Source organism: Schistocerca piceifrons, chromosome 4, assembly GCF_021461385.2.
Source record: "Schistocerca piceifrons isolate TAMUIC-IGC-003096 chromosome 4, iqSchPice1.1, whole genome shotgun sequence".
Classification (NCBI taxonomy): domain Eukaryota; kingdom Metazoa; phylum Arthropoda; class Insecta; order Orthoptera; family Acrididae; genus Schistocerca; species Schistocerca piceifrons.
In genome coordinates this window covers 568,555,969-568,803,526 of record NC_060141.1, presented here as the reverse complement: position 1 = coordinate 568,803,526, position 247,558 = coordinate 568,555,969, and the positions used below count along the sequence as shown (strand labels likewise).

Genomic DNA, 247,558 nt, shown 5'->3' with positions numbered 1-247,558 from the left:
AACTGGTACTAACCAGCCACACGAAGTCTTCCTGGAAATAAATTAATTTCTAGAATTTTACCGGCTCACCTACAATTATTGATATTTATGGCTCTTTTTATGAGAACAGCGGGATGTGTTTGCATTGTTCAACTGCATGCGTGAACTCTTAGCTTTTCGGTTGAGTTGTTTGGGGGGAAGAGACCAAACACTGAGGTCATCGGTCTCATTGGATTAGGGAAGGACGGGGAAGGAAGTCGGCCGTGCCCTTTCAAAGGAACCATCCCGGCATTTGCCTGAATCGATTTAGGAAAATCATGCAAAACCTGAATCAGGATGGCCGGACGTGGGATTGAACCGTCGTCTTCCCGAATACGAGTCCAGTGTGCTAGCCACTGCGCCACCTCGCTCGGTCTTAGCTTTTGCTTCTCGCACTTTTCATATTACAAATACAGTTACGAACAACTTAAATTGGAAGAGACACACAGAAAATGTTGTGGCGAAGGCTAACCAAAGACTGCGCTTTATTGGCAGGACGCTTGGAAAATGTAACAAATGGTTCAAATGGCTCTGAGCACTATGCGACTTAACTTCTGAGGTCATCAGTCGCCTAGAACTTACAACTAATTAAACCTAACTAACCTAAGGACATCACACACATCCATGCCCGAGGCAGGATTCGAACCTGCGACCGTAGGGTCGCTCGGTTCCAGACTGTAGCGTCTAGAACCGCACGGCCGAAAATGTAACAGATCTACTAAACGGACTGCCTACGCTTCCCCTGGTCGTTCTCTTTTAGAATACTACCAGATAGGACTGACGGAGTACATCGACAAAAGTTCACAGATGGGCAGCACGTTTTATTATCATGAAATAGGGGAGAGAGTGTCACAGAAATAATACAGGATTTGGGATTACATCATTAAAACAAAAGCGTTTCTCTTTATGGCAGAATCTTCTAATACAACTTCAATCATCAATATTCTCCTCCGAATGCGAAAGTATTTTGTTGATGCCGACCTACGTAGGGAGAAGCGATCATCATAGTAAAATAAGGGAAATCAGAGCTCGCACGGAAAGATATACGTGTTTGTTTTTTTCTCCGCACTGTACTAGACTGGAATAATAGAGAATTATTGTGAAGGTGGTTCGATGAACCTTCTGCCAGGCACTTAAATGTGATTTTCAGGGTATCCATGTAGTTGTAGTTGTAGTCAGTGTGTTTCTTTGCCAAATAATACACGCTAAGACAAAAAAAAAAGATGCACCATGAAGGAATTATCTGAATGGGACAGAAATCGGTTGATCTGATGTACATGTGCAGACAAACAAATTATTATAGTTTTAGAAAAACTGGATTATTTATTCAAGAAAAAGAGTGTCACAAACTGAGCAAGTCAATAGTGCGTTGGTCCACATCGGCCCTTATGCAAGCAGTTGTTCGGCTTGACATTCATTAACAGAATTGTTGGATGTTCTCCGGAGGGATGTCATGCGAAATTCTCTCCAACTGATGCCTTGGATCGTCAAAATCACGAGCTGGTTGGAGGGTCCTGCCCGTAATGTTCCAAACATTCTCAGTTGGGGAGACGTACAGCGGATTTGCTGGCCAAGGTATGGTTTGGCAGGTACCAAGACAAGCAGTAGAAACCCTTGTCGTGTGCTAGCGGACATTACCTTCCTGAAATGGAAGGCCAGGATGGCTTGCCACGAAGGGCAACAAAATGGGGCGTAGGATATCGGCGACGTGGCGCTGTGCTGTAAGGGTGCAGCCGATGACAACCAAAGGGGTCCCGCTATGAAATGAAATGGGAGGATCATCTTTTCTGGTTATCGGGACGTATGTTGGGTAAGAGTCAAGTTGGCATTCCACCGCTGTGTGGGGCGTCTCCAGACATGTCTTCACTGGTCATCGGGGTCCAGTTAAAAGTAGGACTCACCACTGACGACAATTCTGCTTCAGTCAATGAGATTCCAGGCCGAATGTGCTCGACAACACTGCAGACTGGATTGTTGGTGTACAGAGGTAGTCGGTGCAAGGAGCGCCGTGAGCTCGGGTCCCTTTCTATGCGCCACCTATTAATGATCCTTGCTATCACTGAAGCACCAGTTGCAGGTTGGATCGATGATAATGATGAATCCGGGACTGTGAGTGTATCTCTGACGATTGCTCTGTCTTCAGATTCTGTTCTGTCTCTTTAGGTCGACCGCTTCCTTCTTGCCTCTGTGTTCGGCCACTGTTCACGCATTCCTGCCAACATCGTCGAATAGCGGCATCACACCTTTTCGAATGCCGAGTCATTCGCCGATTACTCCAACCGGCTTCTTTGAGCCCAGCAACACGTCCTCTCTCAAATGCTGACATCTTGATATATTGTTCAGGCGCCTGTCTGCGAGGCATGGTTGTTGTCCATCTGAGCGCAAGGTATCAGATTCGCAAGGACTTTATACCCTGGTATCGACATGTCCTCTATTTACTATGCTTGCCAGCCGCGCGGTGATGTTGCGTTGCAATGTCAGATAATCATCCATAGGCTGCCAAAATTACAGTTTTGCATCTGCCGCCGATACCTTCATGAATATCAACCTGTAACCAATCTGCAAACCTCCTTCGTTTACGTCTTTTTTTTTTGTAGAGTGTATTTGCAAATGTTGTTAAATGAGAAATTTAATCTCTTTTTACTTCAATGAATTGTCCTTGAAGTTGAAATATCAGCAGGTGGCGTAGCACTGGTTATAAGTCTCATCTGTCAGTATTGAAAACAAAGAAAAGTAAGTAATGCGTTTCAGGAAATACTCATTCAAAAAAAATCGTTGTTACAGAGTCGCCCAGTTACACAGATGTTCGAGTCGTGGCACATAAATATTTGAAGGAAAACGTTTTCTATTTACTTCCACGCCCTGGAACAGAGCCGTTCTAACTTTTCAAAGTATAAAATACGTAAATAAAATTTGCAACTATAAATCAGCTCTCTTAAGCTACAGACTAAAAATTAAATCGCCTATAAAAAGTACTAAATAGATAATGGTTCAACAACAGCCAAATAATCGCAATAGGCAGTTTGATCAAATTTTAAGCAGGCAGATCTTAATAACGTCATTTTCTTTTTACTCGGAACATTTGTAAGTAGCCTGTTAGCCTGTTTGTGTATTGGTAACGCTATAGACAGTGTTAATATCGCTGTCAGCGCTCTGCGCCCAGGGCAAGAGATTCTGTGGTTGGACGGACTAGCAGTTAGCGAGTGGATAGGGAAGTGTATGGACAAGACGCTCATATTGAAGTCTCTGTGTTGGTAGGACATGCATTGTAAAGTGAGATGAAAAGATGTTTTTATAAGAAAATACGCAAGGAAATGTATGATGATGGATGTTTGGTTGATAATGTTTGGGCAGTGGAATTATTGACAACTGCACAATTTTTAGAACTGGATGTCAGATGAATAAGGTAAAATTTCCTAAATACATTGTTTGCTCTTCAATAAAATCTTTCTTTCGCTAACCATATGCCTCCTAATAGTTTGAGTCTGTAGTAGTAAGAATCTTTTTATTTAGCTGTCTGAAGTTGCTACTTGCTGTAATTGCTGTAGTTCGAGTCATGAAGATTTTCTGTGGGGTAAGTGACTTATGGAAAAGAGTGAGGTTTGCACTGTTGGGATTCGTGATTGAAATGAGTGTAGGCAATTAACAAGAGTTGGAGGAAGTTTCATATTGCTTTAATTTCTCTTTTTTTGGATTTGTGTTATTGTTAGGATTTCTTGCAATTCAGGGTCATTCTTTTGTGTTAATTATTGGAAGTTATGTTGCCAATTTATAGCAGTCAGATTGCGTTCGGCTTGTATATTGTGGGTAATAAATGAATAGTTTGAGTTGTCCTTGTCAGGGAAAATTCTGTATGTCAGTATTAAAAGAAAATTTAAGGAGGTTAGTTTCATATCTTACCAATAATGCTGCCCCATAGGGTCAACCTCAGCATTCTGCATCCGCAGACAGTTTTGCCATGTGTAGGTACGGAGCCAGTTTGCTACAGTCTCGAGTGCGATAGGTCGATTGTGATCATCTCTGGACATTATCGTGATCAAACAAGGGTTGCAGCGCCTGCCTAGATGTCGTGGCGATTACGTGTCGCCGGCGGCTAGGGTCTCTTTCTTGCGGTCTCGGCTGGCAGTCAGTCAAAGCCATAGTGACTTAAGACTGATATCCTGAGTGTCAGCGTGTGCTTACCAGTGGTGCAGTTAAATCGAATGTCTGCGAGTTGTGCGATGAAGTTTTTGATTTGAGTCCCCACAAGCCTGTCGAGACTGCTACATCCAGAGGCTAATCTGTTCTAATTAGACCCGCATATCCGGCAACATTTGATGATTTATGTGATACGACTGAGGTCTAGCGGAGCGAAGCAATTTTCGGTCAGTGCGGGCTGTACACGGCTGTGTGTGCAGCGATTTGACATCATTTACAGTCTGCAGCATGTTGGCCCTTTGTGATTAGGACAGTGCATTGGCGTATTAAGAGTATAACTAAAGGATTATTATTTGGGCGAACCGGATTCCACTAGATACAACTGTTTGAAGTTTTTAAATCATGATTTCTCGTGCAAGTGATTATAAGTGATTACAATTTTATGTAAACAGTGTACTACACAGTCACTAGCCTTTATACTATCTTTTGTGCTCCCTGCTGCGCTAATAAAAGAACAAAAGACTTATAAATTAGCTCTGTACGATAAGCTATGTGCATTAGCTGATGAGTTATAGTTTTACCAGCCTTAGTACAGATGCATTTTAAATTTCTGCTAGAGAACTAGAACAGGTCTAATACTTCAATGTTCTAAGCTATTTGTTTAAAGCCTTATGCCAGTCACGTCCTGATTACAGAAGATATATTAAATTGAAATCGCTTTTCTGCTTTGGTAATCACTCCGTTTTCAAGTGAGTCAGAATTACATTTGCTCCTTGTTCGTTTGCATTAATAAGTTGAACCTTTGACAATTACTATTTACAAAACACTCGTTCGACCTATACTTGAGTATTGCTCATCAGTGTGGCATCCGTACCAGGTCGGGTTGACAGAGGAGATAGAGAAGATCCAAAGAAGAGCGGCGCGTTTTGTCACAGGGTTATTTGGTAACCGTGATAGCGTTACAGAGATGTTTAACAAACTCAAGTGGCAGACTCTGCAAGAGAGGCGTTCTGCATCGCGGTGTAGCTTGCTGTCCAGGTTTCGAGAGGGTGCGTTTCTGGATGAGGTATTGAATATATTACTTCCCCCTACTTATACCTCCCGAGGAGGTTACGAATGTAAAATTAGAGAGGTTCGAGCGCGCACGGAGGCTTTCCGGCAGTCGTTCTTCCCGCGAACCATACGCGACTGGAACAGGAAACGGAGGTAATGACAGTGGCACGTAAAGTGCCCTCCACCACACACCGTTGGGTGGCTTGTGGAGTATAAATGTAGATTTAGATGTTTTACAGTGTAATCTTTTCTCTGTTCTATTTGTATTATCGAAATGTATTTAATCGTTTGAACAATTATGCCCATGAGCGGAAGTGAAGATTGAACAGGCTTCCGAACTGCTAATATGAAAGTCTTTCATAATGGTGCAAGAATTCATATTAACATCTATCCTGTTATGCTTATTGATTTCAAGTTTTCAAGACAGTTTGGTCGATTTGGTCCAACTTCTGTAAATCTTTAAAGTTTAACGATCTTTGCTATTACTTGTGAACTTTGCTAAATTAAAATTTGAAATAAAGTTTTGGGATTTTTTTTTACATTAAAATTTTCTATGACCTTATACCTTCCGCTCACCCAAATCACTAGAAATTTCAGGTATGAGCTATCATTGGATAATCTGTATGGCTGTGGCTATGGTAGACAAATGTCTACTGTGTTGTCACATGGAAAGCAGAACATAAGGAAGTTGGGTATATTGACAAATTACTGTGACGGTAGGATTCCGTGAAGCAGAACTAGAATAGATCTAAAATAACTCAAATGTTCTCTGTAGTGTTGGCAGAAGAGCCAACACCGTGTTACTAGAGGAGGCCGAAATGCACGAGTTTTAGCTCACGCAGGCTGGCGTGAGGAGGGAAGAACTATACTGACGTGAGGTCTGGAAAATGACAAGGAATTAGAATTCAGAAGCGGACGGAATTACTTTGACACTTAACTTTAATCCACTAATGATGAACGTCGCTCTTGACGGTACATGATTCACAATATTATCTGTTCAGAACACTTATAGTAACTGAATATGGCGCCTTGCTAGGTCGTAGCAAATGACGTAGCTGAAGGCTACGCTAAACTGTCGTCTCTGCAAATGAGAGCGTATGCAGACAGTGAACCGTCGCTAGCAAAGTCGGCTGTACAACTGGGCGAGTGCTAGGGAGTCTCTCTAGACTAGACCTGCCGTGTAGCAGCGCTCGGTCTGCAATCACTGATAGTGGCGACACGCGGGTCCGACGTATACTAACGGACCGCGGCCGATTTAATGGCTACCACCTAGCAAGTGTGGTGTCTGGCGGTGACACCACATTCTCCAAAGACCATTTCGCCGGAACTGAGGCTAGAGTCCTTCAGAAACACTTCAAGACGTGTCCAGCCTCTTGGCAAACGAGATCCATAGCGGCTGCAGACTGCCTCCCGCCCGTCTCTGCCTCAAGGCTACAGTGTCACTCTGAACGCCGACTTTTGCGCTGCAATATTCGCACAACCTGCGCATTGGATGGTGAGGTATCACTGTGGTCGTTGCCAACAGCCGAGTGACATGTTACGCAACGCGTAGTACACAGTTCATTGATTCTCTTTGTGTTTGGTTGGATCAAGTCAAACTACTGCGAGAGCAGAAGACACCAATAACCCGCAGAGGACGCCGCTGGAACGTCTGACCTCTAACATACATTCGGTGCGGAGATTTCCAAATTTCAGCCGCTGCTATAGCGTCGTGTGAGGACTTTAGTGCTCTGTGTGTGTTCCAACAGTATGGTTAAGAACCTTACCGCTGTCACCCGAGATCGAGGTGCAACGTTGCTGCATTATCACCTTTCTGTAGTGGTCGTGAGAACAGATGTCTCGACTAACGAACATGTAGGAGTGGCCAGTATGAGGTTGATCAACGCAGGTCGGAGCAGTCGGTCGTCTCACGCAGATCACGGGATAGCTGATATGGCACCGAACTTCAGGGTTCGACACACCCGATACGTACTACGTAGAGTCTGTCTGCAAACTGACGACAGAGCAGTCTGTTCCCCCGTCTCTCTAAACAGCCGAGAACTGGCCATAGCCCGAAATCGTAGGTGACTGGCTGATTAGTTGCGACGCTAGGATTCGAACGCGGATCTCTTTCGATTCGTGTATTCGCAGTGCTTTTCAGTGTTCGAATATTGTTTTCAAGGCTTGTGAAAACGACTGTAAAGCATCTGAGTTATTTTCGAAATTTTTATGCACGCTGCACTGTATGCTTTGCACTTGGGTGAGACAGCAGACTGTATAGATTCACGGCTGTGAGGGTAACTATGAGCCTTTATCTAAAGAGATACACAGTGACCCTCTTCCATTCTCTTAGTAACTTTAGGATTTTCAGTCAACTCTTAGCCATCAATTTCCTAAAGAAATACAATGAAATTTGTAAGTAGGCTGTTTAGGTTTTTATGTTGGTAACGACACGTAGTGCTCTGTATGAAAATCGCCGACTGTGCTGTGTGCAGTCTGTGGCTGGTCGGATTCATTGTTGGAATATTCGCTTGTGTAGTGTTGAGCACTTGGATGTGAACAGCGCGTAGCGTTGCGCAGTTGGAGGTGAGCCGCCAGCAGTGGTGGATGTGGAGAGAGAGATGCCAGAGTTTTGAGAAGTTATTATAAGCTCACGGTCTGGACGTGTGTCCACCAGAAAAAGGAAATTTGTAAGGCTGGATGTCATGAACTGATATATATACATGATGACTTTTGAACACTTTAAGGTAAATATATTGTTTGTTCTCTATCAAAATCTTTCATTTGCTAACTATGCCTATCAGTAGTTAGTGCCTTCAGTAGTTAGACTCTTTTATTTAGCTGGCAGTACTGTCGTTCGCTGTGTTGCAGTAGTTTGAGTAACGAAGATTTTTGGAGGTAAGTAATTAATGAAAGGTATACCGTATTGTTAGTCAGGGCCATTCTTTTGTAGGGATTATTGAAAGTCACATTGCGTTGCGCAAGAAATATTGTGTGTCAGTTTAGTGATGATCAGAATAAGTAAAGAGAAAACTGTCTGAGTACGTTGAGTTTTACTCAGCTGTCTCTGTATTAAATAACATAAGAGTTTTTCCAGCACTGTCATTCTTAATTTTTCAAAGGGGACGTTTCAAATTCTCTAAAACACTTGAAAAAATCGCTTTGGAGTTAACGGAATTTAAGAGCGCTTATTAAGTACAAAACATATCGCACATTTACCTGCAATTGCCGGTAGCTCAGCGTGTACTGTCATAATCTGATTTTTCCAGTCTTATTAGTGACAATTTTTTTTTACTTTTATTTGAATCCTATATTTATTATCAAATGGAAATGATAACAAATAAATACTGATCACAATTTTCTAATAAGAATAACATATTTTATATTTAATTACTGGTCGCATACAAAGAAATTAAAATTTTATACCGACTTGCGAAATGCCTCGTTGTTGAAACGAAAAAGATTATATATATCAATAACGCTCTTTAAACGCTAGAAATAAAAAAAATATTTTATGATCGTAATTGGACGGAATGAGGAAAGAAGAAATCAGTGGGAATTTGCAGTAAACAGAGGGGCTATAAAACACACTCAAAAAATGTATTTGCAGTTGACTAGCATGTGTTTCTGTAAACACTGTCTTGCGTTTTGAATCTCCTGTACACAAGAAGAAGTTATTAGATGACCCCTGTCGGGCTGCTTGTCACGATAATTTTTTGCTTCCTTACTTAACTCACAGTGACGCTCAACACTGCAGGCTACCGTTTTAGTTTGTTCCTACAAATATCATTCGCACCAAGTATTGCAACGTACTGATTTTTTTCAGGCAGTGCATTTCTTTAAAATTTAGTGCATACGAGTTTCAGGCAATATGGGGTTTGTATCTTCCAGTCTTTGATCCAGGAGACCAGGATTTGTTTCAGTTCCGGTATTGCAGCTCACTGTTAGCATGGATAAAGTTTTAGCATATTTTATTCGCGTTTTTAGTTGTTTGCTGTAGCACTGTTCATTGTAAAAATGCGTGCACTTGAAGATTTTTTGCTAACCAAATGGCTTTTGGAGTATTTTATAACATCATGCCGTGCCGTACCCGCAGATATTGAATCTAAACTATGACAGCATTTATCGTGGGGTAGAGACACGTTTCTTGTTATAATTGTTCTTTCGCTTCGTTAATGTAGAACAAATAAACGTTATGGGGTCTCAAAAGCGCTTGTTATTTGTACATGAAAGGCATTCAGCCTATTCCGCCTGCAAACGTATGCTGACCGTCAGAAATGGACGATTGCTTACGATTTCATCTTATCTGGCGTAAGTGTTTCACGAAGTTTTTGCCCTCTACATGGAAAACATATCTTACAATACGTAAACTGTAGTCTGTAGTCCTATTTCTCCAGTGATTTGTTTGGTGAACAGTCTTCGAAACAGAAATTTCCAATATTTTTACCATTCGCTGTATGAACTCAGTGTAGTGTAACGGGACAGTGATTTCATTAAATCCTGATGTCTCGTTACATGTAACAAACCTGAACTCAAAACCCACGTCAATGTAGAAGTTGCTGTAGCATAATGCCCCAATCCAAAAAAAGACATTTACGAGCAAAAAACATTCAATATATAGTTGTCACATGAACACAAATTCTGCAATACGTAGCAAGGGGCGTGAGTAGCCTTAGAAAGCCACTGTAAGTGTTCCACAAACATAATCTAGTCAGCAAAACTTAAGGATGAAGCTATGTTTCGAAAGATGTGTCCTTGTCAAGTACCCCAGCTGGATCATACTTGAATCAGACGTAGAAAAAAATGCTACTGTCCACTAACTGAAAGAAACACACAGTGAGACGAGCAGAAATGACATTTCTGATCAAAGACAATAAACATAGTGACGTCAAAGTGCTTCTCGGTTGGCCGTAAGGTTGAAAAAGAGTTCTTATGGTAAGGGGTTCCATTCCTCCATCAAAGCGGTTGACAACCGCCAGGTGGTCGTATGTGCATATGGACGCGCAGTCTGCAATACGTCTTCCCAACGCATTCCTCACTTGCTCGATAGGATTTCAGTCGGAAGAGAGTGGGTATCTTGGGGGGGGGGGGGGGGGAGTGGCGGAGGGGGCTGGGGGGCGGAGGGGAGGGGGTGCGGCCAGGCTATTCCATTCAGCGAATATTCTCTCGTTCGAAGAGTTTCTCCACTTTGCAGTTCGATGTGGGTGCGCTTTATCGTCCACAAAAATGAAATCATGACTGAAGGCACCCCTGAAAAGACGCGCAGAGGGAAGAAACACAGAGTCAGAATAACGTTGATCTGTGAGTATACCGTGCTGAAAGATTTGGAGGTTAGTGCGGCCATGCAACATTATACTTCTCCACACCCTAACAATTGGTCCATCAAAATGACCATGTTCGACAATGCCAGACTTACCCTCATATGGCGAGAGATGGGAACACGAAACGCACCCAGGAGTACTGTCGTGTTTGTGTCGTATCGTCATTTTGATGCTTCCCGTTCTGTAATGAAAAATAGATGCAGAAAACCACTAAAAAGCAGCGAGAAACAATTTGTGCTTAATGTCTTCGAGAAATTTTAAGAAAAGGACCGTCGTTGCCCGACAGAAATAAAAGATGACGGTTCCTGTTTTGAACTTCGTTCCGCGGATTCTGATACGAAAGTAGTTGAGAGCTTGCCAGACCAGTGAACGAGTTTTGCCGTCTATGGCTTCAGTATTTAATTGTACCATGAAAAGTCAGCTATACCTTTCTTACATTACACACAACTCATGCTGATGAAATATTCTATATTTGCAACAGGTTTCTCTGCTGTTCATTCTCGTTCGCCCTCTAGTAACTTTCGATTTCTGTTTAATCCCATATGAGGCCCATTACTCAAGTTGTGCCCTACGTTATTTCATAGTTGTTACAAACGGTACGAAGTGAAATAATATGATGTTTTACTACTTGGCCTGCTACTGAACATTTTTTAGAATTCCATATAAATAATATAAATGGGGAAAGCTTGTGTGTACGTACCTTACTTCTTCAGCCTGAAACGGCTGGATAGATTCGGAAGAAATTTGGAATGGAAATAGCTTATACCCTGAATTAAGACATAGGCTACTTTTAAAAGAGTGGAGTCAAGATATCTATTGATTTGAAGAATATAACGCGAAATGTGGAATGAATTTACTCTTAGAAAAAGGAATTTACTCTTTGACTTCTGGCAGCGTGGAGTGGCCGCTCGGTTAGAAGCGCCATGTCACGGATTGCGCGGCCCCTCCCGCCGGAGGTTCGAGTCCTCCCTCGGGAATCACTGTGTGTGTTGTTCTTAGAGTAAGTTAGTTTAACAGTAAGTAGTGTGTACGTCTAGGGACCGATCACCTCAACATTTTGGTCCCTTGGGAATTCACACACATTTGAGCATTTTTTATTCTTTGACTTTTGAACTGTATCGTATTTGTCAAAATATTTTTGTTGTTAAATATTTCCTACATAATACGATTAAACTTAATGAATACAATGCTTATATAAACCTCAAAGTGTTTATCCATACTTCCCATGCAAGCCCGTTACATTTTAGCAGCTGAGCGTCAGCCGTATCTTATAGCTTCAAAGACACTTGAAGACTGCCGGCCAGTGTGGCCGAGCGGTTCTAGGCGCTTCAGTCTGGAGCCGCGCGACCGCACCGGTCGCAGGTTCGAATCCTGCCTCGGGCATGGATGTGTGTGATGTCCTTAGGTTAGTTAGGTGTAAGTAGTTCTAAGTTCTAGGGGACTGATGACCTCAGATGTTAAGTCCCATCGTGCTCAGAGCCATTTGCACCATTTGAACTTGAAGACTCACAACGGCGATGTCATTTATGTGCTGTAAGACACAGGGATGTCGTACCTTTACATGTTGAACGTGGTAGGCCTTTAGTCAGGCTGGATCTGATTGTGAAATGCGAGCGTGTCCACTGGTAAGAGACATACACGTGAGGGCAGATGACGTTTCAAGTACAAACTTTGTCAAATTTGCGCTGCACCAAACCAGAAATTCCTTATTTTCTTTCTTCGTCGAGTTAGTATGTTTGTTCCTCCTTCACGCTGAAGCGGCTGGACGGATTTGGATGGACTTTGGAACAGAGATATCTTACACCCTGAATTAACACATAGGCTACCTTTTATTCCGAAAAGAGTCCCCGATTCCGTGGGATGGTTACGTGGCTACTGTTACAGTGGGATGGGTAACACGACTAACAAGTCATCCATGAAAGTTAACTTTCAAATCAGTGCTTTAAGTTTAACGTAGAGATTAGTTTTTAACTGTTTTGACAAATGAAATCAGTACGTATATAAAGCTAGGACAGTAGAAATACTCCTGTAGGATAGACACATCACTAAACACTCTAACGTATGCATAACAAAATATTTCGCGGCACATAGAACGTTTCCGAAGTGTATTAGATTGTGATATTATCGAGATTTGGATTTGAATGATTTATAATTTCTTTTTTCGATTTCGTTTGCTTCTAGAGACTCGATTGTTCTGAAGAATCAATATCGGAAGCTTGAAATGTGGAAGTTGAGTTGTGAGCGAAATGTATTCTGTCAGTTTCTCCCATTGTCTGAAACTCTGGTGTTTCTGTCCGATGCCGCGCGGTTCGCTGGACCGCAAGTGGCCCGTGCATCAATATCTCCAAGAGATAACTATTGTGGATCGTGAGTTTCAGCATAAATATGTCTTTATAGATAACTGTGTAACGTTGCGGGGCGCAGCTGATTACACATACAGGGAATTTGAAGTCACTCTGTTCAGTTGTTAACATGCGTTAATGCAACAACAAGCCTAATTCTCACCTGGCGTGGAGGGCGTTGATCTGTGCAACTATAGGTCACATGCACCAGCAAGGTAATGTGCTGGCTTCAACACACTCATGCTGCAATGATCATACGTACGCGACTGTACTCAACAGGGCGTGATTTACTACTCGACCACGATATTATTGCACTTGGCCAACCGAGCGAGGTAGCGCTGTGGTTGACACACTGGACACGCATTCGGGAGGACGACGGTGCAAATCCGCGTCCGGCCATTCTGGTTTAAAGGAAATTAGAATTAGATTAATACCTCCAGCTGCTGACGGGCGTTGATATATATATCAACGGGGGCAGGTGAATATGTGTGTCCCGACCGGGACTCGAATCCGGGATCTCCTGCTCACATGACAGACGCTCTATCCATCTGAGCCACCGAGGGCACAGATGATAGTGCGACTGCAGGGACTATCTCGTGCACGCCTCCCACGAGACGCACATTCTCACCTTGTATGTCCACACACTACATTCGTAGTGTCCCACCCCAACACACTCATTACTCGTGGAAGACATTCTTACCAAGTCACGTAAGAGTTCGGGGATATGTGTGCATCCGCACAGAAGGAGAAGGTCGTGGCCGGTGTTGCCAGAACTATATACTTCTATATATATGGTGTCTGTCCGAAAGAACAGACACTATATTCATATAAGTGCATCCTGGTTTAGGTCTTCCGTGATTTCCCTAGATGGATTCAGGAAAATGCTGGGATGGTTCCTTTGAAAGGACATGGCCGACTTTCCTCCCCATCGTTCCCTAATCCGAAGGAGCGGATGACCTCACTATTTGGTCTCCTCCCCCAAATCAAGCCACCAACCAAGCACTTGGCCGTTATCAGAAGCACGCTGTGAGATTTCAGTAACCAAGAACACACTGTACTGTCAATGCTTTCAGGTCAATTATGCATACGCTATCAACACCGATTAGACGCGGTCGCACGATGAGGTGACAGAAGCACACACACTCCCGGGTGCAGTAATATTGCGGCTGATTAATACAGGGTGCGTCAAAAAAATGTATACACACTTTGAAGCGTCATAGAAAATTTATTTCCCGTTCTACAATGTTAAATTTCTTAAAATGGAAAGCTTGAAGTCCAATTGCAAAAATAAATGTACTTTGCAAATGTGAATAATGTTCAAATTAGTGGCCTTCAGCATCAATACATTTCTGAGTACGAGTCACCACTGATTGCTTCCATCGTACCAAAGTGTCCAATGAGATTTCTGCGCACACTGTCTGAATCTCATTCCAAAGTGTGTCCAGGTTACATGGTTTACGTTTGTACACCTCATCTTTTACTGTGCCCCATAAGAAGAAATCCAGTGGCGTGAGGTCTGGAGAGCGTGCAGGAAACTCGATTGGTCCCCTGCGTCCTATCCACTGGCCTGGCACATTGTGATCCAGGTATGCTCGTACGTCCCTATGACAGTGCGGTGGGGCGCCATCTTGTTGGAAATGAAACTCATCATTACCGCATAATGCACGAATGGCAGGGAATATGGAGTCAGCAAGCATTGTTAGGTACGTTTCTCCAGTAACAGTACCTTCAAAGCGGAAAGGCCCAATGAGTCCCCTTGCAGACAAACCACACCACACATTTACACCAGGCAAATTCACAGCCTTTTCAACTGTAATGTGAGGATTATCTTCAGCCCAGTACACACAATTGTGCCTATTGACAGTTCCATTGAGTTTGAATTGGGCTTCATCCGACCAAATTATGCTACCCATAAATTCCAGTTCACGTCTCACCATCTCCTAAACCCATTCACAAAACTCTAACCTTCGATCTGGATCGTCGTCACTTAGCTATTGCACCAGCCTTGGAACGTACACACGAAACTTGCCTTTCTTCAGAATGCGTAGCACACTACTAGCACTTACATTACTCTCACGTGCCGCTTGCCTCGAAGATTTATGAGGCGAACGCTGAAACAGTTCCAAGACTGCAGTTGTGGAATGATCACTTGTAGCTGTACGAGACCGCCCTGATCGACCTTTATGGCCATAACACACTGTTCCATGAATTTCGAATTTGTGTCGCAGACGTGTAATTTTTAACCTTGAAGGTGGTTCTGTACCATACTCACTTCTCCACTGTCTTCGAACCGGAGCCACATTCTCAAACTTCCAGTACCACATAATTATCTGCTTACGCGCTTCAAAGCTCAAACGCACGTCCGCCATGTTGCAGTTGCTTCCTTGCCATTGCTGCCACCTGTTGAAGAAACATAACATTACTTTCTCACAGATATTTAACGTTGTAGAACGGGAAATAAATTGTTTATGACAGTTCAAAGTGTGTATACATTTTTTTGACGCACCCTGTATGTTTCGTGGAAGGCAGAATGCGATGAGGTAACAAGAAACGCTGCAGAATACATGGCGCATTGTTTACTACCGTGTCACACTTACGATGAACGGAGTATAATTCAAGATCCGATATGCGCCTCTGGCGCGCTGTTGCAGCAGAAAGCAGCGCCGGCGTTTACTGTACTGAGAACAGCTGTGACCGCTTCCGGTCACGACAAGGTCGGCAACTGCGAGGCCGCTGGCGTCATGCCGAGGAGAAAGAGAAAGCACGACACAAGGACGAGGCAGCGCCAACTGGTCACTGTAACATCCAATTTACTGCATCAGTGACGCCCATCTGGATCCGCTGTTTGCTAGTAAACTGCTCAAAAAACGTTTTGCTCCACCCTCGAGACTTACACTGTACGATCGAAAGTATCCGAACAACTATTAGTGGACATTAATATGGGGATGTGACGTCCCCTCTCCCCTTTTGTTGTCGCTGTTGATGTTGAGCCGTTGCTGCTACAGCTCGGTCGATAGCGAACTGCTGAGTTTAGCCGGCCGGTGTGGCCGCGCGGTTCTAGGCGCTTCAGTCTGGAACCGCGTGACCGCTACGGTAGCAGGTTCGAATCCTGCCTCGGGCATGGATGTTTGTGATGTCCTTAGGTTAGTTAAGTTCAAGTAGTTCTAAGTTCTAGGGGACTGATGACCACAGCAGTTAAGTCCCATAGTGGTCACAGCCATTTGAACCTTTTTTTTTTTTTTTGCTGATTTTAATTGTCTGTTATGGTTTTATGATGATTTGCTATGCCGGGTTAGTTAGTTATTGCAGTATTGAGTGAATCATTCATCACCGGCGTCGTTTCACACCGCTGAAGCGAGGAAAAATTCATTTGCGGTTCAGTATCAGTAGTTGTTACGTTGCAAGGCAGAATTGTTCACTACGGCACGACGCAAATCCAGAATTAATCTATAATGCTATCTTGATTTCGTGCGTCGTAATATTATTTCGGAAAAACACTCCTTTCAATGCTTAATGTTCATCAAGTCACTCTTTCAAATAAATGTTCACAGTTAATTAATTTTGATCATCAATTATCTCACAGTTCAATTAATGTGGAACTAACACGTGAGATTTTCATTACTGACGAACAATTTTTATTGTTCCTTCTTAGCAGTTAATTTATAATCATCACACCACACGCACACCGATGGATCAGATCAATTACGATTTTTTTCACTTCGGTGATATGACAATTACGACAACTTTTACAATGGGCGTATTTATATTATCTTTACGTGGTCGTATTAATGTTTCCTACTCAAGGCTAATCAGATATTGCGGTCTTCGATACTATGTCCATTCTTCTATGTAACTGTTCACTTTGATGAAGGTTGAGTCCAACAATAATATCTCCAATAATTAAAGTTCATTAACTCGTCGTACACTATCAGAATATCACTTCAGTTCAAATAACTAAGAACAAAGTCCGCGCCTCTCTATCACGCAATAGTACTTTTTTTGAATAGAAACCATCTCGTAGCGTTCCGTTTGTACCACTATAACAAACGGTGCTCTCTCACGACTTGATAGCAAGCAAGCTAGCAAGCGACTAACATTTCCATGAACGAGCATTATAGACGCATTGAATTTTCTTTTCGCCGCGTTTACAACTCTCTTTCGCAATAAATGTTATCTCTCACCGCTACGGTCGCAGATTCGAATCCTGCCTCGGATGTGTGTGATGTCCTTAGGTTAGATAGGTTTAAGTAGTTCTAAGTTCTAGGGGACTGGTGACCTCAGCAGTTAAGTCCCATAGTGCTCAGAACCGTTTGAACTATTTATCTCTCACCGACATATTACTTTCGACTTAACTTTCGTCGTACTGATTTGCAGTTATTACTGAGATGTTTGATAGCAAATTAAAAATAACCTTTCTTCCTTTCTACCTTTATATCATGACATACTCAGTAATTATTGAAATTGGTGTTCATCAAAACTTTAAGGTGTTATATTATTGTCAAAGTTGTCGTACCTATCAAGATAATACTGTTCGCTACTTTAAATTATCATGACATTCTTATTTGGGTTTTCGGGTTTCTTGGGGTGTTACCCACTGTACGACAGAAAGTACCGAAACAACTATTGTTGTTGTTGTGGTCTTCAGTCCTCAGACTGGTTTGATGCAGCTCTCCATGCTACTCTATCCTGTGCAAGCTTCTTCATCTCCCAGTACCTACTGCAACCTACATCCTTCTGAATCTGCTTAGTGTATTCATCTCTTGGTCTCCCTCTACGATTTTTACTCTCCACGCTGCCCTCCAATACTAAATTGGTGATCCCTTGATGCGTCAGAACATGTCCTACCAACCGATCCCTTCTTCTGGTCAAGTTGTGCCACAAACTTCTCTTCTCCCCAATCCTATTCAATACTTCCTCATTAGTTATGTGATCTACCCATCTAATCTTCAGCATTCTTCTGTAGCACCGCATTTCGAAAGCTTCTATTCTCTTCTTGTCCAAACTATTTATCGACCATGTTTCACTTCCATACATGGCTACACTCCATACAAATACTTTCAGAAATGACTTCCTGACACTTAAATCTATACTCGATGTTAACATATTTCTCTTCTTCAGAAACGCTTTCCTTGCCATTGCCAGTCTACATTTTATATCCTCTCTACTTCGACCATCATCAGTTATTTTGCTCCCCAAATAGCAAAACTCCTTTACTACTTTGTCTCATTTCCTAATCTAATTCCCTCAGCATCACCCGACTTAATTCGACTACATTCCATTATCCTCGTTTTGCTTTTCTTGATGTTCATCTTATATCCTCCTTTCAAGACGCTATCCATTCCGTTCAACTGCTCTTCCAAGTCCTTTGCTGTCTCTGACAGAATTACAATGTCATCGGCGAACCTCAAAGCTTTTATTTCTTCTCCATGGACTTTAATACCTACTCCGAATTTTTCTTTTGTTTCCTTTACTGCTTGCTCAATATACAGATTGAATAACATCGGGGAGAGGCTACAGCCCTGTCTTACTCCCTTCCCAACAACTGCTTCCCTTTCATGTCCCTCGACTCTTATAACTGCCATCTGGTTTCTGTACAAATTGTAAATAGCCTTTCGCTCCCTGTATTTTACCCCTGCCACCTTCAGAATTTGAAAGAGAGTATTCCAGTCAACAATGTCAAAAGCTTTCTCTAAGTCTACAAATGCTAGAAACGTAGGTTTGCCTTTCCTTAATCTTTCTTCTAAGATAAGTCGTAAGGTCAGTATTGCCTCACGTGTTCCAGTATTTCTACGGAATCCAAACTGATCTTCCCCGAGGTCGGCTTCTACTAGTTTTTCCATACATCTGTAAAGAATTCGTGTTAGTATTTTGCAGCTGTGACTTATTAAACTGATAGTTCGGTAATTTTCACTTCTGTCAACACCTGCTTTCTTTGGGATTGGAATTATTATATTCTTCTTGAAGTCTGAGGGTATTTCGCCTGTTTCATACATCTTGCTTACCAGATGGTAGAGTTTTGTCAGGACTGGCTCTCCCAAGGCCGTCAGTAGTTCCAATGGAATGTTGTCTACTCCGGGGGCCTTGTTTCGACTCAGGCCTTTCAGTGCTCTGTCAAACTCTTCACGCAGTATCGTATCTCCCATTTCATCTTCATCTACATCCTCTTCCATTTCTATAATATTGTCCTCAAGTACATCGCCCTTGTATAGACCCTCTACATACTCCTTCCACCTTTCTGCTTTCTCTTCTTTGCTTAGAACTGGGTTTCCATCTGAGCTCTTGATGTTCATACAAGTGGTTCTCTTATCTCCAAAGGTCTCTTTAATTTTCCTGAAGGCAGTATCTATCTTACCCCTTGTGAGATAAGCCTCTACATCCTTACATTTGTCCTCTAGCCATCCCTGCTTAGCCATTTTGCACTTCCTGTCGATCTCATTTTTGAGACGTTTGTATTCCTTTTTGCCTGCTTCATTTACTGCATTTTTATATTTTCTCCTTTCATCAATTAAATTCAATTTTTCTTCTGTTACCCAAGGATTTTTACTAGCCCTCGTCTTTTTACCTACTTGCGAACAACTATTAGTGGACATTAATACTGGGATGCCCATCCTTCATGAAGACTTGAACTTTCCTGGGGTAGTTTCTGTTGTGTCTAGGAAACCTGCACACTCGCTTCTCTAGACAACCAATCAAACAAGTCGTATTAATGAGTTTTATTACAATGAGCAAAGATACAATACTTAACTTTACCGACATACAAATAATCAATCCTCTTCAGCTTAAACAGTCTCAAGTCTGTGCTACGCAGAGAGTACAAAGGAATTAGTCTAGCGTTGCAGATGCTATCCAAACCACTAGGCTTTATGAAACGTCCCCTTAGAAAAATTTATGAATGACTGTGCTGATAAACCCCTTACGTTATTTGATTTTCAAACAGCTGAGAAAACTGAACGTACTCAGACATTTCTCTCTTTACTTATTCTGATCATCACTAAACTGACACACAATGTTTTTTGCGCAACGCAATCTGACTTTCAATAATCCCTACAAAAGAATGGCCCTGACTAACAGTAACCTATACCTTTCATGAATCACTTACCTCACAAAAATCTTCGTTACTCGAACTACTGCAATACAGCATGTGCCAATACTGCCAGCTGAATAAAAGATTCTAAGTACTGCAGGCACTAACTAATGATAGGCGTAGTTAGCAAATGAAAGATTTTGATAGAGAACAAACAATGTATTTACCTTAATAGTGTTCAAAAGTCATAGTATACATATCAGTTCATGACATCCACTCTTACAAATTTACTGTATCTGATGGACACCCATGAACCATAGACCTTGCCGTTGGTGGGGAGGCTTGAGTGCCTCAGTGATACAGATGGCTGTACCGTAGGTGCAACCACAGCGGAGGGGTATCTGTTGAGAGGCCAGACAAACGTGTGGTTCCTGAAGAGGGGCAGCAGCCTTTTCAGTAGTTGCAGGGGCAACAGTCTGGATGATTGACTGATCCGGCCTTGCAACACTAACCAAACGGCCTTGGAACTGTGAACGGCTGAAAGCAAGGGGAAACTAAAGCCGTAATTTTTCCCGAGGGCATGCAGCTTTGCTGTATGGTTAAATGATGATGGCGTCCTCTTGGGTAAAATATTCCGGAGGTGAAACAGTCCCCCATTAGGATCTCCGAGCAGGGATTACTCAGGAGGACGTCGTTATCAGGGGACAGAAAACTGGCGTTCTATGGATCGGAGTGTGGAATGTCCGATCCCTTAATCGGGCAGGTAGGTTAGAAAATTGAAAAAGGGAAATGGATAGGTTAAAGTTAGATATAGTGGGAATTAGTGAAGTTCGGTGGCAGGAGGAACAAGACTTTTGGTCAGGTGAATACAGGGTTACAAATACAAAATCAAATAGGGGTAATGCAGGAGTAGGTTTAATAATGAATAAAAAAATAGGAGTGCAGGGTAAGCTACCACAAACAGCATAATGAACGCATTATTGTGGCCAAGATAGACACGAAGCCCACACCTACTACAATAGTACAAGTTTATATGCCAACTAACTCTGCAGATGATGAAGTAGTTGATGAAATGTATGATGAGATAAAAGAAATTATTCAGGTAGTGAAGGGAGATGAAAATTTAATAGTCATCGGTGACTGGAATTCGACAGTAGGAAAAGGAAGAGAAGGAAACGTATTAGGTGAATATGGATTGGGGCTAAAAAATGAAAGAGGAAGCCGTCTGGTACAATTTTGCACAGAGCATAACTTAATCATAGCTAACACTTGGTTCAAGAATCATGAAAGAAGGTTGTATACATGGAAGAACCCTGGAGATACTAAAAGGTTTCAGATAGATTATATAATGGTAAGGCAGAGATTTAGGAACCAGGTTTTAAATTGTAAGACATTTCCAGGGGCAGATGTGGTCTCTGACCACAATCTATTTGCTATGAACTGTAGCTTAAAACTGAAGAAACTGCAAAAAGGTGGGAATTTAAGGTGATTGGACCTGGATTCACTGATTAAATCAGAGGTTGTGCAGAGTTTCAGGGAGAGCATAAGGGACAAATTGACAGGAATGGGGGAAAGAGATACAGTAGAAGAAGAATGGGTAGCTCTGAGGGATGAAGTAGTGAAGGCAGCAGAGGATCAAGTAGGTAAAAAGACGAGGGCTAGTAGAAATCCTTCGGTAACAGAAGAAATATTGAATTTAATTGATGAGAGGAGAAAATATAAAAACGCAATAAATAAAGCAGGCAAAAGGGAATACAAACGTCTCAAAAATGAGATCGACAGGAAGTGCAAAATGGCTAAGCACGGATGGCTAGAGGACAAATGTAAGGATGTAGAGGCTTATCTCACTAGGGGTAAGATAGATACTGCCTACAGGAAAATTAAAGAGACCTTTGGAGAAAAGAGAACCACTTGCATGAACATCAAGAGCTCAGATGGAAACCCAGTTCTAAGCAAAGAAGGGAAAGCAGAAAGGTGGAAGGAGTATGTAGAGGGTCTATACAAGGGCGATGTACTTGAGGACAATATTATGGAAATGGAAGAGGATGTAGATCAAGATGAAATGGGAGATAAGATACCGCGTGAAGAGTTTGACAGAGCACTGAAAGACCTGAGTCGAAACAAGGCCCCGGGGGTAGACAACATTCCATTAGAACTACTGACAGCCTTGGGAGATCCAGTCCTGACAAAACCCTACCATCTGGTGAGCAAGATGTATGAGACAGGCGAAATACCCTCAGACTTCAAGAAGAATGTAATAATTCCAATCCCAAAGAAAGCAGGTGTTGACAGATGTGAAAATTACCGAACTATCAGTTTAATAAGTCACAGCTGCAAAATATTAAGGCGAATTCTTTACAGATGAATGGAAAAACTGGTAGAAGCCGACCTCGGCGAAGATCAGTTTGGATTCCGCAGAAATGTTGGAACACGTGAGGCAATACTGACCCTACGACTTATCGTAGAAGCTAGATTGAGGAAAGGCAAACCTACATTTCTAGCGTTTGTGGACTTAGAGAAAGCTTTTGACAATGTTGACTGGAATACTCTCTTTCAAATTCTAAAGGTGGCAGGAGTAAAATACAGGGAGCAAAAGGCTGTTTACGATTGGTACAGAAACCAGATGGCAGTTATAAGAGTCGAGGGGCATGAAAGGGAAGCAGCGGTTGGGAAGGGAGTGAGACAGGGTTGTAGCCTATCCCCGATGTTATTCAATCTGTATGTTGAGCAAGCAGTAAAGGAAACAAAAGAAAAATTCGGAGTAGGTATTAAAGTTCATGGAGAAGAAATAAAAGCTTTGAGGTTCGCCGATGACATTGTAATTCTGTCAGAGACAGCAAAGGACTTGGAAGAGCAGTTGAACGGAATGGATAGCGTCTAGAAAGGAGGATATAAGATGAACATCAAGAAAAGCAAAACGAAGATAATGGAATGTAGTCGAATTAAGTCGGGTGATGCTGAGGGAATTAGATTAGGAAATGAGACACTTAAAGTAGTAAAAGAGTTTTGCTATTTGGGGAGCAAAATAACTGATGATGGTCGAAGTAGAGAGGATATAAAATGTAGACTGGCAATGGCAAGGAAACCGTTTCTGAAGAGTATAGATTTAAGTGTCAGGAAGTCGTTTCTGAAAGTATTTGTATGGAGTTTAGCCATGTATGGTTGGTTGGTTGGTTTCGGGGAAGGAGACCAGACAGCGAGGTCATCGGTCTCATCGGATTAGGGAAGGATGGGGAAGGAAGTCGGCCGTGCCCTTTCAGAGGAACCATCCCGGCATTTGCCTGGAGTGATTTAGGGAAATCACGGAAAACCTAAATCAGGATGGCCGGACGCGGGATTGAACCGTCGTCCTCCCGAATGCGAGTCCAGTGTCTAAACACTGCGCCACCTTAGCCATGTATGGAAGTGAAACAGGGACGATAAATAGTTTGGACAAGAAGAGAATAGAAGCTTTCGAAATGTGGTGCTACAGAAGAATGCTGAAGATTAGATAGGTAGATCACATAACTAATAAGGAGGTGTTGAATAGAATTGTGGAGAAGAGGAGTTTGTGGCACAACTTTACAAGAAGAAATGACCGGTTGGTAGGACATGTTCTGAGGCATCAAGGGATCACCAATTTAGCATTGGAGGGCAGCGTGGAGGGTAAAAATCGTAGAGGGAGACCAAGAGATGAATACACTAAGCAGATTCAGAAGGATGTAGGTTGCGGTAAGTACTGGGAGATGAAGAAGCTTGCGCAGAATATGGTAGCATGGAGAGCTGCATCAAACAAGTCTCAGGACTGAAGACAACAATAACAACAACAGATGAACAGACATCCAGATCATCCGCTCTCAAAACTCCGCCATCTCTCTCCCCACATCCACCACTGCTGGCGGCTCATCTCCAACTGCGCAACGCTACGCGCTGTTAACATCCAACTGCCCAACACTACAATAGCGACTATTTCAACAATGCCCACCAGCGACAGACTGCACACAGCACAGTCAGTGATTTTCATATAGAGCGCTACATGGCGTTACCAACTTAAAAACCTAAACAGCCTATTTACAGCTTGAAGCTGCTATTGAACTGGGCCGTCACCAGTCGGTCGCAGTGCGAATGTCCTCTTCACATAGGGGCCGCTGCTGTCAGTCTGTCGTCCTGGAGGGAGGTCCGGCCAGCCTTCTCTTCGTTGTCGTTCCCGGTGCTTGACTTTAAGCCACAATAGTTTCATTGCGGCGTGTGAATATCAGTGGAGGCGCGTTGGTCCTCAGTAACCGAAATCAGAGCAGGTAGTGATGTTGAACTCGAGGGTCTGGAGTGAAGTCGACTCATCCCAAACGCGTTCTATTGGACTGAGGTCGGTCCTCTGGGCAGGCCAGCCCATGTCAAGAATGTTATTGTCCACTAGCTGTAGCCTCATGGGTCCTGCTTTTATGACACGCTGCATTCTCAAACTGATACAAACATTGTCTCGGAACTATCTCTATGCTGTACGCAATACACAACGCTCTAAAAAGTGTTCATATGATCCCGCAATTAACATTTTCCTTAGCACAGTAAAGGGACCTCGCCTTAGCCACGAAAAACGCCCCCATACCATTACATCACCTACCCCATGCTTCGCTTTAATCACTACGGGTCGTAGCGAGTAACGTTCTGCAGGCATTCTCCAAACCCAAATCCTTCCGTCGTATTGACACAGGGTAGAGTTCATCAAATCACTCGCTTCCTGTCAGCCAAAGTCCAGTGCCGTAGCCCTCTACACCGCCTCAAGCTTCGCTTAGAATTAACTACAGAAATGAGTGGCTTATGAGGAGCTGCTCGACCATCGTACCTAATTGTTTTTAACTCACTTTGCCTAGGGATTGTGCTAGCTGGACGCTGGAAGCGATTTGGAACTCATGAGTGCTTCCTCTCGCTGATTTCACGCGATATGTTCCAATCACCCATTTAGTACATGAGGTCTGGCTGCTCTTGGTTTAACTGTGGTTCTCCTTCGCGTTTTCACTTCACAATCACATCTATAGCAGTCAATTTACCAGCTTGGAAACGGTGAAGTGTTCCTGATGGATTTGTTATTCTGGTAACATCCAATGACTAGTCCACATTCAAAGCCACCGAGCTACTCTGCCCGACCGAGTCTGCTGTTACTGCTTCTATACGGACAACACAACAATCCCCGCCTCCTTCTATACTAGCGGGCCCGCCTCTTGTGATATCTACGGGTCAGTTCTGCACTACATGAGGATGTCTCGATACTTTTGATCAGACAGTGTACATTTTTTGCACTCGTAAAACTCTCTCTCATTCCTACACTACTGGCCATTAAAATTGCTACACCAAGAAGAAATGCAGATCACAAACGAGTATTCGTTGCCCAATATATACTACAACTGACATGTGATTACATTTTCACGCAATTTGGATGCATAGATCCTGAGAAATCAGTACCCAGAACAACAACCTCTGGCCGTAATAACGGCCTTGATACGCCTGGGCATTGAGTCAAACAGAGCTTGTATGGCGTGTACACGTACAGCTGCCCATGCAGCTTCAACACGATACCACAGTTCTTCAAGAGTAGTGACTGACCTTCAACACAATGCCACAGTTCATCAAGAGTAGTGACTGGCGTATTGTGTCGAGCCAGTTGCTCGGCCACCATTGAGCAGACGTTTTCAATTGGTGAGAAATCTGGAGAATGTGCTGGCCAGGGCAGCAGTCGAACATTTTCTGTATCCAGAAAGGCCCATACAGGACCTGCAACATGCGGTCGTGCATTATCCCGCTGAAATGTTGGGTTTCGCAGGGATCGAATGAAGGGTAGAGCCACCGGTCGTAACACATCTGAAATGTAACGTCCACTGTTCTAAGTGCCGTCAATGCGAACAAGAGGTGACAGAGACGTGTAACCAATGGCACCCAGTACCATCACGCCGGGTGATACGCCAGTATGGCGATGACGAATACACTCTTCCAATGCGCGTTCACCACCATATCGCCAAACACGGATGCGACCATCATGATGCTGTAAACAGAGCCTGGATTCATCCAAAAGAATGACGTTTTGCGATTCGTGCACCTAGGTTCGTCGTTGAGTACACCATCGCAGGCGCTCCTGTCTATGATGCAGCGTCAAGGGTAACCGCAGCCAGGGTCTCCGAGCTGATAGTCCATGCTGCTGCAAACGTCGTCGAACTGTTCGTGCAGATGGTTGTTGTCTTGCGAACGTCCCCATCTGTTGACGCAGGGATTAAGACGTGGCTGCACGATCCGTTACAGCCTTGCGGATAAGATGCCTGTGATCTTGAGTGCTAGTTATACGAGGTCGTTGGGATCCAGCACAGAGTTTCGTATTACCCTCCTGAACCCACCGATTCCATACTCTGCTAACAGTCATTAGATTTCGACCAACGCGAGCAGTAATGTCACGATACGATAGACCGCAATCGCGAAAGGCTACAATCCGACCTTTATCAAAGTCGGAAACGTGATGGTACGCATTTCTCCTCCTTACACGAGGCATCACAACAACGTTTCACCAGGGAACACTTGTCAACTGCTGTTTGTGTATGAGAAATCGGTTGGAAACTTTGCTCATGTCAGTACATTCAAAGTGTTGCCACCGGCTGCAGCCTTGTGTGAATGCTCTGAAAAGCTAATCATTTGCATATCACAGCATCTTCTTCCCGTCGGTTCAATTTCGCATCTGTAGTACGTCATCTTCGTGGTGTAGCAATTTTAATGGCCAGTAGTGTATTCTGACCACAGGAAATCGCTACGTACAGCCACATATGCAAAGGAGGTAGCAGTAAACCTGCATTCTGAGTGGAGTCTAGGAGAGCGCTTTCATTTCCGCTCATGAACTGTTTCTCACCGCACGTGACGATCGCGACGTGTCTGACAGCCGAGATATTGTGCCCGTTTGACATCATGGACGGGCACAACACCTGTGGACTGTTCGATCAAGAAGCATGCCGGGAGAAACTGAGGATTCACAACTGGGCCTAAGTTGGATTTGTCAGCATACCCTGAAGGGACATTTCAATTTTAGACCATGCCTACTTACTAACTCTACGGCAAGAATTGTTGCCAGCAACAGAAGTTGTCTGCCGAGTTGGTGTACACCACAGCGAAGTTAATCGATGATTCGATCAGTATCGTCCGAGACAAACAAGATGAGATCTGCCCGGTAGTACTCGCCCACATTCAACATCACCACCTCACGGGCGCTGCTTAGAAATTGTGCCATATAGTTCTCGACGATAATTCAAGAGAAATGGTTCAATACCTTTCTTTTTTTTTTTTTTTTTTTTTTTTAAGCGGCCGGTAGGGATGTGTCAACCCAGCCACTACACAATCGTCTCCAGGCTATCAGTTATGCGTCAAAGCGATCATTACGAACAATAGTTACAACCCCCCCCCCCCCCCCCCCATTCTCCGACCCAACATCGAGGTCGCGAAAAATGACGTCGCGTTCTCTACACTGACAGGTAAAGGAATTGTTTGATGTCAAATTATCGTCGTAGAAGAGTATGAAAACGGCCAAGAGCCAACGCATTATTCAGGCGTACAATCCTACAGATTCAGCAAGGGGATGGGCCGATTATACACTCCTGGAAACTGAAATAAGAACACCGTGAATTCATTGTCCCAGGAAGGGGAAACTTTATTGACACATTCCTGGGGTCAGATACATCACATGATCACACTGACAGAACCACAGGCACATAGACACAGGCAACAGAGCATGGACAATGTCGGCACTAGTACAGTGTATATCCACCTTTCGCAGCAATGCAGGCTGCTATTCTCCCATGGAGACGATCGTAGAGATGCTGGATGTAGTCCTGTGGAACGGTTTGCCATGCCATTTCCACCTGGCGCCTCAGTTGGACCAGCGTTCGTGCTGGACGTGCAGACTGCGTGAGACGACGCTTCATCCAGTCCCAAACATGCTCAATGGGGGACAGATCTGGAGATCTTGCTGGCCAGGGTAGTTGACTTACACCTTCTAGAGCACGTTGGGTGGCACGGGATACATGCGGACGTGCATTGTCCTGTTGGAACAGCAAGTTCCCTTGCCGGTCTAGGAATGGGTTCGATGACGGTTTGGATGTACCGTGCACTATTCAGTGTCCCCTCGACGATCACCAGTGGTGTACGGCCAGTGTAGGAGATCGCTCCCCACACCATGATGCCGGGTGTTGGCCCTGTGTGCCTCGGTCGTATGCAGTCCTGATTGTGGCGCTCACCTGCACGGCGCCAAACACGCATACGACCATCATTGGCACCAAGGCAGAAGCGACTCTCATCGCTGAAGACGACACGTCTCCATTTGTCCCTCCATTCACGCCTGTCGCGACACCACTGGAGGCGGGCTGCACGATGTTGGGGCGTGAGCGGAAGACGGCCTAACGGTGTGCGGGACCGTAGCCCAGCTTCATGGAGACGGTTGCGAATGGTCCTCGCCGATACCCCAGGAGCAACAGTGTCCCTAATTTGCTGGGAAGTGGGGGTGCGGTCCCCTACGGCACTGCGTAGGATCCAACGGTCTTGGCGTGCATCCGTGTGTCGCTGCGGTCCGGTCCCAGGTCGACGGGCACGTGCACCTTCCGCTGACCACTGGCGACAACATCGATGTACTGTGGAGACCTCACGCCCCACGTGTTGAGCAATTCGGCGGTACGTCCACCCGGCCTCCCGCATGCCCACTATACGCCCTCGCTCAAAGTCCGTCAACTGCACATACGGTTCACGTCCACGCTGTCGCGGCATGCTACCAGTGTTAAAGACTGCGATGGAGCTCCGTATGCCACGGCAAACTGGCTGACACTGACGGCGGCGGTGCACAAATGCTGCGCAGCTAGCGCCATTCGACGGCCAACACCGCGGTTCCTGGTTTGTCCGCTGTGCCGTGCTTGTGATCATTGCTTGTACAGCCCTCTCGCAGTGTCCGGAGCAAGTATGGTGGGTCTGACACACCGGTGTCAATGTGTTCGTTTTTCCATTTCCAGGAGTGTATTTCGGGCCGATGTCATCTACGGGTGGGCAACGCCTCTCATCATCGCTGTGGAGGGTAATTAGAGCTCTGTGCAGTATCGGAACAGTATCTTCCGGCCTCATGTCCAGCTCTACAGTCAAAATACAGGATGCCCACGTAAAATCTCCCTGATTTCCAAATGCAAATAAAAAACTACGGGACATAGATATTAGCGGGTACATTTCAACAGATGATCCAATGCGCGGTCAGGTACGCAAAAACGAAGTCACCCATTCCTCTCCAGAATTCTGAAAGGATGCCACTGGAAATTAAGACGGTTAACGTATGGTATGACATCTTCCTAGCCACTGGGAGTATAAACAAACACTCAGGTTCTTGCAGGAAACGCGCATCTAACGAAATGGTGGAGCGGATTAGACCAGAGCCAATCAAAGTCATTTCGCCGAACATTGCGAGGGGAAAACATCGCTTGCTCAGTAGTTCACAAGGTGCTGCGTAAACGACTTCGTTTGCTGTCTTACGAAGTTCGAATTGTGCGAGCATTGAAGCAAGCAACTTGTAGCTTCGCCACGAATTTGCTACTGAGACTGAGAGATCGGGCAAAGCCACAAGTATCTAGAAAATGTCCTGACGAAACAACACGTGTAGGAAGGTTAACAGGCACATCATTCGTAGCGTCTGTGCTTCGGAAAACAGCCCCAGCTTACCTCAGTTTTCAGGAACATGTCGGAGATAGCGAAACGGTGACGTGTGGTGTACGTCGATAAAAGACAGAATACCTGGACCATTTTTCTTCTTCGAGCAAAAAGTAACAGCAGCCATTCACCTGGCCGTTTTTCAGCAATTTACTCTCGTTCAGCATTTTCCCTTTCAGCCAAATACGATATCTCAGCAGGTTGAGGCACCACCGCACTGGAGTTTATGTGTTCGTGATATCCTGGACAGAACATTCCCACAGCGATGAGAAGGTCGTGATGGACCAATGAAGTACCGTTTAGATTTCTTCCAATGGGATTATGTGTAATATATTGCTTACGCCTAGGCTGTAGGTGACCTTGGCGACTGTGCGGCTGGTCCCGGCGGAGGTTCGAGTCCTCCCTCGGGCAAGGGTGTGTGTGTGTTTGTCCTTAGGATAATTTAGGTTAAGTAGTGTGTAAGCTTAGGGAGTGATGACCTCAGCAGTTAAGTCCCATAAGATTTCACACACATTTGAACATTTTTTTGACCTTGGCGATCTCTGCAGAATAGTTGTGGATGCAATGGCTTCCACAACGCCGCACATGCTTGTGCGCATGTGGGTTGTGATACAATACCTTCTAGACATTTTAGGGTTGCGAAAGAAGCCCATGTAGGAGCATATTAATTTTCTTTTTGAGTTACTTTATATAAAGCCGCAAACCGCAAGTATGTTACACAGATTTTTAGCTGCATTTGGAATTCAGTGAAGTATTGGCCGTGTGTTCGGATATCAAGAATGTAAGACACGGACACATGTACCCACCCATCCTCTGAACGCCTCCCTGCTCGAGGTAGGAATCAACCAAATGCGATGCCCTGCGGTGCCTGCTGACATTAAACTGATTATGTACGTATGGGACGAGTTGAAACACACAGTGCGACGTCGTCGACACTGAGTAACATCAAGAACCCGGCAGTCGATGACTTGGACCGTCTTGACTAGTAACGTCTAGCGCACCTTGTAACCAGTGAGCCTAGGAGATACCAAATGAGTCGTAATTCATGGTGCTGGACAATACGTCACTGAAAGTTACCAAGCAGCGCGTTGTGATTTCACATAAGTCGAAAGACACGTACTTTCCAATATATTGCCTCTATTTTGGTTGTTCTATTTTCTTCTTATTTCGCTGTAAAGTTTTGCTATTATACTCAACTATTTGTTACCCTCGGCTGCACTCGCATAACAGTAGATTTGTTAAGAGTGATGGTAAGCAAGAAAGCTAGTAATTTATGAATATCTGTGTATGTAGTCGTACGTATGTGCGATGTATAAATGTAAGAGGAGTATTTTTTTAAACTAGTACCGATTTGAAATAAAAATTAAATAAGCAGACCTTCCTTAGTAATTTTATTTTTACATCACAGCCTGTACTTTAATCTACTATGCTTCATAATTCCCACCACTATGAAGCCAGTTTCGTATCGTACAAGCTGCTGTGAATACCATCTTCATAGAAATCTGCCGCCCGAGCAAAACTTTCGGTAATTTAAACGTTCTGTAACAACCGAATATGGCATACTTCCTGACACTTGAGGAACATAATTACATAACGTCGAAATCGTTAGACTCGTTCTCACTTTCTCATCAACTTTCTGCATCGTCATCATAAACATTCGTGCGGTTATCCTTAAAAGCTCGCACCCATTTCCGTACCATCCCATCGCACGTAATGGTCAAGAAGCGTGCTTTATGCGGTTGCTACAGAACGTTCAAATTATCGAAGGCTGTGTTCAGGTGGCGGACTTCTAAGATGATGGTATTCAAAGCTAGTTCTACAATACAATGGGTGCCTTGATATTGGTGGGAGTTATGTAGAAAAGTAGATTAAAGTACTGGCTTTCTCGTTAACACTAAATTGCCATAAAAAGTCTACTTGTTTTATTTCTATTTCAAAACGATACTTACTTCAAAAATATCCCTCGTGTGTAGTAGCAGTTCATACGTACACAGTGAAATGTGTGCCTGCTATTTTGCCATCTGTCTAACATTTGTTAAAAAAATATTAAAAACTAGAAGTTTTTCTTTATTAATCATTTATCGCACGATCCTAACTCGACACACTTCTATTAACAATGTTTTTGGCGTTGCATTCTTTTGCAAGGGAGTAAAGATTTTTTGGGATGGATAAACGTGATCACATCCACAGAGTTGTCGATGATACTACAGCGGTTTTTCTGAGTGCCCACTGACAACTTTAAAACAGTTTTTGTGGAAAAGGCGCGACGTCGCTCTCTCTGTCTTACAGCGTTTAAATGGGGCCTTCGTTGAGAGTCTTCAGGCGTTTCAGGAGCTATGAGTGCTTGTGACGCACAGGGCCTAAAAATGCGACGGGCTCGTGACTGCTCTCTTGTCTCTCTAGCTAACACGGTAGCTCGGGGTTCTGCTTCTAAGTTGCGGCGAAGCTGAGAGTGATCCGAAGATTTCTATTAATTTTCGCAGCTCGAGTTCTCCTACAATTACGTGCTGAATCAGACTTACGTTTGCGAGCCATGTCGTAAAATGAATAATATTAATAATATACGAGGGCGGTTCAGAAAGTAACCTCCGATTGGTCACAGTGCGGGTTGTGGGGGGAGTAGCGACGCCATCTGTGCGTTCACGCACTCAACAGGTCAGTCGGCATCAAGCCGTGGTCGAGTGAAAGTCGTACCTGTGCTAGTTTAGTTTTTGTGGCAGTTTGAAACGTGTGCTGCAATAGAAAACCCCGCCAAATGTGAAGTGCGTGCTGTTATAAGGTTTTTTACAGCCAAAGGATATTCTGCAGCAGCTATTCATCGTGAGCTTTGTGCCGTGTACGGACCAAGAGTTATGAATGAAGGAGTTGTCCGTGAATCGGTACGTTTATTTAAAAGTGGACGAGAAAACGTTCATGATGAAGAGAGGAGTGGTAGACCATCATTGGTGACTGACGAACTCGTTCAGACAGTTGATGCAAAAGTTCGTGAAAATCGACGTTTCTCAATGTCGGAGTTGTCTACTGGTTTTCCACAGATTTCTAAGACTCTCTTGTACGAAATAGTGACAGCAAGATTGGGTTACCGTAAGTTCTGTGCACGATGGGTGCCCAAAATTCTTACCGACCACCAGAAAACTCTAAGAATGGCCTCTGCATTAGACTTTCTGTCACGTTATGAGGACGAAGGAGAACCATTGTTAAACAGAATCGTGACCGGTGACGAAACCTGGATTAAGTACGTGAACCCTGAGACAAAAGAACAATCAAAGATGTGGGCACATTCAAATTCGCCTACCAAACCAAGAAAAGCCTCGCAAGATTTTTCTGCCAAAAAACTGATGGCAACGGTGTTTTGGGATGCCAAAGGGGTGTAGTTGGTTGAATTCATGGAACGTGGTACGACCATTAATCAAGACGTGTACTGTGAAACAATAAAAAAGTTACGACGGGCTATACAGAACAAACGCCGTGGTATGCTGACTTCCGGTATCGTTTTTTTGCACGATAACGCCCGTCCTCACTCTGCTCGCAGAACAACGGCCCTTCTTGAGTCCTTCAAGTGGGACGTTATCAACCATCCACCTTACAGCCCAGACCTGGCGCCAAGTGATTATCACCTCTTCATGCGTTTGAAGAAATGGCTCGGGTCACAGCGGTTTGATGACGACGAAGAGCTCAAAGATGCGGTCACAGGCTGGCTCCAGGCACAAGCGGGTGATTTTTATGCAGAAGGAATTTCAAAGCTTGTGAAGAGATACGATAAGTGCCTCAATCGCTATGGAGACTATGTAGAAAAATAGTGCAAAGATGTAGTTGTAAGATGTATATATTAAAATATTTTTATTTAACTTGGTGTATTTTTTTAAATCAACCAGAGGTTACTTTCTGAACGGCCCTCGTATCTTAAGGCCTTCCTGACGTAATAACTTTAAATACAGTTCTCGGGCTTACCATCAGATTTTAATATTGTATACCCACAATATATCGTCGTAGAAATTGTCCAGCTTCGCCAGGCGGTGTACCAGTTCTTTTTAAAATCCAGACACCGCGCGCACGAGTAAACATTGGACTGGAACTGTCACGGAATAATATATAAACACATCGAGTCGCCGATATTATGTAAAACCGTTGTTCCATTCCATACTCCATCCTCTGACTTTTCTTTTAGTAGTCTATGTTTTTCCTCGTGGTTCAAGCTATCTCCATGCCAAACTTTATCAAAATCGGTCCACCAGTTTAGCCGTGAAAATGTAAAGGGCAGAGCAGATTCGCATTTATAATATTAGTATGGTTAGAAACAAGCAAGAACAGCAATGAAATGCTGACTGAGGCTTTTGTAAGACAATACGTATCGCAGATTATTTTGCCATTTACACTAAAGAGCCAAAGAAACTGGTACACCTGCCTAATATCGTGTAGGGTCCCCGCGAGCATGGAGAAATGCCGCAACACGACATGGCATGGAATCGACTAATGTCTGAAGTAGTGCTGGAGGGAACTGACACCATGAATCCTCCAGGGCTGTCAGTAAATCCGTAAGATTGCAAGGGGTGGAGATCTCTTCCGAACAGCACTTTGCAAGGCATCCCAGATATGTTAAATAATGTTAATGTCTGGGTAGTCATATGGCCAGCGGATGTGTTTAAACTTAGAAATTGTTCCCGGAGCCAATCTGTAGCAATTCTGAAAGTGTTGAAACGTCCCCTTTTTAGAACAATTATACATGACTGTGCTTAAACTGACATACAACATTTTTTAGCGCAACGCAATCTGACTTTCAAAAATCCCTACAAAAGAATGGCCCTGACTAACATTAACCTATACGTTTCACAAATCACTTACCTCACAAAAATCTTGGTTACTCGAACTACTGCAATACAGCGAGCACCACTACTGCCAGCTAAATAAAAGATTCAAACTACGGAAGGCACTAACTACCGATAGGGATAGTTAGCAAATGAAAGATTTTAATAGAGAACAAACAATGCATTTACCTTAATAGTCATAATATATATATCAGTTCATAACAAATTACAAAACTCCGCCATCTCTCTCCCCACATCCACCACTGTTGGTGGCTCACCTCCAACTGCGCAACGCTACGCGCTGTTAACATCCAGCTGCCGCTGCCCAACACTACAATGGCAGACAACAATGCAAACTAGCCACAGACTGCACACAGCACAGCCAGTGATTTTCATACAGAGAGCGCTATGTGGCGGCGGCGTTACCAATATAAGAACCTAAACACCCTACTTACAGTGTGAGGTGTCGCATTGTCCTGCTGGAATTGCCCAAGTACATCGGAAAGCACAATGGACGTGAATGGATGCAGGTTATCAGGGTGCTTACGTACGTGTCACCTGTCAGAGTCGTATCTAGACGTATTAGGGGTCCCTATCACTCCAACTGCAAGTGCCCCACACCATTACAAAACCTCCACCAGCTTGAACAGTCGCCTGCTGACATGCAGGGTCCATTGATTCCTGAGGTTGTCTCCATACCCGTACACGTCCATCTGCTCGTTACAATTTGAAATGAGACTCATCCGGCCAGGCGACATATCACTAGTCATGAACAGTCCAATGTCGGTATTGACAGGCCCAGGCCAGTTTTGTCTTGTGCGTATCGATGATGTTCCGTTGAATGGTTCGCACGCTGACACTTTTTGATGGCCCAGCATTGAAATCCGCAGCAATTTGCGGAAGGGTTGCACTTCTGCCACATTGAACGATTATCTACAGTCGTCGTTGGTCCCGTTCTTGCAGGATCTTTTTCCGGCCGCAGCGATGTCGGAGATATGATGTTTTACCGGACTTCTGATATTCAACGTACACTCGTGAAATGATTGTACGGGAAAATCCTCAAAAATGGCTCTGAGCACTATGGGACTTAACTTCTGAGGTCATCAGTCCCCGGAAAATCCCCACTTCATCGCTGCCTCGGACATGCTGTGTCCCATCGCTCGTGCGTCGACCGTAACACCACGTTCAAACTCACATTTAGATCACCTACCATTGTAGCAGCATTAGCAGACCTAACAACGTCGTCAGTTACTTGTTGTCTTATATAGGCGTTACCGACGGTAGCGCTCTATTCTGCCTGTTCACATCTCTGTATTTGAATACGCATGCCTATACCAGTTTTTTTCTTTTTTAGGCGCTTCAGTGTATTTTAGAGAGATGAATATGAATTGACATTATGTCTAAATTAATCAATGGCCGTTTTAATTCTAATACTTCATGTTTCCGTGAAAGTTTACAGTAGAATGTCCATTTTGCAAGTGTGTCCTCTCGTTCTTTGCTATCCTGTGAAAGAAAAGCTGTTAACCTTTTGAAAAGACATCCCATGTACTGAAACTTCCTGACAGACTAAAGCTGTGTGCCGGGCCGAGACTCGAACTCGGGACCTTTACATTTCGCCGGCAAGTGCTCTACAAAGGGAGCTACCCAAGCACGACACATGCCCCGTCCTCACAGCTTTACTTCCGCTAGTACCTTGTCTCCTACCTTCCAAACTTTACTGAAACATGGTTCGCGGGAGAGCTTCTGTAAAGTTTGGAAGGTAGGAGACAAGGTACTAGCGGAAGTAAAGCTGTGAGGACGGGGCGTGAGTCGTGCTTGGGTAGGTCACTTGGGCCGGCACGGTAGCTCAGCGTGTTCGGTCAGAGAGCTGGTTGGCCTCTGTAATAAAAACACTGAGTGGAAGGATTAACAAACAAACTTTAATAGATGTCACATGACGTCCGCAACGACCAAACCCAACGATCAAAAAATAAATAAATAAATTTAGATGGTAGAGCATTTGCCCAAGAAAGGCAAAGGTCCCGAGTTCGAGTCTCGGGCCGGCACACAGTTTTAATCTGCCAGGAAGTTTCATATCAGCGCACACTCCGCTGCAGAGTGAAATTCTCATTCTGGGAACATCCCATGCGCTGTTTTTAACATCGCAGAAATTCCTGATAGTAACAAAGGTCGTATTTATCAATGTCGTCAATGAAACGTTTACTGTGTGCATTTCGCTTTTACTTTGCGGCAGATAACTGAACCCCGCTCGACGTCGTGTCCCCCCCCCCCCCCACCATCTCTCCGTAATTTCCGCACCACCGACTCGACTTGTGCCTGTCAACATTCGCTTATATGTTCCTCCACTTGTGTCAGCACTGTCAGCGCGTTCTCCTCCTCAATGTCAGTAAATTTGATGACGCTGACAGTATATAATCGTGACTTGTCATGAAGGCATTTTGAGCGATCACCACCCGTACTCGCAGTGCAGAGTAACAACAAACGCCAGTTTGGACTGGGTCGTTGCTGTGCCCGGTCACATGATCGATTTATTTCCTGCAACGCCGGGTATTCGGTTTGGTTGCCGGGGTAGGAGCGGTTTCTACGTAGGGCACCGTGTTCCGACTGTGCTTCGACTGTGCGCCTGCCGTGTCGCCTCACTTACATTCCCACGTAACATACTATGTGAAAGCTGTTCAGTCACCAATGGAGTAAATAGATGTGGATGTTGTTGTGGCTCTCGGGATTTATTTCGTTTTGTTGAGAAGAAAACAAGAGTAGTAAATAAAGAAGCATCTTTACTGCGTTCACCCTCTATTCAGAGCCAGAGAAGAATAGGGAGAATTCTACACGATACTTAACAGGCTCGTTGATGATCCTATAAAATTCGTAAAGTATTTTAGAATGAAGAATTTATTGAAGGCCCTCTACTTGAACTTCAGAGAAAAATCCCACGAAATGGAGAAAGTGTATTTCAGCTGAGGAAAGGCTGGCTATAGCACCAAGGTAAGAACGTCCAGTTGCACTTGCAATTAATTTTGTACATAATTATTATTTATTTACGCGTTTATCATTGATTGATCATTATTCTGTTCAATCTATTCATTGTTTTGTGGATACCTTGTTGTTATAGATTCTCAAGTTTCTATGAGCTTCTGTTATGGAACATCCTCTGCATCAGTTTATCGCATCATCATTTTCATCTGCAAGCTCATCTGGAAGCTTCTGTCGCCTGTTGAAATACCGGAGCCAACTGAGGCAGCCGCTGGACAGCTTTTACAAAATAAGTCAGTGCTGTTTTCAGATCGTTATCACGCTTCCAAGAGAAATCGAAAGCCCTTGGCTTCTGTATATCTGGACAGCATGCCTTAATGTTGTAGAATTTGCAGGTGAGGAAGTATTGCGATCCACCGAGGATGGACCTCCCTCAACCTCATATTCATTTATATCATCATTTAGGAAAGTTTGAAAGTTCATAAAATCTTACAGTTTTCAAGAAACGGAATTAAAAACTGATTTTCGTCTTCCAGCATCATTTTCTTCATCTTCTTTGCAGCCTGGTCAGATGTGGTTTTGCGTCGAGCAAGAACTGGAATAAAATACGGTCACAGAGTGCTCATTTGCTTCTGCATTCATCACCTATAAGTAAGCAAAATTGTAGCTGAATGTGAAAAATATCGTCACTGTTACTTTCAACAAGTACAACAGAAGGTTACACGAACAGGAAATCAAAAACTATAGTTACTGGATTTGTTAAGCTTCTCATCGACGTCCCTCCTTACATTGTCTTTGGCAAGAGTTCTGAACAAGTATTGGTTGGTTTAAAAGAAGGGGGGCGGGGGGGGGGGAGGAACCAGACTACGTGGTTATCGGTCCCTCGCTCCGAATAAAACAATGCCACAACGGTGAGAATAAAACAAAGGAGACTTACAACACAAAATGGAATGAAAGGAAAAACCACAACAACAATGGAAGGGCAACAAACACATAAATTGACAAAAGGGGATAAGAAAACAACAGAGACCCAAGAAACAGGGAGAAGAGATTAAAACAAGAAAGCAGATTACTACGGCTGGCTGACGATGAGAATAAAAAGGAGAAGCCAGTCACTCTGCAACACATTAAAACCTCCACCCTGAAAGCACTAGGGTGGAGGACACACAGGGACAAAGGTCATGTGCTAAAACTTAGATCAAACGATAAAACCCACCCTCACGAATATAACGTAAAACTAAATCAGCCGATGAGGCATTGTCACATAAAATTAGCGGCTAAGAGCCCGGTAACCTAAGATTTCGTCGCAGGACACTCAAAGTAGGACAGTGCACCAGAATACGGGCCACTGTCAACCGGGCGCCGCACCAACACTGAGGCGGGTCTTCACGGCGAATGAGGTAGCCGTAGATCGCCCAAGAATGGCCAATGTGGAGCCGGCAGAGAACCACAGAGTCCCTGTGAGAGGTCCGCATGGAGGACTGCCACACATTCGTAGTCTCCTTAATTGCATGCAGTTTGTTGTGCGTACTGAACTATGCCATTCCGTCTCCCAAAGCTGAAAAACCTGGCGGCGTAATAACGATCGCAGGTCAGTTACGGGGATGCCGGTCCCCAGAAGCGGTTTCCGTGTAGCCTGTTTCGAGAGCCTGTCGGCAAGTTCATTTCCTGGGATTCCGACGTGGCCTGGGCCCCACACAAACACTACAGAACGACAGGACCGTTCCAGGGCATAGATGGACTCCTGGATGGTCGCTACCAAAGGATGGCGAGGGTAGCACTGGTCGATAGCTTGTAGGGTACTCAAGGAGTCATTACACAAAAGAAATGACTGGCCAGGGCATGAACGGATGTACTGAAGTGCACGTGATATGGCCTCCAGCTCTGCAATGAATACACTGCAGCCATCGGGCAAGGAATGCTGTTCAATGTGGCCTCTGTGGACTTAGGCGAAGAGAGCATGGCCATCAGCCATCGAGCCGCCGGCGTAAACCACTTCAGAGCCCCGGAACACGTCAAGAATCGAGAGGAAGTGACAGCGGAGAGCCACGGGAGTAACTGTGTCCTTAGGGGCATGCGAAAGGTCCAGACGAATCTCCGGCCTGGGTGTACACCATGGAGGGGCATACGGATGCACCTGGTTGGGAGGTTCAGATAGAAGGGATCAGACGCGAACCGCAAACGTGAGCCCTGACCTGGGCTGCCAATGTAGGAGATGAGCCGCCGGGGGTGGGAAAAGGAGACGATAATTCGAACGCGCAGGAGAACTACGAACGTGTGCAACGTAACTGGCGAGCAGTTGCGCACGCCTAGCCTTCAATGGAGGGACTCCAGCCGCCATCAGGACGCTGGTCACCAGACTCATCCTAAAAGCACGTGTCGCTAGCCGAACGCCACAGTGGTGTACTGGGTCGAGTAAACGCATCGCTGAGAGCGCCGCCGAACCATAAACCAGGCTCCCATAATCAAGGCGGGACTGAACAAGGGTTCTGTAGAGCTGCAACAGCGTAGAGCGATCCGCACCCCAGTTGGTGTTGCTCAGACAGCGGAGGGCATTGACGTGCTGCCAGCCTCACGAAGGTGAGGAAGCCAAGTCAATCGGGCGTCGAAAACCAGTCCTAAGAATCGATGTGTCTCGACTACAGTGAGTGGATCGTCATTAAGGTAAAGTTTTGGTTCTGGATGAATGGTACGACGCCGACAGAAGTGCATAACACATGATTTTGTGGCTGAAAACTGGAACCCATGGGCTAGAGCCCATGACTGCGCCGTATGGATGGCTCCCTGTAGGCGCCGCTCAGCAACACCAGTAGTGGTGGAGCAGTGCGAAATGCAGAAGTCGTCTGCGTACAGAGAAGATGAGATGAACGGCCCTAGAGCTGATTCAAGACCATTAATGGCCACTAAAAGTAGATACACTCTATACAGAGCCCTGGGGGACTCCATTCTCCTGGATATGGGGGGGAACTATGGGAGGCACCAACTTGAACACGAAAGTATGGAGCGACAGGAAATTTTGGATAAAAATCAGGACCGAGCCCCTGAGACCCAACTCATGCAATGTGGCAAGGATTTGATGTTGCCAGGTCGTGTCGCAAGCTTCTCATAACTCAAAAAAGACGGCAACAAGATGTTGGCGTTGGAAAAGGCTGTTCGGATGGCAGAATCGAGGGACACAAGATTATCAGTGGTAGAGCGACCCTGACAGAAACCGCCCTGGCATGGAGCCAGTAGGCCACGTGACTCCAAGACCCAACCAACAGCCGACATACCATACGTTCTAGCAGCTTACAAAGAACGCTGGAGAGGCTGATGAGCAAGTATTACAAACTCCTCGTCCACGTTTGTGGAAAGCATACTGAGGCTAGTGTGACGTCAATCAGGACACGTGCGTTCGAGAGAGAACCGTAGCAGCCGCGGCAGAGCCGAACACTGAACGAGCACCAAGAGGCGAGGTACCTGCGTGTTGACGTAGTTTCCATTTGACGTACTGTGTTCCCACTGCGCACTTGTCATCTGTGTGGAATCGCTCTCCAGACAAATAGCCTACAACGTGACAGGCGCAAGGCATGGCCACAGCAGCGACACGGCAGGCTATGTGGAAGCGAGGTACTTGACGCCTGTGCAAAGTGAGTAGGACGAGTTCAGTCGCGATCCCGTGTTTCAGACATCGTCGGACCACAGTCGAAACGCAATCTGAAAGCTGTACCCTATGTGGAAGCCGGCCCTTATTCTTCGTTTGTGCTTCAAGCAACATATCTTCGCTGTGCGTAGCAGTCACCTTCACACACATAGCTCACCAAAGCTGTCAATATTATTTACACAAGTATAAGATTAGAGCAAATGTCTCAAAAATGAGATCGACAGGAAGTGCAAAATGGCTAAGCAGGGATGGCTAGAGGACAAATGTAAGGATGTAGAGGCTTACCTCACTAGGGGTAAGATAGATACTGCCTACAGGAAAATTAAAGAGACCTTTGGAGAAAAGAGAACCACTTGTATGACTATCAAGAGCTCAGATGGAAACCCAGTTCTAAGCAAAGAAGAGAAAGCAGAAAAGTGGAAGGAGTATATAGAGGGTCTATACAAGGGCGATGTGCTGGAGGACAATATTATGGAAATGGAAGAGGATGTAGGTGAAGATGAAATGGGAGATACGTTACTACGTGAAGAGTTTGACAGAGCACTGAAAGACCTGAGTCGAAACAAGGCCCCAGGAGTAGACAATATTCCATTAGAACAACTGGTAGCCTTGTGAGAGCCAGCCCTGAGAAAACTCTACCATTCGGTGAGCAAAATGTATGAGACAGGTGAAATACCCTCAGATTTCAAGAAGAATATAATAATTCCAATCCCAGAGAAAGCAGGTGTTGACAGATGTGAAAATTACCGAACTATCAGTTTAATAAGTCACAGCTGCAAAATACTAACGCGAATTCTTTACAGACGAATGGAAAACCTGGTTGAAGCCGAGCTCGGGGAAGATCAGCTTGGATTCCGTAGAAATGGAACACGTGAGGCAATACTGACCTTACGACTTATCTTAGAAGAAAGATTAAGGAAAGGCAAACCTACGTTTCTAGCATTTGTAGACTTACAGAAAGCTTTTGACAATGTTGACTGGAATACTCTCTTTCAAATTCTGAAGGTGGCAAGGGTAAAATACAGGAGGCGAAAGGCTATTTACAATTTGTACAGAAACCAGAGGGCAGTTATAAGAGTCGAGTCACATGAAAGGGAAGCAGTGGTTGGGAAGGGAGTGATACAGGGTTGTAGCCTCTCCCCGATGTTATTCAATCTGTATATTGAGCAAGAACAGTTGAACGGAATGGACAGTGTCTTGAAAGGAGGATATAAGATGAACATCAACAAAAGCAAAACGAGGATAATGGAATGTAGTCGAATTAAGTCGGGTGATGCTGAGGAAGTTAGATTAGGAAATGAGACACTTAAAGTAGTAAAGGAGTTTTGCTATTTGGGGAAGAAAATAACTGATGATGGTCGAAGTAGAGAGGATATAAAATGTAGACCGGCAATGGCAAGGAAAGTGTTTCTATAGAAGGGAAATTTGTTAACATCGAGTATAGATTTAAGTGTCAGGAAGTCGTTTCTGAAAGTATTTGTATGGAGTGTAGCAATGTATGGAAGTGAAACATGGACGATAAATAGTTTGGACAAGAAGAGAATAGAAGCTTTCGAAATGTGGTGCTACAGAAGAATGCTGAAGATTAGATGGGTAGATCACGTAACTAACAAGGAGGTATTGAATAGAATTGGGGAGAAGAGGAGTTTGTGGCACAACTTGACAAGAAGAATGGACCGGTTGGTAGGACATGTTCTGAGGCATCAAGGGATCACAAATTTAGCAGTGGAGGGTAAAAATCGTAGAGGAAGACCAAGAGATGAATACACTAAGCAGATTCAGAAGGATGTAGGTTGCAGTAAGTACTGGGAGATAAAGAAGCTTGCACAGGATAGTGTAGCATGGAGAGCTGCATCAAACCTGTCTCAGGACTGAAGACCACAACAACAACAACAAGATTAGAGCAAATAATAACAGCGAAATGCAACAAAGAGACAAGTTGTCATAGGTACCAGTATAGCCATCAAGTGCCTGGACTGAAGTCTTTCTATAAAAGATGTTGGGGATGTCACACAGCACACACATACTACTCTTTGTATGTGGGATGCCTGCCGGCCATTGCAGTATAATTACTCTGGCTCGGATGTGTGTGGCGTGTATGCTTGACGCAGGGCAGAGCGCTATGACGCACTTGGACCCGAAAGCGAGTTTTCCCTTCCCGGTCGCACCTCAGCTACAAAAGTTCACCGACAGGTTTCATGTACGTCTTTACCGAGGAAGTTGGGGAAGTACCCGGGCGAGGCGCTAGGCAGCTGACGTCAACAGCCACGTGACCGCTGATTGTCAGTGGCCCCTGCTGGTGATTCCCAGCAACTCTGTCATTTGGTGCTAACGCAAGTTACCCGTCCACACACGAGAAATGAAAGCGTTCTTAAACGAGGAGCTGGTCGAGTTCTGTGACGTCACAACGTGTAAATTCACGTTCCACGGCATTCTGAACCTTTAAAAACTAAATAAGACAAGTCAGATTTTTGCTTTGGTGAGATGACTGTGACCAATGAGGTGCAACAGCGCGTTCTGCGTCACGAGCAGAACTTTTGAGGCGCCATATTGGGTCACGTAGTTTCCAGATGAAGCCCGTATTTGGTGGGTTTCATATTATACTTACGACCTACGAATATATGCCGTTTAAAAGCACATTGAGGATCTCCCAAAAAAACGTCTTTTCTTATGTGATTTTTTAAAATGAAATGACGGAAAACGTCGTATTCAATTTAAAGAATTGTCCTATTTGGCAGTTTTCATATTATAACTTGCGCATTTTGAAAATATACCGCTTCAAGGCAACAGCTCGTTGAAGGTTTATCAAAAATGTTTCATTTTTAGTAAGATTTGTCATAATTAGATATCAGTTGATCACATATTGACAGTGTAAGCCTTCAAGATTTTGTAACATCAAAGGCACAGATAAATATGCACAGAAGTGAAGTGTGGCTGCAAACAAGCGCAACGTTATGACATCGAATGTAGTTGGTTCATGTCCTGTTGTCTCCAAGTCCACTTCTTCTGTTTTGTAATTTTGTGAACATGCCAGGGAACATAGACCAACATATTGCTAGATTTATTTCTAAGTAACTGCCTTATTCGGTCACAGTTCAGTATTTATTTATTGATTCATCCGAGCTACTTTCTAGATTGTGGAATGTATAATTCCCTAATAAATACTGCGTGATTGTGTGCATCCCATGTCTTTCAGTAGGAGATCTTGTACTTTATTGTTTAATGTCTTGGAACTGAAAATAAGCACTGCTCTAATAATAATATACACAGAGTTTTACTCAAAAGTGAGAATGTATGGTGTACAAAGTATCGGAAGTTGTCACACTGCAGTTATTACCGCCTTATTGAATACAGGCATGGAGGCGACGTAAATAAATTTAATAAATATCAAGCCAATTAGGTTAAATATATATGCTTTATCCGTATCCTTTACAGTTTTTATTGCATGAATGTTTGTTTTCTTTTGTTTCATGTCGAGATCAAGGGCTACATAATACATCGACAGTGAGTCGGCTCCGCTGTGGCCAGAGATGCTGTACTGTCCACTGCCACAACTGATGTGACGGGTAGAGATAGCGAGAAAAACCTGCCGGCGATTGTTTTGAAACTCTGGTTTTCAATTTTCATTGATCGGTGCTATTGTAATTAAAAGAAAAAGAAGATAACCAAACGTGTCTGCAGTGAATTCTAATGTTGTAAGAATCAGTCTGCAGTTGCATGCAAGTAAAGTCATATGTATTGTCTTACGTTAATACAAAGACGATAAAAGTGTTTTGAGTTGAAAGTTAATTTCACATCGTATTTATTTATGGTATGAAGAAGTCAATTTAGTTTCAGAAGAAGATTTTGTAACGGATCAATGCTGTGTATATATGTTCAAAAATGGTTCATATGGCAACGTCTGAGGTCATCAGTCCCCTAGAACTTAGAACTACTTAAACCTAACTAACCTAAGGACATCACACACATCCATGCCCGAGGCAGGATTCGAACCTGCGACCGTAGCGGTCGCGCGGTTCCAGACACAGCGCCTAGAACCGCTCGGCCACCCCGGCCGGCTGTATATATGCATTTCTATTTAAGCGGCAGAATAATTCTGAAATTTTTCAACTATGAGGGGCAGTCAAATGAAAACCGAACACCCACCACAACGGGACAATGGGACGACTCCATTCCAAATTACTCACCACATGCGATAAGACATCTGTCCCACTGGGAGACGAGCTGATCAATTGCTATTCGGTAGAACATGGTCAGCCGGTGACACATCCACAACCGCACCCACTTTTTCACCTCCTCGTCCAACTGAACCGACATCCACGCATGTCCTTCTTCAAGCTGTCAAAGATGCGAGAATCACATGTTGAAAGATCGAGACTGTACGGATGATGTTGCAGTGTTTCCCAACCAAACCGCTGAAGTGTAGCCTTTTTCCAATGGACAGTGTGGGGACGGGCGTTACCGTGCAACGGATGATTCCGTCAGACGGCAAAACCAATAGTGGAAACATTCCACATCTCGGCCACCAAAGAAATTCAAAGCAGTTCGCCCAAGTTCCGGTAAGGTCATTATACCTTGTTCTTCGACTGCAAGGGCCTTCTGCTCGTCGAGTTCCTCAAATCTGGAACCACAATCAAAGCTCGGTGCAATAAAACACTTTGCGGAAATTGCGATACACCATAAATTCTTAATGTCCAGGAATACAGTCGGGAAAAATCATCATGTTTCACGACAACACCAGCCCCCACATCGCTCATTGGCTATGCTTTAGCGGTTTTTTTTTCGGGAAACACCGCATCATCCTCCTTACAGCCCGGGTCTTTCTCCGTGTGTTTTTCACAACTTTGTCGACCTGAAGAAAGACGTGGGCGTACGTCGGTTCCAGTCGGAAGAGGAAGTGCGAGAGTGGGTGCGTTTCTGGGTCTGTCAGCGGCTGATCATGTTCTACGAAAAAGGAACTGATCATCTCGTCCACAAGTAGGACAAATGTCTTAACTCGTTTGGTGATTTCTTTTGAATGGTCCCGTCGTGGCGAATATTCGGTTTTAATTTGACTGCCCCCCAAAATTCGAGATCGATAATAGTCTGAAATAGCTGCATGTGGATACGAATTTCACTAATTTACAGCGACGTTGACTGATTACCGTGGAAATTGCAGTTTTCGATAGAACAATTGAATGATTTTTTTAACCAATCAAATCTCTTTCGGATACAAGGCTCTGCAGTCTATCAAAGAAATAATTCAGTGTTTCACTTCGACCGAGCACGTTAAACAGATTATCTAAGTGTCAACCCGCCTAAATTCACTTCTTCGGACCAGAAATGTAACACCACGCCTGGTGAGCGTACGTGGGACATCAGAAAGACTAAAAGAGATTGTAAACCCATTCAAGAGGGCTCTGAGCTCATTGGAAGCGAGTACGGAAGAATCTCCTGAACCTCCGACGACTTTGGAAAGATAGGAGAGCGAACTGAGCAGCATGCTGCTGTTCCCTGGACCAGACAGCTGATGACGTGTGTTGCTGACAATCACGACACAGGCGAGGACGAGACATCGCGACCTGGTGGCGGCAGCCGAGCGCATTTGCTGTCTGAGGGTGGAGATCTACACCACGTTCCAGCCAACAGTCTACAATTAATCTTTCCGATGAGTTCGACTCGTTTCGGCAGTGAAAGGGTTGTACAGTGTTGCGTAAAAGCTAAAAGGCGGAGTGTCGTGTGTGTTTTTTTAAGTTAAGCGCTAACACGCTGGGCTAACACTTGGACAGGGACCACCCAATCTGCCGAGCGCTGTTGGCAAGTAAGGTGCGCTCTGCCCTTGTGACGAAAACTGAGCTACTTGATTGAGAAGTAGCGGCTCCGATCTCGTAAACCGACATACGGCTGGGAGAGCGGTGTGCAGACCACATGCCCCTCCACATCCGCATCCAGTGACGCCTGTGTGCTGAGGATGATATGGCGGTCGGTCGGACCGTTGGTCCTTCTGGGGCCTGTTCGGACGGAGTCTAGTTTAGGTTTAGTCGTAAGTGTTTAGCAAGCTATTGTGGAAATTTTGTATCATAAAAAATCTAAACTACAATTATCTACCCACTTTGAGTAGAGATTTGATGAAGAGGACGCATCCTTCTGGGTCCTAAAAGCAATTCAAAAACAGACAATTCGAATTGACAGTTAAATAATCTAATCACACACGTTAATAGTCTAAGTACACAGGTTGAGAATGCTCGAAGAGGGAAGTCCCATCGACAGCGCAGACATCAGTGACGGAGCACAAGCTCGGCTTACGAAAAGATGGGGAAGGAAATCGGCCGCTCTCTTTTCAAAGCAAACACCCCTGCATTTGCCTGGAACGATTTAGGAAAAACCTAAATCTGAATGGCAAGAGGAGATTTTAATTGCCATTCTCCACAATAAGAGTCCACCTTCTCGGTTTGAGAATATAAAAATAGAATTGAATCAACAGGTAGATAATCTAAGTATTAAGGTTGCAAATGCGCATTCACAATTAGAAATGAGTATTTGTAAATCAAGGGAGGAAAAGGCTCAAATGAAGCAACGTATATAAACATTAAGCGAACGGATAAGGAATTTAAAAAAACAAAAAGATGAAATTGACGAAAAGCAACGTCAAGGCAACAAGAGAGATTATTAATCAAACTGATCTGGTTCGTAAAGAGTTTTTAGAGTTCATGAAGGAAGTATCGTCAGGCATCGGAGGGAGATCGGAAAAACAGATTACGTAATGTAGAGTGATATTTAATCTTGCTGAAGAGGGATGTAAAGAGTTAGAAAATTTAAAATCTGACATGTAAGAAAACTTAAATGCGTTAAGTGTCTTCAGCCCATTGTAAGGGTATTTAGATTGTGTGGAAGATCATGGAGTACCAAAATCCGCACTTAGGACACTTAGAAAGGGAAGAGGGCTGTTTGCAAGAGGTATGCAAGCAGTCTCTAAGTCTTCTACGCATAAGCGGTCACGTATTACGGACAGAAGTAGTGAAAATGAGCAAAGAGGGAATAAAACATTATTAGATTTTCCAGATAGTATAGTGTAACCTCTGGAACACAGAACGAATACATACAGTTCACGGTGTTTCCACGATACTAGTGAAAATAAAGCACATTCCCTGAGTTGAATGGTAAAAAGGGTAAACAATAGTCACACGGTACGTCATTTCCCAAGTTTCAAGGCAAAAGTGGAGCTACATCCGATTATAATTTTGATAATCTTTAAGGGAGTTGTACCTACTTCACGGGAAGACAGAAGGATGATCCAGTTTGTGATATGGCATTCAGAGGCTGAAGCCGCAGGATGAACTGTCCTTCACAAAATGGATTTCCAAAACTGGGCAGATTTCTCACAGTAATTTGAAGATAAACGCTGATCACAAGGCGAACAATAGAAGCTAACTGCAGAATTACAGCAAATCACTTCCCTTATACTAAACGGTGCAAAATATTTATGGTGGCGCTCGAATCGAAGAACTTAGTGGAATTCGCCTTATTGGGGTACTTAGTAGTAGAATGCCTGCGTATGTTAGAGAAAGAATGATTGGGAGAGAAAGGTCAAAGGCTATTGCTACACGTAGCTACCTAGGGCAATACCTTGAATAAACTTCGGAAAGATGACAGGTTTAGGAACAATAGAGAAGAATGTGGCAAAAAAAGTAGTTCAGAACACAGGAGGAAAACAATAATACTGGCCGTTACTGTCAGTTTAAAAGACAGCATCCTGAGACTCGGGTAAAAGGAGACATCAGGAACGGTTAGAAAATGCGGTAAGATACAGGGGAATCACATCGTAATAAGAAATCCACAATCCATAAGAGAAGTGTTTACTGAGACGTCAGGCAATCAATGGCGTCCCGAGAAAAGGGACAACCTCTGAAACAGAAAACTAAGAATAACGGTCAGCCTATAGATATAAATTTTATAGGATATTATAGTAGAAGGAGCTTACAGAAAAAATTGTTAACTAAAAACAATCAATTTAGAAATACCATCTCTAGGAAGCCCTTAATTAAAGGAATGGTTGATGACATGTGGGTGAACATTACTCTAGACTCAAGAAGTGATGATAGGAATTAAAATAACTCACTTTCATTAGGTATCAGTTGTCTTCACAGACACAAAGCTTTGTTAGCTTTTAATAACCTTTCTGTGAGCTTACAAAACGATGATAAAGACATGATTGTTTCGTTCATGTATTCAGAAGAAGGGGAACAGGTTACCCCATGTACACAAGGACAGGTAGCTGTTTCAGCGAATTTACTTTCGGAAACAGAAATTTGAGTTCACAGCAGTGACATAAACTATCCTGTCAATAATATCGAGCAAGATATAGAAAACAGGTGCAGTGAGAATAGTTGATTAAACAAGGAGTGAAGGATTGAATTAATTGTTGTTATAATTCAGCACTATTATCTCTGAAGGACCTGGAGTTCAAAATCAAGAACACAGAAGCTTTCTGTAAACATCCGTATGCTATATCATTACCGTTAAACGAAGTATTGTTGTTATAATTCAGTACTATTATCTCTGAAGGACCTGAAGTTCAAAATCAAGAACACTGAAGCTTTCTGTAAACATCCATATGCTATACCATTAGCGTTAAACGAAGTAGCTGCGAGAGAAATCACGAAGATGATACATCACGGGATTACTGAAAGATCACAAAGTACTCTTAATAATCCACTATTAGCTGTAAAGAAACCATGAGTGGGTGTACGTTTGGTCCTGGATGACAGGGCACAAAACCAAATAATCGAAATGGAGAGAGATCGGCCTGTTCCTGTGGAAAAAATTAACTTAACTGGATGGGGCAACAAATATTAGTAGTATGGACTTCACAGCCGGCTACTTGTAGGTTCCTTTGCATCCAGATTCCAGAAAGTATATGGTGCTCCTTTTTAAAGGAAGGTGCTAGTAATTCAACATGTTGGCTATTGGTTTAAATATTTGGTTTGCTGTTTTCTTTCGAGAATTAGACTTGGCTCTTGAGGAACAGCTATTACGGAAACAGGTTCTTTGTGTCGATGTTTTAATAATAAATCTGACCTGGAATGAGATATAGCGGTATTAAAGAAAGTTTATATGCAGATGAAAGAGAAGGGAATCACAATCGGAAGGCTGGAAGTGAAATTTCTAGGTCATATTGCAGATAGTAGAGGGGCTAAACCAAACACATCTAATGTAGAAGCAGTTTCCCAGTGTCTCAGTCTAAGGAAGAAGGAACAGAGTAATTTTTGGGAACAGTAGGAATTTTTAGGCTATTTTTACTGGGAACCAATTTGACCAATATTGTATGACTAGACTTACTGAGGAGAGCGGTATGCTGACTGCATGACCCTCCATATCCGAATCCAGTGACGCCTATCGGGTAAGGATGAAACAGAGGCCGGTCGGTACCGTTCGGTCTTCCGAAGCCTTTTTGGACGGGGTTTTGAGTTTGGAGTTTAGACTTACTCAAACAGAGATCAGTGCTGCACTGGCGGAAAGAAAACATTTTATTAGTATGAAGAGAGATTTAGTAAATGCACCAATCTTGTTCCATCCTAAGTAAGCGGTCATGATGGCAACAAACGCTTCAGATTATTTTCCAGGGGCAATTAAATAATGAGGAATGCTGACACCAGTCAGTTGCTTTCACTAGCCGTGTTCTAAACAAACATGAGAGGAACTATTACGTCACGGAAAAGGAATCCCTTGTCGTGGTATGCTGATTTCAAAGATTTTGCTTTCTGCGAACTGGAAGGAAAACAATAGTTTACATGGATCATCAAACATTATCTTTCCTGCATCATAGATTAATGTAATGTGTACCATGTCTTCGAGAGTTTGAATTTGATGCGCACTATGTACAATGTTTACAGAATTGTCTTTCTGATGCCTTCTGTAGGCTTCACATAGGCATACCAACAAGGTCTAGGAGCTGGATATCAGATCTACTTTTTAAATACTGCAGGTCATTGTCAGAGAGTTAGGCATCTTGCTGAAGCTATAAAATTTGAACAGATCAATGGTCCACTGTTAGCAAAAGTAATCAGACAGTAAGGGTAGGTAGAGAAATGAACATTCTATCACAATAATGGGTAATGTATAAAGATGGTCCTCGTTGGAAAATTTGCAATCTAGAAAGATCATGGAAAACTTGTACGCGTTACACAATAGTCCAAGGATTAGTTACACACGTACATACATAAATGCATATAGACATGAAGATCGTGGCCATTTTTGGATTAGAAAATGTATCTGACATGTAAGGAAATATTATTTCGCAAATGTGACAAAAATAGTACGGTAAATACTAAGTATCTATCAAATGTGTCAGTGAGTGAAGGATTTGAGCCCTCTTATTGGGTATAAACATTACATCATTATTCCAAGAACATTGTGCGATTTAATTGCAGTGGATTTTTTGGTGCACTTCCTCGCAGCCTAGGAGATGTTACTTATATGCTTGTTATTCTAGGATGCCATTCCAAACATGTGAAATTGTACACAAGAGGGCCACTGCATAGGAAGTAGTTCAGTGTGTAATCCGCGATTTCTTTCTTCATTGTCAAGTACCTAAAAGTTTGTTATCTGCTTATGGCAGTACACATTTAAGTAACCATTTTTAAGAGGTGTTAAGGTCTGCACATACTCAATACATACTCATATCCAAGTATCAGCCCCAGGGGAATCGTGCAGGATGTGAGGTGGAAGAATTAGGCTGTCTCTGTAAAACATATTGTTCCTCTAAACAATCTAAGTGGATCAGCTTAAAGCCTGAGTTCCAGAAGCTTTTGAATGTACTGCTTCAGCTGAATATGAAACTTGCTCCTCTAGAGATAGTAAGAGAGAAAAGGTAGTAGCTGAACCACTATTTTTATTAACAACCTCGCCATCTCGTGCAGGTGAACAATCATCATACAAATTGATCTAGTACACGATTCCTTGTTCAAAAATACCGAGCAGAGACATACCAGCACGCACAGAAACCAGTATTTCAGGTGGGAGATTTAGTAATGGATAACACACACCCCAAAATTCAAATTATAATAAAGAAGTAAAGAATTTCATCCATATGAGATTCTGTTACAAGTCAACGAGGTCCCACATCCTAAAGCATTACTGCTAAAGGAACAACTTTATATAGCACAGACCAAGTGCAACACTTTTTCAAAGCGAAGAAAAGTGACTAGTCAAACGTGATATTGGTCAGATTTTCTTCTTTTACTTTTGTAAGCCTTGTATTGACTAGTAGTCTAGCATTTTTTAAAACTTCTGACTAACACCGTCGTTGCTCACTACAACAATGCCATCGCATGCTCACGTAATATGTTGTAGGTCGGTAATGCATTTACAACGCGCAGAGATTGCTCAATTTTCATATGAAAAAAGTGATCACCTCTGTCGATCACTCTCAAGTTGTTGCAAGAATAGAAAAAAAAAACGCCTCGTCCAGATGAAGTCCCAATTTTAAAAAGAGTAATGTTGAGTACTTGCCTCTTATTTAGCTTGCAGTTATCGCGAATTTCTCATCCAGTGTGAAGCTCCAAGTGACAGGATAAACGAGTAGGGTAATGATTATATATATATATATATATATATATATATATATATATATATATATATATATATATATATATAATTTGCGTCGAGACTGTAGGATCACGCAAAGGATTTTGCCTCATTTGAGCGTTCTTTTTGATCTTCCACTATTCTCTCATTTTTTTCTCCATGGAGTCTCTTTCTATCTTCAGTCCACTTTGTCCCTGGTTTCTTTGGAACCTCATTCTCTGACCTCTCATTCCACTTTTGCATCTTGTCCTTGTATACTTTTCTGTCTTCAGTTTCTGTTGGATCGATTTTTTCTGCTTCTAGGTCCAGTCTGACTTGCGTGATCCATGGTATTGTTGATTTGACTCCTTGTATGTATGTTAGAATTCTCTTGGTGAGTCCTTTTGCTGATAGCCTGATGATGATGTGCTCATAGGACTTCAACCTTCTTTTTCTGACATCTGCTGCTGTGTTGGACATCTTCTCTGTAGTTTTCCTAGACTGTGATCTGTATCCCTCTTCTGTCAGCTTTGAGCCGAGAATTTTCCTCATGATTTCCTTTCTTCCTTCAGTATACTTTCCATGTCACTTTTCGTATGGAGTGTTAGCGTCTCACTTGCATACATTATTTCAGGCTTGATTACTGTGTTGTAGTGAATGGACATGCATTTTTATTGTATACGTGCTGTGTCTTCCCGAACGCTCTTTTCATTTTTTGTAATCGAGTCTTTTGTCCCCTCTTTTGTGGGTCAGTGGAATGAATAATTAATCTAATCTAATCTTTTCTCCTCCTGTAGGTTCCAGGATCTCATCTAGATACTTGAAGTGTACAACTCTGTTTATCTTGCCGTATTTTGTGTCTAATTTTGTTACGTTTAATTTTGAGCAGAAAAATTCAGACTTCTCGAAAGAGATTTGCAGCCCAACTTTTTCCGCGGTTCTTTTAGTACCGCTGTTTGTTTGGTTACTGTTGCTTCGTTGTATGATAATATGGCCGGGTCATCTGCGAAAGCTTGGTTTGATAATTCTGTTTTGTCCCGGCATGTTGTTTCCAGTGTCCTTGAGTTTTCAGTTCTTTTTCCCCATTCCCTCATTACTTTATCCAGTACTAGGTTGAATAATAGCGGGAATAATCCGTCATCTTGGCGCACTACAGTTTTGCTCATGAAGGGATCAGAGATTTCACCCATGAATTTAACTTTCAATGCTGTGTCAGCTAATGTCTGTCTGATTAATTGTAGTGTTTTTGGGTCAAGGCCCTGTTCTTCAAAGATGTTGAACAAGGATTGTCGGTCAGCAGAATCATACGCTTTCTTGAAGTCTATGAAGGTGCATATGTTTGGAGCTTTCCTGATGGCCTTGTATTTTAGAATTGTTTTCAGATTGAGGATTTGTTCTGTGTATGAACGACCAGGGCGAAAGCCTGCCCGGTATTCACCAATTTTGTGTTCTAACTGTTCTTGTGCTCTCTGGAGTAAGCATACTAAGAAAGTTTTGTAGGTGACTTGCAGCAGAAAGATTCCTCTGTAGTTGTTTACATTCGTCCAATCTCCTCTCGCGCGCAGGGAATGGATACGTGCACATTTCCAGTCGTCAGGAAGTTTTTCTGTTTGCCGGATGGTAGAGATTATTTTCGTAAACTCCTGTAGTGACTTTGGTCCAAGGTTCTTTAGTAGTTCTGTAATGATACTGTCTTCACCGGATCTCCTGCTGTTTTTTTTTAGATTAAGTATGTGTTTGCTGATCTCTTCACAGGTTGGTGGCAGCGATTCTGGTTGGGTGGAGGTAAGTTGTGTACAGGAAATCGTTTTACAGGTTTAGGGCAGTTAAGGAGATCGGAGAAATAAAGTGTCAGTTCTTGACAATTCTCTTGGTTAGTTAGTGCTAGTTTTCCATCTGGTTTCCTAAAACACAAATTTTGAGGTGTGTACCCGCAGATCTTTCTTGAGAAGGTCCTGTAGAATTCTGGTTGCGGAAGCTTACCTCTATAGCATCCAGTTGCTCCTTCATGTACTTTCGCTTCGTTTGCCTAATACGTTTTGCAACCTGTTTTCTTGACTCTTGGAAACAACATGGGCGTTCTGGGGATTTTTTACTATTTTAGTCCTGAAAAGCTTGTTTGCGTATTTCTAGTGCCTTTTTACACTCTGAGTTCCTCCAAGGGTGTTTAGTGTTCTTTTTCCGTGGTATTAGTTATTTTGCTTTTTGCATAATCTATCTACGAAATTCTTCCCATGTCTTTGGGAATCTTGGCCATCACTCTCTCTAGTGTTGCCCAGAATTTCTCTGTTGATGTGATATATATATATATATATATATATATATATATATATATATATATATAAAATAAGAATAAAAGAACAGATTCACAAAATTACAGATCAATATCCTTAACGTCAGTTTTCTGCAGAGCCTATATGCAAATTCTCAGTTCGAACATAATAAATTACACTGAGACAGTACAGCTTCTGTCCGCAAATAATGATGGACTTAGAAAACGTTGCTCACATGAAACTCAGCTTGCTCTCTTCTCTAGTGGACCATGAATGAAGGACAACAGGCAGATTCCATATTCCTAGGTTTCTGGAAAGCATTTGAAACAATGCTTCACTGCAGACTGTGAACGAAGATCCAACATATGAAACAAGTTTCCGGATATGTGAAAGGTTGGAAGGCTTCTTAAGTAATGTAATCCAATACATGTTCATTAGGAATAAGTGTATCGCCAGGAGTGCCTCAGGGAAGTGAGACAGGACGGCTCTTTTTCACTATATACATGAACGATCTGCCGTCTGGGTGAGCAGTAACCTGTGACGCTCTAGTGTATGGGTAACTGTCGTCATCATGTGACCGTAGGGGGATACCGGATAATCTGGGCAGAATTTCTGTTTGATGTGTTGGGCGGCAGTTTGCACTAAATATAGAAATGTGTGGGTTAATGCAGATGGGTAGAAAAAGCAACCCTATATTGTTCGAAAACAGTATTGGCTGTTTGCTGCTTTAAATGGCTGTGACGATTAACTGTCTAGGCATAATGTTACAAAGCAATATGAAATTGAATGGGCAAGTAATCTCACTAGTAAGGAAGGCAAATGGTCGATATCGTTGTTTTCGGATAATTCTGGGAAACTTTACCTCTCTCTAACGGAGACCACATACAGAGCACGTGTGCGATCCTTTCTTGAGTACTGCTCAAGTGTGTTGGATCCCCACCATATTGAAGAATGACACTGAAGCAGTTCAAAAGCGTTCTGCTAAATTTGTTACCAGTAGGTTCGATCAACACATGAGTATCATGGGAATGCTTTGTGAACTCATATGGGTATCCGTAGAGGAAACATGTTCGTTCGTGAAAAACTACTGAGAAAATTTAGAGAACCGGCACTGGATGCCGTCTGCAGAATGATGATACTGCCACCAACGCACATGTCAGCTATGAACTGCGAAAACAAGATAAGAGAAATTGGAGTTGATAATGAAGCATATAGTATTTTAATAAAAACTTATTATATTTTAAATTTTGACAATACTTGGTTGTAACAACCAAGTAACTACCTACTGTGTGAATGATGGATGTATGGAAAGCAGATGTAAGTCTTAAGTCTGTAAATGGTGGAAGTTTAATTTTAAATATTGTAGATAATCTTACTGTTCTTAACTGAGGATTACTGAAATGAATAATTTACTTTAATTTTTGACAATACTTGGTTGTAATAGCCAAGAAACTAGCAAATACCTGAATGATGGATTTAATGAATGCAGATGTAAGTATTAAACCTGTAAATATTAGAAGTTTAAATTTAATTCATGTACATAATTTTACTGTTTATTGACTAGGATCATTAAAATTAATGAAACTCAAGTTTTTCTAATTACATTTTTGTAATGTGTTTATCTAACATGTTCCACACCCAGGAGGATTCCCTCTTTTATGGGTCTATGGAATGAATAATTAATCTAATCTAATCTAATCTAAACTGGTAGTGGTGCAAAGTGTCCTTCACTGTGCACCGAAGGATGGCTTGTGGAGTTTGTATGTACATGTAGACATAGATGTTACAAATCATATTAAATGTTTTGCAGTTTTGTATATTTCTTCATCACATCTTATTTACATTTATGATATAAAATACAAATATTGCAGTTATTTTAAATAATTTTATATTTACCATCATTGTTGAGTATATATTATTTTGTAGTTTTATAAATAACAGTCATCTTTCACTTAATATTTGTACATAAAACTTGTGCAGCCGAAGAGCGAGCATGTGCATGTCAACACAAGTGACTGGCTGGCGCTGTCTGATGTTTGAATATGCATCTGTCAGGTCCCAGAACCATTTTCACACAGGCACTTAGTGCCCATCATCACCGCTAAAAAAAGTCACGCGTTTTGGATTATTCTCGTCTTGCAGCAGGCACAAATGCAAGAGAAATATAGCATCAGTTGTCTCTGTCAAACAAGTATGTTCAACACAGTTGAAAGGGAGAAAGAGTCACAAAAACTACTCAGTGTTACCAGATCAAAACACAACGTTTAACGAAGTCTACTGTCTGGACAAAAGTCTTCACATTCTGACCGACATGCACGTTTGTCTAGTAACGTGCTGCAACGAGCTAGTGTCGTGTTACCACGTCAGAGATGAAGGGCCGGGTGCTGCGGGTGCTGCGGCACAGCTGGAGGTTGCTTCTCGGTGGATTCTGGCGACTCGGTGGCGTCTCCCTCGAAGTGTCGCATGATCTCCAGGAAGGAGCGGCCCTTGGTCTCGGGCACGCAGAAGTAGGTGAAGACGAGGCCGGCGGCGGCGCACGCCGAGAAGGAGAAGAAGACGACGTGCATGCCCACCTGGTCGCTGACCACCTGGAAGAGCTTCGCCACGGCCGTCGAGCTCACGCTGAGCACCACCGTCACGATGGCGGTGGCCAGCCCCTTCACCTCCGAGGGGAACACCTCGCCCACCATCGCCCACGGCACCGGGCCCAGCCCCAGGATGTTGAACACCTGAAAAAAAGGCCCAGACACTCCTATAGGCGGCAGTCGTAATGGAAGCTGCACTGAGCGGCCTGAGCTACCCAAGGGTACTCCAATTTGGATATGTGTTCTCTATGCCGCCTAAATGTAGCCGCTAGATGTTATTGTTAGTTGCAAGTTTCATAATTCATCTGTACGATTCTTGTATCGAAATGACGTGGAACAAGTCAGTGTTAACATTAATGACAAAATTACACTACTGGCCATTAAAATTGCTACACCACGAAGATGACGCGCTACAGACGCGAAATTTAACCGACAGGAAGAAGATGCTGTCATATGCAAATGATTAGCTTTTCAGAGCATTCACGCAAAGTTGGTGCCGGTGGCGACACCTGCAACGTGCAGACACGAGGAAAGTTTCCAATCGATTTCTCATACACAAACAGCAGTTGACCGGCGTTGCCTGGTGAAACGTTGTTGTGATGCCTCGTGTAAGGAGGAGAAATGCGTACCATCACGTTTCCGACTTTGATAAAGGACGGATTGTAGCCTATCGCGATCGCGGTTTATCGTATCGGGACATTGCCGCTCGCGTTGGTCAAGATCCAATGACTGCTAGCAGAATATGGAATCGGTGGGTTCAGGAGGGTAATACGGAACGCCTGCTGGATCCCAACGGCCTCGTATCACTAGCAGTCGAGATGACAGGCATCTTATCCGCACGGCTGTAACGGAAAGTGCAGCCACGTCTCGATCACTGAGTCAACAAATTGGGACGTTTGCAAGGCAACAACCATCTGCACGAACAGTTCGACGACGTTTGCAGCAGCATGGACTATCAGCTCGGAGACCATGGCTGCGGTTACCCTTGACGCTGCATCACAGGCAGGAGCGCCTGCAATTGCGTACTCAACGACGAACCTGGTTGCACGAATGGCAATACGTCATTTTTTCGGATGAATCCAGGTTCTGTTTACAGCATCATGATGGTCGCATCCGTGTTTGGCGACATCGCGGTGAACGCACATTGGAAGAGTGTATTCGTCATCGCCATACTGGCGTATCACCCGGCGTGATGGTATGGGGTGCCATTGATTACACGTCTCTGTCACCTCTTCTTCGCATTGACGGCACTTTGAACAGTGGACGTTACATTTCAGATGTGTTACGACCCGTGGCTCTACCCTTCATTCGATCCATGCGAAACCCTACATTTCAGCAGGATAATGCACGACCGCATGTTGCAGGTCCTGTACGGGCCTTTCTGGATACAGAAAATGTTCGACTGCTGCCCTGGCCAGCACATTCTCCAGATCTCTCACCAATTGAAAACGTCTGGTCAATGGTGGCCGACAATTGGCTCGTCACAATACGCCAGTCACTACTCTTGATGAACTGTGGTATCGTGTTGAAGCTGCTTGGGCAGCTGTACCTGTACACGCCATCCAAGATCTGTTTGAGTCAATGCCCAGGCGTATCAAGGCCGTTTTTACGGCCAGAGGTGGTTGTTCTGGGTACTGATTTCTCAGGATCTATGCGCCCAAACTGCGTGAAAATGCAGTCACATGTCAGTCCTAGTATAATATATTTGTCCAATGAATACCCGTTTATCATCTGCATTTCTTCTTGGTGTAGCAATTTTAATGGCCAGTAGTGTATTATTGAGTCCTACTCATACAACTACACTTAACAATAATTTCTTTTTTACTGGCTACCGGCTTTTACGTTGGAATTCGTCAGTGGATTAAAAGAATTTGTCCAGGACAAGTAATTTTAAGTTATATTTAAAATTCCAAAAGAGAATTAATCAGAATGATGCAAAATTACTACAAAATTGCTGAGAAAACAAGATTACATGTTAACGTAGAAAAGACAGAATACCTGCCCATAAGTAAGAAAACTAGAAAAGATGCACTTCTGACCGTAGATGGATTCAGTTTCAAGACTGTTGACCACTTCAAGTACCTAGGAAGTCTTTTTAGTAAAAACAACAAAAGAGATATAGAAATAGATGCCCGTTTATCAACACCAAACAAGAGACTTTTTAGTTTCATCAGTCTGCTAAGAAAAACATCACCTAGCAGTAACTTCAAAATCCACTTATAGCAATCGACAATTATACGTATGTATGTGCATCTTTTCTGGTTTTCTTACTTATGGGCACGTATTCTGTCTTTTCTTCATTAACATGTAATCTTGTTTTCTTAGCAATTTTGTAGTAATTTTGCATCATTCTGATTAATTCTCTTTTGGAATTTTAAATATAACTTAAAATTACTTGTCCTGGACAAATTCTTCTAATCCACTGACGAATGTATGTATATTTCTGGGTTGGGTTGGGTTGTTTGGGGAAAGAGACCAGACAGCGAGGTCATCGGTCTCATCGGATTAGGGAAGGATGGGGAAGGAAGTCGGCCGTACCCTTTCAAAGGAACCATCCCGGCATTTACCTGGAGCGATTTAGGGAAATCACGGAAAACCTAAATCAGGATGACCGGACGCGGGATTGAACCGTCGTCCTCCCGAATGCGAGTCCAGTGTCTAACCACTGCGCCACCTCGCTCGGTTGACCATTATACCTGTGATGTTATATAGATGTGAAACATTAATATTTAGAAAGAAAGATGAAGAAAAACTGTTAATATTCGAAGGAAAAGTACCAAGGATAATTTTTGGACCAGTATACGACGAAAATAACATGGAATGGAGAATAAGAAGAAATGAAGAATTAAGAGAGCTGTACAAACACCGTAACATCGTCGAAGTGCTCAAGAGGAGAAAGTTAAATTGGGCAGGCCATATAGCAAGAATGACAGAGAATAGACTACCTGGAATGGCATTCAGCAGAACAATAGATGGAACCAGAGAAAGATGGAGACCCAGAATCAGATGGCGGGATAACATTCGCGAAGACACAGCTAACAACTAGGATGAACAGCAACAGCAACTGGACGAACAGCGCATTGGACAGGGAGAAGTGGAAGAGGCTCATAGAGCAGGCGTATGGTCGAAAGGCCCTTGCCACATGTAAAGTAAAGTAACCTGTCAGCTATTTTATGTTCTTAGGCAAATGGTCAAAAATTTTCGTTGCTGCTTGTTGAACTCCTTTCTGAGTCACTGTCAGCTTGTAATAGGTAATGAAGGTCATTTTTACCTATAGTGTTGTGGGCATAGGCATCTCTATTCTTCTCAAGTTGTAATGTATTATTTAGGGCGAATTTCACTAGCGAACATAGTATGTACTGTGACGGCTCAGTTAAGACGCCTAGCTCCATGGCGTTTGTGGGGAACACAACATATTATTCTTACTGCTCGCTTTTATGCAGTCAGTACTTTCTTTCTAAGTGATGAGTTACCCCAGAAAATTATTCCGTAAGACATTATTGAGTGTAAATATGAAAAATATGTCAGGTGGATGGTTTGTTTGTTTCCCAAATTAGTAATTCTACGAAGACCAAAAGTATCTGAACTTGATTGTTTGAAAAGCTCAGTAATATGCTTCTTCCAGTACAAGTTTTTATCAGCAAGTACAGCCAAAAATTTGGAGCATTATGCCGTATTTGCTGACTTCTGTTCAAGTGCTACATCAATTGTTAGTACGATTAAATTTGTTGTACAGAACTGAATATAGTTAGTGTGTGCGTCTGTGTTTTTTTCCAAAGTATTGAGAGGATCCATTTTCGGAGAACCATTTTATAATTCTCTCTAATCTGATTTATTAACAATAGAATCGTCTGCAAAAAGTACCAATTCTGTTTGTTGAATGTTAACTAGTAGGTCATTCAAATACATTATGAATAGAAGAGAACCCAAAATTGAACCCTGTGATTTTTCCCCACTCACTAAAATTTTCTACCCTTTCGACACGGAATTATTCAGCACAACCTTTCGCTCTCTGTTTGTTAAGTATGATTCAAACCAACTGTGCGTAAAGCCATCAGTTCCGTAAAACTCGAGTTTTTCTAATAGAGTAATATGATTTACAACCAAACGCCTTGAAAAGCTCACAAAAACATCAACTGGCGATATTTTATTATTTAAGGCTTGTACTATTTGATGATTGAATGTATAAGTAGCATTCTCAGTCGAGCAACGCTTCTGGGATCCGAACTGTGATATGCTAAGTAAATTGTTTCCGTTTAAGTGTGAGACTACTCTTCAGTACATAAATTTTTCGCATGTTTTGGAAAAAGATGTCAGTAAGGAAACTGGACGATATTTGTTTAAGTCTGTGTTGTCATCTTTCTTATGAAGAGGTTTAACAATTGCATATTTTAACATCTCTGGAAAAATTCGCTGTGTCAGTGATGCGTTGCATACACCACTAAGGACATTACTTATTAAGTTGCGACAACTCTTCAGAATTATGTTTGAAATTCCATCAACATCACATTGACCTTTTTTTTTTTTGTTTTTAATTTCAGTGGAGGATATTGGTCCTACTTCTAGTTTCTCAAAGCTTTATGGATTGACATTTTAAATACAGTTTCTTGCTTCTTCAACTAAACCATTTAATCCTATTTTTGTTGCTACACTTCGATGCTATATTCTGCGTCTGCTACACGCAGGTTATATTGAACGAAGCAGCACATTGCAAGTTAACTGACTTCAAACGTGTGATGGTAATCGGAGCAAGAAGCGTAGTTCATATGTAGGAGATTAACAAGAATTCAGGTTTCCGTCTGCAAACTGCAGACTTTTCTGGCTGCCATCCATTTCAAAGACAGAATTATTTAATTAATACAAAACTGAATCACAGATTCGAACTGTACTACAGATTACGAACCAAATGACCGAAGTCACGCTTTGATTGGATAGATAATCAATGAGCGGTAACATTTGATAGGCTAATTTCCCCCACAAAAGTAATTTTTCCCACTATTCCGATCCTACTGACGTGTTACCAAGGAAAATGGCCACAGGATGAGAAAGTTCGCATAATCTTTAGATTTCCGGAAATAAATTCAGTAAAATAGTCCAAAGTTGGCATGTTCGTTGAAAAGGAAGTCAATGGCTATTGCTTTCAAACCGGCTATGGGCCACGCTTCCGCACATGCAGACCCTTTTCCTGTGGGGGCGTTAGGCTGGTACCACCATAGAAAGACCAACTTAAAAGGGAGAGAGTTTCCCCCGCCACAGTACGTGAAACGCTGCTAGAGGGTCAATGCCGTCTCGTTGATCAAACTGGCTGCAAGGAATTATCGGGTGGTTATAATTAAAGTGCAGCTGCTCACAGAGGTCCATTGTGGGGCGTAATGATCGTGTCGCAGTGAAACTTCGTAGATATTCTAATGCGTTAATGCGGAACTGATTTACGCTGGAAAAAAAGAATTCCAATTTTGACCACCATCTGCAACTCTGGCGCTGTGAATGCAAGAGAAACGTGTGGAAATGTTTCCATATGTAATGGATTAGGAACGGGACGTAGGCAGAAAATATTTAACAAGTGAGAAAGGTATAATGCTGATTTTATTATTAACCGCCGCTTACATACTTTGTTCTGTATGAACACCGGAAACGTCGACGAGATGCTGCACCCGTAAAACGACGTGACCAAAAGATGTTCGCAGCAGTTCCGGTGGAATCTGAGCAACGTTTTCCTTTATACTGGCCTTCAGATCAGGTAGAGACGCAACGAGTCCCTGGTAAACGCGTTCTTTTAGATACCCCCAAGAGTCAAAATTCACATGGATCCAGATCAGGTGATGTAGCAGGCCACACGTCTGGAAAACCTCTGGAGGTGACATGTTTGCTGAAAGTTGCATTAAGCAGACCTTACAATGGGCGAGCGGCATGAGGCGTTGTTCCATCATGAATGAAAACAGAGGTTTCCACAAAGTCCAGAACAGGAATCACGGGCTGTACAAGGAGGTCTCGATTACGTGCAGACGTCATGGTGCACCTCAAAGGCCCTCTGGGTGTACCACATTCAAAGAAGAACGAACCAAGAATAAAGATGCTTGTAAATCCACACCACACGGTCACATACGGCGAGTGCGCAACACGAGGTTTAACAGTACCCCAAACTGACAGTTGTGTGTATTCACTGTACCCTTAGTGTAAAATGTGCCCCTTCACTCTATAGAATATGCCCTGGCCACATGTCATCAACTTCGATTCATGCCTGAAACCAGAGAGAAAACTCAGAATATTGCTGCGGATCATGTTTCAGTTGCTGCAGCTTCTGGATCTTGTGCTGGTACCAGTGTAAAATAGACTGCAAAACTGTTGACCATAGGGTGGAAAATTCTCGTTACACAGCATGAGCACTATAGCAGTACCCGGGGCACGTGCTGCGTGGTCAGTTACAGCAACAGCAACCTCGTCAGAGTCTTCCAACGGGACAGGTGCTGCACCAAGCTCTCTCATACTTCCGAACTTCATTGTCATCTTCTTTAAACCATTTAATGACGTTGGGCCTCTCTTCAGACCTTTCAGTTGGAGATACTCTCTCAATGCAGCGCTGTAATTCCTGCCATTCACATAAAACAGTTTCACTAACTGCGCACGTTCTCTCTTCTCAATAGCCTCATTGTTCATCCATGTTATGGACTGTCAAATGGTAGTGTGGATGTCAAGCCGTTATACAAACAGTGTACAGCGCCAGATTTTCATCTAATGAAAGAAGGAAGGAAGAGTGGATTTAACGTCTCGGCGATATCGAGGTCATTAGTGACGGAGCACAAGCTCGGATTGTGTCAAAAATGGGAAAGGAAATAGGCCATGCCTTTTCATAGGAACCATACCGGTATTTGCCTGGAGCGATTTAGGGAAATCACAGAAGACCTTAGACTGGATGGCCGGCGGGGGTTTGAACCGACATCCTCCCAAATGAGAGTCCAGTGTGCTAACCATTGCACCACCTAGCTTGATAGATTTGCATCTGCTGGCCACAACTGGAACTAATTTGTTTTGCAGCGTAAATCGGTTTCGCATTAACACAGCAGAATATCTGCCACGTTTCGCTGCCATACGATAATTACAGCCACACTTGACCTCCGCAAGTAACTGCACTTTGACTACCACCTCCCGCTACTTTTCACTGGATTAGTCATTTCGCATTGTCTCCACCGAGAAAATAAAACAGAGGGACTCACACTCCAAAAAATGGTTCAAATTGCTCTGAGCACTATGGAACTTAACACTGAGGTCATCAGTCCACTAGAACTTAGAACTACTTAAACCTAACTAACCTAAGGACATCACACACATCCATGCAGGATTCGAACCTGCGACCGTAGCGGTCGCGCGGTTCCAGACTGAAGCGCCTAGAACCGCTCGGCCACACCGGCCGGCGACTCACACTCCCAAACCCACTTACGAGCAGTATCTAATCGTGCCACCATCTTACTTGTAACGTGTACAGCAAACTCGCGATAGGAATCTGGTTGCACATTTAGAAGATGTGGACTATTTTGGCGATCGTTGTAACATCGTGGCTTGCGTCTGGTTCTGCAAGTTGACAACCACCAATTCACTCGTGCTTTTGTGGTAAGCAACGCTTTCAATGCGCTCACTCTCGCTTGTCATCTCTGCTTATCTCATGGTTCTCTTGTAACTGCTTGTTTATTACCCTTGCGGTTATTTCACTCTTTCGATACATCTAGTAATTTTCCGTAAGAGCTAGAACGAAGCCGTATTTCTATTTTCTAATGTATTTTATGTATTCTTTTCCCATGCATAGCTTTTTTGTACCAATGGTAGGCAAATTGTGGATTCACGGCTTTTCTCATATTGTGGAGGCTGCTTTACCATTTACCATGTGTTGCAGGTGAAATGCGGATTTTGAATTCAATTCTTCTGTAGCCCTTCCATCCGTCTCTAAGTAACTCTAACAAGCTACTAGGGAAACACCTGCTGTAGGCTCGCAATCACTGATGTTCAACAGTCAAGAACACCAGCAGTTTTTGCAGGTACGCCAAAATTTGTTTGTAAAATTCCAGGAGGGAGTCACATAACACAGTTTATGGCACGTTTGTGTCATCAATAGCTGCCAATTATCATATTTCCATTTTAATTAAACTTGTCCTATGTGATAATCGTACCCTGTCTTTTCATTTGTTAACCTGTTCACGAGTGGTGACGAAGCAATGCAATAAATTCCACTAGGGCTTCACAGGACTGGAATATATAACACCACACAGACAGGTTCATACAACAGCAGCTTCACGATTCCAACAGCGTCCAGGGACAGATCTTCAATATCGCAAAGAGAATGTTTCCACACGAGTACTGGGACACGTAGGACCACTACTAGTGTATGAAGAAGGGACGTCACTCCACATCCACAGAGCTATATGGGGCAGTCGACAGTGTAGTGTGAGAAATCACTGCCGACTTTAGTGTAGGGTGTCAGGAACTCATTTCTGCTAGGACGGTGTCGAGACAAGTGTACTGCTTAGGCTACAACAAGCGACGACCGACTTCTGTCACAGTGCCTTCCCGTTACTTTTTGATCACTCTGCGTATTTTCTGGGTGTGGATATGAGTATTAAAGTTGTATGTGAGATATGTTTGTTCCATATCAAAAACGAGAGTGTAATGGGGTCATACGTCATAACGTGTGTATTAGGCGCACTTGGTGGGCGTGTCTGGAGTTTCTAGTCACTCAAGCAGCAACCAGATGAGTGAGATCCAATGGGCAACAGCCACATAGAGGTAAATAGGTCTTATAGTTCAACCCTGGAAAAACACATCTAAATCCAATAATGCGAGTTGGTAACGACAAATCTGATGAGTGACCATGGATGAAGTGTTCCTTTTCTTAAAAAAAAAAAAAAAAAAAAAAAAAAAAAAAAAAAAAAAAAAAAAAAAATCCGTTCTTCTGCCTGGTTTGATGGTACCCGCCACGACTTCCTCTCCTCTGCCAACGTCTTCTCTCATAGCAGAGTAGCACTTACACATAACGACCTGAACTATTTGTTGGGCGTATCCAATCACTGTTTTCCGGTACAGTTTTTACCTCTACAGTTTCCTCTAGTACCACGAAATTTATTCCTTGAAGTCTAACACTTGTCCTGTCATCCCCTCCCTTCTTCTTGTCAGTGTTTTCCTGATATTCCTTTCCTTGTTAATTCTGCGGAACACCTTCTCATTTCGTAATCTGTTAGTCTACCTAACTATCAACTTACTTTTACAGAGCCACATCTCAGAAACTTTCAACCACTTCTTTCCCGGTTCCTTGGCGCAATAGCGTCAGAAATACGTGTTAAAGTGAAAGGGAACTTATATAATCAATTAAACTAGAGCTACACAACGTAGAAATACATCACTGTATAGCGAATTTGACGGTGAAATTGATGGCAATAAGAGCTCCTCAATACATCTCTTTCAAAGTTAGAACAGAAGAAAGATGAATAAATGTGGTAATTCTACGAAATGGCCATGAAAAAATTGCTACGGGATTTGACAACGTGTTGTTGGATACCGTATATCACGTACATGGTGACCTGGAAGTTAGTATTTGATAATGTACTAATACACAGAACAGTGTAGGTAGAGAGGAAAAACTTGACACTCATGCCTGAGGCATGGCGTTTTATCGAAACCAACAACGAGAGCAAAAATCAGCCAATATATGGCACTAGACAGCAACACGTCAGTGACACCGCATGAGAATCGTGTATGAAATGGCCTGTATTGAGAGAGGGAGACAGATACGCCAGCAATCGCATTAGAAAATTGTAGCGAAATGCAGGAAGATCTGCAGCGGATAGGCACTTGGTGCAGGGAGTGGCAACTGACCCTTAACATAGACAAATGTAATGTATTGCGAATACATAGAAAGAAGGATCCTTTATTGTATGATTATACGATAGCGGAACAAACACTGGTAGCAGTTACTTCTGTAAAATATCTGGGAGTATGCGTGCGGAACGATTTGAAGTGGAATGATCATATAAAATTAATTGTTGGTAAGGCGGGTACCAGGCTGAGATTCATTGGGAGAGTGCTTAGAAAATGTAGTCCATCAACAAAGGAGGTGGCTTACAAAACACTCGTTCGACCTATACTTGAGTATTGCTCATCAGTGTGGGATCCGTACCAGATCGGTCTGACGGAGGAGATAGAGAAGATCCAAAGAAGAGCGGCGCGTTTCGTCACAGGGTTATTTGGTAACCGTGATAGAGTTACGGAGATGTTTAATAAACTCAAGTGGCAGACTCTGCAAGACAGGCGCTCTGCATCGCGGTGTAGCTTGCTCGCCAGGTTTCGAGAGGGTGCGTTTCTGGATGAGGTATCGAATATATTGCTTCCCCCTACTTATACCTCCCGAGGAGATCACGAATGTAAAATTAGAGAGATTAGAGCGCGCACGGAGGCTTTCAGACAGTCGTTCTTCCCGCGAACCATACGCGACTGGAACAGGAAAGGGAGGTAATGACAGTGGCACGTAAAGTGCCCTCCGCCACACACCGTTGGGTGGCTTGCGGAGTATAAATGTAGATGTAGATGTAGAATGTTGGCTCAGTATAGAAGATCCGCAACTACAGCTTTACGACCCTATAGCCATAAGAATGGTATTCGAACAGGTAAACGTTCTGTGGCAATTTTCGCAGTGAAGGAAATGATCATGAACTTCGAAGCCACTGGTTGTTTAGACCAGGGGTTCTCAAACATTTCCTCTGACGGAACACTTTCAGATACTGGTTCTTTGATGGAACACCTTGTTTATTTTGAAGGTTAATCAGATTAACACAATTTTTAAAAATGGGAGAAATGTGTTTTGTTCAGTGATTACATCAATTTTAAGTCACAACTAGTAGCATAGAAATCATAACAAAATTTTTTAAAAATAAAAATTGTCGAAAAAGGCCATGATGTTAATGGGTTTTCGCGGGACACCAGTATTCCACGGAACACAGTTTGGGAAACCCTCATTTACATGACAGGCCCCGTAGTGGGCGACCAGACACAAGCGCTACTGCTGCTCGGACATTTCATGAAGAAAAGGAAACTTCAGCGGGGCTAACCTGCGCATGGTGAAGTCAGCGCTCATAAAGTCGCACATCGCACTTGCATTCCACGCAGTACAGTTTGGAGAGCGCTAAGGTGTAACCTCCACTGTTATCCGGACAAAATCCAATGTTAGCCGGCCGAAGTGGCCGTGCGGTTAAAGGCGCTGCAGTCTGGAACCGCAAGACCGCTACGGTCGCAGGTTCGAATCCTGCCTCGGGCATGCATGTTTGTGATGTCCTTAGGTTAGTTAGGTTTAACTAGTTCTAAGTTCTAGGGGACTAATGACCTCAGCAGTTGAGTCCCATAGTGCTCAGAGCCATTTGAACCATTTTTGAACCAAAATCCAATGTTATCATGAACTGTTAGGCACAGATTTTGTGACGCGAAGAGAATTTGCGCGTCGGCACTCCCAAAAAATGGGGAAAGATGATGATTGATTGTCTTAAGTGTTGTGGACCGACGAAGCCCATTTCACACTGCGAGGATCTGTCAACACCCCACAACTGCAGAATTTGGGCTATCGATAGTGCAAACCCCGCTATATGACAAGAAAGTCTCGGTGTGATGTGGATTTACCTCATCAATCGTGATCGAACCCTTTTTTTTAAAAAAAAAAAATGCGGGGTGGTGCTTTTCAGACGGTCAGCGTGACGGGTGCGAGGTACGCCTGTGTGTTACAGAATCGCATCATCTCTAGCCTGCTGGAAGGTACGACATTTATGCAGGACGGCGCTGCACCCCATACTGCTACACGTGTGGAAGATCTCTTGCGCACATCGTTTGGTGAGGGTCGCGTGCTGAGTCTCCACTTTTGTCACTCTTGGCCTCCCCGGTCCCCAGACATCAGTCAGTGTTTTATTATTGGTTGTGGGTTTACCTGACGTCACAAGTCTACCGTGATCGTCCGATCTCTGTAGGCCTGCTAAAAGACAACATCCGACGGCAATTTCTCGCCATGTCTATTGCTATACTGCACAGTGCTGTTCACAAGACTATCCCTCGACTACAGGTATTATCTATGCGTGACGGCCGAGATGCTGAGCATTTGTTATAAAGAACACTATCCTTACTAAAAATCAATTATTGCATTTTTATCATACGAAGCGCCTTCTGTTGGTCATTTTGTGCACCTTTTTTGTGATTTCAATAAAATCCCATTCAGTTCAAGCATGTGTGTCAATTTTTACGTCGCTACTTACATCGTTCCGTGAAGTATTGAATTGTCACAAGAACTTGTGGTAACCCTGTATTACAACGCTATGTGGCGATCTAGACCATACACACAGTCGTTTAGCCGGCAGGTGCATAAAACAGCAGTAGAATTAATGAATATCACATAATGATTTAACATACTAACACGTGCAACAGCATCCATTAGAATACTTCATATATAATAATTAACTTTTTTAAATCAGGAGTACAACTGACATAATACCAGGCAAACGGTATAATGTAGCGTACGCTTGCACACACACTGGCTGTATGAGAATGAAAACTGCTACGTAAATGATATTTTCATGCCACTAGATATAATAATTAGAAAGTATCTTTTATATCATTGAAATATGTTGCAAAGTGCGATTCATCGACTGAGCTATATCTCTATTTAGTCGAAGAAATCGGATATAAACCCAACCACAAAAAGCATAGAATGCCCTGTACTTAGAGATGCTGATGAACATTGTAACTCAAATAGGCTAACTATTATGCATTTTATTTTCAGGGGCTATGGCACGGAAAAATGGAATGAAGCTTAGTTGTTCAGTTCTACATTGGTGACAAGTTTATTGGTGCTTTTCAGACCTATTGAATACTTTCGTTTTCTCTTCTTGATTATAAATGTTACGTAGTTTTGACTCTTTCGCATTGTTTTTACAGTAAAGCCTCCAAGTATGCCTTAAACATGATCCGTTTAGGATGTTAGTAAAAGATGATATCATTTTCGCGTTACTTTGAATTTTCCCTTTAACGTCTTAGTGCCTGCGCGATCCTCCAGTGGCATTTGAAATTAAACTGCAGAAAACTAACGACATGGCGAGAAAAAGGAACAGTTACACAAGTAACAAGTAACAGCAACATATTTATTAGAATAGTAACGGGAAAGTGGCGTGGGGGAGAAAGAATACTGTTTCCTCCGCCACATACTTTACAGTAGATATTCTGATTTATATATAACAGAAAATGATAATTACTCTCTTGATGGAAGCAACTCAAATAATGTAGGAAGTGTATTAGACGCTTCCAACAACACGTTAACAAGACTAATGTTGCAGGGTGACGAAAATTTATTTTTCACAGGTAAGTACCAAAAAGGTCTAGTGACGGTTGTCATACTAGTAAATGTGTTCGGAAATACCGAGATACAGTGCAATAAAGAGTTGACATCGCAGGGTTATATTTACAGGTTCACCGGCCTTGTAACGACGAGATTTCACCGAACTAACAGGGTCTTGTTACTTTTCAACAAGTAAACCTTAAACATTAGTGTCTGTAAGCGGAGAGAGAAATTTTAAGAGGCGAATCAGGAATTTCAGTTTTACTTGGCCTATTGTCTTGCGCGTGGATCAGATGACTGAGAAATAGGCAACACATATTGCCAACGAAAGCTGTCGTGTCTCAGACGATAACCGATCTTAAACAATGCCTAACGTAATCGGGAAGCGTCAGCGAACATTTTGTCTGTACCAAATTTTGTTTCCCCTGACGTGTCATGTCACACCTCGGCGTTTGTCGCAAGGACTTTGTAGTACCATGTATTTATTATTGGTTGAATTGCTGATTCGTGCACGAGTCTTACATCTACTCCACGACTAATGTTGACGTTTAATGTTGTTGTTGTTGTTGTTGTTGTGGTCTTCAGTCCCAATACTGGTCTGATGTAGTTCTTCACTTTGTACTGTGCAAGCCTCTTCATCTCCGAATAACTACTGCAACCTTCATCCTTCTGAATCCTCTTACTGTATTCATCTCTTCGTCTCCCTCTATGACTTTTACTCCCCACATTTCCCTCCAGTACTAAGCTGATGGTCCATTGATGTCTCAGAACGTGTCCTATCAAACAGTACAACCGATACCTTCTTTCTTTTCTCCCAAGTTGTATTCAGTACCTCCTCGTTAGTTACGTGATCTACCCGTCTAATCTTCAGCATTTTCCTCTAGCACCACATTTCACTTCTATTCTTTTCTTGTCCAAACAGTTTATCGTCCATGTTTCACTTCCATACAGGGCTACATTCCATACAAATACTTTCAGAAAAAACTTCCTGACGCTTAAAATCTGTATTCGTTGTTAACAAATTTCTCTTCTTCAGAAACGTTTTTCTTGCCGTTGCCAGTCTACTTCGGTATCATCAGTTATTTAGCTGCCCATATAGAAAAACTCATCTACTACTTGTCCGCCACTGTAGTTGAGTGGACAGCGCGCCGGCCTGTCATGCCGGGGGACCCGGGTTCGATTCCCGTCTGTGTTCGGGATTTTCTCTGCTCAGGCACTGGGTTCTCGTGTCGTCTTCATCATCAACTCATCCTCATCGACGCGCAAGTCGCCGAAGTGGCGACACTTCAAAAGACTTGTACCAGGCGACTAGGTCTACCCACCGGGAGGCCATCGCCACATTTCATTCCATCTACTACTTTAAGTGTCTCATTTCCTAATCTAATTCTCTCAGCATTACCTAATTTAATTCGACTGAATTCGATTATCCTTGTTTTGCTTTTGGTGATGTTCATCTTATATTCTCCTTTCAAGACGCTGTCCATTCCGTTCAACAGCTCTTCCAAGTCCTTTGCTGTCTCTGACAGAACGAGATAATGTAGTCGGCAAATGCCAATGTTTTTATTTCTTTTCCCTGAACTTTAATTCCTACTCCGAATTTGTCTTTTGTTTCCTTTACTGGCCAACTGCCTTGACGCAGTGGTAACACCGATTTCCGTCAGATCACTGAAGTTAAGCGCTTTCGGGCCGGGCTAGCACTGGGATGGGTGACCATCCGATCTGCCGAGCGCTGTGCACTCAGCCCTTGTGAGGCAAACTGAGGAGCTACTTGATTTAGAAGTAGCGGCTCCGGTCTCGTAAACTGACATACGGCCGGGAGAGCGGTGTGCTGACCACATGCCCCTCCATTTCCGCATCCAGTGTGGGCTGAGGATGACACGGCGGCCGGTGGGTGCCTTTGGGTCTTCCAAGGCTGTTCGGACGGAGTTCCTTTGCTGCTTGCTCAATGTACAGGTTGAAAAACATCGAGGACAGGCTTCTCAACCACTGCTTCCCTTTGATGCCACTCGATTCTTACAACTCCCGACTGGTTTCTGTGCAAGTTGTAAATATTCTTTCGCTCCCTGTATTTTACCCTTGCTACCTTCATAATTTCAAATAGCGTGTTCCAGTGAACATTCTCAAAAGCTTTCTCCAGGTCTACAAATGCTATAAACATAGCTTTGCCTCTTCTTAACCCATCTTCTAAGATAAATCATAGAATCAGTACTGCCTCGGGTGTTCCTACATTTCTCCTGAATCCAGACTGATCTTCCCCGAGGTTGACTTCTACCAGTTCTTCCATTATTTTGAAACCATGACTAGTCCGCACAGGATACGGTGGCCGATGTGCAGTGATCAGCTTTCGCTGCGCGAGATGGCCGAGCGGTCCAAGGCGCCTTTCACGGTTCGCTCGGCTGCCACCGTAGGAGGTTCGAGTCCTCCCTCGGGCCATAGGTGTATGTGTTGTCTTTAGCATAAGTTAGTATAAGTTAGATTAAGTAGTATGTAAGACTAGGGACCCATGACCTCAGCAGTTTGGTCCCATAGGGCCTTACCGCAAATTTCAAATCAGTTTTCGTGCAAAGCGCTGGGAGAATTCATTCGTTTGTTCATTGCGGTAATATTCACACCTGTCAGCACCTGATTTCTATGGAACTGGAATTATTACATTCTTCTAGAAGCCTTAGGGTATTTCGCCTGCCTCCTGCATCTTGTACACACATGGAAGAGTTATGTCATTGCTGGCTCACCCAAGGCTATCAGTAGTTCTGACGGAATATCGTCTATTCCCGGGGCCTTTTTCAACTTAGATCTTTCAGAGCCTTATCAAATTTTTCTCGCAGGATTACATTTCCCCTTTCATCTTCATCCACGTTCACTTCCCTTTCTTTGATATTGCGTTCAAGTTCATCCCCCTTGTATAGACCCTCAATAAACTCCTTCTACCTTTCAGCTTTTCCTTCTTTGCTTAGGACTGGTTTACCATCTGAGCTCTTGATATTTATTCAGCTACTTCTCTTTTCTCCAAAGGCCTCTTTCATTTTCCTGTAGGCGGAATTTATCTTTCCCCTAGTAAAACAGCTTCTAAAACCTTACATTTGCCCGCTAGCCGTTCCTGCTTAACAATTTTGCACTTCTTGTCAATCTCAATTTCTAGACGTATGTATTACCTTTCGCCTGCTTCATTTGCTGTTTTTTTTTCATATTTCCGCCCTTCACCAATTAAATTCAATATATCCCATGTCACCCAAGGATTTCTGCTAGGTTTTGTCTTTCTACCTATTTGATCCTCAGCTGCCTTCACTAATTCATCTCTCAAACCTACCCACTCGTCTTTCACTGTATTCGTTTCACCTGGTCTACTCAATGGTTCCCTAAAGCTGTCTACGAAACTCTCAACAGTCTCTGGTTGTTTCAACTTATCTAGATCCCAGTTTCTTAATTTCATACCTTTTGACAATTTCTTTACTTTTAATCTACAGTTCATAACAAATAAATTGTAGTCAGAGTCCAAATATGCCCCTGAAAATGTCCTGGAATCTCAAATCTGCTTCCTAAATCTGTCTTACCATTTTAAAATCAGTTTTAAACCTTTCAGTGTCTCCCGACCAACAGCAAGGTCCATAGTTTATGGGGAAGGGGAGGGAGGGAAATGTTTACAAGGTAATTCCTAAGTCATCTTCTAAATCATCGCTACATATTCATCATGTACCATAGATCCCCAATTTTGGGAATGTAACTCTCTATTAAAGCTTTTTTGTACTAGAAAAAATCTTGTTGCGTCGCATATTACTGAAGCCCTGTGCTGTTGCGAGAAAGGGATTATACCGATAGGAATTGTCCTCGCAAGCCAACGGGATTAAGCCAAAGGTCGGGCGTGGAATGGGTCTGTTTCATTAAAGTGAATATTACAAATAATGTGAAGAATAAAATTAAATATAAAAAATTTAAACACACAGTCGATCATCATCCTTTTATAGGACGCTACAATATGCCGTGAGTAAAATACTCTGCCAGTTGTACAAATAAACTTTGGTATTAGCTGCTAGCAATGAATGTAATCCTTAACAGCACACCCGTTCACAGGTAAATGGTAGACGGAATATTCCAGATTCTTCGTAGAGTGGTGATTCCTAAACGTTTCGCGCAACAAAGGAAGATTATCTTTCTTTTGGTAGCTATTTCTGTGGACCACTGTTTACTCACCGAGAACCGAATACAGTGGAGATTTATAGTCCCATGTACAACTTGGTGGAGAGGTTGGTGATAAATAAGGATTGACTTGACAAGACTATGTCTCCACAAAGTTGTCGGGTGTTGCAGTACAAAGAGAATCTAGAAGCATTACGGTACTCGTGGAATCCACCCTCAATAACAGCCGAACTAGCATGGAAGCAGACCCGAAAACGGAATTACGATTTATGTAGTAAATCGTAGAGGACTTACAGAAGCGAACGAATGGACCTGTGAAGGTTCGAGTCTTGAGACGTCTTCTTGCTGTAAGAGGACGACATTTTGTGTATATAATTCTCATCCCTAAAAGCAGAGCGGCTGTTCGACTTATGGCCATTTCAGAGAGAGCGAACTGATAGTGGGGCAGAGGGAGTCCAAATTGGGAACATTTTGGGAGTCGATTTGCAGACCGGCATTTACCTTACAACCGAGGGAAATCTCCTAAAAACCTCGATCAGAATTTGATGATGAGAACAATTTTCACTTTAGTTTTGGGAAAATATGTAGCAGAGAAATATATGAGAGCCAGGTGTATGTGTACACACATTTGAGTACGTTTATGTAAAGGCGAGGACTTCCTCAGCATGTGCTCTGTACTTTTGTCTCTGCCAATCGCAGCTGAAGAAACCCGTGCCCGTGACGCCTGCAGTACGATACTCTTCCCAGTTACGTAAAGAAGGCAAGGCTAAAGGAATTGCGAGAAGGTTGAGACGCAGTTTCACAGACGATTATCCTCATCGCTGTTGATGTATGGGACGTTAATAGGCCTGTGCTGTGGGTCACATCTTCGGAGGAAGATCAGGGTGGAGAGGATGTAGTGGACTGACACATGTGTTACGTTGTGTCTGATTCAGGTAAGTATTCCGTGATATAACCTCACCGAGAAGAATATTAGTCACACCTTGAAAAAAGTGCAAAGGTCGCTTTTGGAGCGCTGTAAATCAGGCAGTCATGCAACCGTCCAGCGCTGACGTAACTAACGGCAGTGACGTGGTATGTATGTGCTAGTGGGTTGTATGGATACACCGCAGTAAGATGGTTCCGTGTGGAGAAATGACAGAAAGGACCTATTGTATTTGGATCTGCTTATGACGACACCTCGAATGATGGTGCCCGGTTTGTTGGCGTATCCACACAGATTGTGCAATATGCTCAACAGGGAACAGTATATCACTTGCGACTATGCAACATGAGTTACGAAGAATGTTCGTAAAATTAACCTAATGACAGGGACCGGATACGAATGACACACCAAGACAATAAAAATCAGTTTCAAAGCCGACAGATATTGCAACTGTCTCTCTATCTCAACCTGATTCTTAGCGAACATCATGAACGGAACAGCATATAACAGAAATTTCGCAAAAGGTCATTTCTCAAAGTGGCACTGAGAGCTACACGGCTTGACTGGGCCAAACGAATACAGGAGAGAAGCTGAATGGGGCTGTGTAATGTGGTCCGATGGGCCGCGACTTTGCCACTTTGCAAATGATGCGACACCTCAAGTGCGCCGACGGCCCGATCAGGGAGTTAGCTTGCAGCGTGTGTAGGGTCCAGTTCAGGCTGTAGGTGGTTCGATGTTGTTATGGGAGACTGTTTTTCGTACCATTACTTGAGCTTACTCCTTCAGGTTACATGAAACAAGATGTTTATTTCAACATTGTCAGTGTATTGGTATGTCCTTTCCTCTATGCCTTCATGATGAATACGCAGTGGACGCTCTCGTTTTCCAGGTTGACAACAGCCGTGTTGACATCTGTATGCATAGGATCCTTGTCCAAGGAACACTCGGACGTCATATGACACATCGACTATCTTGGTCCTAATCCTGTAGATAATGTCTTATTTGGAACAGGGGCGCGGGCCGCTGTGGTCGAGCGGTTCTAGGCGCTTCAGTCTGGAACCCTGCTGCTGCTACGGTCGAGGTTCGAATCCTGCCTCGGGCATGGATGTGTGTGATGTCCTTAGGTTAGTTCGGTTTAAGTAGTTCTAAGTCTAGGGGACTGATGACCTCAGCTGTTAAATCCCAAAGTGGTTAAAGCCATTTGAACCATTCTGGAACATGGAGTGAAACTTAGCAATCAACATTCCCGCAGTTTGATAGCTGTACGGGGATGCAATCGACGGCGAGCTGGTTCAGGTGGATATGACATAACTGGGGTAATTTGTGGACTCTTCAACGCCGAACTGATTCCGTTATAGAGGTTAAAGGTGGTGGCGCGATATTATCGGGACGTCTCCTCAGGGTGGCTAATTTTTTCCCAGTGTGCTTGCAACTCATTATACTGAAACTTTCTTGTCACAATATCAGCTTTCAAAGCTCTCCTTTCTTCTGCATATTTTGAATCGCAAGCATATTGCGAAGATGTTCCGTAACAAGTATCGGTTAGTGAATGTATCAGAGTCTTTGACTAGTTTAATAAAGCACATTTACAAACTGGCACTTTGCCAATTAAATGAGAGAGCTAGTAGTAAGCCAGTGCGTGTTACGCAGGCGTCTATATGAGTCCCGCTTGAATGACACAAGGCATTCTATTCTGATCCTTTCTGCGTTTCTGGGTGGTCTTCCGTGAGCGGCCCTGGCTGTTGCGTCCACGTTTCCACTATGGACGACTGATGTAGTAGCTCTCTTTGAAGTTTGTGTCTGATGGTCATTCTTGTGCAACGAGCTACAAAAGTTTAGTAAGATTGCAGCTACCAATCTGGTAGCTTGGTGCAAATTTTGCTTGCAGCTTTTCATGTCTTAAATGTGCCAACGGAGAAATAACACATCCAACCGATTTAATTGTTTAATACATTGCCTTCTCGGAATGTAACTTAATGGCTTTTAAATTTTCATTCTGATGAAGACATCTTTAGAGGTGGAGAAACCTAGGTCAGTGTATTAAACAATTATTTGCTACCGGCTGGCTGAATTATTTCTTTGTTTTATATACGGTTGCTGAAAGAATGCCATGTTCAAAATGGTCTTTAATGCGTGTTTACTTGTGTTCAAACTCAACGCTCGTTGTTCAGTGAGATAGTCGGCTCTCGATGCACGTGGTACAGGAACGGTTTTTCATTAATCCATCCGGATCAGTGCTAGACATAGCGTGATGCTGCAGTGTGATGGCTGCGTTGACTCAGGGTTTAACAAGGGGTAAAGTGCTTGTAGTCGGCCAACCGCTTTTCCCCTTTTCTCTCTAACATGCCGTCCCCAGTGCGGGACCATAGAGTGGGGCCTCCCATAATCCACTGAGGTCGATGGTCACTCTGAGAAACGTAATTACACTCCTGGAAATGGAAAAAAGAACACATTGACACCGGTGTGTCAGACCCACCATACTTGCTCCAGACACTGCGAGAGGGCTGTACAAGCAATGATCACACGCACGGCACAGCGGACACACCAGGAAACGCGGTGTTGGCCGTCGAATGGCGCTAGCTGCGCAGCATTTGTGCACCGCCGCCGTCAGTGTCAGCCAGTTTGCCGTGGCATACGGAGCTCCATCGCAGTCTTTAACACTGGTAGCATGCCGCGACAGCGTGGACGTGAACCGTATGTGCAGTTGACGGACTTTGAGCGAGGGCGTATAGTGGGCATGCGGGAGGCCGGGTGGACGTACCGCCGAATTGCTCAACACGTGGGGCGTGAGGTCTCCACAGTACATCGATGTTGTCGCCAGTGGTCGGCGGAAGGTGCACGTGCCCGTCGACCTGGGACCGGACCGCAGCGACGCACGGATGCACGCCAAGACCGTAGGATCCTACGCAGTGCCGCAGGGGACCGCACCGCCACTTCCCAGCAAATTAGGGACACTGTTTCTCCTGGGGTATCGGCGAGGACCATTCGCAACCGTCTCCATGAAGCTGGGCTACGGTCCCGCACACCGTTAGGCCGTCTTCCGCTCACGCCCCAACATCGTGCAGCCCGCCTCCAGTGGTGTCGCGACAGGCGTGAATGGAGGGATGAATGGAGACGTGTCGTCTTCAGCGATGAGAGTCGCTTCTGCCTTGGTGCCAATGATGGTCGTATGCGTGTTTGGCGCCGTGCAGGTGAGCGCCACAATCAGGACTGCATACGACCGAGGCACACAGATCCAACACCCGGCATCATGGTGTGGGGAGCGATCTCCTACACTGGCCGTACACCACTGGTGATCGTCGAGGGGACACTGAATAGTGCACGGTACATCCAAACCGTCATCGAACCCATCGTTCTACCATTCCTAGACCGGCAAGGGAACTTGCTGTTCCAACAGGACAATACACGTCCGCTCCGCATGTATCCCGTGCCACCCAACGTGCTCTAGAAGGTGTAAGTCAACTACCCTGGCCAGCAAGATCTCCGGATCTGTCCCCCATTGAGCATGTTTGGGACTGGATGAAGCGTCGTCTCACGCGGTCTGCACGTCCAGCACGAACGCTGGTCCAACTGAGGCGCCAGGTGGAAATGGCATGGCAAGCCGTTCCACAGGACTACATCCAGGATCTCTACGATCGTCTCCATGGGAGAATAGCAGCCTGCATTGCTGCGAAAGGTGGATATACACTGTACTAGTGCCGACATTGTGCATGCTCTGTTGCCTGTGTCTATGTGCCTGTGGTTCTGTCAGTGTGATCATGTGATGTATCTGACCCCAGGAATGTGTCAATAAAGTTTCCCCTTCCTGGGACAATGAATTCACGGTGTTCTTATTTCAATTTCCAGGAGTGTATTTTGGCCTGGCTTTTCGCAGCGCTGAATTTCAGGCACCACTTAGTGGCCCAGGCACCTAGGACGTCGCATGCTGTCTGCAGGCGACGACGTAAGAACTCAGCTTTTAGGCAACGAGCGTAGAGTGCGGCATCATCCATATAAAGTGCTAATGACATTCTCTTCGCCTTTGGATCGTCTGAGGTATGAGGGTATGCAGTAGGGGCCAAGGACAGAGCCCTGCCACACTACCGATAGTGTAGGCTTTGCTGTCGATACAGTGTCTCCGGCTTGGACATTGAATGTGCGATTATGCAGGTAAGCGATGCGACTGACGTGCGGCGTCGGTACCGCCAATACAAAAAATTTGTAGAGAAGTTCCTCGTGTCACACAAAGATCTTGGAGCTGTCCAGAAGTACTGTCCCTGAGTATTCCCGACGCTCCAAGGCTCCCTTCGCGTCCTCCACAAGACGCAGAAGTTGTTCTTGAGTACTGTTACCACGCAGAAAATCGAACTGTGCAAGTGGTATTAACTTCTGGCTATTAACGTGCACTATAAGCCTTTGATCATATAGATGCTCAAAGACTTTTGAAATGGCGTCGTTAAGACTTACAGGTCGATAGTTTTGCAGGGCTCTTGCATATTTTCCATGTTTAGGAATGGCAACTACTTCCGCGCATTTTTCCACGCAGAGGGGTAGTTGCCAGTCCTTAAGATATGACCGAGTTGTTGGGTCGGAGGGCATCAAGTGGCTTAAGCATAGCGTACGCCACCTGTCACAGCCTCCAGCCTTCCTAATGTTTCGATAACGAAGCTGGATTTCCACTTCCTTCTCAGTAATAGCGTCTATGGCATCACCTGCGGTCTCGTTCATAAGAAATACAGGTAATCTTTGCCGCACAATACGAGTGTGCTGCTGGTCAATTACGTCCTCCATTAGCTTGACGTTGCCTGCAAATGCGTCAGCCAAGACACTGGTCTATGCAGGTTCACAGGCAGTTTCTCTGCTGACTTGCAGGGGAAAAATGTGTTACCCTTTACTTAGAAATTGTTTTGTGCCACATTAGGCGGTGACATCGTCACTAGTAAGGTATAAGGTTATCAGACGGACCCCCAAGCATTCTTGTTTCACATGTTTCATCTCCAAGATATATCATATACACATTCTGTGAACCAGATGATGAAAGTTGTGATGTAACAGGCGAGTTGCGGCGCCCTGGAAATATTCTAAGTTCAGAGTTGGCGGCCACCGCTCGGGCCGAGCTCGTTAGCATCCGCGTGGTGCCTCACAACGGCTGGAGCACGTGGTCCATCGAGCACGTGGCTGGGAATTCCTAGGTGACGCTGTGCGCTCGGAGGGCTAAAGATGGCGGACTTTGTGAAACCATTAAGGTTAGAAATTAATAGTAGCCAGATGAATCATGATACCTCAAAAAGAAACATGTACATTACTATAATTTGCACGACGATTCTGATGGTGTAATCAGATTTTCAATATCTTTATTAGTTTAAAGTTTAGTATCCGACGGTAAATTATACAAGTGACACCCAGCAACGAATTTCCAAAATCTAAACGCTTCATCCGATTTCGTCGATAGACGTGTCTTTAGAAAGCTATCAGTGTAAACCTAAATTGGTATAAATAACAGGCACGTAACTTCAATAATACATGAGTAAAAGTGGCCGATTACTATCGATCGCGTCGAGCTATAAGTACTCCACAGTTACACGAAAAAACGGTAGCAGCATGCTTATAAATATATTTATTCATCTATGTCTTTCTTTATATCCGATATATACTATTCATGAAGAAATTGGTTAAATATTTACTGTGTATTAGAGAGCACAGAGACATTAGGCTACTGGCCTACCTTTTGTTCTATTCCTTTGATATACGTTTATTTAATTTGTTTATGTATCTAATAATGTGTGTTAGAGCGTGTTTATGGTCCAGCTGTAGGAATATTTATTTACTTTCAAGTTATTTAAATGTAAATCCAGTATTTGGTATGTGTTTCAACATGTTTGTGAGTGCACGTTGGCTTGGAGACATGGAGGGAGCGCTCTAGCCAATCACAGCGCTCGTTACTAAGAGAGACGTATAGAGGTTGGGAAGGAGCATCGTTTCCGGAGAATGCGGCGCGAGAGACGGCACAGGACACGGAGGGTGCTGGACGTCAAGGCTCGACGTACGGTTCCAGTAAAGACTTGGAGTGGAGCAGTTTGCGCGTGATTGCAAGAGATAGAAACATTTCGTAGTGACGACTTGTGTACTTGTGAGATTTCTGTGGCTTCTGCAGTGAATACATAGTAAGCGTTTGGAAGTGAATATCTCACGACCTATGTTGTTGTTAATAACTAATTACGTGAAGTAGGAATCTATTGTTTCCCTGTTATTCAACTTATATTTTATTTAATTGCTGAACCATCGACACCAATAAGTGTTTTGCAGAAATATAGCGCATTCTCAAAAGTACTTCTACTATCGTACTCATCATTTAAAGTCGTTAAGATAGCACCTGCAGATTTTATTTAATTGCAATCTTTCATTTATAAACGTCTATGTTAAGTTCAAAATTCTCAATTAGGAACCTTCGACCATTCGATTCATGTGTGTGTTCTTATCGTATGCAGTAGACTCAGCAGTATTTGGCTTGTAATGCGGCAACTACGTATCCCAGCCACTAGAGAATATTTCAACTCTGGTCTGAGGGTACGTACTTGAGGGCCATCACACCATCATTCACTTCATTTTTGTTATTTGAAAGCCCGCGAAGTGATATAAATAATTGATTATAAAATTCACTTAGATATTCATTTATGCTCACAATTCTTTCCGTCACGCAAAGTAAGCACTAACTAGTCTTGAATATGTTTTTAAAATGAAGTCAGATTGCGTTATAAATCACTTATTGGGTCGAAACTTCACGTAAATAATGTGACTTATCCTGGGCGTTCTTCTGAGGACACACTAGCATGTACCTGTAACAGTACACAAAAAGAGTAGTTGGCTTATAATAAAGGTTAAACATATAATATAAAATGTAATAACTTGAGACGCATTTGAGAGATTTATTGGCGGTTTGCTTCTACAAGTATGGTAAACCAAAATGTTTTCTGTGTGTGCTTGCGGCAGTTGGTACCACATGCGCATGCACGTAACTGCTTTGTTCATGTAAATGTGCGTCAGTAGACATGTGGACTTCCTAGAAGAAGGTGTTCTGCGTGATTTCTCTAGCGGAACTTACGTCTGTTGCACTGGTATAACGTCGTTTTTGGTGTGGGTATGACTGCGACCAAATGACGATGTTCCCGCTTAATATAATAATCAAGAAATGGGACAAAAGACTACGGCAAACTGCAAGTTTGTTTCCACGCCGAGCTCGCAGTTCCAGAGGCTACTGTGGAATTAATCCTTCCAGCAGACCTCTCGTAAGTCTATCCGAAAATCAAGTAAGCAGTTACAGCTACCTTGTCCGACAGTACGCGACATCCATAAAACGTTGCACCCACGGGACGTGACGGAAGGCATTTGTGGAGACAGTTCTGGCAAAAATGGATGAAAATGAGGCAGTCCTCAATTTCGTCTGCTTCTCAGAAGATGCTACATTCCACACTTCCGGCACAGTAAACATGCATATGACGACCTGAACACCCCCACACAGTGGAGAGTGCGAAATGCTTCTCCGAAAGTGAATGCGTGTTGTGGAAGTTGAAGGATGGGGTTATAGGCCGATTGTCATTCGCAGAGCCTGCAGTTAATGCAACACGTACGTAGACATGCTGTACCACAAGTTCCTCGTGGTGTGATATTTGAACAAGACGACTTACTGTGCCATTCTGCAAACATTTTGAGGAGTTTCATGAACCATGAGTTCCCAGATCGCTGAACTGGGAGAGGTAGTCCATCGATTGCTTGGCCCTCTAGAGGCCCAGATATTAGGCCATTTGATTTTTTTCGGCGTGGGTTTACCAAGAATCAAGTGTACCAGATACCAGTTTGTGATCTACCAGATCTACACCATCGCATTTGTGCATCTATCGCAAATGTTACGCCTGCAACGTCGCAAAACACTTGGAGAGAAGTGGAATACATATTAGATGTTTGTCATGCCACTAATGGGGTGCATATCGAAGTGCGTTAGGTGTGTAGAAAAACATTTTGAGTTACCATACTTGTAGAAACACACTGTCAACATCTGAATTACGTCTCAAGTTATTACACTTTATATTATTATATGTTTAACCTGGACAACCTGTATTTATGATGTATATGAGCAGCCTTAAGCGATGAATGAAAATTTGCCCCAACGCCGGGTTTTGAACCTGGGTCTCGTGCTCACTAGGCAGATTCGCTAACCACTATGCCACCCGGGCACAGGGGCTTTGCACAACTGGTTGGACTTCCCTAGCACACCTTCCTCCCCAATAATTCAATTTTATCCCTGAGTCCACTTAGTATTCCCCCTAAACTTGAACAGCATTGCAGAAGCTTTCCATCTGTATTACAGTAGCACCTCAGCATCGAACAAAACTGGGGATTCTAAATGAAACCCAGGCATAGGTGCTTTAATCAGGTGAGACTATATGGATCTAGAGACCTTTTCAAGTCTCAAAAATCTATGATTTATATAGCAGACTGAAGCGATGAATGAAAATTTGTGCCGAGGTTGCGATTCGAACCTGTTTCTTCTGCTTACGAGGCAGATGCGCTAACCACTACACCACCCTGGTGGCACAGTGGCTTTGCACAACCGCATGAACTACTCTAGCGCACCTCCCTCCTAGAGGGCTGAGGCACGAATGGGAATGTCGATTGGGGAGAGAGGCATGCTAGTGTAGTCAGTGCAGTTATACATAGCCACTGTACCAGCATGGCGTAGTGGTCAGTGCATCTGCCTTGTGAGCAGGAGACCTGGGTTCGTATCTCCACCTTGGTACAAATTTTTATTCATTGCTTCAGTCTGCATATACAGGGTGGTCCATTGATCGTGACCGGGCCAAATATCTCACGAAATAAGGGTCAAACGAAAAAACTACAAAGAACGAAACTTGTCTAGTTTGTAGGGGGAAACCAGATGGCACTATGGTTGGCCCGCTAGATGGCACTGCCATTGGTCGAACGGATATCAACTGCATTTTTTAAAATAGGAACCCCCATTTTTATTACATATTCGTGTAGTACGTAAAGAAATATGAATGTTGAAGTTGAACCACTTTTTTCGCTTTGTGATAGATGGCGCTATAATAGTCACAAACATATGGCTCAGAATTTTAGACGAACAGCTGGTAACAGGTAGGTTTTTTAAATTTAAATACAAATTATTTCGTTTGTCCCAATGTGATACATGTAGGCCTACCTTTGTGAACTTATCATTTCCGAGAAAGCATCCTGTTAGTGCGTGATTACCTGTAAATGCCACATTAAAGCAATAAATGCTCAAAATGATGTCCGTCAACCTCAATGCACTTGGGAATGCGTGTAACGACATTCCTCTCAACAGCGAGTAGTTCGCCTTCCGTAACGTTCGCACATGCATTGACAACGCGCTGACGCATGTTGTCAGGCGTTGTCGATGGATCACGATGGCAAATATCCTTCAACTTTCCCCACAGAAAGAAATCCGGGGACGTCAGATCCGGTGAAGGTGCTTCGACGACCAATCCACCTGTCATGAAATGTGCTATTCAATACCGCTTCAGCCGCACGCGAGCTATGTGCCGGACATGCATCATGTTGCAAGTACATCGCCATTCTGTCATGCAGTGAAACATCTCGTACTAAGATCGGTAGAACATTACGTAGAAAATCAGCATACATTGCCCCATTTAGATTACCATTGATGAAATGGGGGCCAATTATCCTTCCTCCCATAATGCCGCACCATACATTAACCCGCCGAGGGCCGAGGTCACTGATGTACCACTTGTCGCAGACATCATGGATTTTCTGTTGCCCAATAGTGCATATTATGCCGGTTTACATTACCACTGTCGTTGAATGACGCTTCGTCGCTAAATAGAACGCGTGCAAAAAATCTGTCATCGTCCCGTAATTTCTCTTGTGCCCAGTGGCACAACTGTACACGACGCTCAAAGTCGTCGCCATGCAATTTCTGGTGCATAGAAATATGGTAAGGGTGCAATCGATGTTGATGTAGCATTCTCAACACCGACGTTGTTGAGATTCCCGATTTTCGCGCAATTTGTCTGCTACTGATGTGCGGATTAGCCGGGACAGCAGCTAAAACACCTACTTGGGCATCATCATTTGTTGCAGGTCATGGTTGACGTTTCACATGTGGCTGAACAGTTCCTGTTTCCTTAAATAACGTAACTATGCGGCGAACGGTGCGGATACTTGGATGATATCGTCCAGGATACCGAGCAGCATACATAGCACACGGCCGTTGGGCATTTTGATCACAATAGCCATACATCAACACGATATCGACTTTTTCCGCAATTGGTAAACGGTCCATTTTAACACGGGTAATGTATCACGAAGCAAATACCGTCGGCACTGGCGGAATGTTACGTGATACCAATTACTTACACGTTTGTGACAATTACAGCGCCATCTATCGCCAAACGAAAAAAGTGGTCCAACTAAAACATTCATATTTCTTTACGTACTACACGAATATGTAATAAAATTGGGGGTTCCTATTTTAAAAAAACGCAGTTGATATCGGTTTGGCCTATGGGAGGGCCATCTAGCGGGCCAACCATTGCGCCATGTGGCTTCCCCCTTCAAGTTAAACGAGTTTCGTTCTTTGTAGTTTTTTCGTTTGATGCTTACTTCGTGAGATATTTTGCCCGGTCACTATGAATGGACCATCCTGTATGTATGATAGATGTTTGAGAGTTAAAAAGGTCTGTGTAGGAGGAGGAGGAGATCAGTGATTTATGTCCTGTCTACAGCGAGGTCATTAGAGCAAATCTCGGATTAGGGAAGGGTGGAGAAAGGAAAGCGGCCGTGTTCTTTCTAAGGTCAATCCCGCGTCTGGCCATCCTGATTTAGGTTTTCTGTGATTTCCCTAAATCACTCCAGGCAAATGTCGGGAAGGTTCCTTTGAAAGGGCACGGCCGACTTCCTTCCCCTTCCTTGCCTAATCCAATGAGACCGATGACCTCGCTGTCTGGTCTCCTTCCCCAAGCAACCCCAACCAACTTTCTAAGTAACTATACCGGCATTCGCCTTAAGCGATTTAGGGAAATCACGGAAAACCTAATTCAGGATGGCTGGACATGGGTTTAAACCGTCGTCGTCCCTAAAGCGAGTCCAGTATGACAACCACTGAGCTACCCTGCTCGGTAAAAACAAAAAAGGGTCTCTAGAGACATACGGTCTCATTTGACCCAGTGTTACTTCCAAGAGTGGCCCGCGCTGTCAACATTAGAGTGGTATACTCACGAGGAAACCTAGGAAGGCGGTGAGTGGCAGCCACTGCACGTCGGACAGGTCCGCGCGCACCACGTCCTTGAGGTAGAAGAAGACGCCCTCGGCGGCGATGGTGAGGGCGCAGCCGGCGCAGGAGAGCAGTAGCAGCGGCCGGCGGCCCGCGCGGTCGGCGAGCAGCGCGGCCGCCACGCTGGTGGCCACCTGCACGGCCGCCACCACGATGGAGCACACGTCGGCGTCCAGCGCCGCGCCCGACCGCTGGAACACCTCCGTGGTGTAGCCCAGCAGCGTGGCCAGCCCCGTGCACACCTGCGCCAGCATCAGCCCCACGCACACCACCAGCGCGCGCCGGCTGCCGCGCCGCCGCACCAGCTGGCCCAGCAGCTGCAGCCACGACTGCCTGCAACCTGCCGCGCACATCGTCAACACGACAAGTTCATTTCACTGGCGTCTGCTTCGCCTACAGTCCAGCCAGCACCAATCCGCACAAGTGGTATATACAGGGTGAAAAGTATTACACCGACAAACTCTGGGAGGTTCTAGGGGACCTCAAAACAAATATTTTTCCCTAATGTCATTTTTTCCCATGAGGATTATTTAAACCGGTGGAGGCCGTATTACGCTCTTCAGCTGTTAGAGGCCGTATTACGGTCTTCAGTTGTTAGAGGGCGTATTACGCTCTTCAGTTGTAGGCAACTGCTGTCCAGTGTAGTAGTGCATTGTCTGTGTTTACTAATGGAACGATACACCTGGAGTAAATACACTAATATGGTTGGTGCGTACTACGTAGCGCACCACAACGGACGAGCTGCACAGCGGGTTTATCAACAACAATATCCTAATCGCCGTATCCCGCATCACAAGACCTTTGCTGCTGTCTACCAACGTCTGCGTGAGGCCGGGTCATTTAGCAGATTACCTGGACAGGGACGCCGTCGCACGGTAAGAACGCTGCAATTTGAGGAAGCTGTCTTGCAGCATGTGGAGCGGAATCCTTCAATCAGTACTCGTGCAATTGCACGTAACATGGGGACGAATCAGACGAATGTAAGAACAGTCCTTCGAGAGCAAATGTTACGTCCATTTCACTTACAGCGTGTCTACAACCTGGAACCAGCTGATTATCCACCCAGAGCACAGTTTTCGCAGTGGTACCTGGAACAGTGTGAAATGCATCCTACATTTCCATCCTCTGTGTTGTTTACCGATGAAGCAACGTTCGGGCGTTATGGAGTCTTCAACATCCACAATTCGCATGTTTGGAGTGACGATAACCACCATGCCACACTTACTAGCGCTCATCAAGTGCGGTTCTTCGTTTATGTGTGGGTCAGTGTTGTTGGGGACTGTTTAATTGGACCGTATCTGCTACCTAGGTCATTAAATGGGCAGGCACTATTACAGTTTTCTCGCCAGAGCATTGCCAGAATTACTGGAAGACGTCCCGCCCCCTTCAAGACAACGCATGTGGTTCCAACATGACGGGGCTGCTCGATCCCCATATATGCCCCCTCTGGACATTTTTGTGTGGAGAGAGATGCACAACCTTGTTTACGCAACTCCTGTTGCATCAGAAGAGGATCTGGTTGCCCGGATAGTAGCAGCAGCAGGAACAGTTCATGTTACTCCTGGGCTTTTTGCCCGTGTCAGACAGAACATGATCCGACGGTGTAACCTTTGTTTATGTGTCAATGGAGCCATTTTTGAAAATCTACTGTAATTGAAATTAGGTTGCGTTAATGTGTTGCCTCTTGGTCATAAAAAATGGAAAAGTGTTTGTTGGTTTAAGTAATTTGCCGCCACAGAAGTCTTCCTATACCGGTTTAAATACTCCTCATAGGAAAAAATTACATTAGGGAAAAATATTTGTTTTGATGTCCCCTATAACCTCTCCGAGTTTGTCGGTTTAAATACTTTTCACTCTATATAACAAATTTGAATAAGTCCATATAGCGAACATTGTAGATGAAAATCTCAACAAAAATTATTATTTTAGAGTAGCTGTACTTGGCCACACTTTGCTGTGGCTCTGTCAGCTTAAGTGGAAAAGAAAGAAAAGACGAAGTTCACGTTTCTAATATGTATGGGAATTCGGTATACATCCTAATCGTCGGCCGGAGTGGTCGTGCGGTTCTGGGCGCTACAGTCTGGAACCGAGCGACCGCTACGGTCGCAGGTTCGAATCCTGCCTCGGGCATGGATGTGTGTGATGCCCTTAGGTTAGTTAGGTTTAATTAGTTCTAAGTTCTAGGCGACTGATGACCTCAGCAGTTAAGTCGCATAGTGCTCAGAGCCATTTTACATCCTAATCTCTTTCTCTACCCTGTCTCTGTCTATCTCCCCCTCCTCTTTTCTTTGTCCATCTCCTCCTCTTTTTCCTTCCCTCTCTCCGTCGTCTCCTCCACCTCTCTCTGTCCATATTCTCTTCTCTCCCTTCTCTCTCCATCTCCTCCTACTCCATCCATCTCTCTCCTCTCTCAGTCCATCAACTTCTCCCCATTTTCTCTGTCGACCTTCTCCTCCCCCCCCCTCTCCATCTCCTCCTGGCCCATCTCTCTCTCTGTCCGTCTCCTCCTTCCCGTTTATCACGTCCATTTTCTCCCACCTCTTAGTCCATCTCCTCTTCCTCTCTCTCTGACATTGAACGTTGTTTGTTGTTATTAGAAATTCACATTCTGTAATAGTATTCTAATCATAATTAGCCATAAATACAACTTACCTCTTTGCTAACGTTTTACTAGTGTATATTTTATAATGCTTCCCTATTATCAAACTTATATAAATTTATGTATTACATATATTTAAAAAAGAAGGTAAATACAAACATGCGTTTATACCAGTGGAACGTTGCGTCAAGGTTTAAAAGCGATCAGTCAAGCACTTCCGGAAATTAACGATTTTGGACAAACCAACGTTTACATTTTTATAACATTTCCACTTATGTTACACATATATTACATATATACCAGCTGGTGTCCAATGGTTATACAAAAACACTTGCGTATTTGAATGCAACGTTGCGTCAAAATTTCGTAGAAATCCATCAATAACTTTCGGAACTTTGAGGTTTTGAGGAAACGAACGTCTACGGTTGTTCTTATATAGAAACTGTAAATATTCCAAAACGCAAATCTCTGAGATGTTTTTGACCCAATGGTTTGAAGTTTTGACACAACTTCGCATTGGAGTACGCATGTGTTTAAATACACCTGTTTAATACACGTAATATGTAATTTTTTATAAATGTAATAATACCGAAACGTTGCTACAAAAAATTCAAAAATTATATATATATATATATATATATATATATATATATATATACCTAAAACCACACCTCTATTAAAATGCAACGCTGTGTCAAAATTTCAAAGCAATCGGTCAAGAACTTTCTGCGATACACGATTTTGAACAAACAAACATTTACATTTCATTTATTCAGAACGTTACTAAGAGAAAAATATAATGAAGAGTACAAACACATTAACTTTTTTCTTAAAGGTGCGATGGTGTAAGTTACCTGCAACAATAGAGGTTTGAAACGCTGTTGCTGTATAGTGCTAGTACGTGAGGATTCCATGACCTGCAGCTTCTAGCTGATTGATGTCTGCTTTGTTCTGATCCCAAGGTATGCCTTCACCTCTGCGCTGTGTGAAACAACTAATTCAGTCGACACACTGCATACAGCAAGTGCAATAACATATGCAGGAAACAATGAAAACATCAAAGTCGCCACCGGGTTCCCAGCCCGGAATAAATAAAGCTAAACGAGGGTTATAATTGTCATGCCCCAACTACCACATATTACTGATTTGCTTTTACGGAACGTAGTGTACATATTATGCTGATTACTTGCACTAAAACAGCTATATCATGAATTGTTTCCGGCTAAGGAAAACCAAGGCCAATGGTATCTGAGACACACACGTATCTGTCATCCCATGATGGTCAATAGAGAAGTATTGTCCATCCACCACTCAAGAGTGTGCAGGACCAAGTGTTCTTCGAACGGTGTTGTCTCCACACTGATTCGCAAATCGAATGTTTATTTATTTATTTTATTTATTTAGGCATTCATTCACTTTCAAAGATTAAGCCCTTCTGGCCCCTTGTTATTGTAACTAGACATCGTTAGTGAATCAGCATTACAGTTCGTATGGTGCATGAGCAGTGTATAATGATAATTTGACATCTAGCAAATACGTCTGGCAGCGCTACACAAGGAATCAAATGTAGGGAAAAAGTTTACTGGTCAGTAGATGAGATTAAAGAAAGAAAACAGAAAGCAATGAGAAATGTATGGACAGTTTACAATGTGTCAGATATCGGTTTCCTGTTTGGCTGAAGGAAAACAACTGGTATGTGCCCACAGCGAAGCTACTCCAGTGATGACAAATATAGCTTCAGTCAGCTCTTGAATGCGGAAAGGTTTAGGATAAGATGCAGATCAAAGGGTATTTAGTTCCAGAGTCTTACAAATATCGTTGTATATTGCTAATGTACAGCATAAATTGTAATATTGGCTCAATAAAGATGTCTGGTTAGACGTAATAAAGGGCTAGAAACCCCTGAGTTTTCCAGGTGAAATAAATAAAGAAACAAACGTCTTGAATGCAGAATGGTTTTGTATAATAAGTAGGTTACAGTGTAATTTTGTCCACCGTCGTACGCCTGAAATGGAGAGGTTGATGGACAAAGAATTAGTGTACAGCCAAGGTACTGAAAGTACCCTGTCTGGTACTGCAGGATTGTAAAGATAAGTACCTTATATGTGAGGAGAGGTCTTGAAGACGTTAGTGAATAAGAAAAAGCCTGTGATAATCACACCTCCTGTCTGGCTACATCCAGCCTCGCCGAGCATACGAAAGACCGGCGTGATTAAACAATCGAATGCTACACATGCATCTTACGAAATCATTAACAGCTACGTCGAGAGTCGTGTGGAGTTTTCAGTATTTGTGCCGTGGTGAACAATATTGCAGTTGTAAAGATTTGGCAGGACTAAATACTGGACAAATTGGAGAGGGAACATTTTTCTAAATTTTTCGATTGCATGTAAGGTGGAGACAGATTTCCTCCATGCTGCACCAGTTTGCTCTTCCCAGTTTGCATGCTTATTCAAGATTACGCCGAGATCTTCAGCGTTTTATGACAGGGTATTTTGATGCCATGACGTATTGGGTAAACTGTTACTGGGTAAACTGTTTTACGAGAATTGCCGCTGATCAACTTTCGGTGAGATATGAAGATAACCTGTTGCTCTATGGGGTTTACTTTAAGATCCAGTTTCTTGACCATTGCAACCCTGAACAGTAGTCGTCGTCATTCATATCCAATACAACACGACCTGTGCACATGGGACTGACGCTTAGATACACCTGGAAGTCGTAAGCATGTAAGTGTCACAAGAGTGAAGCATGGAAGAAGTATCATTGGTCCAAAGGGTGAACACAGAGAGCACAATCTTTCGTGATGACTCGCCTATCGCACAGATGACGCCTTGATATCCGTTTCTGAGGTTACTGACGATGCACATTACTGAACTGTTTGAGAAATTAAGCGGTTTTATTTTCATAAGTAACACATCGAAATCGACAGTGTCAAAACACGTGGTGAAATCGGTCAGTGTTGGAATGGTTACGTCACATCTGTCCATAACGTGTAAATCAAGTATTTCGTTTTTGGTGTGGATACACCATCTGATTAAATGTATCCGGACACCCTTATGTAATGCAGAACTGAGCACTAGATATCAAGAGAGACTGACTGGCCAGTATTAAAACAGACAGGGAATATTCTGGTGTCGGAAATGGTCACTGTGGTATGGGTCTTCAGACTGACTGGCCAGTATTAAAACAGATAGGGAATATTCTGCTGTCGGAAGTGATCACAGTGGTATGGGATTTCAAACGTGGGCTAGTCATTGCATGTCAGCCATTTCGGCCAGTTCAGCCATTCTGTTTGAGACTGGTTTTTGGGTTAGCGCGTGGTCTCCTTGCTGCGCTTGAAAAAATGTTAAATGCGGAAGGATATGAATAGATTTAACAGTATCGTGTGCTGCGTATAGTAAAGGAACAGTTCGCAGATGATGACTGATTGTCTCAGCATGACAATGCACCCTGTCATAAAGCAACATCTGTGAGGCAATGGTGTGTGGACAACAACGTTCCTGAAGTGGACTGGTCTTCCCAGAGTCTCGACCTAGACCGCTATGGAATACACCTGGAATGAGTTAGAGCTTGGACTCTCTCTGACCCCAACTCCCAACATGACTATCTTCTTTGTTTCGACTCAAGAGGAAGAATGAGCCGCCATTCCTCCACAGACATTCAGACACCTCTCAAAGTGTCCCCAGCGGAGTTCAAGTCGCCCTAAACGCGAAGAGTGGACACACTCTGTGTTAACATTCGTTAACATTCACTAGTACGTGTCCAGATACTTTCGATTAGGTGTGTTCGAACATTATGAATTACCTCGAAGAAAACGGTCTATTGACACCCAGTCAACATGGGTTTAGAAAACATCATTCTTGTGAAACACAACTAGCTCTTTATTCACATGAAGTGTTGAGTGCTACTGACAAGGGATTTCATATCGATTCCGTAATTTCCGGAAGGCTTTTGACACTGTACGACACAAGCGGTTCGTAGCGAAATTGCGTGCTTATGGAATATCGTCTTAGTTATGTGACTGGATTTGTGATTTCCTTTCAGAGAGGTCACAGTTCGTAGTAACTGACGGAAAGTCATAGTGTAAAACAGAAGTGATTTCTGGCGTTCCCCATGGTAGTGTTACAAGCCCTTTGCTGTTCCTTATCTATATAAACGATTTTGGAGACAATCTGAGCAGCTGTCGTCGGTTGTTTGGAGATGACGCTGTCGTTTATCGACTAATAAAGTCATCAGAAAACCAAAGCGAACTGCAAAACGATTTAGAAAAGATATCTGAAAGGCGCGAAAAGTGGCAATTGACTGTAAATAACGAAAAGTGTGAGGTCATCCACATGAGTGCTAAAAGGAATACGTTAAACTTCGGTTACACGATAAATCAGTCTTTTTATGGCTGCCCGGGCCTGGCAACCATAATTTGGATATGGAGTAGGACGTGACCAGGTCGTGACTAAAATCTGGTGCAGGAAAACGATTAGCGACAAATAAGCGGCAGCTAGTATAAAACAGTTAATTAGCTTTGTTGACAGCGAAGAGTGTACCGTAGATACAGTTCCAATTAGTGTCCAAAGAATATTCCTGATTCGTGGCCTAAGTCGTTATACAATACTGATCACACAGCGAGCTAGCTAACCAGACAACGAACGACGGCACTGACGACTGCAGCGAGCTGTTGCAAGACTCCCTGACTGGGGGCCAGCGCTGCTGTTATATCGTGCAGCCAGAGGGCGCTGTAGGCCCCAGCTCAGCAATGGCGCGGCGTCTTCGGTCGGCGGCAACGCCATGCGCCGCCGCCGGTGGCGACGGGAAACCGTGGCAAGCGATGCGACGACGGCAGGGCGCGCGCGCTATTCGGTTGGGTCCACGGATACAACAAGTCTAATCTTAAAGCCGTAAATTCAACTAAATACCTAGGTATTACAATTACGAACAACTTAAATTGGAAGGAACACATGGAAAATGTTGTGGGGAAGGCTAACCAAAGATGCGTTTTATTGGCAGGACACTTAGAAAATGTAACAGACCTAGTAAGGAGACTGCCTACACTACGCTTGTCCGCCCTCTTTTAGACTGCTGCGCGGTGTGGGATCCTTACCAGATAGGACTGACGGAGTACATCGAAAAAGTTCAAAGAAAGGCGGTACGTTTTGTATTATCGCGAAATATGGGAGAGAGTGTCACGGAAATGATACAGGATTTGGGTTGGAAATCATTAAAAGAAAGGCGTTTTTCGTTGCGACGGAATCTTCTCACGAAATTCCAATCACCAACTTTCTGCTCCGAATGCGAAAATGTTTTGTTGACACCGACCTACATAGGAAGGAACGATCACCACGATAAAATAAGGGAAATCAGAGCTCACACGGAAAGATATAGTGAGCCGTGGCAGAAAATGCTGTTTTGAAGAGCGCGCCGCAGCGCGTAGTGTGAAGCACTCGCCCTCCGTTTCTGGCGGTGGCGCCGCTGTTGCAGTCGCAGCTTTGGTGTCTCCCTCTGGTGGGAAAGGGGAAAGGTAGCCTGTTCACGTGCATTTAAGGGGCGCTATGAGCTCGGCAGTTAAGCAGTCTGGGGTCAGTCGGTCAGTCTGGGTGAGTCTGGAGTCAGTCGGGGGTCTGTCTCTCGTCCGAATTTGTGGGGCAGTTAGTGTCTGTCTGTCGTCTGGAGTGCCAGTATGTCTGTCGTTCGAATGAACCTTTAAGGCCGTTTGGATCGATCGGTTGGTCGGTCGCGCACTGAGACACAAGATTACTTGTCCGTCTTGAGCGTCGGCGCATGTTAGGTCGCCACGTGAGTCCAGTGGGCCGCGCCGTATAAGCGAGGGGTCGCTTCGCGGTCGACACGAGAGCAACAGGGGTCAACCCACGACATCAGTCTGGCCGGTGCGAGCTGCGACGCCGTGGTGTAACTGGTTGTCCGAGCGCTTCTGGCCCCTTCAGTTACCATCTTGCGGGGAAGGGCTCGGTCCTTTCCTGGTGCAGGGATGTCGTTTTGCCAGTGGGTGTGTTTCCTCCGCATGGTTGGGTCGGAGCCAGTATTTTCGCCGTCGTGTGTCTGGAAGTGAGTGGGAGACGCACCAGCAGTGCAGTCGCGACGGAGCAGCAGTCGCGGACGGAGCAGCGGGCAGTCGGTCGGTTGGTGCGGCCAGGAAAAACGAGAGATCGGCGCGCCTTCCTGCGTCCGTTGATGCGGCTTGCAGCGGACGGTTCGTGAGAGCGATTTGGGGGTGCTGCGCCAGGTCTTCTCGAGAAATCGCAGTTTATTGGAAGTTAAGTGATTGGTGATATATTGTGTGATTTACTCTTGTTAAATTCAACTTGTTTTCTTGGTCAGTCTTTCGTCTCCAGCTTGCTCGTTTGTCTCTCGTCCGCATTTGTTAGGCAGTTAATGTCGGTCTGTCGTTCGGAGCTCCCTCTATCATGTTTGTCGGATTTCGTGTGTTAACGAATTTTTTGCTCGGAGTGTAACGGCCTAATTCCTGAAATATGTTTTGATCTTGCCTATCAACTTGAGAGGCGGTATCTGTGTACTGTAGAGCATCTTAATTGGTTTGGCCAACCTTGTAGAATTTTATATGAGATTGCTTTTATGGGCTTTTATTTAAACGATCATTTTAGTATATAAAGTTGCCACCCTTCCGCCGTAAGACTTTTCTTAGAAGTCAAAATTAAGTTGCACCTTCGGTGGCAAGCTAATCTTTTAATTTTAGTATTTGTACCATTTCCATTCCTCCTCCTACGGGGTGCATAGTTTGTGTGCTTGTGTGAACTGTTAAAACTTTTACTTTAAGGTAATCTGGTGTGTTGCAGATTTGCACCAGTGTAGTGTTTCAGGGGCTGTTGTGAGCGGTCCTGACTACGGCCGTGTCAAAAGGGAGCGGTAAGGTTCTCAGCACTCCAAAATTTGTTTCTTTCTGCCTCTGAATAAATTGTAACTTGATATTTAGAGGGTGCTTTCTGGTTACAATTTTAATTCTGTTTTTTTTTTAAAAAAAGCTTTTAGGAATAAAATTCCCATTTGTTAAAAGCAATTTGATTTTTATTTCATCAGTTACTCCCTGGCAACTACTTCCACGCTCACGTAGTGTGATTAAATGTGTTAATGTTCTTGATGAATAGCTAGTGAATAAAAAAAAAATTTAAGAATATTCTTTGAAAATAAATCCACGGTTCATATAGGTGTTCATTCTTTCCAGGCAATATAGGAGATTGGAATAATAGAGAATTGTGAAGGTGGTTCGATGAACCCTGTGCCAGGCAGTTGAATGCGATTTGCAGAGTATCCATGTAGATGTACCGGGTGATCTAAAAGTCAGTATAAATTTGAAAACTTAATAAACCACGGAATAATGTAGATAGAGCGGTAAAAATTGACACACATGCTTCGAATGACATGGGGTTTTATTAGAACAAAAAGAAAACCATATTGCTAGACGCTTGAAAGATCTCTTGAACGCGTCATTTGGTGATGATCGTGTGCTCAGCCGCCAGTTCCGTCATGCTTGGCCTCACAGGTCCCCAGACCTCAGTCCGTGCGACTATTGGCTTTGGGGTTACCTGAAGTCGCAAGTGTATCGTGATCGACCGACATATCTAGGGGTGCTGAAAGACAACATCCGACGCCAATGCCTCACCATAACTCCGGACATGCTTTACAGTGCTGTTCACAACATTATTCCTCGGCTACAGCTCTTGTTGAGGAATGATGGTGGACATATTGAGCATTTCCTGTAAAGAACATCATCTTTGCTCTGTCTTACTTTGTTATGCTAATTATTGCTATTCTGATCAGATGAAGCGCCATCTGTCGGACATTTTTTGAACGTTTGTATTTTTTTGGTTCTAATAAAACCCCATGTCATTCCAAGCAAGTGTGTCAATTTGTACCTCCCTATCTACATTATTCCGTGATTTATTCAGTTTTCAAATGTATACTGACTTTTTAATCACCCGGTAGATGTAGAATATTTTTAGACTTGAGTCTAAGTACAGTACTTTGTTCAGCTGCTGACCTTTTTGCTGCTCGACGCACTTGCGGACGACGGCGAGCTCCTGTGCGATGTCCTCCTCAGGAACGGAGCCTCGGAGTCGCCGCAGTACGCGCTCTGCCTCTTCGTCGCGGCCGCGCAGCGCGAAGAAGTAGGGCGACTCGGGCATCCAGACGAAGCAGGCGAGGAAGACGACGGGCACGGCGGCGCAGGCGATGGCCACCGCCTCGTAGGAGAGGTAGGGGCCCAGGCTGAAGGCCAGCAGCGAGCCCGCGCTCAGCATGAACTGGAAGAGCGTGCCCAGCGCGCCGCGCACGCGCGCCTCCGCCACCTCGCACACGTACATCGGGCCCACGCACATCACCGCGCCCACCCCCAGGCTAGCCACCAGCCGGGACGCGATCAGCATCGCTGCCGACTCGGCGAACAGCACCTGTCGGCCGACGAGGAAACTAATTTCTGCTAGAGTGTGTAATTGTACTTTAATTACGTAACCATTACGGCACCTCACCTCAGCCTCTCGATACCAGCAATATTCTACTATGTTTCTGTAAAATAGTTAACATATTTCTGTGACAACACTCAGATTCGATTTTATTAATGTAGAGGTACTTCGATACATCGATATGTATACAGGGTGTTACAAAAAGGTACGGCCAAACTTTCAGGAAACATTCCTCACACACAAAGAAAGAAAATATGTTATCTGAACATGTGTCCGTAAACGCTTACTTTCCATGTTAGAGCTCATTTTATTACTTCTCTTCAAATCACATTAATCATGGAATGGAAACACACAGCAACAGAACGTACCAGCGTGACTTCAAACACTTTGTTACAAAATGGCTCTCAGCACTATGGGATTTAACAGCTTTGGTCATCAGTCCCCACACTTTGTTACAAGAAATGTTAAAAAAAATGGTTCAAATGGCTCTGAGCACTATGCGACTTAACTTCTGAGGTCATCAGTCGCCTATAACTTAGAACTAATGAAACTTAACTAACCTAAGGACATCACACACATCCATCCCCGAGGCAGGATTCGAACCTGCGAACGTAGCGGTCGCTCGGCTCCAGACTGTAGCGCCCAGAACCGCACGGCCACTCCGGCCGGCGGAAATGTTCAAAATGTCCTCCGTTAGCGAGGATACATGCATCCAACCTCCGTCGCATGGAATCCCTGATGCGCTGATGCAGCCCTGGAGAATGGCGTATTGTATCACAGCCTTCCACAATACGAACACGAAGAGTCTCTACATTTGGTACCGGGGTTGCGTAGACAAGAGCTTTCAAATGCCCCCATAAATGAAAGCCAAGAGGGTTGAGGTCAGGAGAGCGTGGAGGCCACGGAATTGGTCCGCCTCTACCAATCCATCGGTCACCGAATCTGTTGTTGAGAAGCGTACGAGCACTTCAACTGAAATGTGCAGGAGCTCCATCGTGCATGAACCACATGTTGTGTCGTACTTGTAAAGGCACATGTTCTATCAGCACAGTTAGAGTATCCCGTATGAAATCGTGATAACGTGCTCCATTGAGCGTAGGTGGATGAACATGGGGCCCAATCAAGACATCACCAACAATGCCTGCCCAAACGTTCTAATAGTGTAGAGCGATGAGTCGGATGTCAACACAAGCACCGAAGTCAACATTAACTTCCTTCAATTGGGCCAACTGGCGGTGAATCGAGGAAGTACAGTACATACTGACGAAACTAAAATGAGCTCTAACATAGAAATTAAGCGTTTCCGGACACATGTCCACATAGCATCTTTTCTTTATTTGTGTGTGAGGAATGTTTCCTGAAAGTTCGGCCGTACCTTTTTGTAACACCCCGTATATTGCAATGATATTATTCTTATGTGTATTCTTTCTTTTGCCACTATGATCTGTGACGTACTTGTAACTCTGATTTTTGGGCGCGTATGCGGTTATTAGAGAGTCAAGCTTTGGTCGTCATGTTAAAGACACGCAAATTGTAGTCAGTTTATGAAGTGTGTACTTTAACAGTGAGGAAGATATTTTCAAGTATTTTTTTATATTGTGAAGTGATGTTTTGGAACGAGTTACGTGATATTGCAACAAAAGTAATAAAAAAGAAGTGTAAATTCGGAGTGCTGATTACTTTTTTACAACACCATTGTCCTAACTTGCAAAAGTTTAATCTTCAAGAATGGTTTATGAAACACATCTATAAAACTTTTGAATATCGCAGAATAACACCTAGGCCTCTTTGCATCCGAGCTTGGAATCATCACTACCTAGATTTTCGACGATTGAGTCATGAGTTCACAACGAGACCAGCGTGGGAAACACGAAAAGATGAGTGCCTAGTTTATCCATTATTTCAAGAAATGACTTTATTAACTGTGCTCTAATGACACCTGTCACATAATTTAACTTTGTTGTTGCCCGAAAATGCAATATTTAGCAGCGTGAGCAACACTACAATCACAGTTAATTTTTTACCTTTGTTGTGGTAGGGTTGTTAGAAGTGGCAGTCAGCGAATGGGATAACACTTTGCCCCTATTTCAAATTATGTTCTACACAGAATCCCCCAATGGATAGCGCAACTACCTAGTAAGCAACAGCCCGAGGTTCGAATCCCAGCACTTGTACAAATTTTAATTAATTGCTTCTGCCTATATCATAATCATGTTTACTGATTGTTTTTTAGGTTAAGCACATGTAAGGCTGAACTCAAACAGCGGATTGTACATGGTTATTAATACGAGGGTCACTCCAAAACAAATGCACACTATTTTTTTAAAAATACAGTTTTCAGTCTGCATGTGTGAAAGTTTTACAGTGAGTAGATACATCCTTCCCGCTTGTTTACAAGCTTAGTTCAACCTGTTCCCGTGAGTGGCGCCGTCACAGCATGTCTTCAAGATGGCTGCTACACTTGACGTTCGTCAGAAGCAACGTTCTGCCATAGAATTCCTGTGCTGTGAAAACGAGACAGTGGGAAACATCCACAAGAGGTTGAAAAAGGTGTATGGAGATGCTGCTTCCGATCGCAGTACAGTTAGTCGGTGGGCAAGCAGATTACGTGATGAAAGCGGGCACGGCAATATTGAAGATTGTCCTCGCAGCGGCAGGCCTCGTACTGCACACACTCCAGACAATGTGCAGAGAGTTAACGAATTGGTGACTGCTGACAGACGCATCACAGTCAACGAATTGTCACGCTACGTTGGGATAGGGGAGGGAAGTGTTTGCAGAATACTGAAAGTGTTGGCGTTAAAAAGGGTTTGTGCCAGGTGGGTTCCCGGGATGTTGAGAGTCGCTCACAAAGAAACAAGGAAAACGGTATGCAGCGAACTTTTGGAACAGTACGAAAATGGTGACGGTGAATTTCTTGGAAGAATTGTGACAGGTGATGAATCATGGCTCCATCATTTTTCACCAGAGACGAAGAGGCAATGAGGCAATCAGTCGAGCGGCATCATGCAAATTCAGCCAAGAAAAAAAAATTCAAAACCATACCTTCTGCTGGAAAAGTTATGGTTTTCGATTCCGAAGGACTCTTGCTTGTGGACATCATGACAAGTGGAACCACGATAACTTCTGATGCATATGTGACGACACTGAAGAAACTTCAAGCTCGACTGAGTCGTGTTCGACCACATCGGCAATAGCAGGATGTTTTGCTATTGCACGACAATGCACGGCCACATGTCAGTCAAAAAACCATGGAAGCGATGACAAAACTCGGATGGACAACACTGAAACACCCGCCTTACAGTCCTGACGTTGCTCCATGGGACTATCTGTGGTGTGCATACTGTAAGACCTTCGGTACACACACCATCAGATTATTTGACTTGTCACTCTAACGAAGTAGGCGAGTGTCAGCAATATGTCTCGTGGTCTTATCGTGGCGTGTTTATCTTCTGCCGTTAGGTCAGACGATAGAAATGCCACTTGCACGCTTAGAGTAGCAGATTGATGGTGACCAACTTTAAACAGAATATGATTAATTTTCACACACATTTATTAAAATAATAAAAACATAGAAATTACGTAACTTGATTCTGGATGCTGTTTACAATTGACAATCTGAAGTTCCTTTGGTCTTGGTATCTTAATCTTATTCTCACATATCTCTGATACTTGACAAAGTGTCTATACATTTATCTTCATGGCTATGTACAGAAATATGATAATCTTATTAGGCGCAGACTGAAATTTTCTATAGACTGTTACAGACTGATGCAGACAAATGCAGACTAATGCAGACTGACTAATCGGAGGTCTGTACACTCGTTATAATACCTCGCGCGTTCAGGTATCACTGCGCGAGTGTGATCCGCGAGGAGAAAAGGTTCTACGTTAGCAGCGATCTCGTTGGCTGCGTTACATATTAATACGCGGATCGGCGGAAGCAGAATTTGGTCCGTCTCTAAGACAGCGCCATCTCGTAGTGCGGAGATGGACGAGCGCTGCGCCTGCACTATTGTGCTTAGCGGGGCGCGCTCTAATGGGAAAGTTGTGTGCGCGCTGACTACGCGGAACTATGTACACAACACTATCATCTCTTTGGAAAACTGAAAGAGCCTCTTCGTGGAACAAGGTTTGAAGATGATGACTCCCTTGTACACGCTGCCAAACAGTGGCTCCAACAGGTTGGTCCAGAATTTTACCGTGCTGGTATAGAGGCGCTGGTTCCAAGATGGCGTAAGGCAGTTGAAAGGGATGGAAATTATGTGAAGAAATGAAAATATTGTTCCTAAAGGATGTATCTACACACTGTAAAACTTTCAAACATGTAGAATAAAAGATGGATTTAAAAAAAATTGTGTGCATTTCTTTTGGAGTAACCGTCATAAATGAATGAAAATACCCAAATAACCATTTCCAGTAGAAATAGGGAGCCAACTCTTATGGCAAAATGTCCGTCTAAACAAAACACCGAGTCCAGCTTTTCAGTTTTTTGGATTGGCAACATTGCATGAGTGAGATGATGGGCGCCTGGAAGTGTCCGTGACCTATGGGGCAGCGTTCCAACAACCTATCATTCTAGCCTCGAAGAAGTGTATGAGTATAGTGCTACACAATCCCAAAACCAGATGCGCTGTACACTGAACGAAGTAGTAAAGGATGAGGCGTCAGTACTGACCATGAGCCAGGAGGCAAAGACGGGCACAGCGGAGGCGACGAGCAGCGTCTTGCGGCCGACGACGTCGACGACGAAGGGCACGAGCAGGACGGGGAGCGGCATCACCATGCTGGTGGCGGAGACCACCCAGGAGGCCTCGTCCGCCGTCAACGGCAGGTGTGAGCCAGGCTCGCGCAGCCGCGGCAGCATCGGCGACGTCCAGCCGGCCAGCATGCCGCAAGACAGGTACGACAGCGTCGCTGCGGGGACAGGTGAAGATGCAGTGGTATACGTGTAGTCCGCCTGTACAACCCATCTCCCCTCTACGTAAACTGTTTTACAGCTAACTGCCATGCTATACCAGGATGCTAGACGGCTACTGCTCAGTACGGAGGCAGTCAACCATCTTCTACATCTACATATACGCTGACGTGACAAAAGTCATGAGACACCTCCTAACATCGTGTCGGACCTCCTTTTGCCCGGCATAGTGCAGCATATCAACGTGGCATGGATTTAAAGATTCGTTGGAAGTCCCCTGCAGAAACATCGAGCCATGCTGCCTCTACAGGGTGGTCAGAAAATGTGTGAAATGCTAGTAGCGATATTACAGGGCAAGTTGTACTGAGACATAAAAGTTAAGAAAGAAATTCGATACGTTGCGCCGCTTCCGAGTTACTTAGCATTGAAGTTAGCCAATCAGATCGTCGCGCGCGTAAATTCAAGTTTCAGCTAACGAGACAAAGCACTCGTTGGGCATAACCGCCCCTGGCAGGCCGCTTGAATGCGAGCGCGCGACGCCCCGATTAGCTAAATTCTATGCTAAAGAACTCGGAAACGGAGCAACGTATTGAATTTATTTCTTAATATATATGTCTCAGTACAACCTGCCCTGTAACATCCCTACAAGCATTTCACACATTTTCTGACCACCCTGTATAGCCGTCCATAATTGCGAATGTATTGCTGGTGCAGGATCCTGTGCACGATCTGACCTCTAGATTACGCCCCTTCAATATTTCGATGGGATTCGTGTCGGACGATGTGCGTGGCCAAATCATTCGTTTGAACTGTCCAGAATATTCTTAAAACAAATCGCAATTGTGACCTGGTGACAAGGCGCCTTGTCTCCCGTAAAAATTCCATCGTTGTTTGGGAACATGAAGCCCAAAAATGGGCCAAATGGCTCTGAGCATTACGGGACAACTTCTGAGGGCATCAGTCCCCTAGAACTTAGAACTACTTAAACATAACTAACTTAAGGACATCATACGCATCCATGCCCGAGGAAGGGTTCGAACCTGCGACCGCGGTTCCAAACTGTAGTATTAATATGGTCAGACGTAAAGTTTTATAAGCAAAGAAGGTGTTATAGGTGGCATGAATGTAGAATAAGCGTTTTTAATGTCATTTACTCTCTTTACTTTCGTCGGTTTTGTTGCTATCCAGCAGGAAGTTCTCAGTAGTTTTGATTCATTTTTCTATTTAAAATATTTAATTATCAGCGCCGACGTAATACTTTCGATAAACAATACTCCAGACTGAAGCGCCTAGAACCGCTCGGCCAACCCGGCCGGCAACATGAGGTCCATGAACGGCTGAAAATGGTCTCCAGGTAGCCGAATATTACTGTTTTAAGTCAATGATCGGTTCAGTTGGAGCAAAGGACCCAGTCGATTCGATGTAAAAGCAGCCCACACCGTTATGGAGCCACCAAGAGCTTGCACAATGACTTGTTGACAGCTTGGGTCCATGGCTTCGTGGGGTCTGCGCCACACTCCAACCCTACCATCAGCTCCTACCAACTGAAATCGGAACTCATCTGACCAGGCCACAGTTTTCCAGCCGTCAAGGGTCCAACAGATATGGTCACGAGCCCAGGAGAGGTGCTGCAGGCGATGTGCTGTAAACAAAGGCACCCCTGTCGGTCTCTGTTGCCACAGCCCATTAACGCCAAATTTCGCCGTACTGTCCTAATGGATATTTCTATCGTAACTCCAACATTGCCGCTGCTTTCGACCGTTAAGTGAAGTAAGTCGTCCATTACGTTGTCCGTGGTGAGATGTAGTGCCTGAAATGTGGCATTTCGGCACACTCTTGACACTGTGGATCTTGGAATACTGAATTTCCTAACTATTTCCGAAATGGAATGCCCCATGGGTATAGCTCCAACTACCATTCTGCATTTCAAGTCTGCTAATTCCCGTCATGGGTCCATAATCAAGTCGAAAACCTTTTCACAGGCATCACCTGAGTACAAATGACAGCTCCAGCAATTCACTATCCCTTTATGCCTTGTGTACGCGATACTATCGTCATGTGTATATGTGCATACCGCTATCCATCACCCCGGCGTAAACATCCCGTAGGCCACTGTACGGTGCACGGCGGGAAGTACATCTTACCACTACTATTCATTTCCATTCCTGTTTCATTTGGAAATGTAACAAGGCACAAGCGACTGTATGAACCCTAATTTCTCTTATCTTGCCTTTGTAACCCTTACGCGAAATGTTTGTTGAGGGCAGTAGAAACATTTTACAGTCATCTGCAAGTGTCGTTTCCCCAAATTTTCTCAATAGTGTTTGGCAAAAAAGACCGTTGTCTCCCCTCCGGCGATTCTCTTTTGAGTTCACGAAGTGTCTCCTCATTGACTGTGTTGATCGAACCCAGCAGTAACAAATCTAACAGCACGCCTGTGACGTACATCAGTGTCTTCGTCCAAATCGAACTGGTGGGGAACCTAAACAGTATAATAGTGTTCAGGAATGGATCACGCTAGTGTTCCATCCGCATCCTCCTTTATAAATGAACAACATTTTCCTAAAATTCTCGCAAGCACCCGAAGTCTAGCATTTGCCTTTCCTACTACCCTCCTTATGTGTTCATTCCACTTCATGCTGCTTTGCATCATTACGACTATCTACACTGACATGACTTTATCAATCAATACACCATCAATACTGTATTCTAACATTGCATGGTTGTTTTCCTGCTCATCTGCATTAACTTACATGTTTCTACATTTCCAGAAAAAAAAGAACTCAGGCACAGTACACTCGGAAAAAGGAATTCGGTAATGGCTCTGAGCACTATGGGACTTAACTTCTGAGGTCATCAGTCCCCTAGAACTTAGAACTACTTAAACCTAACTAACCTAAGCACATGCCCGAGAAAGGATTCGAACCTGCGACCGTAGCGATTTCCAGCAAGCTGTCAGCCATCATACCAACCAGAAAATCTGTAGAAGTCATCCTGTATCCTCCTTTACTCTCAGAATGGCGACAATTTCCCGTAAACAACAGTTCCACCAGCAAACAGTTGCAGATTGCTGCTCACCTTATCCATCAGATCTTTTGTGTATATACTGAATAAGAGCGATGCCAGAATTTTAATAATCACTACAAGTCTAGCAAAAAGAGGAGAGTGGATATTTGAAGCTCCTCATCTTCTACGTCCTACCTCCACAGCTGAGTTGTCAGCGCGGCAGAAAGTCTTGCGAAGAGTTGGGTTCGATTCCCGGCCAGGTTGGAATATTTTTCCGTTCGGGAACTGGGTGTAGAGTTGTCATCATCATTTCATCCTAATCGACACGAAAGTCACCGAAGTGACCTCAACTAAAAAGACCTGCACCAGGGGATCGGTTTACCCGACAGGAAGCTATAGCCACACACACGTTTTATTTTATCTGTATATCTACCTCTAATGCTGAAAGCCACTTTTTGTACCAGTGCCATTTTCCCACTTTCCTGTTATATCCGCGAATAGTGTGGGAGCCACTCTAGGTAGCCTCCATATCACCTCTTACTTTTTTTTCTCCTCGTGTTTATTTCGATAGATGTATGTGGGAGAAAGTAGTGTCTTGTCAGCCTCTTCCTTGAATATATCCTCCAGTAGATGTTAACAGTAAGCGTCTCTGCGAGGCACAACGTATCTCGTATAACGGCTGCCAGTGGAGGTTGCTCAGCGTCTACATAACCAAATCGCGAAGAAACGCATCGCTCTTCATTGGATCTTCTCTATTTCCTCTATTAAGCTTACCAGGCATGGGTGCCAGACTGAAAACCAATGCAGAAGAATCGATCGAACGTGAATTACAGTTCCTTACGATTCACCCAATTAATCTCAGCCTGGCCCCTATTTTACGTTCTATGCAGTCATTTCACTTCAGTCGCCTGTACGGTTATTTTACAGTTTGATTTATCCCCAATATGATAATCTGTCTCTTCTGCAATTTGTAAGCAGTACTTTACATTTATTTACGTGCATAGTTAACTGCGACTGCTCTGCAGGTCTTTCAAAAGCTTACTGCAATCTCCATGCATTAGACTCTTCTTTTCAGCAACTAGACTGAAGAGCCAAAGAAACTGGTACACCTGCGTAATGTCGTACAGGGTCTCCACGAGCACGCAGAAGTGCCCCAACATGAAGTGGCATGGACTCGACTAATGTCTGAAGTAGTGCTGGAGGAAATTCACATCACGTATCCTGCAGGATTGTCCACAAATCCTTAAGAGTACGAGGGGTTGGAGATCTCTTCTGAATAGGTCGTTGCAAGGCATCCGAGATATGTTCAATAATGTTCGCGTCTGGTGAGTCTGGTGGTCAGCGCAAGTGTTTAAACTCCAAAGAGTGTTCCTAGAGCCACTCTGTAACAATTCTGGATGTGTGGGGTGTCGCATTGTCCTGCTGGAATTGCCCAAGCCCGTCGGAATGCACAATGGAGATGAATGGATGCAGGTGATCAGACAGGATACTTACGTCGTATCTAGACGTATCAGGGGTCCCAACTCACTCCAACTGCACACGCCCCACGCCATATCAGAAACTCTACCAGCTTCAACAGTCCCCTCCTGACATGCAGGGTTCATGGATTCATGAGGTTATCTCCATACCCATACACGTCCATCTGCTCGATACAATCTGAAACGAGACTCGTCCGACCAGGCAACACGCTTCCAGTCCTCAACAGTCCAATGTCGGCGTTGACGGGACCAGATGAGGCGTAAAGCATTGTCTCCTGCAGTCATCGACGGTACACGAGTGGCCTTCGGCTCCGAAAGCCCATATCGATGATGTTTCGTTGAATGATTCACACGCTGACAGTTGTTGATGGCATAGCACTGAAATTTGCAGCAATTAGCGGAAAAGTTGCACTTCTGTCACGTTGAACGATTCTCTTCAGTCGTCGTTGGTCCCGTTCTTGCAGGATCTTTTTCCGGCCGCAACGACGTCGGAAATTTGATGTTTTACCGGATTCCTGATATTCACGGTATACTCGTGAAATGGTCGTAAGGGGAAAATCCCCACTTCATCACTACCTCGGTGATGATGTGTCCCATCGCTCGTGCGCCCGTCTATAACGCAATGTTCAAACTCACTTAAATCTTGATAACCTGCCATAGTAGAAGCAGTAGCCGATCTAACAACTGCACCAGTCACTTGGTATCTTATATAGGCGTATCCGACCGCAGCCCCGTATTCTACCTGCTTACATATCTGATAACACGTGCCTATACCAGTTTCCTTGGCGCTTCCGTGTACATCTACCGCGAACCGTCTCACGGAGCTTCTGACGTCATCCACTAGCTCATTTAAATATGTTACAAGCAGCAACGTAACCCACTCACATCAGGGACTTGCACGTTTTTCTTTTTTACGGAATGAATCAATGTTCGCGAATTAATAATGGTCAAGCTGTCAGTGACAGAAAACGCGTGTCAGTAGACAAACTGAAAACCATGATTTGACCGACTAAAACTTTACAGAAACACTAGCAAGATTTTAAGTTCGAGAAAGAATCTGCATTTAATGTTTCTCTGATATTACGCATACACAGCCCCGTATTTAGATAACGTTACGCCCATGGGCCCAATAACTTTATATATATATATATATATATATATATATATATATATATATATATATATATATATATATATATATATATATATATAGCATTTTATTAAAGACTGGTAAAGGCGGACCATTCTCGTCGTATCTAGAACTCAAAAGGAAGCTTTTGAGAAGGGCACATTGTGTTCCAAAAGAATCCTCTATGTCCCCTGAGTAAATATGCTTCAGCTGTTTTTCAGTATTATACATTTCATCAGAGTCCATTTCCATCAAACGGATTAAGAAAGAGAACTTTTCAGGAAACTCTTTGTAGACACCAAGACAATTTTGAGCTCTGCGGACAGCCTATTCAAAATAATTAAATAACTGGTCTTCAGTACGTCACCTTCAGATTTGCAAACCACTGTTTCATTTTCTGACCCAGAGTCATCAAAGAATTTCTTTCGTTTCTTCAAGCGTTTTTCTTGAGTTTCATTGACTCGCAGAAGATGTTGCATGGTCTCCAATTTTCTCTCTGTCAGCTTTTTGTACGCTTCAAAAGACTTAGTCATCTCATCAATGAAAGTCAGAAGTGAAGTATAAAGTTCCACTACTGCAGATATGTCGTCTTCTTCCGACTGTAGTGCTGTACTCACTGCACTGAAACGTTCCAGAATACTCCCCCGTATTGCAGCCAAAAATGCAATATTTTTAGAGTTAAGCTCTTTACAATATCCCTGTAGTTTCTGATTCAATAACAGTCTTTTCTGTGACAGTCTTCCCCATAATATTGATAATTTCTTCATAAGTGCTAAATGGTAAATATGAGGTGTTTCCTTTACCCTGTTTCCCATTTTTAGTTATATGAGTTGCTAAGAATCGATCAAATTCAGCTATCAGCTCTAAACACATTGCCATTCCTTAAGGAACCAAACTGTTCTTCATTTCCACGAAATGGCAGTCCCCTTGAGCAAAGTTTTTTCACTACAACCACTGCCTTCTCAAATACTTTCAGCTGTAGATAGTATTTCCCCTTTGTCTGAAACTTATGGCGATGTGCACTGGAATTTTCATGTTCAGTCACCCTTTGATTAGCGTGTTCCCAATTACTAAAGCCACTTGTAGCGTACTGGGATGAACCCCAAATAGTTTAAATGGTGCACAGTAAAGTGATCCCTGACTGGGTGAGTAAATCAAGTAATCGCGTTGCACAATGTCTCCATTCAACAATTTCCTTTCAAACAAATCCTTAAACATAAATCTTCGTTTATCAGAATATGCACGCTCTGACTTCACAGAATCACAGCTTCTATTCTGATTAAATCCGTATTGTACTACGTGATCTCGTGTTTTGTCACTGATTTCCCAAAAGAAAGGATCTTTATCAACAGTAAAATCTGATGAAACTTCCCCTTGCCCCAACTGGATTCTAACATTTTCATTACAAAGAAGAAAACTTCTCTTGTCGAATCGATTACATGTTGTTACCTCAACAACTCCATTATTTTATAGCATTCAGGAAAGTAATTTTCAGATGCTTACCAGTAAACGCTGCGATGTACTGCAGTGTTCCAGTGAAGGGCAGCCTCATCTTTCCTAAAAGGAAAAAAATAGTGTTACATTTTTTTCTCGGAATGAGAAGGAGTAATAACCTAAAAAACACCACGGTAGATCTGCTGCACGTCACGGGTAAAATGATGTGTGAATCTTGGATCCTTCCTGGTCATGCTGACAAAGTTTTACGAATTTATTTGTTAAAGTACAGACAGTGGAAATTAAAATGTCCTGTTGTGCCTCTCCTGCTCCGAGTCGGCCTTTTTGACATCCTACCCTCTTAAAGTCTTCCACTTGTCCTTTAGTCTCTTGCCTTTTTTTTTATTTTAACTTAGTTAGACCCATGCATTGGAATTCTCGTCTAGCCATTCCTGCTGTGCCATTTCGCACTTCCTGTGAGTTTCATTTTGTGGTGTCATCGAAAGAGGCCACTCGTACGCTTCCCGTCAAAAAGCCCGCCAGCTCGAACGTCAGAATCTGCTGACCCCGAGGGGTGGCGCCAGCGTTTCAGTACACGCAAACCAGACGCAGCACGTCCCCAGTCAGGGCAGATTACACAACACTAGCGCCCCCTCCGGCGCTGGCATAAAGGAGGTCGACGATAGCGCACGGGGCTGGTTCGTCAGCGCAGATCGTCGCCTCGTTTCGACAGCTCAGCTCCGCGGGAGAGCGGCTGTTAGGTGAGCGAGAACCACAGCAGCTAGAAAGTCAGTTTACAGTTGAGTTGACAAAAGACGTTATTCAGGGATTGGAAACACTTGTTACCTTCTGCATGACAGCTTATGAAAAGAAAAGTAAACGCGTTTGATTACTGCCTACTGAATCTTGTATTGTGCCCAGCTACCCACGTCTGTCTCCCGCTTCCTACATTTTTTAGACGTCTGTACTCGCTTTTGCCTGATTCATTTGCTTTATTACTCGTCAGAGTAGTCCGAGCGTCATTGACCCCATAACTTGCCTGGATGACGTTGCAGTAAGATTGACTGGACCCTAGGCGCGAGCACCAGTTCCTCGGCCGTCGTAAAGTCGTCTACGCAGTGGTAGCAGCAATAGGTTTATTTAGCAGAATTCACGCAGCATAAGACGTCATGTTGATGACGTGCGGTGCCTCCAGGCGGCAGAGCCCACCAGCGCAGCGGTGCGCTCGTGGAGCACGGACGTCAGAGGTCAGACTCGCTTGCGTCAGAGGCCTTGCGGCTTGAGCTGCATCAGACCGGCTCACCAGCAGCAAAGGCGAGGAAGCGACGAACGCCAACAGCCGGCAGCAGGAAATCAGGAACTAGGCGCCCCCAAGAGCGGACTGCGAACCGAGGACCCCTTGACGGAGTCCAGCAGTTGGCTGAGTTAGCCTGCAGCAGCGTCAAGGCGCCAGTTCAGGACCCGCCAGCATCAAGACTAGGGGCTGCCCATAGACCAGCGGCTAGATGTAGATGAGGCTAGGTGGCCGACAATGAGTTGGCGGCTGGCTTGGGCATTCTCTGTGCGGGCACCAGGCGACAACAGTTAAATGTGGCTGCGGCGTCAATTATTTATACTATCTCCACCAGGGGTTTCTATGAAAAGGCGCCGCTTTCTGTCATGTGCGGGCCCAGGCAGTCGGCTTCTCGAGGTAATCAAGCTATCCAATGTGCCAGGCTGGTGGCTTGCATCGCACTACTTCAGCCATACCATACTGTGGCCCTGTCTGCAGAATTTGGAGACAGCAGGCTGGCTCGTCTGGTTACAGGGTGCGAATGAAATGTGATGGTCCAACAGCTACGTTTTTATAATTTTCCTTTCGTCAATTACATTCAGTATCTCATGTGTTATCCAAGAGTTCGCAATGGGCTTTGTCTTTTTGCTTATTTGATCTTCTGTCTCCTTAACTATTTCATTTCCCAAGGCCGCCCATTCGTCTTCTGTTGTGTTCTTGCACCTTTTTCAATCAGTCGTTGTGTAATGTTCCCTTCTAGTCTCAACAACCTGTGGTTTTTTCAACTTGTCTAAGTCCCACGTTCTTAGGTTCATACACATCTACAGTTAAGTCGGTTTTAATCTGCAGTCGAAAGCCAATTAATTATAGTCAGATTTTACTCCTCCTTATTACTGTTTAAAATGTGGTTTCGAAATCTTTATCTTACCATTATACAGAGTGTAACGAGTACAAGCGCAAATATTTTTATTGTGGTACCTTAATATTTATACACGTCAGTGTGTTGGTTGTTTTTTCTCTGTGTTCCAGCAAGCACGTCACATCATTTACTACCTGATGTTTTCTGCATGATCGTAACTGCACCACTAAACAGACTATCCCTGTCAGTATAGACAAACCATTTTGGGTTCAGGAGTCCACGCTTCAACACTTGACATGTTGCACAGGGGAAAATAAGCATTAACGGCTTGCTCTTGCCACATGTACTCTTGAAGGTACTAGCCAAACTAAAAACATACGACTCACAATAGCTATAATCATTAGTGTGCAAATGACTTAAATACTGACGCAATGTTGTTCAGTACACCGTCATAGAAATATCGGCAATTATGCCCCTTACACCTTTTGTAATCAATGCGGAACCTTACAGTGTCTCCAGATCCCTTCTCTGGGTACAAACTGTGTTTGTGGTGATTAATTTACGCTGCGCGCAAAATTCTACCATCTGACATCCTGTTTTTCATTTCCATACGCTGCGTGCAGGATTCAACCAGCTGACTTCCTGTTTCATTTATTTCCCTTCCTCTACCTCCCTGTCCCCCAGTTCATTTTCTCGTACTATTTTTCCTTCTCTTACTTTTGCTATTACCGAATTCCAGTACCCCACCTGAATTAAATTTTCGTCTCCATTAACTATCTGAATAATTTTTTTATGTCAATATACATTCTTTCAGTCTCCTCATCTGCAGAACTATATGGCATATAAACTTGTAATGCTGATGTAGATGTTCGCTTTGCATGTAACTTTGTTATGATAACGTGTCACCATGCTGTTCATAGCAACTTACCGGCATTCCTATTTTCTTAATCACAATTAAGCCTACTCCTACCTGATTTAGTGTTTATAACTCTGTACTCACTTGACCAGAAGTCTTCTTCTCCTCATCGCGTTTCGCAGATTCCCACTTTATCGAACTTCAGCCTATCCATTTCCGCTTTTAAATCCTCTAATCTACCTAGACAATAAAATATGAAACATTCCAAGCACTCTGACCCATAAAATGCCGCTTTTGTATTTCCCTATCATGACATCTTCCTGAGTAGTTCCCGTCTGCAGATCCTAATTGGGGACCATTTTACCTCCAGAATATTTTACTTAAGACTATCCCATCCTTAAACCAAACACAGAGCTGCATACCCTCGGAAAAGGACTGTAGTTTCTCTTTGCTTTCAGCCGTTCGCAGTAGCAGCACAGCAACATCATGTTGGCTATGTTACAAGGCTGAATCATCCAGACTGTTGCCCAACAACTACTGAAAAAGCTACTGCTCCTCTTCAGGACCTACGGGTTAGTACGGCTTCTCCACAGATACTCAGGTAATTTTCCTTCGTTGGGAGATGGAACGGAGTACTCCCAGCCTCGTGATGCCAACTGAGGAGTTGCTTGACAGAGTAGTAGCGGCTCGAGGTCGAGAAAATAGACAACGGGAGAGCGGCGAGCTCACCACACACCCCTCCATACCACATCGAATGACGTCGTTGGAAGAGACTGACACAACGGGCGGTCGCTACCTGTGCTGCCACCAGAGCCGATGGACGGAATTTAGAGAGAGTACTACTTGTCTCAACCAGTATCGTTACTGAAAGGAATAAAAGTATAATGTATTCGTTTTCTATGAAAATCTATGTTTATAGCTTATCTTTGGTCTTAATACACACAAAATATTGGTCTAGTACTGAGAAAAAATTGTTATTACATTTCACAGTTTCGGCATGTATGTGAGCGTATGTATTTCAGAGACACATGAAAACGATATTCTGAGTAAAGTAATATCGCTCTGAAGCGAAAGGAATTTTTTTATTTATTTATTTATTTATTTATTTTTTTTTTTTTATGTTTCAGCGAAAGAGAACTATCTGTTAGGAATCTATACTTTCGCTCTCTGAATGATGGAAGTACTCTTCTTAGTAACAGTGTCTCGTCTAGCACGATCAAAGAAATTTTATAAGGTATAATCCATTCTAATGATAAACATTGCAGATAATGATGAAACCTGAGTTAACAAGATGACTCAGTATTATTTCCGCCTTTTTGTGGTGCTAATATTTGTTAGACCAAGTCACACTTAGATATAAATTAAGAGAGAAAATTAGGTCGATTTGACGGACATCGACATCACAACAAGCGTTGCAATTGTGGTTCACCTAGTTGCGCACACTAATAAAGATACAGTGGATTTCAAATATATTTTAGTGACTCTGTCATTCTTCCTGTGATCTGAAAAGAGAAAGAAAGCTTGGGCTGCAACATCCTGTCAACAGCGAGGCCATTGGTTCGAATAGGACAACTTTTTGCAATGAGCAGTAGTTCCATGTATTCATTTTTGTAATGCTGGTACAGGTTTGGTACTCCAGCTCACTATGGATTATATTATGTAGATGAGACATTTCGGGTGTCTGGTTGATTTGTAACTATCTGCTGTTATTTACTTATCTGTATGTCAGACATCGCTATTGGTTTGGATACTTTCGCAAGTGTCTGAAAAAAACAAAATATTCCACTTAAATAACGTAGAAAATGGGGAGGATTTTGCATCTATGTTATTTTCTGCAGATACTTCCTCACAGCTTTGCTTTAGCAAAGTCCTCGAAAGATCCTGAAATTTGTGGTCTGAAGCAGATTGTTTACAGGCCTGTAGATTGATGAATTTTTCAAAACTAGCTCTTATTATTTGGCAGCAATGGATAGAGAGTTCAAGATCTATTACAGGTATATCACAGTGTTTCCTACACGTATATGTGTAACCGCACGATTAATTTGCTGGTGGTGAAAGATCTGTTGGCCAACTATAACGTGTCAGAATATCTTAAGGATGTTTTGAGAGAGCTACCGATTTCGTCAATGACAGTAGCTGTTTTTTTTTTTTTTTTTTTTGTATGTGCTACTGGCACTTCCTTATTAGTACCTGATATTTCCAATTATACATTCATCATAAACCTAAATACTGTTATAAAAACTAAATTCCGCCCGAACCGGCCGTGAACGCCCAATGGTTACCGACCGGCCGCCGTGTCATCCTCAGCCCACAGGGGTCACTGGATGCGCATGTGGAGGGGCATATGGTCAGCACACCCCTCTCCCGACCGTATGTCAGTTTACGACACCGGAGCCGCTACTTCTCAATAAAGTAGCTTCTCAGTTTGCCTCACAAGGGCTGAGTGCACCCCGCTTTGCCAACAACGCTCGGCAGACCGAATGGTCACCCATGATTGGTTTTAAACTGCGGTCCTTTTCTGTAACATTCTACTTCCTGCGAGAAAGTCTTCCAATAACAGATTGCACTTTCACACCAGGATATACCACATACTAAATTTGTTTCTGTCTTCTTCTACAGGGTGTTACAAAAAGGTACGGCCAAACTTTCAGGAAACATTCCTCACACACAAATAAAGAAAAGATGGTATGTGGACATGTGTCCGGAAACGCTTAATTTCCATGTTAGAGCTCAATTTAGTTTCGTCAGTATGTACTGCACTTCCTTGATTCACCGCCACATGTGTGGGCTGACGAGAATCCGCACGCAATTGTACAATCACGCCATCAACACAGATTTTATGTGTACGTTTGGGCAGGCATTGATGGTGATGTCTTGATTGGGCTCCATGTTCTTCCACCTACGCTCAATGGAGCACGTTATCATGATTTCATACGGGATACTCTACCTGTGCCGCTAGAACATGTGCCTTTACAAGTACGACACAACATGTGGTTCATGCACGATGGAGCTCCTGCACATTTCAGTCGAAGTGTTCGTACGCAACAGATTCGGTGACCGATGGATTGGTAGAGACGGACCAATTCCATGGCCTCCACGCTCTCCTGACCTCAACCCTCTTTGACTTTCATTTATGGGGGCATTTGAAAGCTCTTGTCTACGCAACCCCGGTACCAAATGTAGAGACTCTTCGTGTTCGTATTGTGGACGGCTGTGATACAATACGCCATTCTCCAGAGCTGCACAGCGCATCAGGGATTCCATGCGACGGAGGCTGGATGCATGTATCCTCGCTAACGGAGGACATTTTGAACATTTCCTGTAACAAAGTGTTTGAAGTCACGCTGGTACGTTCTGTTGCTGTGTGTTTCCAGTCAATGATTACTGTGATTTGAAGAGAAGTAATAAAATGAGCTCTAACATGGAAAGTAAGCGTTTCCGGACACATGTCCACATAACATATTTTCTTTCTTTGTGTGAGAGGAATGTTTCCTGACAGTTTGGCCGTACCTTTTTGTAACACCCTGTATAGATTACTGAACTGCTTATTTACTGAAGTTCGACCAGCTGCAATTTTTGTTTTGTTCACTGCATGTTTTGGTGAAAGTCTGTTAGATCTGTTCATTGATTCAAACATGCATGTGAAATGAATAAAGGTAAGCATCAAAGGCGAGTCAAATAAGGTTCAAATGGCTCTAAACACTATGGGACTTATCTTCTGAGGTCATCAGTCCCCTAGAACTTAGAACTACGTAAACCTAACTAACCTAAGGACATCACACACATCCATGCCCGAGGCAGGATTCGAACCTGCGACCGTAGCGGTCGTGCGGTTTCAGACTGTAGCGCCTAGAACCGCTCGGCCACTCTGAGTCAAATAAGGCAATCGGATTCTTTTGTAGACAACCTTCCTCAGGAGCTGTAGAGGTAAAGCACTTCACTGGACATTATCGAGTTTTGTACAGTAATGAACACAAGCCATCACTGATGCTGCAGGCGACACCGCTGATCAGCGTAAGCTGCTACATGATTACTAACGCTGGACTCAGGTGCACAGCACAGAGGCAAACAGCGAATTAGCCACTTGGATGTAACTGTTTGCCTCAGCACGTTGTTTCTTATCGACTGTGACCACAGTGTGCGTCGCTCATGCCCGCATGCACCAATCGATTGGAATGTACGTAGTTTCGACACTCGACTCTCGTATAGTATGGTTGTGGGCGCCAGTTCACATCAACCTGCCAGGTATTAAAGTTTCATTTTGTTTCCTTAAATCACTTGAAGCAAATTTAAGAGTTTCTCAGAACTATACGTACTTGCCTGCAGTGAGTTATACGCGGCCCATACTTGTAAAAAAAAATACACACAGAACCCTATCAGTTTCACTGTCTTATATAACTTTAAGAGTGGTTCATTAATAAAGATGATAGGCACTGCAAGTTTGAGCTTTTCGGTCTCTAATGGCTGCTACCATCACAAACACGTTGTTGTTGCTGTGGTCTTCTTTCCTGAGACTGGTTTGATGCAGTTCTCCATGCTACTCTATCCTGTACAAGCTTCTTCATCTCCCAGTACTTATTGCAACCCATATCCTTCTGAATCTGCTTAGTGTATTCATCTCTTGGTCTCCCTCTACGATTTTTACCCTTCACGCTGCCCTCCAATGCTAAATTTGTGATCCCTTGATGCCTCAGAACATGTCCTATTAACCGGTCCCTTCTTTTTGTCAAGTTGTGCCACATACTCCTCATCTCCCTGATTCTATTCAATACTTCATCATTAGTTACGTGGTCTACCCATCTACTCTTCAGCATTCTTCTGTAGCACCACATTTCGAAAGCTTCTATTCTCTTCTTGTCCAAACTACACTCCTGGAAATTGAAATAAGAACACCGTGAATTCATTGGCCCAGGAAGGGGAAACTTTATTGACACATTCCTGGGGTCAGATACATCACATGATCACACTGACAGAACCACAGGCACATAGACACAGGCAACAGAGCATGCACAATGTCGGCACTAGTACAGTGTATATCCACCTTTCGCAGCAATGCAGGCTGCTATTCTCCCATGGAGACGAACGTAGAGATGCTGGATGTAGTCCTGTGGAACGGCTTGCCATGCCATTTCCACCTGGCGCCTAAGTTGGACCAGCGTTCGTGCTGGACGTGCAGACCGCGTGAGACGACGCTTCATCCAGTCCCAAACATGCTCAATGGGGGACAGATCCGGAGATCTTGCTGGCCAGGGTAGTTGACTTACACCTTCTAGAGCACGTTGGGTGGCACGGGATACATGCGGACGTGCATTGTCCTGTTGGAACAGCAAGTTCCCTTGCCGGTCTAGGAATGGTAGAACGATGGGTTCGATGACGGTTTGGATGTACCGTGCACTATTCAGTGTCCCCTCGACGATCACCAGTGGTGTACGGCCAGTGTAGGAGATCGCTCCCCACACCATGATGCCGGGTGTTGGCCCTGTGTGCCTCGGTCGTATGCAGTCCTGATTGTGGCGCTCACCTGCACGGCGCCAAACACGCATACGACCATCATTGGCACCAAGGCAGAAGCGACTCTCATCGCTGAAGACGACACGTCTCCATTCGTCCCTCCATTCACGCCTGTCGCGACACCACTGGAGGCGGGCTGCACGATGTTGGGGCGTGAGCGGAAGACGGCCTAACGGTGTGCGGGACCGTAGCCCAGCTTCATGGAGACGGTTGCGAATGGTCCTCGCCGATACCCCAGGAGCAACAGTGTCCCTAATTTGCTGGGAAGTGGCGGTGCGGTCCCCTACGGCACTGCGTAGGATCCTACGATCTTGGCGTGCATCCGTGCGTCGCTGCGGTCCGGTCCCAGGTCGACGGGCACGTGCACCTTCCGCCGACCACTGGCGACAACATCGATGTACTGTGGAGACCTCACGCCCCACGTGTTGAGCATTTCGGCGGTACGTCCACCCGGCCTCCCGCATGCCCACTATACGCCCTCGCTCAAAGTTCGTCAACTGCACATACGGTTCACGTCCACGCTGTAGCGGTATGCTACCAGTGTTAAAGACTGCGATGGAGCTCCGTATGCCACGGCAACCTGGCTGACACTGACGGCGGCGGTGCACAAATGCTGCGCAGCTAGCGCCATTCGACGGCCAACACCGCGGTTCCTGGTGTGTCCGCTGTGCCGTGCGTGTGATCATTGCTTGTACAGCCCTCTCGCAGTGTCCGGAGCAAGTATGGTGGGTCTGACACACCGGTGTCAATGTGTTCTTTTTTCCATTTCCAGGAGTGTATTTATCGTCCACGTTTCACATCCATACATGGCTACACTCCATACAAATACTTTCAGAAACGACTTCCTAACACTTAAATCAATACTCGATGTTAACAAATTTCTCTTCTTCAGAAACGCTTTCCTTGCCATTGCCAGTCTACATTTTATATCCTCTCTACTTCGACCATCATCAGTTATTTTGCTCCCCAAATAGCAAAACTCCTTTACTACTTTAAGTGCCTCATTTCCTAATCTAATTCCCTCAGCATCACCCGACTACATTCCATTATCCTTGTTTTGCTTTTGTTGATGTTCATCCTATACCCTCCTTTCACGACACTGTCCATTCCGTTCAATTGCTCTTCCAAGTCCTTTGCTGTCTCTCACAGAAGTACAATGTCATCGGCGAACCTCAAAGTTTTTATTTCTTCTCCATGGATTTTAATACCTACTCCGAACTTTTCTTTTGTTTCCTTCACTGCTTGCTCAATATACAGATTGAATAACGTCGGGGAGAGGCTACAACCCTGTCTCACTCCCTTCCCAACCACTGCTTCCCTTTCATGTCCATCGACTGTTACAACTACCATCTGGTTTCTGTACAAATTGTAAATAGCCTTTCGCTCCCTGTATTTTACCCCTGCCACCTTCAGAATTTGAAAGAGAGTATTCCAGTCAACATTGTCAAAAGCTTTCTCTAAGTCTACAAATGCTAGAAACGTAGGTTTGCCTTTCCTTAATCTTTCTTCTAAGATAAGTCGTAGGGTCAGTATTGCCTCACGTGTTCCAAATTTTCTATGGAGTCCAAACTGATCTTCCCCGAGGTCGGCTTCTACCAGTTTTTCCATTCGTCTGTAAAGAATTCGCGTTAGTATTCTGCAGCTGTGACTTATTAAACTGATATGGCTCTGAGCACTATGGGACTTAACATCTATGGTCATCAGTCCCCTAGAACTAAGAACTACTTAAACCTAACTAACCTAAGGACATCACACAACACCCAGCCATCACGAGGCAGAGAAAATCCCTGACCCCGCCGGCAATCGAACCCGGGAACCCGGGCGTGGGAAGCGAGAACGCTACCGCACGACCACGAGATGCGGGCATTAAACTGATAGTTCGGTAATTTTCACATCTGTCAACACCTGCTTTCTTTGGGATTGGAATTATTATATTCTTCTTGAAGTCCGAGGGAATTTCGCCTGTCTCATACATCTTGCTCACCAGACGGTAGAGTTTTGTCAGGACTGGCTCTCCCAAGGCTGTCAGTAGCTATAATGGAATGTTGTCTACTCCTGGGGCCTTGTTTCGACTTAGGTCTTTCAGTGCCCTGTCAAACTCTTCACGCAGTATCATACCTCCCATTTCATCTTCATCTTATACGCTCGAAAAACCTTTCGTACACTCTTATCTGAAGAACGTAATAAACAGGCAAGAACACTGGACACAATCACCAATCATAAGCCCTGCACGATACGTTGCGAAGGTGCTCAACCTATTGTAGCCAAGCAATTTTATAATCCAGAGTTTGCAGAAAGAAAACCTCTACCTGTAGTTCTCATCGAAGTGTTAATTTCGCATCCTCTTGGATATGACCGACGTTGACACGCTGCTCAGTGATTGCCTTGTAGCGAAAGCCGTTTCGCGCCACAAGGCAGTCTTTCTTCATCGTGACAGTCTTTATCTCCTTGCCCCGAAGAGTATGGTGTACCCTGATGGGCATGATCATTTGCGCAATCGCAAAGATTTTGTCGCTAGTATTTGCACTTCATCTGAACCCATTTTGTTAATCTGACACGTCTTTGCGCCACATTTTACAACTACGTAAAAGAGAAACTGCAGGCTGCTGCTCCTGGCCCAGTTTCTTCCAGTGCTATCGACACGTTACGGACAGCACTAGCACAGTAGAAAATTCATTTTGGCTGTGTGGGACTGTAATTCATGCAGATTACTGAAAATCAGGATAATTCGCGAAGTTAAAAAATAAGTGACGTTTATTAAATATTATAAAAACACACAATACATTTACTTTCAAGTAAATGCAAAAACTGTAAATTATATTCATTTATTGTGAGCTGATATTAGGGAAAACAACAGTCAACCAGTAAGTTTCTTTTGAGCCAGGCTCGTCTTACGTTTACGTGCAGCACGATCACGCAAGCGTTTCACAAGCCTTATTTCGGCCACAGTAGTTTCCATCCGACGTTTAAAATGAATAATTATTGTCTCGCCCACGTGCGCGTCAGTGACTTTAGGTTGAGCGCCAACTTCGTTAGCTCATCTATCATCACTACTGTCATTGCCTGCAGGGCAGCAAACGCCGCTAAATTTCTCTTCAGAAATCACACCGTCATACGCGTTGAAACTCACCAATGCTGGCCACCTTAGAGTCATTGCGTCACTTCCTACAGTGTATTCGCAGTTGTTTCTTTATTTTATTAACAATGAGAAGTAAAGTTTAGTAATTTTGCTCAAATCATCTATTAGATACACATTTTAGCTATTTCGCTTTGTGAAGTAACATGATATTTGTATATTGTAAATACTGTCGTTGTGAAGTTCTTCTTTTTTTGTGGTCCTGGAAGTTAAATTTCGCTAGAACTAGCTTAACTGAAATCCAAGTACTCCCGTTTTATCTAGAATGAGGAAGAGTGAAAATATATATTATGTGAATGCAAAATTAGTTTGTCTTGAAAGAGAGATTTGTCTACGGTGTGGAATCGTTTTCTTGTAGTAAAGCGTAGTCAACGCTGGAAAAGTACCTGATCGATTGAACTGTGGATCTATCAACGGCGCGGCACTCTATCAACCACTGCAATTGCATACATTGTCGGTAAGAGTTCTGTTACATTTCCTTTTTTTAACGTCCGCGTGGCTGAGCGCGAATTGTTGTACTAACGTTATTAGAGGCAAAAACCGCCTTCTCGTAATGTCATGAATACGTATGGCTGAACGTCTTCGCATTTTTGCAAACGGTCCAACGAATTCCGAGTGGTCGACATTGTCACCAGTTTTTTTTTATTAAGTGTGGAAACTGCGTCTGTGGAATCACAAATCACTGCCCATAGTGCATCGAACTTTTCATCTTGGAACACTGATACCTTCTTCTTCTCTGATGTGATCTTATCAGTAGCATCAAACGATGGCAATACTGTATTGTCCAAAGCTAATTTTTTAACTGGCATCATGTCAGCATCTGTGTATGACAGTTGACTGAATTTAAATTTAATGGTTGCCACAGCCGATTGTTGCTGCTGTGATTTCCGGGCCCTCCAATTTCGTACAATTTCTGTACAAAAAAATAACGATCCGCATGAGCGACGAACCTGGATTAATGCGGCCTGGATAAAGGAGGTTCCACTGCAGCACATCTTTTAGTGCGGTAGATGTAAATGTATGCCATTATTGTTTGGGATATCCCAATGAGTGGTTTCAGCCCTCTGTCAGAAAGTACGTTCTTTCGCCTTGCACACTGACCCCTTTCCTGGCGGATAGGTGAGAGCTGTTTCGTGTGCACTGAGGTGACAAAGGTCATGCGATACCTCCCCATACTGTGTCGGCCTGCCTTTCGCCCGGAGTATAGCAGCAACTCGACGTGACGTGGCCTCAACAAAGCCCCCTACAGAAATATTGAGCCATGCTATCTTTTGTCCACAACTGCGAAAGCGTTGCTGAGGCACAATTTATTGCACGAACTTAACTCTCGATTATGTCCCATAAATGTTCGATGGGATCCATGTCGGACGATCTGGTTGGTCAAATCATTAGCTCGAATAGTCCAGAACATTCTTCAAAGTAATCGTGAATAATTGTAGCCCCGTGACATAGGGCATCGTCATCCATAAAAATTCCATGGTTGCTTGGGAACATGAATGGCTGCAAATGGTCTCCAAGTAGCCCAACAATCGTTTCCAGTCAAGCATCGGTTCAATTGGACCAGAGTCCGCCACCGTAGCTGAGTGGACAGCGCGTCGGCTTGTCATACCGGGGGGCCCGGGTTCGATTCCCGGCTGGGTTGGAGATTTTCTCCGCTCAGGGACTGGGTGTTTGTGTCGTCTTCATCATCATTTCATTCTCATAAACGCACAAGTCGCCGGAGTGGCGTCACGTCCGAAAACTTGCACCAGGGGGCCAGGTCTACCCGCCGGGAGACCCTCGCCACGCGACGTTTCATTTCATTTGGACCAGAGGACCCAGTCCATTCCAAGTAAACACAGCGCACATCGTTGTGGACCCACTACCAGCTTGCACGGTGTCTTGTTGACGACCTGGGTCGATGGTTTATGGGGTCTGCGTCACACTCTAACTCTACCACCGACTCCTACTAACTGTAATTGGGACTCATTTGACCAGGCATCGGTTTTGCAGTCGTCTATGGTCCAACCGATAACGCTACGATCCCAGAAGCTGCAGGCAATGTCGTGCTTTTAGCACAGGCAATCGCGTCAGTCGTCTGCTGCCTTATCCGATAAACGCCAAATTTCGCCGCACTGTCCTAACGGATACGTTCGCGGTACGTCTCACATTATTTTCTGCAATTATTTCGCGCAATGCTGGTTGTCAGTTAGCCCTGACAACTCTACGTTAACTCCGTTTTCCACGGTCTTAAATTTAAGGCTATCGGCAACTACGTTGTCCATGGCGAGGGGTAACGCTTGAAATGTGGTATTTTCGGCGTACTCTTGACTCTGTGAATCTCGGAATACTGAATTCCGTAGCGATTTCCGAAATGGAATGTCCTGTGCGTCCAGCTCCAACTACCATTCCGCATTCAAAGTCTGTTCATTCTCGTCGTGCGGCCATAATGAGGTCGGAAGCCTTTTTACGTGAATCACCTGGTTACAAATGACAGCTCCGCCAATGCGCTGCCCTTTTATACCTTGTGTACGCGATACCACCGCCATCTGTATCTTCGCATATTGCTATCCCACAACTTTTGTCACCTCAAATGGTTCAATAGCTCTAAGCGCTATGGGACTTAACATCTGAGGTCATCAGTCCCCTAAACTTAGAAATACTTAAACCTACCTAACCTAAGGACATCACACACATCCATGCCCGAGGCACGATTCGAACCCGTGACCGTAGCAGTCGCGCGGTTCCGGACTGAAGCGCCTAGAACCGCTCGGCCACCGCGGCCGGCTGTCACCTCAGTGTATGCATTTGTAGAGTGTAGGTGAGCGTAATGGATCTGTTTGTATGATGTTTATGTTGTATGTGTATTTGTGGAATGCAGGTGAGTGTGGTGTGTAGTGTTCTGTTTGTATTGTAAGACGATGGTGATGAGAAGTGAGAGAGTGCAACCTGGTGCCGACGCATAGCCTAGTCTTCTCCAATGGCACCAAGGGGGTTGCCGAGCTTAACGCCTCTTTCCGACAGACGGATCACCATCAAAAGTGTCACATGCCTTCACTTCATGTCACACTGGAGAGGGGTTAGATATTTAGTCCAGGACGTACGCCACCACCGCTCTTCCCCTTGCCGACCAGATACTGACATGTGAAGATTTCATCCGCTACCAGGATTCGAAACGGCCTGCCTCCAAGTCGAGTGGCACCGCTAAGGCGTACGTTAAGCCGTTGGCACACGGACCGTGCATCCGAACGTTGAGCGTTGAGCGTGCCGAGTTTCTGACGTCACAGCGTGGAATAGCACTTTCGGGACTTTCCGAACGTCCAGAGCAATATCTACATGTCGGATATGATGAGCGTGCGTCTGAGCGTTGGCCAATGAGATGGAACAACGCCACCTACGTCACACGGAAGCCGTCTCCCTTCAGTACAGAGTTGTGAGGCGCCATATTGGAATTCATTTCAAGCCTATATGTATATATGTCGTTTCTGAGCACCAGCAAATTGAGAATCACTGGAAAACCCATTGTTAGTTGTGTGATTCGATCCAATAAATTAATGAGAAACATCATATTCGAAGCCAAAGAATTATTGTAACTTGCGTATTATGAGAGTAGGCTATTTGATGGCAGCGACGCACTGAAGATCCACCCAAAACGCACTGTTCTTGGTACAATTTGTTATAATTAAATTTCAATTAGTAACATAATTACCTACGATTAAAGTTTTCACCAAGGGCTAAGTAAATATGACACAGTTCAGAGGTACTGTTGGTTTAGCGTAGTGAGTAGCGTCTCTCTACAGTAATGGTTATTTGTTGGGGCAGTAGTTCACGTCGTAAGACTTCCAATTTTTTTCCCCTAACATTCGCGTTTTTATAAGGTTCTGATACTTTATTATTAGTTTAATATAAGTATATACTATAATATTTGATGTTATGTAAATATAAGTTTACCTTTTTTTCAGGGGTGACTTTGTCCGATTGGCTTAAACTACAGGACAGCTTGCGCTACCTGTATACAGATATTTTGCTCCTTTTACGCTTCGTAATTCACATGTTGCAAAGATTCTGCTACTGGGTAGGAACAGTGATCAAGTAAGACCGACCCTGGGGTTTTACTAAAATGTGGAAATGATGAAATAATGTTTATCTTATGCGGAGAAGTATTTCAAATTTGTACCGCACTGTTTGTAATGGAACTTTTATAAGCCTGTGTCCTTATTGATTGGACATGGTACTTTCCTTTTCGTGGACGATGGAGGAAATGTGCGTTTTAATAGAGCTAACGTGGGAATTTTACGCGCGCCCGTTGAGTAAACAGTGTGATTTACGAACTAGAAACATCCCTCAACGGTCGCTGGAGTGCGTTGCGATCGCGTATACAACGTTGGGGCCCACGTACCATATGCACAAGTCACATCGCTCCTGAGCGTTCAGCAGCACGTTAAACTTGGCACGCTCAACGTTAACGTTCGACAGCACGGTCCGAGTGCCGCCGGCTTTAGCGACCTCGACTACGGGTGCTGGCTCTAGTGTGGCGATGTGAAAGCAAGTGTAAACGGCGATCTCAAGTCAGGCGTTCCCCTGCAAAGCGCCGCTGGCAGAACTGTCTTGCCTGGCACAGCGCCACAACCGAGAGAGGCGATTCCGTTAACGCGGTAATAGCGCTGTGGGAAGCTGTTGGCAAGGCTGTGCGCTTCAGCGGCAATTCGCCTGCAAAGGTCTCGCGCCGTGTGCTCGCGCCTTGCGCAACGCTACGTATAAAGGCCCCCAGCGCGACCTTCAGCCGTTGCGCACCTGCCACCTGCTGCACGTGACAGCGTCCGCAGCTGAGCGGTCACGTGCCGCACCATCTCCACGCGGGTACATCCTCACATTTCCACTTCTTTACCGAGGCGGATTCTCGGCTAAGGAACTTTCTTATACGTAATTCCCGGCCACTCTACGTGTTTATCTCTCTGGTTTAGTCTAGCCTGGAGCAGAGGAACTAGCTTTTCCCTATTCCGCCTGAGTTGGATTGTTGTCTTAACCTATTAGACCGTTTTTCCCATGGCAGCAGGGGCTTTCCTGCACCTGTTGGGAAATATAATTATAAGAAGTCCTGGCGGGAAGCAGTATTTTCCAGTGGGTATACTACAAGCAGGAGTGAGATAAGAATGCAAATATTTGCAGTTTGCTTCTCTAGCTGATTGACTGAAAATCGTGGGTGTTTTAAAAACATTCAACAGCTGTTGGAAGCTCATTTGTTCGAAGTGTTCGCCGGCAGCCTGCAACGTTTATGCTGCGTTGTGAGTTATAATTTAATTTCAGTACAAAGTGAAAGCCGAGCGTTGAACAATGTTTTTCAACTTATTTATTTTTTCGGAAGTTTGATGCCTCCGGCGAGGTGCAAAGATACTGCTCTCACGTTCTCGTCTGCTAAAACAAGCTACAGTCTTTGGCTATCTAGTGAAGGTAATATACGAGGTGTGCTCAAAGAACAAAGCGAATAGTTTTATTTCAAAAATATTGGTCCGCTGCGAGTAGGACTCGAGCACTCAGGTTTCCGTACAAACTTAATGTTATATGTATAAGTATATGTTCACCCATCCCGGGAATCGAGAATCTCCACGATTAACAAGTCCCAGATTTTTTCATTCACTTGTGCTGTGAAATCTTGCTTCTTGTCGACTCCCACGATTTTAGGTCATCGGGAACCACCCTACAGGTGTTGATGAGTGAGCTTTCGAGTATCAAAATATGTGACATAAATAGCCGTATCTTTTGGCTGCATTAGCTTAGAAGCTTAAAATTTTGACACCTCAAATGGCCGTGGACCTTAATATGCCACATAAATTTGAACTTGATACCTAGACAGACTAACAACAAAGCGATCTCATAAGGGTTCGTTTTTACAGATTGAGGCACGAAACTCTAAAAAGTAATAAGCTTACATGGAATATGATTTAATCTCCCTGAAAGTACTGTCCCTGGCTAGCATCGCTCTTATCCCAACGTTGAATCCACGATTGGAAGCATTGCTGTAAGGCTTCTTTAGAAAGTGCCTTCAGCTGCTTTTGTCATTGCCAGGAGTGGTGTCAAAACGATTTCCTTTAAGCAAAGTTTTAATTTTCGGCAGGAGCCAGAGGTCGCATTGTGCTAAATCTGGTGAGTAAGGAGGATGTGGACGGACAGAAACAATTTTTCCGGCCAAAAACTCGCGAAACAAAAGCGAGGTATGGCGCGGCGAGTTGCTGTGGTGAAGAAGGAAGCCACTGGCTCATTTTTCTGATCTCTTTATTTCTACATGGTTTGCAAACGTTGTAGTACGCCCTTGTAAAATGAAGTGTTTACAGTCGTCTCCCCTACAACAGGCTTTGATCGCACTATGTCCTCGATATTGGCATTTTATTGCATCTTGAAACATAATGTTCAGAAGTTGTCCGAAATCCATGATGTGCGGCGGAGCCGGCCGGAGTGGCCGAGCGGTTCTAGGCGCTACAGTCTGGAGCCGCGCGACCGCTACGGTCGCAGGTTCGAATCCTGCCTCAGGCATGGATGTGTGTGATGTCCTTAGGTTAGTCAGGTTTAAGTAGTTCTAAGTTCTAGGGGACTGATGACCTCAGAAGTTAAGTCCCATAGTGCTCAGAGCCATTTGAACCATTTTGTGCGGCGGACATGGTAAACAAAACCTCATTCTGGCGTCTCTGGACGCTGACTGAGGAGTCAGAACAAACTCCAACATGACTCCGTCTGTCTCAACGGATCAGGCTATCGGAAAAAAATTCTTTCACCGTAGTTTTTGATCACACCTCACATCTATACACTTTACGTTGGAGGAATAGCTGACTGACCAATCAAGTGTCACCGCACAAGAGTTTGCAGGAAGCGTGCCCAAGTAGACTGTGAGACAAAGCATTCTGTAGTCGGCTTTCCGCTTCTGCGAGCTGTTTTTTGGCTGTCTTTTATTCCGGAGTCGCTGGGACTAAGAGCATCGCGAGGACAATGCCTGCACTCATACAGTGTTTGGTATGGTGTTTCTTTTCGATGGCCATTTCCATGCTGCAACATAGAGAACTTACGATGAGACCGGTGTTAACAGATGCAGCTTGATCTAATATGTCGTTACAGACTTTTCAGTTTCATAGATGTGCCTGCCTATGTATCCAAGATTAAGATCCGCTTTTCAAAGAGAGAAGTTTCTTCTGCGTTGAAGGATCAATATTAGTATTTCATTTATTCATCCGTGAATGTAGAGCATGGCATATTTTACCTTACTACGTGAATTTTAGATTCAATAGGTTTTCCTTTTGTTCTGATTTTTTTTGGGGGGATTTGTACCTCACGTGGTCCGTTGGAGGGCGAATATAATCGTCACATTGCAGTTTCTTACTGAATTATAGTGTAATGGCATCAAGTTAGTCTAAATTTCATTTGATTTATTTTCACTCCACAATAATTTATGAAATTTATAACGTATTATGGATTTTTCCCATGTGCTTTTCTATTCATACTTAAATTGGTAGTAGATGTGAGCACAAGCCATTAAATGCATTTTACCTTCAGCGGAATCATTATTCAAAAAATTTGCCTGCAGAATACAAATTTTCCAATTTTTTGCGTGCATTTAGGTAGTATAAGGTAAATTAGTGCTTCCATGTACCTCGAGACTTCATGCCTACTCTGAATATGTTTGGAATGATAACTGTGTAATGACTGCTGCCACACTGTAAGAAAGTCAATCAGTTTCCTACATTGCCACTCTGCGCGCAGTGATTGTGATCTTTGTCGCATACGACGAACAATCATGGAAAGTATAGCTGTGACCCTGTATTAACTTTTTGTCTAAAAAGTTTTTGATAGGCTCTCGGAAGACGTAACGTAATGATTTGTACGATAAAACACTTACTTACTATTGTTCCGATGCTCGTTATGAAAGGTGTGATGTAATCTGATCTCTGCAGTAAATGGAGTACTACGTAGTTCCTGCTTTCATCCGAGTAGACCGTCAGCCTTCCTTGGATCTGATGATTATAAATGAATTATTTATGGCAAACAGCAACTTTCATTACTGTATGTGTGAAAGGCTTAATTATCTCTCTGTGTGGAAGATACATATTGAAGTAAGCGCTGTTTACTATCTTCTCTGGTGTGAATTCCAATAATGAACTCTAGCGTTCGTAATAATTAGCGACATAGTTATAACCTGCACTTAGTTCTTCTAATTTTAGCCCAATAGCTTAATCGTAGTATTGTGGAACATGGAGATTCTCATTAATATTTTCTGCCATCTCCAGATGAGACAGGTCCGATATAGCACTTACACATTCCTCTCGTAAAGTAAACAGACACTTACTTTAACAGTATTGTAGTTTCTTTTGTGAATAGCCTCTAAGATCTACAAGGTGAGGGCTTAACATTCTCATAGCGTGTGTCCTTTCTATAAGGAAGGACACAAAGGCACTTTAAATATTGTGAAGAAATTACAAAGTTTTATTACAATGTTGCGTTCAGATAAATATAAGTTCAGGCTATCTACTTCTGAACATATCAATCCAGTCCAAGTCAGATAACTTTAATATTAGTTCTTTGATAAAAACTGTGTAAAAAGGGGAATATTTTCATAGCATTTTCCCCCCAGGTCGTATCAGTTACATACTCAATTTAGTTCAAAAAGTAGTAGGAGGCTCTCAAGAGTTACACTGACTGCTATATCAGTGTGCATCAACAGAGAAAGACAAGTTCCCACTCATCTATAACAGATACTCATGACTCTTGGACCTGGACTTTAGGAACGTTTCAGTTGCTATGAGGCGGTACCCCTGACCGATGGCAGGCTGTAGAACTCTTGTAAGAGCTGGAGGCAATACCTGTTACTTCAAGTGATGATAGCTAATATATAACTTTACTAAAACTCAAACTGACCATACTGGAATCGCTACTCATACTGACAATTCACATTTCTAACTCTGTTTACTAGAAAGTAACTTTCGGAAAGTAAGCAGATACGTCCTATTAACGTTAAGAAGGTCGGCTGAGATGTCCGATGTTTGCTGGAAACGTTTCCTGCTCGAGCAAGCGAGAAATTGTTCGGTGCGGTCATAAAACAGTCTAGGTCGGTGCTGGGTGATGTTAACACATAAGTTGTTACGGAACGAACAAGTTACCGTTTCTTAGTGTAGCGCCTCAGCAAGGTGCGCTGCTGTTGGGTTTGCTGATGTCAGATTCTGTTGTGTCACGAAGCCAAAGGATGTGGTGTAAACGGGACAGTGAAGTAAATGGCTCATCACACACACACACACACACACACACACACACACACACACACACACAGGACACATCTTAGTTGTCACAGAGTCCCCATTTTAACACGGCACTTTTACTTCGGCCAATTCCCACGCGAAGACGGTTAAGTGATCCTCATACCGGCCGAGACAGGCTGTTTCACGGGTGATCCAGTCACATTTATCTCTCTCCTTCCAGCGATGAAGGCTCTCTTCTGCCTTTGACTTCACCAGTCGAGCGTTTCTTGAGATAAAGCTTTTGCTGCTAAGAACACGTTGAGCAACAGGTTTGTGGTGTCACCTCCAGACACCACACTTGCTAGGTGGTAGCTTTAAATTGTCGGCATCTCAATCAGCTGCGCCTCTGTCGTCGCACGGGTTCCGCCGCTCCCCGTCTGCTTTCAGCGAGTGCTAGTAAGTCTCTCGAGACCTGACGTGTGGTGGCGCTCGGTCTGCGATCACTGACAGTGGCGACACGCGGGTCCGACATGTACTAATGGACCGCGGCCGATTTAAAGTTCCCACCTACCAAGTGTGGTGTCTGGCGGTGACACCACATTCCTCCCCCGCAAATCAGCGACGGTGCCGTCCGGTGTCAGCCCATCTACTGGCTCACCTCATCCCCAGGTGTTACCGACGCTGCCTTCCAATTTGCCCCATGGCGACGCGCCGCCGCCGCCTGTTCTCCCGCCGGCGCCGCCCGCAGTGGACGCGTCGCTGCATCCGCCTGGCGCCTCCCTGGGTCACGCGCCGCCGATCGCTTCCCGTGACCAGCAGTCCTCCGACATGGAACTCTTGCCCGCTCCGGACCAGATGTCGTCTTCGTCTGTCGGGTGCCCCGACGCAATGGAGGTCGACACTTCGGCCCCTCCTGTCTCTCTACGGGCGCATACACCGCATGTTGGCGTGCACCCTGGACTAGGTTTTCAGGCGTTTCCTAGCTCCCCTCGGACCGAATGGCCGGGTGCGGGTGGCATAGCCTCGCCTGTTGTTAGGCTCCCCACCTCATCGCATACGCCAACATGGGGTCCTCCCCACGGCAGGCGGAAGCCTTATAACACGACCGTTCGCCGATTTGCGGGGGAGGAATGTGGTGTCACCGCCAGACACCACTCTTGCTAGGTGGTAGCTTTAAATCGGTCGCGGTCCATTAGTACATGTCGGACCCGCGTGTCGCCACTGTCAGTGATCGCAGACCGAGCGCCACCACACGGCAGGTCTCGAGAGACTTACTAGCACTCGCTGAAAGCAGACGGGGAGCGGCAGAACCCGTGCGACGACAGAGGCGCAGCTGATTGAGATGCCGACAATTTAAAGCTACCACCTAGCAAGTGTGGTGTCTGGCGGTGACACCACAAGGTTCATGCTCATGAAGTGGGTATCCTATTGAGTTTGCTCATTTCGGATTTGTCTGTTACCGTTTGATGTCGGGCGGTGCTATTCCGGTCAGAACCTGCATTTTCTCGTTTGGAACTGGTATCAAACATCCTGTCACCTGACGTCATGTTTGGTGAAGAGCAGAGTCAACCTGCTTCGAGTGGCAAGTTTGGGAGAAAACCCAACGTTCGACACACATGTGGGCTTGCTCCGCAACTTGTGTCTTTAACTTTTTCTAGGAGATTTTTTTGTGCTGCGACCTTAATTCTGGCACTATCGCACAGCTCCTTGCATGTCAGACTCCTATCTAGAATAACTGCGAGGTACTGTGGGGCAGAGTTGTGACTGAGAGGAGTTCGTAGCCATGGGACTTTTAATTTGTATTTGGCATGTTCATTGTGGTGGTGTAAACCGCTGAGTATAATTTTGCTAGGATCTGGCTTCAGGCTGTTGGCTTCTTAATATTCGCCTACGTTGTAAAGCGCAAAGAAGTTATGTGGCTACTCTTTGGGGTACAAGTCAAATAATGTGGGAGCAACAACGCTTTCTTGAGGAAGACCATTTTTTTTTTGTTTTCCGCCACCAACTTTTGGTATTTCTGCAGAACGGTTCTGCAGTGATGTTCATAAAACCGAGTTGCAGACCTTTGAGAGATATTTCCTGATGTAATTGTGTCGTACGCCGCACACAGGTCGACAAAGGCAACACCAGTGATGAGATCTTTCTCATATGCTGGACAAGATCGAAAACCTGCCCTGCCCAAGTCGGAAGCCGACTTCCTGTCTAACCATCTTATTCAATACAACTGCCCACATTAATAATTTGGAACCCGATTTTGTTAATGAAAAGCTTGGAAGCGAGAAATGGCACTTTGTTTGGAATATTTGTCACCATGAGCGTCTTGGATGCCTGCAAAAAGGAGATTAGATTCTAACCTCCTTGGCCTGAACACATGAGTGACATGTATTCCTTAACAGTATCTACGTTTTGGTCCTAAATGGCTCTGAGCTCTATGGGACTTAACATCTGAGGTCATCAGTCCCCTAGACTTAGAACTACTTAAACCTAACTAACCTCAGGACATCACACACATCCATGCCCGAGGCAGGATTCGATCCTGCGACCGTAGCAGCAGCAAGGTTCCGGACTGAAGCGCCTAGGAACCGCTAGGCCACAGCGGCCGGCTCACTAGTAGGGTAGTAGTCTATTCTAGATCACAATACATGGATGTCTTCGTATTCAAATGTACGGTAGTATAGGCTATTCTGTGTCACAGTACATGGGCAACTCTGTAATCGGAACTTAAAGCACGTGTTTTCAGATTACTAGCGGGAGATTTTGTTACACATAGTTTCCAGATGTAAGCTTTGTATGACAGTAGTAGCGATCCTCAAGGCAATGTTGAAAATGGCCTTGTTAGAAGCTGCGATTGTGGTGAGAAATTCTAATGGGGACAATGAGACATTGATAGAATACATGAGGCAGGCAGACCTCTTCCAGTAACCGGAAAACCACCGAGAGCAGACTGTTAAAAGGAGTCGCTTGAGCGGGATGTTGCAGTTTCTGTCTTAAGTAAGGCTGATTTGAAAGTGTTGTATTAATAGTTATGACACGAAATATATTAGCTGCTACTGGCTCATCATGTGCATTAGGAGGGCGACAGAAAAAAAGTGTCCGAGAGGTGCAGGGATGAACATTCTATGAGATGCATGAATTACACTCCACAAAATGGACACCGTAGACAGTCAAGAAATGTACAAAACAAACCATTAACTTGCACCACGAAAACCGAATGAAAAATGGCGCGCAAGAATGATAACAAAATTTCTCACCATCAGGTCGAAGGCGAACTCCTTGGCAGTTGCAAACCGTGCAGGAAGCTCAGCTAGATATTGACTGCACATTGGTGTAACGGGGTGATAAGAACTGGTGGAACGCCAAGGCATGCAACAGAATGCGAAACAGTCTGTCGTACAGCTTATCGTGAAATTGGCCATCCACTAAGGCGTAGCCGCAGGTAGTGCAGTAATGTGTTTTATAGACACACAAACAAACAAAAATCCAGAGGCTGAATTTGCCCAGTTGTTCCAGACAGTGGCGGATACATATGGGGGGTGCGTGGGGCGCCCCCACCCCCATTGCGGGGCCGCCCGCATTGCCTCCTCTACTTTGAAGAAGAATCACTCTTTGTGATTGAAAAGAGACTAATGGCAGAGATTCTTCAATATAACCAACCCAACATAAACGCCCTTAATGATCGTGATCTGTTATGCAAGCGTTGTCTGCTTGTCCTAGATCTGACTAACCTACTTTGTACACGCTGTACAAAATATTTGCTTGTCTACTTGCATCTATTGCTACCGTAGAAAGAAGTTTTTCAACACTGCGGCGTACAAAGATGTGGCTGAGGTCCACTTAATGGTTTAGCTCTGTTGAACACTGACCCTGGCATTGATTGTCCTATAGACAATGTAATTAACCAATTTGCCGGAAGAATAGGCGCATAGAATTCATCATTTAAGGAAGAAAACCACAATTTAACTGTTTTATATGATAAGATGGCATTGTCTTTTATATGTGTATAATCAGTTTAAATAAAACTTTCTTAAACTTTGCATGTGATTTATTTTTTATTACGGTAAAAGTAAAGGTAGCTCAAGATATCTTTAGCACTCCTTCTTGAGGTTTTTCTGTATCCGCCACTGGCTCCAGGTGGTGTGAACTACAATGTCACACACTTTTGAGAAGGGATAGTTTGCTCTAAAGGAGTATAATTTTTGTACGCAGACCACGAATCAAGCAAAAACCAGTTATTTTGACCAACTATTGGTCAAAAGCAGTGGTACATCCAATTCCCAGGGTTCCTAGCGTATGCATTTCCTCTTCAAATCCAGATTGGTCGTAGCTGAAAACGAATTCTTTACTGAACTTACTGGACGATAGGATAAGTTTGTTTATCTCACCCACAAATTTTCGCAGGTTCGAATCCTGCCTCGGGCATGGATGTGTGTGATGTCCTTAGGTTAGTTAGGTTTAATTAGTTCTAAGTTCTAGGGGACTGAGGACCTAAGATGTTAAGTCCCATAGTGCTCAGAGCCATTTGAACCACAAATTTTCGGGCCGATTCCGTAGTTGCTATACAGTGTCAAGTTGACGCTTTGTTTGAAATTTTGTTATCATACGTCTTTCAATGCTATAGCACTGCTTGAAGTTATGCAGCCATCCACTGCTTCCCTTGAAATCACTGTAATCTGTGTCGCGCGCAATTTGATGTGCACAACGTTTTAGGTCACTATTATGCACATCCTGTAAATTGAATCGAGCGTTCTTGAAACGCACAAACACCAGTTTTTGTAACAAGTGCGCATTGTCCTCCCTTGAATACCTGTAGTTTTTCTTATGCACTACATAACCATATTGCTGCGGAGTTACCCGAAATATGTTCATACTTGTTTTTTTACTATGCTGTGGATGAGCTTCCTTGTGCGTAATGATATTTAGTACCCGCTCCTTGGACAACTGTTGTCCTTTACTACGTTTCACTGCAGACGGGATTCGTGAGTCTCTATCCGACAAGGATGTTAAACAACATGGCTCGATCCATGTTTCACTATCACATTCACTTGTTAAGCACGTATCGTCAACACTATACTTCTCACGTGCATTGTCTGGACAGTCGAGCGTAGACTCACACATTCCACCAACTCATCTTGCAGAAACGTTAATATTTCATCTGCCACTTCATGCTCACTCTGCGAAATCGCTTGGGTTTCTTCCTGACCAAGTGTCAACTGCGGCAATTGTTGTTGTAGATATAATGCAAAGTATGCTCTGCTTATCTTTGCAATTGCTCTGCTTTATATCAACACCATTAGCACTGTACCACTGTTGTGAGTTACTCGTCGACTAAGCAGTTCGACTACGCTTCGTAGCCTCATGCTGTGCTCACCATTGGATGCTTACAGCCCACTGTGTTGCACATATTGTGGTTGCATGGTAAACAATGTGTGGGGCGTCGAATGCCGTAAACGTCATGGTCTTTTGCGACCTTGCACTCGAGGGATCCCCTGTTAGGATTTATTCTCGCAACTTATCCGACGTACCCCTCCGTCTGCGATTTCACATAGGGACCAACTTGCGGAGTTCCGATGATGTGAAGTGTCGTGGTAGGAAGATTCCACTTCTTTTTACACGTGCAGTAGTTTGCCAGCACCGTCCCAGGTGTAGGAGGTAAGTCACGGGTCCTCTGGATGGATGCTGTCCTTAAAAGTGTTCAGCATCTCTGAACTCAGCAGTTACGATTCTAAATGATCAAGAAAATTATTCTTATACTGCGGAAAGAATTCGAGCTTGCATCACATGTATAGCCATGGTATTCCGCTAAGTCGTTTTCTGACTTTCTAGGCGAACATTGTGATTTAGTGAAAATAAACGTCTTGTGTGACAGCTAACTGTCCCTGTGTGACTGTAGACCTCGCGTCTTTGAGCTATTGCTCTGTTTTGTAGATATCGAGACTAACGGTGGATGTTACTAGGAGCTTAACCAGAGGCGCCGTATTGACTGATAGCGGTGTGCTCTTTCCCGTCCAGTGGTCAGATTGCAAAACATTTTTTAATTCTGTTAAACTGATGGTTTTGGAGCACTGACGGAATATGGCCCAGTCTCGCGGATCAAAACGCAGAAGGCGAAACTTACGACTACTTTGTAAGTGTAGCAGTGCAGAAAACTGGACCACTTCTGCCAATAAAGGCTTCCTCGTAAATCTTCGCAGCAATTCGTCTCTTGCCCCAGGAGCGCAACGATTCCGGCCGCAACTACGAATTGAACTTAGCGCGACCCCATGGCATCTCCGAGGACGAAGCGAAACAACGTTGCGACGGAGGTACATTTCACATGAGTTACTCGATCATATGTCGATGGGAATCAAGGAACGTGTCGTGCAAGTGAGAACACCGCACTGTAATTTCCCATACTGGAGGCTGCAGACGGTACGTAGTGTTGCAACACAGCACAAATGAATAATGATACACTCCTGGAAATTGAAATAAGAACACCGTGAATTCATTGTCCCAGGAAGGGAAAACTTTATTGACACATTCCTGGGGTCAGATACATCACATGATCACACTGACAGAACCACAGGCACATAGACACAGGTAACAGAGCATGCACAATGTCGGCACTAGTACAGTGTATATCCACCTTTCGCAGCAATGCAGGCTGCTATTCTCCCATGGAGACGATCGTAGAGATGCTGGATGTAGTCCTGTGGAACGGCTTGCCATGCCATTTCCACCTGGCGCCTCAGTTGGACCAGCGTTCGTGCTGGACGTGCAGACCGCGTGAGACGACGCTTCATCCAGTCCCAAACATGCTCAATGGGGGACAGATCCGGAGATCTTGCTGGCCAGGGTAGTTGACTTACACCTTCTAGAGCACGTTGGGTGGCACGGGATACATGCGGACGTGCATTGTCCTGTTGGAACAGCAAGTTCCCTTGCCGGTCTAGGAATGGTAGAACGATGGGTTCGATGACGGTTTGGATGTACCGTGCACTATTCAGTGTCCCCTCGACGATCACCAGTGGTGTACGGCCAGTGTAGGAGATCGCTCCCCACACCATGACGCCGGGTGTTGGCCCTGTGTGCCTCGGTCGTATGCAGTCCTGATTGTGGCGCTCACCTACACGGCGCCAAACACGCATACGACCATCATTGGCACCAAGGCAGAAGCGACTCTCATCGCTGAAGACGACACGTCTCCATTCGTCCCTCCATTCACGCCTGTCGCGACACCACTGGAGGCGGGCTGCACGATGTTGGGGCGTGAGCGGAAGACGGCCTAACGGTGTGCGGGACCGTAGCCCAGCTTCATGGAGACGGTTGCGAATGGTCCTCGCCGATACCCCAGGAGCAACAGTGTCCCTAATTTGCTGGGAAGTGGCGGTGCGGTCCCCTACGGCACTGCGTAGGATCCTACGGTCTTGGCGTGCATCCGTGCGTCGCTGCGGTCCGGTCCCAGGTCGACGGGCACGTGCACCTTCCGCCGACCACTGGCGACAACATCGATGTACTGTGGAGACCTCACGCCCCACGTGTTGAGCAATTCGGCGGTACGTCCACCCGGCCTCCCGCATGCCCACTATACGCCCTCGCTCAAAGTCCGTCAACTGCACATACGGTTCACGTCCACGCTGTCGCGGCATGCTACCAGCGTTAAAGACTGCGATGGAGCTCCGTATGCCACGGCAAACTGGCTGACACTGACGGCGGCGGTGCACAAATGCTGCGCAGCTAGCGCCATTCGACGGCCAACACCGCGGTTCCTGGTGTGTCCGCTGTGCCGTGCGTGTGATCATTGCTTGTACAGCTCTCTCGCAGTGTCCGGAGCAAGTATGGTGGGTCTGACACACCGGTGTCAATGTGTTCTTTTTTCCATTTCCAGGAGTGTATATGAACAGCATGTTGCGTTAGTCTAAACACCAGGAGCAGGCGCGACTCGTAGTTGAAGGCTCTAAGACGGAGCTAGTCCGGAAGATATGTTCAAATACAGGGTGTTTCAAATAAAGTATATGCCTCTGTAACTTACAAAATAATAGGTGAAAGAAATATTTATTGAGACAGATGAACATAAGAAATGTTGCACTTTCTGCAGAGTTATGAACATAATTTAATGATTTATTTTTCGGAGAGTTGCAGCAACGAGATACAATACTTTAAACAGAAAATTAGTTTTTTCTATTATATAGCTGATTTATTGAAACCGGCAGTGTACAAATAAGCTTAAATCAAATTCATATCACATTTAGTTTGGGAGCTACTAACTTTCCAAGTGTCAGTAGTGGATGCAGCTTGCTGTACGTAATACTGGGCTGTGTGCAGGTGGGTGTTCTGATGGCGGAATGTTGATGCAAGTGAGGTGTTCAAATGTGTGCCCATGTTTCTGAATGCATAACACAACATGCTTTCCAAACTACCTGCGGACAAGATTTAGAGTCGCCACTATCACAGAGTGACAAGCTTCCTCGATGGACCATTTTAAATCATCTGAAGCTTTGGGTTCAGTTACATTAACACGATCGTTCAGATACCCCCACAAAAATAAATCTGCTAGTGTTAAATCGGGCGACCACGCGGGCCGTTCCTGAGGACCACGGCGCCCCAACCATCTTCGAGACAATTTATTGCTCAGTTCTTCCGCAACTTCACGCACACAACGGCTGGGTGACCATTGCGCTGCATCCACATACAGCCTCTAACGTCTAGTCGGACATTTTCAAGGAGAGCACCTGAATTGTCAACGACAAAAGCTCGATACACCTCACCTGTCAGTGTACCAGCGAAGTGATGTGTACCGATGATTTCATGCACAAGGATTCCACAGCACACATTAAGGGACCACCTCCGTTGACATCAACAGGATCTACCTACTTAGGATTTCCTGTGGCCCAGTAATGGATGTTATGATCGTTCACTGCACCAAAATTTGAGAACGTGGATTCATTGGAGAACGTAACACTTAGTAAGGCGTCCAGACTGAAATTAACCTTGTCCCATTCACAAAAGTAACTCTCCGATTGAAATCATTCCCAAGCAGCTCCTGTGTCAGCGACAGCTAGTACGGGTGAAACCTGAGACCCTGTACTATACGCCACGCGGATGTAAGGCTGATACCAGTGACTGCAGCAACGTCTCGTAATCTGACATAAGAATCGTGGTGTATTGCAGCTAAAACAAACACCTCCATCTCTTAACTTCTTGCGGTCTTTTTCTGTTACAGCCACGGCTTCTCATACTACTTATTTACTTGAAGTCGTTGTTCAGCACGTAAGAACGTAATGGCCGCCAGAGCTCTTCGACCAGGATATCTCACGACATACACCTTAGCTGCTTCATTGGCATCGTATCAGCTTTCGCTAGGCATCAGCAACATGTAATTGTAATCGCTGATTCTGTATACCATGTTTATTTGATGTCAGTATTTGTTTGTGAGGTCCGACCTGCAGCGTATACGGTGTAAGTCTTATTGATGTTTTTAATAATATCAGGCATCTGATATATCGATATTTAATATAGCCATTACCGGCGCTCGATATATCGAAGAGAACAATCGATATACCTACGGAAATAGTACCGACTTACCGGCCTATAAGAATATCTGCTGCACATTGTAAATACACTGCCGGTTTTAGAGGTGTATATTTAAATACTGATTTATTTTTAGATGTTCTGTACATCACCAAGCAAGCAGCCCCCTTATCCCCCTTGGAGCAAGAATTGAAAGGAAAACGATGCAGCTTCACGTTTAGCGATAACTACTTCGCTAACAATGTTAACAGCATGTAAGTGGAAAAATGAAAGATGTCCGATGGGTATGTCGTTCGATTACGTCACATATAGCATTTGTCCAGAATACTTGATGTCGACTTCCCTGTTTTATCATTTCTGCCGACACCAGCTACCTAGCAGTTGTAATGTCCAAACTGCCTGGTGAAGTTAAAACGTTGCAGTTTCTATTAGTAGCGCCGATCGCCGGTTACGTCAGCATTTCCCCTCACATGTCTCCTCCCACCGCAAAGACCAAACTCGTAATTTAGATTTTTGTTCATCATTTTCAGCAACTGTTTCTGAAGAATGCCGATGTGAAGATATAGCACACTAGTTGCGTTAAAAAAAACGTAACTGGTGTGCTATTTCTTCACATCTGTAAACTTGTTATTCTGTAATTAGCCAGCCCCCTCCCCCCCCTCCAAACCTCCCGCAAGCCCCACCGCAGTGTAATCGGACTTCTTTGCGCCACCTATAATTGCTACACACAGTCAAAGAGAAAGACTGAACATGATGATACCTCAAAAAGTAGTAAGATTCCTTCACACAGTGAAGGTTAAATTACGTTCTACTACAATTTCAAAATCACAATTCCAAATATTTACCGGAAATTGCGGAAAAAATATAATACAAAATAAAAATATCGGGACTCGATATTGACATTTCGGTGTCGATATACCGGTGAAAGAAATGCCGCTGATATACGTCGATATTTTATGGAAAAATATCAATACATCGATATATTTTTAACAGCCCTAACACAGTCGGTAGTCTAACCGAACATGACTCTAATACCGCATCGAGGAAGCTTGTCGCTCTGTGGCACCGGCGATGTTATATCTCGCCACAGGTCGTTTAGAAGGCGCACTGCGTTGTGCATTCAGGAATATGTGCACACATTTTAACATCTCGCTTACGTCAATAATCTGCTACCAGAACATCCATCTGCACGCAGCCAAGCATTCTGTACAGCATATTGCATCCATCCCTAGAAATTTGAAGGTTTCTAGACCCCCAAACTAAATTTGATAGAAATGGGGTTGAAATTGATCTGTACACTACTGGTTTAAATACATCAACTATATGATAGAAGAAAACTAATGTTCTATTTAAAAAATTGCAAATCGTTGCTCTAACTCTCTGTCTCCCTTAAATATTCCTGCCACATATTATTCTGTAAGTTTCAGACGCATACACTCTACCTGTATATTTTTCAGTAATCGATTACAGAATTTGAATTATCAGGATGCGTTTAGAATATTTCCCACACAAATTTAAATATAGACATCAACGTTTTTGGAGCTGTTGGCACTGAGTGATGTTTATCGAATGGGTAGTAGTTAGACTTAAGGTTGCGCCTTGAAATGGCGATTAGCTCCATGTAGCCGAGGTCCGTGGGCGTGGCCGCTTCTGAGTACAGCTCTTATGAGCATCCTGAAGGCTTTATTCACTAGCCGAAGGATATTCTACCAACCTCTACATGACTTTCACGACCCACCGCTGCAGCGCAGCAAACTTCTGTTTTCCGGTCTTTTGACCTAGTCGCTCATAACACCTCTTAATTTTCCACCTCATTTTTATTTTCCTCTTCGAAACCTAACTCTGAATCACTATCATATTTGCTTCAATAATTCTGATCAAGACCTGAGTCATCGTTGAAGCTGAACTCACTCTCTACTTCACCAAGCATGGACTAAACACATTCATCGAGTTTAGGATCGGATACATCTATTTCATTACAAGAAGGTAACGCCATTCAGTTTAGGACGGAAGAAAATACTTCGTTAGAAAAGTCTCATACTCGGTATGGTAGGGTCAGTCTGGTCCCAACTGAAAGAAAAATTGGTGTACTATCAAAAACTTTACTACAGGAATTGTTATAAATATAATGTATGTGTAAGAAATATTTCATTTCCACAAATTAAAGACCTGACTGATGAAAGTCAACTGTAATATAACATCAAACACTACTTTCAATTTCCTCTGCTAGTCGCCTTTGTAAGAATTACATCTGCAACCGTGTAACTATAGATATGAACTGCCTGTTATCCAAAACATTAATGGTACTTGCCATTTTTGTAGGTTTAGGTGCTAAAAATTCGCATATGTTATCCTGGATATTTGCGCTACGAGATGCTACCCTCTCTTGTCACGGTCTACTCGCACGCTAGGCAGTAAAGTCTGTGTGTACTGCGTTTACAAGCTGTGAGGCAAAATGACTAACTTAAACAATTTTTAAAAAATACTTGTAGAGCAACTTAGCGGCTAAAATTTTTACTGTGCATTTCTTTCGTTGTATTCTTCCTCAATAAAATTTTCTTAGGATGGGTTTCGACATGTAGGATTGGGCAATTCCCTTATAAGACCTGCAGCGCTACAGTGTTACAAAATTCCAGTCCACATGACCCCATCATACCAGTTACGGGTCAATATAACAAACATCAGCTTAGGTTTCTATTTCTTCCACCCCACCGTTTACAAATATCTACGTCATTAGTCATCAGATGTAGAAATTCTGTGACGACGGCACAAGTCTCGTATTCCTTTTGGAACGTAAAAGTCCTTTTATCGCTCTAGTGCTCAGTTTGTTTCATACATTGATCTTCATTCTCTTTATCGTTGAAAATATTCTTTCCGCACTAGCTGACAAATGGGGTAAGCACAACAGCGAGATCATCATGGCTGATAACTTGGGGAACGTAAGTGTACCATATCCCCATCTCAGCTTACGGACAGCATTCCAGAATTCGGCCGGATCTGCACTCTTCGATCCTACCTCTGTGTTTCTCAATAGCCTTCATTCAGTGTCAATTTCTTGAATGTCATTTTTAATTAAACTTGGGAACTTACTTACAGGACAGGCAACAGTCAGCATTTTCTTGTCTCTAACGGAAATTTGGTCAATGCTTCCAAACCTTTTAGTGCATTATCGCTGAAAAGAAACCGTTTGAATAACTGTTGAGCACTCTCAAAAAAAGGTCTAAACGTCGAAGTTTAAAGTTCTTCAATTGGTCACAAGTCAGACCTGTATTTTTATCAGTGTTCAACGAAACCTTTGTTCCTAAATACAGTTCATAAAGCGATTTAAAGTAAGTGGGATACTGCCTTTCTTTCAAGAGGGTTGGTTCTGGATAATTTTTATTCTTGTAGCATTCTAAAACCATTTTCAAAGTCACCTCAACGACAACATACATGATGTTGATTTGACGAGACTCTGATTGCATTTTAAGATTAAGTGTATTGAAGCCAGGCAGCACAAAATCCAAAAAATTAAGACAGTGTCTTATAGTATTATCATTTAATTTACACAGAATTGCGTCGTTTGTCAGAAGTTTGTCGTTAGCCACAGGATCGATAAAAAACAGTTTCAGAGAGTCATATTGCTCAAGAAGCACGGATACAACCTCATGTAAAGAGAGCCTGCGTGTCTGGCTGGGATGAATTAGTCAATGCGGTTTCACTTTTACAAAGTTCTGAAATTCTTTCAGTTTACCAATACTCTCAGGACTACGATGGAAATAATTATACACATCGCTCGCTAGGTCTTCTATGCCTCTAGGAATGGTTAAGCAAGCGCATAATGCAAATGAATGGCAAATGTATTTCATCACGAACTGCTCTGGAATATCTTGCTTAAATGAAGTGGATAAGGAATGACGGGCTCCTAACATAGCATTCTCTCCATCCGCTGCGAAACCAACCATATTCTCTTTGCAGGGAATATAACTGTCAGAGAAGACAGTTCCAGATATAATGTATTATTAGTAGCGTAAGTGAATTGAATCAGTCCTAGAAAGGCATCAGTAATTTCATTTCCCTCACTCAGAACACGTATTGCCAAACACATATCTTTTATGCACCCCTTATCAATTGATTCATCAACAATTCGACTGAATTTATTTGTCTTAAGCGTGTCCATTAATTTCACGAAACTTGCCTTACTTATAACATTATTTATGGTTCCAGTTGCTCTTATTCTGACACAATGAATATATTTTGCGACTTATGAATCAGGATACATTGCTTGGATGAGTTTCGGTAAATGTTCGGTAACCCAAAGTGATAAATTACATTCTGCAACACAACTAGCAGGACGAATTTCACTGGTCTTAACTGTGTCATGTAATCTTGAGCTGTCACCAACTAATGACATATCGATAAGTTATTTTGCCTTTACTGGGCGTCACAATTACATACTTCTTAGCACTCGCGTGATTTATTATGTCACTTTTCCCAGAGGTAATTTTTAGGTCACAATTACACGCACAGCAGTATGCACTATAAGGATCTTTCTTGCTGCTTGTGAGCCAACCACTAAAGATTGTTTCTTTTTCCTATTGGCGACTACACACTGAAGAGCCAAAGAAACTGATAACCTGCCTAATATCGTGCAGGGCCCACGTGAGCACGCAGAAGTTCCGCAACACGACGTGGCATGGACTCGACTAACGTCTGAAATAGTGCTGGAGGGAAGCGACAGCATGAATCCTGCAGGGCTGTCCATCAATCCAGAAGACTACGTGGGGATGGAGATCTCTTATGAAAAGCACGTTGCAAGGCATCCCAGACATGCTCAATAATGTGCATGTCTGGGAAGTTTTGTGGCCATCGGAAGTGTTTAATTTCAGAAGAGTGTTTCTAGAGCTACTTTGTAGCACCTCAGGACAGGTGGGGCATCGCATTATCCTGCTGGAATTGCCCAAGTCCGTCGCAATGCACAATGGACATGAATGGACGCCGGTGATCAGACAGGATGCTTATGTACGTGCCACCTGTCAGAGTCGTATTTAGACGTATCTAGGATCCCATATCACTCCAACTGTACACGCCCCACACCATTACAAAGCCACCACCAGCTTGAACCATCCCCTGCTGACACATAGGGTCCATAGTTCACGAGGTTCTCTCCATACCCCTACATCTCCATCTGCTCGATAGAATTTGAAACGAAACTCGTCCGACCAGGCAACATGTCTCCAATCATCAACAGTCGATTGTCTGTGTTGACGGGCCCAGGCGAGGCGTAAGGCTTTGTGTCGGGCACTCATCAAGGGTACACGAGAGGGTCTTCGGCTCCGAAAGCTCATATCGATGATGTTTCGTTGAATGGCTCGCACGCTGACACTTGTTGATGGCCCAGCACTGAAACATGCATGTCCGCAGCTCGTGGTCGTGCGGTAGCGTTCTCGCTTCCCACGCCCGGGTTCCCGGGTTCGATTCCCGGCGGGCTCAGGGATTTTCTCTGCTTCGTGATGACTGGGTGTTGTGTGCTGTCCTTAGGTTAGTTAGGTTTAAGTAGTTCTAAGTTCTAGGGGACTGATGACCATAGATGTTAAGTCCCATAGTGCTCAGAGCCATTTGAAACACTTTTTGGAAATATGCAGCAATTTGTGGGAGGGTTGCGCATCTGTCACGTTGGACGATTCTCTTTAGTCGTCGTTGCTCCTGTTCTTGTAGGATCTTTTTCCGGCCACGGTGATGTCGCGGATTTGATGTTTTACCTGATTCCTGATATTCAAGGTACACTCGTGAATAAAGGTCGTAAGGGAAAATCCCCCCTTCGTCGCTACCTCGGAGATGGTGTCTCTCATCGCTCGTGCGCCGACTATAACACCACTTTCAAATTCACTTAAATCTTGATAACCTGCCATTGTAGCGGCAGTAACCGATCTAACAACTGCGCCAGACACTTAGAAACCGATCTAACAAATGCACCGGACACTTGTCTTATACACGTAAGCGTTTCCGACCGCACGCCGTATTCTGCCTGTATACGTATCTCTGTATTTGAATACGCATGCCTATACCATTTTATTTTTATTTATTTATTTATTTTTTGGCGCGTCAGTGTACTTCGTAGCATATTTTACCTTTTTGGGCGCTATCACCACATATTCAGATTGCGACTTCGAACTCATATCTAAACAAGCACATCAGCCACTACTTAGCAGAAAATTATGGTGTCACCTGATAACAGTCATTCACCGCTTAGACCTGTGATAATTGTTCGATTCCTTGCACAAGCTTTGTTGTTCGTATGCTCCTTTGTTGAATCGGCAAAACTGAATACATGAGCTGGGCAGCGTTTGTTTTTCTTGGCTTCGCCAGCTATTGCGTCCAAACAGTACAGTAGTAGTACAGCGGGAGTAATTGTTAACGCTATGTCTCGTTATGATCGAAGTAATAGGAATGTGTTATGTAGCAGCATATACTATCGACGAAGGAATATCGGAAAATTTCAGAAGATTCGCTCAAAACTTCAGGAAGATCGGAAACTTTCGAAATTTCTGGGATAATTAAAAAAATCGGGAAGTCTTCCGAAAATTCGGAGGACCTGTCAACACTGCTGCAACGAAAGGGAAACAAAACAGAGTGGGTCAATCTTTGCTATCGAATCTTTGTCTCTGTATATCTTCATTATTCTTTGATGCGTCATTAATCGACGTTTAATAGTAACGTTTTGATAGAGCTAAATATAGATTTTGTTTTCGGAGTTCGAAGTTCTATCCGCTGTAGGAAAGGTATTCTAAAGTAATAAACGTCTCGCCAGAGCGCACTAGAATACGATAACAACGTGGCACCATCTAGTGAGACCTTCACGAATGATCGGAAAAAATAAACGCGCGAAACGTGCAGTTAAGTTCACTTACTAAGAGTTCACTTCTTGCTAACAGCGTTTGCAGGATAAAACATGTTATTAGCGAGTTCCTTTTTCCGAGTGTATTGTGCCTGAGTTCTTGTATTTTCGTGCAGATAACTGTAGTATATCGCTAGTCTGAAAACAGCGCAATAGGAATTCAGTGTGCAGTTTGTTAGAAAAAAATTTTGAACATGAGCTTCTTATGAAACTGAAGGAACTTAGAGCGCCGAGACAGATCTCATCATATCAAGACGAAAAACAATGCAAAGCAAGGTAACAGTAGGCCTGTATATGTCACTTCAATAAAGCAATATATAGTAACATTTTTAGCCACCAATGTCACATTTCCTGATAATTCAGCACAACGAAAGATACTAAAAATGACGCATTTTGGAGAGATTTTTAATATAGCATATCACTTAAAATGTATATTTTTGTAATACACAAGTGTATTCGCAATACGAAAACCAAGTAATACAGCATGGTAGCCTTGCAAATACCTAAATCAATATGGAGACTGCTCGATTTGGTTCTGTCAGCCAAACATATGACCTGTTGCGTCATGGAACATCACTGATTCGTTGCGTGGGCTCCTACTACATCTTAATAAAACAGGCACTTCTATTTCGTATTTATTCGCCAATGCGCTAAGTCAAATACTAGGGGGTCGTTTTGTCCAGAAACAAAAGTATACATTTCACTTCACTTCACTTCTTACCTTAAATTACTGTTTTGATAATGTACGGCCTATACCAGGCTCTTGACTCTCAATAAGTATGTCTTTCCTGGATGGGAATATACGTAATGTCCGAGTACAGGTTGTGACACATGGACAACGACGTATGGAAGATTGGATCTGGCTGTGATTCGTGCACCATAGCCGAAGTTGTTAAGGCGGCCGCTCGCATTAAGCGGGAATTCCCGGTTTCGAGCTCTGGTCCGGCACAAATTTTCAATGTAATCATTCCAGTATACAGCCGATGATGGTTCACATTCGGAATTACGAACACATTTCCTCATACACAATGGTATAGCGATCCTATCTCTGCTCTTTTCCCAAATATAGTGTAGTCTTATCGACTTTTATCACCAATGGATGGTCGTGCCTGCTAAGCTGCGTGACCTAGATACAAACTTGGCTGTCTTTCTCAGCGTATAGCTTTGGACTCGGGTATAGAAACTAAATTAACACTTTGAGCGCTGTTTCGAAGTAAACTGTACGATCTTTCTGATGTTAACCTTTGTACCTGTCTGAATATTAATTAGGCTATCGTACTTCTTCCAGAGCGCTAAGTGAAATACTAGGGAGTCGTTTTGTCCAGAAGCAAAGGTACACGTTGGACTTCTTACCTTAAATTACCGTTTTGATAATTAATGTTTCCCATTAAAGCACGTGTTAGTATTTACCAGGCGCCAGGAACCAATACAAAATCAACTTCAGAACTTTCTTCCTGAAAATTAATAATTCCTCCCTCTAATATCTGTCACCAGGCTGAAGCGACGTATTTTGATAGTGAGTCTCCTCATAAAATCTGGAATAGTTAATGAATACATATTTGTACCGCAATATGCACCAGAATGAAACTAATAAGATGTTAACAGGTTTCCCAGTCAAACATTACTTTATGAACTTTGCAAAGAAAAAGAATTAGTTTTTGTCATCAGGCTAATTTTATTTCAGTGTTGAAAATTTTTACTAAAATTGCGTTTCTCCACTTTTTCCGTTTTGAACGACACAAACATTGCATTAAATGCAATTAGTGTTTCACTTAATTTATAAAATTTATGGTAGGATTTAAGCAATGTAAATTATAGGTACTTGAAATAACGTGGTAACACTTTTTGGAATAAACTGTCTATATATTAATCCAAAAGCACTTTCATCACGGTTTATGTTAACGCATGTCTGCCCTTCTTTTACAGGAATAATAAGGAAGTAAATTGTTAGTACCTTGCCATGTCAAGAGCCGTGCAGTTGATAATATGGTGCAAAAATGCTTCCGCAGATTCTTCAAGTCTCATATTATTTAGATAGGTGAAACACACTATAATGTCTACCTGTTTGAATCGTTGTTGAACTAAGATGTTGTAATTGTTGTAACACCATATTTTAGCTCGGAAATCTCGTGCATCTACGGCTATAGTTAATATGAGATGACATACACTCCTGGAAATGGAAAAAAGAACACATTGACACCGGTGTGTCAGACCCACCATACTTGCTCCGGACACTGCGAGAGGGCTGTACAAGCAATGATCACACGCACGGCACAGCGGACACACCAGGAACCGCGGTGTTGGCCGTCGAATGGCGCTAGCTGCGCAGCATTTGTGCACCGCCGCCGTCAGTGTCAGCCAGTTTGCCGTGGCATACGGAGCTCCATCGCAGTGTTTAACACTGGTAGCATGCCGCGACAGCGTGGACGTGAACCGTATGTGCAGTTGACGGACTTTGAGCGAGGGCGTATAGTGGGCATGCGGGAGGCCGGGTGGACGTACCGCCGAATTGCTCAACACGTGGGGCGTGAGGTCTCCACAGTACATCGATGTTGTCGCCAGTGGTCGGCGGAAGGTGCACGTGCCCGTCGACCTGGGACCGGACCGCAGCGACGCACGGATGCACGCCACGACCGTAGGATCCTACGCAGTGCCGTAGGGGACCGCACCGCCACTTCCCAGCAAATTAGGGACACTGTTGCTCCTGGGGTGTCGGCGAGGACCATTCGCAACCATCTCCATGAAGCTGGGCTACGGTCCCGCACACCGTTAGGCCGTCTTCCGCTCACGCCCCAACATCGTGCAGCCCGCCTCCAGTGGTGTCGCGACAGGCGTGAATGGAGGGACGAATGGAGACGTGTCGTCTTCAGCGATGAGAGTCGCTTCTGCCTTGGTGCCAATGATGGTCGTATGCGTGTTTGGCGCCGTGTAGGTGAGCGCCACAATCAGGACTGCATACGACCGAGGCACACAGGGCCAACACCCGGCATCATGGTGTGGGAAGCGATCTCCTACACTGGCCGTACACCACTGGTGATCGTCGAGGGGACACTGAATAGTGCACGGTACATCCAAACCGTCATCGAACCCATCGTTCTACCATTCCTAGACCGGCAAGGGAACTTGCTGTTCCAACAGGACAATGCACGTCCGCATGTATCCCGTGCCACCCAACGTGCTCTAGAAGGTGTAAGTCAACTACCCTGGCCAGCAAGATCTCCGGATCTGTCCCCCATTGAGCATGTTTGGGACTGGATGAAGCGTCGTCTCACGCGGTCTGCACGTCCAGCACGAACGCTGGTCCAACTGAGGCGCCAGGTGGAAATGGCATGGCAAGCCGTTCCACAGGACTACATCCAGCATCTCTACGATCGTCTCCATGGGAGAATAGCAGCCTGCATTGCTGCGAAAGGTGGATATACACTGTACTAGTGCCGACATTGTGCATGCTCTGTTGCCTGTGTCTATGTGCCTGTGGTTCTGTCAGTGTGATCATGTGATGTATCTGACCCCAGGAATGTGTCAATAAAGTTTTCCCTTCCTGGGACAATGAATTCACGGTGTTCTTATTTCAATTTCCAGGAGTGTATTATTGCAGAAGCACTAATTATGGCCTTCCTGCATAAACTGGACCGTTGTTTACACAAAATATTAAAATCTTGTCGAGTGCACCATTATGTGACCTCACTCAGCCACTGAAAGCTGGGTCTCTCCCATTGCAGTCCGTCGCTGTACCACTCGTTTCCAGAAAGAGAAACGACACGGCCAACCTACCTAACCAGTATCAACACTGTCTACTGGTTCACGACCTCCAGTGACAATAAAAGCTCTTCTTCCGAACTGTTTTCGAACAGCTTCAATCTGTATATGCTCATCTTCCGTACTAGTTATTTTGCAGCTGAGGAATCAATTGTCTTTCAGAGAATAGTTTTCAGTTTATTACAGTAGACAAATCGTGCTTTTAAACGTGTCGCTGATAGAGGAGTACAGAATACATGGACAGGAAGTCTTTTCTGTTTGTCGTGTGTTTCTACAGTGCTGCTACATCCTCTGCATGATGGTTACTTCCCAAATCAGTGAAATCCACCTAATTGCCTTCATTCTGAACTTTCATCGCATTATTAGAAAGTTTTGGAAGTAAATAAAACCCAGACCTGGGTTTCAAAATACAGCAACGGCAGACCAATTGTATTAAATGGACATCGTTATTTCTGGTCTCAGAAATGACATCATATCGACAGTAAAATTTTGTTTGGTCCCCTGCGTGGTCCCGCCTACTGCCGTAAATGGTTCTGTGTTATGCACCCGATTCACTCTGGCGTCTCTCTAATTATTGTTATAGAAATTATTCTTTCTCAATGGTCATTTTCCGTTTTTCAAAGCAGCGTAGTAATATCTATATTCTTGATAAATATAGTGAGAACACTTCATGTAGGAACTCCTTACGCTCTAAGAACACTGCGTCTTTAATAAACAGTAAAAAATATTTTTTTTTTTTACGATAATGTTCAGAACGGTCTCTCAGACATTGTAATTTGATGATAGAGCTTTTTCGTCGATGTAGTGAGTATTACATATGCGTGTCGTAATCCCAAAAATAAGCTTACATGAATAAGCATCACGTGAAGGGTACATGCAATATGCTAGAAAAGCGGATTTCTCTTGTTACATAGCTCATATTATGCATTTAGAATCGGTAGTTATACATATTTTTGTACGAACTTTCTTTTCAATCTAAGAGGAATGCCCTTTATATTTACGTGATACGCAATCGGTTTGAGCTAAGAGCCATGTGTAGGACGTACGTCTGAAGGTAAAACTAAGGTTACTGCAATGGAGCGTAGATTAGTGCGAACACTGTGTTGAGGCTCGTGCTGAAAACGGAACAGCAGGAGAAAGTTGCTGCTGGCGGGCGTTGGCAGCGCGTTCTCCTTTGCACAGCATGCCATTCCCACTTCACAAGCGGTGGTTCGACAGTGGTTGGAGAGAGCTTGCGAGTGTCCGTCACGCGAACTCAGTTGCAGGCACAGCCATCACCAGGTTTCGTTTTATACATAGGGTATTAGGGGACCGCGTTTTGCACTTGAATGAGATTGCTCACCCAGCAAGTGGGCCGCCCTTGAATACTTCTGTTATATTTGTATGTCTCATGGGAGATAAAAGTATGATACAAACTTCAGCTGGTAGATACTACGACTTATCGTAGAAGACTGACAGAGAAAGGCAAACCGCAATTATAACATTTTTATATTCAGAGAAAGTTTTCAGTAATGTAGACTGGAAGATACTGTTTGCAATTGGGAGCTGACAGGGATAAAATACAGTGAGTAAAATACAGCATTTTGATCAGTCTTTCAATATTGACAAGCTACACTTAATAACGTTATTACTGTAATCAGCACTGACTTAGGTACCAGTTCTAGTTTAAGATCTGAGGATGGTAGCTAGTAGAGTTGTATAACTACCATAGGCTGCTGCAGACTATTTAAGTAAGTGGAGACTGTTGTTGGTTTCCTAGTAGCTTTGGTCAGTTAACGCCGTACCCACATTACCTGTATGTTAGTTGTGTTGTATACCTATCAGGCGTTGCCTCCTATAGACCGCTTTCTTTACATATGTGATCAGTGTCTTACTACACGTCCCTAAAAAGCAGAAGCAGTGAACCATCTAGAAACTGAATAAGGATACGTAAATGGCTGGTTAACCTACGCATCATTTTTGTTCCTCTTAGTTATCCTCCTATATGTCAATTAAAAATAGAAACTGTCAATGTTTAGTTTAAGTTTTATTCGAAAACTGTTGGTTTGTAACGTGAAACATACATTTTTTACGTTTGTGCATTTAAACTGTACTTGCATCAAAAGTAACTGCTTTGGTTACATAAAAGCGTGGAAGTTACTCTATGAAATAATTTTTATTACTAATAAGATGTAATTTACATCGTGTAGTACGCAGTGGACTAACACTGAATGGTGTGCGGTGGCTGTAATATTGGGACGAGCCCCCCCCCCCCCCAAAAAAAAAAAAGAAGACAGAGAGAGAGAAGTCGTCGGCTCCCAATTTCTTTCTTGCACATTCATTTACGTTTCTTTCGCTACCAGGGCTGCCAATACTACCGGTAATCCTACCAGTTACTACGCCATACATGCAGCGTATCAAAACTACCGATACTTTTGGTGGAGTGCAACTCTAGTTGCTAGTCAACCGAAACCAGTAATCGTCAAAATGTAAACACATCTTGTCGAGGTCGAACTTAAACATAAAATAATCACCACAGATATAATGTATTGACTTCAATTGGACCTCTCCAATCCCGTCACTTTTATGACAACGTCAGGCCCAGCCGGCTACTGGCTCCGCCATCTGATATGAGGAGTCTGCGCGCGGAACACGTGCGCGATTACTAAGCCGCAACCATCACCTAGATAACAAGAAGGTGACTAACGAGAATTATACACCGACACACAAGGACGCGTTTGCCAACTCTTTAGAATTTTTTAGATTTCTATATTGGAAAAAATAATAATAGTTTTGTGGTTCACGAAGGATCACACATTCCTGACTGGATATACATAACACATCACATCCACTCCACAGGGCCAATGGCGTGCCTCCTACACACGTGAAAGCAGCTAGTCTGTCTGTCGATTTTGCGACATCGAAACCGCTCCACGAAATTTCTGTTAACATTAGCGCTTCCAGTCGGTCAACCTGAGAACCAGAAATGCAGGTAGTTCACTTCAGTTCTTTGATAAATTGCTTTCCTCGCTAAATAACTCCTCAGGAAGGACTATTGATAAGTTTCTTTCCAACAGGTGGAGGAAAACAGGTACCATCATGGGGAAGTCACTAAATCTTAAGGTAGCCTACGACCACAGCCCATTAAGTAGAAATGCACAAAGACCAAAGAATCATCTACAGGCCAGAAAACGCCCCCTTCTCCCACAGTAGCCAAGAGACACAGACAAAAAATATGTGTTACAATCAGTTAAACAGAATGGATAGCGTCATGTAAAGCGATTGTAAGGTAAATAACAATGAAAGTAAAACAAGAATAATGGAGTAAATCCAAATTAAACCAGGTGATGAACGGCGAATTACTTTACGAAATTAGACGCTAGAAGTAGGAGGGTTCTCCTTCCTGTTTTGGGAGGAAAGTAACTGGCCATGACGTAAATAGAGAGGATATAAAATGCAGACTGCCAACAGCATGCTCAGAGGTGTAATTTTTTAACATTTAATACAAACTTAAGTTCTACAAAATGGATGATGATGATGAAAGGTTTAAAACGACCAGATTACTTAGTTGTCAGTCTCTCGATTCACAGAAAAATGACAGAAAAAGATTGAAACGAGAAAAAAGAGAGCGGTCAGATCCAGGTGCTGTGACCACGTCATCATGTGTGTGACAACAGCCTTACCAGGATAGTCAAAAGTGAGATAAAACCCAGTCAGATGAAAACTGTAGCTGCTTACTGAATGATTCACCATGAAGGATCACTATAGTCAGTACAACTAAAATGGCGACCTCTGCGATGTCAGCTGGGTGGAGTACTTCAAACTCTCTCTTAGATAAGACAGGTCGTCAAGTGTTTTACATTCCTGAATTATTTTCTCCCTGCTGAAAACTTAAAAAGTCGGTGAACGAAGGGGCTGTAATTCTGGGCAGTTTACACACGTAGAGGGCTGTTTGCAAGGGATGACCCCATTTTTTGTCGTTTCATATGCCCCACATGTCGACTCATTAGTGAAGCTGGAGGACATGTGTCCAAACCTCTAGCAAATAAAGCATCTAATAGGAGGAGGAAAACGTGGCCCAACATTACAACTACGTACCCCAACCTTTACTTTCTCAGGTAAAACATTTCCACTGAAGGCTAGGATGAGAGCTCCAGTGCCCACCCTGTAATTCTTGGGCCCTCTTTCGATGTTATGAACAATGTGAACTCCACGCCATTCTAAGTTAGCACAGAATTCGTCTGTATGTAGCGTCAGGTCCAGATGTTAAATGACACCTCGAATCAAGTTGAGTTTATTATGAGGCGATATAGTATCTGGTATATCCCCGAGCTTGCCACGGGCCTATGATTGGTTAGCATTCAATGTTTTGATCAACAAAGATCCATTTCTAATCTTGTTTATTGTAACAAATTCTCCAAAATGACCCTCAATATTTTCAACAAAAAACAGTGGTTTCATTGTTGAAAAAGATTCCCTGTCAGTTCCAGAGCATACCAAAAACTGGACGAACTGTTCATCTCCATATCTTCTCGCCAGACTCACATCCCAAAGCGTGGCCAAAACCGGAAACGCCTCGGGGTTGTAAGCCTCTGCATTAAACTCTTCCCTTTTACACTACTGGCCATTAAAATTGCTACACCACAAAGATGACGTGCTACAGATGCGAATGCAAATGATTATCTTTTCAGAGCCTTCACACAAGGTTGGTGCCGGTGGCGACACCTACAACGTGCTGACATGAGGAAAGTTTCCAACCCATTTCTCATACACAAACAGCAGTCGACCGGCGTTGCCTGGTTTCCGACTTTGATAAAGGTCGGATTGTAGCCTATCGCGATTGCGGTTTATCGTATCGCGACATTGCTGCTCGCGTTGGTCGAGATCAAATGACTGTTAGCAGAGTATGGAATCGGTGGGTTCAGGAGGATAATACTGAACGCCATACTGGATCTCAACGGCCTCGTATCATTAGCAGTCGAGATGACACGCATCTTATCCGCATGGCTATAACGGATCTTGCAACCACGTCTCGATCCCTGAGTCAACAGATGGGGACGTTTACAAGACAACAACCATCTGAATGAACAGTTCGACGACGTTTGCAGCAGCATAGACTATCAGCTCGGAGACCATGGCTGCGATTACCCTTGACGCTGCATCAGAGACAAGAGCGCCAGCGATGGTGGAGTCGACGACGAACCTGGGTGCACGAATGAGAAAACGTCATTTTTTCGGATGAATCCAGGTTCTGTTTACAGCACCATGATGGTCGCATCCGTGTTTGGCGATATCGCGGTGAACGCACATTGGAAGCGTGTATCCGTCATCGCCATACTGGCGTATCACCCGGCGTGATGGTATGGGGTGCCATTGGTTACAAGGCTCAGTCACCTCTTCTTCGCATTGACGGCACTTTGAACAGCGGACGTTACATTTTAGATGTGTTACGACCCGTGGCTCTACCATTCATTCGATCCCTGCGAAACCCTACATTTCAGCAGAATAATGCACGACCGCATGTTGCAGGTCCTGTACGGGCCTTTCTGGATGCAGAAAACGTTCGACTGCTGCCCTGGCCAGCACATTCTCCAGATCTCTCACCAACTGAAAACGTCTGGTCAATGGTGGCCGAGCAACTGGCTCGCCACGATACGCCAGTCACTACTCTTGATAAACTGTGGTATCATATTGAAGCTGCTTGGGCAGCTGTACGTGTACACGCCATCCAAGCTCTGTTTGACTCAATGCCCAGGCGTATCAAGGCCGTTAATACAGCCAGAGGTTGTTGTTCTGGGTACTGATTTCTCAGGATCTATGCACCCAAATTGCGTGAAAATGAAATCACATGTCTGTTCTAGTATAATATATTTGTCGAATGAATACCCGTTTATCATCTGCATTTCTTCTTGGTGTAGCAATTTTAATGGCCAGTATTGTATCTACTGAGATGGCCTTGTTGGCACTGCCACCGGTATGAATGACTGTTTCATTGCGGATCATACACCGTGGTGCCACTCCAATCTAAGACTCTCCCCATGGGCGTCATCCCGCAACAGAAAAGGCTACCTAGCGTATTATCTGTTGCCCCGAGTCCTTGTGCCCCGGACTGGATAGGCACCTACCTCCCGTCATACATGGGGAGGCTGCAGCTCTGGCATCAGCAGTGCGAGCCCCGAGTTGGCAGGTGGCTACAACTGTGAGGGTACTTGACGACCCCCCCCCCCCCCAAAATTATTGGCTACCATACTGCATACTGGATTTCCGGTGCCAAACTTAAATCCATTTTAACATCTGACGCTCTACTCCTTTTCACTTTTGTCAGACATCAGCAGAAACACACTGTGAGTGCGTTAGCTTCAGTAGAATAAATGAGTGAGGTTAGGAGTGGACCCTTATTCTATGACACAGCACATCGGTGTTTAGCTGTACTAAATTTGTTTTATACCTGTTTTCTTGTTAAAGAAGCACGTGGGTTTACATAGATTGTGACTTGACAATTTGAGGACAGTTACCAAGATAACGCATCATTTCCTGTTTAACAGAAATAACACTGAACACAACATAATCTAATTTAAATAAAAGGTTCTCTACAAGAGTTTTCTTACTTCTAGACAGTGAACTTGGCCGACATTACTACAAATCATCCGATTCAGTACTATTTAGGATGAAAATGAAGTCTACGTAGGATGGTTAGCTTTGTGACAAGATGAGCAAAAGATTATTCAAGGCTGCTCTGGTTCACAGTTGATGCAAGCTGCTGATCAAACAATTTTGCTCCTCTGCCAGTGGCAATTACCTTTAGCTGCGATATGCTGTCAGCTGCATGACTGCTCTCGCTCTCTGAAAAACCTATAAAAAGCTAATCAAAATTTTTAAAAATTTTATCAGTTGAAACTCTCCTCTGTTTCTTGTTAGACGAGAAAACATACGCTCATCCCTATTCTGGAAAATATGGCGATAAACACATGCATAGATGGAGCAGCGTGTATGCTTCAATGCCCTCTCAGTTCTCACAAGAACAATTAACTACGTGGCTGTTTCATTTCTCACTATCGGAGCTCAACAACTCTTCAGCTAATTTCTAGCTGAATGTCAGCCAAAGTGAAAGCAGTGTTCACACAAAATTCCTCATTTGGCGTCATATAGAGCATGATGCACCCTGTTCTATACTTGACGCTGGTTCAGAGGTGCCTCCGAAGTTTTTGGTATTGTGTCTTTCATAGCAAACTCTCCCCCACCTGTGTCCTTTCGTGCTTCACGTCACGGCTTTTTCAGACCAATGGGAGCGTCCCTTCCATCTTATGGAAACAACCCCTGCCAATCGCAAAAGGCCTACCTTTAAACTGCATCGCAACATCGCCCCTTTCTCTCCTTCCGAGTTTTATTTCAGCCAGTCGAACATTTTGTGCCTGCTCCCGATGCGTAAAAGTTGCACGTGTACATCACAAGCGTACCACGGGCCTTTCACATGATCAACTGTGTCGCTGGTCTGTTTGTATCCATCTGGAAAGTCCCCAATGCAGTTTTCTAAAGAATTTCTCTGTCGCAAGCAGCGCTGGGCTGCTACCTGCTCCCCTCACTGTACCGCCCGACGCGTTCGTTGTCTCTCTTGCTGTGGGTCACCAACCCCTCTTAGAATCCTTCTGTTGTATGCAGACCGTGACGGCGCAACTTGTATCTGCCCCCAAATTAAAACGTTTCTTGCAGCAGCTTCTTTCACCTTTCACTCACTGACATGCAGAATTTGGGTTCGGTGTGTTAATACTGCCGAATCGAGTGTCATCGCTTTGTATTACATCTGTACATTTTTGATTGGCAAATCTGCTCACTACCATTGATGTCAGGTGACATATTCATCTACTTGTTACGATGTGTAACTTTTCATTAAGATGCGAAATTAACATTCTTTCAAGCTACCACCTTACAAATAATAGGTGCAGAAAATCACAATGCCCGAGGGATAGATTATGCACTGTTTAAGGTTCCTTCCCCAAATGGTCGCACTTCTGTGAAATTTAGGAAAGTACACTCCTGGAAATTGAAATAAGAACACCGTGAATTCATTGTCCCAGGAAGGGGAAACTTTATTGACACATTCCTGGGGTCAGATACATCACATGATCACACTGACAGAACCACAGGCACATAGACACAGGCAACAGAGCATGCACAATGTCGGCACTAGTACAGTGTATATCCACCTTTCGCAGCAATGCAGGCTGCTATTCTCCCATGGCGACGATCGTAGAGATGCTGGATGTAATCCTGTGGAACGGCTTGCCATGCCATTTCCACCTGGCGCCTCAGTTGGACCAGCGTTCGTGCTGGACGTGCAGACCGCGTGAGACGACGCTTCATCCAGTCCCAAACATGCTCAATGGGGGACAGATCCGCAGATCTTGCTGGCCAGGGTAGTTGACTTACACCTTCTAGAGCACGTTGGGTGGCACGGGATACATGCGGACGTGCATTGTCCTGTTGGAACAGCAAGTTCCCTTGCCGGTCTAGGAATGGTAGAACGATGGGTTCGATGACGGTTTGGATGTACCGTGCACTATTCAGTGTCCCCTCGACGATCACCAGTGGTGTACGGCCAGTGTAGGAGATCGCTCCCCAAACCATGATGCCGGGTGTTGGCCCTGTGTGCCTCGGTCGTATGCAGTCCTGATTGTGGCGCTCACCTGCACGGCGCCAAACACGCATACGACCATCATTGGCACCAAGGCAGAAGCGACTCTCATCACTGAAGACGACACGTCTCCATTCGTCCCTCCATTCACGCCTGTCGCGACACCACTGGAGGCGGGCTGCACGATGTTGGGGCGTGAGCGGAAGACGGCCTAACGGTGTGCGGGACCGTAGCCCAGCTTCATGGAGACGGTTGCGAATGGTCCTCGCCGATACCCCAGGAGCAACAGTGTCCCTAATTTGCTGGGAAGTGGCGGTGCGGTCTCCTACGGCACTGCGTAGGATCCTACGGTCTTGGCGTGCATCCGTGCGTCGCTGCGGTCCGGTCCCAGGTCGACGGGCACGTGCACCTTCCGCCGACCACTGGCGACAACATCGATGTACTGTGGAGACCTCACGCCCCACGTGTTGAGCAATTCGGCGGTACGTCCACCCGGCCTCCCGCATGCCCACTATACGCCCTCGCTCAAAGTCCGTCAACTGCACATACGGTTCACGTCCACGCTGTCGCGGCATGCTACCAGTGTTAAAGACTGCGATGGAGCTCCGTATGCCACGGCAAACTGGCTGACACTGACGGCGGCGGTGTACAAATGCTGCGCAGCTAGCGCCATTCGACGGCCAACACCGCGGTTCCTGGTGTGTCCGCTGTGCCGTGCGTGTGATCATTGCTTGTACAGCCCTCTCGCAGTGTCCGGAGCAAGTATGGTGGGTCTGACACACCGGTGTCAATGTGTTCTTTTTTCCATTTCCAGGAGTGTAGATGTCAGACACTAAAAGGGAACCATAAACAATTTAGCCTGAAAGGTTGAGGGAAAGGTGCTGGAATAAGCTAAAACTGATGGGTGGCCGAATAATAACCTATATGTCAAAGTAAGCATTGCTCCACATCCCTATTGGTACCCGCCAGAACCATACGGTCTTATTGCCCATCTCGCTGCGATTCGTACCAAGGTGGTTACTCCAGCTTGTGACAGGTGGTCACATTAATGTGACTGGACAGTGTATATCTTGCACTGAAAAGTGTGCTCCGCACTTTTTGGTGGTTTGCAAAGTAGAACTGCAGATGTGAATCACGTTCATGAAGTTTTCCATGGCTAGATCGGTCACGCCGCTGCTATTTTTCATAGCACTATACTGACAATAAAATAAACTATTCTTTTTTGTTGCACCTGAATTAAATTTTACTATCACTAACGGTAGAACGCGGAGAGTATCAAATGAAGAAACCAGGCATGGTCACAGTACGAAACTGAGCGAGTCGCTTGGGGCAGTTACACATTTTGATTCGAAAGCTGCAAGCAAATATTCGTAATTGTAGTCACGAGTAAAAATGTTTATACGATACAAATAATGATATTTAAAAGGATATGAGAATATGAACAACACGAAATGAAGGAAGTTAGTCATAGAAACAGTATGAAAAGGAAGGGTACAGAGAGCTTCGTAAACAGTGTCTGCAAGTTAAAGAAGGTAACTCAGTAGTACATAAGCTAAAGAGAATAAAGGTGTAAATTTAGGGTGTACAATCGGAACAGCGTAATTGAATGGTTGTTTGTTATTATATGTATATATTGTAAGTAGGCTGTTTATGTTTTCTTATTGGCAACGTTACGTAGCGCTCTGTGTGAGAATCACTGGCTGTGCTGTGTGCAGTCTGTGGCTAGTTTGCATTGTTGTCTGCCATTGTAGTGTTGGGCAGCGGCAGCTGGATGTGAACAGCGCGTAGCGTTGCGCAGATGGAGGTGAGCCGCCAGCAGTGGTGGATGTGGGGAGAGAGATGGTGGAGTTTTGAAATTTGTCATGAACTGCTATATATATTATGGCTATTAAGGTAAATACATTGTTTGTTCTCTATTAAAATCTTTCATTTGCTAACTATGCCTATCAGTAGTTAGTGCCTTCCGTAGTTTGAATCTTTTATTTAGCTGGCAGTAGTGCCGCTCGCTGTACTGCAGTAGTTCGAGTAACGAAGATTTTTGTGAGGTAAGTGATTTGCGAAACGTATAGGTTAATGTTAGTTAAGGCCATTCTTTTGTAGGGATTTTTGAAAGTCAGATTGCGTTGCGCTAAAAAAATATTGTGTGTCAGTATAAGCACAGTCATGTATAATTGTTCAAAGGGGACGTTTCAATATCTTTTTACCATGTGTACTGATGTAATTTTCAGAAAAAGCCTTTAAGACCATATTTAGACGATCTGAGTTCCTTATTTGATGTAGTATTTTCTAGTGCTTCTTGAGGTTTATTTGTGAATATCACAGTTTATATTTGGCTAGCAGGCAGCGGCGCTGAATTGTGTACTGCATGCGTTTAATACTGAAGAAATATCGACGTTTAAGGTATTTCATCAAGTAGTTGCTTAACGCTTTACGAATTCTGCCCACGTTTATTACATTTTGTTGCTGTGTTTTAATGCACGTCGTATGAAGATTTTGTTACCGGAGGCTAGCAAGTAGGCAGGATCGCAAGGCAGACTGTGACGCGCGAAATGATGACGCAGCGTGAGAACGGCCGGGCGAGAAGAGCCGTACCTAGCATACTGGAACGGAAAGTGTGGTGATTCACGTACAACGTTGGGAGCCAAGAAGCGCCTTTTTTATTATTTATATTTACTGCTTGAATGTTAATATTCGGCTCCAGCCGTGTTCATGACGTTACTTGCACGGAGAACTTGTTAATAATAATTTCAGTATCATTCACTTCATCCGGAAATTATAATTACAAATTTCAGTTATTGTCAGTGCTTATTGATGGAAAGGATGGACCAATGACAAGAGCGCCCTGAGAGGGCAGCCTCCAAATGCTAGGATAGCTCGCTACTAGTCTAAGATCGGTTTCCAAGGAGGTAATACATGAATACGTATATAAAAATCTGATCTCATGTAAAGACGGAACAGTTTGTGGAAACATTGCCTCGGGTGGCTTGCTTGTACGTTGTTGTTTTAATCCAAGGCAGTCTTCGATCGATGTTCGAGGTGGCAACACGCGAAGTACAGTGTGAAATGCAACTCCTGTAAAGACGGAACTAATTGTCAAAGTTGCCTCGGCAAACATATTTGTGCGATCTGATGAGGATATCTGAGATCGTAGGAAACATTTTTGTGACTTTGCGGTGCTCGAGAACTACTGATAAATGACCGCGAATCTTGTTATGAATATTAACGACAGATTGGCTCTAGAAATCGCTTCACTAATAATGCGATTGGACAAACAAAACAAAATTAGTTAGCACTCTAACATTTTACGATTTTCATTATGCTTAGCTTTTAAAGCTATCCACTTGCCACATTATTATGCAGTGTTTTTGCACAAGCAATGGAGCTCGCTATCAACGGAGAAAAAAATCAATTGTGGCAGCGTCTACGAGACTCGAGGTAAACAGGTTGACTACAACTGAGTTACGAGGAGTGGTGGTGGTAAGGAGGGGGTGGGGGGGGGGGGGGGAAGAGGGGGGCCGATGCACTGGACTTTCATATGTTAATCACACGTAACATCACTGTGTGTCCCCGTGTACATATTGTGACAGACAATATTCGATATTTCGCACATTCACTCTCCTATCTGTTGTGATAGTGTTTCAACCTGACGGGTGGTCTAAGCATGATATTTGCACTTAGCGGCTGTGCACCTTCATTTCAGAAACTAGAAAACGTCTCGTAGTCCTGGTCAGAGCTTGAACTTGTAGATACTTCCCATTAAATTTGTCAAAAGTTCTTGTCGCTAGCTACGGAACCACGTCCATGGGACAGACGAATAAGGGTGATAGCTTGACTAGACTGTTGTGTTGTGGCTTTCAGTCCTGAGACTGGGTTGATGCAGCTCTCCATGCTACGCTATCCTATGCAAGCTGCTTCATCTCCCAGTACGTACTGCTGCCTACATCCTTCCGAATCTGTTTAGTGTATTCATCTCTTGGTCTCCCTCTACGATTTTTACCCTCAACGCTGCCCTCCAGTACTAAATTGGAGATCCCTTGATGCCTCAGAACATGTCCTTTCAACCGATCCCTTCTTCTGGTCAAGTTGTGCCACAAACTCCTCATCTCCCCAATTCTATTCAATACCTCCACATTAGTTATGTGATCTACCTATCTAATCTCCTGCATTCTTCTGTAGCACCACATTTCGAAAGCTTCTATTCTCTTCTTGTCCAAACTATTTAACGTCCATGTTTCACTTCCATACATGGCTACACTCCATACAAATACTTTCGAAAACGACTTCCTCACACTTAAATCTATACTCGATGTTAACAAATTCTTCTTCTTCAGAACCGCTTTCCTTGCCATTGCCAGTCTACATTTTATATCCTCTCTACTTCGACCATCATCAGCTATTTTACTCCCCAAATAGCAAAACTCCTTTACTACTTTAAGTGTCTCATTTCCTAATCTAATTCCCTCAGCATCACCCGACTTAATTCGACTACATTCCATTATCCTCGTTTTGCTTTTGTTGATGTTCATCTTATAACCTCCTTTCAATACACTGTCCATTCCGACCACTTCCAAGTCCTTTGCTGTCTCTGACAGTATTACAATGTCATCGGCGAACCTTAAAGTTTTTATTTCTTCTCCATCGATTTTAACATGTACTCCGAATTTTTCTTTTGTTTCCTTTACTGCTTGCTCAATATACAAATTGAATAACATCGGGGAGGGGCTACGAATTCTTCCGGAGACGACGTGTCACTGTCGGCCGGAGAGCCCGCTGTTCCTCCGCTCAGTACATGAATTTAAAAGACAAAGATAAGCTGGCCGGCGTGGAATTCAATGCCGCCTGCTGGCGCTGCGCGCACGTCACACGGTAAGGAGCAGGCACCAATGGCGAGTCATTCTAGCGATGGTACGGAATGTAAATGGGAAAATTCACTGACGTATGCGACTTTCACAAAGGGCAGATTATTTATGTCCGGCGCCTGGGAGCGAGCACTCGGAAACAGCGAAGCTGGTCGACTGTTCGCGTGCTGCTTTCGTCAGCATCTGTAGAAAATGGTTGGATGACGGTGGAACAACGACTAGGAGACAAGATGTTGGACGTCCACGCCTCATCGCCGAACGTGGAGCAGGATATGTGGAGATCTACCGCAGGCCTGGCACCACATTACAATGCTGATGCTTTCGGAGCCCGCCGTTTAGAGTACGTAGTTGAACATGGGGCTCTTCAGCTCCCTATGTTTTCCAAAGTACCCACCGATGTTGTCGATCACGAATACATTGGGCACAGAATCATCGACGCTGGATCGTAAATAAATGGGACCGAATCGCCTGGTCTAATGACTCACGTTTGTTGTTATACCAGGTCGCGATGGTTGTGTCTAGGTACGCCATGATACAGGACAGCGGCTGTTCGAAATACACACCACGCTACTAACGCAGGGCAATATTATGCTAGGTGGGAGAGAGAGGCTCTTACGGAGGAGGTTCAAATGGCTCTGAGCACTGTGGGAGTTAACATCTGAGGTCATCAGTCCCCTAGAACTTAGAACTACTTAAACCTGACTAACCTAAGTACATCACACACATCCATGCCCGAGGCACGATTCGAACCTGCGACCGTAGCGGCCGCGCGGTTCCAGACTGAAGCGCCTAGAACCGCTCGGCCACACCGGCCGGCTACGGAGGAGGGGAGGGGAGGGGGAGGCAGGGGGGGGGGGGCATTTACCTTCCTTGGGACCTGTGGTAGTAACTGAAGGCACCATGACAATTGAGGACAATGTAAACGTTATTGCGGACCACACGCACCCCTTCACATTTGCCGGTCGTTGTGGCCGAGCGGTTCTAGACGCTTCAGTCCGGAACCGCGCTGCTGCTACGGGCGCAGGCTCGAATCCTGCCTCGGGCATGGATGTGTCTGATATCCTTAGGTTAGTTAGGTTTCAGTAGTTCTAAGTCTAGGGGACTGATGGCCTCAGATGCTAAGCCCCATAGTGCTCAGAGCCATTTGAACCATTTGAACCTTCACATTTGATTTCTTCCCCGGTGACGGTGGGATCTTCTGACAGGATCATGGCCAGAATCACCAGACAGCTGTCTGAGCAGCATGATAGTGAAATGACGTTGATGACTTGAGCACGAAGTTTGCCTGAGCTGATCACGTTGGACAATATCTAGGACGCTATCGGGCGCCAGCTTTGCATCCATAAACCGTCGGCACGTAATTTACTTAAACTGCGTGAATTACGTTAATGGCATAATTATGTAGTGCCATATACGTCCGTAAACTGACAAAGGACTTCTCGAATCCATGCTACGCAGAACTGCTGCAGCATTGTGTTAAAAAGCTGGTCGTAATGTTTCCATTCATCAGTAAAGAGTATCACTCTGCAAAACTATTTGGTGTTTACAGCCGTTACTAACAGGCTATAACGATGTTGGGAGAGGCTTACATTCTGCGACAGCGTTTACGGCCCCTGGGCCGATGATGTGCAGAAGACAGCTGCGCGGCTAGTCTATCAGCACTCAGACTCTTTCCACGTTCCGTAATGTGTGAATTTCCGTCGCATTTGTGTGTCCTATCGTGTTTTACGTGCGTGAAACTACGGTTGACCTTTTTCTGTATTATCCTATGTCTACTGTGAGTTTTTTCATAAAGGCAGACACACCTATAAGGCGCCAAGTGTTTTACAAACAGGCAAGTGTACTCGTTTTTCAAATGCGGGGCAGATCCGGGCGAGCCGGTCTGCGACGTTTTCAAGGTGGAGCAACGTAACGTAGTTGTTGTGTATGCATTTTCAGTCGAGTTGACAACCCAGCATTCCTCGTGAGCTGCGCGGCCAGAGGCCATTAACGTTGTCGTCGACGACAGTGGATTTGGCGGTGGTATTCCCCATTTCTATTGCAGTTCTTCTAGAAAGATTATTCCACATGAAACGAGTAGCCGAGTAACGGGAAACCATAATTTAAGCAGGAGATCGAGTCCCGGTCGGGCACACATTTTCAGCTGTCCCCGTTGGCATATCAACGCCTGTATGCAGCTAGGGGTATTCATTTCATTGTAATTTCATTCTAACAAGCTATATGGTCACCGATGGTATCTGTTCTTTCGGACATGTCCGAAAGAACAGATACCATCTTCATATACATAATGTAATAGTTCGCTAATGTACGTGGATTACAAACTATTGCATCATATGTGAAGAAAATAAAGATTAACGTCGTCCACTTTCTTGTAAGCACAAAAATTATATTCGTTTTATTCAAACATGTCCTACTACAAACAGGTGGCATACATATCAGTGTTACACACCCATCCATGAAAAGAAATCATAATGACACTCCTTATCTAGCAATGATCTTAAATGCGGCATACGAACTTGTGGTGAAAGACAATGCATACATAAGCTTTTTGAAATAAATTGCAGTTAGGAATCTTAATATCAGCCTACCTATAATAGCTCTCAGATATTGTGAAAAAGAATTTAACACTGCACTTAAAGATCCAAATCGAAACAAGGCGCCTATAGTAGACAACATACCCTCATACCATTGAGACCCTTGGGAGAGCAACCCATTACAAAATTATTGCTCCAGTTGTGCGGGATATAAGCGACAGGTGAAATACCTTCAGACTCCAAGAATAATCTAATAATTCCAATTCCGAAAAAAGCAGGTGCTGACAGATGTGGATACATCCGGTACATCACTTTAGTAAGTCATACTTTCAAAATACTGATACGAATTATTTCTAAAAGAATGAAAAAAATTGGTAGAAGGCGAATCTCGGGGAAGATCAGTTTTGGTTCCCGAGAAATTTAGGAGCACGAGAAGCAGTACTGACCCTATGACTTAGAAGACTACGCCTGCTTAGCTGCGTGGTTACGTGCTTACTTTCCATGCAGCGGGCCAGCGTTTGATTCCCGGCCGGGTTGGAGATTTTTCTCCGCTCATGGACTGGGTGTTGTGATGTGCTCATCATCATTTCGTCTTCATCACCGGCACGCAAGTCGCCCAGTGTGGTGTCGACTGAAATAAGACTTGCACTCGACGGCCGAACTTCCCCGGATGGGGCCTCCCGGCTAACAATGCCACACGCTCATTTAATTTTTTGATCTTAGAAGATAGGTTAAAGAAAGATAAACCAACTTTTACAGCATTTGCAGGCTTAAAGAAAGCTTTCGACAATTTTGAGTGGAAAAACTCTGAAATTTTGAAAATAGCAAGGATAAAATGAAGGAAGCGAAAAGCTCTATACAGACTGCAATTACAAGAGCCGAAGGACGTGGAAAAGAAAGCAATAGTTGAGAAGGGAATGAGGCAAGGTTGTAGCCTATCCCCCATGTTATTCAATTTGTACACTGATCAAGTAGTAAAGGAAACCAAGGAAAACTTCGGAGAAATAGTTAAAGTTCAGGGAGAGGAAAGAAAACCTTTGAGGTCTGCGATGGAATTGTAATTCTGACGGAGACAGAAAAGGACATAGAAGTGCAGCTGAACGAAATTGATTATATCTTCTAAAGACGTTATAAGATGGCCATCAACGGAAGAGAAGCAAAGGTAATGGAATGAAGTCGAATTGAAACAGGCGATGCTGAGGGAATAAGATTAGGAAATGATACACTAAATGTACGAAATAAGTTTTGCTATTTGAGTAGCACAATAACTGATAACGGCCAAAGTAGAGAGGATATAAAATTCAGACTGGTTATAGCAAGGAAAACATGTCTGAGAAAAAGGAATTTGTTAACTTCAAAAATAAAATTAAGTGTTAGGAAGTCGTTTCTGAAGCTGTTTGGATCGTAGGCTCTTACGAAAATGGCACGTGGACGGTAAGCAGTACAGACTATAAGAATAGAAGCTTTTGAGATGTCGTGCTATAGAAGAATGCTGAAGATTAGATTGGTGGATCTAGTACCTAACCAGGAGATATTGAATCATACTGGAGAGAAGAGAAAGTTATGGCACAAAATGATTAAAAGAAGTAATCGATTAACGAGACAGATTCTGAGGCGTCAAAGAATTGTTGGCATGGTACTGGGGGGAAGTGTGTGTGGGAGGGGGGAGGGAGGGGGAGGGGATTAAAAATTGTTTAGGGAGAACACGGGATGAACAGAATACGCAAGTTGAGTTGCCGTAATTATTAGGGGATGAAGATGTTTGTACACGGTAGACTAAGTGGGCAGAGCTGCATCAAACCAGTCTTTGGACTAAAGACCACGTTAATAACATCGCGAAATGAACATTAACATAGGCGTGCTGGAAATTAATCCCGGATCTCAGGTGTTACATGACAGTAATTTTTGTCTCGCGTCTGCTGCTCTGCCTGACCTATCACCTCTGCCGAGTTGTGTCGTTGGCGGAACTTTTTTCTGAGCCATTACGCAGAGAAGTAGGAACACGTGATGTTACTTCATCATTGTATGTGCAGGCGCTAGCGTCTTATGACAGTATCTGGCGACGAATATCTGCTAGAAAAGAGTAATGTGGAGGATTAGCTATTCGTAGTCAACGCAATCAAGAGCAAAGGGAGGGAGGGAGAGAGAAGAGAGGGGGACGGAGGAGGGACGGAGGGAGAGCTCAACTGGACAGCTAAATCAGAGTAGCCAGATGGAAATCTAAGCATTGCTCTTTCTTAAGACAGGTTTGGTTTCTTAGTCCCTGTTCGGTAAGTGCTTCAAAAAGCAATGTGCCGTCCACTAGGGACCCAGATTTTTCGATTGTAGCACAAGTAAACAGACACGTCAGACATGTCTGCAAACAGCAAACCGTTTACACTCTTCAGTATACTTCCGCGTATTGCTATAATAGAGTAGGAGAAAATGAAACTTGTTTCTGAATATTATGATTACTCAATAACATTTCTCAACATGCAGGGAGAAGAGAGATTCTCTTTGCTTAACTTGTTTTTTCCTTGAAGAGCAGAAGGAACGAAATTAACGACTGAGTAAGGCACAGAAGCATCACACAGCCTGCTACTCACTGACGGAGCAAAGGATTATACGGGAAGAATCAAATAGCTGACCACTTTCGAATAAAATCGAGCTGTTAAGTCAAAATAGCTCTGAGCACTATGGGACTTAACAGCTCAGGTCATCAGTCCCCTAGAACATAGAACTACTTAAACCTAATTAACCTAAGGACACCACACACATCCATGCCCGAGGCAGGATTCGCACCTGCGACCGTGGCGGTCGCGCGGTTCCAGAATGAAGCGCCTAGAACATCTCGGCCACTCCGGCCGGCGCTGTTAAGTCATATTCTCATCAATAGTCTGATTACGTGTAGTGGTGTAGCTGTGTATTAGTAGCAGTCTTAGCTACCCTGCGCTTCAGTCTCCGATGGTACGCTTTTATAATGTTTTCCTGCATGATTTCAGTCGACACTAGACGACAATACTAATGTTTCCTTATAAACTTTGTGACGTTTATGTAATAACAGGCTGCTTCGCACGCATTTGCGTAGTAATACCATCAAACATATTTTTAAAGACACGTATATGGTCTACTGAAGAATAAGTGTAGGAGTATTAATGAGTAGTTTCCCTTTCTATGTAGTTTGGACAAAAACAATTTGTTATGGTGACTGTCAAATAGCTTTCTTTAATATGGTTCACAGACGGCAATATCCTCTAAACTTTTCACCTTTATTAATGCTTCTAAGGCATGGTCTTCTTCGAATGTACTTCTGACCAAAAAGCGATTCTATTACCTGGAGTCCAAGGTTTTTGTTAATAATATTTTTTTGCATTCTTGTGACGATTCTCCATAGAAACTTTCATCCTCTAATACATATTTCTTTATGTCTAACCGAGAAATGAAATACCAGTTTCGATGGATTTAGCTTTAAAAAGTTTTTAATAACAATAAACATTTTCTCAAAAATTTTCATCCACTATTTAACCCCCTTAGCGGCTGATTCAAAAACAGTGCAACATATGTTTTCTTTGCTTCCATCAGAGATGTGAAATACAAGTTCTCCTAGATTTAGCTTTAAAAAGGTTTTCATAATGAATAATTTCAAAAACTTTTCATACCCTATTACGCTCCCTTAGGGGGTTAAGTTTCAAAAGACTGAAATACGTATTTTTTCACTTCCAGCCGATAAGTCAAATACCAGTTTTCAAAGATTTAATTTTAAAAACTGCTCTCAAAATGAAACATTTCATCCCCTCTTTAAACTTCTTAGCTGTTGAATTTCCAAAATAGTGAAATGTGTGCTTTCTTTTATTTTCACGCGAGAAGCCAAATACAAATTTTCAAAGATTTAGCTTCAAAAATGCTTTCATAATGAAATATTTCCATAAAAATTTCCATCCCCTCTTTCACCGCCATAAGGATTGAATTTCCAAAAACAGTGTAACACGTATTTCTTTATTTCTAATCGGGAAGCCAAATTCAAATTTTAACAGATTTATCTTTAAAAATGCTTCAACAAAGAAATATTTTCAAAAAGACATTTCATCCCTTATTCCATTCACTTAGGGGTTGAATTTCCAAAGACGCTGAAACATGTGTTCTTTTTATTTCCAGTCGAGAAGTCAAATACCAATTTTCATAAATGTAGCTTTAAAAATACTTTAGTAGTTCTTTAATAATTATTTATTTTCAGAAATAAATTTTCACCCACTATATTACCCACTTAGACGTTAATTTTCCAAACATACTGAAACATGCATTCTTTATTTCTGACACGAGAAACCAAATATCAATTTTCGTAGATCTAGCCTCAAAATTGTCTTAACATCGACATATGTTCAAAAAAACCTGTCATCCCCTATTTTACCCCATTGTCAGTAGAAGACAAGAAAAGAGAAACCTTCTTAAACAACGCCTACAGTATAAGATCAACATCCTTTCAAGTTTCTATTCTTAATAGCTCGGACAGGGCAATGATGAGTCAGTGAATAAGTCAGTTAGTCGGGACTTTGCTATCTACATATATGTTACTTCATATGTGAGTGTGACACCTTCCAACAAGAAAACGCAAGACCGCATGTTGCCTGCGCTATCTTACCTCGATACATTGTTGATATGGCCAGTAAGTTCTCGAGATTTCTTACTTAGTGAAAACACGTGGCCATGTGGTGCCTAGAGACTGCCCGACTTCGATTGATAAGCTGTATCCCATAGTTGAAGCAGAATGGAATGACCTACCCGTATCTGTCATGGAATAAAAGTTCGACTCGATGTCCACATGGATTAAAGTCATTGTTGCCGCCAAATGTGACAGCTCGGTACCTAAACTTCGCTCCCTGGTCTCACATCACCTACAAGTTTAATAACACATTCTTCCTATTTACGCGCAATAAGTAAAATTTCGTGATTTTTCTTACCTTCCTGGTGCAGCAGTTTTAATGGCCAACAGTGTATGTCACTTGTGACAGGGTAACGCAATGGCTTCTATCGATTCTGTTCCCCCAGCAGCACTGTTCCCACATACCTCGTGAGGAAACCGCTGGCAGTAGTGTTCTGAAATCATAGGCAGAAACACTAATGACAATGAAAATTTGAGTCAGGCGTGCTCAGATGGCATAGTGGTTAAGCCAACTGCTCGTGGTAAGAGGGAAATACAGGTTCGTGTCCTGATGTGGCACAAATTTTGGTAAAAGAACACCATCGATGTCCATGGCTGTTTGTTGTGTTGCTGATGTTGGTAATAACTTGCATAATAAACTATGGGAACTGAATACGATGACTCGTGAGTCTGTGGTCGACAGCCAGTCACAATGATCGTTCATAATTTCTTATGGTTGGTAAATAATGTTAGCTGGTATTTTGTTCTGTTAGATTAAGAATTTAACCAAATCTCAAAGTTTCGGAAAAATCGGAAATGAGACAGAGAAGTAAGTTATTGTAATGACGAATGTACGAGGAGCGTTCAATAAGTATTTCTTTTACTTGGGCCTTTTTCCCGCAAGACGCAGGGTCGGCATGGTTAATCGGCTTTGGCAAGGTTAATTTAAGGGATGGCCGGATGCCCTTCCTACCGCCACCCCGTACCCCCCCTGGGACGGAATTAGTGCACCCCAACTGTCTGCGTCCAGTGTAATCCATGGAATAGTGCAAATGTGTTCAGATGTCTGCGGGCCGTGTAGCTGAGGCGGGACGTGGGGACCTGGCCGGTATTCACCTAGTGGGATGTGGAAAACCGCCTAAAAACCACATCCAGGCTGGTCGGCACACCGGCCTCCGCCGCTAAGCCGCCAGGCGGATTCGATCCGAGGCCGGCGCGCCTACCCGAGTCCAGGAAGCAGCGCATTAGCGCTCTCGGCTAACCTGGCGGGTGAGGAGCGTTCAATAAGTAATGCAACACATTTCCTTTCTGAAAGCAGGTTGGAATTATTCAGGATTTCAACACGACATATTATTCTCCACTCTTCTGGCTACAAAATCCTTTTTGTCAACATAATCTCCGTTCAACGCAATGGTCTTACGCCAGCTTACTGGCAGGGCCTGTATGCCCGCAAGGTACCACTCTACTGGCCGACGTCGGAGCGGACGTCTTGCTGTATTGATAAACTCCCCATCATTCACGTACTGCTTCCCGCAGAGTGCATCCTTCGTTGTGCCAAACATGTGGAAGTCGGAAGGTGAGAGATCCGGGCTGTAGGGCGGATGACGAAGGACAACTCAGTGAAATTTTGTGAGCTCCTTTCGGATGCGCAGAGTTGTGTGAGGCCTTGCTTTGTCGTGGAGGAGGAGAATTTCGTTTGCGTTTTCGTGGCAACGAAGGCGCTGAAGCCGCTTCTTCAGTTTCCTGGAGGCCGGCCGGCACGCGGGAGATGGGACAGGTTTGCGCGACCTTGTTGCGATGATGACAGACGCCTCGCCCGACTCACCGTGCTTTTGTTCATATTAGGTCTCCGTACCCCCCATGAACCATGGACCTTGCCGTTGGTGGGGAGGCTTGCGTGCCTCAGCGATACAGATAGCCGTACCGTAGGTGCAACCACAACGGAGGGGTATCTGTTGAGAGGCCAGACAAACGTGTGGTTCCTGAAGAGGGGCAGCAGCCTTTTCAGTAGTTGCAAGGGCAACAGTCTGGATGATTGACTGATCTGGCCTTGTAACAATAACCAAAACGGCCTTGCTGTGCTGGTACTGCGAACGGCTGAAAGCAAGGGGAAACTACAGCCGTAATTTTTCCCGAGGGCATGCAGCTTTACTGTATGATTACATGATGATGGCGTCCTCTTGGGTAAAATATTCCGGAGGTAAAATAGTCCCCCATTCGGATCTCCGGGCGGGGACTACTCAAGAGGATGTCGTTATCAGGAGAAAGAAAACTGGCGTTCTACGGATCGGAGCGTGGAATGTCAGATCCCTTAATCGGGCAGGTAGGTTAGAAAATTTAAAAAGGGAAATGGATAGGTTGAAGTTAGATATAGTGGGAATTAGTGAAGTTCGGTGGCAGGAGGAACAAGACTTCTGGTCAGGTGACTACAGGGTTATAAACACAAAATCAAATAGGGGTAATGCAGGAGTAGGTTTAATAATGAATAGGAAAATAGGAATGCGGGTAAGCTACTACAAACAGCATAGTGAACGCATTATTGTGGCCAAGATAGATACGAAGCCCACACCTACTACAGTAGTACAAGTTTATATACCAACTAGCTCTGCAGATGACGAAGAAATTGAAGAAATGTATGATGAAATAAAAGAAATTATTCAGATTGTGAAGGGAGACGAAAATTTAATAGTCATGGGTGACTGGAATTCGAGTGTAGGAAAAGGGAGAGAAGGGAACATAGTAGGTGAATATGGATTGGGGGACAGAAATGAAAGAGGAAGCCGCCTGGTCGAATTTTGCACAGAGCACAACATAATCATAACTAACTCTTGGTTTAAGAATCATGAAAGAAGGTTGTATACATGGAAGAACCCTGGAGATACTAAAAGGTATCAAATAGATTATATAATGGTAAGACAGAGATTTAGGAACCAGGTTTTAAACTGTAAGACATTTCCAGGGGCAGATGTGGACTCTGACCACAATCTATTGGTTATGACCTGTAGATTAAAACTGAAGAAACTGCAAAAAGGTGGGAATTTAAGGAGATGGGACCTGGATAAACTAAAAGAACCAGAGGTAGTACAGAGATTCAGGGAGAGCATAAGAGAGCAATTGACAGGAATGGGGGAAATAAATACAGTAGAAGAAGAATGGGTAGCTTTGAGGGATGAAGTAGTGAAGGCAGCAGAGGATCAAGTAGGTAAAAAGACGAGGGCTAGTAGAAATCCTTGGGTAACAGAAGAAATATTGAATTTAATTGATGAAAGGAGAAAATATAAAAATGCAGTAAGTGAAACAGGCAAAAAGGAATACAAACGTCTCAAAAATGAGATCGACAGGAAGTGCAAAATGGCTAAGCAGGCATGGCTAGAGGACAAATGTAAGGATGTAGAGGCCTATCTCACTAGGGGTAAGATAGATACCGCCTACAGGAAAATTAAAGAGACCTTTGGAGATAAGAGAACGACTTGTATGAATATCAAGAGCTCAGATGGAAACCCAGTTCTAAGCAAAGAAGGGAAAGCAGAAAGGTGGAAGGAGTATATAGAGGGTCTATACAAGGGCGATGTACTTGAGGACAATATTATGGAAATGGAAGAGGATGTAGATGAAGATGAAATGGGAGATATGATACTGCGTGAAGAGTTTGACAGAGCACTGAAAGACCTGAGTCGAAACAAGGCCCCCGGAGTAGACAATATTCCATTGGAACTACTGACGGCCGTGGGAGAGCCAGTCCTGACAAAACTCTACCATCTGGTGAGCAAGATGTATGAAACAGGCGAAATACCCTCAGACTTCAAGAAGAATATAATAATTCCAATCCCAAAGAAAGCAGGTGTTGACAGATGTGAAAATTACCGAACTATCAGCTTAATAAGTCACAGCTGCAAAATACTAACACGAATTCTTTACAGACGAATGGAAAAACTAGTAGAAGCCAACCTCGGGGAAGATCAGTTTGGATTCCGTAGAAACACTGGAACACGTGAGGCAATCCTGACCTTACGACTTATCTTAGAAGAAAGATTAAGGAAAGGCAAACCTACGTTTCTAGCATTTGTAGACTTAGAGAAAGCTTTTGACAGTGTTGACTGGAATACTCTCTTTCAAATTCTAAAGGTGGCAGGGGTAAAATACAGGGAGCGAAAGGCTATTTACAATTTGTACAGAAACCAGATGGCAGTTATAAGAGTCGAGGGACATGAAAGGGAAGCAGTGGTTGGGAAGGGAGTAAGACAGGGTTGTAGCCTCTCCCCGATGTTGTTCAATCTGTATATTGAGCAAGCAGTAAAGGAAACAAAAGAAAAATTCGGAGTAGGTATTAAAATTCATGGAGAAGAAATAAAAACTTGGAGGTTCGCCGATGACATTGTAATTCTGTCAGAGACAGCAAAGGACTTGCAAGAGCAGTTGAATGGAATGGACAGTGTCTTGAAAGGAGGGTATAAGATGAACATCAACAAAAGCAAAACAAGGATAATGGAATGTAGTCTACTTAAGTCGGGTGATGCTGAGGGAATTAGATTAGGAAATGAGGCACTTAAAGTAGTAAAGGAGTTTTGCTATTTGGGGAGCAAAATAACTGATGATGGTCGAAGTAGAGAGGATATAAAATGTAGGCTGGCAATGGCAAGGAAAGCGTTTCTGAAGAAGAGAAATTTGTTAACATCCAGTATTGATTTAAGTGTCAGGAAGTCATTTCTGAAAGTATTCGTATGGAGTGTAGCCATGTATGGAAGTGAAACATGGACGATAAATAGTTTGGACAAGAAGAGAATAGAAGCTTTCGAAATGTGGTGCTACAGAAGAATGCTGAAGATTAGATGGGTAGATCACATAACTAATGAGGAAGTATTGAATAGGATTGGGGAGAAGAGAAGTTTGTGGCACAACTTGACCAGAAGAAGGGATCGGTTGGTAGGACATGTTCTGAGGCATCAAGGGATCACCAATTTAGTACTGGAGGGCAGCGTGGAGGGTAAAAATCGTAGAGGGAGACCACGAGATGAATACACTAAGCAGATTCAGAAGGGTGTAGGTTGCAGTAGGTACTGGGAGATGAAGCTGGCACAGGATAGAGTAGCATGGAGAGCTGCATCAAACCAGTCTCAGGACTGAAGACCACAACAACAACAGGTCTCCGTAGACATTCTGCAAGGGCGTATGAATATCTGCATTGCGCTGGTTTTCCACCAACTGAAACTCAATGACAGCTCTCTGCCTGGAAAGCATCTCCATTACAGACGCCACTTTAAAAGCTACGTATAGCGTCGCCACCTATCGCAACTCCATGAAAGTGTAGAGGCTGAAGCGGGAACGTTCCACTATGTCCTTCAACAAATTCTGCATTGTTTCAACCGAAATTGGATGAGAAAAAAAATGTCTTGCATTCTTATTGAACGTCCGTCGTATGTCTCAGGCTACACTATACATTTATCGACTATGGCAATTGTATTTTCGTGTTGACTTTCGTTGGCCTCGCCAGCACACAAAAGCATTACCACATTCCAACCTACCCCTGGACTCGGGCTACACTACAGGTTACTCTGTCTACACATCTAGCTTTCTCAGTCACCAGACGTGCGGTAGCGTTCTCGCTTCCCGCGCCCGGTTCAAAATGGCTCTGAGCACTATGGGACTCAACTGCTGTGGTCATAAGTCCCCTAGAACTTAGAACTAGTTAAACCTAACTAACCTAAGGACATCACACACATCCATGCCCGAGGCAGGATTCGAACCTGCGACCGTAGCGGTCGTGCGGATCCAGACTGTAGCGCCATTAACCGCTCGGCCACTCTGGCCGGCCCCGCGCCCGGGTTCCCGGGTTCGATTCCCGGCAGGGTCAGGGATTTTCTCTGCCGTGATGACTGGGTGTTGTGTGACGTCCTTAGGTTAGTTAGGTTTAAGTAGTTATAAGTTCTAGGGGACTGATGACCATAGATGTTAAGTCCCATAGTGCTCAGAGCCATTTGAACCATTTTTTTCAGTCACCAGAAAAACACGGAAATGAGTAACCAACCTTAAAATCCACAATAACCAGTTCACTGACAGTTAAGCTGGCACTCACCAATATCGAAAACAAATGTAATCAATTCGTATCTGCTGCCGAAAGAAATCATTGTCACTGGCTACCGTATACTATCTCCGTCTGGCTGCGATTAACGTCAATGAACTGCAGACATCAGCACGCAAAGCAAGAACCGCCGATACCGTAAGTGCACTTCAGTAGACGAGAGAACTGAACAAAATGCAGAAGCTCCGAATCAATAACGTTGGAAGAAAATTTGTTGCAGCGTTCCAAAGAAATAATCGCAAAATTCATCTTAAGACTTTCAAGCAAATCGTGAAAGCGTGGTCTGGATGTATAGACGGCGCTCAGTCAGGTGGGTTTTTCATGGCTTAGAACTGGCAGCCTTTATATGTAACATGACTTCCTTCCGCAGTTACACCAGCATTTGTTTCTCCCGCGAGACAAAAAGTTTCCCACGAGTTTGTTCCGCCGTTAGCGCAAACTGCTGAACTCCATTTCCGTCACACGCGTACGATGGCATTTTAAAATCTGACGTTTTCCAGAAAACGCTACTGACTCGTTCTACGGTGGCGTGTAAGGCAGAAATTCTTGCGTGGTTTATAGCACAGCTTAGATACCTGCGAGCAACTGAATAGGTTATTAAAAAGTTAAACGCGGCACCCTAGCAGTTTCTGTAGAAGTTACCGGCTCTAAAAAGAGCTGTGTTCGGCGCCAAGGCGGCTTGTGCAACTCGCGGGAAAACAATATGGTCTGATTTCTGCGTTTGTCGTAACATTTCTGGTTTTAGTAAAGTAAAAGTACGCTACTTTTACAATCACAGAAAAATTGCCCCCGAACGCTCCCAGCACAGCTCTAAAGCCTTATTAGTTGTTCAGTTATGTTTCACAGATGTGGGATAACTCAGTGTGCAAGCTATTTTACACATTTCACTTTTGTGTGAGTGTATGTTGATAAACTTTAGATTAGTGTATACAACGGCAAAAAAATGCTTTAGCAAAAGTAGCCCTCAATTTATTCGATTACGTTATACAAACAAACACCGTCCGAACAGGCCTGGAAGGCCCAACGGTACCGACCGGCCGCCGTGTCATCCTCACACTGAGGCGTCAGCGGACGGGGATTCTGAGGGGCATGCGGTCAGCCGTTATCAGTTTTCGCGACTGCTGTCGCTACTTCTCAATCAAGTAGCTCCCCAATGGCCTCACAAGGGCTAAGTGCATCCCACTTGCCAACAACACTTGGCAGACCCGGACGGTTGTAAGTAGGCTGTTTAGGTTTTATGTTGGTAACGCCACGTAGCGCTCTGTATGAAAATCACTGACTGTGCTGTGTGCAGTCTGTGGCTGGTTGGCATTGTTGGAATATTTGCTGTTGTAGTGTTGGGCAGTTGGATGTGAACAGCGCGTAGCATTGCGCAGTTGGAGGTGAGCCGCCAGCAGTGGTGGATGTGGGGAGAGAGATGACGGAGTTTTCAGAGCGGATGATCTGGACGTGTGTCCATCAGAAAGAGTAAATTTGTAAGACTGGATGTCATGAACTGATATATATATTACGACTTTTGAACGTTATTAAGGTAAATACATTGTTTGTTCTCTGTCAAAATCTTTCATTTGCTAACTATGCCTATCAGTAGTTAGTGCCTTCAGCAGTTAGGATCTTTTATGTAGCTGGCAGTATTGGCGCTCGCTGTATTGCAGTAGCTCGAGTAACGAAGATTTATGTGAGGTAAGTGATTCATGAAAGGTATAGGTTATTGTTAGTCAGGGACATTCTTTTGTAGGGATTATTGAAAGTCAGACTGCGCTGCGCTAAAAATATTGTGTGTCAGTTTAGTGATGATCAGAATACGTAAAGAGAGAAACGTCTGAGTACGTTCAGTTCTGCTCAGTTGTTTTTGAAAATCAAATAACATGAGGGGTTTACCAGCACAGTAATTCATAAATTTTTCTAAGGGGAGGTTTCACGGTGTCCATCGTTTACATTATATGGTGACTAAAAAATGTAAATATCGTATGCCATTGTCGCCTGGGGTTCCCCACAGGGTAGCTTCAGCCACCGGGAGGAAAGAGTATTCTTCCTCCACGCACATTGGTCCTTTCCTTAAGGATTTCTTAAACCTGTGTAGTACTTGTATTTGTGGAGCGGAGGTGAGTGTAATGGATGTTTGATGATGATGATGATGATGGTGATGAGAGATGAGAGAAGGTGGAACACGACGCCGGCAAAGTGCGCACTCTTCTCCCATACCACCAAGGGGTTCGCCGAGCTCTTAAAATCCCCATCAGACGAACGATCACCATCAGCAATGCCACATCCCCTTACTTCATGAGACACTCCGGATAGTTTTGGAATTTAATATGCGACACTGGCGCATGGACTGGTGATAAGGCACGCTATACCATCAGCTCACCCTACCGGCCAAATACTGGGAGTGAAAATTTCATGCAGCACTAGGATTAGAACCGGTGGATTTCCGAGTCGAGCACCACCAGAAAGTCGAGCGTTACCGGCCTTCGCTACAGAGGCGCACTATGTGTTGAGTAAATCAAAGCCGAGTAAAGCTGTCATCTTGAATACCGCATTGGTCTACTGATTGCTAGTGAAATGTCAGGCGCATTAACCAACCAGATTTGAGTTTTCAATTGTTTCACTTTTATTATTGTTATCATTATTATTATTAATTCAGGGCAATAAAATAATCGCTTGCTCAGTGATATGTTGCATCAGTATAATAACAATCTATTACACCAGCGAAATGTTGCACTGTCCTACGAAAATGTTAACCATGGTAGCACAACATAAGAATTAAAATCTCGAATGCTTAGCACAGAGAAATTTCATGTTTTCCTGTGGGACAGTTTTAGTTTTAGTTCATAATTTTTTTATTTATATTGACGTAACAGAGTTCTTTACGAAGAAACGTGACGCTTTCCGTAGACTATGTTCTACAGTACTTTTACTTTAGTCCCTTGCTGCGATTAAGGGACGTCTGTAGTACTATAGAATTTGCTGATAACCTGTAGCATAGTTCGATCGCGAGAAAAATATTTGTGAAGATTTAGTATACAAAAATATGTCAGACTAGGATCGTTTGTTGTGTAGGCTTGTAATTATGGATACTATTTTTCAGGATATGCTTCCGTATTTCCAGCCAAGTTGTTTGTTCTATATCGAGCCCACACAAAAGAGCAACTCCCAGCACCTGGAGAAGAAAACTGGTCGGTCGTCGAAGTATTAGCATGTAACAGGAATAACTCGTCTGAACACTCGCAAGCACGTCTTTAATCAGTCATACCAAGAATATCGGAGATATATTACTTGGAATTTCAAACAGGATGGCTTATTCACAACAAACTTCATTACAGTATGTATGTGAAGCAGTGGCAGAAATGCCTATCCTTAAAAAGATTAAGAGGAACCATTCCTGTGTGGCTAATTTTTATTCAACAAAAGTTTCGTCGTCATGATACATTAATTTCGACTTCTTCATTATTTTCAACTGAGGCATAATTCACACTTTTTCCTTCAAGCGCCTTGTAATAACAGATCGTATACACACTGAGGTGAAAAAAGTCATGGGATAGCGATACGCCCGTATACAGATGACGTTAGTATTGTGTAGACGAGATACAAAAGGCCAGTGTACTGGCCGAGCTGTCATTTGCATTCAGGTGATTAATGTGAAACGTTTCCGATGTGATTAAGGACGCACAGTGGGGATTAACAGACGCTGAAGACGAAATGGTAGTTGGAGCTATACGGCCGGCCGAGGTGTCCGAGCGGTTCTAGGCGCTACAGTCTGGAACCGCGCGACCGCTACGGTCGCAGGTTCGAATCCTGCCTCGGACATGGATGTGTGTGTTGTCCTTAGGTTAGTTTGGTTTAAGTAGTTCTAAGTTCTAGGGGACTGATGACCTGAGAAGTTAAGTCCCATAGTGCTCAGAGCCATTTGAAGCATTTGATTTGGAGCTATAGACATGGGACATTCCATTTCGGAAATCGTTAGGGAATTGAGTAGTACGGGATCCACAGTGTCAAAAGGTTGCCGAGAATACCGCATTTCAGGCATTACTTCTCACCACGGGCAACGCAGTGCCGACGGTCTTCAGTTAACGATCGACAGCAGAGGAGCCTGTGTAGAGTTGTCGGTGCTATAAGACAAGCAACACTGCGTGAAATAGCCGCAGAAATCAATGTGGACGAACGACGAACATATCCGTTCGGACAGTGCGGCGAAATTTGGCGTTAATGGTCTGTGGCAGCAGACAACCGACGCGAGTGCCCTTGCTAACAGCACGACGTCGCCTGCAGCGACTCTCCTGGGCTGGTGACCATATCAGGTGGACCTTAGAAGACTGGAAAACGATGGCCTGGTCAGATTAACCACGATGGTAGGAACTGATGGCAGGTTTCCAATGTCACGCAGACCCCACGAAGCCACGGACCCAGGTTGTCAACAAGGCACTGTGCAATCTGGTGGTGGCTCAATAACGGTGTGGACTGTGTTTACATGGAATGGATTGGGTCTTCTGGTGAAACTGATCGATCATTGGCTGGAAATAGCTATGTTCGGCTACTTGGAGACCATTTGCAGCCCACTCAACTATGGAGTTTTTATGGATGACAATGTGTCACCAGATGACCTGATTGGTTTGGAGAACATTCTGGGCATTTCGAGAGAATGATTTGGCCATCCAAATCACCCGACATGAATCCCACCGAACGTTTATGGGACGCAATCGAGAGGTCAGTTCGTGCACAAAGTCTTGCACCGGCAACATTTTCGCCATTATGGATAGCTATAGAGAGGCAGCATGTCTCAATATTTCTGCATGGCGCTTCCAACGACTTGTTGAGTCCATGCCACGTCGAGTTGCTGCAAAAGGAGGTCTGGCACGAGATGAGGAGGTATCCCATGGTTTTTGTCACCTCAGTGTATATTCATGAAGGAAGAAAGGAAGGAAGGAAGATTAGGGTTTAACGTCCTATCGACGTCGAGGTCATTAGAGACTGAGCACAAGCTTGGATTGTTTCAAGGATGGGGAAGGAAATCGGTCGTGTCCTTTCAAATGAACCATCACGGAATTCGTCTTGTGCGGTTTAGGGATATCATAGAAAACCTAAATCTGGTTGGCTGGACTCCGATTTGAACCGTCGTCGTCCTGCATGCGTTTCCAGTGTGCTAACGATGGCACCAACTCCGTGATTAAGCAAATTTCAGAAAATTTCAGCGTTTTTTGCGTCTGTACCTACCGTCAAATTTCTCAGGTGCTGTTAAAATACGTAATGCTCACAGCCGTAAGCTGGACCACTGTGATAGGTGCAGGTGTTACGGAGTTGTCGTGAGACGAATTACATAGATAACGGGATGAAATGTTTCTATACGCCAGAGGATGCTTAACCTTTCACAGCATGTACTAAAATAGAGATATTTGTCATGAAAATGATTTTTGCGATGCAAGTTGCAGTCATAGTGACTGGAAATAAAGCTGACAGTCAAAGGCGAAAATACTGTCCTTCAAAAATTTTGCATGAAACGGAGTCTTGTAACATAATTTTGAATGAACACTGTTCTTTACGCAAAATATACTGGTAGTAAATCATAATTTTCTTTCTAAAATGTCATCTCTGTGAATACGATTCCATACGCTATTGTAGACCCACATCGCACTTAACCTGAAGGCTGCTAACTTGAATTCCGGTATGGAAAAAATTTTCATTCTCGTGATTGGCCAGCAAAGGGAGGAAAGGACGCAGACTTAAGTTCCTGATCGCCAGACTGTGAGCCAGTGGTTCGGTTTAACCCCAACCCTCTCTGCGCTCTCTCACAGTGGAACTTCAAATTAAGTTGTCATTAGCGACCCATGTTTTGGATGTGAACGTTGATTTCGGGAGCCCCATTTGACCTTAGCGAAGCTTCCTAGCATTCCCCCAACCATTTACAACACAAAAACATCACTTAAGTGTTATCGATCAGCCCGAATAGCCGCGCGCATTAACGTGACATTTCCGGGATTCGGGAGGCGCGCCGAACCTGGCTCGAACCGCCCTGTGAGTTAACGTAGGGGATCTATGTATCGGCCAGTCTAGATGTCATTTTAGGCGGTTTTCCACATTCCATTAAATCACTACCTTACTGGTTCACACCTCCCGCCTCAGCTACAGACTGCGCAAACATTTAGTATCCGTCTCTGCATAGGGTTTACTCGTACTTTAGATGCAAACGCAGGGGGTATACTGATTCCATCCTGGAGGGTGAATAACAGTCTCATGACAGATATTTACTTTCTTCATGCCCTTAACCACCAGCAGCAGCTGCACTAACTGTTAACCGTACTGTAGACATACACGGAATGCTTCATAATAAGTAGGAAGAAGGTCAAGGTAAACCAGTGTTGCCCAAGGCTATCACTTTGGCTACATACTCATGTCTTCTAAAAACAGTATAATTTAGGATGGGCAAAACATCTACATCTGCTTACACACTCCGCAACCCACCGTATGGTGCATGGTGGAAGGTACATTTTGTCACTACTAGTCATTTCCTTTACTGTTCCAATCGCAAATGGAGCGAGAGAAAAAACAGTGTTGACGTTCTTCTGTAAGAGCACTAATTTTTCTTATCTTCATGGCTCTTAAGTGAAATATGTGTCGGTGGTTGTGGAATCGTTCTGCAGTAAGCCGCAAATGCCGGTTCTCTAAATTTCCTCCATAGTGTTTTGCGAAAACAACATCGTGTAACGCTCACGTGCTGATCGAAGTTACCGGTAACAAATGCAGCAGCGCGCCACTCAATTGCTTCAAAGTCTTCCTTTAACGCGACCTGATGGGGATCCCGAACACTCGAGCAGTACTCAAGAACAGGTCACACTAGTGTTCTATACGCGTTCTCCTTTATACATGAGCTATACTTTTCTAGAACGCTCCGAATACTCCGAAGTCGACCATCTGCCTTTCCTACGACCGCCCTTACGTGCTGGTTGCATTTCATTTCGTTTTTCAACGTTGATACTGAATCGACTTGACTGTGTCAGAAACTCACCACTACTACCGTGTTCCAACATTACAAGATTCAATAAGGTTCTTCTGGGGGGTTGGGTTGCTTAGGGGAAGAGACCAAACAGCGAGGTCATCGGTCTCATCGCATATTAGGGAAGGATGGGGAAGGAAGTCGGCCGTGCCCTTTCAAAGGAACCATCCTGGCATTTGCCTGGAGCGATTTAGGGAAATCACGGAAAACCTAAATCAGGATAGCCGGACGCGGAATTGAACCGTCGTCCTCCCGAATGCGGGTCCAGTGTGCTAACCACTCCGCCACCTCGCTCGGTCTTCTGGATATGTGACCGCAATGTCAATAAGTAAAATCCTCTTACGTTTCTGCCACTGCTGCAAGTGACCTTCCTCAGGGTGTAATGCTATCTGGTTAGTTCTTATATGCTGCCACGAGTGATTAGCCGAGCGGTCCAAGGCGCTGCAGTCATGGACTGTGCGGCTGATCCCGGCGGAGGTTCGAGTCCTCCCTCGGGCGTGGGTGGATGTGTTTGTCCTTAGGATAATTTAGGTTAAGTAGTGTGTAAGCTTAGGGACTGATGACCTTAGTAGTTAAGTCCCATAAGATTTCACACACATTTGAACAATTTTTTCTTATATACTGGCGGAAGAGGTTGAATTCTGATAGGGTACTGAGGATGAGAGGAGGGTTGTTAGACGTTCTTTATTGTTTGTTTGAAATAATAAAAAAACACACCAATAGAGGACTCTAGTACTTCTGCTCCTCTTCCTCAATACACAATCAGAAATCGATAACAGCCTCTTCCGTCAGTATACAAGAACCAAAATGTTTAGCATTTAGTATTTAGCAAGAAACATCTGAGGATGGCCATTTGCAACAGTGGCCAAAACGTCGGAGAATTTCACTCATTGACAATGCGATCAAATACCCAGAAAAATTTTATTGAGTGTGACATTGACCGCGGAAGCCTACGCTTGCATTACAGGATTGTTTCTCCTACTCATCTGCGCTAACGTACATTTTCTTCTGAATCTAGAGCAAGCTGCCATCCATTATGCTGCAGAGAAATTCTCTCCAAGTCATTCTCTATCGTTGTACGGATACTCAACGAAGATACTTTCCCGTATACTACAGCGTCATCAGGAACGGTGGCATATTGCTGCTCATCCTATCAGTCAGATTATTTATGTACGCAGAAAAAGAACGTGTAAAGTCGGTGATCAGCCTCGCAGAGCCACTAGCTTTGTCCAGAACGCAATCGGCTGCTCTTACCTTATTGCGGTGTCTGACGGTGCGGTGATGTACGGGTAGCCAGTGCGGAAAGGCTGCAGTAGGCGGAGCCGGCGAATCGTCGGCCGAGCATCCGTGTGGGCTGTGAGCTGGTAGCAGCAGTAGCAGAGTCCGCTGTCTGGTCCGCGGTAGGAGGGCGTCTGCGGCAGACTGGATGACCGCGCCAGCGAGCCCCAGACCCAGCCAACGGGCCGCGGTTTGCCCCTCCACCGGCACCGCTGCTGCCCTCACCCGCTGCTCCAGTGACGCACTCAGGACTGCAGGCCCGCTTTGGCACGGCACGGGACGTGCTTTTTAATTAACTTGGACAAATGCTCGGTACATACTGTGCTGTCTTACAGTACATTCATTCACTATCGGTTTCGACAACGGACCATCTTCACAGTGGAAAAGTATGCTGCAACAGCTAACGTGGCATGCATGCTACTTAACCAGGACAGTATAAGCCGTTGCTGACTTGAGAACGTAATAAAATAGACGCTTAACCCTGTAATTCTCTTAAGTTTTCTAGTCATCAAGGGCGTATACACTACTGGCCATTGAAATTGCTACACCAAGAAGAAATGCAGATGATAAACGGGTATTCATTGGACACATATATTATACTAGAACTGACATGTGATTACATTTTCACGCAATTTGGGTGCATAGATCCTGAGAAATCAGTACCCGTAATAACGGCCTTGATTCGCCTGGGCATTGAGTCAAACAGAGCTTGGATGGCGTGTACAGGTGCAGCTGCCCATGCAGTTTCAACACGATACCACACTTCATCAAGAGTAATGAATGGCGTATTGTGACGACCCAATTGCTTGGCCACCATTAACCAGACGTTTTCAATTGGTGAGAGATTTGGAGAATGAGCTGGCCAGGGCAGCAGTCGAACATTTTCTGTATCCACAAAGACCCGTACAGGACCTGCAACATGCGGTCGTGCATTATCCTGCTGAAATGTAGGTTTTCGCAGGGATCGAATGAAGGGTACGGCCACGGATCGTAACACATCTGAAATGTAACGTCCACTGTTCAAAGTGCCGTCAATGGGAACAAGAGGTGACCGAGACGTGTAACCAATGGCACCCCATACCATCACTCCGGGAGATAAGCCAGTATGGCGATGACGAATACACGCCTCCAATGTGCGTTCACCGCGATGTCGCCAAACACGTATGCGACTATCATGATGCTGCAAACAGAACCTGGATTCATCCGAAAAAAAAAAAAACGTTTTGCCATTCGTACACCCAAGTTCGTCGTTGAGTACACCATCGCAGGCGCTCCTGTCTGTTATGCAGCATCAAGGGTAGCCGCAGCCATGGCCTCCGAGTTGATAGTCCATGCTGCTGCAAACGTCGTCGAACTGTTCGTGCACATGGTTGTTGTTTTGCAAACGTCCTCATTTGTTGACTAAGGGATCGAGACGTGGCTGCACGATCCGTTACAGCCTTGCGGATAAGATGCCTGTCATCTCGACTGCTAGTGATACGAGGCCGTTGGGATCCAGCACGGCGTTCCGTATTACCCTCCTGAACCTACCGATTCCATATTCTGCTAACACTCATTGGATTTCGACCAACGCCAGCAGCAATGTCGCGATACGATAAACCGCAATCGCGATGGGCTACTATCCGACCTTTATCAAAGTCGGAAACGTGATGGTACGCATTTCTCCTCCTTACACGAGGCATCACAACAACGTTTCACCAGGCAACGCAGGTCAGCTGCTGTTTGTGTATGAGAAATGGGTTGGAAACTTTCCTCATGTCAGCACGTTGTAGGTGTCGCCACCGGCGCCAACGCTGTGTGAATGCTCTGAAAATCTAATTATTTGCATATCACCGCATCTTCTTCCAGTCGCTTTAATTTCGCGACTGTAGCACGTCATCTTCGTGGTGTAGCAATTTTAATGGCCAGTAGCGTACTTTCCTGGTTAAGTAGCACGTATGCCATGCTAAGTCGTTAGAATAAATATTTTTCCACTGTGAAGATGGTCCATGATCGAAAGCGATAGTGAATAAATGTACTGTGACATACCAGCGTGTGTATCATGCATTTCTCCAAGATGGTGTTGATAGCTGCCTGAAAAAATTTTTCTTCTTGCGCAATTAGTAAAACACCCAATCTGTTGCTAATTGAAAGTTTTTATTAAAACCCCTTTACTACGATTTCAATGTTTATAAAAAAATCTTTTTCAGAACAAAAATGTAGCCAACTGGATTACATGTTGTGACAGAGGTACGTTAACATATAGCCAAAAGGCGTCGTCTAATACAAATGTCACGTCCAAATTAAATTAAAAGATGCACGACATGGCTATTGTCATGTGGTACTTCCTCACCAATGTACAACTGCTGCAATAACTGTACGATACGTCAATAACCATGTGTACATGTTTTGATTTAATGTGGAGGTGAAATTTTACATCTGACGACGGCTTTCGGCTATATTTTAACGTATCTCTGCCCTAACATGTAATCCAGATGTCCATATTTTCCTTCTGAAGAAGACACGTGATTTCCAGGTTGTTCCCCTTCTTCCCAAGGTGTGTTTCTCTTATTCCTTCCGACTTCTGAGTTTCCTTCCAGATTTTTATTATTTCGTTCAGGACAATATTGAAGACAATGAGAGAAAATCGTTCCGCTCGTTTGGCCCCTGTCTTTATTTAAAAGGGTGTGGAAATTTTTCCAAAAAAATTTAACTTCCCAAATAGTGTCTGTCAGGATTTCTCTTACGATTGCCCTCGTTCTTCTGTCATTTATGAATTCCTCTAAAACTCTAAAAGACTTTTATATGCGATACAAAGTTCTCAGGCGTTTCTGGCAAGGATTATCTCCGTTTCTGCTAAACAGCGGATTCAACACTCTCGAGAGCGATGGTAGATACTGTGGCTTTAGAAGTGATTACATAACTTCAAGTTTTTTGGTTTGTCAAGCACTCCACTCTATGCGGTTTTCTTGGCACGGCGGTGGTTTCGGCGCTGTCCTGCACTTATGGTGGACGTGAAACTTCACAGAGGAGAGCCGAAACAGAATCCCCAGTCTTTCCTCCGTCGGTTCCTCGTGTAGGCCTTATCTAATTGCAGAAAAGGACCGCCCCAACACAGGGGCGCGCTGACTCCGCCGGCTGTTGTCAGCACAGCATAAAGATGACTGTAGTATAGAAGTGTTGTGCACTGCAGTGTAGGGGTACTGTATACGCTTGAAATTATTCCCTGTTTCCTTGTTTCTTAGCACAAGGGGTTCTGCTTTTTCTCTTTTTGTACGTAAAGAGGCTTATCATCTTTTTCTTTTGATAGTGTAACTTGAACTTCGAATATAATGGGATAAAACATACACGTAGCGTGGGCCGTACATCGTATTTCAATTAATGGTGGTCTTTCTCCATTCACCTATTCTTGGTTTGGTGTGTGCTGCACTTAGACTTCGAGCGCTGAGGTCTTTAGCAGGCGAATTGATTACAATTTTAATATCGTGTTACGTAAGGTAGTACAGGGTGTACATAAAGTCCGGCAACACTTTCAATTATTTATTGCACACCCGAACATTGTACAGATATCATACATATGTCATTTTGAAGACAAACACTGAAAGTTTTTTTTTTTCGTTTATACTGCCACAGCGTAGTTCGGTAATTTGCCGATAGTCAGCTCTTGTCGCAAACATGGCGAGTTCAGGTGCGGAACGAGCCTTCTGTGTGTGGAGTTCGACAAAAATAAGTGTACTACAGCTGTTCAACGGATGTTCAGAACCAAGTACGTTAAGAAGTCACCAGCAAGGAAGGCCATTTACCACTGGCACAACAAATTCGTTACGACGGGTTGCTTGTGCCTGGCAAAGAGAAGTGGACGTCCCAGTGTGAGTGAAAATGTGCAGCGCGTGCGACAGACAGTCATAAGGAGTCCAAAGAAATCGGTGCGTCGTGCAACCCTGTGGACTCGTAATGGCTCCAATGACAGTGTAGGAAGTCCTGCGATAGAAGCTGTCTATGAAACCATTCAAATAGGAGCTAGTGCAGAAGCTCTAATGACGACGACAAAGACAAGCGTTTTGAGTTTTGTTCGCAGTTGCAACAATTGAATGAGGGTCGGGATTGCATTGTTTATCGCTTAATTTTTAGCGACGAAGCCACTTTTCACACTAATGGGAAAGTGAACAGGCACAATTGACGAATTTGGGGTACAAAGCATCCACACGAATGCATTGAATTTGAGCGTGATTCCCAAAGGTATATGTTTTTTGTGCCTTGTCACGTCGGAAACTGTACGGGCCATTCTTCTTAGACGAGAGCACTGTCACTGGATATTCCTATTTGGACACGTTGCAGCAATGGCTGATGCCTCAAATGCAATCGGACTCTCTGTTCACCTTTCAGAATGATGGGGTGCTACCCTTTTTTCATCGTGAAGTTCGTGTGTACCTGAACACGGAGCTGCCGCATCGATGGATCGGCCATGCTGCAAAATGGGACAGCTGTTTCATGAAATGGCCTCCCCTATCACCATATCGCACTCTGTGTGACTTTTTTCTGTGGGGACACATTAAAGGCCCGGTGTATGCACCGCCTCTAACACATGATGTAGCAGAGCTCCGGGAGAGAATACGGGAAGCGACTGCCACTGGCGACGATGCCATGCTGGGATGGGTATGGCAAGAATTCTATTACCGTATTGACGTCTGCTGGGTCACTCTTGGTTCGCATATCGAATGTCTGTAAAAAAAAAAAAAAAAAAACTTTCAGAGTTTCTCTTCAAAATGCAATATGCATGACATCTGTACAATGTTTAGTTCTTGTGCAATAAATAATTGAAAGTGTTCCCGGGCTTTATGTACAACCTGTATTATAGTACTAACAAGACTATACACTGTGAAGTGTTTTGTGATTTTATTTGGAACTGGGCTTTCTTTGTTGGTTTCTATATGTCCACTGGACTATACCAAGACATTGAGCATCAGTTTCAGTTACTACCTGTAGTTCATACTATATCGTATGCGGTATTCAATACAAATGTTTTGTATACAGCAGTGGTGAATATAGCAGTTAATTCGCAGCATGTCGGTTCCCATACTTAAAATATATTGTCTTTAATGAATCTGTATCCCTGTTTTTAATCTTTGAGTGAGTCTGGAAGTAATAGGTAGCTTAAAAGTCAACCACGTACAATGTTGCACTTAGACTTTAGCACGTACTATACTTTCAATACTGATACCTGATTTATTGTTACTACCTTGCCTCCTTTCATTAAACCGATACCTCTTGCACCATACTAATACCTTAACTTCGAACTATAAGTTACGAGATCAGTATTCTACGATACGGTATCTGTAATGTTTGTAGGATCCCATTTTGTAAACTAATGACTACATTATTATCATATGTAACATACTGGGCTAAATTATCTCCTTTTCGGTATCTACAGTTTGATCTAATTCACCTAGACATCGACCAATAGATTTTCGTTGTAATTAGAATTCATACTGTACTGCTGATATTATGTGTATGAGATTAAGATTACTACTGTAATGTCTTTTTATGTTTCCGTTATATAAATACCACATACATAACTTTTTTTTAAAAAGAGCAAATTTTAATACGAACTACGCAACTGTATCTTGTTCTCTACACCTGAGGTGGTGTCTTAACGACTTGCTTGTCAGTATATTTATTTTCAACGTGCCATATGTTCGGCTTCCACAAGACTCACTGAATTAATTTTGTAATTAAACATTAAAATTATTTTAAGAAGTTGCTTTTTTAACAATAAAAATATGCTCTGCTCCGATTATTCTATGTATAATTACACGGTAAACAGGTACCGGCATATGAATTTATATTTATGCTATAATTCAGTTTTCTTCTACTGTAGCGTCGCCAGGTGGGCATTGAAATGTCTGTCATGTTTGCTATTCACTCTGAGCCTGTATGGGGCTTATAATCCAACATGATCATGTATAATATTCATTATAATGAAAGTTGTACTTTTGACTTGCCGATATGCTATGCCATGCATGTTTTTGGAATGTCTGTTTATTAAATGACACAAATCATTGTACACGTGGACGAGATTACTTGAATTGTTGTGTGTAAGGTACGCTATGTATCCATATTATGTTAAAATTTTATGGGGATAGTTCTGACTCAATTTTGTATTTGCAGACCCGAGAATGGCAACATACCTTGCCGGAACCGGTTATCTGAATATATGCTCTATAAAAGTGATCGTGGCGTTCTGAAGTACGTCACTTCTATTTTCGAATGACAACAGTAAGTTATCCGTTGTCTGTGGACAGAGAAGACGGGTGACGGCACCCAGTTTCAACACGGCAGAGCGGGTAAAGTAGACTCTGAAGAACACGGACATGCTGCAGTTGTGATCGTCGTATCCAAGAACATCAGTCTAGATAGAGACGAAAAAAGTGTGAAACTTCGATGTCCAAAAGATGTCCATGGGAGCAGCTGGGAACTTCTCGCTCTATGAGATGGAGTCCAATATGTAGTTACAGAGGTAGAAATCCTGCAGTCCAATTGTCATGGCTGCTCGATAATTATGTCAGACTGAGGAGGTAGGAACCGCCTTGCCTCATTGTTAAGCTGTCAAATGTCGATTCTGCTGGCTAATTTGAGAGCGCTTTCAGGATGGTTACCGTATGGATCTAGTCTAAAGGTGACCCTAGTTTACACTGTACCCAACCAACCCAAAAAATGTAGCTTTCTAAACACAAGCTGTTCAACTATATTTATTTATTTAAACTGATCTGATTAGTTCCAGTAGGCCCTCTCTTACATGGGAACAAATTTTCACACATACAGAGTATATTACACCACAGTGACCTGAGAAAATAACGATTTCAGTACGACAACTACTATTGAAGTGATCTGACTTCTGCAGTGGCGATGTGAGTAAATTGTACTGACTATGAACTAACAAAGATAATACTGGCATCACTTGTATTACTGCAGCTGCAGCCACGGATAGTGATAATAATAATAATAACAATTATTATATTATTATTGTTGTGTTATCAGAAGCGCCAACACCGTGATACTAGTGGAGGCCGAAATGCACGCGTTTTAGCTCACCCAGGCTGGCGTGAGGAGGGAAGAACTATACTGACGTGAGGTCTGGAACATGACAAGGAATGAGAATTCAGAAGCTGGACGTAATTAGTTTGATACTTAACTTTAATCCATTAATGATGAACGTCGCTCTTGACGGTACATGAGTCACAATATTATCTGTTCAGAAGACATAGTAACTGAATATGGCGCCTTGCTAGGTCGTAGCGAATGACGTAGCTGAAGGCTATGCTAAACTGTCGTATCTGCAAATGAGAGCGTATATAGACAGTGAACCATCACTAGCAAAGTTGGCTGTACAACTGGGGCGAATGCTAGGGAGTCTGTCTAGACTAGACCTGCCGTGTGGCGGCGCTCGGTCTGCAATCACTGATAGTGGCGACACGTGGGTCCGACGTACACTAACGGACCGCGGCCGATTTAAAGGCTACCACCTAGTAAGTGTGGTGTCTGGCGGTGAAACCACAATTATTATTATTATTATTATTATTATTATTATTATTATTATCATTATGACCATAATTGTGACATTAAATGGCCGGCCGTTGTGGTCGAGCGGTTCTAGGCGCTTCAGTCCGAAACCGAGCTGCTGCTACGGTCGCAGGTTCGAATCCTGCCTCGGGCTGTGTGTGCTGTCCTTGGGTTAGTTAGGTGTAAGTAGTTCTAAGTCTAGGGGACTGATGGCCTCAGATGTTAAGTCCCATAGTGCTCAGAGCCATTTGAACCATTTTTTTGTGACATTAATAAGTATAACGATAGTGGCAGGTAAAAGAAGAATTTATAGGTCTACAAAATAGATGTTTTTTTTTATACAGCGAATTCTGGGAAAACAAAATTTAGGGAAACTACATTGGTTAAGTAAACCAGGAAGTTAGTAAGATCAGAGTACAAGAGTAACGAGTGGTCCAGGGTCAATGGTAATCTTATTACCTGATATGTATACGCAGCTGCGAATATGGACAACCATCAGCCGTATAACCTGGATTTCCCGCTTATCGCCTTATCATTTGGCTATCCAAGCGCAACTCACGGCCACACCGAAACTTCCATATGTCGTGAACCATGTGTCTACAACCTGTACTCCTACATCCATTGTGTATATTCTCACTTGGGGTCGCATTTTACTTGTAAGTCACTTGCCCGGTGTCCGAGGATAAGTGACTTTCAAGTAAAATGTGTCTCCTGTATGGGAAAGCACACAATGGATGTAGGAGTACAGGTTGTAGGCACATGTTTCACGACATATGGAAGTTTCAGTGTGGCCGTGAGTCGCGCTCGAATAGCCAAATGGTAAGGCCACTCGCGATAAGCGGTAAATCCGGGTTCGAGTCCCGGTCCGGCACATATTTTCATTATCGTAAGTCAATTACACGGTTGTTGGTCGTCAATTCGGAACCGCGAATACATTTCAAGTATTTCTTAATGGCTGCAACCGCCGCAGAGCCTCTTCTTTGACATGCATGCATGCATGTCCGAATAGCTATTGCATCGTAATTCGGAATAACACAGGCACTGCAATACTGGTAATCTTATTGGCCTTTAGTAGATATGTCATCACCTGTATTCTGAAGCTGGAGATGTTATTTAGTTCTATAATGTAATGTGGGAGGTTGGTCAAGAGTCGGGTTCCTGCTACTGAGAAGGGCTCCGAGAACGTGGCCGAACAATGGAGCGAGACAGAAAAGATTTTGCTCTGATGGGAACGGGTGTTTCTGCCGTGTTGTTCAGACAAGAGCGTTAACGTCGAGGAATTATGCCATTCAACATTAAATAAAGGGTGGACTGAAAATAATATAATAAATCCATTAATATGGTTCAAAAATGGCTCTGAGCATTATGGGACTTAACTTCTGAGGTCATCAGTCCCCTATAACTTGGAACTACTTAAACCGAACTATCCTAAGGACATCACGCACATCCATGCCCGAGGCAGGATTCGAACCTGCGACCGTAGCGGTCGCGCGGTTCCAGACTGTAGTATTAATATGGTCAGACGTGAAGTTTTATAAGCAAAGAAGGTGCTATAGGTGGCATGATTGTAGAAGAAGCGTTTTTAATGTCATTTACTCTCTTTACTTTCGTCAGTTTCGTTCCATCCAGCAGGAAGTTCTCAGTAGTTTTAATTCATTTTTTCTATTTAAAATATTTAATTATCCTCGCTGGCGTAATACTGTCGATAAACAATACTGCATTTATCCACTAGAAAAATTTAATCTCAGCACGTTGAATAAAAAATTAACCTCCTAAGAATACATAAAACGTGATTTGTATATGCTTGTTCTTCAGGTATCAAACTATTCTACCTTAACAACATTAAGTGGATACATATTACTTGTTTGAGATGGGTACGTTTTCTGGACTGCTTATCGGTTTCAGTTCTTGGTGCATGATATGTTCTCAAGCTCACCCAATCATTTTTATCAAGAAATTACAATTCTAGAACCTTGCTCCTTCTTAGAATAATTTCTGCGAACGCCCATTGTTAGTGCAGTCAAGATTTTGTGTCCTATAACTACCGCCAACCTCTGCCCCACCCGCACATATTTCCAAGTTGTTGTTGTTGTGGTCTTCATGCTACTCTATCCTGTGCAAGCTTCTTCATCTCCCAGTACCTACTGCAACCTACATCCTTCTGAATCTGTTTAGTGTATTCATCTCCTGGTCTCCCTCTACGATTTTTACCCTCCACGCTGCCTTCCAATACTAAATTGGTGATCCTTGATGCCTCAGAATATGTCCTACCAACCGATCCCTTCTTCTAGTCAAGTTGTGCCACAAACTTCTCTTCTCCCCAATCCTATTCAATGCCTCCTCATTAGTTATATGATCTACCATCTTATCTTCAGCATTCTTCTGTAGCACCACATTTCGAAAGCTTCTATTCTCTTCTTGTCCAAACTAGTTATTTCTTCTCCCTGGATTTTAATACCTACTCCGAATTTTTCTTTTGTTTCCTTCACTGCTTGCTCAGTATACAGATTGAATAACATCGGGGAGAGGGCACAACCCTGTCTCACTCCCTTCCCAACCACTGCTTCCCTTTCATGCCCCTCGACTCTTATAACTGCCATCTGGTTTCTGTACGAATTGTAAATAGCCTTTCGCTCCCTGTATTTTACCCCTGCCACCTTCAGAATTTGAAAGAGAGTATTCCAGTCAACATTGTCAAAAGCTTTCTCTAAGTCTACAAATGCTAGAAACGTAGGTTTGCCTTTCCTTAATCTAGCTTCTAAGATAAGTCGTAGGGTCAGTATTGTCTCACGTGTTCCAATATTTCTACGGAATCCAAACTGATCTTCCCCAAGGTCGGCTTCTACCAGTTTTTCCATTCGTCTGTAAAGAATTTGCGTTCGTATTTTGCATCTGTGACTTATTAAACTGATTGTTCGGTAATTTCCACATCTATCAGCACCTGCTTTCTTTGGGATTGGAATTATTATATTCTTCTTGAAGTCTGAGGGTATTTCGCCTGTCTGATGCATCTTGCTCACCACATGGTAGAGTTTTGTCAGGACTGGCTCTCCCAAGGCCGTCAGTAGTTCCAATGGGATGCTGTCTACTCCCGGGGCCTTGTTTCGACTCAGGTCGTTCAGTGCTCTGTCAAATTCTTCACGCAGTATCGTATCTCCCATTTCATCTTCATCTACATACTCTTCCATTTCCATAATATTGTCCTCAAGTACATTGCCATTCTATAGACCCTCTATATACTCCTTCCCCCTTTCTGCTTTCCCTTCTTTGCTTAGAACTGGGTTTCCATCTGAGCTCTTTATATTCATGCAAGTGGTTCTCTTTTCTCCAAAGAACTCTTTAATTATCCTGTAGGCAATATCTATCTTACCCCTAGTGAGACAAGCCTCTACATCCTTACATTTGTCCTCTAGCCATCCCTGTTTAGCCATTTTGCACTTCCTGTCGATCTCATTTTTGAGGCGTTTGTATTCCTTTTTGCCTGCTTCATTTACTGCGTTTTTATATTTTCTTCTGTTACCCAAGGATTTCTACTAGTCCTCGCCTTTTTACCTACTTGATCCTCTGCTGCCTTCACTACTTCATCCCTCAGAGCTACCCATTCTTCTTCTACTGTATTTCTTTCCCCCATTCTTGTCAATTGTTCCCTAATGCTCTCCCTGAAACTCTGTACAACCTCTGGTTCTTTCAGTTTATCCAGGTCCCATCTCCTTAAATTCCCACCTTTTTGCAGTTTCTTCAGTTTTAATCTATAGCTCGTAACCAATAGATTGTGGTCAGAGTCCACATCTGCCCCTGGAAATGTCTTACAATTTAAAACCTGGTTCCTAAATCTCTGTCTTACCATTATATAATCTATCTGATACCTGCCAGTATCTCCAGGCTTCTTCCACGTATACAACCTTCTTTTATGATTCTTGAACCAAGTGTAACGTTTCCTTCTCTCCGTTTTCCTACTACAGAATTCCAGTCACCCATGACTATTAAATTTTCGTCTCCCTTCACTATCTGAATAATTTCTTTTATTTCATCATACATTTCTTCAATTTCTTCGTCATCTGCAGAGCTAGTTGGCATATAAACTTGTACTACTGTAGTAGGTGTGGGCTTCGTATCTATCTTGGCCACAATAATGCGTTCACTATGCTGTTTGTAGTAGCTTACCTGCATTCCTATTTTCCTATTCATTATTAAACCTACTCCTGCATTACCCCTATTTGATTTTGTGTTTATAACCCTGTAGTCACCTGACCAGAAGTCTTGTTCCTCCCGCCAGCGAACTTCACTAACTCCTACTACATCTAACTTTAACCTATCCATTTACATTTTTAAATTTTCTAACCTACCTGCTCGATTAAGGGATCTGACATTCCACGCTCCGATCCGTAGAACGCCAGTTTTCTTTCTCCTGATAACGACGTCCTCCTGAGTAGTCCCAGCCCGGAGATCCGAATGGGGGACTATTTTACCTCCGTAATATTTTACCCAAGAGGACGCCATCATCATTTAACCATGCATGCCCTCGGGAAAAATTACGGTTGTAGTTTCCCCTTGCTTTCAGCCGTTTGCAGCACCAGCACAGCAAGGCCGTTTTGGTTAGTGTTGCAAGGCCAGATCAGTCAATCATCCAGACTGTTGCCCCTGCAACTACTGAAAAGGCTGCTGCCCCTCTTCAGGAACCACACGTTTGTCTGGCCTTTCAACAGATACCCCTCCGTTGTGGTTGCACCTACGGTACGGCTATCTGTATCGCTGAGGCACGCAAGCCTCCCCACCAACGGCCAGGTCCATGGTTCTTGGGGTGGGGGGCATATTTCCATACATTACCAGATTAACTGTTCCTTGATGCCTCTGAGTCCGTACTATCAAGCTGGGTCATAAAGTTCCTTCCTAACCAATATAATGCAATGCGTCCTCATTAAACATCAGATCTGCCCTTCTAATCTTCAATGTTTCCTTGCAGAACCACACTTCAATAGATTCTTTTCTCTACCTGTGACCCGTTTACCATCCACTTCTCACTGTAGAAAGCGGCGTTCCCTATAAATACCAGCAGAAAAGACATCCTGCCATTCAAATTTATATTCGATGTTAACAAATTCTTGTTTTTCATAAACGCTTTTTTTACTATTGCCAATCTGAATTTTATATCCTCACTGCCATCGTCAGTTATTTTGCCGCCTAAATAACAAAACCCGTCTACTACTTGCCTCATTTCCTAATCTAATACCCTGAACTACGCTTTAATTAATTCGACTACACCCCGTTACCTTTGTTATACTTTCGTTGATGTTCATTTTATAGCTTTTTTCTAGACACTAAGCATTCTGTTCATCTAATAATGACCTAGTGGAAGTCTTTCAATTGAACGCCATTTCAGCGACTTGCGTGTTTCTAACCTACTCCAGGGTTCCTACTGCATAATAGTGACGTATAGTTTAACGTGGAAGTCGAACCGTGTGTCGTTTCTGCCAACTCTTCATGTCATTGAGAAGTGAAGGCTAAGTTAAAGACAGATTAAAATATTTCCGTAGTTCGATCAGGATTCGATCCCACAACCGCTCTGCTTCCACGTAGCGCTTTGCCAGTGGACCGCCAGATCCAACTGATCTACCCTGTCTTTGCCGTCTCTGACGGAATTAGCATGTCATCGCCGCACAAGTTTTCTTTCTTCTCTTTGAACACTAATTCCCTTCCCAATCTTCTCCTCGGTTTCCTTTATGGCTATCTCTATGTACAGACTGAATAACATGGTGGGGGATCGGCCGCAACCCTCTCTCTCGCTTCTTAACTACTGCTCCCCTTTCATGTCCTTCGACTGCTTTAACTGCAGTCCGGAGACCTGGTCAACTGCGGGTAATTGTTCGTTCCTTGTTTTTGTACCCGATATCTTCAGAGCTTTTACGTCTTCGAGTCAACGCTGTCAAAAGTCTTTTTTATCTCTGCAAATGCTATAAAAGAAGATTTGCCTTTCTTTCAAGCTCCAAAGATAAGTCGTAGAGTCAGCATTGCCTCGCGTATTCCTATATTTCTCTTGAACCCAAACTCATATTCCACCAGTTAGACTTCTACCAGTCTTTCCATTTTTCTGTAATATTTCGGCCGGCCATGGTGGCCGAGCGGTTCTAGGCACTTCAGTCCGGAACTACACAGCTGCTACTGTCGCAGGTTCGAATCCTGCCTCGGGCATGGATGTGTGTGATGTCCTTAGGTTAGTTAGGTTTAAGTAGTTCTAAGTCTAGGGGACTGATGACCTCAGATGTTAAGTCCCATAGTGCTTAGAGCTATTTGAACCATTTTTTGCAATAATTCGTGTCTCATGTTAAACAAAGACAAGCGCATTTAAAAAAAAATGGCTCTGAGCACTATGGGACTTAACATCTGTGGTCATCAGTTCCCTAGAACTTAGAACTACTTAAACTTAACTAACCTAAGGACATCACACACATCCATGCCCGAGGCAGGATTCAAACGTGCGACTGTAGCGGTCACGCGGTTCCAGACTGAAGCACCTAGAACTGCACGGCCACACCGGCCGGCGCGCATTTTAAAACAATTTTGTTACTTCATAAAAGGATGTATCTTAATTAACTGTTCCACCAGTATTAAGATTGGACTCATATTGCATAAGCAACAACTGAATTCCACCATCATAAAAATCTGCTGCTTGATATGCCAACCGTCGCTGAACGGCCATTTTCACTTTATCGTCGTTATCATAGAGCTAACTTCTTTTTTTCTCAATTGGAGCAACAACTGGCGATTACTGGACACTAGAACAGGACTACAAGTAGGATAATCAGTTTCTTTTCTAGCCTTGTGATGGAATGAGATCTCATGTTTTTTAAGCTGTAAGTGGACGGTAGACGCAGAAAAATATGTTTATCGAGATTGTCACAGCTGCCGGCCGTGGTGGCCGAGCGGTTCTAGGCGCTACAGTCTGGAACCGCGCGACCACTACGGTCGCAGGTTCGAATGCTGCCTCGGGCATGGATGTGTGTGCTGTCCTTAGGTTAGTTAGGTTTAAGTAGTTCAAAGTCCTAGGGGACTGATGACCTCAGAAGTTAAGTCCCGTAGTGCTCAGAGCCATTTGAACCATTTTTTGTCACAGCTTTTCGCTTGGATTGTTTTACGCAGTTTAGTTGAGGCCACACAATAAGGCCTAGACCAATGGTGATCACACTACGGCCAGCATACCACATGCAGCCAGAATCAAGTGTTAGTGCGAACCGCGGGTCTCAGCCGTATTTTATAATACATTGTCCAGTAACAGTAATGTGACCACCTGTCAAAAGTCTGAACAGCCACCTTTTATCTACAAGGACCTCTGCAAGGGTGCAGGAATAGAGTCAATGAGGTCCTGGAAGATAGCGACAAGGATGTGGAGGCATGCTGATTCCAGTACCGTGGGCAGCTGCGCCAAGTTTCCAGGTGCTGGATCAATGGCGCGAACAGCCCGATCGAGGTGCTCCCATAGTTTCTCGACTGGGTTTAAATCCGGGAAGTCTGGTGGCCATGGAAGTGTGGTAAATTCATCCTGATGCTCCACGCAAGTACACAGCAATCTACGTGACACATCGCCTTGTCCTAGTAGATGCCGTCGTGCTGAGGAAAAATAAACTGCATGCAATGGTAGACATGCCCCCAAAAAATAGAACCATACTTATGTTTATCCACTGTGCCTTCTAGAATGACGAAATCACCCAGTGAATGCCACGGAAGCATTCCCCACTCCATAACGCTTCCATCTCCAGCCTTGACCCTTCTGACGATTGCAGGGCCTTTTCTTTCAGTCGTTTCACGCTGTACATCCCAACGGCCATCATTTACCTGAAAGGTCACCTGTTGCAACCTAGTGGACATCCAGTTGCGGTACTGGCGCGTAACTGAAGCTTTCGCAGCCGATGAACACCAGTCAGCAAGGGTGCGTGAACCAAGCGCTGCTGAACTGCATTGAAGAGTCGTCTGGGCGATCAGTTGCTCAACAGTTGCACGTCTACTCGTCCGTACACATCTCCGAAGACGTCGTTCACCACTGCCATATACAGCCCATGGTGTACCTCAGCTGCCTCAACAACAGTTTTGGATAACGCCATTTTGCCGTGCTCGGTATGCTTTAACCAAGGCGGCACGCAAACAGTTTATAAGACAGTCCTTCAGAAAAGGCATCCAACCTTGAACGGAAAGCCAATGAACACGCCCTTTTGGACGTCAGGTAAATCGCTCCGTTCCCGCATTACAACGACTACACTGCGGTTGGCGTCCTCCCGTCACACTGTACATACCCTGCACTGCTAGTGCTGCCACCTCTCTTCTGTGAGAGGTTACAGCACGTTGACGTCGAACATAGGTGGTGGTCACAACGTGTAATATGAATGTGCATGAAGATTTTCATTCTTCACTTTAAACTCCGTATATGCGCGATAGGTGTCTGAGACTTGAAAATGTCTCTGGAACCATATATACTGAAGCTCATTGTGAGCGACGTGGGTGCTATTCTGTCATTCTGCGCAACGGATTAATCTGAGATGTAACCTTTACCCTCTGGCTCCTGCAAGATGAATTTCCACCCCCGCACTACTACAGAAGTCAGACAGACGTTCCTAACGTTCTAAAGAGAAATGCCTGAAAAACTTTCAGTAATAAATATCTTCTGGAGTCGTCCACTGTAAGGAAATGACACAAAAATTCACAAAATTTCTTACGTAACTAGTGGGATACTTGGATACTGGAGTAGTGCTAGTTAATATAAGAAAAACAGGAAACTAACGAAAATTATTTTTTTTTTTTTTTTTGCAAAAATTCTGAGAAATCTCAATGGCACTTTTAGTTATGAACTGAACAAGTTATTTCCGGGTTCTTTTTGGAATATGAAGTTACCTCTTAAGGATACGATTCGCTAATTAAATTTCTATACAAAGTTTAAGATTGTTATTGACTGACTTGGCAGAATGGCTGAGAGCCGCACCTACTCAACTTAAATAATTACCCGTTAGAATGTAGCTAGGTACGGTCGAGGCTGTCGCATGTGAAATGCAGTGAAGTGTGCTGTGGTGGAGGAAGTATGGGGCTCGCAAGAGCTGTAGTGCACAATACTGTAAGCTGCAATGACTGCTGTCTGCGCCGCACGCTGCTGAAAAATAAGATAACTCTCGTTCTATCTGGATTGACCTTCGCCAATCACACTCTCCCTACGCCTTGATGAAGTCAAGGACTCCTATTCACCCCTAGTCTAACTAGTGGTGTGGTACACCGGTCAGATACCCAGTCAGCCATTATGCCACTCAAAAATTCGCTAGCGGGCGTTTAACTACAACTCTTTCTGTTCACACAGCACAATAACTGTGGCGGCCAACACAGTGAACAATGCTTAATGGCAAGGACTCAATATAGAGTCGCACTCCGATTCGCTGTCAACAGAGGTGCTCTCCCAGTGAAGTACTGAGGAGAGACTTGTTCCTCGCTCTGTGAGTACACGTAAGAGCGCACATGCTCTCTTTATGTGTTCTCGCTCCAAGAGCAACAACGGAACGGCCCCTCTCCAAGCCAGACGTGAAGGGGTATATCTTTCGGTCTCTTCCATTGCTCCTTCAGCTCAAGGCGTCAGGAATATCGTCTGCCAATCAGCATTGCTCTTCTAAACTGGGAGAATGACGCTTCAGTTAAGGCGACCAATCCGGAAATCTGTAACATCGGCGTTTGGCGTTTGCTGTCTCCCCGTGAAAACCTCTGAAACTGCGTGCTATGTTTGTAAAGAATGTGTAGGCTGGGCGCTCCCACACAATGTAGCGGAATTTGCTTTTAAGCGGAACACGGGGTTGTTCTCCCTTTCCCTCGGGCAAACGCTGTCTGCTCTATGGGCGGTCGCCATCTGACATAGATAGGGGGACTCGTCCTCTCAAGGGACCGGCCTCCTGGCGTGTGGTTTGCCTCTCCCAAACTAAAAGCTTTTGTGACCGTCGTGTCTTGAATGTGTGTGTGTACGCCAGCCTTGAGTATTTCAACCTCACTGCGCTTACTTGTTATTTGCATATCGTTTACATGAATTCATACAACATTGACTTTATCTTATCGAGTTTGGGTTCGAATGAAGCGTCCTGATGTGCGGAATATGATTGTGAGGGCGGAATATATAAGCAATGAAGGTCAGGAGACCACGACATCTTACATCATAAATTAAGAATAATGCTGATACATGGTGAAACAACACTCTGGTGGGCAGTTTGCGGGTTTACATCACCTTGGGGTATGACCTGCGATCGTCGCACGGTGGCGCTGGCAGCAGTCCACATATGCAGAGGTGTGTTGGTGCATGTCAGAGTACGGTGCAGCGAGTAAGTGTGCAAACGTTTTCAGACGTGCTAATGGTGACAGTATGTTGAAAATGCCCCAAAGAACACATATTGATGACGTTATGAGGGGTAGAATACTAGGGCGACTGGAGGCTGGTCAAACACAGCAGGTCGTAAAACAGGCCCTCCGTGTGCCACAAAGTGTGATCTCAAGATTAGGGCAACGATTCCAGCAGACAGGAAACGTGTTCAGGCGCTGCAGTAAGGGACGTCTACAGCGTACAACACCACAAGCAGACCAATATCTCACCATCAGTGCCCGCAGACGGCCACAGAGTATTGCAGGTAGCCTTGCTCAGGACCTTACCGCAGCCACTGGAACAGTTGTCTCCAGACGCACAGTCTACAGACGACTGAACAGACATGGTTTATTCGCCCGGAGACCTGCAAGTTGTATTCCACTGACCCCTGGTCACAGGAGAGCCCGTGAAGCCTGGTGTCAAGAACACAGTACATGGTCATTGGAACAGTGGTCCCAGTTTATGTTCACGGACGAGTCCAGGTCTAGTCTGACCAGTGATTCTCGCAGGGTTTTCATCTGGCGTGAACCAGGAACCAGATCCAACTCCTTAATGTCCTTGAAAGGGACCTGTATGGATGTAGTGGTTTGATGGTGTGGGGTGGGATTATGATTGCTGCACATACACCCCTGCATGTCTTTGACAGAGGAACTGTAACAGGTCATGTGTATCCGGACATCATTTTGCACCAGTATGTCAACCTTTTCAGGAGTGCAGTGGTCTCCACCTTCCTCCTGATGGATGATAACGCACGACCCCACCGAGCTGCCATCGTGGAGGAATACCTTGAAACAGAAGATATCAGGCGAATGGAGTGGCCTGCCTGTTGTCCAGATCTAAACCCAATCGAGCACTTCTGGGATGCTCTCAGTTGATGTATTGCTGCACGTTTTCAAACCCCTATGACACTTCAGGAGCTCCAGCAGGCACTGGTGCAAGAATGGGAGGCTACATCCCAGCAGCTGGTCGACCACCTGATCCAGAGTATGCCAACCTGTTGTGCAGCCTGTGTACGTGTGCATGGTGATCATTTCCTATATCGATGTCGGGGTACATGCGCAGGAAACAGTGGCGTTTTGTAGCACTTGTGTTTTGGGACGGTTTTCTCAACTTATCATCAATACCGTGGACTTACAGACCTTCCCTATGTGCCCATGCTATTAGCGCCAGTTTTGTGTAGTGTCACGTTGTGTGGCACCACATGCTGCAATTATCCTTAATTTATGAGCATGAGTGTTGTTACCTTCGATTATAGTATCCATGACTGTGTTTCAGGCAGGATTCCTCATTTCACTCGATGCTGAGGAGCTATTCCTGGACAGCTGGAGAGCCCCAGCAGTTCTGTTCGAGTTTAGGACGAATGCCAAGTGGGTTGAGGCGTGAATGGTAATTTGGACTGAGGAGGGAGACGTGCTAGAGCAGTGCTTGCAGTTGTGCGAAGCCACTGTGCCAGCGTGGTGTAGTGATTAGCGCATCTGCCTAGTGAGCAAGAGACTCCGTTTCGAGTCCTGGCCCTGGTACAAATTTTCATTCGTCCCTTCAGTCTTCATTTGTACATCATATTTGTGATCGTGCCTTATATTACATATATCATTTAAATATAAGTACAGTTGCTATTATCGATTAATCATTCGCTCACGCGGACAACACAACAACACTTCGGTAAGCAAATACAGTATGACAACTTTGCGGTACCTGAAGTTGGCAGCAATCTGAAACAGAGCAGCCGACAAGAAGTGATACGAATGGTACCGACTTTCAACGGTCAGTACTTGGGGGCTGGCGGCAAATTCATAACGCTGTGTAGATTATCAACCAGTAGTATGATCGGTACACATGCAGCCCGAGGTGTCTCCCTACAATGACTCTTGAGGAAGAATGTTTGACGACCACTGGTCTAGATCATAGCTCGCAGCACTACGTGCTTAATTTTTTTCTCCATAGGTTGGTATAACTCTCAACAGTCTCCATATGAAATTGCAAGTCATTCCATCGAATAGCTGGCTGTAGACAACTGTCCGTCCAAGGCGCAGTGTATGAATTCTCTGAAATGGAGAAAAATCGAGTGCTGATAAAGCTTTGCTTGTAGGAAGCTTTTTTCGCCATCTGAAATTCACTCGATGTTCGTAGAAGTACACGGTGACTGTTCATCTACATCTACATCTACATGGATACTCTGCAAATCACATTTAAGTGCCTGGCAGAGAGTTCATCGAACCACTTCACAATTCTCTATTATTCCAACTTCGTATAGCGCGCGGAAAGAATGAACACCTATATCTTTTCGTACGAGCTCTGATTTCTTTTATTTTATCGTGGTGATCGTTCTTCCCTATGTAGGTCGGTATCAACAAATTTTCGCATTCGGAGGAGAAAGTTGGTGATTGGAATTTCGTGAGAAGATTCCGTCGCAACGAAAAACGCCTTTATTTTAATGATGTCCAGCTCAAATCCTGTATCATTTCTGTGACACTTTCTCCCATATTTCGCGATAATACAAAACGTGCTGTTCATCATTTTCTATAGAGAAGAAATGAGTTACCGAACATAAACGAGGTCGTGAACTGTCCAAGATGATCCACGTGAAGGGCTTCAGAAATCGTCAAGAGCAAGATATGATATTAGAAGATCGGGACACTAAGTGCGTGAAACCGCAAAGTTGTAGAGGTTTCGAAAGAACGTCTCGGCTACATTTTTCATGGAGAACTGCACACGAAGAAACTTTGTACAAGATTGGTGCCGTGCCTACTCAGTTTTCCATCAGTGCTTGTCGGATTTTCACATAAACGGACCGATTTTGTGCGTCGGTAAATTGATGAAATATGAATGCAGCACGAAACATCACATTCAGGACTACAGCCACAACAGTGAACCGAAGCCTGTTCCTCGGCTTCAAAGAAGGCGAAGACGATGTCATCAGCTCACAGCATCATTGTTTCAGGATATGAAAGTATTTCAGCTGAGTGATTATCTTCAAAAAATATTTGCAGTAACAGTAGAATATGGTTCTAACGTTCTAATAGATCTAAACGGATAAATTTGAGAAAGGAGATCCGAATTGCAGAAGAAAAAAGTCATTTTTAGTCAAGATATTGCACCTGACCACAAAGGTGTCTTAGCAGTGGGAAAACTGAAGGATATGCTCTATGAAATGTACGAGTATGCGTGTTATTCCCCCGCATTGGCAACCCCAGACTTCCGTTCTTCCCAAAAGCCAAAGTCTTCCTTGCTGTTCAGCATTTTTCGCCTAACCAAGAAGCAATTGCGTTTCTAGACGAATATTTTGTATTACTTCCACAGGAATGGCACTGAGATGGAATAACGTCACCAGAACGCCGTTGGACGAAGTGTATTAATGTTACGGAGATAACGGTTGGTTGAGTGGGGGGAGAGGACCAAACGAAGAGGTCATCGGTCCCATCGTATCAGGGAAGGACGGGGAAGGAAGTCGGCCGTGCTCTTTCACAGGAACCATCCCGACATTTGCTTGAAGTGATTTAGGGAAATCAGGGAAAATCTAAATCAGAACGGCCAGACGCGGGTTTGGACTGCCGTCCTCCCGAATGCGAGCCCATTGTGCCAGGGTGTTAACCACTGAGCAACCTCGCTCGACAGAGAGTACGGAGTGTATTGATAACTACGAGGTTTTTGAAAACTATTTTCTCGTTTACGTTACAAAGATGAGAACTTTTCAGACCAATAAGGTACATCTCAGAGTTGTCTTACCCTCAGGCAAAGCATGATTAAGCGACAACTCTGCCTATCCCAAAACACGCTGCACATGATTTGTCGGATGGAAATGGTTTGCTTGAACTTCCTTTGCTTTGGTGGTGTTCGGTGCCTCCATTTCGTGGATTGTTGTTTCGATTCTGGTGTAACATTATTCACCCATTTATCGCCTCCGGTGACAATTCATCTTAAAAATCCATTTCCTTCATTAGGGTAGTGCTCAAGGAAATTCAAAGCACTGGCAGTACGATTTGTTTTGAGGGTCTCGTTCAGCACTTTCAGTACCCAAACTGAGCACAAGTTCGGTAATAATTTCAGGAAATGCTTTTTCTATAGTTTAAACAAGGCAGAAATTGTAAACCGTTTGTTTTCTTGAACTTCTGCATCAACTTTCTGGTCCAATGATGACAGGTGGCCGCCCACTTGGCGCTTCATCAAGAACGTTAGTACTATGGCCATCGGGAAACACTCGTCCATTTTCTTGCATTTCATCGCCAACAGAGTCTACTCTTAAACATCGTACTAACCTACTGATGAATTTCATCCCTTTTTACGTATTTTGCAAGCAGAGAACGAATTACTCCGCCTATTTCGCACCCTATGGGATTTTCAGTTAACAAATAGCAAATTTTAAACAGCTGTAATGTAACATGTCAATAGCTCTATCTAGTGGTTATCTGTGAAAACGTAAAAGGTTACGGTTGTATCGTCTTGGTTCTGTGTCAACGGAAAGGAGCATGAATAGCGTACGTTTTGAGATGTGAGTAAATACTGTAGTATTAGTTTTTTGAATTAACGGGATATGTGATTAAATATAAGCCCGCCTGCATGCTTGGTAATTTTTTAAATTTTTTGATTATTTTTGTTGTATGTAAAATTGCCCATACGGAAAAGCTTTTTAATTACATAATTGATTTAATTAATGGGTCGAGACCACCATTTCGTCTTTGGGCAGAGAGCTCATTGGCTCTTATTTCTAGAGCCATTTAGACAGTGTCCGTCCCAATCCTAGCCGTGGATACGTTAGTCTTGTAAACCCTCTGCAGAGCTTGTAAGTGTAATCTGTCCCTGAGGCGTCCTTGGACAAATGTCTCGTGAAAGTCAGAGCTCGAGATTCGCCAGTTATGATGCCCAGAAGTAATCTGCTGGGAATCGTCGGTTAATTCTAAATAATGGAAGGTGAATTTGAGATAAATTATACATCTATGATCCATTGCAAACTGACAGAGCATGATATGACAAAAGTCATGTATTAAGCACTCAGTCAAGGAGAAAAGACAAAATAAAATCAGCATGACTTTGGTGGATCGAGCTCCGTGAGAATATTTGAGCTGCCAAACTGAATGTTCTTATCAGTCGCTGTAACGTAACGTATTGTCATCTTTTCAGCAACCGATTCTAACAAAGAGTTCAGTGTAGCACGTTCGTTGCGTAACTTAAATGACAAACTAAAGTACTGAAGCAGATAAGGAACTGAATTGACTGGGTTTTTAACCAGAAATTACAGGACAGCCGGCATGATAACCTAAACAAGTGGTCGACAGACTTTTTACTTAAGAGCCAGTAATGATCAAGTTACCTTCCATTAGGGATGTGGGTACACTCAGCGGTTATGACCTTGAACGAACTGTGACAGACGCCCGAACAACAGAGGACCGACGCACTAGGACAGGCGTTGATACTATGAAATAGTGCATTGATAATAGCTAGGCACTAGCTGAAATCTAGATTTGCCTAATAAAACCTGAAAGGAAAGGACGACTGATTGCTGCGCTCTATCATTTGACCGAGCGAGTTGGCGCACTGGTTATCACACTGGACTCGCAATCGGGAGGATGACGCTTTGAACCCGCGTTCCGCCTCCCTGATTTAGGCTTTCCGTGATTTCCCTAAATCACTTCAGACAGTTGCCGGGATGGTTACTTTGAAAAGGCACGGCCGACTTCCTTCCCCATTCTTCCCTAACCCGAAGGGACCGATAACCTCACTGTTTGGTCTCCTCCCCCAAAGCAACCAATCAATCTATAATTTGAAGCACAGTATTGATATTGTATGATGACACGTCAGGTCGAATAGGAATGGGTGGGGGAGGAGATGTGAGGGATTTGGGGGGGGGGGGAGGGGTAAAGCGAAAATTCCAAATGAAATGAAATTTTCAACAATCCATGATCATTAATAGAAGCTTACCACTTACACATTTTGAATCTACGTATTGCAAGGTATCGCACCAAATACTTCTAAGTGAAAAAGAAAAAAAATGTAGTGGACCTACAAGAATTGTTCTGACAGCTTACATAGCGAAATGGAGGAAGATCTGCAGCGGATATGTACTTGGTGCAGGGAGTGGCAATTGACCCTCAACATAGACAAATGTAATGTATTGCGAATACATAGAAAGAAGGATCCTTTATTGTATGATTATATGATAGCGGAACAAACACTGGTAGCAGTTACTTCTGTAAAATATCTGGGAGTATGCGTACGGAACGATTTGAAGTGGAAAGATCATATAAAATTAATTGTTGGTAAGGCGGGTGCCAGGTTGAGACTCATTGGGAGAGTCCTTAGAAAATGTGGTCCATCAACAAAGGAGATGGCTTGCAAAACACTCGTTCGACCTATACTTGAGTATTGCTCATCAGTGTGAGATCCGTACCAGGTCGGGTTGACGGAGGAGATAGAGAAGATCCAAAGAAGAGCGGCGCGTTTCGCCACATGGTTATTTGGTAAGCGTGATAGGGTTGCGGCGATGTTTAGCAAACTCAAGTGGCAGACTCTGCAAGAGAGGCGCTCTGCATCGCGGTGTAGCTTGCTGTCCGGGTTTCGAGAGGGTGCGTTTCTGGATGAGGTATCGAATATATTGCTTCCCCCTACTTATACTTCCCGAGGAGATCACGATGTAAAATTAGAGAGATTCGAGCGCGCACGGAGGCTTTCCGGCAGTCGTTCTTCCCGCGAACCAGACGCGACTGGAACAGGAAAGGGAGGTATTGACAGTGGCACGTAAAGTGCCCTCCGCCACGCACCCTTGGGTGGCTTGCGCAGTATAAATATAGATGTAGATGTAGATATCAGCTTTCCGTACCTTTTCTGATTTTCGGATATATATTTTAGGCACCTTGAAGACCTACTGCGACTGCAGAAAACCGTTTTCAGTCCCATAGTGCGTAGAGCCATTTGAACCATTTGAACTTAACATCTGTGGTCTATCAGTTCTGTAGAACTCAGAACTACTTAAACCTAACTAACCTAAGGACATCACATACATCCATGCCCGTGGCAGGATTCGAATCCGCGACCGTAGCGGTCGTGGGATTCCGGACTGAAGCGCCTAGAGCCGCTCTGCCACAGCGGCCGGCTATAACTTAATTAATTCCAAATTGTCGAAAAGGGATAGAATGGCGGATGATAGTTTTTTTTTAAGTAACGAACTATTATTGGGGTAAACGTATTGGCCACTTTTCCCGGCAAGTAGTACAGCCACTTTTCCCCTCGGGACGCCATGTCGGCATTAGTCATCCGGAGAATTGAAATAAATAACAAGGAACTACATTTGTAGGTCAAAAAACGTTGTTTAAACATTGTACTATAAAAAATTATTACTCCCATACGGTTGAGGTAGTTAGAATAATACAAATGACGTACCTTAAGATAGACGGCTCAGAAACGAAAAAGGTTTTACTAAAAAATGATGCAACAAGCTTCCTCTGTCAGTCTGACAACAATGGCGATCTATGTTAGAAGTAATCCGACCACTTGATGGCGTGCAGCGACGTTGTTCAGGACACAAAAACATGCAATGGCCCCTTTCCCGTCCTCGTCACTGTACCACACCGTACACAACCGATGTTAATTGGTGACCTACAAAAATTAGTGTATGTTATATTAATTAATAACAGTAACTGCAACGTGAGACACGATCACATGAGTTTACTAAATTAAAAGCTTGAATGCTCATTAGTAATACCTCACATTAATACTATATGTTCAAGTTTTTAAAAAAAAGGTGAGTAAAAAAGGAATTTACAACATTAGAATGATACAGAAATTTATTGAGATAACTTACAGAATGGGTAGACGTGTCATTTTGTGCTAAATAACCTCATGTTTGATTCAAGTACTGCGTCAGTACCCCATTCCGACACCAATAGCGCTATCATAGTGCACAGCTGAAATAGCTACCTTCACTGGTGCGAAGCACGTGTTTTGGTTTCGTGAAATGAACTCTGCAACAATCGGGGTTTCATTAAAGACCATGTGTATGTTCTTCCCCGACCAAACAATTTAACGGAAATGAAAAATCGAATCTACGCTACCGTTGCACAAGTTACGCCCCATTGCTGAAACGAGTGTGGGAAGAAATTGATTACCGATGGGATCTTTGTCGCACCAGAAATGGCAGTCACATCTAACTAAAATGACACTTCACACTTTTGTGTGAAACATGAGGTTGTTTGCTACAAAACGACATATCTTACGATTCTGTAAGTTATCTCAATAAATTTATATATCGTTCCAAAGGTGTAAAACCCTTTTTGACCCACCCTGTATGCATATGTTCCTCCAAGAACCGACGAATATTCCAGAAATGTTTACTAAATTATTTTAATGTCTTTTTTTTTGCTCATTGCACTGTATTACAATAGCCTTCATTTGAACGTATTATTTGCTGCAAAATGCACCACTTTTAAAGATGATAGTTCTGTGATGCGCATTCACGAATCCATGCTAAATCCGTTTGACATTTATACCATAGCAGCTGACCGGTGCTAAATGAGCTCGCACATGAGTTGTCAGCATTGGAAGACAAACAATAAAATATTCACCCTCTCACTTCTGTCAACCCCGCGGTGGCCACACTACATACCACTCCACCCCTGACGTAAGCGGCACACTTTACTTCACTCACAGCCGAATCCATCAACGTCAATTAAAATGAATCGCATTTTAAAATATTATAGTCTCTAGGTATTTTTGTTTGTTTTTTACTAAGCAACAAGCTCTTAACCTCAGTTGACGTCTCTTTATTCCGCTGTTAGCTACTAGAAGGTTGGTTGCTGAGATGACGAAATTCATGGGATAGCGATATGCACTTATAGAAATGGCGATAGCATCGTGTACACAAGGTATAAAAGAGCAGTACATTGGCGGAGCAGTCATTCGTACTAAAGCGTTTCATGTGAAAAGGTTTCCAACGTAATTACGGCCGCATAACGGAAATTAACAGACTTTGAACCCGGGAAGGTAGTTGGAGCTTTTACTTTACTTACTTTTCCGTGTCCAGATCAAATTTTATTTTTCCAATAGTTAGCCACCGCTACGGCTTTTGTCGTTGGCTTGTAGCAGGTCACTAAAACTGCAGGGCTCCGGCAGTAGTCGGCACATGAGCAGATGTGCCTCGTCTTGTATCTCTCCACATCCGCAAAGAACGTCGTCATCGTTGGTCAGCAGTCCCCACTTGCACAGATTAGTTTTGCATCTGGGTACATCAGCCCTCAGCCTATTTAGTATTCTCCACACTGTATAAAGAAGTTTGTTTCTAGGTGCCATTTGCTCTTTTGGTATTATCTGCAGTGCGGTTTGTTCATTCTCCCATTTACTGACTCTATTATCTTCCTGTGAACCGTCAAGGATCTTGGTTCTTGCAATAAAGCTATTTCTAGACTTAAGCCTCCGAGCCTGAGTGACATGCCCATTCGGTGGGTGTCGAGAATCTGTTTCTTTCTTTGTTCTCTCAGCGTCTGCTGCCACCTGCCTTCTGATCTCGGATGGGGCAATTCCAGCAAGTAGGTACAAATTACCCGTTGGTGTGGGTCTGTGACAGCCTGTAACAATTCGCATTGTCTCTTTTACACTTACATCAACCTGCTTAGCATGTGCAGATGCTTCCCATACTGGCGCTGCATAGTCTGCTGCAGAAACACACAGAGCAAGTGCTGATGTTCTCAGTACTGATGGTTGAGCTCCCCATTCATAGTTTGTCAGCCTGCGGATGATGTTATTCCTGGAGCAGACTTTAGCCTTGGTGTTTTGGCAATGCTGCTTGAAGGAAAGCGTTCTGTCAAGTACAACCCCAAGGTATTTAGGTGTTGGACAGTGTTTTAGCTTCTTACCTTGCCATGTAACGTCGAGCTCAACTCCAGCATCTCTATTGCGCAGATGGAAAGCACATACTTGGGTTTTGTCAGGGTTTGGCTTGAGGTGATTGGCGTCGTAGTATTGAGCCAGTTCTTCAAGCGCTCTAGAGAGATTTCCAGATGTTGCATCAAAATTGGGCCCCTGGACCACCACAGCTGTGTCATCAGCATATGCGAAGTCTTGCATCTTGAGGTATAGGTTGGTCATTAGTGCACACATTATAAAGGATGGGAGAAAGTACACTTCCTTGTGGTAAGCCATTCTTCTGCAGTCGCCATCTACTGTTCTTACCATTTAGGGAGACATAAAATCTTCGATTCTGCAGAAGACTACCAACAACCATCGTCAACCCACACTCCCCTGCGAGGTAATATAATCTGCGCAATAGCTTTCTGTGGTTTACCGTGTCGTATGCAGCAGTAAGATCTATGAAAGCTGCTCCAGTTATTAATTTTTTTTCAAACCCGTCTTCTATATGTTGCGTCAGATTAAATATTTGCCCACAACAAGATCTTCCTGGTCTGAAACCGGCTTGTTCCTTTATGAGCTTTCCATCTATAGTTTCTGCCATCCGGTTGAGAATCATCCGCTCCAGTATCTTATAGAGATGGCATAGAAGTGACACTGGTCTGTAACTTTTGGGGTCCTTTATCTCCTTGCCAGGTTTCAGTAAAGCTACCACTCTCGCCTGCCGCCATAGTTTTGGAATATTCAGCTCTTTAATACAGGTGTTCATCATTTGTAGTAACCAGTTTCGAGCTTTTGGCCCAAACTGTTTTATCTGCTCCGTTCTAAGGTCATCAGTTCCAGCGGCCGTATTCAGTTTCATACTATGAAGGGCGCCTTCCAGTTCGGTTGCTGTGAATGAAGCATTGAGGAGTCCGTAATCTTTTTGTTCTTGGGGTATAACTCTTTCCCTTTCTATTTTCCCCTTGGTTTTCCCATTCTTTAGAAGTTGGCTAGCAATCTGATTTACTGTTACACCGTCGTTCTTCTGCTGGTGGTCAGTTGGGTCCCCACTTAAGTTTTTCAGTAATTTCCATGCACGTCTGCTGTTTTGTTTCGTGTCAAGATTCTCGACTAGTTTGCACCACCGTGATCTCTTATCCTCAGCAATAGCCTGCATTAGTTCCTCCCCAGCCTCCACTGTATCTTCGCTGAAGGGGTCCTGAGTGAACAGCTTTTGGTACCTGTCAAGTAAGACCTTGCTGCTGCCGGTTAGACCCTGGATGTACTGTTTTTCCTTGAGATCCCTTTCACAAGATCGATAAATCTACCATACTCATCTGGTCGAGGAGAGATTTTCTCAATCTCTTCGTCCAATAGCTCTTTAAATTTCTGCCAGTCTGTCTTTTTGAAATTAAACCGTCTTCGGAAAGGCACCTCCTCTGGTTTAACCATGGCATTCACGACACAAATGACGGGTCTGTGTCGTGTACTTGTGATAGGTTCTTTAACAAGCTTCATGCACTGTGCTACCACATTCCTACTCACAAAGATGTTGTCAGGATTATATCCCCTTCTCTATCTTCTGCTGTTGAACGATTCTGGCTGTTTTGGGTCATGAATGAGTTGTAGGTCATTAGTGTCAGCCCAGGATTCAAGCTGTACACCATTCTCATCAGTCTCATTGTATCCCCATGCTTCACCATGGCAGTTGAAATCGCCCATGACAAAATTAATATGATCATATGTAAAATTGTTTGGTTCATGGAAAACAAAGTCCACATCTGGTGGTTTGTACACAGACGTCACAGAGAACTGCTGGGCGCGAATGGTAAGTACTTCAATGTTATTTACTTCTGCCATTGCAGCTGATGTTACGTTGAGCCCGGGTCTGATGAAAATCGCACTCCATTACTTGTCGTGAGGTCTTTCAATGGCCAAATCCATTCTTGCTATTTTAGGTCTGTGGCTGGTGGCTCCCCAGTGTGTTTTCTGCACCAACAATACGTCGCATTTATGCTTATAGCACATGTCTCCTAATAAAACAGTTATGACTAGAGAATCCCTCAATATTTATCGAGATCGTCACAAGGGGTGGTCTTGATAAAGGCCGTTGCATCTTGATGTTAATTTGGTTTTGGACTTTAACTTGATCTGGTGTTAGAAGGATTAGCCGGTGAAATCTTTCACCGTTTCCAGGGTACTCCCGATTGTGCCTGTCTTCAGTCTTTAGGCTCACAATCTTCTAGGAGGCTCCTTCCTTGTACCCCAGTTGGAGCTAGACGCTTGGGAATTTTCATTTCGAGAATCATTAGGGAATTCAATATTCCGACATCCACAACGTTAAGAGTACGCTGAGAAAACCAAATTTCAGGCATTATCTTTCCATGGACAACGCAGTGGCGGACGGTCTTCACTTAACGACCGAGATATCAATGAAGGACATGCAAAGAACGTATCCGTTAGTACAACATCACCTGTAGCGGCTCTCCTGGGCTCGTGACCATATCGGTTGGACCCCAGACGACTGGAAAACTGTGGTCTGGTCTGATGAGACCCGATGTCAGTTGGTAAAAGCGTGGTCGATGCTGCAATCAGGGCAGCAGCGAACCAGATCGAGCAAAGGAATCCAGAGCAAAGTTCTAGAAAAAAGCGCGCCCGCGAACTTTCTATGTTTTGCGTCTATCGCTCCGGATGATGCCCAAACTAGTCTCTCTGTCGGTCGTGGAGAGAACTGCTCCTTATTCCACCCTGCAAGCACCAAACACCATTGCGCTGAGTCCGCCAAAAAGCCGGCACTGCCAGTCATAGTGGTAAACTCCCCGTCAATTACACCTCTGAACCTAGTGTGCTGGACACCCACTACACATGTAGGTAAACAATATCCTCCGATGGACTTACTTCCTGCCAGAGTAAACGGCGCCTACAAACGTGAGCTGACGTCACGGCCAGGCCACAAACCATCGAGATCTAAGATTGTGTACATGGCACGCCATAGATGTGGGAGCACGCATTATGCAAAGAATGAAGCCTACGTGTGGCATCAGAGGTCGCATAGTCCCGGGAGCCAAACACACAGTTACAGACAAACCAGGAAAGTCTGGCTCTGCAGGTGGAGCCTCGTCATTTCGCACACAAGCATCGTGTGACCATGAGAACGCACCTCCCCCGATGTAAAACTACCAGCGAAGGCGCAAGAGTGGAGTGGCCGGCAGAACCTGAAAGGCAGCCGCGAATGTCCCACCCAGCGTACAATGGAGGCCGCGAGGTTCGAATCCTGCCTCGGGCATGGATCTGTGTGATGTCCTTAGGTTAGTTAGGTTTAAGTAGTTTTAAGTTCTAGGGGACTGATGACCTCAGAAGTTAAGTTCCATAATGCTCAGAGCCATTTGAACCATTTTTTGGGGAAGAAATGGCCCCCTTGGGGGGGAAAAGAGTCGATCCCCCCTCCCGACACCGAAATCAAAAAGTCGTTCTAGAGTCCCCCAGAAACAAACCCATTCCCGGAAATTTTATCCCCGCAGAAAAACTTTTTTAGCTATTACATGTACGCTGATCAGCCAAAACATTATGACCACTGCCCACCGCGATGTTGGATGCCGTCTAGTAGCGTTACAGGAACGTGACACGCTAACAAAAGTTTGTAAGCGGAGAAGACACTGGCATCTCTGCCGAAGGAGCACAATTCCGGTGCACGCACAAGTGTTTCGGAGCACACCATTCCTCGTAGATTGTTGAGCATTGAGGTCCGCAGCAGACCACCCCTACGTGTTCACATGTTGACCCAACGATATCGTCAACTACGATTGGGGACCATCAGGATTTGACCGTGGAACAATGAAAACGTGTCGGCTCTTGAGGTGAATCACATTTTTTCTACACTGGGTCTCTGGTCATCTCCTCAAACCCCGTTGTCGAGAAGGGTCCTTCAGTCCGGAACCGCGGTGCTGCTGCGGTTGCAGGTTCGAATCCTGCCGCCGGCCGGTGTGGCCGTGCGGTCTAGGCGCTTCAGTCTGGAACCGGGTGACCGCTCCGGTCGCAGGTTCGAATCCTGCCTCGGGCATGGATGTGTGTGATGTCCTTAGGTTAGTTAGGTTTAAGTAGTTCTAAGTTCTAGGGGACTGATGACCACAGATGTTAAGTCCCATAGTGCTCAGAGCCATTTGAACCATTTTTTTTTTCGAATCCTGCGTCGGTCATGGATGTGTGTGATGTCCTCAGTTTAGTTAGGTTTAAGTAGTTCTAAGTCTAGGGGACTGATGACGTCAGATGTTAAGTCCCATAGTGCTTAGAGCCATTTGAACCATTTTGAGACCACCACGGACACAGGCTGGTGGGAGCAGTATTATGCTATGGGAGACATTCTCCTGCGCTTGCATAGGACCTGTGGTAGTAATCGAAGACACGCTGACAGTTGCGAACAACCTGCATCCCTCTATGCTTGATGTCTTCCCTGACCACAGTATAACTGTCCGTGTCCCGGAGTCAGAACTGTGCTACAGCGGTTTGAGGAGCACTATACTGAACTCACGTTGATGTCTCGGTGACCATATTCGCCTGATGAAAATCGTTTGGAATCCATCTGGGTCGCTATCGCGCGCCATCGCCGCGTACGCAAATCAGCGGCCCGTTATTCACGCGAATTGGTGCCCATGCGTAGACATCTAATGCCACGTACCTCCACAAACCTACCAACTAACTGTCGGATCCCTGATACGCAGAATCAGTGATACGTTTCGTTCCAAAGACGGAAAAGCAAGCTATTAAACACGTAGTCATAGCGGTTTGGCCCATCAGTGTATGCTCTTCAGCCACATCGTATTACATTCGAAACATGACGTCGAAGGGACCGACGGTTTATGATAGTTATAACCAATAGTCGCACATACTGGAAGTTTTTTTTTTCTTAGGCTGCCATAGACTTAAAACTTAAAAAGTAACAATACAATATTTGTGGAGAGATACTGAAGAGAAATTTTTCTCATGTTCATGCAGTATCTACAGCAATAACACGCTAGCAAAATGCGAAAATCTTTAACAAGTGAAGAAAGAAGTATCATAAATGTAAAGTGTTCAGTAATGTTGAACACTGTCTCGGATAATGAATGAGACAAAACTTTGAGCATGATGAAAACTTACTCTAACTGCTGCGTAGTAGAACAGTCATGAACGACACAACTTCGTTCCAGTTATTGTAATACAAAAATTAATCACCAGTACCAAAATGATAAGACAGTATTCTATACTAAAATTGCATCAAGGCCTACACTTTCTTCTGTTTCTCTTTAACATGTTGAACAAATGTGATATACTGTACACATAACCACAAAAGATCAGTTATTCCATTTCTGTGCTTTGCAAATATAATACGTAGTGGAAATTAATTTTTTCCGGTCTTCTACAAACACAACAAAGACAGTTTAGTTTTTTAACCAGCTGCTGCAATACAGTAACACGTACTACGTTATACTGTCCTACATAACATAATAAGCTATCTTTGTTTGCTTTTTGCATTAAAAATGTGAATACGCATTTGATAATGTATTCATTTTAAAACTTCTTTATTGTCATTTTTATTAAAATCTTCTCTGAAAATAAGAAATGTTTCTAACATTTTCACTGCAATGAGAGTTCCGTTGAGTGATGACTCACCAAACTGTTCTTCTTGCTCATTTCCATGTTCATCAATCATGTGTCAGCTTTGAATGTCAGCTACAGTTTCTTATTCAATCGCTGAGGCGCACACGATAAGATTGTCGGCTACCTCGGCGAAATCCGAGTTAACAAAGACGGACAAAGTTCCTACACTAATTCCACCAGAGAAATGTCATTCTCATCTTCATCATTAACTGCTTAAAATGTATGCGACATCTTTACAGCGATGCTTGCATTGACCGTTTAATACGCTTACTGATTTTGAAGCCAACAATCTACCGAAAACAGGAGTCTGAAAATAAGCGTTACATTATTGTTAGTAATATCCAAATACATTAATAAAAATGCGCATTGAACGTTATAGCCGATATATATATAAGCTTTTCACGCTAATTAAGGCCATATAAGCAACGTCTTTTCCGGATGTACTTGTGACCAAAACCTGATTTGTTAGCTGGGGCCCAAAGTTTTTATTAATCATGCCTTATGCGTTCTTGTGGAGATATTTCCGCAGCAATTTCGTGCCCTAACATACATTTTTATATACAATCGGGATATGAAATTGAGAAATTGAATATCAATTTTTATAAATTTATCTTTAAATATGTTTTTAATATAACCAAATATTTTCTTAAAAATTTTCATCCCCTATTGCACTCCCTTATGAGCTGAATTTTCAGGAACACTGAAGCACATTTTTTTTTAATTTCTAACCGAGAAGTCAAATACCAATTGTCATAGATGAAGCCTTAAAAATCCTTTGGTATTTCTTTAGTAATTATTTATTTTCAGTGTCAGTACTCAGCGAAGGCCTCTATCAGCTTCATTTAAAGTTATTCTTTGCGAGAACAACCAATAATTGGCCTTACCCCATTACTTTATTCCATAGATAAAAAGGAAATCTCGTTTACCACACGTGCAAGGGTTGCTCTGAATCGTAACTAAATGAGAAAAGCTAAGCCCTGATCTCTTAGACTGATAAGACAATGCGAAACGCAACGGTAAAACTTGTGTGTTTCGATGCGACCATTAATGATGAGTAAATTTATTCATACTTGCTGAACACTTCTAGCAATGTCTGTCTATAAGAGTGGGAGTGATTTAGGTCGACACTAAATTCCATAACAGAATCGTTAGTTTATAAGATGAAAGCACTTCCATTTGACATGAGAGAAGTTCCTTGAACACTAATTTTAGGCTGATGTGGTTCCCTACATATACACAACAATGAGGTTTATAATACACAGACGAACACACGAAAAATTGGGGTACTAAATTAAATATGAGAGTCAGTAGGAAAACCTCTTATTGGACATTAGAGTTTAATCACGATGTGCTATAAGGGGCTATCAAAAAGTTTCTGTTCGAAGGCCGTACAGTCCAGTATGCTAATTGGGCCAACTCACCATGGACTTTGAGGCAATGATCCCATGCGACAAGTTGAAGATACCTGTTTGGTGAAACACCGTGTTCTACTGTGTGAAGAAGGCCGTAACTGCCTGCTGCACATCCTCATCCGACAGGAATCGACGATCCTTCAAGGCCTTTTTTAAGGGATCGAAGGCGTGATAATCGCTTGGACAGAGATCAGGACTATAGGGTGGGTGCTCGAGCGTCTCTCACTTGAACTCGTGTAACTTCTGCGTTATGACATTTGCGATACCGGGATGTGCGTCCCAGCATGGAACTCGGTGTACCATTCCACAATGGTGATTTTCGACGGACGTGCTGCCCCGTACACATTCCTCATTCTCCGACGGATGTCTACCAGCGTTCATACTTTGGCAGCAAAGAAAAGAATAAAAGCATGTCGGTCCTATTTGAATGCATTTGATAAAAACGTCACCATACTCCACTTTTCCGCATTTACCGCACGCATGTCACAAAGACATGAATGCTACACTAATCCCTTACCTACATGTCAGTGCTTATGTACTTGCATAGGAGTAGTGCTATGTTGCATATGTGCTGCAGCAACGCCCCCAAACAAAAACAATTTATTCCTCCTTATGCAGACAGGATGAGGCATAAACAGATACAGGAATGAAAGGGCCAACCCCTTGGTAACAAACTTCGACAAAATTAAATAAATTCATTTTGCACCCTAAAAGTTATGCGTGCGTGTCTCGGTTACACAGGGACTCGAGTTCTTGTTGATAAAAGGGATGGCTAATTGAAAGTCACCGTCCTGTTGCCAATGGTGTCCAGTACTTCACTAAGTCGGGACTTGAATTTACTCAACATATTGTTTTCAAACAGAAAGAATTACATTCGTTATTTGAATAAAAGGGTGATCGGAAGAATCATTTACAACAACTATCAATAGTTACTAAATGCAGAAGTATGGGGCAGGGGGTTCATTCAAGAAGGTCGACAAGTCCGTTCTATCATTGGGATTTCGTTATTGCTAAGGCTTCCTCCCTATTAACACTCCGTTAACTTAGCCACATTTTGTGATTGGTAGAAAACAACTAAATGTACAACTAACCACTAAGCGCTATTCCTGAATGTAAGATTCAAACTTATACATTAACATTACTAATCTTCATACGCAAATCGTCAATGAGGAAAACACGACTGATTGCTGTTATTTATGAAGGTGCTGATACCTTCAAGTTCGACAACGGCCTAACTTTCACAACTCAGCCTCACTCAAGCTAACCCTTGCTCCAGAGGAACATTCAATTCATACTCACCGAGGTCTCAACGCAGAGTCGTTCCAACAGATTTTAGAAAGTCTCCCCAGACTCAGTGTCTGGCTAGGCCAACCAGCAGATTGCAGAAAACACTGGAGGTCATTGCACCAGTCTCGCCTGACAAAGTCGTTGAACAAACATGCTTCACCCACAGTCCCTGCTGTCGAGACATCTTCGCGGGTACCGGGCGCGGTTGGGCCACCCTCTCCCAAAGGGGAGTGGCGGGTTCAGCGGCGTTCGCGGCGCATGAGGCGGAGGGTAAATGTGGAGGCTGGCCGTGTGGCATCGCCCGCTCTGCCTGTGAGTGGACATGTGGCTGCTCCTTCAGCAAGGTCCGAGCAGGCACACGGGGGGAAGGGTTTATTAGTTATTGGGAGCTCCAACGTTAGGCGGGTGATGGAGCCCCTTAGGGAAATAGCGGGAAGGTCGGGGAAGAAGGCCAGTGTTCACTCTGTCTGCTTGCTGGGGGGTCTCATCCGAGATGTGGAAGAGACCCTGCCGGCGGCGATAGAGAGCACTGGGTGCACCCGACTGCAAATTGTTGCTCATGTCGGCACCAATGACTCCTGCCGTTTGGGTTCAGAGGTCATCCTCAGTTCGTACAGGCGGTTGGTGGAATTGGTGAAGGCGGAAAGCCTCGCTCGCGGGGTGGAATCAGAGTTAACTATTTGTAGTATCGTTCCCAGAACCGATCGCGGTCCTCTGGTTTGGAGCCGAGTGGAAGGCTTAAACCAGAGGCTCAGACGATTCTGCGGAGATCTGGGGTGCAAATTTCTCGACCTCCGCTATCGGGTGGAGAAATGTAGGGTCCCCCTGAATAGGTCAGGCGTGCACTAGACGTCGGAAGCGGCTACAAGGGTAGCGGAGTACGTGTGGAGTGCACATGGGGGTTTTTTAGGTTAGAGAATCCCCTCCCTAGGCCCGACAAGACGCCTCCTGAGACGCTGCAAGGTAGGAGTAGGCAAAATACAACAGGGAATAACAATATTAATGTTCCAATAGTAAACTGCAGGAGCATCTATACAAAGGTCCCAGAACTGCTCTCGTTAATAAACGGTCACAACGCCCATATAGTACTAGGGACAGAAAGTTGGCTGAAACCAGAAGTAAACAGTAATGAAATCCTAAACTCAGATTGGAATATATACCGCAGAGACAGGCTGGATAGCGAATGGGGAGGCGTGTTTATAGCGATAAGAAGTGCAACATTGTCGAAGAAAATTGACGGAGATCCGAAATGTGAAATGATTTGCGTGAAGGTCACGGTTAAAGCAGGCTCAGACATGGTAATTGGATGTCTGTATAGGCCCCCTGGCTCAGCAGCTGCTGTGGCTGAGCACCTGAAGGATAATTTGGAAAATATTTCGAGTAGATTTCCCCACCATGTTATAGTTCTGGATGGAGATTTTAATTTGCCGGATATAGACTGGGAGACTCAAACGTTCATAGCGGGTGGCAGGGACAAAGAATCCAGTGAAATTTTTTTAAGTGCTTTATCTGAAAACTACCTTGAGCAGTTAAACAGAGAACCGACTCGTGGCGATAACATATTAGACCTTCTGGTGACAAACAGACCCGAACTATTTGAAACAGTTAACGCAGAACAGGGAATCAGCGATCATAAAGCGATTACGGCATCGATGATTTCAGCCGTAAATAGAAATATTAAAAAAGGTAGGAAGATTTTTCTGTTTAGCAAAAGTGACAAAAAGCAGATTACAGAGTACCTGACGGCTCAACACAAAAGTTTTGTCTCAAGTACAGACAGTGTTGAGGATCAGTGGACAAAGTTCAAAACCATCGTACAATATGCGTTAGATGAGTATGTGCCAAGCAAGATCGTAAGAGATGGAAAAGACCCACCATGGTACAACAGCCGAGTTAGAAAACTGCTGCGGAAGCAAAGGGAACTTCACAGCAAATATAAACATAGCCAAAGCCTTGCAGACAAACAAAAATTACGCGAAGCGAAATGTAGTGTGAGGAGGGCTATGCGAGAAGCGTTCAATGAATTCGAAAGTAAAGTTCTATGTACTGACTTGGCCGAAAATCCTAAGAAATTTTGGTCTTATGTGAAAGCGGTAGGTGGATCAAAACAAAATGTCCAGACACTCTGTGACCAAAATGGTACTGAAACAGAGGATGACAGACTGAAGGACGAAATATTAAATGTGTTTTTCCAAAGCTGTTTCACAGAGGAAGACTGCACTGTAGTTCCTTCTCTAGAGTGTCGTACAGATGACAAAATGGTAGATATCGAAATAGACGACAGAGGGATAGAGAAACAATTAGAGGAAAGGCCGCTGGACCTGATGGGATACCAGTTCGATTTTACACAGAGTACGCGAAGGAACTTGCCCCCCTTCTTGCAGCGGTGTACCCTAGGTCTCTAGAAGAGCGTAGCGCTCCAAAGGATTGGAAAAGGACACAGGTCATCCCCGTTTTCAAGAAGGGACGTCGAACAGATGTGCGGAACTATAGACCTATATCTCTAACGTCAATCAGTTGTAGAATTTTGGAACACGTCTTATGTTCGAGTATAATGACTTTTCTGGAGACCAGAAATCTACTCTGTAGGAATCAGCATGGGTTTCGAAAAAGACGGTCGTGTGAAACCCAGCTCGCGCTATTTGTCCACGAGACTCAGAGGGCCATAGACACGGGTTCACAGGTAGATGCCGAGTTTCTTGACTTCCGCAAGGCGTTCGACACAGTTCCCCACAGTCGTTTAATGAACAAAGTAAGAGCATATGGTCTATCAGACCAATTGTGTGATTGGATTGAAGAGTTCCTAGATAACAGAACGCAGCATGTCATTCTCAATGGAGAGAAGTCTTCCGAAGTAAGAGTGATTTCAGATGTGCCGCAGGGGAGTGTCATAGGACCGTTGCTATTCACAATACACATAAATGACCTTGTGGATGACATCGGAAGTTCACTGAGGCTTTTTGCAGATGATGCTGTGGTGTACCGAGAGGCTGTAACAATGGAAAATTGCACTGAAATGCAGGAGGATCTGCAGAGAATTGACGCATGGTGCAGGGAATGGCAATTGAATCTCAATGTAGACAAGTGTAATGTGCTGCGAATACATAGAAAGATGGATCCCTTATCATTTAGCTACAAAATAGCAGGTCAGAAACTGGAAGCAGTTAATTCTATAAATTATCTGGGAGTACGCATTAGGAGTGATTTAAAATGGAATGATCATATAAAGTTGATCGTCGGTAAAGCAGATGCCAGACTGAGATTCATTGGAAGAATCCTAAAGAAATGCAATCCGAAAACAAAGGAAGTTGGCTACAGTACGCTTGTTCGCCCACTGCTTGAATACTGCTCAGCAGTGTGGGATCCGTACCAGATAGGTTTGATAAAAGAGATAGAGAAGATCCAACGGAGAGCAGCGCGCTTTGTTACAGGATCATTTAGTAATCGCGAAAGCGTTACGGAGATGACAGATAAACTCCAGTGGAAGACTCTGCAGGAGAGACGCTCAGTAGCTCGGTACGGGATTTTGTTAAAGTTTCGAGAACATACCTTCACCGAAGAGTCAAGCAGTATATTGCTCCCTCCCACGTATATCTCGCGAAGAGACCATGCGGATAAAATCAGAGAGATTAGAGCCCACACAGAAGCATATCGACAATCCTTCTTTCCACGAACAATACGAGACTGGAATAGAAGGGAGAACTGATAGAGGTACTCAGGGTACCCTCCGCCACACACCGTCAGGCGGCTTGCGGAGTATGGGTGTAGATGTAGATGTAGAAACAAAGGGACTGAAACTTTTCATACTATCCCGCGCTGCCTTTACTGGGCCAATCGCAAGGTAAACTTTTTAGAACGGCGGGAAAGCTCATCTGTACAGGTTAACTGAAGCCTCCAAGCCAGGTTCGAAATACCCACCAACGAGACTTCTGAGCTCTCCACACAGAGAAAGAAGGAGAGGAAACTGCTCTCATTTGAAACTACACAGCCATATTCCTTTCTCATGCGGACAACTAAATCAGGACGTGGTACCTGAAAGGATGATGCTGCTGATCTCAGTAAAGGAATAAAAAAGTAAAGCAAAACGTCTCCTAGAATCCTTCCCTCAAACAATGATATGTGATCTAAAAATAATACAGGCAGCCTCGGAAGTGATTCAGAAGAGCAAAACAATGAATCAGAAATTACGAAAGTAGCCGTGCACCTTTCGAGTTGACGCACCTTTCGATTATGTCAGCATCAGCATTCCCAGAATTCCCCCCCCCCCCCCCCCATCCCTCATTTACCAGAATTTCCTTCCCCCTCCCTCCTCCCCCTCTCCCGTCCCCGTCTCCCCAATGGCCAATGGCGCCATTACATGTATGCCCTCATCCAGTCACACTGGGACTCCAGAGCATGGACGCTTCAGTCAATGACATGCACATCCACCCATGCACCCCTCCAGCAATTCTAATTTTTACAATTCAAGTGCGTGAGCACATCACTTGCTGTCTGCACTTCGTGGATGAAGGGCCTCCCACTGCTTTTGAGCAAGATGCCTTCCGTTGTGGCTCGGCCTTGGGTGTTTGTTAAAACAAATTAACTTCTTTTATTAGTTGAACTACGTGACACTATAGTGAGAAGCGTACAGTAGAAAATAATGACGTCGTAACATAGTCTGCAAAATGTTAGTAGAGTGGCACGAAATCCAGAGAGAAGGCCTGTGACCAGAAGTATCCAAATGGTCTGATGGCATCGCACCAGCATAAACGCAGTGCATGTCTCATAATTGTGACGTATATGTGATGTATGTACAGTGTCACAATGGCATAACACAGGTGCTATGATGACGCCCTGTGTCATGCCTGTGTTGTCTTCCATCTGTGTCATCATGTGCTATCGAGAACCATATTTAAGTTAGTACTAAAAGTACCTGCATTATTTATCAGTCATCCAGTGTTGCTCATGCTCTGTTGTGAGGGATTACGAACTGTAGCGAATTGTGGCACTAAAAAAAAATTGGTGAGGTAGACACACTGCAGTGTGTTTGATGTCATAGCATATTCCACAGCATATTAGCTGAGTGGCACGAAATGCGGAAATTGGTAAAATCGGTTGTAAAACAGGCAATCTGGTAGGATGCCAAATCTGGAAATTGGTAAAAGTGGCTTAAAAATGGCGATTTGGTAAGATGCCAAATCCAGAAAAAGGTGATTTGTGGAATAGACATAAATGCAGTTGTACTACCCACAAAAGAATTGGCATCCATTCTTGCAGGTGCGTATTTACCTTAAATATTCGAGTGCTGTGCTTTAATGATTGCTGAACCGCTGACCTCCATAAGCCCTGCAGTGAGAAGCAGAGTTTAAAAAAAAGTGACATAAGATACTTTGATACAGCAGTATGTGTGTGACATCATAGGATATTCTGCAAAAGGTGGTAAAATATTAATATAAGATACTTCGACATTAATGTCTGTGAATTCTACAAAAAAAATGTTCTTCCATCGCTCATGTTGTGTGAGTGAAGCTAAAAATGATAGCCAATATTACCATAATTGATGGCTTTCACATCCAGCAGCAAAGTATTGGAGATTTTCTGCATCACACCATAAATGCTGAGACTGGGTAATGCATTTGCATTAAATATTCGGGTGCTGTGAATTTGCATTAGCAGTCGTGTATACTAGAGTTTTTATATGATTTAATGAGTTGATTATGTGGCACCAAGCCCGAAATCGCTTTTTTTTTGCGAGTCTCTGACTGTTCCGACAAACATGCATTTCTGCTGAGTTGACGATTGCTAAAAGTGTGAAGTACTTTCGGAAGCCCCAACGTGTCAGGACAAATATCCAGGCTACTGCTGTGTGTAAGCCAGCACGTATGCCACTGCACAAATATTATATTAATGCAGCAAGAGAAACATATTGTGACATTAAACAATCACAAATGTACAGCTCTCGAATATTTAATGCAAATGCCAATCTACAAGTATGGATGCATTTACACACTGCATTTTGGTCTGTTCTACTAATTCACCATTTTCTGGATTTGGCATCCTTCAAAAATGAGATTCTTACAGCCAGTTTTATCTGTTTCCTACCAAATTTCCAGTTTCACAATCAATTTTATTAACTTTCGGATTTGGTACCACTTGATTAACATTTGTAGAATGTGCTACGGCTTCGCTCACATTGCAACGTCCAAGTATCTTACCTCACCATTTTTTATTCCACATCTAACTGCAGGAACTGATCCACTTACGACAGAACACAGTCCTTGACAGAAGAGCAAGTTGGAAGAAGAGCAACAGCACACGGTTGATAAATAATACTACTTTTGAGCACTAAATTAATAACGGGTCTCGGAAGCGCATGATGACACTGACATAATGTGACGCCGACGACGTCAGTCTAGCGTCAATATTACAACAGAATAACACCAGCATAGCACTGGTTACACTGAAGCTATGTGATGCATACGTCACAATTATGCCGCATGCACAATGTATATGATGTATGAGGCTGTCAGATTGTTCAGATAGCGTTGGGCGCAGGCTCTCTTATTGGATTTGGTGCCATTCAACTAACATTTTGTAGACTATGCTCTGACGTCATTATTTTATACTATGTGCTCCTCACTGCAGTGTCGTGTTATTGGAGTAGTAATAAAAAAATTAACTTGTAACAAATACCGGAGCACGGTACCAAAATAGAGAAAACATTGTTTGAAATCAGTGGGAGCTCCTTAATCCTCGGAGGCAGACAGAAAACGATGGCAGTCAGGCAACTGAATTATAAAAATTAAAATCGCTTCAGGGGTGGAGGGGCTGAACCTGTACACCATTGGTTAAAACGTCAGTGCTGTGGACCCCTACGCTACTGGATGAGAGTATATATGTTGTACTGCCATTGGCCATGGGAGAGGGAGGGTGTGAGCTGGAGGGGAGAAGAGAATCTTGGGAAAAGGAGGACGAGGAGGGAATGTCGGGAGTTTCAATGCTAATGTCAGCGAAATATAAAAAGCACAATAGCCTGCGCACCGGATGGTGATGTCATCAGTTCCTAGAACACTGGCGCCAAAAAGTGCTGATACTTCCACTGCACTCCTACTGTTGACCATCTTGTCTCACGGTGGGATAAATGTATTAACAGTAATAGTGATTACTTTTGAAACAATAAACAGATTACTTACTTTCTCCCGTGTGTCTCGTTTTTATTTGAGTGCACCGTTTAGGAAACTTCCATCTGAAAAGAAGTCTTTTCTCTGGAGTGTGGACTTTTATGAATGTGGAATGTGGATGATAAGCAGTTCAGAGAAGAAGAGAATAAAACCATTTGAAATGCAGTACTACAGAAGAATGCCGTAGCACAGAAGTAATTGATTGCCAGTTTGGCAACTAAAGGATGTGTGTGCGTGTGTGTGTGTGTGTGTGTGTGAGAGAGAGAGAGAGAGAGAGAGAGAGAGAGAGAGAGAGAGACAGAGAGAGAGAGAGAGGAGGGGGGATTAAATTGTAGAGAGAGAATAAAGCTTGACCATAGAAGCAGGTTCAAATTGATGTTGGTAATGGTAGCTATGCAGAGATGAAGAGGCCTTAACAGCAACAACCAAATCTCGACTGACAATACCAAGAAAAGCTTAACATCATATACAAATTTAATAGAAAAAATTTGACCGAACATACGGCGCAACATATTAGCACAACAGAACAAAATTAAAATTATTATATAAACCTGTACAACTGAAATGATTAAGCGTCTTGATGCTATCTAGCATTATAATTACAACAGACAAAGTGTGACATTTTATTCATAACAGACAAAACAATGTTAATGCGAAAAATGAAAGCCGTAAATACAACTGTAAGCTGTTATGAGGACATTAGTAAAGTGTGAATAATACAATAAAAAATTAGGTGGGAGGGAGGTTGAATGGGTAGGGGAAAGGGGTAGTTAAAATAACATGTGACAAGCAGGTACAAGAGAGAAGCGAGTTGCTGGTACAAGGATGATGATGATGATGATGATTTATTGCGGGGGGCGCTACTGATACAAGGAAGAGCGAAACCAGGTCTATATATCCAATAAATCACTACAACCATTTACGATTTGTGTTGATTCGCTTGTTAAGGACGTTGTGTGCATTACTCACAGGACGTTTCTAAATTTCAAGTACATGTAAATCTACACCTTTTGACTTAAAGTGCAAGCTGGACACCCCATTTCAATCGGCCGAGGGAATGATTCTTGCTAGCTACATGACATCCAAGAACAGTAGGGTTTTTACAACTATGATCTCCAAATCTGATCCGCATGAAATTTTGCATACGCCTGCCTTCGGAAATTTATCTACCCTTTGGTCTATTGAACTGCGTAAGACGGAACTGACTTTCTGCCGTGCACAGAAGCCAATCTCCACTTTAGCTTTTGCGACGGCATTTGGTGTACAAGATTTGTATCCTTGTACAACGGTCAGTAATCTTGTATCAAGTCTGCTCATGTTTCTTACCACTACAACATGTACCTATTATGTCCACTGTTTACTTGAAGTTCCAGGGTTCATGTCTCCTCATGACTGTAATGTCTTTAACTGTATGTCTTATGTTGGTTATGTAACCCATTTTTATTTCACATGTAGTTATGTTCTGAAGACCGCAAACGCTGAAACGCATAATACTGGATTATAAAATCAGTTTGCATTCCGTTAGTGACTTTTCGCAGATAAATAGCTACATAATTATTGAAAATAACTATGAAACCAAAGTTTTATGATAATTTATTTAGATGTACTTACATTTTGAGTTACAGGAATTTGGTGCGCCACAATCAAGTTAAAGTGGAGTATTTCATACTTCATCTACATACATACTCCGAATCCATCATACGGTGCGTGGCGGAGGGTATCTCGTACCACAAATAACATCTTCTCTCCCTGTTCCACTTCCAAACAGACCGAGGGAAAAATGACTGCCTATATGCCTCTGTACGATCCCTAATCTCTCTTATCTTATCTTTGTGGTCTTTTCGCGAAATATAAGTAGGCGGCAGTAAAATTTTACTGCAGTCAGCCTCAAATGCTGGTTCTCTAAATTTCCTCAGTAGCGATTCACGAAAAGAACGCCTCCTTTCCTCTAGAGACTCCCACCCGAGTTCCTGAAGCATTTCCGTAACACTCGCGTGATGATCAAACCTACCAGTAACAAATCTAGCAGCCCGCCTCTGAATTGCTTCTATGTCCTCCCTCAATCCTACCTAACAGGGATCCCAAACTCTCGAGCAGTACTCATGAATAGGTCGTATTAGTGTTTTATAATCGGTCTCCTTTACAGATGAATCACATCTTCCCAAAATTCTACCAATGAACCGAAGATGACTATCCGCCTTCCCCACAACTGCCATTACATGCTTGTCCCACTTCATATCGCTCTGCAATGTTACGCCCAAATATTTAATCGACGTGACTGTGTCAAGCGCTACACTACTAATGGAGTATTCAAAAATCACGGGATTCTTTCTCCTATTCATCTGCATTAATTTACATTTATCTATATTTAGAGTTAGCTGCCATTCCTTACACCAATCACAAATCCTGTCCAAGTCATCTTGTATCCTCCTACAGTCACTCAACGACGACACCTTCCCGTACACCACAGCATCATCAGCAAACAGCCGCACATTGCTATCCACCCGATCCAAAAGATCATTTATGTAGATAGAAAACAACAGCGGACCTACCACACTTCCCTGGGGCACTCCATATGATACCCTCACCTCCGATAAACACTCACCATCGAGGACAACGTACCTGGTTCTATTACTTAAGAAGTCTTCGAGCCACTCACATATTTGGGAACCAAACCCATATGCTCGTACCTTAGTTAGGAGTCTGCAGTGGGGCACCGACTCAAACGCTTTCCGGAAGTCTAGGAATATGGCATCCGTCTGATACCCTTCATCCATGGTTCGCAAGATATCATGTGAAAAAAGGGCGAGTTGCGTTTCGCAGGAGCGATGTTTTCTAAAGCCGTGCTGATGCATGGTCAACAACTTCTCTGTCTCAAGGAAATTCATTATATTCGAACTGATAATATGTTCGAGAATCCTGCAGCAAACTGATGTTAAGGTTATTGGTCTGTAATTTTGAGGATCCGTCCTTCTACCCTGCTTATATACAGGCTTCTCCTGCGCTTTTTTCCAGTCACTCAGGACTTTACGTTGGGCAAGAGATTGGCGATAAATGCAAGCTAAGTAAGGAGCCAATGGAGTAGAGTACTCTCTGTAAAACCGAATTGGAATCCTATCAGGACCTGGCGATTTATTTATTTTCAACCCCTTCAGCTGCTTCACAACCCCAAGGATGTCTATCACTATGTCCTCCATACGGGAATCTGTACGAGACTCGAACGGCGGTATGTTTGTACCATCCTCCTGCGTGAAAAATTTCTCAAATGCTAAATTTAAAATTTCAGCTTTCGTTTTGGTGTCTTCCGTTGCCAGGCCAGACTGATCAGTGAGTGACTGGATGGAAGCCTTCGACCCGCTTACCGATTTTACGTAAGACCAGAATTTCCTTGGGTTTTCAGCAAGATCTTTTGCTAAGGTACGATGGTGGTAGTGGTTGTATGCTTCGCACATCGCTCTTTTTACAGCAGCACGAATCTCTACTAACTTTTGCCTGTCCTCATTCTCCCAATCTTTCTTGTACCGCGAGTGCAACTGTCTTTGCTTCCTGAGCATTCTCCGAATTGCGCTGTTAAACCACGGTGGGTCTTTTCCGTCCGTAACCCACTTTTTCGGCACATACTTCTCCAATGCGTGATTTACAATGTGTTTAAAATTTGCCCATAATTCTTCCACGTCCATTGTACCGGAAGTAAATGAAGTCGATTCATTTACTAAGTGGGATGCTAACAACTGCTTATCTGCTCTTTCTAGTAAGAATACTCTCCTAGCCTTCTTGACCGACTTTTTAACTTTCGTAACCATAGTCGTAATGACAATATCATGATCACTAATCCCTGTCTCAACACTGACACCGTCGATGAGGTCTGGTCTGTTCGTGGCTACCAGATCCCAAATATTTCCATTACGCGTTGGCTGTCGATTTAGCTGCTCAAGAAAGTTTTCGGATAATGTGTCCAAAAGTAATTCACAAGACGGCTTGTCTGTACCACCTGTAGTGAATCCATAGACATCCCAGTGTATACTAGGTAGGTTGAAGTCGCCTCCGACTAATATAGCATGATCCGGGTACTTCTGCGATACAGAGTGTAGACTCCCTTTGAATGATTCTAGAACTGTCACGGTGGAACCTGGTGGCCGGTAATAACACCCAACAATTAACTTTATTTCTCCTAGCCCTGTTAAACGTGTCCAGATAACTTCACAATCACACTCTATTTTGACCTCAGTAGACACAATATTTTTATCAACTGCAATGAAGACACCACCTCCTACGGTGTCTAATCTGTCTTTCCTATACACGTTCCAACCCTCACTAAATATTTCAGAACTTCCTATCTCAGGGTTCAGCCAGGTCTCAGTCCCGAGAATAATTTGCGCGCCACACGCTCCCTGGAGGGCAGTATATTCAGGAACTTTATTCCGAACACTCTGAAAATTTACTGCTAATACACTAATGGCCGTTAAAATTGCTACACCACGAAGATGACGTGCTACAGACCCGAAATTTAACCGACAGGAAGAAGATGCTGTGATATGAAAATGATTAGCTTTTCAGAGCATTCACACAAGGTTGGCGCCGGTGGCGACACCTACAACGTGCTGACATAAGGAAAGTTTCCAACCGATTTCTCATACACCAACAGCAGTTGACCTGCGTTGCCTGGTGAAACGTTGTTGTGATGCCTCGTGTAAGGATGAGAAATACGTACCATCACGTTTCCGACTTTGATAAAGATCGGATTGTAGCCTACCGAGATTGTGGTTTATCGTATCGCGACATTGCTGCTCGCGTTGGTCGAAATCCAACGACTGCTAGCAGAATATGGAATCGGTGGGTTCAGGACGGTAATACGGAACGCCGTGCTTGATCCCAACGGCCTCGTATCACTAGCAGTCGAGATGACAGGCATGCACGAAGAGTTTGACGACGTTTGTAGCAGCATGGACTATCAGCTCGAAGACCATGGCTGCAGCTACCCTTGACGCTGCATCACAGACAAGAGCGCCTGCGATGGTGTACTCAACGACGAACCTGCGTGCACGAAAGGCAAAACGTCATTTTTTCGTATGAATCCAGGTTCTGTTTACAGCATCATGATGGTCGCATCCGTGTTTGGCGACATCGCGGTGAACGCACATTGAAAGCGTGTATTCGTCATCGCCATACTGGCGCATCACTCGGCGTGATGGTATGGGGTGCCATTGGTTACACGTCTCGGTCACCTCTTGTTCGCATTGATGGTACTTTGAACTGTGGACGTTGCATTTCAGATGTGTTACGACTCGTGGCTCTACCCTTCATTCGATTCCTGCGAAACCCTGCATTTCAGCAGGATAATGCACGACCGCATGTCGCAGTTCCTGTACGGGCCTTTCTGGATACAGAAAATGTTCGACTGCTGCCCTGGCCAGCACATTCTCCGGATCTCTCACCAATTGAAAACGTCTGGTCAATGGTGGCCGAGCAATTGGCTCGTCACAATACGCCAGTCACTACTCTTGATGAACTGTGGTATCGTGTTGAAGCTGCATGGGCAGCTGTACCTGTACACGCCATCCAAGCTCTGTTTGACTCAATGCCCAGGCGTATCAAGGCCGTTATTACGGCCAGAGGTCGTTGTTCTAGGTACTGATTTCTCAGGATCTATGCAACCAAATTGCGTGAAAATGTAATCACATGTCAGTTCTAGTATAATATATTTGCCCAACGAATACCCGTTTATCCTCTGCATTTCTTCTTGGTGTAGCAATTTTAATGGCCAGTAGTGTATCTTGATAGCTGAAGTTTCTTTACACTGAGCGCGTCCTGATTTCCCTGCCTGCACGTCGACTGGTGAGTGTTCATCAGGACACCTCGCAGTACTGCCTAGCCTAAAAAAAACCCATGTTCACGCCACAAGTACTCTGCTACCCGAGTAGCCGCTTTCTTTGTGTAGTGCACCCCTGACCTATCTAGGGGCGTCCTATAATTCCCCACCCAATAGCTCAAGTCTAGAAATCTGCAGCCAAGACCGTCACAGAGTCGACGAAGCCTCTGGTTGAGACCCTCCACTCGGCTCCAAACCAAAGGACCCCGATCAACTCTGGGAATGTTGCTTTAAATAGAGAGCTCTGCTTGCACCCCGTGTGCGAGGCCAGCGGTCTTCATCAAATCCGCCAGCCGCCTGTACGAACTGAGGATCGCCTCAGAACCCAAGCGACAGGCATCATTGGTGCCGACGTGAGCAACTACTTGCAGACGACTGCACTCCGTACGCTCGATAGCCGCAGGCAAGGCCGCCTCCACATCTTGGATGAGGCTCCCCGGCAGACAAACCAAGTGCACGTTGGATTTCTTTCCAGCTCTGTACGCTATTCCCCTAAGGGGCTCCATCATCCGCCTAACATTGGAGCTCCCAATAACCAGCAAGCCTTTGCCCCCGTGTGCCTGCTCACACCCTGCTGAAGGAGCGGCCACCTGCCTACTGACATGACGAACGGGCGAGGCCAGACGGCCAGCCTCCACATTGGCCCTTCGCCTCGAGCGACGCCAACATGTTGCAGTCCTCCACTCACCCTGAGGTGAGGGCGGCCCCAACGCGCCGGGTACACTAGAAGGTGCCTCGGCGGCGGAGTCAGCGGACGCAGCAAGCGACACCTGGGGTGTCTCAAGCGACGCGCCAGACCCTCCGCCGTCGCTGCACCTCGAGGCAGCAGCCTGAAGGCGGCTGACCGTGGCCAACAGCACGCTCAGCTGCTCGCGAACCGCGGCTAGTTCCTCCTGCGCCCGCACACAGCACGCACACACCCTATCCATCCTACTGCTAATATCTGGACGTATAGCGTTGCGACAAATAAAACAGCAGTTGCGACTGCACAGTTGCGTCACCAGCGATATATGAACAATTACTTACGAACCAAGCAATCAAATGACCACGACTACACCACTATACAGATATTACAATGCGATCCTACCCCTGTCTTAGTACAAATGACAACCGCCTACGCGATGTTACACTCTACCGTTATTAATATTTGATACTACCGCTTTCTAATTCAAAAATACGCAAAGACCCGAAAAATTTCACGACGCAAGCACACAGACACACAAAGTAATTTTAATTAAACCTGCGGAACTAATAAGAAAAACTGAATATAGACTAATTTCTGCTACTGCTGCCCGCACACGTCACTCTCTGCAAGCACAGATGAAACTGCACTGGCCTCTGTCTGCTGCTGACTGACTCTACGAAATAAGCAGAAAGCACTGGCTGTCCAAAACAAACGACTAACGACACCGCGAATTTATACTCTACAGCTATCAATAAGCAGTATTATGTAATTAAATATGCAAGCGCACAAACACTCGTAAAGAAATTAAGAATCAAAGTACAAAACAAATATGAAAGCTAAATATGCGACTCGCTACTGCACTGCTGCTTAAACTCAGTTATAAATATTACTGGTTTTCCTCACACAAAAAATTATAAATATTCACATCTCGTTCAGTCAACTGTGATTGTCGGTCGAATCTGTAGCTAATTATTAGTTATTGCAGTTGTTTTGTATGGGATTGATCTCGAAAAGAAGTGACGCTGCCCATGCTCATGAGACATCAAACGGTCCTATTTATAACCCCTGTCGCTTTTATGGGGATTCGCTCAGTACGACGAGAAATCTATCCTTTCATGCTACAGCGTCAGCACAATAAATATTCATGATACTTGCTATCCAACTGAAACACTTTAATCGCTGGTCACTAACACAAGCAAAATAAACTCGTCACTGCCTGTTCAGTTACAGTCAAGGTGTCATAGTTTCAAGAATGTTAAAGGACAGCGGTCATACAATAGTGCTAAGAAAAAATATTGCGCAGAGGCACTAATGCAGAATGCTGGTTGCCAACGACAGGGGTATGTGACCTTCAAGTGTTAATTACGATTCTATTATACTGCTCGTGGGCGGAACGGAAGTATAATGGCTGCTTTATGATGTATGCGGCCCGTGTATGGCTACCGCTCCTAATCAGCAAAGCACATGTGGACAGGAAGACACCTGTGTTGAAGCAGAATTTGGAGGTAGGTAATTAATTACGAACCTATGGTATGCGACTAAAGATCGCGGCAGCAGCTGCGATGGCAGAAACGGAAACACAATTGTCAACCATGTTGCCAGTCAACGGCTTGCTCTAAGATAGTTTCGCCTGCGAAATTCCAGTTGTGGCAGAGCGTCGCTGTCGCTTCACATTATACGAAGTATTACAGTGTCAGTGCATATTGCGTCGCTAAACAGATTAGCTGGTCAGCATTTTCACATTTTCGTTGTTGTTCTATTAATAACATTAACAACTGCATCGTATGACACAAAATAGCATCTTTAGATTTGTGCCACATTGTTTCTATAAACTTCCGCCCGATAAGAATAGGTCAAAGGAAACAGGCTCACCACGAGACTAGTTATATTAGAAAAGAATGTAACTGATGTGAAAATCCAAACCGCGGTATAAATTAGTCTTAGACCTTTCAGTGCGATAAGAAAGAATAAATTTCCCTTTTCTAGAGAGGGTCTCGTGCCAAATTGCAAATATCATTTGAGGAACCGACATTGGGGTCAAAACCTCGGCAACTGAATAAAATTATCCATAACATCAATATTTGTAAAACCAGACCCGTATAAGCCTGTTTGTGGATATTAGCTTCATTAAATTGTAGAGTTGCATAGTAGTTTAGGAGGTAGATAGTGGATAGTTCAGATTGAAGACTTTTACTAATTACACTTTCGTTTGCCACACGAATTAAAATAATGGGACAAGCTATTCACACGTATGGCTCCCCCAGCAGTAACGCCAAACTGACGTGTACGTATCCGACAGCACATTCCGAGTAAGCCACTGACACTAGTTTCTCCCGTGGGTAAGAGGACGATTGGAAACTGCAGACACAACAGCTAAAAACATCACACGCCGCGATTCAAGATGTCGTCATATGTTGCATGGGGGCTTAATTATATAAAATGCAAATATTTTTGGTAGCTGTAGATCCGATTACGCTGTGTCTCGTAAACGGTTGGCCCTGACTAGTTTTAGTACGCAATCTGACTGCATAGAACAACAACAAAGAATGAAATGAAATTTTCCGTTAACACAATTAATTAATTAAGTCCCCAGCAACTATAAAACCTACGAAACCAAAGCACAAGTGTAATTGTTCTGTGTGTGGGAGTGTGACTCAGCGTACACATCTGGCACGGTTCTTCTTCACTAAGACAAGAAATTTTAAATATCATTTATACTGAGGTAATTAAGAAAAATAGAAATCCTATAATTGCGCAAGAAACCCAGAATTACACTCTAATACAAGAACACACGCCAGATGCTTTGTTGACTGAACCTGTAATGACGCATTATTCAGGACACTGAAATAATGAGAGAGAAAAGAAAAACATTTTTTTTTTTTTTTTTACCTTCGTTTGTATTGATGAAAAGCACTCTAGACATTACAATCTCTCCACACCGACTCCCTACTATCACATCTCGACAAGAACTTTTCAGTATCACATCTCAGCAAGCACTGACTACTACGAGTTCTGCCCAAGCACTGTGGAGGCGGCTGAATAATACCCTTTGGCGCAATCTCTGGCGCTGTGGCTCAGTGTAGCCACCTTTCAATGTTCCTGTCTAATAGCACCCTCCGGAATCGCGAAGTATTCGGAAAAAACGGCCGAATGTTTTTGGCAAGCAATAACACAAATGTCACTACTGGCGTTTCACTCGCAGCAATTCCATCCTTCGACTTTTTAATCCGACAGAAGTCGCAAAATTGAAGAAACTTGTACTTCAGACAGCTCACTCTTGTATGTAAATTAAATCAGACACTGCAGAAAACATTTCTATTACGTTCATCAGAAAGTCCCAGAATGTGTCAAAAATACTAAGATAAAGACAAAAATATTACCGTAGTGTAAAGCAGGATGCCAACTACGAGGAGCGTTCAATAAGTAATACCACACTTTCTTTTTCTGAAAGCAGGTTGGTTTAATTCAGGATTCCAACACACCAAATTATTCCTCCCCCCCCCCCCTCCCCCTGTTTTGGCTACAAAACCCAGTTTTTCAACATAATCGCTGTTCAGTGAGACAGCCTCACGCCACCTTACCGGGAGCGCCTGTATGCACGAACTGTACCACTCTACTGGTCGACGACACAGCCAACACCTTGCTGCATTAATAAGCTCCCCACATCCATGTACTGCTTCCCGCAGAGTGCAGCCTTCATAGCTTCATTGAGCCAAACAGATAAGTCGGAAGGTGCGAGCTCCGGGCTGTACGGTGGATGAGGAAGGACGTCCAATGAAGTTTTGTGAGCTACTCTATGATGCGCAGACTTGTGTGTGGTCTTGAGGTATCAGAGAGAAGGAGGAGTTCGGTTGCATTTTTGTGGCAACGAACACGCTAAAGTCGTTTCTTCAGTTTCCTGAGAGTAGAACAATACACTTCAGAGTTGATCGTTGTACCATGAGGAAGGATATCAAACAGAATAACCCCTTCAAAGTCCCAGAAGACCGTCATCCTGACTTTAACAGTTGAGGGTGCGATTATGAACTTTCTCTTCGGAGCAGAGGTGTTATTGCGCCACTCTATGGGTTTCTGTTTTGTTCCAGTTCGAACTGATGAACCTTGTTTCATCGCCTATGACGATGTTCGACAAAAAATTGTGATGATCATCCTCGTAACGTGCAAGCAACTCCGCATTGATGGTCCTTTACTGCCCCTTACGGTCTTTATTAGGCGGCGAGGAACCCAAGAGCCACACATCTTCGAGTACTCCAAATTTTGGATGAGTGTGTCAGCACTACCAACAGAGACGTCCAGTTGAGCAGCGAGGTGTTTGATTGTGATTCGTCGTTCACTCTAATGAGAGTGTCCGCACGCTCCAACACTGCAGGAGACACAGCTGTGTGTGGCCAGCCGGCACACGAACGTTCGGAGAGGTTTGCGCGACCTTGCTGCGTTTATGACAGACGCCTTTCCCAGCGACTCATCGTGCTTTTGTTCACTGCCAGGTCTCCTTGTATATTCTGCAACTACTTATGAATATCTGTGATCCGCCTAAAGAAACTCGATGACAGCTCTCTGTAGGGGCTGAAGCGGGAATATTCCACGATGTCTCACAACAAATTCCTCATTTCTTCAATCGAAATTGGCCGAGAAAATGATATTGCATTACTTATAGAACGCCCCTCGTACTTTCTTGAACGTAATGCACATCCTTAACCACTACGCTAAAATACACAACACTTAATTTAATATCTCTTGAATGTTTTTACCATCGATACGTCATTAATTGACATTTAATTATAAGAAACGGTACAAGGGTGACGTGTTTGTGATAAATCTTCAGTGAATCATTGTCTTGGCGTCTTCGCATCGAGCGATACATCATTTCGACATCATGTGCACGTTAAGCCAAAACGCTGCTTTGTGTAGCAGTTGTTATTATTGTGACTTTACTTTCATTGCCTATAGGCCTATTTCGGCGCAAAGGCTATTTTCAAGCACTCTGTAACATGTATACGGTATTTACATCATATACGAGGTGCGGCTAGAAAAAAACCGGACTGATGCTGGAAATAACATTTATTTACAATTATTTACAATTTCATGTTATCTCCTTCAATGTACTCTCCTCCTCGGTCTCTACACCGCTCCATACGAATTTTCCACTGTTCATAGCAATGCTGCAGATCATTTTCGGTAAGTCCATACATTACTTCCGTCGCTTTTTCTTTTACTGCTTCAACAGTCTCAAATCTAGTTCCTTTCAAAGCTGACTTGACTTTAGGGAAAAGAAAAAAATCACAGGGAGCCAAATCAGGTGAGTAGGGTGGATGATCTAAGATGGGAATGTTGTGTTTTGCCAAAAACGTCTTCACTGACAACGCACTGTGAGCTGGGGCATTGTCTTGGTGAAGGATCCATGACTTTTTTTCTCCACAAATCGCTCACGTAGGGTAGCCAGGACGCTAATGTAGTAATGCTGATTCACTGTTTGTCCCTCTGGTACCCAATCAATGTGCACAATCCCTTTGATGTCAAAAAAAAAAACAATCATCATTGCCTTGAATTTCGATTCTGACATTCGTGTTTTTTTTGTCGTGGAGGACCAGGAGTTTTCCAATGCATCGATTTTGTAAGAAGGTGGGATCACTTTCAATGTTTTCCAGGATGTCAGAACAAATCATTCTTCGGCGTTCCTTCTGTTCAATTGTGAGACACTTTGGAACCATTTTTGAACACACTTTGTTCATGTTGAAACTTTCATGAAGAATCTGCCTAACACTTTCCTTGTCAACTCCTGTTAACTCAGACACTGCTCTGATTGTTAAACGGCGATCTTGTCGAACAAGTTTACCGATTTTTTCAATGTTTGCATCAGTTTTTGCTGACAATGGTCTGCCAGTGCGAGTGTCATCATTGGTGTCTTCGCGGCGATCTTTAAATCGTTTAAACCACTCAAACACTTGTGCTCGCTATAAACAATCATCGCCGTACACTTGTTGTAACATTACAAACGTTTCACTTGCAGATTTTCCTAGTTTGAAACAAAATTTGATGTTAACACGTTGTTCTTTCTGTACACTCAACATTTTCCGACGCACAGACAAAACGTTAACTACTTAAAACAGACGCCACGGGCAGACTGAGTGCAGGAGGCAGATGAAACTCGAGCAGTAGGCGGAGCGAGAGTCACGTGACAGGCCACGCGACTTTCAGCCTTATTGCATTAGTTTTATTGTTTCACCAGTACTAGTCCGGTTTTTTCTAGCCACACCTCGTATCTGTGAGTTTTCGTAATAAGTAATTATTTTGTACATTTGGCGTAAGACTTACTTCCATGTTACGTCGTTGACGCTCTTGCTGTCATATCTTACTTGGTGCGTTTTTAAGCAAAGCACAGGCGAAATTATAAATTACTCGCTAAGTAATGTCTCAGGATTTAAAAAATGTTGACGTCAGTTCCCAGTAAGCCAAGCGTGTCCCTAGCTTCTCCCTGAATACGCTTGATCTGTATTACCGGTGTTACCTTTCACACCTTACATAAGACCGAAATAAGTAGACAACCAAAAGAACACTCGACTTAAATCCATAAGCCTTTCCCACAAAGACATATGATCAGGGCAGTACCGAGGCCATGGCAACATAGGCACCCGCCAAGGGCGCAGTCACAGATGGCGTGCAAAAACGGACCGAAAAAATTACATGGAAGAAAGGCGGTTAAGAATTAACCTGGAGATTCGCGCTTGTTCTCCTATCACTTAATGTTTCTGTCCTCTGCCTGCGAGAAGAAGCATTTCATTCGGTTTGCTACTGTACACGCACGCTGTTGTCACTGCGTCATTTCGTAGAATTAGCATCATATTGGTACGTGCCCAACAGTGCACATGATTCGTACAGCTGCCATCTACAAAGCTAGCTCATGTTTAACAATGAAGTTTTTGTTGTTCTTCGTTATGATCACTGTTGCCAAATCAGCTCTCTTAGAGCTAATTTTGGTTACTTTTTAATACTATTCAGCTAGCTATCGGGTCCTGAAGTATGGCTTTTTTCACAATCATTTGGCTTTTTTTCTTGACTTTATGAAAGAATTAAAATTCATATCTCTCTTTGGTGAAGCTCAGTAAGAGAATACCTGTTTACCCAGCAACAAATACTCTCTCTGACCATTATGCACAGTTAGTTAGGACAAAATAACACAGTGCCTTACAGCATGGATACTCCTGACTGGAAATCATTTAGAATAATTAATGACCCAGGATGAAATGTTTTTAAGAACAGTTTACGTTTACAGGAAACGACCTGGGCTGAAATTTATAATGAAGCAAATGCTAACATAAAATGTGTTTCTTGATAAACTCATATCAATATTTGAAAACAGATTTCCACATAAGCTAATCAGATACGACACTAAACAGCCATGTAAAACAACATAGATCACTAGAGGGATGAAAGTATCTTGTAAAAGGAAAAGGGAAATGTTTCTTTTAGCAAGAACAAGTAGGGACCCTGCAGTAGTTACACACTACAAAACCACTCGAAATTACTAAGAAAGGTTATTAAAAAGTCAAGAAACATGCACATAATGTTAGAAATCAGTTATTCCGACTACAGACTTGAGGCTATATGGAATGTAGTGAAACAGGGACCGAACAACCAGTCACAGAACAGGATAACATCAATGTTGAACTGAATGTAAGGGCCATAAATTATGAGTCACAGGTAGCACACATATTTAACAATCATGTCTTAAATATAGTAGAAAATTAATGGACAAACAGTTCAAGAGAAAAATCACAGCAGTATGTTCAAAAAGTAACTTTCATAAAATTCAATCTTATGAATTATCACCATCTTCTCCTTCTGAAATTAAGAAAATTATACATTCTCTCAAAAATAAAAGTTCATCTGGTTTTGATGGTGTGTCCAATAGAGTAGTAAAGATTCGTTCCCATACAATAAACCTGGTCTTATCTGAAATATGTAATATATCACTAACTCAAGGCATTTTTCCATGAAGATTGAAATATGTCATTGTTAAACCCCTCCTTTAGAAAGGTGGTAAGAGAGATATTAATAACTAACGACCTGTTTCACTGCTCATACCATTTTCCAAAATTTTTGAGAAGGTGATGTAGTCTAGAATACCAAATATCTTCAAAGGTTTGCTCTACTGAGAATGCCATTTACGTATTCACTAATCTGATTTTACAAGCATTAAATAATAAAATAGAGCTGGTTGATATTTCTGCGACCTATCTAAGGAATTTGACTGTGTAAATTACAGCTCCTAGATAAATTGAAGTTTTATGGGATTGATGGCACAGCCAACTAATTGATAATGTCATACCCAACCAAAAGAATGCAGAAAGTTGTACTTATTAATTCAACTAATATAATCAGGGGACGTAATTCTGACTTGTGAGAAATCACGTATGGTATTCCACAAGGCTCAATCTTAGTCCCCCTAGTATTCCTGGTGTTTGTACATGATCTTCCGTCTAATATACAACAAGCAGAATTAATTCTTTTTGCAGATGACACTAGCATAGTAATCAATCCAAGCATGCATACAGAAACAGAAGAAATAGTAAACTGATTTTCTGCGAATGATCTCACGCTCAGTTTTAAAAATAGACAACATATTCAGATCTGCACACTAAGGGTACGACAACATTAACAAGTGAAACACATGGCGAGGAAATAATAAATAATGTGAAAACTTCAAATGTTTTAGGTGATGAGAATTTACACTGGAAAAACCTCATTTTGGAACTCCTTAAACAAATTAGTTACATTTGCACTTAGAATCATTGCAAATCTTGGGGAGAGTCAAATCAGTAAGCTGACGTATTTTCGAAATTTTCATTCGATAATGTCACACGGAATAATGTTCTGGGATAACTCATCTTTAAGAAAGAATGTTTTCATTGTGCAAAAACGCGATGTAAGAATAATATGTGGTGCACACCCACAGTTATCTTGTAGACATCTGTTTAAGGGGTTGGGCACTCTGACTACTGCTTCACAGTATATTTATTCCGTCATGGAGTTCATTGTGAATAATCCACTACAGTTCAAAAAGAATAATGATGTACATTGTTAAAATACCAGAAGGAAAAATGGCATTTATTACTCCACATTAAGGTTGTCTTTAGCACAAAAAAGAGTGCTCAATGCTGCAACAAAAAATTTCGATCACTTATCCACTGATATAAAATGCCTGACAGGCAGCAAACTAAAATTTGAAAACAAACTGAGAAAGTTTTTCCTTGACAACTCTTTCTATTTCGCAGAAGAATTTCTATTAATGTACTGTGTGAAAGATGATGGGTAGGACTAACTCACAACATCTGAACATCTTTTCATTTTTTAAAAAGAAGTTAGAAATGTTCGGAATGTAACCATATGTGTCAAATTAATTTGTGATGTGAATGTAAAATGACTCATTGCACATCATTACGATCTATCGTGCAAATTTATCCATGGAATAAGAAACTAACTTACTTACATAAAGCAAAATTGTGATACTAAATTAACATTTCAAGACATGCTTTAATGCCTTGTGAAAATGTGTTACTAGATAGAAATAAAAAGCACAAAAAGAGAGCTAAAGCCATACGGGTGTGCGTTGTGGCTCGCCAGCACGCTCAAGACCAAAAACGTAACTACGAACCATTAATAGTTGGAAACGCTTTTGCAGCATAGCTGACATCACCCAAGTACTGCAACTTCGAAATGAAAGAAGCTGTTCTAAGCAAATCAGATTTTGCTTTATGCAGTATGACCAGACACAAATAGTACACTTGCAATAAACAATATTCCAGCGACCCAACTGAAGAGAAGAACAATACAGTAGTTACTTAAGTGTAAGAAATAATGTAATACTACTATGTAAGAAATTATGGAATATAACAGTGCAGATATTGTGAAGTTGGTCGTATAAATACCTAGCAGACACGTCATTTATATTTTTACTGTGAGAAAAAGAAAGTTGAACGAAGGAAACTGACATGAAAATGTTTATTTCAACATATTTCTTACGTCAAAATATCCTTGTTTAAAAATGGGCTGATATTTGGCACGCATATTGTAGAAAAAGCATTGGAAATTCAGCTTATTTCGGTTTGGAAAGTTGGCAACGCTAGCTATGATATTGTAGTATACTAAAGGTTTGCGAGCAGGTGCCGAAGCAAGTATACTATATGAACGAAGACCTCCGGGCCTCGCTGATTTCTGCCAACTGGAGTGAAACTGTTTTATCTTGGATGCTTCAAAGCATTTGATACGGTAGCAAGTAAACTGGGAAGCAGACCTCACACATAACAAACCTCACATTAATTTACTGTTTGGAACGCCATCAATGAGAGCACTGTATATTAGGTATTTTGAAAAAATTTACAGCAGATTTTAGTGCGAAATATAACAGAAATATCGATTTAGCTGAAATAGTTAACGAAACAGCAGCTTTTAAATTCCGATAGGAAGAGGTTCCCATCTGGATATTTTGAAGGTTTTTTATGGATTACAAGATGCTTATCCAAACATATAAATAGCTTTGAAGATGTTTATGACAGTCCCAGTAACTGCTGCATCTTGTCAACTCAGTTTCAACGAATTAAAAATATTAATGTAAATGTCGTGTGACTAGGGCCTCCCGTCGTGTAGACCGTTCGCTGTGTGCAAGTCTTCCGATTTGAGGGCACTTCGGAGACTTGCGCGTCGATGAAATGATGGTGATTAGGACAACACAACACCCAAACCCTGAGCGGAGAAAATCTCCGACCCAGCCGGGAATCGAAAGCGGGCCCTTAGGATTGACATTCTGTCACGCTGACCGCTCAGCTATCGGGGGTGGACAACGAATTAGAAATGATGATAGGACACAGCTGCTAAATTTGGCTTCAGTGACATAATTAGCGAGTTTCCTTCTTTCGAAAAACAGTGGAAAGAAATGTTATATTAAAAATTCGTTTCTTGCACAGAAATGTAGTCCCAGCACTAGTAAAATTCGTTCTTTGTTATACATCGTGCTAAAATAAAGTCTCTGCCACAAACAATAAGACATAGATTTTTTTTTGTTCAGATTTTTTAGAGAGTTCACAATAATTATTTGTAATGTACGTGCTACAGCGATACATCTCACTTATTGTGTGTAATATTTTTCGTTTATATTGCTCATTTAAGCGATATTTTTCAATAACGGTTCATTTTCATTAAACAGACCTTACAAATTACAAAATTTCCAAAATATGTGAAGAAAAAATTTCAGGAATCTGCCAATGGCGCAGGTTCACCTAAGTTGAGCTCTGCTTGTGACTGTATCGTCCACCAAGTTGATGTTCTCCACAAAGCACGCTTACAGGTCTTCACAGGACAGCTTACATCCTTCCTATTTTTCAACACTCATTCAAATACTCATAGGTCATTATGTACACACACATTACGAAAATACGGACAGCAGTGTTTCTTTTTTTAAAATAACAACCTATATTTTTCATCTGGTAATCCACTTCCTCACCTCAAGACGAGCTCAAAACCCTGTCATAGTGTACCACTCACGTGAACATGACGTTACTATAAACGTAGCACAAAATTTATTTTCACTCTCTTGAAACAGCAAACAATGGAGGTACCCAGGGGTACCAACATGATGGCTGTCCAGTACATAGTGTACTGCGTGCAAGTCGTGTTCTGAACTGAAGGTACCCTGCCATGTAGATTGATCGTGGAGGAACAGTGTATTGGCCTGCTTAGTGTCCTGA

The 247,558-nt window shown here is 43.8% G+C and overlaps 1 protein-coding gene across 3 annotated transcripts; it reads right to left on the bottom strand.

Moving 5' to 3' along the window:
• Positions 1–56,592: 56,592 nt before the first annotated feature.
• On the bottom strand, positions 56,593–186,168 carry LOC124795395 (facilitated trehalose transporter Tret1-like). Of its 3 annotated transcripts, none has more exons than XM_047259409.1 (7): positions 186,014–186,168; positions 172,012–172,147; positions 110,165–110,218; positions 102,809–103,047; positions 97,710–98,118; positions 87,045–87,439; positions 56,593–57,528 (listed from the first exon to the last, which is right to left on the bottom strand). In XM_047259409.1, the coding sequence occupies exons 3-7, from the start codon at positions 110,211–110,213 to the stop codon at positions 57,163–57,165; spliced, it is 1,458 nt and encodes a 485-aa protein (XP_047115365.1). In that variant the 5' UTR covers positions 110,214–110,218; positions 172,012–172,147; positions 186,014–186,168; the 3' UTR covers positions 56,593–57,162. The 3 variants fall into 3 exon arrangements, with proteins under 3 accessions (XP_047115365.1, XP_047115366.1, XP_047115364.1); XM_047259410.1 differs by having other exon boundaries at positions 56,594–57,528; positions 172,119–172,147; XM_047259408.1 differs by lacking the exon at positions 172,012–172,147 and having other exon boundaries at positions 56,594–57,528.
• Between the last annotated feature and the right edge of the window lie 61,390 nt (positions 186,169–247,558).

Excerpts from the sequence above, each read along its gene's own strand:
- LOC124795395 (XM_047259409.1), bottom strand. The coding sequence starts at position 110,213 with ATGAGGCTGCCCTTCACTGGAACACTGCAGTACATCGCAGCGTTTACT. Across the intron at positions 103,048-110,164 it reads GTACATCGCAGCGTTTACTG|CGACGCTGTCGTACCTGTCT; the intron begins GTAAGCATCTGA and ends CTGTCCCCGCAG. Across the intron at positions 98,119-102,808 it reads TCTTTGCCTCCTGGCTCATG|GTGCTGTTCGCCGAGTCGGC; the intron begins GTCAGTACTGAC and ends GTCGGCCGACAG.